At 50.1% G+C, this 285,636-nt stretch overlaps 2 protein-coding genes, 6 long non-coding RNA genes, 25 other non-coding genes and 18 pseudogenes across 49 annotated transcripts; 1 reads left to right on the forward strand and 50 right to left on the reverse strand.

Moving 5' to 3' along the window:
• Positions 1-10,270: 10,270 nt before the first annotated feature.
• LOC122893558 lies at positions 10,271-12,001 on the reverse strand. The gene is made up of 2 exons (XR_006381650.1): positions 11,636-12,001; positions 10,271-10,711 (listed from the first exon to the last, which is right to left on the reverse strand). It is a non-coding gene; the product is annotated as an uncharacterized LOC122893558 (long non-coding RNA).
• Positions 12,002-76,287: 64,286 nt separating this feature from the next.
• LOC122893441 lies at positions 76,288-81,862 on the reverse strand. The gene is made up of 6 exons (XR_006381631.1): positions 81,789-81,862; positions 80,828-80,912; positions 79,845-79,936; positions 78,769-78,853; positions 76,733-76,810; positions 76,288-76,438 (listed from the first exon to the last, which is right to left on the reverse strand). It is a non-coding gene; the product is annotated as an uncharacterized LOC122893441 (long non-coding RNA).
• LOC122895177 lies at positions 79,329-79,404 on the reverse strand. The gene has a single exon (XR_006382155.1). It is a non-coding gene; the product is annotated as a small nucleolar RNA SNORD113/SNORD114 family (small nucleolar RNA).
• Positions 80,402-80,476, reverse strand: LOC122895178. The gene has a single exon (XR_006382156.1). It is a non-coding gene; the product is annotated as a small nucleolar RNA SNORD113/SNORD114 family (small nucleolar RNA).
• LOC122895187 lies at positions 81,412-81,483 on the reverse strand (annotated as a pseudogene).
• Positions 81,853-88,008, reverse strand: LOC122893440. Its single transcript, XR_006381630.1, has 4 exons — positions 87,933-88,008; positions 86,961-87,041; positions 86,186-86,273; positions 81,853-81,873 (listed from the first exon to the last, which is right to left on the reverse strand). It is a non-coding gene; the product is annotated as an uncharacterized LOC122893440 (long non-coding RNA).
• On the reverse strand, positions 83,552-83,631 carry LOC122895217 (annotated as a pseudogene).
• On the reverse strand, positions 84,869-84,942 carry LOC122895212. Its single transcript, XR_006382174.1, has one exon. It is a non-coding gene; the product is annotated as a small nucleolar RNA SNORD113/SNORD114 family (small nucleolar RNA).
• Positions 85,828-85,901, reverse strand: LOC122895216. The gene has a single exon (XR_006382176.1). It is a non-coding gene; the product is annotated as a small nucleolar RNA SNORD113/SNORD114 family (small nucleolar RNA).
• On the reverse strand, positions 86,596-86,664 carry LOC122895200 (annotated as a pseudogene).
• A 509-nt stretch (positions 88,009-88,517) lies between the features above and the next one.
• LOC122893019 lies at positions 88,518-92,719 on the reverse strand. The gene is made up of 4 exons (XR_006381571.1): positions 92,641-92,719; positions 92,094-92,176; positions 90,981-91,063; positions 88,518-88,590 (listed from the first exon to the last, which is right to left on the reverse strand). It is a non-coding gene; the product is annotated as an uncharacterized LOC122893019 (long non-coding RNA).
• On the reverse strand, positions 89,078-89,149 carry LOC122895181 (annotated as a pseudogene).
• LOC122895204 lies at positions 91,691-91,762 on the reverse strand (annotated as a pseudogene).
• Positions 92,720-93,338: 619 nt separating the features above from the next.
• Positions 93,339-93,410, reverse strand: LOC122895197 (annotated as a pseudogene).
• A 518-nt stretch (positions 93,411-93,928) lies between these two features.
• LOC122893017 lies at positions 93,929-172,154 on the reverse strand. Of its 17 annotated transcripts, none has more exons than XR_006381558.1 (39): positions 172,087-172,154; positions 168,784-168,855; positions 165,556-165,645; positions 161,264-161,341; positions 155,597-155,675; positions 153,039-153,122; positions 148,244-148,323; positions 144,552-144,685; positions 139,432-139,472; positions 137,366-137,429; positions 135,251-135,292; positions 134,050-134,124; positions 133,106-133,167; positions 132,173-132,242; positions 131,384-131,465; positions 130,520-130,599; positions 129,592-129,669; positions 125,840-125,905; positions 124,849-124,936; positions 123,344-123,428; positions 122,380-122,463; positions 121,463-121,683; positions 120,453-120,536; positions 115,403-115,490; positions 114,580-114,706; positions 112,565-112,611; positions 110,719-110,803; positions 109,715-109,803; positions 108,758-108,884; positions 107,986-108,067; positions 107,001-107,083; positions 106,374-106,449; positions 102,842-102,919; positions 101,659-101,729; positions 100,656-100,739; positions 99,550-99,635; positions 98,414-98,498; positions 96,628-97,501; positions 93,929-93,944 (listed from the first exon to the last, which is right to left on the reverse strand). It is a non-coding gene; the product is annotated as an uncharacterized LOC122893017 (long non-coding RNA). The 17 variants fall into 17 exon arrangements; XR_006381557.1 differs by having other exon boundaries at positions 153,018-153,122; XR_006381559.1 differs by lacking the exons at positions 165,556-165,645; positions 168,784-168,855; positions 172,087-172,154 and adding an exon at positions 162,452-162,627 and having other exon boundaries at positions 153,018-153,122.
• LOC122895208 lies at positions 96,096-96,164 on the reverse strand (annotated as a pseudogene).
• On the reverse strand, positions 97,032-97,106 carry LOC122895211. The gene has a single exon (XR_006382173.1). It is a non-coding gene; the product is annotated as a small nucleolar RNA SNORD113/SNORD114 family (small nucleolar RNA).
• On the reverse strand, positions 98,930-99,004 carry LOC122895194. Its single transcript, XR_006382166.1, has one exon. It is a non-coding gene; the product is annotated as a small nucleolar RNA SNORD113/SNORD114 family (small nucleolar RNA).
• On the reverse strand, positions 100,139-100,210 carry LOC122895192 (annotated as a pseudogene).
• LOC122895198 lies at positions 101,251-101,322 on the reverse strand (annotated as a pseudogene).
• LOC122895215 lies at positions 103,321-103,392 on the reverse strand (annotated as a pseudogene).
• On the reverse strand, positions 104,418-104,485 carry LOC122895196 (annotated as a pseudogene).
• Positions 106,589-106,663, reverse strand: LOC122895199. The gene has a single exon (XR_006382168.1). It is a non-coding gene; the product is annotated as a small nucleolar RNA SNORD113/SNORD114 family (small nucleolar RNA).
• On the reverse strand, positions 107,569-107,640 carry LOC122895182 (annotated as a pseudogene).
• On the reverse strand, positions 109,293-109,367 carry LOC122895218. The gene has a single exon (XR_006382177.1). It is a non-coding gene; the product is annotated as a small nucleolar RNA SNORD113/SNORD114 family (small nucleolar RNA).
• Positions 110,314-110,385, reverse strand: LOC122895184 (annotated as a pseudogene).
• On the reverse strand, positions 111,575-111,649 carry LOC122894725. Its single transcript, XR_006381799.1, has one exon. It is a non-coding gene; the product is annotated as a small nucleolar RNA SNORD113/SNORD114 family (small nucleolar RNA).
• LOC122895201 lies at positions 115,210-115,287 on the reverse strand. The gene has a single exon (XR_006382169.1). It is a non-coding gene; the product is annotated as a small nucleolar RNA SNORD113/SNORD114 family (small nucleolar RNA).
• LOC122895191 lies at positions 121,990-122,064 on the reverse strand. Its single transcript, XR_006382164.1, has one exon. It is a non-coding gene; the product is annotated as a small nucleolar RNA SNORD113/SNORD114 family (small nucleolar RNA).
• On the reverse strand, positions 122,927-123,001 carry LOC122895193. The gene has a single exon (XR_006382165.1). It is a non-coding gene; the product is annotated as a small nucleolar RNA SNORD113/SNORD114 family (small nucleolar RNA).
• Positions 124,437-124,510, reverse strand: LOC122895190. Its single transcript, XR_006382163.1, has one exon. It is a non-coding gene; the product is annotated as a small nucleolar RNA SNORD113/SNORD114 family (small nucleolar RNA).
• LOC122895180 lies at positions 128,027-128,101 on the reverse strand. Its single transcript, XR_006382158.1, has one exon. It is a non-coding gene; the product is annotated as a small nucleolar RNA SNORD113/SNORD114 family (small nucleolar RNA).
• On the reverse strand, positions 129,189-129,262 carry LOC122895195. Its single transcript, XR_006382167.1, has one exon. It is a non-coding gene; the product is annotated as a small nucleolar RNA SNORD113/SNORD114 family (small nucleolar RNA).
• LOC122895188 lies at positions 130,113-130,187 on the reverse strand. Its single transcript, XR_006382162.1, has one exon. It is a non-coding gene; the product is annotated as a small nucleolar RNA SNORD113/SNORD114 family (small nucleolar RNA).
• LOC122895203 lies at positions 130,996-131,065 on the reverse strand (annotated as a pseudogene).
• LOC122895179 lies at positions 131,769-131,843 on the reverse strand. Its single transcript, XR_006382157.1, has one exon. It is a non-coding gene; the product is annotated as a small nucleolar RNA SNORD113/SNORD114 family (small nucleolar RNA).
• LOC122895186 lies at positions 132,718-132,792 on the reverse strand. The gene has a single exon (XR_006382161.1). It is a non-coding gene; the product is annotated as a small nucleolar RNA SNORD113/SNORD114 family (small nucleolar RNA).
• LOC122895185 lies at positions 133,678-133,752 on the reverse strand. The gene has a single exon (XR_006382160.1). It is a non-coding gene; the product is annotated as a small nucleolar RNA SNORD113/SNORD114 family (small nucleolar RNA).
• On the reverse strand, positions 134,646-134,720 carry LOC122895183. Its single transcript, XR_006382159.1, has one exon. It is a non-coding gene; the product is annotated as a small nucleolar RNA SNORD113/SNORD114 family (small nucleolar RNA).
• Positions 136,544-136,616, reverse strand: LOC122895206. The gene has a single exon (XR_006382171.1). It is a non-coding gene; the product is annotated as a small nucleolar RNA SNORD113/SNORD114 family (small nucleolar RNA).
• On the reverse strand, positions 138,709-138,782 carry LOC122895202. The gene has a single exon (XR_006382170.1). It is a non-coding gene; the product is annotated as a small nucleolar RNA SNORD113/SNORD114 family (small nucleolar RNA).
• LOC122895214 lies at positions 143,945-144,017 on the reverse strand. Its single transcript, XR_006382175.1, has one exon. It is a non-coding gene; the product is annotated as a small nucleolar RNA SNORD113/SNORD114 family (small nucleolar RNA).
• LOC122895210 lies at positions 147,588-147,662 on the reverse strand. Its single transcript, XR_006382172.1, has one exon. It is a non-coding gene; the product is annotated as a small nucleolar RNA SNORD113/SNORD114 family (small nucleolar RNA).
• LOC122895209 lies at positions 150,430-150,501 on the reverse strand (annotated as a pseudogene).
• On the reverse strand, positions 157,422-157,493 carry LOC122895219 (annotated as a pseudogene).
• On the reverse strand, positions 160,291-160,362 carry LOC122895213 (annotated as a pseudogene).
• LOC122895207 lies at positions 162,581-162,651 on the reverse strand (annotated as a pseudogene).
• A 4,592-nt stretch (positions 172,155-176,746) lies between the features above and the next one.
• Positions 176,747-199,084, forward strand: RTL1 (retrotransposon Gag like 1). Its single transcript, XM_044231142.1, has 3 exons — positions 176,747-177,096; positions 184,594-184,659; positions 194,021-199,084. Exon 3 carries the CDS (start codon positions 194,106-194,108, stop codon positions 198,099-198,101), a length of 3,996 nt encoding a protein of 1,331 aa, XP_044087077.1. The 5' UTR covers positions 176,747-177,096; positions 184,594-184,659; positions 194,021-194,105; the 3' UTR covers positions 198,102-199,084.
• Positions 179,185-183,521, reverse strand: LOC122893855. The gene is made up of 3 exons (XR_006381702.1): positions 183,469-183,521; positions 181,056-181,214; positions 179,185-180,078 (listed from the first exon to the last, which is right to left on the reverse strand). It is a non-coding gene; the product is annotated as an uncharacterized LOC122893855 (long non-coding RNA).
• On the reverse strand, positions 180,881-180,957 carry LOC122894751. Its single transcript, XR_006381822.1, has one exon. It is a non-coding gene; the product is annotated as a small nucleolar RNA SNORD112 (small nucleolar RNA).
• Positions 199,085-216,059: 16,975 nt separating the features above from the next.
• LOC122894088 lies at positions 216,060-249,515 on the reverse strand. Its single transcript, XM_044231451.1, has 10 exons — positions 249,435-249,515; positions 247,508-247,632; positions 247,345-247,422; positions 246,772-246,829; positions 245,984-246,039; positions 243,940-244,053; positions 240,020-240,200; positions 239,742-239,892; positions 230,560-230,635; positions 216,060-216,417 (listed from the first exon to the last, which is right to left on the reverse strand). Exons 1-10 carry the CDS (start codon positions 249,513-249,515, stop codon positions 216,279-216,281), a joined length of 1,059 nt encoding a protein of 352 aa, XP_044087386.1. The 3' UTR covers positions 216,060-216,278.
• Between the last annotated feature and the right edge of the window lie 36,121 nt (positions 249,516-285,636).

Raw genomic sequence — 285,636 nt, forward strand, 5'->3', positions numbered from 1 at the left:
CTGTTGGAGGAAGTATTCTGAATGTGTCTGTGAGACCCATTTATTCTAAAGTGTAGTTCAAGTCCAATGTTTCCTTATTGATTTTCTGTCTGGATGATCTGTCCATTGTTTTAAATGGAGTATTGAAGTCCCCCTCCCACCCCAACTAGTTTGGCATTGCTGTGTTATTTTCCCTTCAGGTCTGTTAATATGTGCTTAATATACCCAGGTACTACAATTTCAGATGTATATATGTATTTATACTTGTTATATCTCCTTGTTGAGTTGGCTCCTTTATCATTTATTACCATGATCTTTGTGTCTTGTTTCAATTTTGGAGTTAAGGTCTGTTTTGTCTGATGTAATCTGTCTATCCCTACTCCTTTCTGGTTCCCATTTGCATGGAATGTCCCCATCCTTCCACCCTTTCACTTCCAGCCTAGGAAAGCTGAACTGAGTATCCTGTAGACAGCATACAACTGAGTCTTTTTTTATGAACTTTTAACCCATTCCATCATTCTATGTAACCACACTACCAGTTTTACTTGGAAAATTTAATCCATTTACATTTAAAGCAAATACTGATAAGTAAGCACTTACTTTTGTTCTCTTGTTAACTATTTTCTGTCTCGTATTTTCTGCATTCCTTTGTTCCTTTCTTGCTGTCTTCCTATGTGACTTAATGATACTCTAGAGTGCTATGTTTTGATTCCTTTCTCTTCATCTTTGTATACCTAGTACAGATTTTTTCCCCTTGTTGATTTCCATGAAGCCTACATAAAACATCTAAACATCTTATAACATCTTATAACAGTCTATTTTAAGGTGATAACAACTTACCTTTGATCACATACAAAAACTCTAACATTTTACTCATTTCCAATTTTTAATATTTTTGATATCATGATTTACATCTTTTAGTATTGTATATTCATTAACAAATCATTATAGCTATATTTGTGTTTAATACTTTTCTCTTTTCAGACTTATACTAGAGTTAAATATTTACACACACTCTTTACATTATTAGAATATTCTCAATTTGACAACATACTTATTTTTATCAGTGAGTTTTGTATTTTCATATGTTTTTGTGTTACTAATTGGCATCCTTTCATTTCAGCTTGAAGAACGTCTTTCAGCATTTCTTACAAGGCTAGTCCAGTGATGATAAACGTCCTCAGCTTTTGTTTGTCTTAGAGTGTTTATCTCTCCTTCAATTCTGAAAGACATCAAGGACAACTTGGATGGCAATTTTTTTTTTCTTTCAGCACTTTGAATATATCATCCTACTCTCTGCTAGCATGCAAGGTTTCTGCTAAGAAATCCACTGATAGCCTTATGGAGGTTCCCTTGTATGAGATGAGTTTCTTAGTCTCTTTAGAATTTTTTCTTTGAAATTGAAGAAGACACAAATAAATTGAAAGCCATCCCAGGGTGCTGGTTTGGAAGAGTGGATAGTGTTAGGTGTCCATGCTACCCAAAGCCATCTATAGACTCAATGCAATCCCTGTCCAAACTCCAATGGTGTTCTTCACAGACAGAGAAGGAACACTCCTACTATTCGAATGGAATCACCAAAGACCTCAGATGGCCAAAGCAAGGTTGAGGAAAGAGGGCAAACCTGGAGGCACGATGCTCCCTGATCTCAAACCCTGTTCCAGAGCTGTAGTAATTAAAACAGCGTGTACTGGCATAAAAGCAGACCCGCAGAGGAATGGGTCCGAATAGAGAGCCCAGAGACAAACTCCCACATAGAAGCTCACCTAACCCTCGACAGGGACACCAAAAACGCACGATGGGCAAAGGACCACCTCTTCACTAAACGGTGTTGGGAAAACTGGACATCCACAGGCAAAAGAATGAAAGTGGACCCGTATCTTACCTCACTCACAACAATGAATTCCAAAATGGATCAAAGCCTCAAAGGTAAACCACAAAAGCCACAAAACCCCTAGAAGGACACACAGGGGTGCAGCTCCTCAACACAGGTCTTGGCAGGGAGCTCTTGGATCTGGTGCCCAAAGCCCGGGGAGTAGAAGCAGAGTCAGACCACATCAAACTAAAAGAGGTCCTGCCCAGCCAAGGAAAGCATCTGCACAACGAGAAGGCAACCCACTGTGTGGGAGAAAGTAGTTGCCAGCTCTGTGCCCGAGAGGGAGATGATGTTCAAAATACATGAAGAAGTCTAGGGCATAGAGCCGATGGTGCCCTAATAGGGTGGTCAGGGGACAGAGGGCAGCCACCCTGGTGGTGAGCACAGCACAAGGTATCGCATTGTCGGAAAAGTATATGTATTACATAAAGAACGCGTACAAGTCAACGGCAAAAATAAAGTCTGAAGGAAAATTGGGCAGACCATCTGCATATACATATTCTCAAAGAAGACACACCGATGGCCAACAGGCACATGAAAAGATGCTCACGATCTCTCACCACCGGGGAAATGCGGACCAGAGCCCGGATGAGCTATCAGCTCCCGCTTGCCCGTGAGGATGGCTAGTACCAGAAAGACAAGAGACAACAAGAGCTGGCAGGGGTATGGCGTAGAGGGGCCCCCATTTCTGGGTCTGTGTGCAAAGCAAATGGACTCACCATCTCGGACAGATCCCTGTTTCCCCACGCTCACTGGGGCATTATCCACGGCGGCCAGGACAGGGAGACAGCCCAAGTGTCCCCTGCTGGAGGCACGGATAAGGAGACATGGCAGTTACCTACGCTGAGTCACCAAAAAGGAGGAAATCCCGCCATTTGGGACAACTGGCATCCACCTGGAGGACATTATGCTAAGGGAAAGAAGTTGGACAGAGAAAGGCAATCCCTGTCTGCTCTCACTTCTACGTGGAATCTAAAAAAAGAAAAGGCAGAGCTCGTAGAAACCCAGAGCAGAGGAGCAGGGGCTGGGCAAGGGGCGTGACAGAAGCAGGGAGACGTGGGCCGGGGGTCTACACTTCCACGGTCGCCCAGGACGTTCTGGGCATCGGACGGACGGCACAGGGACAGCGGGGAATGGTGCTGTGTCAAAGACTTGCAGATTCCCGGGTGCCCCTCCAACGCCCTCATGCTCGCACGGGAACGGCAACACGGAGGGGATGTGCACGTCAATTAACTTGATTACAGTAATCACTTCATAATGTATCGGTCTATCAAATCATCACACTGTACAACTTGAATATATGCAATTTTACTCATCAATTATACCTTCAGAAAGCTAGAGGATTAGAAAAAAGAAAAAGAAATCCTAACAACAACAAAAAAACCAGCACGCTTGGCACCCTGCCAGGCACACAGGCACGAACCTGGCCTCTCTCTCTCTCTGCTGCTCAGAAAAAGAAGCTGAGTGGCCCCTGCTCCCCGGAAGCCAGCCCCGCGTACCCCTCAGGCCGTGTCGCTCTCCTGGAGGACGTAAATCATGTCGTGAGTGTCCCACTTGGACATGACCCCTCGGAGACAACGACGGACTGGGACAAGGCATGGCCGGCTCACCGTTCTGTCTAAGCACAGGTGACGTCGAGCTCGCCGTGCACCCCACAGCCTAGGCAGCAGCGCCCCTCTGGCCTCAAGGGAGACACAGCTGCTGTGTCACTGCGGGGACCCCTCTTCCTCGCGGTCGGCAGAACAGGGTTCTCGAACCCTGGGCTCCCCGTGGTGTGTTTCTCCCTTGCTGCTCCAGGTGACGAGACAAGACCCGCTCACTTGGGCTGTGGGCAGGAGCCTGTGGCATTTGGCTAAGGGTAGGGCACACCAGCTGAGTGGCTCTGGGCACAGGGCTCCGGCCCTCTGGGCATATCTAGAAGTTAGAGAGCGTTAAATGACAAGAGGCCTGTGGCCTGGGTCTCGGGAGCAGAGGGTGACGGTCCTGCCCTCTGTGGAGGCCGAAGTGCAGGGGTCTGCTCTCCCTGGCCTTTTCTCTTCATTTTACAAATAGGGAAACTGAGTCTCAGAAGCACCTTCCCCAGGTACCTCAGAACTGGATGGTGCTGGGCGGGGGGAGGGGAGGGACCCCCCCCCAGAGATATCTGGGACCTGAGAGCTAGCAGGTGGGCTTGGTGGCTCTTGGGGACATCCCAGCATGCCCTGGGCCCTGCCGCCCCTGTTCTTTCACTGGACTGTCTGTCGAGGATTTGGTTCCAGACCCCTCACCCCGGATTCCGAAGTTTGCCGCTTCCTTCCTCCTTGTGGTGACTGGTCCAGGGACAGCCCACCCTGTCCTCCCGCAGGCTTTCTCTCCAGAAGGAAAGGAGTGTTCCCCAGCATGACAGGGGTGAGGAGGAAAGGGAAAGAGGAGGCCCTCCCCTGGAGAATCTCACCAAGGCTAAGAAGCACCTGCCCCGTCACTGGCCTGGCTGTGCAGTCTAGAAAGCGTTCGAGGGATCCAACCCCTCGGAGCTGGGGTCCAAACTGGGCCCTGTGGGCCTTGAAAACCGAGGCCAAAAGAGAGGAGTGGTATTTACCCCAGCCTGGATGGGAGAGCTTGGTATGACTCCCCACCGTCTGCATCTTGTGTGTTATCATCGGCCCAGAGAGGCCGTGAGCCTGCCCCAGGGTCACACAGCACCTTCTTGGGGGATCCAAGGGAGATCAGGTCCTCACCCTCCACCCAGGTGTGGGTGCTTGGAGCCCCTCCCTAGGACTGGGGCTGACTCTGGCATGGGCTGTGTGGCGGTCCACCACCCTTTGCCACACCAGAGAGCCCTAGGGTGGGCTTTATCTCGTCCACAACCGAGCAGGAGGCGGACCAGCTGCAGCCCCGGGCCCCGCGCCCCCCTGCACAGTCTCCAGGGCCACTGTCTGCCAGATGCTCCCAGTCCCCACGCCCCAGCACCGCCCCCAGGCGTGCTTTCGGCCACAAGGCAGGAGCGGGGGTCCAAGCGGGAGATGCCCAGGGTTCAGACTCCCTGATCCTCCGGCCTCCAAGCAAGCTGCGTTGTCGGCTCGCTGCCTGCACCTGGGGCAGGCCCCTAATTGAGAGTGACAGTGGCGCATGGTCCCCCAGCAACTGCCCCCTCCTGGGGCAAGGTCAAAATCCCCCCATCACCCCCCTCTCTCATCGTCCTGCCCCTGGTCCTCTGTGCTATACCCCCCCCCGTTACGCCCACGCCTCTGCTCCCCCCAATCCTGCACCAGGCACGTCGAGCTCTGCAGCCCCCCTAGCCCCGCCGGCCCCCCTCCGGTCCCCCAGCCCAGCCGCCCCCGCAGGCCCGCCAACCCCCGCCTCCTGCCAGGACGCCAGCAGCCGGAGGTGCGTCACGACTGGGGCTGTGCGCACTTCATTTATTCAATAGCTCTGGGCCTGAAAAACACCGGCGAAATTGCATCCCATTTTCCCCAAGCCCATTAGCAACCAGCGGCTCATTCTCGGTAATTCTGCTGAACCACTCCGGGCTGGCAGGGAGGGGGCTCTGTTCCGCTGCCGCCCCCACTGGCCCAGAGAACAATAGCCTGACTTAGTCACCAGCAGAGGGTGGGACCCCCCCCACCGGCCCAGTGCCCCCTCCCCACGCCTCTGCCAGCTGAGCCTTGTTCTGGCCCTTTCTCTGCTTTTAGTGGCCTCACCCCTCTCCACCACTCCTAGCCCCTCCCCCCCCCAAAATCCATCTCCCTGGGTCCCCAGATTGGATTCCTCCCTGGGGCTCCACAGCCTGGCTACTCAGAGCACCTGCCGCTCCAGGCACCAGGACACCCTTCTGGGGAGAGAGGCCCGTCAGTGACAACGAAAACCCCTGCCAGCCCCTCCCTTTCCTGAGGGCTCGCCAGGCCGGAGCCCAGCCCTGCCTCACCTGCCTGAAGGCGCAGCACCCCTGCCTTCCCATGGGAAAGTCCCCCCAGCCCGCCGGGAGTGGCTGTTCTTCTCACCTCCAGGCCCAGGACCTCAGGCAGGTGGCTGTCCCGGCCTGGGCTGACTGTTTTCAGCAGAAAAAGGAAAGGTGGTCTTAAAAGCTGCCAGGTAGGAGGAGGCAGGGGCGTTCCAGGAAAAGGAGAAGGAAAGGGGACTTTGTCACCGGGCATGGTGTCCTCCGAGCTGTGGGCTGCGTCTTGGGGCTGTGGATTCACCACTCTACACTGAGGCCATGACCCAAAGGTCTTTCTCCCCAACCCTGATGGGGACCTAGGCTTCTTGGGGTCTCCATCCTCTGTCTCTGGGCTTGCACGTGGCCAGGGAGAGAGCGGGCCCTGTGAGGTCTCTGTCCAAGCTGTGGAGAGGTGGGGTACCGCTGTCTGAGTGGAAGCCGGAGGCATGAAGTATCCGTACACAGTCATGGTCACTGTCTCGTTCTCGGTTACTTACAAAGTGCCGGGGGCTTGGGGAGGCCAGCAAGCCCCTAGCTGAGGCTCCTTCTGCTGACTCATAGCACTCCAAGGATCCTGGAGAAGGGGACATTGGGGTTGGGGGGACATGGTGCAGCTGGCCGGTCCTCCCCTGAGCCAGGGGTGGGGGGACTTCAAGCTCAGGGACCCCTGTGTGGTGCACGTGTGAGGCAGGGAAGCGGAAAACCTGGGGCTGAGGGGCTTCTTGGGGGGAACCCATGAGGTGACCCTCCATTGGAGAGATGGGGCACCATCTCTTGGCCCCAAGCCCAGGGAAGAGGCAGCCTTAGTAAAGCTGGGCACCCCATCCCCCACCCCGCTGTGTGCTGTGTGGCTGCCAGCCCCCTTCCTCCTGGACTGGCCTCAGGAAAATGTCAGCGTGCGAGGGAGACGCCAAATGGAAGATGGCAGCAGACAGGAGACAAACAGCAGCCCGCCCGGCCCAGCAGGGCCTCTCCTCAGCCCCCCAGCTGCCTGGGGACCCAGGAGAGCCCGCCGCCCCTGGGGAGGCTCTGTTCTCGGCTTCCCTGGGGGCACAGTGGCTTCCCCTGAGGATCTGAGCTGAGGTGGGGGGCCGGGGCAGGAAAGGCAGGAATGCAGGCAGGGACCCCCGAGGGACAGGGCGCCGGCCAGCTACTCTACCCTGGGGTCCCCTCTCTCCCAAGACCCCAGGTCAGACACTAAGGAAACAAGGCTCAGAGGGTTCAAGTCCCTTCCCCAAGGTCACACAGCAAGTCCGTGGTAGAGCCCCCGGTGGCTCGGGGGCACCCAGCTGGGGCTCCCGCTGTCCATGACCCCTTGGTCCCCAGCCCCAGCCGGGGCTGGAGTGGAGGTGGAGAGGGAAGCAGGAGCAGCTTCCTGGAAATGTAACAGTTTTGTGGAAAACAGACTCTTGCTGTGAGAGAAACTCCGTTTGCTCCTGGGCAGCCTGTGAACCGGGCCCTGCTCCGTCACGTGCGGCCTCCCTGGGCACCCACCAAAGGGGAGATGTGACCGTCTGAGCGGTCCTCGGAACAGGAACCATGCCCCCTGAGCCCTGGGGAGCAAATGAGCGTGGCCATTAGAGGAACTGGTTGTGAGGGGAAGAACCGCCCACCTTAGAGAAAGGAGGCCTCATCACTAAGAGGCCAGAGTGGGGTCACCTTCATTAGTGACCGGGGGAGGATGAGAGAGTCCTGTGGCTTGGGGGCATCCCACAGTGACCCAGGAACACCTGCGGAGAGGGCAGATTGCTTTAGTCTCAGAAAGAACCCATGAGCAGCTGCACTTCAGAGAGAGCTGGGTCCACTCTGACCCCAAACTTTCTTCTAGCCCAGCTCATGATACAGCCATCACCCATCACCAGTGTACACAGCCCCTTGCCGTCTCTGCCAGCAGACATTTCTGCTGCCCAACTTCCTGGACCACTCTGCACCCCACTTGGGGTCCCTGACCTTGGCTCAGACACAGAGAACGGCCCCTTAGCTTCACGTGCACATCTGCGTGCCTGTGTGTGCCCAGAGCGGGACGGGTGTATGGCATATTCAGTCATTTACGTGCATATCCCTCAGACTTCCTACAGTCAATTCGGGAGCGTGGGGGCTGGCTGGATAGAGCTGTGGACTGGGGCTCAAGTGGGGGGACAGGAGCTCCCGGGTGAGAGAGGCCTTGGGACATGGCCCCTCACTGAGGTTTGGGACTCAAACTCAGGGAGGACTGCCCTGCCTCCGGGGGGACCAGGAGAGCCCCAGGTAACTTCTAGAAACTTCCATAGACAGTTCCGGCTAGATGATGTATTGACAAGAGAAGGGCAAGGGGTGAAAAGCAGAAGCAGGGGTGAGGAGTCCCAGGGAGAGAGGCGGTGCGAGCCCCATCCTGTCCCGCCTCCCAGGCCTGCGGGAATGCGGGGAGGACTGCAGGGGTGGGGGCTTCCCTGGGTAACAGAAGGTAGCTGAGAATGGGGCGGGGTGTTTGGATAGTCAAGGGGAGGGTGGCCCAGGAACCCGGAGGGCTGGGTCACATGGGGCGGTGGCCCAGGAAGGGACTCTTCGGGCTTTAGTGTCACATAATCTGATTCAATCATACCCATTTTACAGATGGGAAGACTGAACCCCAGTGGAGGCAAGGGACTTCCCAGGGTTAATTTGGAGCCAGGATCCTGACAGATTTGCAACCAGAGGGTCACCAGGACCCATTCCCACTGGTTTGAAGACAGTGGCCAGCTCTGCTGGACACAGGGCCGGGCACAGAGAGGGCGGTGGTTAGAACCGTGCGCCAGCCCCAGGGGTCTGTATGAAGAAGGGAGGGGTGAGCTGGGGTCAGGTCACGGGTCTGAGACCTTCCCCAGGATGCCAGCCTCTCAGCTGGTCTGTTTGGGGTCCCTACAGGAAATGCAGAAGTGGGAATGAGGGGTGAACTCCCATGACCTGTGGGGTGGGGTGGGGGATGGAACGTGGGAACGGCCCGTCCACACTCTACAAGCTCCCTGAAAGCTGACTTCAGCAGGCCACAGTCCCTGCCACATAGGAGGGGTCCCACAGGCAGCTTTCTCCCTAGACTTGGAGCGGAAGAGGGTCATGGGGGGTAGAGGGCCCCCGGCACCTTCTGTGACCTGCTACGGGGTGTTGCCGGGGACCCAGATGCAGCTCTGAGCATCGCGGTCTCTGCTCCTCATGGTTCTGTTGGGGGGTGCCTTTGGGAGCAAAGGGGAAGATGGGGAGGCCACAGCCCCTGGATGCTGGGGCTAGCACTGAGGGGTAGTCTGGACCATCTGGGGCAGCCCCCAGGCCAGGGCGCGTTGGGCGGGGGGAGGTTGACTCCGGGATCCACGGGGACCCTAACCAGCCATGGGTCACCGGAAGGAAACCTCCAGTCTAACGGGAACCTGACGCACGAGACACCTTATATATACTTACAACCCGCCCGTCATCCCGCTCACGAGGTGGGTGGCAGTGCGCCCATTTTACAGATGAGGAAGTGGAGGCTCAGGGCCAGGAGGTGGCAAGGCTGGATTCAAACCCAGGTCCTCATAGGAGCCCACACCCACCAGACGTAGTCTATTAAGTTTTTCTTTTTGTCTTTTTTCTTTCTCTCTCTCTCTTGCTTTCTTTCTTTCTTCAGTAAATTTTCTGCACCCAGCCTGGGGCTCGAACTCAAGACCCTGAGATCAAGAATGGGGAACTTTTCCAGCTCAACCTGCCAGGTGCCCCATTGTTTCTTTTTTATTATTAAACAAACAAACAACATCCCCTACAGGGCCCCCCCCCAGGTGTGTACACAGCTTGGGGTCCAAAAGGCCAACTTGCACCTCCTTCCCCAACACAGTCACTGTCGAGTGTTTTTCACAAGGGACAGTTTGCCCCCCTCAAGGGACTCTTGGAGGACAGGTGGCGGAGGGCACGGGGAGCAGCCGGCGAGGGGACGAGGGGCGAGGGGCGCTCGGTGCAGGGCTGGGGAGCCAGGCCCGCCGGGGGGAGCCCTTCCCCCTGCCCAGCCATCCCAGCCCCAGACCGAGGCGGCTGCGGCGCGCGGGCGAGAGGCTCCGGGGAAAACAGTGAGTCACGGCGGCCCCGCGCGGCCCCGCGGCGGCAGGTTCCGCAGGTAATTATGTAATGACGAGGCTCGGGCGCGGCTGAGTCACAGCCCGGCTGAGTCGTGACCAGCGGAGGCTGCAGAGCGGAGGCGGGGGCTCAGCCTCTGCCCCTGGGGGATGGGGGGGCGGCCGCGGGGGCGGGCAGCCGGCTCAGACCGCGGACGCAGAGCAAGCAGGCCTTCCGGGCCCCGGTTCCCACCTAGAAGAGCAGGGGGGAGTGGACCCCGCGGCCAAAGACCCTGGGCTCCTCTTCCCGGAGATGCTCCCTGGACGCTCCCTGCAGGGTCCCCGCAGCAAAGGCCGGTGGCTCAGGAGAAGCATCCACCGCCTCCCCCCCAGGGCAGATGGCCTTTGTTTTTAAACCTTCCACTTAATGAACATCCTCTCTGAACATATAGACACACCAACATATTTAGATTTTTATAATGTGTATTTATTATTCAAATAGCCCAGAGACATGCCAAGTGTTTGCAAGGAAGAGCAGAATTCCTGAGCCCCTTGGCGGGGAGGGGGCTGGGGGTCCTTGGCTCTGAGTTCATTGCCAGTCAGAGTTCTCTGCAGGCCCGCATGGTCCTCCCCAGTCCACGGGGCGGGCCTGTCCCTTGTGATGGATCCTCCCCTCATTCCCACTCAGGGTCTTTTAAAGGGTGGGGTGTGCATGACCTCCCCTTCTTCCTGGGGGAGGCAGGAGAGGGCGCTGGTCAGGCAGGGCCATGCCTCCATCCTTCTGTCCACTGGGGCACAGGTGCCGTTGGCCTTCTCCAAGAGCGAGACTTTCTGGGAGTCCTGGGAGAGACAGTCTGGGGAGGAAGATGCTGGAGCTCCAGGTGGGTTCACGGACAGCGGAGGCCCCTAAAAGGGGATGAAAGACAGAGAGTCAGGAGCAGGACCCAGAGCCTGGCCACAAAAAAGCTGAATGATTCTGGGGGTTCCCGGATGGCACCCGTGAGTCTGAATCACCCGGCCCAATAGGCAAGGGCATCTGAGGGGCACAGATGCCCCCTACTTCCCTGTGCCTCAGTTTCCTCACCTGGCACCTGGCATCCTGGACAGAGGATGCAAACCCCTGGGGCTGTGGGGGGCAGGCCCACCTCCCCTCTGCCCCTTCTTTTCCTCCCTCTCCCAACCAGCCCCCTCCCCACTTAAGCCCCCCTTCTATGTTTCCTGGCTTAAACCCACCACAGACACCACCACACCCGGAAAGAGATAAATAAATAAAAGAAAAACAGCCTCAACTGTGAAAAGCAGTCCAGATCTGAATTTTTTCCGGCCTGAGTTAATTACACTTTAAATTGGCATGTTTACTGATCGGGGATTTCAAGTTAACAGAGACACCCCCCTCCCCAACTGTTTGTACAGTAAAACTCAGCAGGCTGGCGGGCTCCCCCAGGCCTTGGCAGGCCCCGCAGCTCCCCTGCCAACGAGAAGCATAACAGAAACATCTATTTTTGAGTGTTAGAGAAAACGAAGATATCACAGATGGTGGGAAGCAGCATTCTGGAAGGTTTCCCACACCCCAGGCTCTGTGCACAGCGGCTCACCCCGAGGAAGACCAGAGCCTTCACTCCCAGAGGACCCTGGAGGCAGGGCCCCACGGTCCCCATGTCCAGGGCCTCGCCTGCTCAAGCCTCCCTCCCACGGCAGCCTGTGTGTGGTTCACTCCCTTCTCCACAGCCAGACAGAGCGAGCCTGGCCTCCCCAACCTGATAACGAGTGTGGGTCTTCTCTAGACTCTGCCTTTGCTCAGGGCTTGTGATCCTTCCAATGTGCACTCACCCGACCCCAGGACTGCCTCTAGGGTCAGACCAGGCTCCCCGGCTCACAGCTCACATCTCTCCAGGTGGAAGTGGTCTGGTGGGGACATTTCTGGCCCAGCCCTTGGCTCACGGCTGTGATCACCCTGTCCCGTGTGCCTGCCAGGGAAGACAAGGTCAACAAGGTGGGGCCCACAATGACCTAACCAGAGCAGCCCCTGCCTCTGCAGAGCTTACCACCTGTAGATCACAGGATCAGGGGACTGAGAGCTGACTACAGGTTGAGGGACAAAGGCGCATCAGGGAAGGCTTCCTGGAGGAGGCAGCAGTGCAACTGGACCTTGAACGAACGGTAAGGAGGAACAGGCATTCCAGGTGGGGGTACAGCCTGAGCCCAGGATTGGCACTGGGGCTTCCAGGCCTGAAAGCCACCACCACACATCAAGAACACGAGGTGGGCTTTGAGATGTCCAATCACACGCTCACTTGGGCCCAGCAACTGCAATGGCCCCGAAGTCCTACCCCATAATTGGTCGGGTGGCCTTGAGTGACTCCTGTCCTCTCTGCTGCCCACCCCAGGCCTTGGACCTGCCCCACAGATCCTGGCTTACCTGGTTGGAGTGCCTCTCCTCGGGGTCCCTCTTCATGCCCAACCCCAGGCAGGCGGAGCCACGCGCAGGCACGGGCTCCCCTCCACGTCATGGGGAGAACAGGGACGTGTCGAATGAGCCTCCACCACACCTGTGCTTTTTGTCCCCACCCGTGACCAACAGCCCCTGGGCCCCCGCGGGGTCTTGCCAGCCGCCTTGGCAGGAAACCTTGGTGGTGCCATGGAGATTTATGTCCATCTTCCCCAGATTCTCTTTCTGCTTCTTGATTCCCTCTGAGAGCACGTTTGTATCTATTCATTCCCCAAACGCCCTCCCAGCCCCTCCTAAGCGCGCCTTCCCGGCAACGAAGAGACCGGACTCCGGCACACCCTCCCCCGTAGCGCCCGTCTCTGCACTGATGTCTGCGGCGCCTGCCGCCATCCAGCCGTTAGCTGAGCCCCTACTAGGAGCCAGCACAGTGGGGTCACGGGCCTGGCTTCTAGAAGCTCTGTGACAGGGTAGCAGCATCACTGTCCCTGGGGGGTTGACGTATTGAACACTGCTTGGCGTTTCTACAGCCTTGGGTTGCTGGGTCACCCCAATTTGCAAAGAAAGAAACTACTTGTCTGCCAGAGGTGGGTCCTGACCCTGGACTTTGAGACAACGCTCAGAAGAAAAGCCGTGGCAAAGCAGGCCACCCTCTCGGACCTCAGATCCTTTACCTATACGAGGATGGGAGCGGGGGTGGGCGTGAGGACAAGAGGAGATGCACTGGGGGCCCCTTCAGCTCCGACAGGTGAGGGTGCTCCCAGGACCTCAGGAGCCACTGAGTGGTGCAGGGTGGGCGCCAACAAGGGCGGGAGCCAAGTGGGGCAAGGGGGAGACGGGTGGGGGGAGCAGGGCTGGGGCCTGGTCCTGTCCTGTGGAGACCAGCCAGCTTGCCTATAAGCTCCCCATTCTTGCTCACACGCTGCCCTGACAAGACCTGCACCCCACTCTCCGTGCACTCTGGACTCTGGTGCAACAGCAAAGAGTCAAAGTGTGTCTTTGACCCGCAGCTCTCCCCTTGGACCCTGGGGCTCCTGGCAGAGCAAGAGGCCCTCTCCCTGGGCCAGACAGGGGCCGGGGGCCTCAGGGACAGATCCAGCTGCAAGCATCCCAGGTCACAGGGTGGGCACCGAACTGGAGAGACTCCAGGTGGGTGCAGGGAAGATCCCACTAAGGCATGGCAAGCCCAGCATTTGGGAGAGGCGGCCCACCTCGTCGTGCCGAGTTTGGGCCGGGGACTGTTCTAGAGCCCTGTGGGTCTCAGCAGTCACAGTGCCCACCGGGTGGTCTCAGAGGAGTCCTTCCCCCTCTCTGTGCCCCACATCCGCACTGTCAAAGAGTCTGCCCCTGCCCATGGGCTGGAGGATACAAGGAGCAAACACCCCAGAGCCGGACGGACAGGCCGGGGGAGCTGAAGTTTATTTGGGGTGACTAGTGTTTCCCTGCTCAGCCCCCCTGACAATGGTAGCACGAGGAGACTGCAGGACCGGACGCTCTCAAGTCCTCAGTTTTCAAAGTGGCTCGCATCGAATCGTGTGCAGGAGACGCAGTGGGGGAAGCCAGGGGCCTTGACCACATGGGCCCCGGAGACGGTGGGTGCCCCGTGGACCCAGATGTATGCCTGGGGTCACGTGGCTCCTTGGACTCACGAGTCCATGTCCCCGGGCCTCTGGCTTGAGGGTCCACAGCAACTGTCATCACAGCCGCTGCGGCGACAGACATTTTCATCTGGCCCTTTGTTTATTCTCTCTTCTGCTCAAACAACGGATAAACCAGTCATTTGGCTTTTAATGAAATTCTGCACCGAGCAGCATGGGGTCACCATCTCCGGGTCTGAAATGAGTCTGGAACATATGCTGCTGAATGCAGGGTACCCTGGGCTGACATTCAGGCTCAGGCGTAATTCTCCAGCAGTGGCTGACCCACCCAGTCCTCCCCCCCGGGCGGCAGGCTGGGGGCACCCGGCTATAGGCTGGGGTGTGGGGATGGTTACATCCGAGCTATTAAATAAGGCTAATGTCGCCTCCCACCCCCTACAAACATTTAATATATTCCAAAGATGTGTGGATGCATTAACGGCAATTTTCATCTCCAAATGTCCCCATTTAGTCAGTTCCATGCATAAAATATTAGCCCCTGACACCGCACGCCGGCCTGTCGCTGACAGAGCTCCCCAGACACCTGGCTGTGAGCCCCGCAGTGCGCTGGGGGTGTGGGGGGAGGGGGGCGCTCGCGGGTGGCTGCGGGATTATCTTGGAGCTCATCACCCCTCCTGGGGAGCCCCTTGGAAAGTGGAGGCGAGAGCTCGGACCCAGCTGACCTGACCCTGTCTCAGCAAACCTCAACTCTCCCAGAAGCCTCTGGAAGGGGCAGAAAAAGCTACAAAAACGAACAGCATTTAATAAACAAAGAATCTGTAAAAACCGATTACCGTATTCATGTGTCCAGGCCTTCCTTGGTGCCTCCTGTGTGCCCCCATGCTTTTCTGGGGTTCACTTGGTATGGGTCCCTGCCCTTAGGGAATCAGTCAATCAACAAGTGCTCCCTCTTCCTCTATTATGGGCCTGGCCTGGGTCCCAGGGCGGGGGACAGAGCAGGGAACAGAACAGAAAAAAAATCCCTGTCCTGAGAAATCTTCGTCTGGGGGAGGAGGGGGAGAATACAGACACTAACGGGAATTTCAGAGAGCAGTGGAGCAGGAGGAAAGCTGGAACAGGGCACTAACCGAGGGGGACTCGGACAAGGGGTGGCGAGGCCGGGGGTTCGGGGACAGCCCCACTGAACAAGAGACTTTCCATCCCCCCAGTACCTTGAACCCTGCTCTAGAAAGGGGCAGACCCTTTGGAGCAAGAGACTGTGCTGGGTTCCCCCGAGACGGGGACATCGGCATCGGGCTCCAGGCTGTAGAGGCAGGACCCAGCTCCCCACAAGTGGGGGGTGTGCGGGCCGGGAGCAGAGGGACGATACAGAGTAAATGCCGAAGAAAGGTGTGGCAGGGAGTGAGGTTGGCCCCGGGTCTCCCCGTGGGCCACGAGCAAGGGGCTGCCTCAGAGGGGCCTGGGGTAGTGCAGAGAGAGCCAGACTGCTTGCTAAAGGTTCTCCTGGCTAAAGCAGGAGGGGGAGAGCCTGTTGGGGCCCGTGCAAGGGTCTGAGCCAGAGGGGGCAGCCCCGCGGGCAGAGCTGCTGTGGCCCTGAGGGCCAGGTGCCCATGGCTGCCACACCTGGGGCCTGGCGGACAGGGAAGGGGAGGAGGCCCGGAGCCGTGGCGCTTGGCTGGCGCGGTCACTGCCGGGGAGCTGGCCCTGGGCACTGAGAGCCCTCGGGCCTGAGGAGGAGGCCACCAGGGGACAGGCGTGCTTGCAGAGGCTGTTGTGAAGCCACACACTCCCCCCTCCCCCAACCCAGCCGGTCAAGAGATGCCGGGAGCCGGGGAAGGACCTTCCCTTCCCCTCCTTCCCCTGGCCCAGAAGACAACACACAAATACCAGACCTGCTCCTGTCACACCGGGGAGGCGCTCTAGGAACCCCTGCTTTGCAGTCGCCCAGACCCTTGGCCCCCCACTCCCCACCCCTGTGACCCTGCCGTAGTCTGGGCAGGGCTGGGCACCCTTGGGAAAGGAGAATCAGGCCTCCAGCCCTGCGGACACTGCCCCCCGCAGGGACACCCGGAACCCCAAGGCCGCTCCATGTGGCCCTCGGAAACCTTCTAGAACGGGGTTGGCGGGGAGCTAGAAACGGAACAGGCCGGTGGCATGGGCCCCACACCGAGTCCGCAGTCGGCCAGCACCCAAGCTTCTCCCGCCCGGAGCCGGCACCCGGACGGGATGTCGAGCGAGGCGGGATTCGATACCGGGAAGAGGTTGACTGTATAATATTCATCGTATAGAAAGTGAACACCTCACAGGCAACCTATTTCAGGTACCACTGAGCCGGGCTGACTCCGGACGGGAGGCTTCTTCCTCACGGCCGGCTGGCCGCACGCCCCGGGGACTCGGGCTGGGAGCCAGCACAGGCGGGGGGTCCCCCCGGCCACGCACCCTCCCCGAGGGCCGCGCGCGCCGGACGCATGCAGGACGGGACCCGAGGCTGAAGCGAGGTCGGCCGCGTGTTGTGCGTCACAAAGGCTGCGACCTCTCCTCAGCCACCGCAGGGAGCCGCCGGCAGCAAAGCAGAGCCTCGGCTCGGCCCTGAGGGTCCCCGAGGCCCCCGAGGGGCGGTGAGCGGCAAAGCGGCTGGGCTGGGGAGGCCATGCAGGGGGTCAGCCCGGGGGTGGGGGGCGGGCCACCGCCCTCTGCGGTGGGGACCCTCTGCCCCGGGGTACAGAGGACAGACAGAGCCGTTCGTCTTTTGCAGCGAGCAGGGCTCCGTGCCCGGCCTCCCGGTGCCGACCCCCGGCACCCACGGGCCCTCCGGGAAGCTGTCCCAGGACGGACTCGACGTGGAGGGTCGGCGGAGAGGGCGACCCAGGTCATCCGTGGAGCCCACGCACTCACGTACCCTGCAGGGGGCCGGCCTCAGAGTCGCAGGGGGTACCGAAAACAGGCCATCTGTGTTATATTCGGCATTAATAAAGCGAACTCATCACAGACAACCTCTCCTCAAGTACCCACAGATGCCGTGGAGGGCCGCCGCCGCCGGGAGGACCTCCTCCAGGAGCCGTCCTGAGGGTGGACCAGACAGGAAAGGTGAGGGCCGCACACCTGCCGGGCACACCCGCCCCGGCCCGCCCCTCCCCTGCCCTCTGGCCCGCCGTGGCCAGGCCTCCACCCCAGACACCCCACCCGGCGATGGCACCCCCACCCCCACCCCCCCAGCCCCAACCCTGTGCCCGGCCCCGCAGGGCTTCACGTCCAAGCGATCCTCCAAGGTGAGATTTGATACTGAGAAAAGATCAACCATGTATTATTCGAAGCCAATAAAGCGAATATAACACGGTCGATCTCCCTTCAAGTACCAGGAGAGGTGCGGAGCGGAGGGGCGGCCCGGGCCCGGGCCCCGCAGGCTGCGGCGGATACGGACGGCTAGTGGACCAGATGAAGTACATTCGAAACAATTACTTTCCAACTGGTCGACCATCCGTCCTGTACCCCAGAGCGGTGCTGCTACCGACGTTCTTCCCCGAGGTGCCACGGCCTCCGAGTCGGCCTCTCTGGTGGAATTTGATACCGAAAAGGGGTTCACCGAGCAACATTCGTCGTCCAGATGCAAAGTTGCTCGGGTAACCTCTCCCCGAGTACCATGGAGAGGCTTGGGCGCTTGGACTAAGGCAGACGCGTCAAGGTGGCTGTACTTCCAGAAGACCCTCCCCTCCAAGGGCAGCCTGAGTGCTGGGCATTCCGGGGCCCCAACTGCGTCCTCTCCCAGGACCCCTCCACACCCCAGCCCTCGAGGGCAATCGTGCCATTCCTCCCCAGAATAAGCCATTTCCAGAGACCGTGTCCCGGCGTGAAGCGTGAGGGCCGGGGGTGGGGATTGCAGGCGCACCACCCCAGGGGGCTCCCCGGGCCCCGTGCCCGCACAAAGCCTCCCTCCATAGGGCGCCAACCCCCAGCACTGCATGGTCCCAGGTGCCCCCAATACCAACTCTAGCCCCATGGAGGTGTCGCCACCTCTGAAGCTTCCAAAGGGCGATGTAATACAAAAAAACTGGTTGACCATGTGATTAGCCTCACACACAAAGCAAGCAAAACACCAAAAATTAAAGGCTTGGGAGGGCTGGGGGAGAAGAAAGCAAATGAGCCAAACATGATCTCTCTCCCAAAAAAAGGCGACACAGCTCTGATATCAGAACCCTGGTTTTTCCCAAAGTTGACATCATCAGATCCAAAACATTCCTCCAAATAACAGGCTGGCCAGGGAGGGCCAGGGAGGGCCAGGGAGCAGGTGACACAGCCACAGGCAGAGGCGGCATTCTGTGCCCACCAACTACATTATGAACTCTGGAGTGAGACCGACAGCAGATTCCTTTCCCTGATGTTGGCATGAGTTCAGAAAGCCCTTGGGTCTTGCTACCCCTGCAGCAAGGAACCAGCTACCCAAGGTCTGTCCTGAACAAAGAAACCATAATCCGGAAGCATCCCTGTCCATGGACACCAACCTGGGGCTTAGGGATGATTTCCCGGGGCGGGCGTCACCTCCTGATGTGCTCCTGAGAACGGGCTGGGCGGCAGTGGCTTCTGGACCAGACGACATACGTCGTCAACACACCGAGGCCATGGCCTGTGGCTGTACTCGCGCACCTACCCGGGGGGGAGGGCTCCAGCGGCCGACCACCTCCTACGGGTGCTGTGGCTTCTGGGAATCCACCCAGGCAGGGCTTGATCTGGAAAAAGACGCACCAAACACTGTGGGTCATGGACGAATCACGCCAGCAAAGGCCAAGTTTCCACACCCCGGGCAACGGTCTGGATCCTAGGAATACCAATTCCGGGACCACTTCCCAAATGAGGCCAGGCTCCGGGACCAACGGCCATTCAGCTGATCTGTGGGCGGGCCACCCCTGGGGTCCTGGGAAGGAGTCTCTCTGACGACGTCCCAGCCTTCTTGGGTATGGCACCACAGAGTCGATGACGACTGTCCCCACGGCCCAAGGATCTCCTGCCTTACTTGTGGAGTCAGCGTGTCGGCCAGAGCTCCGCAAGGGGATGGAGGGATGCCAAGAGGAAGCAGGTCGGGGGAGAGGGAGAGGCACAGCCCCAAGAAGGCACACATACTGGTGACAGCATGCACCCGTTACCGGCGTGTCACCCCTGACGCCCGCATGCCTGTTCGGGAAGCTCTCCGGGAAGACTTGGGACAGAAAGAGAAGGTCAGAGGCATAAAAGACACTGTGCCCGGGCCCTGAGCTCCTGCTCACCCCACGGACCGCACGCCACGCGTGCGATTTTAACCACCTTCATGAGAACTGTGCCAACATTGATTTTCATACAAATCATGTTTTTCACAGTGAATTCCATTAAACTAATCAAATTCCCTGTTTAGCCTGGCTATGCTGTGGGGCTGTTTTCATTTCTTTTATTTCCCTTTGCTATTTTCCCCCAAATCATTTTCATTAGGATCAATTCTTTCCCATTTACGAACGTGAATGGGGACTGGCTTCCTTGGTGCGCCTCTGTCCACTCCCGCCACCGCGGCATCCGCTTCCGCCCGCGGCCGCCACGCCTACAGGCTCCTGGGGCCCCGGGTCAGATGTGGCTGCCGAAAACGTGGTCCGAGGAAATTGGATTCTTCTGCCAATTTGTAAACAATTGAGCCTGTCTCACACTGTGCTTTTTCCATTGTGTTTAGTGTTATTTTCTATTGATTCCTTTTATGACTATTTAATACAAATGGGGCACAATACTGACAGCTTCCATTCATCCCCTAACCCACGAGAAAACGGAGACTGCTGGCGGGCGGGGCAGTGGCGAGACAGAGAGGGAGACGAGCGGTGGCACAGGGGAAGTAGCAGGACAGACAGACAGACGGACAGGATGCAGGAAGCGTTTTGTGCGAGACAGAGAGAACAAGAAGCTGGGGCCTTGCCAGCGGCGGAGGGCAGAGTCTCCGCTAACCCACATGGTCCAAACTGCTCCCAAGGAGAAGCAGGGGCAGGCGGAATGTCCCTGGGATCATGGTCAGACTGGTGACGTAAAGAGGGTCCCAGGCAGGCTCTGGAGTGGACTCGGCCCTGGCACCGCCTTCCTGTGCCCCAGGCGACCTGCACTAGCAGGGGAGCCTGTGTCCTCGGAGCCACACCGTCCTTGTCCACAGAAGGGGTGTGGACACCCGCTCCTCAGCCATCCGTTCTCGTTCATGGGAGAGGTATAGACCCTGAACTCGCCACTGGGCCCCGGAAGCCATCCCAGGCAGGATTTGACACTCAAACAAAAGTTGCCTTTGTGTGATTCAACATAAATAAAGCGAATTCACCAAGGGCGACCTCTGCTCAAGGGTCAAAGGTCAGCAGGGGCACGAACGCCTCTTCACCGAGGGCAGCGCTGCCTTTCAGGGTCTGGCTGCTCGCTTCCGCCCACACCCCCTCCAGAGACCCTGGCACTACATCCGGGAGCCTCCCATGCCCAATCAGAACCTGTTTTGTCGCAGGGGAGGGTCTCACGCATCCGCTTGGATGGGACCGGGTGACCCCCCGCTCTGGCTCTGGCTGGGAGCGGGGGAAGGGGGCGCTCTGCACACACGCAGTGCAAGTCAGACCCGTGTCTGGGCCGCGTCTGGTCACTTACCCTCGAGAGGCGCCAACGCCAAGGTCCATCCAAAAGCCAGAGTCTCCTCAAGGTGGTCCCTGCATGGGGATTTAACACATAGAAAGGAGCAGTCACTTAACGTTGTCTAGAAGTGCTGTGGCCCCAGGGGGGTCCTCCATCCTCCAAGCCTGCGGGGTCCCGGACCTGAACATAGGTGACTCCTCCTGGCGGGGGTGGGGCAAGGCATGGCGAGGGCAAACCGGCCACAAACGGGGAAAGCAGAGGCTTGCTGCTGTCTTCCGTTCCTTCTTTCCACGAGGGCCTCGGAGAGGCACTTAATAAAGCAAACGCGTCAACCAGCCACTGTCCATTCATTCAACATCACATCTACCACGTGCACTGAGGACCAGAGCAGAAAGCAAAATGGACAGAACGCGGACCCCCCGGAGCTCACACCGGGGAGGGCAACAGAGTGGAGGAGGATCTAGACAGCAATGGGACAAAACAGTCACCCCCCGAGCTGATTCTCGTTCAGCTTCATCACATGCCAGGCGCTGTCCGAACACTCTGCTTATGTGCTGAGGTTTCGTACCTACTCTGGGAAGGTGCGCTCTCTGTTTTAGAGATGCGTAAACTGAGGCACAGAGGGGCTCGCCTAAGTAACTTGCCCCAGATCCCAAAGCTAATAAACATAAGGAAATCATTCATGCAGTGGAGGAGTCTAGTCTTGCACCAGGACTGAGCAAATCATGCTGTGGAAACCTGGCTTTGAATCCCTCCATTCTTATAACCCAAGAAGTGCCCCCCTGCAGCCCTGCCTCCCCAGGGTGGCCTCTGCTTCCCAGAGGACCAGGACACTTGAAGGGGTCGTATCACAATGCATACGTGAAGTGTGTGCCTTCCACTCAGCCAAGTTGGCACGGCACAAAGGTCCCCTCCCCTAGAACGTGCCCCAAGTCCAAGGTGATTTCCTCCTACAGGACAGAAGCTCACCAAGTAAGCTTTCTTACAGGGAAAGAGGGGTAACAGTAACCAGAAAACCACTGTCTCCCCTACAAGGTCAGCATCATTCCTGGGACTTCTGGGCCCAGTGACACTGTCACACCTAAAGCACTCGTCGTGGGGTACACGTCCCATTTCCTTACCGTGGACACGGCACCGGGTGAGACGCGCCCTTGTGGAGTTTTCCCAAGAAGAATTTAGTACCGAAAGGAGATTGGCCATGTAATACTCATCATAAATAAAATGAACACACCATGGACAACCTCCATTCAAGTACCTGACCAGGGCGCTGGCTTCCGGCACGTCCCAGACAGTAGGCCTACGGGCAGAAGGGGTACCGACGGAGGACGCTGGTGACACTCACACGGGGAGGACGCATGCTCTGCAGGATGCCCCGTTCGGCTGAGCCCCGCCGGCGGATGCGGACCCACTGCCCCTTACTTGAAATCAGCGCCCCTTCTCAGGAAGCCATGCGGGGAGGGACAGGCCGCGGGGCACCACCTGTTACGAGGGAGGAGCCAGCACAGGGATGGCTCCCTGTCACACACGCAGAGACTCTGCGACGAGACTACCGCCTTTTCAGGGAAACTGGCGTCACCCCAGAGGGGGTTGGGGACCCCCAGAGGGGGTGGGGATGCAGGTGGCAGACACGTGGGAAGATGGGCATGCCCTCAAGTCCGTCCAGTCCACTGTGTGGACGCCAGCTCGAGTCCTCCAGGGGGCCTGAAGGCTAGCTTTGATACTTAAAAAAAAAAAGGTCAGCCGCGTACGATCTGTCAAAACACAGAGCGAGTGCAGTGAGGAAGACCTGTGCTGAAGGGCTGCCAAGAAGTCCTGGGAAGAAAGACCCCACTTTTTCCAAGATGGCACTGCCTCCACAAATCTTGCCTCAGATGGGTCCCAGAGGGATCAGAGCAGGGCTCGCCGGGTCAGGAGGATACACACTCTGCAGTCAGCCCCGGTCCCTGTCCCCCACCTCCCACAGCAACTGGCCCCCGGAGAGGAATGGACACCAAGGTCTCCCCCTAAAGTGGGACCCTGCCCCAAACGGCCCTTAACAGCCAGCTTTGGTCCTGAAAAATAGGTGAACCATGTATGATTCCCATAAATAAAGTAAAGGCGACACGGATAATCTAAATTCTAGGACCACGGATTAGCGCCAACCAGTTGCAATTCTTTTTCTCCAAAGTTGGCCTTCTCCAGGAAGCCCCCCTAAGACAGAGTGAACACCGAGAGGCAGCACTGAGAGCCATGCAGTAAGTACACCTGCCGTGTTCAGTCGTCCCATCCTAGACCCTGAAGCCGCCCAGATGTCAACATCTTCATGGTGCTTGGCACAGTATCTCAAAAGCCCTTCCAGGAAATTTGAACATGGGAAGGTCAAGTGTATGAGAAGTCACTATTCTGATCATCAAGGAACACCTCCCCATTTCACATCAGCATCACAACGGACAGCAGGGATCCTTTCTTCCCACAGCCTTGTGTCCAGGAAGCCCTCCAAAGCTGGAGTTCATCCCAGGGAAGCTGACTTTGCAATACTGATTGTTTTAAAAAAAAAAAAAAAAGACAACAGTGGGGCATATAAAACTTACGATACAGTGGACAGTGTGACTCTGACCTCAGAATTATGGCCTCATCTCTGACGGTGGCCTTAACTTCCAAGAAGTCCCCCTGAGGATAAATTACACACTTGGGGTTAATAGTCCAGTAGATATGTGATCCAAAAATAAATCCTCCATTGTTGAAAGTAAATTCACATACCCAGCAAATGGTACTGTCTCCACGTCCATCCCAGGAGCTGGTACAGCAATGAGGCATCCTGGCAGTGGAAGATGGTACTGTGAAGGGGGCATCCAGGTAGGAGTCACTTTCAATAGGCAAGTACACGAGCAAATACAACAAAGAGACTTCCAGATGCAATGGCCGAGTGGGGCCAGATCGGAGATTTTCTTTTCCCTCCCCCAAGAAACCCAAGAAGAGACCAACCCATAGAAAGGTACTCACAGAAGTGACAGAGGAAGACGTCCTTGAAACAAAGGAATGCCTTTGTGCATTAAGAAGCATCCTAGGATTCAGAAGGGTCAGTCAAGAAAACTAGTGGCTGAGTCAGATCCTAGTACTGAGCTAACCGAAAGCCCTCTCCTCCGCAGAGACAGGGAAATGATGGGCAAATGCAGCCCCAGTCAGAATCATGTGGTAAGTAAATGTGCAGCTGGAAGGAATGCATGGAAGAGAGACGATCGGCTGCCGACAAAGAGAGAGTTTAATTCAGAGTGACAAGTTTGCAGCCTGCCACCGGTGAGACCTAAGGGACACAGCACTGGAGACTCAGAGAGTCTGTGGTCACACTGTCCTGTCCAAGCAGAACAGGGGATGTGACCTCGGGCCGAGAAGGGTGGAGATCTGAAGAGAACGGAGAGCTAGAACGCTGTATGGGCCCAGAGAAATGACAAGAGGCTTTGCTCCCGGCGGAACTGTGCACGGGATGAGCTCTCCCGTGAGCAACAAAGCTCCAGGACAAAGACAGGGTGAGAATGTACACCAGCCATCAGGGGTGGGACTCTTTAAGCCAACAGTTGAGTAGGAAAACTGGTTCCAACTGGTGGAAGTCTGGGCGTACCAGACAGAACCAAGCACAGAGCCCTCATGTCACACCTCTTTTGCAAGGGGAACAAAATGGAAACACTTTAATCCCCACAGATGATAGAATCATTACATAAAGCTACAAAAACCCACAAAGAAAAGCACTGTCGGGAGTCAAGAGACTCAACCAATAGAAGGACTTGTACCCTTGGAGCTGAAAGAAATCAACAGTCAGTATCTTTTTTTTTTTTTTTAAGATTTTTTTTAAAAATTTATTTGACAGAGAGAAATCAGAAACAGACCAAGAGGCAGGCAGAGAGAGAGAGAGGGAAGCAGGCTCCCTGCCGAGCAGAGAGCCCGATGCGGGACTCGATCCCAGGACCCTGAGATCATGACCTGAGCCGAAGGCAGCGGCTTAACCCACTGAGCCACCCAGGCGCCCCCAGTCAGTATCTTTAAAGTGATTAAGGTGACTAAAAAGACCTACATATCACGGCGCCACACAGAATGTCTGGAAAAGCAGGCAGACAAGTGAAGGTAATAGCAGCAATGCTCAGACATTCTCAGAGAGGAAAGACCTCACAGGATATCATCTACCAGAGTCTTTTTAACAAAGCGTATGAAGACCCACCAACCAACACAGTCCAGCTAAGTGGAAGTTACGTGGACAGGCCACATCAAAAGAGCCAGTGAAATACTAAATGTCGCAGGCGGTGGTGCAGTATCCACCAAGTTCTAAGGAAAAAAAAAAAAAAGTAGGCTGAGAGTTTTATACCTAGCAAAGTGGTCCCGTGTCTAAAAGCAAGAGACAGAGATTCTCAGATGTGCGGGAGACTCAGCAGTAGCATCTACGAGCCATTCTTGAAGAAACAATGATAAAATCCATTTTGATGAGAGACGAATGAAAATGAAAAAACCAGAATAGAGAAGGCTTAGTTTAAGGAAAAATGAAAGAGAACAACTCGTGGTCAGGAATGAATCCACTTAAATGTGAAACTATGATTAAACACCCACAATTAAACAGAACAAAATGCAAACATCTATAATGGGAAAATTAAATTGTAAAAAGCAGGGAGTGGATCAAAATGTTAAGAACGCTCGTCTCCTTACCTTTCAGAACTAGGAGTGAAACAGAAACAATTAAAAATGTAATGATCCCAACCAGTGAATGGTTTACACAATAATTTTCCTTAATTTTAAAGTGATCTTTTAAGAATAACTACTTCTAGTGGTAGAGCAAGAGACCTTTATCAATTCTTCCAATCTTCTTCAGCTTACTTTTTATATAAAAATCAGGCAAGATCAGTTAACTTTTTAAATGAAAAGATCAGGTACTGTGTGATCTCATATTTATAAAATATTTTTCTCTTTGTCTAAATAGAACTTTCTATTTGTGGATTTGCTCAGACAGGTATGTGAAGCTTCTGCAGTGCTGCTGGTTACTTCTGGGTGCACAGAGAATTGGAGAATTTTCTCCCCTCTTTATTTATACTTTTCCACATTGCTTGAATTCTTATTATGAGCATGTGTCATTTTCATAAATACAGCAATACAGTAAAATAATTTTTTTGAAAGAAAAAAACAAATAAAAAACAGAACTGCCCTCTGTCCTCAAACTTGGTACAGTTTCCAGGTCAAGAGATATAGTGAATCACCCATTCGCTGAGCCCAGAAAAACTGCTGAGACCAACATCCTTCCCTGACTTTGCCGGGATAGCTAAGGAGTCCTCCCTCTACGACAAGATTTGACAATGAAAGAGAAGGCAGCTGCCTCCTTTTCTTTAAACACAAAAAGCAATCCAGAAGCATCCTGAATACCCTCACTCCCTTGGTCACTCAAGGTCCTAGATTAAACACTTCCCGCCCCAAACTGGCAAGGTCCTCCATGAACAGACTGAGCAGGGGGAAGGAGCCCTCGGGCCACCAAGCCACTCATTCCCAAGGGGCCCGCTGCAGGTTCAAGAACACTGGCATGGGACCCACAGGAGTGTGGCCTCCCTGAGGTTGGCATCAACTCCAAGACGCCTGAAGAGATGTGGTACCGAAAAGAGATCGACCGTGTATTGGGCATCATTAAATAATGCGAACTCACCACGGACAACCTCCCTCCAAGCACCATGAGGTGGCGCTGCTCCCAGCGTCCCTGCGTCCACGCGGTCTGGGCAGCTTGGACGGGAGTGGCCTCTGGGGGGTGGACGGGACACTGAGGATGAGGGGACCCCATGGCTCCATCCCCAAGTCAACCCCATGCGCTCGGGCCAACTGCCGGTTCTCTAGCCCGGGATCAGCTGTACAGCAATACGCCGCCTCCTGCGCCCGGGCGTGCATGCAAGCCACACTCGACAATGCAAGGAAGTCAGCCCCGCGGGAGTCATCATCAGTGAAGCAAAGGGCTCTGGGAAGACTACACGTTTGCAGAAACAGACTAGCTGCTGTCTCCTAGACAGACCTGGCCTCACCCCTAGGGGAGCTCCCTGGAGACCGCGAGGCTGTGGCAGGTTAGCAAACCGGGGGTCCCAGGGGCCGGTTCCTGGTCTCTCCTATGTCCCAGGAGCGGACTCCTAAAAGATGCTTCTCGATGCCCCTCCCGTGTTAGATCTGCTAGTAAAAGGAGCTTGCCATGCATGTTTCTGTGTTCATTTTTTTGCTTTGCTTTGTTTTTTTTTTAAGTTTGGGCATCTCAGCAGCAGCCTCTCTAGTGTATCCCGAAGGCAGTGGTGCCCCAGGAAGTGGCCCTAGGGTCGGCCGGGACGCCGGGGTTAGTGCGCCGGAAGCATGCGTCCTCAGAAGAGCACCTGCCGCGGGCTCCGCCAGCCAGGCACCTTACCTGGCAACGGCGCTGGCCCGGGACACCCTCCGAGGCAGAATCTGACACTAAAAGAGAGGAGAGCCGTGTATGACTCGCTTTGATGAATCGAATTCATCACGGCCAGCCTCTCTCCAAGTACCATAAGCGGACTCCAGCGAGGATCCACCGGCTGTCCCACGCAGGCGGCTGCCCTCTCCGGAGCCCTGCAAGGGAGGGGCGGGACCACATTGGGTAGTGGGCCGAGTGACATGCTACCACTTGAATTGCATGCTCACCCGAGACGCACTTACCCTAAGGCGGGCTGGACCCCGCACGTCCTCCGGCAGAGGGGACACCATTCGATGGCCGTCTTGGAGCAGCACATCGTGGTGCCCCCTGCCCCCCGCTCCAACAGAGCGGCGGCACTGGCCGGAGTACCAGGGCTGCTCCCCAGGGCGGGCCTCGCCTCTGCGGGGTCCTCCTGCGCGGAGACAGGGTGCCATGGGTTAGGGGACGGGGCGCCACGCCTGATGGAGGAGACGCCCGCGCGGTGAGCGGGTACGCACCCTGGAGAGGAGCTGGCCGGCTGGCATCCGGTCTCTTGCTGGCCGGCGGCATCATGCACCAGGAGCGCTCCAGGCAGGCTGTGCCGTGACAGCAAGGAGGGGACGACCAAGGACGAGTCTCTGCGTTGGAAGCAAACACACCCTCCAAACCACAGCCGTCTAGGTCCACGGAGCAGCGGCGGCCACCAAGCCCATCACTGCAGGCCCAGAGTCAGCAGGGCCTCAGAGAAGTCTTCCTGCGTGGGCGGGGTGGGTGCTGAGGGTTGGTGACTAGGTGGCCTCCAGGGTGAACAGAGTGCCTGCCCCTCTGGCCAACCAGTCACACACGCTGGACAAGGCTCGCACCAGCGTCTCTTCTGAAAGTCGGCCTCAGGCCCAGGAAGCCTCTCTTCCAAGTCCTGGGAGCTGCTGCTGGGGACAAAAGCACAGCCGGGTCCCCAGAGTTAGTGTAGCCCAGGGGAAGGCCCCCTACAGCGGGTCGGATGCTCGGGGTAGCGGGCCAGACGACTTACAGCTAGCTCAAGCCGGCGTCCTTGGCCAGCCCTCCGTCCTTGTCCTCTCCACAGGGCTGACAACACCAGCGCGTCTTCCCTGACGCTGCCCTGTGTCCAGGAAGTCCTTAGAGGCAGCATTTGGTACTGAAAAAAGTGTTGTCCGTGAATGATTCGTCATAAGTAAAGCGAATCCACCACGAACAACTTCTCTTCAAGTACCACAGAAAGGTAGAGACAAGACAGACAAGAGGTCCCCTTCCTCTTCTCCGGGAGGGGTGGTGTGGCCTCCAACCGCAGTCCTGCAGGCAGATTGGACACGGAGTGTTAGTGACACAGCTGACGTGGGTCCCGAGAACATGCTGGAGGTTGCGGGGGGGGCCCATCCACTCACCTCCGTGGGAGGGGTGCTGACACAGCGCCCCCTCCCTCGTGTTGAATTTGTGTTCCTGATTCCTCAGGGGCACGGTTTAGAAAAGAGAAGAAACTTGTGCTTCGAAGTGCAAACTCGCCATAGGTTGGGGCTCTCCACACGGGCATGGACCCAGGGGTTTCTGAACGAGGCCTGGGACTTCTCAACAGAGCACACTCGATTATCCACCAAGCTCATGGAGGCACTAGCCAAGCTCCTTCTCGACTCGTGGGGTCCACCAAACTGGGGGAGTTCCAGAGAGATGCCCACGGCCACTGCTGGGTGCTCCTACAGAGTCTGGCCAGCTCGGGGACCCAAGGCACCTTCAGGGGGATCTGAGGGAGGCTCACCAAGCTCTTCACCATCCCAGGAGAACACCACTCCCTTCCCACCAGCCCTCTACCCACCCAGCTCCAATACCCCTCACCCCAGAGAACCACCCAAAAAGGACGCTATCAAAGTCACTCACCCACCTTCTCCCAAACAGCCCTGGACCAGTAGGACCAGGTTCCATCTTCTCATGGTCACAGTAATGTTCTCAACAGAGATCCTGCGTCTCCCCCTGCTCAGAACCCTCCACAGCCTCTGCCTCACTCTGGAGAATGCCCAAACCTGCCCCACTTCAGGTCCAGGCACGCCTCCATTGCTCAGTCCAGCCCCCCTGGCCTTCTTCTTTTCCCTCCAGGATGCCAGAGAGCTTTCCACAGACCTTGCCCTCCTTCTGAAATGCTCTTATCCTTGATGGCCATCTGACCCACCCATCCCACTTAAGTCCCATTCCCCCTCCCCAGAAAGAACTTGCCAGACTCCTGCAGTTAACACAATCACCCATCCCTGTGCCGCTTCTGAGATCTCATCTTACTTTGTCTCTGTAAAACTCGACAGTGGACAAAATTGTATCTCACAGCTGGTTTCTTACTGTCCATCTCTCCCACCAGGCTATAATGAGCAAGGACTTTCTCTCATTGACTGCTCTACCCCCAGTTCTGAGGAAACAGCTAAGTTCTAGAGTCATCTAGAATACAGTATGCACACAATGGAACGTGGAATGATTGCGTCATTCCTCACGGTTGACCAGTTCTTGGACCACGGGGTTCTGCCAACAGCAAGAAGATCCGATCATGAAGAGAAAGGCCCTACTGAGAAAGCATCATGGCCAAAGCCAATTGTCACTCCCCCGGGCAATCATAAAAGTGGGCTGGATCTTGCGGGAGAAGGGAAGCAAGCGAGACCATCAGAAACCAACAGCAGACTCTGCTCAACCGTCTCTCCACGTATTCTGGGAAAGACACGAGCCAACATGTCTCCCCAAAAGTTGACACTGCTTCCAGAAAGCCTCTCCGGGCAAGATCGGACTTTCAGGAAGAGTCTGCACTGCGGCAAAGGCAGTAAAGACAACCCATCGGGTACCAGCCAACACCCGTACCACGTCCTCATGCTGGCATGGTCTCCAGGGATCCGTCTAACGGCGGGGACTGGGTTCTCCTGGAACAGGTGGCAGGTGCTTGATGTGACTAGGTTTCTCTCCGGTCAACCTCCCATTATGGGTGGTGCAGATACCTACACCCCTTCCAGAAGATCCCAGCCGAGCCCTCCTAGACAGCCACTGTCTGTGCAGAGTAGCTTCCGGTCACGGGTGCAACACGTGACGGGCCTCAGGAAAGAAGCGTGTGCACCGTGCTCCACCGTCCACGTACATACCTTGGGTGGGTATGGAAGCCAAGACCTCCTCCCCACAGGTGCAATGCTGTCCAGGAGGCCCTCCAAAGCAGTATTTGATACTGAAAAACTGGATGTCCCTGTATGATTCGTCATAAATACAGCGAACACAGCAGGGATAACCACTCTTCAAGTACCGAAGGCTAATGCAGCTGAACCGTGTCTTCACCAGAACTGGCCTGGCCTCCAGCTAGTCCTCCTAAGGACGAATTGGGGACTGAGGGTTAGGAGACTTGGGTGCTACATGTGGTAAATAAAGCCCATGCTCTCTGGCCAGCCATGCATTCCTATCCTCTGGGAAGGGGCTGGGACCAACCGCTCTTCCCAGGCAAGATCAATACTTAAAAACACAAGTCTTGGGGTGCCTGGGTGGCTCAGTGGGTTAAGCCTCTGCCTTCGGCTCAGGTCAGGATCCCGGGATCCTGGGATCGAGCCCTGCATCGGGCTCTCTGCTCAGCGGGGAGCCTGCTTCCCCCTCTCTCTGCCTGCCTCTCTGCCTACTTGTGATCTCTCTCTGTCAAATAAATAAATAAAATCTTTAAAAAAAAAAAAAAAAAAAAACACAAGCCTTCCTTCCTGTGACTTGGCAAAAAGAGAGCCACCCAAGCAAAGAGAAGGTCTTTCCAAGGGCCAGGGACTAGCACAGAGGGAAAAGCACTACTCTTCTCCCAGAGTCTACCCCGAGAAGTCACTGGATAGGTAGGGACTGTGGATCAGTTGACATACATCGTTGATAAAATGTATGTTCTCTGATCAACCATCCATTCCCCTATCATGGACAATGGCCCTGCCCTCACGCTGGAGTCCTGTCGGGGCACACGTCCAGGTGGGTTGGTCCTGAAACCCAGCAGCTCCGACGTGATTAGGCGCGCACATGGTGTGAGGTCCCAACCCTCAACCCCACCACCACTCCGCCCCAGAGGCCGCGCATCCCAGGACTCCGTGGGCAACAGGGATGGGAGCCATCTGGCTTAATCCGAATTAAGGCACAGGCTCTAAACAGGTCATCTTTGCACGTATCAGGGGAGGTCATTCCTCTGTGAAGCCGGAATTATACCCAGGAAGGATGAAACGCTGCACTGTGTTTTTAACGGAAAAAAACGCTGGACACTGAGCCTCCACATCGGCCCGTCACAGGGGAGGCCGGGTAGGATCCACGGCAGTCCCCACTCCTGCTGCCTCCTGCAGGCGGGCTGACTGCTGAGGGTCGAATCAGCTCTGCCTAGACCTCGGACTGGCACAGCCAATAGCAACCTTCCCCAGGACGGCCTCACGGGCAGGACGGGACGCTGACAGATGGAGGACCATGGAATCTACGCCACAAATACAGGGCCCCAGACCCACGCTCTGTCTTTGTGGCAGGCGGGGAGGGACCTGGGTGTGCAAACAGCCTGGCCCCCGGAAGTCCTGGACCGATGGGCCGTGTCCCGGGAACCTGAGGACTCCCGCATGCAGACTCTCCCCCTGCGGACGGCATGACGGGGCTGCCGCAGATGCCCTCCCTGTGTGGGGACACCGCTGCACATCCTTCCATGATACCAGCACGGAGTCCACGGTGTGGCACCTGCCCAAGAGTGCCCAGCAGCCCACCTCGAGCCCCGAATGCCGCCTGCGGGGTGGGCATCCCAGCCCCAAAGCCCGCTTCACATCAGGGGCGTCTCCACCTCGTTCTGAGGGTGAGACAAACCCTCTGGTTAGTGGACTGGGGAACACGTTCACCGAAACACGCACACCCCAGGGCCAACCCCATATCACAGACCTGAGGCAGAGACCGACAGCTTCCTTACTGCATGAGGCCGGTGTCCCCAACACACATCCCTCCTGAGTGTGTCACCAGGCCCGACCGCGACGGTCACCACAAATGGACCAGAGGCATCAGGATTGGTGGGGGGGGGGGGACCCGGGCTTTGCAGCAGCTCTGGGATGTCACCCTTAGCATAAGTGGGACTGTGGGGTCCAGGAGACCCTCCCCCAAATTTGGGGTCTGGGCCAGCGTCCCTCCCCCATAACAAAGGGAGATCCCGAGACCATCGTTCTCCGCCCGAACTGGGCGCTGCATGCCGGGCGCTGCCCAGGGCAGGGGTGAGGAGGAGAAGAGGCGTCGGTTGCGGGCAGCGTCACAGCGAGCATGAGACCGGAGTGCAGCTCAGGGCCAGTCCTCTGGAGACCTTCCTGCCTCTGCGGGCGCCACCTCATGGACGTCACCTGAGGAGGAAGTGGACATCGGGGTCTGTGACTTTAGAGACCCGCGAAGGGACAGCGCAAGTCAGCCTCCCTTTCACATACCTGGAGCAGCGGTGGCCCTGGGTTCAGGGAGCCAGCCGGGTGGGATTTGAACCTTGAAACGGACTGCCCTCAGAGAAGTCTTGAAAGAAGGGACTATTCCCTCAGGATCCCAGTGGGTGGAAACCACAGTGTGGCCGGGGGGCCAGCACAGCCTCCAGGAAGCCTCCCTACAAAGGGCTGGGTTGGGAGGTCTGGGGACGGGCAGAGCCCCAATCCCCCGGGGGGGAGGCGCACGGGTCAGGCATCCCCTGAGCTGCCCCGCGGTGATGTGGAGAGGAGGCCCCATCCCCGAGGCAGACCCTACATCACACCCTCACTCCAAGGCAGGTCGGAACTGAGATGGAGCCGACTTCAAACACAAGAAACACAGCAAGTTCACTGCAAAACCCCAGCAAAGCCCCACCCCGGGCTCCCTTTCGGGAAGCATGCCTCACGAAGCTCAGGCCAGGCCCAGCTCCCGTCACACACCAGAAACACACACTCTCACGTCTCTTGTGTGGGCGGCCCTCTGAGGCAGAGTTTGATATTCAAAAAGAGGTTAACCATGTATTATTCATGACGAACGAAGCGAACAGAACACGGATAACCTCTCCTCAAATATCCCTGAATTAGCTGTGACACGAAAACCATGGCCTCTTCCCCACCGCTGCCTTTGCTTCTGGAAGATTCTCCAGACGAGCTGAGTCCCGGAAGCCAGGGAGCCGGGCGTTCAAACCTATGATGAAGGCACAGGTGCCGGCATCAGCCGTCCGCTCCCAGACCTGGGTCCCAGAGCCTGTGCTGGGCCCTGACACCACCCTCCGAACCCCAAAGTTCAAACCATGCTCCAGAAGACGCCCAAAGCAGGTTGTATATAAAACAAAGCCACGGCAAGAAAACTTCCTCCAGGGGTTCCCGGCAGACGAGATCTGACGACAAAAAGCAGTCGTCAGAGGATGTACGTCATAGATATACCTCTTTGGATACCGCAGAGGGTCACTGATTCCCCGAGACGAGGTCTCCACCACATGACGGCCTCGTTGCCAGGACCACCTCCTCCAGCCTGACTGCAAAGGAAGGAATACAGAATTAGAGGGTCCAAGCCCTCAGTGAGGCTGCTGGCCCAGCCCCTGACAGGGTCTGCTGGGGGTGGACTCTTGCGGCCTCCCCCTGATGTGGCCTGGAATCTGAGGGGCCCTTTGAGGCACAATCTGATTCCAAAGAAGAGTCGTCTCCTAACACTAAAGCATCCAGGGAACCCATCACAGACACCCGTTGTTCACGAACCAAAGAGCAGCGTGTCGTTCTGGGAGACGCTCTCAGGACGGATGGCGTACAGAAGGCGGGGGCCAGGGGACGCACGTCACAGGTGAGGCCCGTTAGATCCGGCCCCGAAGGGTTCCCAGTGTTGTTCACTGACCAGCGGCATTAGCATCACTTGGGAACTTGCTAAAAATGCAGAATCTTGGTCCCTGAATCAGAATCTGCCTTTTAACAAGATCCCTAGGTGATGAAAATCTTAGAAGCATTTTATAGTTTGAGAAACATTGTTACAGCCAGCACATCACACACACAAGAACACACACACACCTGCGCGCGCACACACACACACAGACACACACACACACACCCCAGAGGTGCCGCTAACCACAACGTCTTCTTCCCAAAGTCTGGGTTCCATCCAAGAGTCTAAGATAAAGGGGGTTTCAAAAGGCGGCGTGTGGTTGAGAATAAACAGAACTTTCATTACACAGTTGCTCAGGGGCACCGAGCCGTCGGAGTGGCTAGAAACACAATGTGCTGAGTCTGTGCCCCCCTCCTCCCCAGGTCCTCCATGCTCAGAATATATGTCAGAGACATGGGACGCAGCTGCCCCAGTCCACCTCCTGGGTGCCTAGACGGATGCTTGGTGCCAGCATCTCTCTGAGGGACGCCTCGCGGCTAATACTTAAGGACAAGAAGATGAAGACAGTTGGATAAATAGCGGACGTCTTCCAAATGACCCCGAGCCCCCAAACTGTCCCCACCCCAAAGCTGGTATCCGGGCAAGGATGGCAACTGGGAGCTTGCACCCTGGGGCCACGGAATTAGTTTTTCTAGATCTTCAGAACAGTCATGCTCCACGGTAGGGCAGGAGTCGACGTCCTCCTGCTGAAGTCGGCACCGGGCTTGAGAACTTTTGAAGCAAATTTGGATACTAAAACAATGGTTGTCCGATATTAATCACCATGAATAGAGAGACCATACTACGGACAACCATTCTCTAAGCACCAAAGAGTAGCGGCTCCATCCAGAAGAGCTTGGCGTCTTCTCCACATCGACGTCTGTTCCAGAAAACTCTTCCCGGGCGGTCTGCACGGGAAGGGCTAGCAGGTCAGCTTTGCTCTCGAGAGCGAGGCACACGCCTGGGAACCGGCCCCATCCTCGGGCAGGGGGAGGGAGACTAACCCAACGACCCGTCCCTGAGGTTGCCTTCGCATCCCCGAAGCAGGACTGATGAGCCTCGAGACCCCTGCCTGCCTGACACCTGCCCGTGACCAACGCGACTCAGCGGCAGAGCCAAGGAGCCCACGGGGCCCTGGCTACGCGCGGGCCCGCCTCCAGGGCGCCCACCACCGGCCGAGCCCACGCTCGCTCACCCCCAACCCAGCACGAGCCCCGCAGAGGGGCGCCGCCCGCGGCCCTTTACGGAACTAGCCACGGAGTCCAGAAGTCTGTGAGGCAGGATTTGATACTCAAAAAGAAATTGTCCTTGTATGATGCATCACGAACAGAGCGAACACACCAAGGATAATTTCTCCTCAAGTATGAAACAGCACGCGCGGGAACACTGGCACCTCGGGGTCTCTGGCTCAGGGTTGGACCATGACACAAGCTCAGCAGACCCAGGCACGCACACGTGCACACACACGCACACACCTCCAACAGCCCCTCTGTCGGCACCGGGGAGACAAGCTCCCTGAACCCGCCCCCCCGCACTGCTTGGCGTCCAGGCCAAGAGGCCTTCAGAGGGTGGATGGCGGCGGAGGTCAAGAACCCAAGACCGTCCCCTGACGCGGATCGGACGCTCTCACCCCTCCGCCGACCCCACCGTACGTGGCGTGTTTCTGAGTGCCGGCGCGGAAGGGTCCGCCGCTCCCCGTGAAGAGCCTCGGGGGTCCCCAGCACACACACGGCCCCCGCGGCCGTCTCGGCAATCCATTCACATACCTGAGGGAGGGCTTGATGTCCGCATCTCCACCCGGCTCCGAGCTCCAAGGAGGGCATGGAACACCACGGCCCCCCCACCGCGGCCCCAACCGAGGTCACGGCCCGGAAGCATCACGGCTAACCACTTAGGAAGTGCCAAGCGCCAGGCTCTACTCTACGCCATGTACAAGCCTTCAGTCGCCAGCCCCCAGCAGCCCCCGTGCCCCCTTCGACAGACGAGGCAGCAGGCACAGCGCGATGAGGTCTTGCCCCAGTGTTGCACGGTTAGTAAGTGTCAGAGGCGGGATCCGAACAAGGACATCGAACTCTACGGTCTGCGCTCTTGATACTGAAAAAGTGGATGACCCTGTACGATTCGACATGAGTAAAACGAACAGGACAGGGATAACCACTCTCCAAGTACCAAAGGTTAGCACGGAAAAGAAAGCCGCTGCCTTGGGAGGACTTGGTCCGTCTTCAAGGCGCAGTCCTGGGGACGAATTAGACGCCGCAGGTTAGTGGACCGGGACACGCGCACCAAGCACGAGCGAGCAGACTCACGGACCGCATCATGACAGGACGACAGATACCGCCCCGCGCCAGCGCTGACCGGCCCTCTCGGGACCCAGACCACACACACAGGGCATGCCTCCTGCCCCACCCACGCGCCACGGGGACAGGCGACGCCGCCGGGTCGTGCCCTTCCCAGTCGGCCACGCGCCCACGAAGTCACCGATCAGCGGTGACCCACGAGCGACTGGCACACACAGCAAACGGACACACACGGTCATGCACACACACACATACCACATCCCTCGCTGAGTGGGACTGGGTCCAAGAAGACTCCCAGACAAGGTTTGATACTCACAGAGAGCTTGCCCTTGTATATTCTATGTCAAAAAACCGAATATACAAAGGGCAACCTCGCTTTAAGTACCAAACAGTGGCATTGGGCAGGTCCATGCTACGCTTCTCGGGCCTGGCCTCGTCTCCTGGGATCCGTCCTAGGGAGGGGCGGGACAGGCGGACCGGCAGACCCGAAGGCAGACACCTCCTGCCAGGTGTGTGCCCACGGGTCAGCTCCCCGTCCCACGGAGCCCAGGGAGGGGCAGGGGCACCAATGCCCCTTCACTGCAATCGGCATCGTGTCCAGGAATCGCTCCAGCCCAGGACTCCTTCCTGAGAAGGAGATCAACCCCACAGCCTTTGAGTGCACGCACAGAGCTCAGCCTCTCGGTTTCTGCAAAACGACACCAGGGGTGGAGCACCCCCTCCAGGAAGTTCTCCCAATAACACTGCTGGGCACCGAGGGCAAGGGGACGGGGCACATTTACATTGTAGACAAAGCAAAGACCGTGTGGTCACCACCCCGTCACAGCTCTCCACAGAGGCATGAACACCGATGTCATGCCCAGAACCAGCTCTTCCCCACCACCCTCCTGGAGGTGGGCGTCATGCCCAGGAAGCCATGCTAGGGCAGTTTCTACAGAAAAGGAGTCAAACCCCACATACCACAGTAATGAAGAATGCACACCCACAGCCAGTTCCCCACGGTGGCCTCTCCCCTGACCCGGCCCACACGGAAGGAGCGGCACGCGGAGGCTACAGGTCAGCTGGGGACCTGCCTCGCCCCCCAGGTGAGGCACTCACCTCTCTCAGATAACGTCTCTTCCTGACAGGGGCTGCTCTGGGACCCTGGGGGGGGCTTGCCCCCAGGGCAAAGCCAACGGCCACACCGCCCAAGAACCGTCTCTGCAAACAGAAGCAGCTCTCTTCTCCTGGCCGTGATCCTAGAGGCAGAGGAGATGCAGACTGTTAGAGAACAGAGGGCAAACACTGAGACAGAAACCCATCCCTCTGACCTTCCTCTGTTCACATACCTGGCCCAGGGGGACGGTTCTCGTGGCTCTTCCCCAGAGCCCAGCAGTTCCTGTGGAGGACACTATCTCCCAGGGAGGACAAGAACCACAAATCACAAAAAGAAACAGCTCTTACAGATTCATCTCGGGGACCTGGAGCAGGACAATGCCCCTCTGAACACAGAAGAGGAGCACAGGTGAGCGAATCTCAGCCTCTCTCCCAAAGCCGATGCCACCTCCAGGAAGCCCTCCAGGATGGACTGGTGGGGGTTGGCCGAGGAGGCTTGAGACCATCCCAAACAAAGCCAGTGCTCCGCGGTCGACCGTCACTCATGTGATACCCTTGAAAGGGGCTAGTATCAAGGTCAGTCTCCCGAGCTTGATATTGTCCTAGGATGCTCCTGGGTATGACTCAGTATGAACAAAGGGCAGGTCCATGCATAACTCATCTTTAAAAAAGCAAGCCACCATGAAACGCAGGGCAGACAAGAGACAGCGTGTGCCAAAGGTCCCCCTCCCTGCCTCCACCAGCACAGCACGGCCTCTGGGGAGGCCCCCTGAGTAGAAGCCCAGGGTCAGCATTGTGGCCAAAGCCCAAACCCGGGCCCGGGGGAGTGGGGACATACCTGGGAAGGGCTGCCATCAGGCGGACGTCTCTGTCCCGAAGATGGAGCTGGGCCCGAGCGCCTCCCCGGTCAGAGTTTGATACGCAAATAAGAGTCTCCCCCTGTATATTCGCCATTAATAAAGTGAACATACAAAGGGTATCCTCTCTTCAAGTACCAAAGAGCAGCTCCCATGAGGACCAGGCTGTGCCTTCTGGTGGTCTCCTCCTGCAGGGCCTGAGACCAGGGGGAGGGGCCGGTGACAACCCTGCCCCCCCCCCACGCTGGGACCCAGCCCCGAGACGGGCTGTCCTTCCAGCATCTCTCTAAGACAGGATGGCCTCCCCACAGACAGGCGGTGGTCCACCACCCAAGCTAAAGTGGGTGGACAAAGGCTGACATTCCTTTAGGGCTTGCAAAACTACCCTGGGGAAAGCTTACTGCCTCTGTCCCAAAACACTGCCTCCCGGTCCACCTGATAACGCACTGGCTGCTTGGGGGCAGAAGAGAAGATAGCATGCATCATCGGGGGGGGGGGGGGGCGGCAGGGGAGGCAAAAAAAACAACTCAACCCGCTCCCCGATGGGCCGCCCATTCGCAGATCGTGTAGCGGTGCTGAGACAGGCATCCCTTCTCCTGAACGTGGCATTGTATCCAGAAGGCCACCTGCACCGCCCACTCAAAGCACCCACCCAAGTGTAAGACTCATCAGAGGGAAATGAAATCCCCACGCGCCAGTGCTAACTCGACAGATGATGACATCAGGATTCCCGGGTCCTCCCATCACAGCCGGCAGTGATGCCGAGGGGCCGGTAGGATGGAGGGTACTGGGGCCTCATGGTCCCAGCAGCAATCTCCTCCCAACACCGGGTGCTCTGGAGCCATGCCGGTCCCTTCCTTGGGACTGGCACCAACCCTCCCCTTTCCCTCAGGTGGACACAACAGGCTCAGGAGTCCGCCCAAGGATGGGTGTGAAGAGTGGGTGGACCACACGCCCCAACTCTCAGCTAGACACCGACGCTGTTCTGGAACATCCTTCCACCGTATCTGGGAGGTAAACAGACCAGGAGGCCTCCTGCCGGCTCTTGGCATCCTGTCTGGGAAGCTCTGCCAGAACGGCTACAAGGACGCATCACCCCCACACGAAGCAGGCCCGCCCGGGGAAGCACTGCTTTCTGAACAGATCGGTGGCTCTGAAAGGAAAACTAGGGGCCTCATCTCCCATGTCATCATCTCTTCCAGAAAGTTCTCTGAAAGACGCACAGCACGGGGAGAGCGGGAGCACCAGGTCACGAGGAGCAGGAAAAGAGGCCCACACCCGGGAGCCAGCCACGCACCTGCCTGCAACACTGGCCCCGTGGTCCCTGCAGTCGGCCTGGTCCCCAGGCAGCCCTCCCAGGCAGGATTTGCTCCTCGGAGAGAGCTTGTCCTTGCATATTCATTACAATCATACAAACACACCAAGGATAACCTCTCCCCAAGTAGCAAACGAAAGCACGGGCGGCATGACCAAGTTGGCATCAGCTCCAGAAGTGAGCCTAAGATAAGCAGATCGGAGACGCGGGGTCAGCGGGCAGGGGGCACAGGCCGTGGGAGGGGTTGCGCCCATGGGGGAATGGCGCACGCGCTCCACCCATCTCCCCGCTACCACCCCATGCCCCCACTGATGCCCCTTCCTGGAAGCCACAGCAACGCCCGGTACTCTCTAAAGTTCCTGCGAAATAGGCTGATTCCAGGAAACGCATTATTAACATGGTAAACACACAGAGAACAAAATTCATTCAAGGTCAGCGAGGTGTACTGAGGACACAGCCTGGAACCGGAACGTTAGACGCCGAGGGCGTAACCCATGCAAAGTGCGGGCTACAGAGGTCAGCTCCGGCGCCCGGCAGGGGCGCCCGAACCGTCTCTTCTTGGATGGTGACTTCCCGTCGTCGGAGATTTCCCAGCAGCATTTGATACTGAAAACGTGGATTTTCCTCTATGATTAATCATAAATAATGTACTCATAGAAGGAGAATCTACCTTTTAAATACCAAAGAAGGATTCTGTCCAGAAGAACGCGAACCTGTGTTTGAGTCATCAAAAATGAAAGTCACAGAGGGCGGGCGAGCTTCCACGCGGAGCCGGGACGACAGACCCCGCCGCGCGACAACCTCCCCGAGCTGGCCTCCCGGTGAGAAGGGGCCGCTAAGCCTGTAGGATCCTCAGACGTTGTCCGTAATTCCCAAAGTGTGCAGCCCACCACGTTTTCACCTGCCCAGGCCGGGGGACAGAGGGTGGGGGTCCCAGGGAGGGGCTCTCGTCCTACAGTCTCCTCCAGAAATACTCCCAAAGCAGCATTTGATACTGAAAACATGGATTTTCCTCTATGATTATCTAGGAATCACGTAAACATAGAAGGAATATCCACCTTTTAAATACCAAAGAACGACTGAGTTCTGGAAAGGACAAATGGGTTCACTGTTCATCCGAAGGAGAAGCGGGACCGCAGAGCAAGTCGCCTTCGGTTGCGTGGCCCTGCTGTGACGACTCCCAGGCCCTGTCTGCCGGGGGCAGGGGGCTCCTCCTCTAAAGATGATGGTCGGCAGACACATGGCTCAAACGAAGCACATGTTCCGCGGCCCACCAGCTTCTCACTTACCCTGGCAGGGGGGCGCGGCCCTACCCCGCTCCCCTGACCGCGGCTTCAGGCCAGCCGTGTTCCCAGCAGCATTTGATACTGAAAACGTGGATTTTCCTCTATGATTAACCATCAAACACGTAATCATAGAAGGAAAATCTACCTTTTAAATACCAAAGAAGATTAATCCTGGAAAGCGTGAACGTACGCACACTCCATCAAAAGTGAAAGGCGCGTCGGCTGCCCTGGAGAAACCGGGACCCCAGACCCCCCAGCCTCTTCCCCGAGGTGGCAGCTCGGCAGAGGGGTCGCGAGACGGGCGGGTGGGGTGGGAGAGGTGGGGGGTGGGAGGTGCGCAGGGGGTGGTCTGCAGGCATAGGGCGCGAAGAAAGCGCATGGGCTGGGGTCCACCGTCTTTCCACTTACCCTGGAGGGGCTCACCTCCCCCCCGGCTCCCCTGACGGTGGCATCCGTCCAGCCATGCTTCCCAGCAGCATTTGATACTGAAAACGTGGAATTTCCTCTATGTTTAACCATAAATAACATAAACATAGAAGGAATATCCACCTTTTAAATACCAAAGAAGGATTTAGTCCTGTAAAGCCTGAACCTGCGCACGATCCGTCAAAAACAGAGGTAATGCTCGGCGCGTGCCCGCCGGGGTGGCAGGGGGGCGGTCCGCTCTGAGGACGGCACCTGTCCCGTCGCCAACCAGAACCTAAGCTTTGGGCTCTGTCTTCCGTTCGCTCCCTCCTTTGGCGGGAGGAGGTGGGGGAGGGGACGCACATTAGCTTTCCTCTCTCTCCCCTGGGGTGGGACGGGGGCTTGTGTTCGGAAATGTTTTAAAAATAACTTCAAATACCAAACGTGTGGATTTTCCTCTATGATTAACTGTAAATCCTGTAAACATAGAAGGAACATCCACCTCCTCTGACTGTCGAGTAGGAAGCAGCCCTGGAGAGCCCCAAGAGGAGTATTCGTCACAAGGAGCAGCACCCCAGGACTGTCAAGGACCTTCGGCACATCACGAAGGGCCTGAATGCCAGGCACCGGCTGGTCATGTCCAGATGACAGACCCGTTACAGGGCGCACGATCAGGGCTGGGCCCCGCTGTCCCTCACCCTGGGGACAACCACCCTAACGCCTCATGGGTCTTTCATGGCCACGATTACTTCCAGAGCAGGGTCGGATTCTGAAAAATGGGACTCACTTCAAAAATGTACCATCAGTCAAGCAAGCACAGGAAGGACGACCCTTCCTGAAGTTCCAGACAAAAGAGAGAAGCCCCTACGAAGTCCGTATAGTCAGGCCCAGCTCAGTTAACGCCTACCTAGGGCACCCGGAGGCAAAGGCCTGGTAGAAGAGTGTGCTGATCAGCGAGGACCCCTTTCACATACCTTTGGAGGATGAGGACACCAAAGAACTTTCCAGAAAAGGAGACTTGTATCCAAAAGGTCCCAAAAGTCAAGATCTGAGACGTCGATGGGATTGGCTGTCAGGGGTAGATCAGAGAAACCGGTCACAAACAGTTGCTCTTCAAATACAACCGAGGGGCAGCGAAGCATGGAGCTCACCGGCCACCGCCACCCCCTGGAAAACACCGCACAGCTTCCAGAAAAATCATCCTTCGGGTGGACTGAACACAGAGACTTACTGAAGCAGGGGCCGTCGATCCTTGGGAAAGCACGCCTCCCAACAGCACCAACGATCCCAGACCTGCTGCTCCCTTTCCTGCCAGGTCGTCATCACCACCAGGAAGTCGTCCTGAAACAGATTCAGGACCTGAAGACATGCGGGCAGGCTTCGTAAACACAGCCTGTGCTCTGTGGCCAGCCCTCCGCTCCTAGTCCACCCAGGGACACCCACAGGGACCCTGCTGTCCTTAGGCTGGACTGGTTTCCAGAAAGTCTCACGCTTGAAAACCACTGCCTGTCCTAAGAACAAAGAGATGCTGAGGATAACGCGGACCCAGGACAAGCCCTCATTTACGAAGAGCCAGAGTCCTTCCTCGCTAGACATGGCAGAAGCCATCCCCATCCCCCCACTGAGAGCCCCTAAGCACGATCTGTCATAAATAAAGCAAACTCATGGGGCCAAGTGTTCTTCACATACCATCAAGAGCAAGGCCGACCTCCCTAGGTGGGTGCTGCCTCCAGGAAGCCCTGGAAAAAATTAACGAGACACAGCTGGTTAAGGGGTCGGAGGGGCTAAGTCGTAAATAAAGTACACACCCACTGTGGCCAGACTCAGGTGTGTACCCAAGGCTGGTTCTTGTAAGCATGGCCGTGAACGAGGAGGGTACGCCCTCGAGGAGGAAGAACTGGCCGGGCAATTTGGGCAGCCAGACAAGAGCTGGGAGAGCTGATCCCAGCTCCTCCTCGGGTGTCCCGGGATGGCACTGCCAACCCACCTGCTGTCGCTTCCGAGAGGTCCGGCATCACTCCCCAGGTGTCCTGCCCGGGCTAACATGTTGGTTAGGGTCCCAAAAGTCAGGGAGCTCAGAGTCCTTTCTGCTCATGGCATGGCTATCTTCCCCCCCGACCCGTCACCCTCATTCTCTCCTGGAATGGCCTTCTTTGGAGCACTTCATGAATAAACCACTTGCCCCCAAATCCTGAGGACCCCCCGCCAGGTGTGAGGAAAATGTATGTGTTAATCACGGGAGGGTGGCCTCCAGGAAGATGACAGAAAAATAACCCAGCGCCTCCGTCTGAGGGACCTGGGGAACCCCCGACCATTAGAGACAGGGACCTTTGAAGAGTCAAAGACCCCACAAGCTCTCTCCCTCTCTCTGTTACCCATCTGGAAACTTCCCCAAACAACCTGGTATTTCGCACCATTAAAAAACCAGTTATTGTTAAACTAAGTCCTGTACTAAACCACCAGTACACCTGTCACACATTTGTAAAAATTCCCACAATCACCTCGTATTGGTCATTTCAATTTTTGCAGCCTACAGCTCTATCTTATTGCCCCCCCGTAGAGGTTAAGCTTTTGAAACCAAGGGACTGGAAAGGGTCTACTCAGGCTTCTTCTAAAACCCCCAAAACCACGTTAAACACTTTTTTGTTCCCATTTCTTTGGCCATTTCTCAAAGACATTGGGGTCACAGAGCCGAACTTTTCACACTTATAGATTGACCTTCGGCAACAGGACGACGGGGTGATCGAATATTGAATTATCTGTTGAATTACCATTCAATAAACGCTCAGATCTCAAAATAAGTAAACGAAGGAAAACACTTGCCATCTGGCCAACCATCTGTTCTCACACCCTCGGGGCGGGGGCGGGGGGGCGGCTCCCACTCCCACCCCCTCCGTGAACCTGACACCACATGCCGCGGGTCCTTCAAGAAGGCATTTGATGAGGAAAAGAGATCAACCGTGCAATATCTGCTGTCAACAAAGCAAATACATCACGGACAACCTCCTTTCGAACATCTCAGACCAGCTTCTGCGCCCTTGCTCCGCTGCCGCCGGCTGCCGGGGAACCCGCCTGCGAGGGAGACAGGGCTAGGGCTCGGGCACGGGGAGCACACGCCCGCCCAGCCCGCCGCGCAGCTCCCTCGAGGCCTCTCTGCCACCTACCTGGGGCCCTGCAAGGAGCGGTGGCCCTCCTGGACCCGGGGAGCAGGTCCGGAGCCCTCCCAGATGGGAAGCGAGGATCCAGGGGAAGAGATTGTGCCTTTCCCGGTTCTCGGGCATGAGACAGGCATCACGGGGCAGCGGCTCTTCCCCTTCGCCAGGTGTCTCGGAACCAGAACCCTCCGGGAGCGTCCACTCTGGGCCACAGTCTGCGGGTCCGGGGGCCAGGTGACCCAGAGTGTGTGCAGGTGCACACACAGCCCACCCACTACGCGGAGCTCAGAACCCCCGGGAAGAACTCCCTTGGCAGCCCGTCAGCGAGAAGGACGGGACCAGAAGGTCCAGCAGGCTCACTGCAAGCGCCCCGTCTTAGAAGACCTTTCTCCACGGGCTGCAGGTACGCGGGACACGAAGACAGCGGCTTCTCTGCCCGAGGGGCTTCTGCCTCCAGGAGGCTCTCCGAAGGGAGGCCCGGTTCCTGAGGACGAGTGCAGCAGGAGGCAGCCCTGGGCAGGCATCTGTGGGGCCGGCAGTGCGGAAGGTGGCCAAGCCCTCCTCCCTGAAGTCGACAGTGCTGGGATTTAGGGATGGGATTCGACACTCTAATGGAAGCGCACCCGTACTTTTCGTCATAAAGCGAAGAAACATGGATACTCTCTTTTCTAGCACCAAAATGCAGCTCCGAGGGTACCCCTGTGGCATCCTGTCCCAGCTGGCAGAGCTCCAGGGACGACTCCTAGGGAGGACAGACACGGAGGGTGAGTGCCGATGCGACGGTGACCACCATGTGCGCGCTCTGGACCATGATCTGTCCTTTACCCCGGGGCGCTCCCGAGATCACCGAGAGGCTCAGCTCAAACAGCCTTTCCTCCCAGTCGGATCTGGCACTGAAAAGAGGCTGGCCGAGAACGACCGGTCACGAGCCCAGTGGGTTCATTGGGAAAACCTCTCTCGAGATAGCAGAGAACAGAGCCGTCCACGGAGCCCCAGGGCCCCCGCCTCCAGGAAGACTGCCCCAGCGCAGGTTAGCGTGGAGGGTGAGCCGTCCTGGCGGCAGGGTCGCTCCTGAGGCCCGTATCCTGCAGTCACATCCGTTCTGCGATCCTGACCGGGGGGCCGACACCTTGCTTCCCTCACATCCTTCCTCTGCTGACGGCACTGAGGAGCACCCGTCGGGAAGCTGCGTGGTTAGTCCCAACAGACAGACTGCCCTAGGGAGCCCCTCTCCCAGAACCACAGAGATCACTGCCTTCCGCCACAGCCGGTATCCCCAAGCGGTTCCACTGTGCACGGGTGGGTGACCGTGCTCCAGGGGACACGTCCCAACTGAACTACCTCCGGCTGGCAGCCATCCACTCCCATCTCTGGAGGGAGCTGGTGGACGGTTTTCACTGGCTACTTGTCTTCACGGCTGTACATAGCCGTGTTTGGCTGCTGCCACCTGAGCTCCCTCCAAATGCTGGGCATTTCTTCATGAGAGCGTCTGCAAGGACGTCTCCCCAGCCCCCTTGCAGGGGGACCTGGTGTGGGACCAAGGCCTCCCCAGCTGTGCCCGTTCTTGGAGGTGGACGTCACCCGCGGTTGGGCTGCAGGTGACCCAATGCCGCACGTCCCCCTCCACATAAATACCGAGGCGGGCAGCGGCGCGGTGGTCCCTTCCCCACTGTTCCGTCAGGCCCAGGGAGCTCTCTGAGGCGAGATTTGATACCGAGAAAGAAGTGCACCATGTTTGTTTCGGCACATATCAAGCGAAAATAACACGGGCAACTTCTTCCCAGGCACCAGAGGTGGGCGCCGCCGGGCACGCGCGTGTGGTCGCTCCCTCTGGCCATCCACCTGCGGGAGAAGGGAGACACCGAGGGTCAGGCCATGGCAGTGAGCCAGGCCAGTGCCATTCACCCCACAGAGGCGGGGAAGGCGGGCGCCGGCTCACCTGCGTGGGGGAAGCATGTCCAAGATGCCCTCATAGGCGAGGCTGACACTGACCCGGGGGGCGTGCAGACGTCCCCATGGATAAAGCTGACCTGTCCCTCTGCTCCACGACCCCAGGTCGTTCCCCCGGGTGGGAATCAACCACCACAGAGTATTTACTGTGACGTTCCTGGAGAGCATCCCTCCGGAGAAAACAGGCCCGTCTGAACCCTGGAAGAGAGTTTCCCCCACGAGTCACTGGTTCTGGGACGGCCTCCGCCAGAGGGACAGGACACCGAGGATATCGACTCGGTAAAACAAGCCACCAGGGCAGCCTAGCTCTCCCGTGTCTTGTGTGGTTCCGAAGGCATCCCCGCCTCAAGGGAGCTTCTGGTTCCTACGGGGCACAGCTGTGCTGTAAAACGCTAAAGATTAGTGTGACTTGGGACTACAGCAAACCTGTCCGGAGGGCTGAAGGGCAGCAGGTGCAAGGAATAACGTCTTCCCTGAAGCCAACAGCATGCCCAGGGAAGTCCTCCGAGGAGAGAGGGAGTCTGAAGATGAATGGGTCAGCGGAGATGCCTTCAGGTCCCCTGGAGAGGGTCCCATGCCAGCGGCCCTATCCTGTATACAAAACACATTAATCAGGAACCATCGTTCATAAATTAACACATTTAAAGTACATAGTAAATTTAAAAGAAAAAGTCACTTTTTACCAAGAATCTGCCTTAGATAGGATAACTGAGAATAGCTGAACCAAGACACATGTCACTGTAAAAAAAAATGCACAAGGCTATTATCTGCTTCAGGCCCAAATAAGGTAAAACCCAACTCAAACTGGCTTAAACAATAAAGAGATTTTCTTAGGTTTTATATAAATGATAGGTTTATGTGGCCCAAAAGTGAAGAGACAGGGCAAGCTTCAGGCAGGGTTTGATCCAGGATCCAAGGTCATCCAGGTCCCAGTTCCCCTCTAACTCCCCAGTCTGTGCCTTTCACGGTACACACTTCCCTCTCTGGATCTGAACAGCTCCAGCCCACCCAGACCCAAGCGCTCTCCTCTTGGTCATTAAATGGCTGTGGGAGCCCCAAGGCTCACACCACCATATCACATGGTTGAAGGAAACAAACAATCTACTCTGACAGCTCCCACAGGAAATGGAGAAATAGTTCCTTTCCCAGAAGCCTCAGCAAAGCCCTGGGGTCTCAATAGTCCCGTGGAGTTAGGGGCCCATTTTTGGAACGCTTGCAACGGCAAACAGAGAGGGATAAAGCACCTCACAAACCCTGGGCTGGCACGTGTGTGTGGTGTGAGGAGGTGGGGGTGGGGAGGGGACTCAGTCCAACCCAGGCCACATGGTGCGAAGAGGGGGGCCTTCGGGACTGAAATTGGGGAAACCGCGGAAGGGAGAAAACAGGCAGGGTGGCAAGGATCTGGATCCAAGTCCGAGAAAGGGCACGTGCGCCTTCACTAAAGCTGGCGCCCGAATCAGGCAGTCCTCGAGGCAGATTTGGATACTGAAAAAGAAGTGCACCGCGAATGTTTCGTCACAAATAAAGCGAAAAAAACACGGGCAACTTCTCATTAAGTACCGCACGTCGCGTCCAGGCGGCGGGGCGCAGGGCTTCCGGGGGGCACGCTGTCGCGGGGTACGTGCCGCGGGGGGCGACGCGGGCCGAAACACACAGTACAGCTCATGGACGACACGGCCTCGAACGCAGTGGAAAGGCCCCAGGCCCTGACCGTTGTCACCTCTGCCGGTCAGCCCCAGCGAGGCAGCACTCACGCCGCAGACGGGACATGGGGTTGAGTTATATGCGTGATGGATGAATGAAAACCAAGTTTTCCGTGGCCCGTTGGCTGCACACCCCTGCCACGATGGCCACATGGTAGGGCAGAGTGCATGCCCGCCCCGTTTTCGGGCTTGGCCATACGACCACCTCTGCCCAAACACACGCGGGCAGAAATGTACCAGTTCAAAGTCTCAGCATCAAGTAGCCCCTTACTTTCTTGCACCACTGCCATCGTTGTGGGACAATGAGCCACTGGCTCCAGAGGACGGGGATCAATGTCCCCTCCCTCCTCCATGCTCAGACCAGGTCTGGTCCCTGCAGGCTGTCCTGGGGCGGCGGGAAGGGGGGAAAGGGATGCCTCGGATTACAGGGCCAAGGGACACGTGCGCAACAGAACGCAGGTGCTCTCAGGGGAAACACCAGTGCCGTCTCTCCGGGGATGGAGTCCCCTCCCTTGAGCCTGTGTCCCAGCCAGAATGCCCCTCAGACAGAAGCTGACACTTAAAAGTCCATCTGGGTCCTCAAGGGTCGAGCAAAGCTGGACACGTACAGGTGATGATAACGAAGCCTCCTTCCCCGAGCTAACGCGCACGGACCTGAAAGCTGCCCAGAGGGGAGCTGGGTTCAAAGAGGTCGCGACTCAGGAGGGGCTCATCAAAGCCCTTGGAGCTCCTCGGCCCCCCACCCCGTGCGTTCACTCACCGGTCACGGTGTGGACACAAACGGCCCGTGCAGGAAACTCCCAGGGGTGAAGTTCCCTGCTGAGAAGAGACAGGCCGTGGAACATTCACCGTCGTCGACCCCGCGGGCTCGTCGCACCGGCTCCGCTCGGGTGCCACGGCCTCGAGCAGCTGCACGGCCACAGAAGCTCCCCAAACCAGGGCCACGGCGCATGGGCGCCCTCCCACCGGCCCTCCCGAGGGCAGACTGGACCCGTGCGCCGCGTGGTGATGCTCACCCCGCCATCGACGCACGTCGGGCAGAGGGCGCCCCGCGAGCCAGGCCTCTTCCCTGACCCTACCGGTGGGCAGGTACACGGTCCTCCCGGGCAGGGTCTGAGGCTGAAAAAGAAGAGTATTGACGAATGATTGCCTGCATTGATTTTAAAAAGATGAGACGAGATCCTCCCCCCACGAAGGCCTCTCGGGAAACCCTGCAGTCACGCCGGACCCAAACCCGCAACGTCTTCACCCAAGTCTCCACGAGCACCAAGGTGCCATCCCACAGATGAGCTGGGCGCTGACGGATAGTCAAACGGGTGACCTACAGCATAAATGAAGTGCACGTCACCGGTCTACCACCCTCTCAGCTACCCTGGAGAGCGGCTGTCAGGTCACTGTCCCGGCAGTGGCGCTGCTGCTGTGTCCAGAGACCCATCCGAGCGACGTCCCGCCCCGAGGAACCGCCACCCGCCACGAGTCACCCCACAGGCGGAAATCACAGGAGCCGCCTCCCTCCGCAGCACAGACGTGGGCCCTCTTCCCAACACGGCCTCCCCTCCGAGGAGCCGGCCACGGGAGGGTGGGGTCCTCGGGCCACGCGCCGCACCGCCCTCCCCCGCCCCCCGCAACCCCTCCAGGCCTGCCTTCCTTGCACCCGCTCAGAGCAAAGCTGGCCATGTCCCTTCCCTGAAGGCCGCATCGGGAACAGGAAGTGCCTCCAGGGTGGGATTTGATACTAAAAAAGAGGTTTCCCGTGTATGTTTCATCATAAATAAAGAGAAGACAACACGGACGACCTCTCCTTCGAGTATCGAGGATTAGCACTGATCAACAACAAAACAAAAACAAAAACGGTAACAAACCAGAAAACGGAAAACACAAAAACCAAACTGCGGGATCTTCGTCGACGCTGCTGGGACCCCTGGGGACTGAGTTCCTGAGTCTGCGCTGCACCCGGGAGCCCAGAAGTCACGTGTCCGGCCGTGCTTTCTGGACATCAGCCAAGAAACCCTTTAAAACTGACCCTGGGAAGGGGTCACCCCTGAAGTCTTCTGCGCCCAACACAGAACATTCAGTGCACAACCTCCCTCCAGTTACGGGAGCCTTCCTGCTGCTGGCGCCGCCGGCTCCTTCTGGAAGTCCGGAGTTCCCCTCGAGTGTCCCCAGCCGGAGCTGGCATCCCAGGAGAGAGTCCGACAAGCCTGCACCGTGCGGTCCCCAGGCAGGCGACGGGTCTGCAGCGGGCTGGCAGCCCAGCCCTGTGCTGAACGGGCCACGCGTCTCCCAGGCAAAGGCGGCGTTCTGAAAGCAGATGTGTAAGACAGTGTTAGTCGGACGTCAGGTGATGCCCACGGCAGCCTCCTGTGGGGCAGGGGAGGAAAGGGGGGAACAGGGCCAGGCCCCTGCCCTCCCGATCAAAGTCCATTCGGGGCCCTCCGCTGCTTCCCCTTTAAGTTGAAACCGCTGAGGAAGGAAAATGCCTCCTTTCCTGAAATCAGTCAGCCACATGTTCGTACCGGCCCTGGGCGGGCTTCTCCGTTTCGCTACCAAACACGTTTGACCCTAATTTTTTCATCACGGGGAGAATATTGGAATGTCCAGACTCCTCACAGCCCCAGTGGGGAGGGGGGCCGCCGAGACCCCGAGAGGACTGGAGACAGGCGCCGCACGCCCGGGAAAGCCTCAGACTTGCGCTTACGGAGGTGTCGGCCCGCCCGGGGCACCTTTCTCTCGCCTGCGGGCCGCTCTGTCCCGAGGACCGGATGGCGTTGGAGCGTCAGGTGACATGACAGATTGGGTTGTGTCGGTCCCTGTCGCCACGGCACGTGTTCTGGATCTCAGAGAACAAAGTGGGGTTGAGTAGAAACCACCTGGGCCTTTTAAGGACCCCAAGCCCCTTCCCCCAATGCAGTGAAAGGACCCGGAACCCAGATGGCAGACTGCCGTCAGAACGGAGGCACCGCCACCAGCCTGCCTCTGGGCCTTGGTTCTGCGGCTGACCAAGAACCTCCTCTCCCAGAGGCTGACGTCACCTCCACGGAGTCCTCCTGAGAAGGGACCGGCAAGGAGCACCAGCATCAGACACGACGGACAGAGCGAGGGAAGCCCGCGTGCCGGCTCGCTCACCCAGGACGGGGCTGACCACTTCAAGTCTTCCAAGCCGGCATCTGACACTGAAGAGTGGTCGGGGGAACGACTTGTCCCAAAAGAAACAAACACACCCAAGGAAACCTCTCCTCGAGTACCACAGACAAGAACTGTCCACAGAAACCCAGCTTCTTCCCTGACATCAGCCTCGCCTCCTAAGGGTCGATCGGAAACAGAGGCTGGTGGACCAAGTAAGTCCTTGGTAAAATCCCACAGCCTGTGGTTAACTAGCTGCCCCCTTGTCCTGGATCAGGGATGGGGACAAAGGCCTTTCCCCTAAACAGGTACAACAGCAAGCACTTAAAGCAGGTGTACACCAGAATTCTTGTTGGAAATAACTAGGTCCCACCACAGACCAGTGTCAGGGGCTCACCCCCCGCCCCCTCCACACAAAGGTCTTATCCTGATCTCAGAGTAATCTTTTCTTCCCACAGAGATGTCATTATATCCAGAACATCTTTTCAGAATGAACTACAAGGTGGGGAGCAGTGGTCCAGGCCACCTCTCCAGTCTCTCTAGGGCGTGCTTTCTGTGCAATGGGCATCTTCCCACCGTGGGCTGGGCTAACTCCAAGCCCATCACCGAAGGGGACGAAAGCCAGCCATCCTTCACAGTGGGACTGGACATTGGATGAGGCAGGCCATGAAGGATCATCAGAAACAAGAGAAATACAGCTCCTGATTGCCTACCGTCCTGTTCGGGGGCGTGGCTCCGTCCTGGGAACCGCTGCCTTCCTCTGGGTTGACATCACCGTGGGAAGTCCTCCTAAGGATGGATAAGGTATCGAAGGTTAGTAGAACAGATGATAAACGTCAGAAATCTGGGACAGGCTTTGTGGTCAAGCACATATTCGTGTCCACGGTGCCCATTCCCTGAAGCTGGGATCTGGACCGGAAGGTCTCCAAGGGGGGACTGATGCAGGAAAAGAGGTTCACCGGGTGTGTTTCATCCTTGTTAAAGAAACGGAAACCCAGAAAACCTCTCTTCGGGGCACCACTGATCAATCCTGACAAGAACACCACTGATGCTTCCCCCCGGACGTGACCTTCAGTTCTGGAAGTCCTGTCAGTATGGAGGGGACACCACGGGTTAGCGTCACAGGTAGCTCTGGTCATAAGCGTAAGGCACAGGCTTCGGGGTCAACCACTTATTTCCGCTGGATGGGAGCGGACAGTAACGCCCTTCCCTGCAGCTGGGATCTGGACCAGAAGGCCTCCAAGATGGGATTTGATACTGGAAAAGAGGTTAACCAGGTGTGTTTCATGCTCATTAAAGAAACAGAAACCCAGAAAACCTCTCTTCAGGTACCACTGATTAACCCTGACAAGAACATCCCTGATGCCTCCCCCAGACCTGACATTCGGTCCCGGAAGTCCTGTCAACAGGGAGCTGGACACTGTGCGTGAGCCAGTCTGCTGGTGTAAGCCGTTAGCCGGATGCATGCTGTCCAACAACCACCTACCCAAGCACCCAGTGGGGCGGCATCCTGACATCAGCGGACTGGTCAGAGGCTGGGGACACTACAGAGACGTGGCTCACAAGAGCTGTCACCTGGATGGTTAACCCCCAAGGCCACAGAGAGACACAGCCCCGGCCAAGGCTGGCTCCCCGAAAGGTCTTCCCGAACCTCCCTGGACACAGAGGTGCGTGGGCCGAGTGACTCTGGTTATAAATCCAGTCCACACGCTCCGGTCAGCGGATCACTCGAGTACTGTGGGCTGGTGCAGACAGCATGCTCCTTTGCCTGCGTTTGGACGGCCCCGCATTTAGGAAGCCCTCCGAGGAAAGGCCTTCCCCACTAAAAACAAGTCCAAGTTTTGCAATTATCTGGCCCACCCTGCAGCAGACGCCTTGCAGACGCTCTGTCTTCCAAGTCTAGCGGGGCCCGGCTGGCCCTCGTTTATGGTCTCTTTCCCCAGAGTCGGCACTTCTTCCGGAAGTTTCTCCCAGAGGAGATCAGATACTGAGGGTTAGTGGACCAGGTCACAAACGGCACAAATACAGCGTGTGCTCTCTGGTCAACCATCTCATGTACCCAGACACGTGTCGATGCCACTCTCCTCGTCTGCCAAGTTACCCCTGCCCTTGAAGCCGCCAAGCCAGAGTGGTTCGCTGAGAAAAAGCCTGCCACACGGTTATCATCACACGCAAGACAAAGGGACGCATCACAAACCCCGCAGAGTTGCAGTGAGCGCAGACCTAGTGTCCCACCCCCAAGGTTGATGTTAGCTCCAGGAAAGCTTGCAAGGCGGGATTAGATACTGCAAAGAGGTCGACCGTGTAATGTGCGCCATGAATAAAGCGAACGCGCCACGGACCACCTCTCTCCAAGTACCAAGCAGCAGCAGTACTGACACCAGGACAGTGGCTCTTCCTCAAAGCTGACAGCCCCTCCTGGAAGTCTTCCGAGGCGAGATGTGATATTGAGAAGAAGTAGACCATGTGTCCTACGTCATAAATAAAGCGTACACACCATGGTCAACCGCATCTTCAAATACCATGAAGTGACGCGGACCCCGCCTCTGTTCCCTTAATTTGGTATCGCCTCCAGGAGACCCTTGGCCGTCAATGAGCGTCATAAATTATCACCCATCGGCGAACATGGCAATAACCACAGACCTGCGTCCCATGCCACTACCACCTCCAAGACGCCCTGGAAGGCTGGGAATGGGCGCTGAGTACTGGCTGGGGGACCAAGCGGCCAGTGTCATCAATAAAGCACGTGGTCTACAGCCAACCACCCGGTGATTAGTGCTGGAGGGTGCCTACCACACAGGCCCTGCTCTCAGGTCGGCGTGGTCCCCAGGAAGGCCCTAAGGCCGACTGAGGCTGAGAAATCAGCGGGCCGCGTTACATCAGTCATAAACAACGCGTAGGCTTTCTGGTCTACCAGCTCTCCACACACTGTGGAATGGTGCTGAAGCCAGACCAGCGCGTCTCCCACGAAGTCGGCTTTGCCTCTGGGAAGCCCTCTGCGACTGAATTTGATATTGAGAAGACGTGGACCATATTACATACGACATAGAGCTAGCGCATGTTCTATGGTCAACCATCTTTTCAGGTACCGTGGAAAGGGCTGCTGTCAGAATCGGCGACTCTTTCCTCTCGTTAGCACCACCTCCAGGAAGCCCTCCGAGGCTAGATGCAGTATTGAGAAGAAGCCACCATGCAATGTCTGCACAGATGCAGGAGACGCAGCACAGAGAGACCCCTCAAGGACCCGGAGTGCAGATGACGCCGGAACGAGCCCAATGCCCGATGCTTAGTTATCGCCTACAGGAAGCCCCCCGAAGTGCATCTGCTGTTATGGAAAGGTGGACCAAGTGACATGCGTTGTAAGTAGGACATATGAAGCATGGTCAACTTCTACTAAGTACCCCAGAGCGGCGCAGGCACCACCAGCGGCTCCTCGTCTCCAGAGCTGGGTGTGACCTCCCGGGAGCCCTCCAAGGCTGAGCCCGATACTGAGAAGAAGCAGACCATGGTCCATACGCTGTTAATCAAATACATGCAGTGCGGTCGAACCCTTGCCAGGTACCGTGAGGTCGGCGCTGACATCAGAACCGGGGCTCCAACGCAACGCCGAGGCTGGACGGCGGAGGGGGAAGGAGCGGGCCGTGGGATGGGCCTCGTCCGTAAGCGCACACGGCAGGGCCAATCGGGTGTTCGTGGCGGAGCCGAGCGGAGTCCAGAGCCAGGGCGGCTTCCCTGAGACGATGACACTTGATATGGGAAAAAGACAGACTGTACACGCACCGTCAGTGACAAAAACGAGTCAGTGTGTCCTCCAGTACCTGGGGTCGCGCCGCCTTGGGAGCGCCCACGCCTGCCTCTGCACAGGCGCGGGGTCTTGAAGCCGTCTGAGGACAGCTTGGAGGACGACAAGAGGCAGAACACATGCTCTCCTCCTTCACCGACGTTTGAGGCACTGACCACCGTGTCTTCGAGTACTGTGTGGGGACGTGCCAACGGGGAAGCAGGGCGCCTTCCTAGAGGGCGTCATTGTCCTAGGGAAGCCCTCGGAGGCTGGTTGGACACTGAGGAGAAGACCGTGTTGCAAGCATTAACAGATTAAGTACACATCTAACAGTCTACCGTGCCGCCAAGCGCCACGGAGCGGACAGGGTGCCGAGGGACACCAGCGTCGCTGCTCTGACTTCAGGTTCTCTCCAGGCTGGTTTGGACGGCTGGGCTAGATACCAAGAAGCGGTTTACCGTCCCACATACATATTCAAAATGTATGTGGGACGGTAAACCATTTCTTCAAGTACCGCACGAGGGCAGAGATGACTGGAGGAAGGCTCACGTCCACAAGGTTGGCTCTGGGGACCTCTTCGGGGCTGCGGCTGGTCCGAGGAGCGGCGGCCCGTGGTGTACACTAAACGAGAGTTGCGAGGTCAAGCGCGCCATCGGACGCCAGAAAGCAGCACTGATCCCAGAAAGAATCAAGATCTCCTCCCCAGAGACGGCGAGATTTCCCGAGGCAGAACTTGGTATAAGAAGAGCGAAAGTATGTCATTTTGCATCATGCAGAAAAGAACATGCCACACAGAAAACCATGTCTTCGAGTGTCACGAAGAGGCCAGGTGCTGGGTCCAGTGACGCTCCCCGAAGACAACGTCGCTTCCAGGAGCCTCGAGGATGGATTTGATACTGAGGGTTAGTGGACCGTGTTACATACGTCACAGATAAAGCGTACGCTATACGGTCTACTATCTCTCCAAGTACCACACAGGGACGCCGAGGGCAGAGGTTGAGGGCACGTCCAGAAAGCCTTCCGGAGCTGGGGGAGTCAGAGGGCAGGTCGGGCACAAGACATGCATCATGCGACAAGCACACACAGGCTAGGAGTCTTGTCTCCACTGTCAGGCATTGGTGCGGACGCTGGAACTGGTGGCTGATCCCCAAAGCTGGCAACTCCTCTGGGAAGCCCTCCAAGGCGGCAAGTCCCACTGAGCAGAAGTGGACGATGTTACGGATTTCATGATTCCAGAAATACTGATTAAGTGCCTACCGTGTGCCGGGCACCGAGCTGGATCTGAGGGACTAGGGACGTGGGCACAGTGGGAGGGTGGCCGTGGCACGTGGCTAAAGGGACTGCGGAGGGGGCGGTGTGGGGGGGAGGGGGTGGGCGAGCCGAACAACAACTTGAAGATGGCCTGTGTGCAACCAGAAAGAATGCCTGTCTAGTTCTACTGAGCAGGCCACGCAAGGAGATCAGGGCACGTGAAGCCCAGGCTGTAAACCCAAGTCCTGGGCATTAAAATATATAGAGAGTGAGAGAGAGACATATATACGCCACAAGCAAAAGACTAACGGCCATCTCTGCCTCCAAGTCAGGGACATGTCCCAGGGTCCTCTTAGGCCGACGGGATCGGAGCGGTAACCACCATGCCATCTTCATGAGCAAAGCAGGTGTTGTTCTGGTTGACTGACTCCCTAAGGCCAGAACCTCCATTTCATCCCCCATCTTGGCCTCCAGAAAACCCTCTGAGGAGGAATTTAATCTCGATCAGAGGGGGGGACATGAATACGAACACGGGATCATCCACACAGGCCAATTATCTCTTCCATCCTACACAGCGAGCTGGAGGCTGGACTGGTGGGTCCCCCCGAAGGCAGTACTGGCTCCATGAAGCCCTCCCCAAGCTCGCCGGGCTTCCGGGGAGTGGGGGACCATGCCACACAGAAGCTTCCTCGCGCACGGGCCACCGGGCAAAGCATCTCTTCAAACACCACGGCTGAGGCTGGAAACGGCGTCTTTGCCCCCGAGTTGCATCACTGCCAGAAACCCCCCCGGAGGGTGCCTTGAACAGGCCTTGTCGCACCATTCGGACATCAAACACAGGCACCGGGAATTACCATGGAGCCGCGCCGGAGCTAAACCCAGTGTTCTCTTCCCTCACGTTGCCAACACCTCCGGGGTGCCCTTCGAGGACGGATTGGATACTGAGAGTTAGTGGACCATGTTACATAGGTCAAAAATCATAAAGCCTACGTTCCATAGTCTACCATCTCTTCAGGAACCATGGAGTGGTGCGGACCCCAGACCAGGGCTTGTCCCTGAAGTTGGTGTCACTTCCAGAAAGCTCTCTGAGGCCTGATTTGGCACTGGGAAGCAGACATGTGGTGAACGTAAATGAGGCCCCCTCAAGTGTCGGGGAGCGGTGCCGATGGGGAAGAGGCATCTCTACCCTGAAGTAGCGTCTCTCCTGGGAAGGCTGTGCCAACTGGGAAAGACTGAGAAGAGGCCAACCGTGCGACATTGGCCACACTTTGGCCAGGACATGGTCAACTATCTCTGTATCGAGGAGAAGGGCACGGCTTTGCTCTGCAAGGCAGAAGGGGAAGCTCTAAGGGCAGAGCTCGGACATGAAAGGGGTCCCTCGGCTTCTGGGTAACAGCTTCCCCATGCTCTCCCAAGCTATGGCAGTCCTCGCCAGACACCACGCTACCCTGGTATACTCAAGTGACAAGCCTGAGTGAGCAGTGGGCTGTTCTAGCTCCTTCTCAACATCTCCACCTCCCCCCAAGAGGCTTTCTTTGGGCTTTCCAACCCCTCTCGTAGTCCAACTGTCAATACCACCACCCCATAGAAATGGAATGCACAGCCATGACAGTTGGCCTCCAAGGACAGGGAAGGCTCCTAGGCAGCAAGGTGGGAAGACACAGCTATCCTGTGAAGTCTTGGAACCCAGCACAGAGCATGTCATCCTCCTGCTCACAAAACAGCTGCTGAAGACCAAACTCCTTAGAACAGCTTTTAGCCTACATCTCCATCCTCCTCCTGCTCCAAGAGTCCTGACAACCCCCCAAGCAGCTGAGCCCTTTGCCTCCCTGACCCTCCCCAGAAGCCTTCCTGGGCCTCTCCACCAGCCCAACCCCACCTCCCAGGCGGTCAGGCACAGAAATAAGCTCAAGTTCATGAAACACCCATGAAATGCTGGAACTGTGAAGAAAAGCCTCTGGAGGGTCTCTGCCCTCCTGCAGCCTCCAGCTTAACAGGGAAGACCCACCCTGAAATAATTATTGTAGAGCATTGATTTCAAAGTTAAAAGAAGCTGAAGTGTTGTGAAGGAGCAGAGAATGTTTAGTAAGATCTGACCAGTTGGGGGGAGCTTCTCCAGAAGAAGCCTATAGTAAAAAATGAAGGATGAGGACAATAAGCCAGGAAGAGAGGGGACAAGAGTGGACAATGCAGGGGTAGGAGTGGAAGGTGGACACGGAGCAGCAGGATGGCCCATGGATCAGAGAGGTGAAGCATGGTCTGGAGGAAGCCTGGGAACCAAGAAAGCAGAGCTGTGAATGGGGTATGGAGAGCCATAAACATGCCAGAACTAAGTAAGGTGCCAGGTAGAGGCTAGATCATTCCAAGCCTTAGAGCAGAGGTTCAAGGTTCTAGATGTTATCCTCAAGCCACAGGAAGGTCCTTATTAGCTGATAAAGGACATGAGCTTCGTGTTTTTCTGAGATAGCTCCTGCTGATGTGAAAAGACAGTGCTTTGGGGGCAAGAGTGGGATAGGCATTGAGTATAAGAGCTCAAAAAAAAAGAGCAAGGTAGCCCAGGCAGGGGAGGGGTCACGAAAATGGGGAAAGCAGGTGTGTTTGAGCAGTTAGGAAGAGCATGAGAGATTTGGTGATACCCTGAATGCAGATAAGGAATGGAGAGCACTAGGGGAAGGTCAAGAATCCGTGCAGGTGTCTGGTATAGAAAATAGGAGAAGGGCCCCCCATTCTGGGAGTTGGGGAGCCCTGGAGGAGAAGCAAGTGTCAATGGGGGGAGAGGAGCTTGGTTTTGAGTTGCACCCACTGTGAAGTGCCAGTGAGAGGCCCTCATAATCGGATGGAGGCCATTGGTCATCTTCATGAAAGTTCCTCCAGTGGAGCAGTAGGGTCGAAAGTCAAATAAAAGTGAAATGCAGAGAAAGCACCAAGAGGGTGGCAGCTAGAGGGAGAAGGTGGCTTCCTGGGAGCTTTCAGACTAAAGGCACCAGAGCATGCTAAGAGCCAAAGGGAAGCCTCCAGGGGAGGGGAGAAGCCAGCCACAGCAGTAGAAGGCTCCAGAAGAACGGGGGGCGATGGAGCCCATGCGCGGGTGGTGGTGTGCCATGCACCAGGGGCGGGTGGCTTCCTCTGCTGGTCATCAGGGAAAGAGAAGCAAGGGGGCAAGGCTAATGGGGGAAAGATGGGGAAGTGCCTTTGGATGGCTTTTATTGTCTCTGTGTCCACGACTGGAGAGAGCGCCACTCATGTCTCCTCTTGGAATGGGAACTCCTCTGGGCAGGAAGGGGTCACACTGGCCTCTGCTGTGAGGTCACACTGCCTCTCCAGTGGCCAGAACCAGACATTCTGTAGAACGAATAGCAAGAATATCAAGGAATGAAAGCACGGACACCTCCACACAAGCCGCGATGAGCCCTTGTGAAGGTGAAGATGTCTTCACCTTCCTGGATCTCTAGAGAAGCAGGGAAGCTCACCCTCCCCACCCAGCACCCCAACGCACAGACACCAGCCTGGACGAGCGTCCCCTTAGCTCAGACGGTGGCTGGCGGCCCTTCTCACTCTTCCAGACCCGTCACCGCCCCACTCACCCCATGCCCATTGGCTTGGCCACTCTCTCAGTGGCGCCTGGATCTTCCCCGTCCTGTGCGCCTGCCCCGCTCTCCCTCCCAGACTCACTCATGCCCTTGTCTGCTGCTCAGCAGCTCCCCCGTGCACTGGCCAGTCCACACACCCTCTCAGGGAGCTCAGCTACCAGCACACCCTTGCTAGCGCCCCCCTGTGGAGGCCGAGGCTGCCCTTTGTGTTTCTTCCTCTCCAGAGCTCACAGGCTCAAGGGGAGAGGGATGGACACTCGGCCCATATGTTGGTCAGAGATCAGGAAAGTGTACAGAACATCAGGACTTCAGGCTTGCAACACCCATAGCAAGGAGATTCAGCTCCCACACAAGCGGCCAGGCCCAGAGAAAGCAAAGAGAGGCAGTTCTCTTCTCCCAAAGACTAGGGGGGGCCAACAGGTGACAGCAATGAGCCCCCCCTGCCCAGACCTCATCATCCAGAAACTCATAAACAGGAGGAATGGGAGAAAACAGATACACACTCATCTTAATAATGACACAAAGTCAGAGAATACGATTTCGTTTTTTTTTAACCATAGACAAATACAGATAGAAGTGTGGTTTAAAAAAAAAAAAGGGGGGGGGCCCTGAAATGTAAACACTAAGACACTTAGAGACTGGTTGTAGGCTCTCTGAATTACCAGAGAAAATGCTTAAAAAGAAAAATGTGATCTATATGATAAAATACCAGTGAAGAAAGGATGAAAGAATTAAAGCAAGCGTTAGTACAATTGTTTTAAGTCCAAACAAGACAATCAAAACACACAAATGTCAATGGGTTATGCACCCTTAAAAAGGCAAGTTTTCAAGTCAACACAAAAGCCTCAAAGCCCAAGTATCTGTCGTTTACTTGAGGCACGATTTAAATAATTAACTCAAAAGAAAGAATCCAGTCCAAGGAAGGGGCACAGAAAAATAGGAAGGCCTCCGTTTTCATGCTATTGGCTTTCAGGCAATCTACAATATCATGCATCGACATCTCAAAAGCCACAAAATTGATCCAACAGCTGACTGCCAGCAATCACCTCCCTATCAATGGCACCCCCAGGTTTGGATATACAGCAATTTGCTCAATTTGTGCAGTTGCCTCACTATCTTCCTTGCAGAGGCTTCCAAAGGGTATTCCAAGGGGCACCTGGGGTCCCCTATGCCTCTACTGGGAGGATGACCACAGCCTGAGTTCACACCCAGCTCCAAATACGGCTCTGCTGATTTGATCTATTTTACTTATTGGGCTTCTGGGTAATATTTGTTCTGAATAAAGAGGTTGGCTGCATTTGAGAACCAGTATTTAATTACAGTTTGCTCTTATTGTTTTGTAAAAATAAGTGGAAAATGGAAAAGTAAAATTGCCAATACCAGTGGTTAAGAGCATAGATCTCATATATACTTAAGAAATTAAGACGGAGATGGAAATCGTCAGGCAGACCAATGTGGCCAATCTCTAGCCTCCATAATTAAATTTAAGGCAGTCAACTATTTGTTTGAAAAGAGCAAAATTAAAGAACATCCATGGAATGCCAGGAATTGCCTAAAAATGTGCACAATGTTGAGCTCTCGAGGAGCAGAACACTCGGGAACATGCAAGACTGTGGTTGAATGTTCAAACAACATTTGCCTTGATTACAGACTTTCAGAAACAATGACATGGGAGGTAAGGCTACCTAACTCAGGAAGACAAAAGAAAATAGAACAGAGGTGTCTCTGCAATTTCAAGTACCCGAGAGCAAAATCGTTAAACAGCTTGATAAAAACCACCTCGCAGAGGTAGAAGGTACAATCCACAACAATGATATGTAACATTCACAAACATTTACATTAGGAATAAAATGGCATCCAAAGGAAATGGGGAAACAGATAGAAACAGTTTCCAGGGCCCGCTCAGGCCTTAAGTCATCAAATAGGCAAAAAAACGTAAATGATGAACTGAATAAACTCAAAGGCGAGCAACATCATCATTAACAGAAAACGAGAAATAAAGAAAAGATGCCTACTTCATCAATATTAAGTTAGACTGTCCAAAAATCTCTGACTCATGTAACAAAACAAACAGATAAATGTTATAAACTCTTAGAATGAGGTTAAGTTACATTTTAAGATTACTTCATTCTTTACAAAGAAAACCCAAAAGAATCGACTGAAAACCAAGTAAAACAAATGTCTTTACATCAAAATCTATACCCTATAAATGAGGCGTACACCTTAATTTTAAAGGTCCATGGAATGTTTACAGAATTGTTATATAAAGCACAAACGAGATATCCATAAATTCCCCAAAGTAGAATCTATATATCCAAGTTCTCTAGCCACAATGAAATATAACCACAATAAAATAAAACAAGGTAAGCAACACACAACCCAAATCCATTCGAAATTAATTTTAAAATAAGCTCTACTTTTGTACATTAAATTCAGATAATCATTTCTTCTAATAAGAAGAAATGAAAAGCATAATTAGAAGTATTTTAAAATATTTTTAAACTACATATTAAAACTTATGCAGTCAACATTGCAAGCAGAGGCAAATTCATACCGTGAAATGTTTTCATAATGAAGAATAACATAAGGAATATAAGAACAGATCCACAAAATAAGCTTCAGGAAAAGCAGAAGGAAGAATCAATAAAGATAAGGGCAGATATCGTTGAATTTGCATGCACGCACACACACACACACACACACACAGTTAAATTGATAAATTATTGCAAAAATGGATTCTTTGAAAACCCTCTAATAGAGACACTCCCCCAGCTCATCTACTAAAAAAGAGATAAAGTACACGTACACAAAACTAAGAATGACAAAGGTGATACAATCATAGAAATAGATTGGAATGTTATAAAAATACTATTTGTAAGTCTATGCTAAGCAGTTTTTAAAATCTCAGAAAAATCTATTATTTTCTAGGATTAATAATAGGTCTAAATAAAGTCACTGAGCACTCACTATGTGCCAGGAAAGGTGCAAGGTACTTTATCTCTTTAATCCTCACAGTGGTACTCTTAGCTACAGGCTCTCATTTTAATCATTTAACAACCGAGGAAACTAAGAATTAGGAAGGAGACATAGTTTTCCCAAGGTCACACGGGAAATGTCAGAGGAAGAATTTGAACCCAAGTTGTCTGATTCTAGTACCCACCTATTTAAATGCTGGGCAACATTAGAAAAAGAAGCATATATTCTACAGATGCAAAAAATAGGAAGGATCCAATAAATACAGAAGAAACAGGAAAAGTTGTCAAAGAATTATCCCAGGAGAGTTATATGGGTGAGTTCTTTCAAGCTTTCACAGAATAGATCATTCAAATGACATATATATGGTACAGAATACAGAAAAAGATGGAACGTTCCCTAATTCGTTTTACAAAGCCAGCATAACTTTGATACCAAAGCCAACAAAAAATAAATTTGAAAAGTCCTAAGTGAAATCCTAACAAAATAAATCATGTGGTATATTAGAAGAACAATACTCCATAATCGGGTAGCATTTGATCCAAAAAATGTTTCAAATTTATGAAACATTATATAATTCATGCATCAACAGTCAACAACACAAATATCACTACATATTAATTAAAAAAGCATTTCATAAATTCTAAGTCCATTCCTGATTTTAAAGTCATATATGAACTAAAAATAAATACTTCATTAGCATTATGAAAAACATACCTAAGAAAAATTATTTGTTATCATACTTAACAGTGAACCAGAAACAAGAGGAAGATTTCTATTTTCAACAATTTAATGTTTTGGAAGATCTAGCCAATGCTATAAGACAAGAAAAAGAAATAGAAGAGATAAAACATTGAAAAGAGGCTAAATCTATATCATATAGAAGCGAATGACTTTCACCTAGAAATTCCAAAACATTCGACTAAAAACTCATAGGAAAATGAAAGAATTCAATGAGACAGCCAGTAACAATAAAAATGCAATCTCTTCCCTTCAGGCTACTAGTAACCAGTTAGAAAATATAAGAGAACAAATTCACAACAGAAACATGTCAGCAATATTTAATTCCTTGAAATAAACTTAATGATGAATTGTGAATTTGTCAAATTAGACATATTGTGAATATATATAATATATATTACCATGAAAGATTATACAAAGCCCAAGTGCCAACAAATATAAATTCTCTTTAATTCATAATTTCATAAAATTCCACAAAAAAATCTGTAAAGAACGTCTTTAACTTCCTGATAGCACTAAAATTCATCTAGGAAAAAAAACAAGTGAGACTAATGAAGAAAATATTGAGATATGAGAATGAAAGACTGTTGCCACCAAATAATAACATATTATAACAATATTGTATTAAAACAAAGCAATACAAGTGTAAGAATAAACAGATTAATTGAATAATAGAAAGCCACAAGAAACGAAAACTATTAAAGTATCTAGCATGTGATACATACAGAAATAGAACATACAGTTATTTCGTACAATACATAAATGTTTAAGGATTCAAATATAAAAGATGAAATCATGAAAGAACTAAAACTAGGAAAAATTGAAACTGCCTATATAAGCTCAGTGTGGGAAAGGCTTTTCTAAGAAAAAAAGAAAGTATAAGGAAAAATCAGTGATAGATTTTTAGAACATAAAAATGTTTTAAATAAAGAAAAATGAAAAACCCCATGCATAAAATGGAAAGGCAAGTGAAAATGGCAGGGGTGATGGGAGTGGGGTGAACACTGGTAATATGGGATAGAAAAAGTTACTGTTCTTTTTTTTAAGAAGTCTTGTAAGACAAAAATAAAAGAGGAACATGCCCATAGAGAAGAATGGGTAAATGACTTTCAGTTCGATATGGTGAACTACATACAGATGCTCACCTGCCTTCCCCCTCAAAACTGTGCTAAAAGGAGGTGAAGACATTTTCATTTTGAGATAGCTCACGTGGACAAAGACAGGAAGACAGGAATGGAAACTAATTCAGAATTGGGAAAACCAAATTTAAATTGGCTATGAGGAAGCCTGAAATAAAGCCTGGTGTGTCCCATGGACCCCACAGAAGTCTCAGAGATTGACAGCATCAGAGGCCTCGATGGGGCAGGAAAATCCGAGCCTAAATAGAATGGAGTGACTGAGAATCTGTTTAAGAAGAAGGTGGTCCCCAAATCCTCAACCCACTGTGCAGAGCTTTCCCTGATCCTGAGAGAAGACTGAAAATGCACAGCAAAAGTAATGCAGAGGTGACCGACACAGGAACAGCAAGCACTGCTAAGAGTAAGAGTTCTAAATTAGAAAGAGAAGAGTACAAAATTTACAAGCTGGAATGGAGGACACCCCCCACCCCACCCCGGGCACTGGCAGCCAGATATACTCCAGGCCACATATTAAAAAACCTTCTTTGGAGGATCTGAGCAGTCCAAAAGAAAAAAGATTTTAAAACACTAAACACGGGGCCCACTAGCTAGCTCACTCTAGAGCCCTCAACTCACGAGTCCCAACTAGGTCACCAGCTGGAATGCGGAGAGGTTCTAAACAGCTCATTTGTGTGTGTGTGTGTGTGTGTGTGTGTGTCTATATCTATGCACGGACCTCTCTCACCAGAAAGTTGAGGAAAGCATGGAACATGGAAGTCAGAGACACATACACTTAGAAGAAAAAAAAAAAAAAAAAAGCTTGGAAACTCTGTAGGAAGAAGCAAATTTCAGAAAAACTATCATTAATGATATCAGGGGTATCAACTATTATCAGGAATATCAAAGCAATCACATCCATGAAACAAAATATTATAAAATAATACTTGGAGTATAATTTTAAAATGTTGCAAATAAGAGAGTGCAGAAGTGAGAACAGGTTAAAAAATAAAGACAGAAAAATCTCTCGAAAGAAAACAAAAGAATTGAGGGTTGAAAAGCAGAGGGAAAAAAACATGGGAATGTTAAAGAACCAGTCAAAGAGACCCAACATACAAAAAACAAAAGTCCTAGAAAAACAGGTGGAAGGAAATTGAGGGATTGTTCAAAAAAATGCCCCAGCAAGTTTCAGATCAAAAGGGCCTAGCAAAATGGATGAACCTAGATCCACATCAAGATGTATATGCATGAAATTTTACACACTAGAAGACAATAAGAAAAGCCTGCACATTCCAAAAAAGGAGAAAAAAGGGTCACATATAAGGGATGAGGAATCACAGAGTTTTCAGACTTCTCATCACCAGCACCGGAAGTTAGAAGACAATTATTTCTGCTTTCAAAATCTGAGGGGAAGCAAGATGACCAACCAGAATTCCTTACCTAGCCAAACTATCCATGTCATTGTGAAACAGACATTCTCCTTTTCAGATGTGAAAAGCCTTCAAAAATATACCTCCCTTGAACCCTTTCTGAGATACCTGCTAGAGGACACACTCTAGAAAATGGGGGAGTAAATAAAGAAAGATAATCCACAGTTTAGGAAATCAGGGATCCAACCAAGGAGAGATGATTAGGGGGCTCCCTGGTAAGGGAACAGGGCAGGAACCCCAAAGATCAAGCAATCTGGAGCAGAAGAGGCAAGAAGCCTCCAGGAAAGAGATTTCTTTGAAAAGATAAAAGACACTTTAAAAATTGTTTAAATGTGTTTGAAAATATTAAGAGGCTTGAAATAAATCTCTGATAAGTTCCCTTAAAACTAACCAAAAGAAACAAACAGCCAGATACTTACTGATTCCAAAGAAAACAAAAAGTTTTGAAGGATAGGTAAATAACCATTAGGTTTCTGCTCAGCTGTCAAGCATTGTTTCCATGGTTATAATAACATAAACACTGAAGACTGACCAAACCAAAACTGTAAACCAAACATATGAAGAGGACGGGGCACCGAGGTATGCTCGTGGATGGTGAGGCCAAGGACGTTATGTTCTGGGGGTTGAAAAATCAAGATAACACCCAAGCTTTTAAAAAAATAAAAAGGCAGAAAAATAAGAATGTTACTTAGAAAAATGGAGGTTAATGTCAAAAGAGTGAGTTTAAAAAGTCAAAAGCAGGAGCAGGATATGGGATGGAGTCGAGGGAACTGGTGCATCAGCCACAGGCTTAGGACTATTTGACTCTTAAAATGAAGCATATGCAAGTCTTCAACCAAAATAAAACTAAGGTTAAGATGTAAAATGCAAGGAACCTGAACTGGCCGGTCAGCCACTGAGAACCATAAAGATATGGGGGGGAAATGCTGCAATCCCAGGTAATGAAAAAACTGAAAATGATGTGTGTCAACAAATTGGCAAATGTTAACAACTTGGTTCATTCCCAGGGAAACCGGCACTACTTCAACTAATTCTGAGACTGCTAGTTGGCACAAAGTGTAAGCAGTTACTTCAAGTTTTAAGCTGGCCATAAAAGGCTCACACCTCTGACTTACTCCACTTTGAGAGTGAACTTCAGGAAACAAATTGGATACACATGTGAGATGCCCGAAGACGCTCAGCCCAGCTTACGCAATCCTTACAAATTATCTAAATATATGACAGGCGAGAACCCATTAAATCGGTCAGGAGGCAGTCAATACTCAATAACCAGTAAAACACCACAAGCTAGGAAATTACCTACCAGCATGGGGAGATGTTCAGGATATAGGGTTTGGGACTAAGACAGGACGAAAATAATGAGCCCCATTAAAATATATATAACATACTTAACACACGTGTGAACACGCATGTGCATGCCTCCCATGCACACGCGCACACACACACGTACCCACTTGTGCAATTTACAGCAGAAAACAAGAGAGGACAGCCATCAAAACACTTGGCGGTGTTCACCTATAAGTGACTGGGATGAGGGGGATTCCTGGTTTTCATTTTTTCCTTTGTAGGGTCTCACACACGTATGTCATTTATAATAAGAAAAAAATGCGACTTTGTGGAATTATTATATGCAGTAAGTTTTCGTTTTCCACTTAGTGTCTTTTATGGGGAAGACTCACAGGGCCCCATTGCTGACTGTATTTTCCTTTATAATAATGAGTTAACAAGATGTAATTTTATGCATAATTTTTAAAAGAAGATTCATTTCTGCCAGGAGCATGAAGGTAAACCTGTTTGAGCCGAGTCCCAACTCCAGCTGCCAAAAAGGACCCTGGTGTCTAGTCGGCTGTGAAGTGAATATGGTCCCTACCTCTTGGATGGGACCAGGGACCAGGGACAGCTCTCTGGGGTCAAGCCCCTCCGGACCTCACCCCCATGCCTGCCCCCTCCCTGGTGTGGCCATGGCCAACTTCTAAGTGGCTTACCTGGCCAACCTGCCCTCCACAAAGAGAAGCAGCCGCCAGAAAAGGTCCAGCCTCCCCCTGCCAATGCTCTGGGGGGCAGTGCCAGCATGCGGGACCATCAGAGGCCTCCACACACGCCCCAGGCCACTGGGGGTCACTCTAGGTGAGTCTTCCTGTTATCATCCGGACCGTGTGCGGCCCCTCATGACGGGTACCTTCACTTTCAGAGTGCAACCAGGGGGCACAGAACTCACCCAGTGAATCAGGGGCTCCCCCCATCACAGGTGTCCTCGGGGAAACGGAGGCTCCGGCAACCACTCCCCCGCAGCTCCTGCAGACCACCTTCCAAGACAAGAGGGCCAAGTCACAAGACCAGATCTGACCTGTGGGAGCGCGTCCAACTCCAAGGAGATGGGGCGCCGGCCAACACTCTAGGGGGCTGCTTCGGGAACGGCGAGGCCAGCGCCGGGGCTGGGGCGCTGGATCGGAGCTGGCTGCTGCCCTCCAGACCCTCTGAGTGACATGGGACATGACAGCCATGGGATCAAACATGGGAATTCCACAAGGGGCAGATCCTGAACACCTCCGGTTGTGGGGGCGGGGGGGTGGTTGACCTCCCAGAGCGACAGAGCTGAAAGGAAGGGGGAACGGGCGTCCCAAGACACTCAGACTGGAGCAAGGTGGAGGAGGGGAGGGACGGGGGACGAGGGCCACGAGACTCGTGCGCCTAGCCCCGCAGATGGGAGCCTTCGGATGCCCACCTGTGGCGTCATCGCTGCTGTGTTACTAGTATTGTCTGTCCCCGAGGGGTAAACTGATTACAGTCTTAACTGCAAGGCACCCGTCACCCATGGCCCATGAATGGCTCTTTCATCATCTCTGCTCAGCTTGTGAAGGATGTGACGCCTGCCCGTAAGCCCGGCATAGCTCCAACCCCACGCGTACCCCCCTGTGCGGTGTGGATGTTCCCAGAGTCCTGAGGTCCTGTAACCTCACAGGCTGAGCCCCGCCTCTGGCTATGCCCAGATCCTGGGTTTGGAGGTGTGCGTGGACGGTCTACTCCCTTGCCCGTTTTTATCTGGTTCCAGGCACACCGTTCCTGGATGCTCTCCCTGCTGGGACAGAGATGGGCTGGTCTCAACCCTCCCCACTGAGGCTCTCCCTGAGGCTGTGGCAGGGAAGGCTCTGGGAGAGGAAGTAAGCAGAGGGGCGGGGTGGGGGGGGGCGTGGAGGGCAGCCCCATCCCCACACCCATGGTGGGCCAGGCCAAGAGCAAGCTAGCTCCACAGCCCATGTGTTTGGAAACATGCTGTTTGGGCCACGGGCAAGAGCAGCCGGGGAGTTTTCCAGTTGCTTCCCTGCAGGGTTTTGACAAAAAGCCCCCAAATCGGTACACTCTGCCATGAAGGTTTGTTACGTTCTTCCGTCCTGATGAGTGAACCGTAAACGTGGGACGCCATGTTCTTAGGACCTAAACCCCCGGCACAAAGAGGGACTGGTGTCCCATCAGTGATCTCGAGGGGACCAATGACACCTGGGCTCTGTGTTCAGGGCACCCCTCTCTCTACTCCACCCCTCTGCCCTGCGCATTCTGGGGAGGCAACTAATAGGGGGGCTGCTGGGGCGTGCGGGACGCAACCGGGCTCACCACACTCATCTGAGCCTCAGTTTCCTTCTCTGCAAGGGGGGGGGGCGGTGACACCCCGGGGCGTGAGTGAGGCCAGCTCAGGGCGGGGAGCCCCTGGGAGCTACACCCTCAAGAGCTCCTCCCTCCCTCTTTCTCCAGTACCTGCCCAGGGCTTCCTAGCTTCCCCTTTCCTTTGTGCCCTGCTGCAGCCCAGAGAACGGCCATCACTGCTGCGGGAGTCCCTGTCTTCCACCCACGCCAGCCGCTCCCAGCCCCCTTGCCACTCTCCCTCCTCCCAGGAGAAACCTGAGCCTTCAACCCAGTGCAGGCTCTGGGGCAGGAAGAAGAGCCTGGGAGAAGCAGCCAGAGACCCACAGAGCGCGAAGGGCTCAAACCAAAGGGTCCCGGGCCGCCCCCCGCCCTCTTCTGTGGCTGGAAGGGACCGCTTCCACTGTTGGTGACCTCCCCCACCCTTCACGTGTCGCCTTCCCCAGGCCGATGAGTGCCCACCAGCCGCACAAACAGCCAAACCAAGGAACCTGGGCCCGCGGCTAACCAGGGTGCTAAGCATTTGGACCCATGACCTGCGGAGCAGTGGGATTTTTTTTGGGGGGGTGGGCGGGGACAGGAGGAGGATCAGCACAAAGGGTATGCGTAGGCCAGATGGGCAAGAACATGAGGGGCAGGGGCCCAGAGTTGCAGGGAAGCAGCAGGGGGAACCTCAGGGACACAGGAGGTTGGACAAATGCCCCTTTAAAAAAGTCTGAACTCTGGCCTGGGGGTTCCCCAGAAAACCCCATGAAGGGGCCATGAGGAAATGAGGCCAGTGGTGCCCAGGGACAGCAGAGGGGAGGGGACAGCTGAGGAGAGAGGCCACGGGAGGGACACATGTACCCAGGCCTGCCCTTATTCTCTCTGGACCTTCACCAGCAGCCCCGGCCGGCAGGGACCTCTGGTTCCTGCTGACCCCAGGAACATCTGCCCGGGACAGGGCCCGCCCCCGGCCCCTGCCAAGTGAGCAGGATGTCTACCATGTCGATCCGAGGGAAAAGAAAATACAGCAAACTGGCCCCAAAGTGACCAGTAAGGCTCAAGGGCCTGGAGGACAGTGAGAGGGTGGGGGATGGGACGAGAGTCCAGGGGACAGCCGGCGTTTCCCCACCCCACCCCACCGCCTGACAGGACAGGCAAAACAGCGATGGTGGAGACACTGGCCACCATGCTTTCGGCAGCCGTTGGCTCCAACTGCGGTCTCATGTGAAGGAAAAAGGGAAATGTCACCCTTCGTGAAGGTCCCCAGCGGCCACGGAGGCCCGGTGAGGACAGAGGCCAGCAGAAGGGGTGCTGGCAGAGGGGGGACAGAGAGAACCCTCAGGCTCAGGGGGCACAACAGGGAGTGGGGGGCACCCACCGGGAGGCCCAGCTCAGGTGTGAGTTCCATGGGGCACGGCACATGGCCAGATTTCTGCAGGATGAACGATGGAAACTTACTTCTCTCTCACAGCTCAGGAGCAAGGAACCTGGACAGCGCTGGTGACTTCGAAGACACAGACTGCTCTTTCCTGGTGAAAAAAGAAAAAACATCAGAAGAGAATGAGGGGTCGTGAATCGCCCTGTCCTAGAGGCCAGTCCCGGGCCTGGGATCCCACAGCTCAGTAGGGACAGTGGGACAGACAGTCACAAGGGCTCAAACCCCAAGAGCTATCCTCCGGGCCGATCTACGGGTCTCTCCATCCCGCCGCCCGTGACCCTGGGGCACCAGCCTCAGCCACTGCCGTGGGAGGCAGGAGCGCCCCGGGAGGAGCCCTAGTGAGGAGTCACAGCTGCCCCGTCCAGGCCTCTCCACAGTGAGGAGCGGAGGTCACCTGTCTCCTAAGGAACGGGGACACTCTGGGCATGATACAAAGTTCTTACTCTTTCTCCTCGGGCTCTGGTCTTCAGCCCCACCTGGGCCCACCCCCCAGGGGAAGGGGGAGCCCTAAGCGGGGCCCGCCCCTGAGCGTCCCGTCCCGGCTAGTGCCACATACTTGTCCCATCCACTTCAGGACCAGCTCAGACTCCGCTCCGGCCCCAGAGGGATTTGAGCCGTCCGCCAGAAACCTGGAGGAAGGGCTGATGGGGCTGAGCGAGCTCACTCAGTTTCATCCCAGAAGTAGGATGGAACCGCGGAATTCTGTCTTGCAGACCACCAGCCTACTCGGTGACAGCTGAAGGCTTGTTTTCAATCTTCGCTACCCTTCCTCGCGAGGAGGACCCAGCAACCCCCACAAACCAGACTCGGCTCTGGCCAGTGGCCACGGGGTTTCAAATGTTGAAATGAGCCCTTTTGCAAAATGTTTGGTTCCGAGCCCTGGTCCCACTGCCCACATCCTGTCCAAACTTCCTGGGGGAGTGAGATTTATTTAAGAAGGAATAAAATCTCCACGTTCACGTCCTTGAGTGAAAACACGCTCCGTCCCAAGCAATTTCAAGGATTAAGGTTACATATCTCTTAATGAGAGGCAGGCAGAAAGCAAAAAGTAGAGTTGGCAGGAGACGGGGATGGGCCCCGGTAATGCGGAGGTGCTATTCCCCAGCGCCAAGGACCCCGGTTCTCTGCCAGGACAGAATTTGCCTCCAGAATGACCTCCCAATCGTTTTGTGGGTGTCCGTTCATTGTCTCGTTCAACCAGATTCTGCAAAATGAACCCACTGGGTTCTGTCCCAGACAGAGGGGGATCCGAAACACCCAAGACCCAGCACCCACCACAAGGCTGGGAAGGCAGACACCTGCACCAAGTATAAGAGAGGTTTCCGAATGGAGGTCAAGTTCATGGCTGAGCAACAGTGTCATAGGTGGGGTGAGCCAATACTCCAGGGGGAAGCAGGTCAAGCCACCCAGACATCGTGCCCTGGGAGGACAGAGTAGAGCGGGAGCACGTGCAAAGGCACGTAATCAGAGATGCACAGAATCAGGGAGGGTCTGCAGGGCGACACATGGGGCCAGAAGTGTGTGCTGGGAGCCAGGAGGAGAAGCCAAGTCACAAAGAACCTGAGCGGGAAGCGGAGGAGCTTGGGCTCCCCCGTGGGGCTTCTGGGACTCCCAAGAGGGCTCTAGGGAGCATGGGACTCTTTCTCGTGCATTCTAGAAAAACCTAGAGAGACTGTACAGCTTAGAAAGCTGAGCAACCGGGGAAAGCAGAATCAAGAATCTACTGGAAGTTGCTGCCCACTGTGAGATCCAGACAGCTCAGCAGACCAGCAATCCTGGGGAACGTGAGAACCCAAGTCCCATCTCCAATGTCCACACACATGCCAGCAACACCTTTGATTCTAGCTGAAAGCCACCAGCGTTCATCCCGCTGCCCCCTCAGCATTCAGGGGTCCCGAGTGCTCACTGCCCCGAAGAATCAAAGTTAGGGTCCCAAATGTCCACAATTAAGAACGGGGGGTGGGGGAGGGGGCGACTACCTGATTCACTCTGAGGTGGGAAGGCCAGTGATCTGAGCGGAGATCCAATCATCAGGAAGGAGGAAGCCATATTCCAAGCCAAATGACCAAGTTCCGTCACCAAGACCAAAGGATGCAAAACCAGGAGGGAGAGATGGAATCCAGGGTCAGAAGCCGGCAAGACAAGAGAGGAAGAGGGGTGATCAGTGTCAGCTGTAAAGCAGGTGTAAAATTACAGCCTATAATTGCAGGAGGGAGGGAGGATGTAAGAGGGTATGGGGGGCGGGGGGAATGGAGGGCGGGTCTTGGGCAAATACCCCACACAGAGCAAAGGTGTTGCAGCTTACTTTTCTCACCATCCATCCCAGGCAAGATGGCCTGTTCTGCTGCCTTAAACGTGCCTGGTCTGGGCTGGCGGCTCCCATCCCAGCTGGCGTTCTTCCAGAACTTCGTTGCACTTGTCACTCTCCTGGGACAGGGGAATCTGGGTATTAGTTGGGTCTCATCTGGGAGCTTTCCAATAAGTACAGTTGAAACCATCGCTTACAGCTGCGTTAGGGGAGTTCTGGGGCTTCTATTCCTACCCAGGTGCCCAAGTGTGGGCCTTCTAGTAATCTCCTACTAGATAAGGTTAATTGTGACCATGGTTACCCTCATCGAGCAGGCGGTGCTGAGACTGGTCGAGAGGCCCTTCACGTCTAACCCGAAGTCCTACAACGACAACCAGAGGAACTCGGGTTGCTTGCACAGGCAAGGAGCTGGGCCCACTTGCTGGAGGCATAAAAACAAGACCAGGTTATTTTCGACCTCTCATCTTGGCAGAGGCAAGGGCAGCTTTCGGGAAGACCCAGGACTTCCATTTCCCCATGGCAAGCCAATGTTGCCCCAGGATGGGCCAGGGTCCAGGCCAGTCAGAACTGCCAGTATCCTGTCTCACTGCCTGGCAGTGAACACTAGAAGCCGGACCCAGGGGAGAATCCGGACTTGCGTGGGAGGGTAAGCCGAAGACCATGAGACACAGAGCGCGCTTCCCCGCAGGACCGTTCCCAGATCATGCTGAGACGGGCCATCCTGGTTCCACAAAAGCGTATGTATTTTTAGTTCTTCATTAGTTCATTCAGCAATAATTCACCGGGCGCCTCCCAGGCTCCAGAGAAGACTGCACCCCGGTTCCTGGCGCTCGGGGCACATCCATTTAGTGATGGCACGGACGCCAGTGCCCGCGATGCAGGCGCATGGGTGTGCGGCTGGAGCCCTTCACAACGCGCTGGCACCCCAGCGGGTCAGCAGGCTCCCCCTGGAGCAGCGGGGGACGGGATCCCGGCGTGAGCTCACTCCCGCACTGCCTCCACACGTGGACCACTGACTCACTCACTCCCTTCTCGACTCCCCCGTTCCCTCACTGGTTCAGTGAAGTGGTTCTCAGAGGACATCCGCACCCACTCCCCACCCCCGACTGGCTCGCTCTCACGCCCGCTCCACGCCTGTGCCCACTTACGAATGCGTCAGCCCGTTAATCGGCCCCATTCGTGGACTTATTTATTCACTCATTAGTTAAATTACTCAACTTTTTCCTTCTCTCACTGATCTATTAATTTCTTGGCGCACTCCCGCTCTGGCTTACTAACTCATTGGGTCACTCCACTGGCGCACTGATGCACAAACGGACTCAGAGGCTCATTCATTCCCTCACTGCTGGTTGAGGTTGATGTTCTGATCTCTGGGAATCCAGGGGCTCGTTCAGGGAGTCGGGGATGCCTCCTCGCACCCACTGGCGCACTCACCCTCCCTCACTGACTCCCTGGGCTGCTGGTCTTTGGCTCACTCACTTATGGACTCGCTCACTCTCCTTTTGACATCTCTACGTACACATGGTCTCCCCCAGGCGTTCATTAACTCCTCATGCGTTGATTCACATGACCATTTAGTTCCTCAGCTCACTGTGAACTTGCTAACACATCTGCATACTCCTCCGCATCTCACCAACATTGTCCCTCTTGTTTTCACCAAGACTCAGTCATTCACCAACCTGCTGCGTCATTCTGTTTCACTCATCACGGATCCCATTTCTCCCTCAACAAAGTCTATAATCTTCTCAATCAGCGAGAGCAGTCTAAATCTATTTTTTGAACGGAGATCTGTTTGTTTTTGGTGGTTTTTTTTTCAGTTCTGCAAAATGAATGAAGCACGACCTCATCAGGACAAATGCTTTTCACTGGTCCACGTGTGGTCTTCTTTGATTTCATTTTATGATTGGACAAAGCCATTTATTCTTTTTAAATAATACAGTCGTTCTCCATGAACAAAAGGATGAAACCAAAAATAAAAACTTACTCTATACTTACCCCAATCTATACTGTCCTTGGCCACGCTGGTCCCAGTCAGGATCTTCATCATTTAATATAATGACTGAAACAGTCAATGGGTGGCCCATTCAGGGGGACAAGGCACATGTAAAAAGGAATAAAATATACTTTTCGCTCTAGTTCTTACTTGGCACACACTCATTGAGTTACCCATTTGTTCAATTTTAATTTTTTCTTTCTTCGTAAGAAACATCTAAAACCCGCTGCAAACTAAGAGCTGAACACTGACCATTAGACGTCTCTCTCTCTCATGCCAAGTGGCAACAACCTTAATCTCTGTAATTTTTTTCTTAATGGGCCAAAGTATATCAGAACTGAATTAGTTACATTCGTGTTTTACACCGTATCTTTTAAGTTGGCCTTTTCTTTAAGATTTTATTTACTAGAGAGAGAGAGAGCACACAAGCAGGTTCCCCACTAAGCAGGGAGCCCAATGTGGGGCTCCATCCCAGGACCCTGGGATCTTGGCCTGAGTCGAAGGCAAACGTTTAACCAATTGAGCCACCCAGGTGCCCCTAAATTGGTCTATTTCTATTTCTATTTGAATATATCCATTGACCCATTCCTTTAGTCACTAATAATATAAAATCAATACCCATGAACACTTCTCAACTAGGTTCTTGAACTTTCCTATCATTGTCCCAAAGTCATACAGTAGATCTCTTTGTGCAGTGGACCTCAGTGGTTCAAAAGATGACTGATCATAATTTTCATTCAGATGCATTCCACTCACATCATTGGTCCAGGCATGGCCTTTCTGCATTTAACTTTTAGATGTTACATTGAACCATTTTTCAGTGTTACGGTGAATGGCCATGAGCCCACCACCCTATTCAACTACTAGAATACTGAGCCCTGAAATGAGTGACAGCCTAGATCTTTACAAAGAGGGGAATGTTTAATCAGTAGGTTAAATAAATGAATAATCAATGGGACAAACATAAAATGAGACTTGAAGTTTTGAAATGAATGAAAAAAGCTAAGTTTTTTACTTGTCTTTCTTTTGCACCACATTGGATTAATTATGAACTGTGGCTTGTAACATATTTCCATCATTGGGTCTATGCATGACATTTTAAACATTAATTACATTTATGTTTTATTTCACTTTTTGTTTACATTTTCCGTATTCTTTTTTTAATTTGGGTATAGCCAACACACAGCGTCACATTTAGTTTCAAGCGCACAGCACAGTGATGCCCCAGCTCCTAGAGGATATGATGCTAAGGAAAACAAGTCAGAGAAAGGCAAATAGCGTATGATTTCACTTCTATGTGGAACCTAAAAAACAAACCAAAAGAATAAACAAAAATCAGAGTCAGACCTATACACCGAGAGAAGAAACATGGTCCCCTGAAGGACGGGGGCAGGGTGAGCAAAATGCGTGAAGAGTGGGAGACACAGACCCCAATTATGGAATGAACAAGTCATGAGAATAAAAGGCAGATCATCGGGAATATGGTCAGGGGTATATAATAGTGTCGCATGGTGACAGATGGGAGTTTTTTCTTTTTTTTTTAACTGATACAATAAAAACCTACAAACTAACCACCAAACCAAGAACTTGATACTTACGTAGTACAATAAGCTCCTTCCCACAGGATGAGGCAAAGATCGTGGTGATTGGAGAACATTAGCTATGGGGGATCCATCCTGCAGAATGTAAAGAGGAGGTTGACAAACCAGCTTAGGGGTTTAATTACTGAACGTGAGGGAACCGTGACAGAAATTTCTCGAAAACAGTGACATACGCCACATTCTCCCACCTGGCTCACGAATGGGCCTCCGTTTTATTAATTAATATATTAACTTGTCCATTTTAATAATATAATGAGCACCGTTAAATAAACCACCCACCATAAGAATGAGGAGAGCTGCAGACAACTGACTCTGGGCCCCATACCCGCAGAGCTAAAGGGTTAGAATTTCTTTTATAAAAGGGTGTGTGCTGTGCTAAATCGGATTCTCATGAAACTTGGTGTTTTTGTTTTTTTTTTGAAACTTGGTTTGGTTTTCATTTTTGTTTTTAAAGATTTTATTTATTTATTTGACAGAGATCACAAGTAGGCAGAGAGAGAGGGGGAAACAGGCTCTCTGATAAGCAGAGAGCCCCTATGTGGGGCTCCATCCCAGGATTCTGGGATCGTGACCTGAGCCGAAGGCAGAGGCTTTAACCCACTGAGCCACCCAGGCTCCCCATGAACCTTGGTTTGTGACACAGTCTCATCACTGGCTCTTATGTGGCCTTCTTGATTACATTCCACGCTTTTAATCACACAGACAACCCTAATACCCTCAACAAACAGCCCCAACAAAGACAAGAATTGAGACTGTTATTCACAATGAGCCATAAAGGTCTTGATTACAGAAATCAGCTCAAGTGTGTCCCCTTCTGTGGAGTAGAAAAGTAGATAGGGAGGAAGAAAGGGAAAATGAATACGAATTCTCTTTTTAAATTTTTTAATTTTTAAAGTTTTTGTTTATATTCCAATTGGTTAGGGGCACCTGGGTGGCTCAGTAAGTAAGTACTTACTTACTTACTCAGTAAGTCAGTCTTTGGATCAGGCTGTGATCCCGGGGTCATGGGATCAAGCCCCACATCAGGCTCCCTGCTCAGCAGGGAGCCTACTTCTCCCTCTGCCTCTTCCTGCTGCTCCCCCTGCTTGTGCGCTATCTCCCAAATAAATAAATAAAATCTTTTCAAAATTAATTGATTAATTAATTAAATTCCCATTGGTTAACATATGGTGTAATACTAGTTTCAAGTGTACAATACAGCGACTTTACCCTTCCATACAGATGTCCAGACATATACCATTCATCATTCATCACCAGTCACAGTCAGTGGTCCAAGCTTGTGAATTCTTTTCATTTATATTTTACCTATTGATTCATTCATTCATTTACTACTTACTCATGAAGAAGTATACATAAATTTGGAAAAACCCAGAGTAAGAGGCTCGACATCCCTAATTTCCATCTATAAGATCATTTCCCACAGATATCATGTCTGTTTCTTTTTTTTTTTAAGATTTTATTTATTTATTTGGCAGACAGAGATCACAGGTAGGCAGAGAGGCAGGCAGAGAGAGAGGAGGAAGCAGGCTCCCTGCTGAGCAGAGAGCCCGACACGGGGCTCAATTCCAGGACCCTGGGATCATGACCTGAGCCGAAGGCAGAGGCTTTAAGCCACTGAGCCACCCAGGCGCCCCTCACGTCTGTTTCTTAAACGGGCCTCAGTGTTTCATGTACGGACAACTCAACATAATGTTCCGTATCAGTCTCATGTTTATTACTTGATCGTGTTTGGCTTTCTTTGATTATATGTCCTACTTTTCTTTAACTGAAGATGTATTCATTTATTTTAGAGAGAGCATGAGCAGGGGGAGGGGCAGGGGGAGGGAGAGATTCTCAAGCAGACTCCTAGGTGATCAGAGAGCCCAGTTCCAAGGTTCAATCCCATGACCCAGAAACCATGACCTGAGCCAAAACCAAGAGCTGGACCCTTACCCAGCTGAGCCAACCAGGTCCCTTATTTCCTACTTCTTACTAATGCATTCACCACCCTTAAACTGCCCAAAAACAAGACAAGAACCCCAACTGTTACTCACACACACTGGTGGTCTCCATGCTCCTAAGACAACCTCTGAATTCAAGGCCGGGCGGAATGCCAGAACTGGTGTGGCAGTCCCCATTCTGAGGAGTGTAAGAGCAACAAGAAAACAATTTGAGATCTTCTATCCATTGATGCTTTGCATTCCACCTCTCATTTACTCAGCCATTTAATATTGATTAACTTCTCATGGTATCTGCTTACATTTCTCTTCCTAGAGCAAATGCTGAACTTCCCGTTCATTGATTCAGAGCAAAACATTGATTATTACTTATCAATGGCTATGTAATCCAAGGTCACACCCTTGGTCCACTTTTTATCCATTCCCGATTATAGTCATAATATTGTTTTCTTCACCACATCTTTTCATAATCTGGAATGTGCCTCACTCTGTTCATCTTTAATCCTTTAGATACTTTAGTGATTCTTTTCTATTAATATAACCATAATCTATGAGCCATCAAATTAGAAGCAAAAGACTCTCACGTATCTCTGACATCTATCTATAGGATTTTTTTCCCAACAGAGGAATAGACTCGATTTCTATTGACTTTAGTGTTGGACCTCAGAGTTCCAGACATGTAGTAGTCATCGTTCATGACTCATACCGCCACCAGTGGTCATCATTGATCCAGACTTGGCCCTCATCTTAATCTGTGTCTACGTGAACTTTATTAATTCATCAATCATACTGAAAGAACTACCTGAAGTCCTAAAACACGACAGTAAGATCCTTAAATATCTCTAACATCTGTCTATAGCATTATTACTCATGGAACTACCCCCTCTCATGACTTTATTTCAGTGTTGCGAGGAAGGATTACTCAAAACAATGCTTCTGCTTCGCTCTCTGACCTTCTCCTCGCTCATGCTCTCTCTCACTGTCTCTCTCTCTCAAATAAATAAATAAAATCTTTAAAAACAATGCTTCAATCAACCCCATCCCTATACCAGGGCCATGGTTCACCTTCAAAAATTATATTTCATACTTTTAAAATAATACAGTGAATGCCTTTAAAAAAAAAAAAACAGGCAAACACTGAAACCAAGACAACAACCTTGACTATTACTCACATTGGTCTCCATGTTCCTAATGCGGAGGAGTAACCATGGCACTCACAGCCCTGAAGGATGCTTACGTCAGCTCAAGGGCATCCTTTCCAAGGCTTACAGAACACAGGAAGAGATAAAGAAAGGTTAAAACATTATCTGCATTGGCCCTTGAGTTCCATCTTTTATTGAGTCAGTCATGGAGGTACTTATTTGAGAGAACGTTTTATCTTCTCTTAAGTAAACGGTATAGGTCTTGTCACCCGCACAGAACAGGGACACTGACTATTGGTAACACTATCTGTATCATCCTTTGTCAAGGAGTATTTGCTTTCTGGTGAAGATCAGATTTCTCAGTAAATATCAACAGCTAATCTTGCATTCTCATATATTTTTATAACTGGAGAAGGCTTAACCTTATTCACCTTTACCAACACATTTTCAATGTTCTTTCACTGATCCAGTTGTAACAAGTTTAAAAACACATGAACATATAGACCAAAGTGAAATCCTTGTATACTTCTGACATCTGTTTTCTAGAATCTTTTCAAAAAGAGAGAATGGACTAGATTTTTTTTGGGTTGGACCTCAGAGTTCCAGACACGTAGCATTCATCGTTTAAGACTCATACGCCACCAGCCGTCATCATCGATCCAAGTTCAGTCCACTTTCTCGTCCTTCCTTTCTATGATACTTACTGATGAATCTGCTAACTCACTAACTACACTTGCAAACCCTATGGCTCACAAAACTGAGAAAGAGCCCTGATATCTCTAATCTGTATATAGAATCACTGTACCAATGTATCTCTTTCATCAATGTATCTCAATGTATCTCTTTCATCAACATCTTCAGGTTTTCATAGATGCCCCCACTGATATCATGCTTCCGATCTACCCTGTATTTGCCACTAGGCTACGGGTGGCCTTATTTGATTTTATTTTGGAACTCATTACACATGAATACTCTTAACCCAGAACAATACAAGAACATTAATTATTACTCACATTGCTCTCCATGCCCCTGACAAACAGATGGAACCAGGAGCTCAACACCATGAACGATGCTTCCATCAGCTCACGTGCGCCCATTCTGCAGAGTACAGAGTAGAAGAGATGATTAAAAAAAAATTACGCCATCTCGTCTCTCCATTGATCCTTGCCTTTCCTCTTTAAATTTAGACAGCCGTGTGTGCAATCGTTAATTTCGAGTGTATTTATTTCATTTTCTCTTAAGAAAATAATTCTGAACTTGCCACGGACCCAAAACATGAAACTGTCCGTAATGTATACTGTCTATATTCTCCGTAACCTAAGAGGTTAACAGTCATATGCTGTTGGACTTCAGTGTTTTCAATATATATCCACAGCATTTCTTGCCTGGTCACATATTTTTATAACTGGACGATGCTTCACTCCACTTGTCATTCACTCTTTCTTTTTCTCTTTCTTTTCTCAATTCACTTATCCAGTAATAATAATGGAATAAAAAACCATGAGCACACAAAAAGACCGAAAAAATCTTTGTGTATCCCTGACCTCTGTATGGAAAATCGCTTTCAGCAAAGGGAACAGACTCGAATTCTCTCCTGCTGGACCTCAGAGTTCCAGACACGTATTCATCGTCCACGACTCATACGCCACCAGCCGTCATCATCGATCCAGTGCCGTCCCTCCTTTTCTTCATGCATTTCTCTTTGTTTCTTGACCACGAATGCACGAACACTAATGTGTAATCACCATGATATACAAAACCCCAAGAAGAGTTTTTATGTCCCTAATCTGTATGGCGAATTATTCTCACATCAATCTCTTCCCTTAACCTTGGCTTTACATACGTGTAATAATAAAATGCACCATCTCGATCCTACATTTATTGTAACTGTACAATCGGCCATCTTTTTAATAACACACTGAACACTCTGTAAACACCTCCCAAACCAAGACAAATACTTTGCCTGCTACTCACGCTGGTCTCCATGCTGCCAGCACACGTATGCGACCACAGAGCCTGTGACCACCGAAGATGCTCAATCAGCTCAAATGGGTCGGCTCTGAAGAGTACAGAGAACAGGTGATTACTTTAAAAAAAAAAAAAAGAAAGAAAGAAAGAAACAGGTCTTACCTTCATTGGTCCTTGATTTCTGTATTTCAGTTACTCATTGATATATTTATTAACTTTCAATAATTTTTTTTCTCTTAACAAAAGGAACAACCTAAAACTTGGACTGATCCAGAACAATAAAACTGACTCTTCCTAAACAGTATCTACGTGACCTTCAACCACAGAGATAACATTCTTAATCCCTTTATTTCTTAATGAGCATCATTTTTTTCAATTTTTAGCAAAATTTTTTGCCTGATCACCCCATAGGTTTATAACTGAAAAACACGTGATCTTCTTATCTCTATTTGTTTGATGGTTCTAACATTGATTCATTAGTAATAGTGACCCTGAATCTATGAGTCTAAAATGAGGACATGGTATCTGTCTGTTCCTAACACGTGTCTAACAGAGCACGTCAAACAGGAAATAGACTAGGTATGTTGAACCTTACAAGTATCAGTCACACACAACTCCTACAGCGCCAATGACAACAACTGGTCCATGCTAGACCCACACTTTCTTCATGTGTTTTACACTTGTCCTCAACTAAATCATTAATTCATAGATATTAATAAAAGATACATTTATTCAAGAAAAGATGAGCACAAGATCCCTGACTATCCTTAATGCTATTCTATACAATCCTTTCCCATGTACTAGGTTTTTTACATTTTTTTGTTTGTTTAATCAACAAATGATTCCTATTGTATCTATTTTTGTGCCATGGATAACTTTTTGATTCTGTTCAATACTTTTTAAAAAAAAGATTTTAATTATTTGACAGACAGAGATCACAAGTAGGCAGAGGCAGGCGGGGGGCCGGGGGAGAGGGTGGGGGTGGGGGGAGCAGGCTCCCCGCTGAGCAGGGAGCTGGATGTGGGACTCCATCCCAGGACCCTGGGATCATGACCTGAGCGGAAGGTAGACGCCTAACCCACTGAGCCACCCAGACGCCCCTCTGTTTAATACTTTTTAACAATGGTGACGTGGTTTGATGTGATCTGTTAGATACGTGTTAGGAATACTCTTAAACCAATGATTAAAACCAAGCTAACATCTTTGACTATTACTCACTTTGCTCTCTTTTCTGACACAGAGACACTATAATCTTAATTATGGCAAAAGCTAAAATCAGCTCAGTCCATCCATTCTGAAGAGTACCAAGAAGACAAAAGGATTAAAACAAATGAGACCTTCTCCCCACTGACCCACAGTTTTCATCGTTCATGTACACAGTCACTTAAGTGTTCATTAATGTACAGTAATATTTATTTTCCTCTCTGTACAATAAACTCAAACTCTCAGCTGACCCAGCATGCTACTGACAACTACCTATCAGCCCCCAAGTCACCGCTACTCAAAGCTGTAATGCACTTGGGTCCATCTATCATCCACTCCAGTGAATGTTAATATTCATTTTCCTGACGATATATTTTAGTAATGAACAATGTTTCCCCCTCTTCATCTTTATTCATTCATACATTTGAAAATTTATTCTTGTGATTGATTCTTTTATAATCATATTTTTAAAATTCATGAACACAAAGACCAAGAAAAAGATGACTGCAGAGTGTTAAAATCTATCAACGGTCTTAAAATACGGTGAATGGACTAGCCTTTTTGTGTTGGACCTCAGGGTCCAACATGTGAGGCGTTCTGTTCATTGCCTATGATTCAAAGGCCAACAGTTATCACCACTGGACCATGACTGCCCATCTTCTTTCTCATCTATGTTTATTCATGAATTAATGAAGATATGCAGGTAAATCACAAACACACAAAGAATAAGGTCCCTGAAAAACCCCTAACGTCCACCTCTAGAATCATTCACCCAGAGACTAAATCTCTTTCATTTAATTCAACTCAGTGTTTCAGTTACGGACTAAAAAATGCAATGCTTCGTATCAATCTGATATTAAACATCACCAGGGTTGACTTTCTTTTATTATATTCAATACTTCTTAATAATGCAGTGAATAATTTTCTTAAAAAACCACTCGAACTAAGTCAAGAACTGTGACTACTACTCCCACTATTCTCCATGCTCCTAACACAAAGATGCAACCATACGGTTTGTGACCTTCGGAGAATCCTTAAATCAGGTCAAGAGTGGCCATCTAAGGAGTATAGAGTATCACAGCAGATGATAACAAAATTGAGAAACTGTCTCCACCTACCTCACTTTTTACCCTGGTTGGTCATTTTGGCAATCATTATTTTGAGTGTATTTGATTTCCTTTCCCATAAGAAAAAGACCAGGGGTGCCTCGGCAGCTCAGCCCGTTAAGCGTCTGCCTTCCGCTCAGGTCAGGATCCCGGGGTCCTGGGATTGAGCCCCTATCCGGCTCAGCAGGGAGCCTGGTTCTCCCACTCCCCCTGCTTGTGTTCCCTCTCTCACTGTGTCTCTGTCAATAAATAATAAAATCTTTTTTTAAAAAAGTACAAAACAAAGCAAGTGATCTTTTAAAACTTGAGACCGTATCCTCTATAACTTTTGTTTTCTACATTTCACTTACTCAATTACTAAGGTATTTATCAATTTTTCATAATGTCTATATATTTCACTCTTAACAAAAGAAGAACCTCCGATTTGGAATGGATCCTGTACAACCAAACTTGACATTCACATTATCAGTGTCTATATGATCCTAAACTAAAGAGGTAAAATTCTTTTTCCATTTATGCCTTAATGGGTACAGGTGTTTTCAATTTCTATTACTACTATTTTCTGCCTTATCACGTAAGTTCATAGCTGGACAGTGCTTTGCCCTCTTCTTTTTGATCCATTTATTTTTATTTGTTTAATTGTTCTGTCAATGATCCATAAATAGTAACCCAAAATCTAGGAATCTAAAGTAAGACTATGATTATTTGTACATTTCTGACCTGTGCTTCTAGGACCACTTCCAGCAGAAGAGATAAACAGACTAATTACATTTTGTACTGGACTTCAGAATTCCAGATACATTTTATTCACTGTCCCTGACTCAAAGCCACCAGTCACCCTCAATGGGCCATGTGAAGCCTCCTTATTTTCCTCATTCATTTCTAAATCTGTATGGAATCATTAATTCACTGATAATAATAAAATATACATGATTCATGAAAAGGCAAGAACAAGATCCCTGAATCCCATCCTTAACATCTATCAATAGAAATCTTTCTCAATACACCGTATCTTTTTCATTAAGTGACTTCAACATTGCACATTATTAATCAAAGTTTTGTATCTCATTAATCAATGGGCTATAGATAACCTTTTAAATTAAATCCAATACTTTAAAATAATACAGTGAGTGCCTCACACAAATGACCAAAAAAAAAAAAAAAAAAAGATAAGAACTTTGACTCTTACTCTACCTTGGTGTCTTTCTGAAAACAGAGATAATGTGACAGCTTTAATGACAGAAGAATACTTAAGTCAGCTGGTTTCTGAAGAGTATCAAGCGGAAAAGATGGTAGAAAGACTGAGACATTCTTTCCACTGATCTACACTTTCCGTACTTAATGTACATGTCCTATAGGTATTTATTTATAGTAAAATTTATCTTTCTCTCAACACAATAGTCATCAAACTTGAAACTGACCCAGGCCCACACTACTACCTGCCACCGTCCATGTCACCCTTATTCCACAATATAATACCCTCGGTCCATTTATCATCCACTCCAGTGAATATTAATATTCATTTTCCTGACTAGATATTTTAGTAATGAACAAAGCTTTGCCCTCTTCAGCTTTATTCATTTATACATCTGCTAATTTATTCTGCCATTCATTCCTTCATAATTGTATTTTTATAATTCATGAACACAAAGACCAAGAAAAAACTCACTATATAACCCTGAAATCTGCCTACCGTATGACTTGAAATATGGGAAATAGACTAGATTCCTTCCGTATTGGCCCTCGGAGTCCCACACTCCCATGATTCACCACCCATGACTCATGGACCCCCAGTCATCATCATGGTCCAGGATTGGCTGTCTTTCCACCCATTCTCATCTATATTTCTTTATTGACTAATTCATTAATCAAGAAATAGATACAAATCACACCAGGAAATAAGATCCTTCACCATCCTTAACATTCATCCAAAATATCATATATAAACAGACTAAATCATTCTCATTAACTGCACTTAGTGTTTGTTAATCATTTTAATGCCTCAAATCCATCTGATATTGTAAACTGGTAAACTGGTCTGGTCGGCCTTCTTTGAACCACTCAGACCAAACAAGAATGTTGACTATTACTCACACTGATCTCCACGCTCCTAAGATGTAGACGCAAACATAAAGATCACTGACTGTAGGTGAATCCTTAAGTATGCTCAAGTGTGTCCATTCTGGGAGTAAAGAGCAGAACAGATGATAAAAAATTAAGACATTTATCCCTCGGTCCACAGATTATGCCACCCATTTATTCAAGAATTTATTATGGTAATACACTTTTCTTAATATATCAAATGTCGAACTTGAAACCGACAACAGTAACTGTTACTTATACGGTTCAACACTGTCCTTTCATCAAGGACAAAATGCATTTCATAGAATGGTCCACTTATGGTCCGTTCCAAATTACAATACTATTATTTCTTTTTGTCCCTTCCTGACGTACAGTTTAAAGAGTGAATTCGAGCAGATATAACGAATGACATCTCTTTCATGTTGGACCTCAGAGTTCCAGACACGTGTTCATCACATGTGACTCATAGGCTCAGTGTCATCATCGATCCAACACCGTCCCTCTCTTTCTTCATTCAGTTCTGTGAGTTGACTGATTGTAGAATTCATTCATTAACAACAATTTTAAATGCTATCATTCATAAAAACTCAAGAAGAGTCTTTATGTCTGTCATTTATATATGGAATTAGTCCCACTTCAATATATGTATCATAATGACCTGGTTTTCTTATATGGATTAATCAAAATAATGTTAACTACATCCCATATTTCCACTGACACACAGTCACATTCTTTAATCTCAAAATACAACACTGGAACCAAGTAAATCATCTCAACCGTTACTCACATTAATTTCTGTCCTATCAGACAGAAGCAGCCACAGAGCTCCTGATCTTGAAAAATGCTAATTCAGCTCAAGTGCATCGTTCTGAGGAACAGAGAGCGGAATCGATGGTAAGGAAAAAAAAAAAGAGAGAGACCTAATTGCCACTGATCCTTGCTTTCTGAATTGCAGTAATTAGGTATTCATTACTTTTCCTTAATATGGAATTTTTTTTTATCTTAGCAAAAGCATAAAACAATCTAAAGACTGACCCAAAAAAATAAAATTCAGTCTTCTTCATCATGGCCCACATGGACTCTTAGCCATCTGATCTACTGGTTTCTTAATGGGTATCAATGGTTTTAAACTTATTAATGGTCTCTTGCCTCAGCACATACATCACGACTGAACCATGGTTCACCTACTTAATAGATTTATTTTATTTCTTTAAACACATCCATCATTATTCCATTAACAATAACTAATCTATGGCTATGAAATCAATACAAAAATATGATTTTTGTATATTCCTGACATGTCTTCATGGAAACAATTTCAGTGGAAGAAACAGAGGGATCGTGACCCACCCAGGAACTCCCAGTTTCAGACACATTTTCTTCATCCTTGACTGCCAAGCTTCCAGTCATCATCACTGGTCATGACTGAGTCTGGTTTTGTTTCTACATTAGCATCGATTAGATTATGAATTCATTAATAACAGTAACAGCACATGCTTCATAAAAAACACTAAAACAGGTTCTTGAATATCCCTAACATCACTTTACAGAATCTTTTCCCACACAGACTCTGTATTTCATTAACGGAGCTCAGTCTTGCACATTCTAGATTAAAATATAATGTTTCCTGTCATATTTAGGTCATGGTACACTTTTAGGTCATTAGGTCATGGTATACTTTTCAATTAATTTGATAATTTTTAAAATGACCCAATTTTAAATGACCCAATCCAAGACAACAGCTTTGACCATTACTCACCTTGGTCTCTCCTTATAGTGGCACAATGACTATTTAATGAGGTCAAAGCGGAAATCGGTTCCAGCATCCATTCTGAAGAGTCCTAAGCAGAGAAAACATTGAGACTTTCCATCCAATTAATAGTTTCCATTAATTGTTTGCATAGTCATCTGGACATTTAATAATGGTAATATTTGTTTTCCTCTTAACAAATCAAATGTCAAATTTTAATGGACTCGATCAATATCTATTACTTATCAATGTCTATCATTCTCACTTAAGATATATATACCTGATCATTTTATTTCCCGTTCCAATTATATTTCCTTATTATATATCTTAATAATAAAGTGTTTTACCCTCTTCAAATTTATCCATTTACATTTATCCTACCATTGATTTTTTTTTAACTGAAGTACAACTGATACAAAAATTTCCTACAAAGATTATTAACATAATGCTTCATATTAACATGGTATTTCTTTTTAAGTACGTTTGGTCGATCACTGATTGTATTTCACACTTTTTAGTAACGGAGTGAAAACAATTTTGAAAAACCACCAAACCAGGAAAAGAATTTTGACTCTTACTCGCACTGGGGTCCACGCTATCACCCACAGATTCGACCACGGAGCTGGCGACTAGGGTAGTTCGCTTCCGTCAGCTGACGGTGACCATTCTAAGGAGTACAAGACAGAGCAGGGGATAAAAGATTGAGACCTTACGTTCCTTTGTCCCTGTATCCCACCTTTCACTCAGTCCATCATTTAGGTAGGCAGTGGTTTGGGATAATGTATATTTTGTTTTTCTTAAGCAAATGAAAAATATTGATCTTGTTCTTGACAGAAAACATGAATACTGACTAATACATAGGAATAACTATATCATCTATGGTCAAAGAAAAGATACATATGTATCTTGAATAGTAGGTATTTGTTTTTAAGATACAGTAACAGTATTTCTTACTAACCCAACTATTTTAGTAACTGGACAATGTTCCACTACATCTTTCTCTATGTATTTATTATTTCATTGAACTAATTATAATAAAAATAGAAAATGCACGAATGTAAAGGCTAAAAGAAGATCCTTATATATTCCTGACATGTGTCTGAAGGACCACTCGCAAGGGGGCCATGGGGACAGTGCACCAGCAACCACCTGCATTGGACCTCAGAGTTCCAGACACGTATTCATCGTCCACGACTCATACGCCACCAGCCGTCATCATCGATCCAATGTTGTACCTGTTTTCTTCATCTCTACAGTGTTTATTCATTCACTGACTGATTCACTAATTATTCTGAAACCCAATTATCAAAAATATGAAACCCTGAAATCCCTATTCTGCATACAGAATTATTTTCACACCACTATATCTCTTTCTTTTAATACCCTACGTTTTTATGTTTCATGTTATTTCAGTATTTGTCACCAGGCTACAAGTGACCATCTTTATTAAATACGGCACTTATAAAATTACACTGAAGACCCTGAAAAAAAACAAAAAAACCCAGATGACACCACTGACTCTCTAGGCCACCAGGTCGTACTGCTTGAATTTGCCCATTCTGAGAAGGACAAAACATAGGCGATGATTAAAAGGAAAAAGAAAAGTTAAATTCTTATTCCCATTGACCCTTGATTTCCATATTCTCACCCACTCATTTAGGATTTATAAAGTATTCCTCGTGCAGATATTTTATCTTCACAAAATAAACGGGAAACTTGAAACAGACATACAACAACAAGAACACCGAACTCCTAATTATCTATGTTAATACAATCCTTGGTCCAACAGATGACCCTCCTTTTTTTTTTTCAAATAACAGTCCTGATCCCTTTGTTCCTTAATGAGTTTCAGTGTTTTCAAATGAAACTAATAAGATCTCCAAGCTGTCCGCAAATGTTAGAGTTAAACAATGCTTTGCCCTTTCTTTATTATTTGTATTTCTTTAGTGGTCCTATACTTAGTCTATTAACAATAATAATCTAAATCTATAAACCCAATAGCTACTTCGGGGATCTTCCTGACACCGGTCTCTAGGGTTACACAAACAGAATTCACGATGTTGGACTTTGTTCTCCAGACATACAGAACTCGCTGTCCACTGTTCATCACCACTGGCCCCTGCTTAGGCCTCTTTCTTTTCATCCTCATAAACAACTCTTATGGCTTAACAAAATTAACAGATACACAAAATTAAAAATAAATAAAGAGAAGATCCCTCAATATCCTGAGTATCTCTACAATCTTTTCCAGAGACTGACTCTGTTTCAAAAACTGACCTCAAGATTTACACTTATGGATTCACCAATTTAATGTCTCATATCGATTTGATATTTAAGGCTGGCATATTCTGCCTTCTTGGGCTACATTTAATATTTGGAATAATATACTGAATGCCCTTAAACAAACCAGCTAAGCTCAAACACTATTACGCACACTGGTCTTTCCAACATCCCTGTACACACAGATGCAACCAGAGAGCACATGACCTTGAAGGTGCTTAAATCAGCTCACGTGGGTTCATTCTGAGGATACCGATCAGAGCAGGTTGAGAATTTAAAAAAAAAAAAAAAAAAACCTTGCATTTTCTTTGTGTTGGACCCCAGCAGCCCAGATGCACACCACGCATCAGGTAAGACTCCTATGCCAACATTTATCCCTGACCCCGAAAAGACCACTTTCTCTTCACTCATTTCTATATTGTTGATTGATTAACTCATTAATTCACTAATTATAATTCTGAAACTCTACTATTAAAAAAAAATAATGAATACTGTTTTTCTGAAAATAAATTGGGAAAAAAAAAGAAAAATAAAATAAAATAAAACAAGGTCTTGAGCTCCCTCGTATGTGACTAGAGTCATTCTCACGAGATGTCTGCCATTATGTACCTCCATTTCTCATGTATGTGTTCATCAAAATAATACTTCTTATTAATCCTGCAATTTTACTAGCATACGGTTCACATTCTTTGACTCTATTTCCCACTTTTTACTAATACAGTGAATATCCATAAGCAAAATACCAGAATAAAGGTAAGAAATCTGATTATCACTCACACTCGTCTCCAGACTCCTGCACCAGAACCTCCACCCTCGAGCCCATGATCAGAGGGACGAATCCTTACGGCAGGTCCCCGTGTCTGTTCAAGGAGTGCAAGGCAGAGCAGATGACAAAAAAGTGAGACATTCTCTGCAGTGTTTCCTGCTTCTCATTTAGTAAAGCACACAGGTAGGCACTAACTTGGTATAAATACTGTTTTTCTCTCTCTTTTCTTTTTTACAAAAGAATGTAAAATATTTTATTAATAATTTTTATATGGAAAACATAGTAAGATGAGAATATTTTGGTACTATTGGTTAGATAAATATATGATTAAAAACTAATTCCCTATATTGTTTTTCTCTTTAAGAAAACACCTTTGATTTTACCACTGACCCAGAATCCAAACATGACCTATGACTTACACTATGTATGGCATCCTTAACGGTACATGCAACAGTCCAGTACCATCGAGTTCTAAAGGAAGCCCAGGGTCTTCACAGGATGTAAACAGTATTTCTTGCATAATCAAATAGTTTTACAACTGGACAATCCTTCACTCATTCATATCAATTTATAGATTGCTGTACAGATTCTCTCACTGATCCAGTTATGATAATAGTATGAAAATGCTTGAACTCTAAGACCAAAAACAAGATCTTTGTATATTCCTGATACGGGTCTAGAGAATCTCTTCGAACAACGGGAAGAGACTAGATTTTCTCTATCGGACCTCAGAGTTCCAGACACACATTCCTCGTACGTGACTCATATGCCACCAGTGGCCGCCATCGACCCAATATCCTCCCTCTTTTCCTCCATTCTTCTCTCTTTGTTTAATTATTAAATTATTAATTTGCTACCAATAATTTCTAAACACTGTGATTCACCGTTACCCGAGAAGAGTTATTGCATTCCTAATCTGTACAGAGATGATCCTTAGATCAATGTGTCTCTTTCCCTGATTATCCTCAGTTCTCCACTCGTGGATTAATTAATCTAATTTTCATATCTCCTGTATTTATCACTGAGATACATTGCCTTCAAGTACATTTTGTACTTTTAAATAATACAGTGAATTACCTTATGAAAACCACTTAACCTAGAAGAGAACTTCAGCTGTTACTCACATGAACCTGCATCCTTCAACCACGCAGAGGGAACCACAGAACTCACACCCACGAAGGTATGAAATCAGCCGAGCGCATCCATTCTGAGGAGGACAGAGCAGAGCAAGGTTAAAAAATGAGATTTAATTGCCATTGATCCTTGCTCTGTACTTCATAGGCTCAGGATTTAGATATTTATTTTTATCTTTATATCATATATTTCATATATAAATAACCTTATATATTATACAGAATTGTATAATAAAATATGTAAGTATGTGATAGAACATGTAAATACATAATACATAATACATAAAATGTAAAATAAAATATTAAATACATTAAAATATAGTTATACTATATAACACAAAATAGTCAATAAAATGAAATATATGAAATAAATAAAATGGATTAATTAAATAATGCTTCATATCAACCTAATAATAACATTGGCATAGTTTAGCTTCCTTGATATTTTTAACAGTACTTCTGGATTCTTTTGCATAACACAGTAAGTGGCCTGAAACACACCACACAAGCCAAGATAAGAACCTGGACTCTTACTCACACAGTCTCCACACTCCTAAAACACAGACACAACCAGAGGGTCGTGACCTTGGAAGAATGCTGCAATAAGCTGGAGCGCGTCCGTTCTGAGGAGTACAGAGCAGAGAAGATGATAAAAAAGGAGACGTCCTTCCATTTATCCTCGATTTACATCTTTCATTTAGTCAGGCATTTAGGCAATCATTATTTGAAGTCTATTTCATTTTTCTCATAAGAAAACGAACCTACGTTGAACTTCACGCTGACCCAAATCATAAACGCTGCCTGTAACTCTCCTTCAGAGACGTTACGCTCAGTTACCACACATTTCTCTCTGGACTTCAATGTTTTCAAAATAAAGTGGTAGTATTTCTTGTCTCCCACGTATTTTTTTAATTGGACCAGGCTTCTACAATTCAGCTTTTTTAAATACACGGTTCCATAGCTGTATTTCAATGGTCCAGGTTTTTTTTAAAGATTTTATTTATTTATTTGACAGACAGAAATCACAAGTAGGTAGAGAGGCAGGCAGAGAGAGAGGAGGAAGCAGGCTCCCCGCTGAGCAGAGAGCCCGATGCGGGACTCGATCCCAGGACCCTGAGATCATGACCTGAGCCGAAGGCAGCGGCCTAACCCACTGAGCCACCCAGGCGCCCCTCAATGATCCAATTTTAAGAAAGAACATGAACGTATGAAGAGAAAGACCGTAGGTCTCTCGTGTTGGACCTCAGAGTTCCAGACGCGCATCCATCGCGTCCGACTCATACGCCACCAGCCGTCATCATCGATCCAATATCGTCCTTCTTTTTCTTCATTCATTTCTATTTATTGATTAAAACATGAATTCATTAACAATCATTTCTGAACACTGTGAAAAACAAAACCCGAGAAGAGCCCTGGTATCCCTAATCCGTACATAGATGACTCGCATATCAATGAATCTCTTTTATTAATTATCCTCAGTTTTCTACACATGGATTCATCAGTGTTTCATGTGCTCCATATTTATCACTGAGATAGTTGCCTTTTTTAAATTGTATTTCAGGCTTTTTAATAATACACTGAGTAGCCTTTAAGAAAACACCAGGAGGGGTGCCCGAGCAGCTCAGTTGGTGAAGTGGCCAACTCCTCGTCTCAGCTCAGGTCTTGACCTCAGGGTTGGGAGTTCAAGCCCCACGCTGGGCTCCACATTGGGCATGGAGACCACTAAAAAAAACATATGAAAACCAAGAAAAGAATTTTAACTAGTACTCACATTAACCTCTTTCCTCTTCTTCTATAGAGGAAACCAGGAGCTCACGACCATGGAAAAGATGCTTCACGCAGCTCCAAGGCATCCATTCCGAGGATGACAGAGCAGAGCGGGTGACAGAGAAAACACTGAAACCCAACAGCCACTGACCCCCAACCGCCACTGACCCCCAACCGCCACTGACCCCCAACAGCCACTGACCCCCAACCGCCACTGACCCTAACAGCCACTGACCCCCAACAGCCACTGACCCCCAACAGCCACTGACCCCCAACAGCCACTGACCCCCAACAGCCACTGACCCCCAACCGCCAATGACCCCCAAAAGCCACTGACCCCCAACCGCCACTGATCCCTAACAGCCACTGACCCCCAACCGCCACTGACCCTTGTGCCCCATATTTCAGAGTCAGGATTCATTTATTGTTTTCAATATGTGTATATTGTCTTACAAAAGGGAAAACTCAATTTCACTACCAAAAAGAATAAAATTCACTCTTCCTTATCAAAGTATATACGACCTCAAAGAGGTGAGAACTTTGTCCATTTCTTTTTTTTTTTTTTTTAAGATTTTATTTATTTGACAGAGAGAGGATCACAAGCAGGCAGAGAGGCAGGCAGAGAGAGAGGAGGAAGCAGGCTCCCCGCCAAGCAGAGAGCCTGATGCGGGGCTCGATCCCAGGACCCTGAGACCATGACCTGAGCCGAAGGCAGAGGCTCAACCCACTGAGCCACCCAGGTGCCCCAGGGAAAAGTGTTTTGTAAATAAATCTATAATCTCCTTTTGGGTCTTTTATGCTGATATATTCTATTTTTTTAATTGGATCAATGAAATAATAAATATATAAGTAAGTATGAATGGCACAATATTGTCCAGTTACAGAAATATGTGGTTAGACAAGAAACACTGTTAATATATTTTGCAAACAAATATCTATTAGGAAATACATGGTATGATAGTGTTATTCTTTATAAGTAACCATCAGTGTTCATGCTGTCTGCTACAAGACTGATACTGTTCATTTTCCTAAGAAAAATAAAATACATGTTATCCCAATTCATTGCTTATTTGTGATGGATGGAATAAAAGGTGGAATGTGGGGGCCAATGATCATAAGGTCTCAATTTTTTGATCATCTGCTCTGCCTTGTGCTCCTTGAAATGACACCCTCAAAAAAAAGAAAGAAAAAAAGAAATGACCCCCTCGGCTGATTCAGACATTCCACCAAAGCCACGAGCTTTGTGGTTGCATCTATGTATTAAGAGCATAGGAAACAATGTGGGTAACAGTCAAAATTCTTTACTTGGTTTGGTGGTCTTTTAAAACTAGATTTTAGCTGCACGGTTAATAATGTGATATAAAGTTAAGGATCACAACCATAGCCAGATAGTAAATTTGAGGCTAAGAAGCAATATATTAATTAATCTATATAGGCAACATTTCGGTTAATTAATGAAAGATACTGTCAGTAGGAAATTGACAAATGTTGGATATATTTAAGACTCTTGTTTCAAGTTTCTGTGGTCTCTAAGCATTTATTGTATTGTTAGTTAATTGATGAATTAATTCAATAAAAACATGTAGACATTAGTGACTGTAATGAGGCCCAAACGTGACTGCTCATGTCTGAATGGCAAACATGGAAATTAATTAGTCTATTCCCTTTTTTGGAATTGTTTCAGTGAATGTATATCTGGAATGTACAAAGATCATACTCTCATAGTGATTTTGTGGACACAGATTCATTGTTATTAATGGACTAATGATGGAACTATTAAGCAAATACAAATAAATATGTAAAGAACAAGCGGGCAGAACATTGTCTCACTGTTAAAGTTTGTGACGAAGCAAGTTGTATCAGTAATAACTATTGAAAGCAGTGATACCCATTAAGAAATAAATGGACAGGGGCACCTGGGGGGCTTGGTGGGTTAAGCCTCTGCCTTTGGCTCGGGTCATGATCTCAGGGTCCTGGGATAGAGGCCCACATCGGGCTCTCTGCTCAGCAGGGAGCTTGCTTCCTCCTCTCTCTCTGCCTGCCTCCCTGTGTACTTGTGATCTCTGTCAAATAAATAAATAAAAATCTTTATAAAAAAAACTTATCCAAATATACTAATAGAATAAAAACACATGAACACAACTAAAAACAAGATCCTCATCTATTCTTGACTCCTGTGTATAAGATCCCATCAAACGATGGGAATAGGCTACATTTCCTGCTGTGCTGGCCCTCGGAATTCAGAAAGTATTCATCGTGTATGACTCATACGCCATCAGTGGTCATCATCGACCAAGTACGGCCCTTCTTTACCTTCATTCAATTCTGCATTGTTTACTGACTCACTCGTTAATTTACTAACAATAATTTAAAACTTTATTATTCAGAATAATGCAAGAGTCACAATACCCCAATCTGCATACAGAATTGTTCTCACATCAACATATCTTTTTCGTTAATTATCTTAACTTTCACCTGTGATATAATTTAAAAAAACAAAAAGTAAAAAGATAATGTGAAAAAAATTACCTTAAACTTCATGCTCGTAATAATATAACATTTCATAGGAATTCAATAGTCTTCACTAGGCTACAGTTGCCTACCTTTAACTCTACATGGCACTTTTAAAAATAAACCAAATATCCTTAAAAAAAAAAACAACAAACAAACAAACATAGCTGAAACCAAGACAAGAACTTGACGATTACTCACATGGGTCTCCATGCTTCTAACATACAGATGTAATCATGGAGCTCACCAGCATAACACAACGCTTCCTCAGGGTGTCTGTCCAGAGAAGTACAAAACACAGTCAGTGAGAAAAAAGAAAGTTAAGGCCTTATCTCCACTGATCCTTGCTTTCCATATTTCATTTCCTCACTTATTTTTCACTTAATAAAAGGAACAACCTTGTCCTTGACCCCGGCTCAGAGAGACTAGACACTTCCCAGTATGACTTAGCTAAGAAGGTAACATCCTTTCTCTACTTATTTTCTAATGAACACAAATATTTTCAATTTCCATATTTTTAGTGGTTCTATCACGGATCCACTAAGAATAACACACCCAAACGTATAAATTCAAAATAAGAACATGATCTTCGTATATCCCTAACATCCATGTACAGCATCCAACAGAACAGAAGGAATAGTTGTTATCACGTTGGACCTCAGATACCCAGATGCGCACTGCCCATCATCCATGGATCAGCCATCACCTGTCATCATCACTGGTCCATTAGAGCCTCCCTTGCTCTCAACTCCTTTCTACACTTGTTTTGATTAAATAATTAATTCACTGAAAAGATTAACATGAGTATAATTTACAAAAACCAGAGAATAAGATGCCTGAATGCCCTTAACTTCTAATATAGAATCATTGCCAACACAGCTTCCATTTCTTTTATTAATCAAACTCAATGTTATGTAAGAAATTAATGAATACAATGGTTTACATCATATTTATTTGTCAGCCTTAGTGAACATTTTCACAATACTTATTACTTTTTAATAATACCACAAACACACACAAATGACCCAAACAAAAACAAAATTTTTGACCATTACTCTCCTTGGTCCATTGGTCACGTGACAACCCTGATTCCCAGCGGAAGACGAAGTCAGCTTGAGCACCTGCTTTGAAGAGGACCAAACAGAAGGGGACGAAAAAAATTGAGGCTTTCTCTCCACTGACCCATACATCCCACCACTCACTTATATAATCATGTAAGCACTTATTAACTTAATGGATGTATTTATTCTTACCTTAAAAATAAACTTCAAACTTGGAACCACATCAGACAACAACTGACTACAGCATTTCGTGATTTTACTCAACCCCGGTCAAAGATGTAACACACCCGGCCCTTCCTATCCATTCTATCCAATGTATATTAATAATCTTCTACCTTGTTCTGTATTTACCAAAAACAGAACTTCAATCTCCTCACCTTTATTCATTTATACATGTGTTCATTTATTTTATCATTAATCATTTCATAAATTAATTACTAATTACTAATACTTTCATAAATCAATTACTAAAATTCATAAATTACTAAACTCCATAAATTACTTACGAACACCAACAATGAAATCCTTCTTTATTACTGACATCTGTATAGAGGATCCCCAAACACAGGAGAAACAGACTAGCGTATTTACGCATCAGATCTGAGTGCAGACATTTACCACCAGTTGTCATCCTTGTCCAAGACTCACTCTTTCCCTTCTCATAAACATTTATTTATTAATTCATTAATAAAAAAATACACATAAATCAAAATATAAGAATATGGTCCTTCAGCTTTCCTAACGTCTTTATATGTTTATACATTAATATAGTCTCTATAATATTACAGGGACTCAATCTCTCTCATTAACTGACCTTGGTGTTACATTTATGGATTAGTAAACATATGCTACATATCAATCCTGTAGTAAACACTGTTCTATTTTGCCTTCTCTGATTTTATTTAATACTTCGGAATAAACACACGGACTAGCTCTAAATAAACCAAGATGAAAGCTCGGAATCTTACTCACATGGTCTCCATGCTCCGCCAACGCAGATGCAAGCAGAGGGCTGACGACTTGGAAGAATGTTACCGTCCGCAGGAGTGTGTCTGTTCTGAGAGTGCGGAGCGAGTACATGATAAAAAAGAGAGAGAGAGAGACACATTCTTCCACTGATTCTTGCTTTAATTCTTCCATTTAGCCCGGCATTTAGGAAATCATTACTGAAAAATATTTATTTCACCGTCTTCCACAAAAATGAACTACTTTGAACTTCCCAGTGGTCCAGGATATAAAAACCATCTACAATGTGTCCTATCCCATCCGAGCCAACGAGGGGACAGTCATGTACCATTTTCTTCTCTTTGGACTTCAGTGTTTTCAAGTTATATTAATAATACTTCTTGCCTCCCCACATGTTTTTAAAATTGGACAATGTTCCTACAATGCGTTTTTTTTTTTACGTATTTCCTTACTGCTATCTCATTGATCTGATTATAATCGAGAATGGAAATGCATGGGGAGAAAGACCGCCTCTCTTCTGTGTTGGACCTCAGAGTTCCAGACACGTATCACTCATCATCCGTGATTCATACGCTGGCAGTTATCATCACTGATCCAGAAAGACCGCTTTCTTCTCATTCATTTCTACATTCTTCGTTAATCAGTAATTCACTAATTACTATTTAAAACTATATGATTCGGGCGCCTGGGTGGCTCAGTGGGTTAAGCCGCTGCCTTCGGCTCAGGTCATGATCTCAGGGTCCTGGGATCGAGTCCCACATCGGGCTCTCTGCTCAGCAGGGAACCTGCTTCCTCCTCTCTCTCTCTCTCTGCCTGCCTCTCTGTCTACTTGTGATCTCTGTCTGTCAAATAAACAAATAAAATCTAAAAAAAAAAAAAAAAAACTATATGATTCACAAAACCTGAAGAAGGAACGTTTATCTATAATATGTATCTGGAATCATTCATGCATCACTCTTTTCTCTCATCAGTTATCCTGCTTTTCATAAATGCATTGATCAATGTAACGGTTCATTTTAATCCTGTATTCATTACTAGGCCCCAGCTGGCCTTCTCTGGTTGTAATTCCTATTTTGTATGAACACAATGACTATCCTTAGCAAAATACCAGAAACAAGACAGGAACTTGGACCATTACTCACATCCGTCTCCTGTCGCCCCAGTACAAAAATACAACCCGAGGGCCCTTGACCGGGGAGAATCCTCACGTGGGTCTAATCGGTCCATCCTGCGGAGTGTAAAGCAGAGTATATCATAGAAATAGTCAAGACATTCCATTCTATTGGTCCGTGCTTTTAACCTTTCATTAAATCCACTGTTGGTCAACTCTTAATTTGGTGTAAATATTTTTTTCTCTTGAGAAAATGAGTAACTTTGATTTACCAATGACCCAGAATCTGAACACTGTCTACGACTTACACTCTCCACAGCATCCTTAGCCATACATCTAACGGTCACGTAGCTCTCACTTCTAATTAAACCTCAGAGTTTTCAAAGAATGTTCATAGTATTTCTTGCATAATCACATATTTCTTGCATAATCACATAATTGGACAATGCTTCATTACATTCCCCTTTATTTATATTTATTGATTATTTAACTAACCCAATTATAAAAATTGAAAGAAAATGCAGGAACACTAACAGCAAAAACAAAATCCTTGTGTATTCTGGACATCTGTCCACACGGGATCGCTTCAAACAATGGGAATGCACAAGATTTCTCTTCTGTTGGACCTCAGAGTTCCAGACACATATTCATCACATATGACTGATATGCCATCAGTGGTCATCATCGATCCAATATTATCCCTCTTTTTTGTTATTCATTTCTAATTGTTTACTGAGGAAATCATTAATGCACTAATAATTTTAAATGCTGTAATTCATAAAAACTGAGGAAGAACTCAAATGTCCCTACTTCTACCTAGATCATCCTCACATCAATGTATCTCTTGAATTAATTTAATGAATTATCCTTTAATTAATATTGCTTACATCAGCTCCAATGTATCTGCTTTGAGACATGGATAGCACAGTCCATGATAAAACATAGAATTAAACGTTTATTTCCATTGAGTCTTGCTTTCCACATTAATCATGCATGGGTTAACTATTATAATAGTTTACATAGCCTGTATTTATCAGGGAAATACAGTGCCTCTTTTCATTGTACGCTGTAGATTTTTAATAATACAGTGAATGACCTAAAACCTTAAACCAAGAAAATCATTTCACTGTTACTTACATTAATCCCCATCCTTCTATTACAGAGGCAAGCACAGAACTCAGGATCATAGAAGATGTTAACATCTGCTCAGGTGTGTCCGTTCTGAAGAGCACACAGTAGGGCAAGATAAAAAAAGGACTGAGTTATGGTGTTCACAGGCCCTGGCATCCCATCTTTAATTTACTCCCTTATTAAGTAATGAATGACAATACCGCATTTTTTTTCGTAAGTTAAGGAACGCTATCAATCTAGCCGATAAAGAATATGAACACTGGTTATTACTTATCCATAACAGCATCATCCTCAAAGAGCAAGTCCTGTACCATATGTTCCCTTGTAGACATCAGCATTTTAAATACGCACTAACACTATTCCCTACCTAACCACCTATTTTTATAATTGGACAAGATTTCACTGCTTTAATCTTTATTTACTCATATGCTTGTTTATTGATTGTTTCATTGATCCAATTATAAAAATTAAAAGAATTTTAGTTTTTTAAAATTAAAAAATTTGTTAATGAACAAGGACCCACAACCAAGATCCTTGTATGTGCTTGGTTTCTGTCTACAGAGTCCCCTCAAACATGACAGTAAACCAGATTCCATTTCTGCTGGACCTCAGAGTTCCAGACACGCATTCATCATGTCCGACTCCTACGCCACCCGCCGTCATCATCGATCCAGTGTTGTCCGTTTCCCTTCATGCAACTCTACGTTTCTGTCGAGTTATTCGTTGAATCACTCGTAATAATGTTAAAACCCTGTCATTCACAGAAGCCCAAGAAAACTCGGGATATTCTTACTCTGTAAATAGAATCATTCTCACATCAATATATCTCTTTTAGAATTATGTTGTTATTCATTCAGGCATTAATCAGTATCATGTTTCATACAATTCAGTATTTGTCACTGAGCTCCTGTTGGCCTTCTGTGATGCGACAAGGAACTCTCAAGTAACGTAATGAATTCCCTGAATAAGAAGATCACGGAAACCAAGACCAGAAACGGGATTTACTCACGCTGTTCTCTGCACGTCTAACAGAGGGATGCGACCACCGAGCTCGCCACCAGGCAGGACTGCTTACATCAGCTCAAATGTGTCCATTTTGAGACATGAAAAGCACCGTCGATGATAAAAAATAAAATAAAATAAAACGTTCATTTCCACTGATTCTTGCTTTCCCCATTTCATTTACACGGTCATTGAGATATCTAAGAATGTTGCATTAACATTGATTTTTGTTTGTTTTAACAACAACAGCAACAAAAATCCTCAGACTTAAGATTGATCCAGAACCATAAAATTGACTCTGATCTGCTCATGTCTAAATGACTACTGGCTAGAGAAGTGACAGTCCTGTCACTCTTTAGCTCTTAATGGGTGTCAGGGTTTGCAATTTTCATTGTTATTTCTTGCCTATACACTGGTCTTCGGGGCTGAACAATGCTTCACGCGTTTATGTTTATCACTATTCGTATTCCTCAGTGGTTCTACCCTTGATCCACTTGTAATAATAAATATAAATGTATGACCCAGTGAAACCATGATCTTTGCGCTTTCCGAACATCTGTCCATAGGATCAAATCATGGAAAGAAGGACTGTGTATTGAACGGGACCTCCGCCATCGACATAAATACTATCAATCATCCGTAACTGACCCACCACCAGATATTCTCACAGGCAGATAAAAGATCAACTTTGCCTTTACTCATTTCTACATTTGTATCAATTCAATCATTAATTCAATGACTTTAGTAAAATACCTGATTAAAAATGACCAATTGGATATTCCTAACTTCTATCTATAGAATAATTGCCAACATAGATTATCTCTCTCTCATTAATCAATCTAAGTGTTACATAGTATCAATAATCAATATATCTCATATTTATCACTGGGCCATAATTTACTTTTTGATTTTTTTAAAGATATTATTTATTTAACACATAGAGAAATCACAGGTAGGCAGAGAGGCAGACAGAGAGAGAGGGGGAAGCAGGCTTCTTGTTGAGCAGAGAGCCCGATGCGGGGCTTGATCCCAGGACCCTGAGATCATGACCTGAGCTGAAGGCAGAGGCTTGACCCACTGAGCCGCCCAGGTGCCCTACTTTTTGATGATATTTATAAAATTTCAATAATACTGTGAATATCCTTAAACAAACGACCCAAACTAAGACAAAATCTCTAATTACTACTCACCTTGCTTTAGTCTCCTAAGATGCAGGCAACATAACCACCATGATCAGGGTAGAGGTGAAATCAGCTGGAGCATCTCTACTGAAGTGTACCAAGCAGAGAACATGAGAAAAAAATCAGACTTTCTTCCACTACCCTTGCTTTACATCTGTCACTTGGTCCGGCCTTCAGGAAATCGTTACTGGAGAATATTCATTTCATTACCGTTTATAAAAAGGAACCGCTTCGAAGTTCATCAACATTATCAGTAACGTGACCAGTCTATACCATCCAAGCCAAAGAGGGAACAATCATGTCCCATTTATTTCTCTATGGACTTCAGCATTTTCAAATTATATTAATAGTACTTCTTGCCTCCCCGCATATGTTTAAATACTTCTACAATTCACTTTTTTAAAATATATTTTCTCATTGGTGTTTCATTGATCCAATTACAATCAAGAATGGAAATGCACAGAGAGAAAGATCTCATCTCTTCCGTGGTGGACCTCAGAATTCCAGACACGCATCATTCATCATCCGTGGTTCATATGCTGGCAGCTAGCACAGACCCAGAAAGACAGCGCTCTTCGTTCATTTCTACATTGTTTATTAGTTCATTAATTCACTAATTATAAAACTGTGCGATTCACAAAAACTCAAAAGGGCCTTGATTGCCCTGATAGATATCTGGAACCATTCCCATGTTATACCTCCGTCATATTTGTTATCAGTTTTTCATAAATGTTTTAATCACTGGAACACTTCATTTCAACCTCGTATCTGTCACCAGGACACAGCTGGCCATTTGAGCATTACTACCCAGGAATCTGAGTTGATTTCATCTTTTTTATTACTGCAGTAAAGAGGGTTGGACACACCACCCAAATCAAAACAAAAACTTTGGTTATTACTCATATTGGTCTTCCATCTCCTAAAACAAAGACGCAAGCCTGTAACTCATGATCAGGGAGAATCCTAGCTCAGGCATGCGGCGTCTGTCCTTGGGAGTGTACGGCACAGCATGCGACAACACAGGCTGAGACACTATTTCCACTGGTCTTCGCCTTTCCCCTCCCACACAGTCAGTCGTCTGGGATCTGGGCCATCACTAATCTGGTGTATGTATGTTTTCCCTCAAGAAAACAAACTTCAAATTACCACTGACCCAGACGACAAGCACTATCTGTGACTTACCCTATCTATACCATCCTCAGCTATACAGGTAACAGCCATGCACAACGTGCTTCTAACTGCACATCAGGGTTTTCATGGTATAGTAATAGTATTAATTATTAATCACTAATAATAAATAAATTGAGTCCTAGTTATTGCCTAACCACATCTTTTTATAATTAGACAATGCTTCCCTCTCTTCATCATTTTATTTATTTATTTATAGGACCTCTTATTTACCTATATGTAAATTTACATTTACATGTATGTAAATACATTGTAAGCATATATGTATACTTACATACATGCATATGTAACAATACATATAAATGCATGTACGCTAAGACCAAAAACAAGATCTTGCTATGTTCCTGACATCTGTCTGTTACAAATAATAATGAGAACGGACTAGATTAATTTTCTGTTGGACCTCAGAGTTTCACGTAGTCATCGTACAGGACTCATACGCCACCAGTGGTCATCATCGATCCAATACTGTCCCTCCTTCTACGTTACATTCTTTTGGAGAATGAGTGAATCACTAGTTCACTGATAATTTAAAATCCTATTAATCACAAAAAAAGAAATGTGTTTTTATGTCCTTAAACCGAATATACATCAGTATCCTTCATTATTATCTCAGTTTTCCATACACGCATCAATCAATACAGTGTTTTCTCAAATTCAGTATTTATCACAGAGCTACAGTTAGCCTTCTGTGATTCTATATGGAATGTCTGAATACGGCAAATGAGCCGGAAAAAATCACTGAAACAAAGAAAAGAAATCGGACTATGACTCACATGGGACCCTGTGCCTCTGTCACACCGAAGCTATCGTAGAGCTCGGCACCTTGGAATAATGCTTGGTTAGCTCGCATCTGTCCATTCTGAGAAGTACAAACCATAGTCAATGACAGAAAAAATGATAAAAATTTAGGGGCGCCTGGGTGGCTCAGTGGGTTGAGGCGCTGCCTTCGGCTCGGGTCATGGTCTCAGGGTCCTGGGATCGAGTCCCGCATCGGGCTCTCTGCTCGGCAGGGAGCCTGCTTCCCCCCCCTCTCTCTGCCTGCCTCTCTGCCTACTTGTGATCTCTCTCTGTCAAATAAATAAATAAAATCTTAAAAAAAAAAAAAAAGAAAAAAAATTTAATCTCCACTGATACTTGCCTTCCACACTGATGTTCCTCAGTCTTTTAGGAATCCAAAAATTTTCGTAACATAGATCTTTGTCTCTTACCAAAAAGGAAAACTTCAAACTTGACACTGACCCAGAACAATGAAACTGACTCTTAATTATTCATGTCTACATAATCCTTAGCGAAAGAAGGGAAAGCCAGGAAACAACTATTTCACGAAGGGCATCAGTGTCTGAGAATTTTATTACTGACATGACAATATTACATTCAGAATTAGGGAATAACTAACTTTCTCCTCTTAATCTATTATTTATATTTTCTTTAATGATTCTTCTTTACATATATTCTAATTTTCTATTATTATTTTTTTCCTTTTTTTTATTGTGTCATGTTTGTCACCATACAATAACCTCATTAGTTTTTGATGCAGTGTGCCAAGATTCATTGTTTATGTACAACCCCCAGCACTCCATCTTTAATGATTCTATCACTGGTCCATCCATAATAACAAATATAAATATATTCATCCAAGGGGTACCTTCATGGCTCAGTCGGTTAAGTGCCTGACTTCTGATTTTGGCACAGGTCATGTACTCAGGATCATGGGATCTAGCCCCGTGTCAGACAGATACGAGGTTGAAATGAAGTGTTCCACGGATTAAAACATGCTGGGCATGGTGCCTCCTTAGGATTCTCTCTCTCCCTTTCTGCCCCTCCTTTCTAAACATAAGTCAGTAAATAAACAAATATATAAATTCACCCAGAATAAGGATGTAATCTTTATACATTCCTAGCATCTATCTGTAGGATCAAATAAACAGAGAAAATAGAATACTAATTATATTGCACCTCCAGGTTCCAGACACACACTGTCCGTTGTCCATTGACTCCTCCCCCATCAGTCACCGCCACTGGTTCCACCAGAGGCTACTTTATTCACTTGTACATTTCTATCAATTGAAACATACCTTCATTGATCATAATAAAATCAATACGCTATTCAGAAAAACTGAGGCAATACTTGAATATTCCTAAACTCTTCCTATAGAATCACTGCCAAAATAGATCATATCGCTTTCAATAATAAATGTTATGTATTATCAATTAATCAGCATAATGTTTCATATCCTATTTATCACTGAGCTGTAATTAATATTTCCTTATATTTATTATGTTTTAATCAGACCATGAAAGCCCTTAAACAATGACCCAAAGCAAGGAAAATCCGTCGATCATTACTCACGTTAGTCTCTTTCCTCTAAGAGGGAACATGGTGCCCTGGACCAAAATGAAGGCAGAAATCACCTTGACCTTCTATTCTGAAAAGTACCAAGCACAAAAAGTGATAAAAAGATTAAGACGTTCAGCTGATCCATATTCCTGTCTACTGATTCTTTCATGGTTCAATTATATTAAGAAAAGCAAGTGCATGAAGAGAAGGAAGCCATCTCTCCTGTGCTGGACCTCAGAGTTCCAGACACGTATCACTCATCATCCGTGACTCCTACGCCGGCAGTTCTCATCCCTGATCCAGAAAAGACGGCGTTCTCCTCATTCATTTCAATATTGTTTACTGACTCACTTATTAACTCACTAATGATAATATTTAGATTCCATTATTTACAAGCCCCAATAAGGCCTTGATATCCCTAATATGCTTCTAGATCCTTCTTTCTATCGTTGTATCCCTGCCCTGTATCGGTTTCTCCTACACGCTTCCTAAAAATCAATACGCTGCTTCCTAAAAATCTCCTATTTGTCAGTAGGATAAAGATAACCCTCTTTGATTATATTTCAAATACTGGATTACTACAGTAAATACCCTTAGACCAACAACCCAAACCAAGAGAAGAAATGCGATTAGGCTTACACGGGTCTCCAGTCTCCTAAAACAGATGCAAACGCAGAGGTCAGGATCAAGGGAGAAATCCTTAAATCAGGTCCAGTGTCTTTCTAAGAAGTACAAAGCAAAGCAGGTGATAAAAACGGTTGAGACATTCTCTCCATTTATGCCAGCTTCAGCGTCCACACAGCTCTCTAGGCCATCGTTAGTCTGGCGTACGTACTTCGGTCTGTTATGAAAACCAACGACTTCGATCACACCGCTGAGCCAGAATGTGGACATGATGTAATTCACACTGTCTACATCATCCCAACCCTAAGTGGTAACAGTCAAATAGCATTTGTTTCTACCCAAACTACCGGGTTTCCATAATAGAGTCATAGTATTCCTTGCCTCACTATATATTTTTGTAATTGGACAATGCTTGACTCTAGTCATCTTTATTTATTTATTTATTTATTTATAGATTCTCACATTTATCCAATTGTATGAATAAAATAAAAATGCATCAACACCAAGACCAACAGCAAACCTTTCCTTTGCTGCTGGTATCTGTCTATAGGATGCCTTCAGACTGGGAATGGAGTAGACCAGGTTGGACCTCAGAGTTCCAGACACGTATTCATCGTCCACGACTCATACGCCACCAGCCGTCATCATCGATCCAGTGCCGTCCCTCTTTTTCTATGTGTTAATTGATCAAATCATTAATTCACTACTAATTTTTAAGTGGTACGACTCCAAAGAGACTTGGTACATACAAGTCTCAAATCTGTACACAGAATGAACCTCCCATCAGTGTATCTCATCAGGGTCTTCAGACCGCAGACCTGCGTTCACCAACGTGCTTCGTACATTCTGTATTTAACACGGAGATCCAGCTGCCTTCCTGAATTCTATTTTATGTGTTTTAATAAATAATACTAATACATAATAAATTAAAATTTATAACCGACAGTGAATAACCTTTAGAAAATCCCCTTATACCGAGAAGAGAACAACAGTCACTCACATTCATCTCCATCCTATTATACAGAAGCAACCACAGACCTCACGCCCGGGGAAGTCACCGAATCATCTCGTGCGTATTCATTCTGAGGAGTACAGAACACAGTGGAAGATTAAAAAAAAAAAAATTGGAACCTAATCCACACTGTTCCTTGCTTGCTGCATTTCATTTACCCAGTATTTGATATTCATTACTGTTTCTTTACATACGTATGGTCATCTTATAAAAATCTATCTTTGGCCTGAGAAACAATTAAAGTGATTCCCACTTAGGCACGCCTATAGACCCAAGGCCAAAGAGATGACCTTTGGTCCATTTATTTCTTAATGGACATCTATCAGTTTTTCCAGTTTTTCACATTAATATATTCTGCCTTGGGGGTGCCTGGGTGGCTCAGTGGCTTAAGCCTCTGCCTTCGGCTCAGGTCATGATCCCAGAGTCCTGGAATCAAGCCCCGCATCGGGCTCTCTGCTCAGCGGGGAGCCTGCTTCTCCCTCTCTCTCCGCCTGCCTCTCTGCCTACTTGTGATCTCTGTCTGTCAAATAAATAAATAAAATCTTTTAAAAATCATAATAATACATGGTTCACACGAACCACAGAATAAGATCCTTGAATATCTCTAACGTCAGTTAACAGAATCATTATCCAAACGACATGCATCATCCCCATCTCCTAGATTACTCATCAGTCAACGTGATGGGTCTCATCCCGTTTGCCATGAGGCCTCGGTTGTTTTTTTAATCAACTTAATGCTTTTTAATGATACCATGATTACCCTGAAACAAGTGGCCCTTTCCAAGACGACCATTTTGACCATTATTCGCCTCCATCTCTTTCAGTGCTCAAAGGGAACATCACAGTCTTGATCACGGCGGAAGCTGAAAACAACTCAAGTGTCTGTTCTGAAGAGTGACAAGCAGGAAGATGATAAAAATTTTGAGCTCTTCTCTCCACTGATTCATATATCCCACTGTTCACTTGCCGTCATTTAGGCATTTATGAAATTATTGTAATTTTCCCCTTAATACATCAAATGTCGACGCTGTAACAGATTCCAGTAATTACGACTTATTCCCCACATCATTCTTACTCAGACGTGGATCTTTTATTTTCCATTCTGATGCACACTAATATCATTTTAGTTATTATATATTACAGCAATGAACAATGCTTCACCCTCTTCATATTTATCTATTATTTGTTTGTATATTTTTGTCACTCTTTTTGTAACAATACTGTTAGACATGCATGTCTAGACATCTCTCCCTAGGATCACTTCCAGTAGGAGAAAGGACTAGATTTTTTGTGTGTCGGAACCCAGAGTTCCAGACCTGTGATGTTCATCATCCAGGACCCCTGTGCCACCACGCATCAACATTTACCCGGGCACGTCCCTCATGACCTCCAAATCATGTCTACATGTTTTTATTAATTCATCACTTCACTAATAATAACAAAACAATACCTAGGGGTCACAAAACCTCAAAACAAGTCCTTCCATATCTCTCACATTTATCTGCAGAATTAATTCCCACTAACAATAAATATCATCCATTAACTGACCTCAATGTTTTTCCTACATAGGCTAATTAACACAATGTTTCTTACTAACCTGATTCTAATTATTGGGCCATGGCTGGTAATCAGTAGTTAGACTTCACAAGTTTTTTTAATAATGGAATGAAACCTTTTTGAAAAACCACCAAACCAGGAAAAGAATTTTGACTCTTACTCGCACTGGGGTCCACGCTATCACCCACAGATTCGACCACGGAGCCGGCGACTAGGGTAATTCGCTTCCGTCAGCTGACGGTGACCATTCTAAGGAGTACAAGACAGAGCAGGGGATAAAAGATTGAGACCTTACGTTCCTTCATCCCTGTATCCCACCTTTCACTCAGTCTGTCATTTAGGCAAGTGGCGACTTGAGATAATATATATCTCTTTCCTACTAAGTAAACAAACAGTATCTGTCTTGCCCCTGCCAAAAGGACACTGTTCTTAACATGGTACATACCACCAACCTCAGCCAAAGAGACAACACCCTTAATACCATCTCTTTCCTAATGGATATCGGTCTTTTCGATATAATTAATGTATTATTATATTATAGTAATTGTCGCCTAACCACCAATTTTCATAGTTAGACAAGGCATCACCTTCTCTTCATTTAAATTTGTTGACATCTGTGTATTAATAATCTCACTGATCCAATTATAAAAATAGGAAGGAAATTCATGAGTATAATGACAAAAACCACGGTCTTTAAATATTCCTGACTCTGCCTCTCGACCACATCAAACAGGGACAACGGAGCAGAGTCCATCTGCGTCGGACCTCAGAGTTCCAGACACGTATTCATCGTCCACGACTCATACGCCACCAGCGGTCATCATCGATCCAGTGCCGTCCCTCTTGGTCCCCTTTCGTTTCTCCATTATCTACTGATCAATTCATCTTCAGTAATTATAATTTTAACCATGATTATTCCCAGAAACTACATGGAGCTTCGCAATCCCATGTATCTATTTAGAACACTTCTCACGTCTGTATCACGCTCATTAATTATTCTCAACTCGTATTATATGCATTAATCAATACAACGCTTTGTATCAGTCCCATGTTGCTCAGTGGGCTAATTGGATTTACTGATTCTACGCCACGGTTTTCAATGATGCACTGAATCCTGCTGAGCAAAGAACGGAAACTAAGACCGAAACTTCGACTATGACTCACATGGTCTCCACGTTCCTGACGCATGAACGCAACCTGAGCTCTCGTGACCAAGGAAGAATCCTGACATCTGCTAGCCGGGTCCTTTCTAAGGAGTACAGAGGAGCACAAACAAGAGAAAATTTCAGATCCTGTCTCCATTGGTCCTTCTTTCCTACATTTCTTGTATTCATTTAGGCATGCATTCATCTTTCATAATGTGTTTTCTCTTTTACCTAAAGGAAAGCTTAAACTTGAGGCTGATCAATAGCAATGATAAGGGCTCTTCCTTATCAGTGCTTATATAATTCTTAAGCAAATGAGCATTCTTCCTCACTTCTTATATGTCACCACATATATTCCAAACTGGACAATGCTTCACCCTATTTATCTGTTTTTTTGTTTTGTTTTGTTTTCAATGCTTTGATTACTGATTCCTTCATAACCAGAAATCTAAGGCTATGAACCCAACATAGGAGTATGAGCTTTGTAGACAATTATCATATGATCTCCCTGATATGAGGAAGTTGAGAGGCAGAGTGGGGGGTTTGGGGGCAAAGGAAAGGAACAAATGAAACAAGATGGGATCGGGAGGGAGATAAATCGTAAGAGACTCTTAACCTCACAAAACAAACTGAGGGTTGCCAGGAGAGGGGGTTAGGGAGAGGGTTGTGGGATTATGGACATTGAGGAGGGCATGTGCTATGGTGAGTGCTGTGAAGTGTGTAAACCTGATGATTCACAGACCTGTAACCCTGGGGTTAATAATATATGTTAATTTAAAAATTTAAAAATTTTAAAAAAGAATATGAACTTTGTATATTTCTACATTGACCCACGGGGTCACTTACAACAGAAAACAAGCTAGATTTTGTTTTGCATGGACTCAGAGTTACAGGCGTGTAACACGCAACCACGGAGGATTCCTACGCCACCAGTTTTCACCATCGATCTAGATTTGGGTCTCCTTTTCTTCATCCTAATTCACTGGTAATAAAAATCAATGCGTGATTTGGTAAAATCACCAAAAAAAACCTTGAATACGCCTAACAGATTATTATTATTATAATCGTGCACCACACAGATTGCGTCTTTCACTAGTCAATCCCCACATCGTACATTATCAGTGAATCAACGTTAGTATTTCATATCGTATTTCTCATCAGACCATAGTTAAGTCTTTATTTTATTTACTACTTTACTACTTTTAAATGATATTGTGAATGCTCTTAAACAAATCACCGAAAACAAGGTCTTTGACAATTATTTGCTTTTTCTCTTTTCTAACACAAAGATATCGTAACAGTCTTAATCACCGTGAATGATAAAATCAGCTCAGTACATGCCCTCTGAAGAGATGATAAAATATGATACAGTAGACAATATGATAAAAAATTGAGTTATTGTCTCTATATTTTCCATCACTTGTTTGCATAGGCAGCTAGGCATTTATTAATTTTTGGTAGTATTTATTTACTTTTTTATTAATAAACTCCAAATTGATTCCTGACTGAGAGCAGTAACTATTACCTAGCACTGTCTAAATCACCCTTCGTCAAATACAAAATATACTTGGTCCTTTTTTTAATCTATTCCTTTACATTCATATGCCTTTTCCTTAGTATATATTTTGTTTGATGAACAGAGCTTCATTCTCTCCATATTTAGTCATTTATTCATGTTTTTCTTCCATTGATACTTTCATAATAGTATTTTAAAGCTTCATGAACTCAAAGGCTAAGAACAAAATCCTTACATACTCCTGATACCCATATAGCTTCCCTTCATAAAGCACAGGGGACCAGATTCCATTTGTGTTGGACCTCGGAGCTCCAGAAAATGTCTCTATCATACATGACTCGTGTCTCACCCATCATCACTGGTGGTCCAGGACTGGCTTGCTTTCTCCACGACAACCTACATTTGTTCACCATTTAATTCATCAGTGAAGAAATACACATAAATCAGACAGACACACAAAAAAGAGTATGATTCTTTAGTAGCTCTAACCTCCATATACACAATCTATTTCCACGGAAACCAAATTTCTTTCATTAACTCAGCTTAGTATTTCACATATGCATTCATCAACGCTGCTCCACATTAACCTTGTATTTAACACTGGCATAGCTCACCTTCTTTCATTATATTTAATACTTTTTTTTAAGTTTTTATTTCAACTCCAGCTAGTGAACATGCAAGGTTGTGTTAGTTCCAGGTGCACAATGCAGTGACTCCACACTCGCATACAACACCCAGCGCTCACCGTGAGTGACCTCTTGAAGGCCCATCCGCTCGCTGCTCAACCATCCCCCCCCCGCCCCCCGCTTCCCCTTAGTAACCATCAGTTTGTTCCCAGAAGTTAGGGGTCGGTTTCTCGGTTTGCCCTTCTCTGTCTCTTTCCCCTGTGTTTGTTTCATTTCTTCAACTGCACATGAATGAAATCGTATGGTATCTGTCTTTCTCATACTACCTACTTCTAGCATAATATTCTCTACCTCCATCCATGTCATTCCAAATGGCGAGATTTCAGTCATTTTTGTATGGTGATATAAATTTTTAATAACACAGTAAAAATGTTTTTTGAAACGACAGCACTGTGTTGTACTCCAACTAATGAATCAACTCAACATTTTACCAAAAACTAATGATGTACTATGAGTGGCTAATTGAACTTAAAATACATACAAACATACATAAAAGTATGACAGTACTCTAGCCAAGAAGAACACTGATTGTTACTCACACTGACCTCCCACTTCCTAACACACAGAGCTCCTGACCATTTAAGATTTTAAATTAACTGGAATATTTCCTTTCTGTGGAGGGCAGAGGCCAGAACAGCAGCAACAACGAAAGGATGGAGACACTCTCTCCATTGGCCCATAATTCCATCTGTATTTATTCAGTCATGTAGGCAATTAGTAAGTTCTGATCATACCTATTTTATTTTCTCTTAAGGGACGAAATCACGTTAGTATGGCCAATGACAAAGAATATGAACATTGATGGCTACACCTTACGGCCTATGTCATACTCAGTAAAAGGGGCAACAGGCTGGGGCACCTGGGTGGCTCAGTGGGTTGGGCCGCTGCCTTCGGCTCAGGTCATGATCTCGGGGTCCTGGGATCGAGTCCCGCATCGGGCTCTCTGTTCAGCAGGGAGCCTGCTTCCTCCTCTCTCTCTGCCTGCCTCTCTGCCTACTTGTGATCTCTCTCTGTCAAATAAATAAATAAAATCTTTAAAAAAAAGGGGGGGGCAACAGGCTTCTGTCGTTTATTCTCACTCATTGTCAGGGTTTGCACTACATATTAATTGTACTTCGCCTTGCCCACATATTTTTTAAGTGGACAATGATTTACTCCCCTCCTCTTTATTTGTAATATGTTTATTGCTATTTTCACTGATCCGATTATATTTGTAGAATGAAAGTGAATAAAAACCAAGACCAAAAAAAGAAGACCCTTGTGTATCCTGATATCTGTATAGGACCATGTCAGCAACATGGAATGGATTTGTTTTGTGCTGGTCCTCAGAGTTCCAGACACAAACGACTCCGTACCCTCAGCTGCCATCGTTGGTCCAGGACTGGCTCTTTTTTTCTATTGTCATCTGCGTCTGTTTATTGTAAGTAACTGCCTAATACAGAAATAAACATAAGTCACCAAAAAAAAAAAAAAATCACAAGTAAGATCCTTGACTATCCCTACCACCCATCCATGCAATCATTTCCACTGAGGATCGACTCTTTCCTTAACTGCCCTCAGGGTTTCGCTAAGGGTGAACATCGGATTGGTTCACAACAACGATACTTGATTTGGTATGTTTGGGCTTCTTGACTGAATCAAACACTTTTTGAGAACAGAGTAATTAAATCAAACAGACCCGAACGTTCCATCCAAGACAAGAACACCGACCAGCACTCCCACTGCTCGCCACGCTCCCACGACGCCGACGCGCGCCCCGAACCGCGACCCGTGCGGATGCGTTCAGGAGCCCCGGTGTGCAGGTTCTGAGGAGTAGAGAGCACAGAGCTTGTTAACAAGCCCGTCTTCCCTGATCCTTGCCGCTACAGTTCCCTTTTGGAGGGGTGTAGGCAATCATTAATGAGGCGTAACTCTATGAATTCGTTTTCTCTTAAGAAAATTGGAAACACTTAGATCTTTTCCCCAACCCAGAAAATGAACATCGACTAGTATTGGCCTGTATCATCCTCAGCCACAGATTTAAGTCACGCAACCATTTACTAGTCTTTGGACTTCACACTGTTTTCAAATTTATTGATACTATGCCTTGCCTTGCCACCTATTTTTATAATTAGAGCATGCTTTCCCATATTCCTCTTTATTTGTTTATATTTATATATCTTTGTTCAGGGACAGTGTCAATGCTCCGATTATCACTGCAGATGAAAATGCATGAACAAACACAGAGACCGAAAACAAGATCTCCGTGTCTTCGGGAGTTCCGCCTAAAGCACCTCTTCAAACAAAGAGAACGCACCAAACCGTGTGACCGGACCTCAGAGTTTCAGACACACGTTACTCATCATCACCCATGACTCGTACGCCACCAGTCACCATCATTGGCCCAGGACTGGTCCTCTTTCTCTTTGTTCACCAAGCTGTTTACGAATGCACACTAGTGATGCAGTAAATGTGCTTCAGCAAACCACCCAACCCACCCAAGAATTTTGACTATTACTCACGCTGGTGGTGTCTAGCTCCCAGTGCATCGATGCAGGCCCAGAGTTCATGACCCTGGAAGATGCTTCCATCAGGACAAGCGCGTCCATTCTGAGAAGTACGGGGCAGAGCAGTGGATAGAGAAAATTAAGCCCTTATCTACACTTACCCTTCCTTTCCACGTGTCATTTACTCAGTGTTTTACATATGTGTCAATTTTCCATTATTTTTCCTTCCTACAAACAAAAGGAAGAACCTTGAACTTGGGACTGACTCAGAATTTTAAAATAATTGATTTTTAATTCTCTGTGTCTATATAATTCTTAGCAAAGTAGTAACAACCTTGATCCGTTTCTTAATGGGCACTGATGTTTTTAATTTTTATTAATAATATGTCCTGCCTCCAACATGTGTTCCTAATTGGACGTGCTTCATTTTCTCTTTATTTATTTGTATTTCTTAAATGGTTCTAACACTGATCCATTGAGGATAATGAATTCCATAAAGCCAAAATAATACATTAGATACAGATATGGATCTATACAGGTATACAGATAATAAATCTATAAAGCCAAAATGAGAACATGACCTTTAGGTACTTCTGATATCTGCCCATAAGATCATTTCCAAAAGAGGGGTTAGACTAATGATGTATTGTGTTGCATCTCAGAGTTTTAGATACTTCTTTTTGCATTGCCCATGACTCTTATACCATCTCTCTTAACTGTAGAGAACAAACTAAGGGTCGCCGGAGGGGAGGTGTGTGGGGAAGGAGTCATTGGGTGGTAAAACATTAAGGAGGGCACTTTGATATAATGAGCACTGGGTGTTTTCTGCAACTGATGAATCAGTAAATTCTATCCCAAAATTAATAATATACTATATGCTAACTAACTTGAATTTAAATAAAATTTTTTAAAAAACAAGCACACATACTATTATGTATTACCATCTATCTCATCCTTACCCCAAAATGGAACCCCCTGAGCCATTTATTAAGGAACTCCACTGTCTCCAAGTTCTAGTAAGTCTTGCCTCACCACATATTTTCATAGTTGGATACACTTCACCCTTTTCATCTTTATGAACTGATGTGTCTGTTTCTCTCATTTGTTCATGACGACAATAAAATCAAAATCCATGAAGCACCAAGGCAAAGAACATGATCCCTGAGCGTTCCTGAAATCTACAGGCTCAGTCCCACAGATACAAACACTTAAATCCCTTTTTGTAATGGACCTCAGTAGGTCATAGATGTCTTGATCATAAAATATGGTTCAGCATGCATTCCGTTCACAATGCAGGTCCACGATTTGCCCTCTTTCCATGTAATTTCTAAATTCTTTTTATATATAGTCACCACATGCATCAAAACTAAAGCACCGTCTACCACCTACATCTCCTTCGTGCTTCTGCCTCATGATAAAGGTGGTTTACATCTGTATCCGTGAGGGAATGTGTAGGGAAAAACTGAAATAGAAATTTAAGGAGCTATAAAAATGAATGACATGGACTTGATCTTTTGTTAACATCATCCTGAGCGGTGGAGGTGGGTCGGGGGATGGGGAATCCCGGGACGGGGATGAAGGGACACGGGGTGACCCAGGTAAGTGCTGAATCACAAGGCTGTACTCCCGAAGACTAATATCACACTGTGTGCTAACGAACAGGGATTGAAATAAACCACTCTTTAAAAAGTATTAAATACAATGAAAGAGATGCTGAGGATGAGGCCAGCACTCTACAGTTTCACAAGCTTTCAGGGCACTGTGGTGCTCACTCCAGTCCGGGAACCGCTGCTCTACAGTCAGCAACACAGAAAGGGAACGCCTTCGGCCAACTGATCGCTTAACAAAAGAGATCGGGCTCTCTTTGCCAATCGTACGAACAGAAATTTACACCTCACAACATTTTTTCTTCATTAATCCAGCACTGATTACTTTATAATCTACCGACCACCATTTCTCTGTCCATCTCTCTACTCCTCTATCATCTACTGATTTTTTAATTAATTCCCTTAGAATAATATACTGAATTCCCACGTTACTGACGTCTAGCTACAGCCTTATTCCTATAGACGTGATATACCGAATTTCCTTTTGAAATGGACTTTCAGTGAAGAAACGACTACATCACAAGACACATTCAGAATGCGTTCTAGTCACATCATGGATCCTTGCTTGGCCCTTTTCTTCTCAAGTTTGTATTTAAATTCCAGTTAGTTAACATATAGCGTTAATATTAGTTTCAAGAGTAGAAATGTACAGATTCATCACTTAGATAACAATACCCAGTGCTCATCACAAGTGCCTTCCTCAATCCCCATCCCCCACTCAGCCCATTCCCCCACCCACCTCCCCTCTAGCAATCCTCATTTGGTCTTACCGAGTTGAGTCTGCTTTATGGTTTCCCTCTCTCCTTTTCTCTCCCTATGGTCATCTGTTACATTTCTTAAATTCTAATGAGTGAAATTATACAGCAAGTCTAACTGACTTGCTTCACTTAGCATTAGACACTCAAGCCCTACCCATGTCATTGCAAATGGCAAGATTTCATTCTTTTTGATGGCTGAGTAATATTCCATTCTATGTATATACCAAAATTTCTTTATCCATTAATCAGTCAATGCACATTGGGTCTCTTTCTCTATTTCGGCTATTATAGACCTTGCTGCTATAAACATCAGGGTGCACATGTCTCTCTGAATCAACATTTCTGTATCCTTTGGGTAAATGCCTAGTAGTGCAATTGCTGAATCATAGAGTAGCTCTATTTTTAACCTTCTGAGGAACCTCCACACTTTTTCACTTAACTTGTACATTCTTTAAAGATGAAAATACAACCATGAGCCCACTATCCACTGCCCATCCAAAGACTGTACCTGACCATCTTTCTATGAGTTGTCTCATTGATTTAGCAACTTAGATCTTTTCCACAGAAAAACGTTTATAAACTGTGGTGCCAACCTAAGATGGAAAATTAGATATTTAAGAAAGTAAACATAAGGGGCGCCTGGGTGGCTCAGTGGGTTAAAGCCTCTGCCTTCGGCTCGGGTCATGATCTCAGGGTCCTGGGATCGAGCCCCGAATCGGGCTCTCTGCTCAGCGCGGAGCCTGCTTCCTCCTCTCTCTCTCTCTCTGCCTACTTGTGATCTCTGTTTGTCAAATAAATAAATGGGGTCTTTAAAAAAAAAAAAAGAAAGTAAACATAAAATCCTCCAACCTTTAAAACAAATCGTATTGAGGGCGCCTGGGTGGCTCAGTGAGTTAAGCTGCTGCCTTCGGCTCAGGTCATGATCTCAGGGTCCTGGGATCGAGTCCCGCATCGGGCTCTCTGCTCAGCAGGGAGCCTGCTTCCCTCTCTCTCTCTGCCTGCCTCTCCATCTACTTGTGATTTCTCTCTGTCAAATAAATAAATAAAATCGTTAAAAAAAAAAAAATCGTATTGAAATCAGTTACTTCATAAACTTTGCCACGTATCTCCATCATAGGCCAGTATCTGATCTTCCCTGATTTGGTTCATGCGTGTCAATATTTATCAATAGCTTTAATAGTCATTCATTCATTCTAACTTGTAAAAAATTGACAAGCTACTCACTTAAAAAAAACGAAAACGGTTTAAAAAAAAAAAAATGGAAGCTCTCTAACTTCCCAAAAGCCCAGAATGGAAAAGCTATTGTGTACGTATCTGTTCAGTTCTTCTGACTCAAGAGGATTGGGATTTATGCCTGGGGAGGGACAAAACATGACCAGAATTCCTGGATCATTCATCACCACCCATGGGCTTCGTCTCCTTCTACTGCATTCGCTTATTAACTTATTTATTAATTTATAATGATGAAATATGTTCCCTCTTGTATCTGAACTCAAGATTATAACCCTAATTAATAAAAACTGTGTCAAGTCGCTCACTATCATAAATGACAAAGGACTACATATTTCTTGTGCAATGTTACTGAGAAATTATCAATAAATATAGTTGCATGTATTAAAGTGTACAAAGTGACATTTGGTTTACATTCACATTGTGGAACGATTACCAGGAGAACACAGTGAAACCGACCAGATTGGTCATAACTTATTATATGATTTGGTTTTGTCACTAGTTCATGCTTGACCCTCTTTAACACAGGTAGTTGATTATATTATGTAAACCTTTTTTGGCCCCCTATTTCTCAACTGAAAAAAACAAAAACACCTGTGACCCAGAGACAGCACAGAATAGGAATATCAACAACTACATACATCTGTCCCTACATCCCTTCTGATGAGGTATAAACACCTTAACATATTCTTAATGGACTTCCATTTCTTTGAAATGAATCTGTAATGATATTAATGTCATTACATGCACTACAGTTATTGCACGTTTGGCCCCATTTTCCCTTCATTTACCCATACGTTTTTTTAGTTGTTATTGCACTGCTTAACTTTTAATAAGCAATCAGTATCTGTGAAATCAAAAGCTCCATGAATAAAATTCTGGGACAGCTCTAACAACGGCTTATAGGACCACTTGTAACAGAAGCAGGAGACTAGACTTCTTTCTGCACTGGATCACAAAGGTGTTGAGAAGCTTGATTCACCCTTGCCTTTTATACTGTTAGTCATCAGTTCTGGTTCAGATTTTGCCCTTTTTCTTCACTGAACCATAATTCTGCTCATTAATCCACTAATAATAAAAAAAAATGTCTATGAGGTTTTGAAAAGTGACTTTAATATCCCTATCATCTGTACATAACATCATTTTCTACACGGCAAAGAGTCTACATCTATTTTGCTAACTGACCTCAGTGTCGAATGTATGAATTAACCAACATGTTCATTTTAACCTTTTACTTTACCATTAGCGTGTGGTTGGCAGTGACTAATGTGAAACATCTGCCCATAGAATCATCTCCCCCAGCAATTCATTTCTTTCATTAACCGACCTCAATGTTTTGTCTATGAATTAATAAACACAATGTCTCATCTTATTTGCAGTTGGGGGCCGTGGTTGGCATTTCCCATTTTTTAACAAAACAATGAGAACCGTTAAACAAACCACCCCAAAAACTGAGACAAGAACACTGACCATTAGTCACATGGATCTCCATTCTCCAACACACAGACACAGCCACAGATCTTGCGACCACGGAAGAATGCTTGAATCAGTCCACTTTTGGCATACAGAGAAGAACAGATGAAAACAAAAAGCTTTAGACCTTCTCTCCACTGGCCTTGCAACCCACCTCTAATCTCGTCAGTCATGTAGAGAATGTGTAATTAGGGGAACTGTTTGTTAAGTGTCTCCTAATAAGTGAACAATAATGGCCTTGCCATTGACATAGAATATGAACACTGTTTATTACTACTTAACGGTCCCATGTTACCCTACCATGCCTACCCAGTTCTTTGCCAGGGAGGCAACACCTTTGTTTGTATCATTTATTTCTTAATGGACAGGAGTGTGTTTTGAATACACATTAATAGTATTTCTTGTCTCACTACTTATTTTTGTAACTGGACAATGCTGTGTGACCTTTAGCCTTATTTATAGACGGTTTGTTGATCATCTCATTGATCCAGTCATAAAAATATCGAACGCATGAACATGAACCCAAAACGGGATCTTTCTATACTCATGGTATCTGTCTATGAGATCACTTCACACAGGACAGTCGCCTAGACCGCGTTTCTGTCCCAGACACGTGTTCGTCACACACGACTCATAATGTCACTAGCGGTCATCACCGAGCCGGTACTGTCCCTCTTTTGCTCCATTCAGTGCTACATTGTTTACTGATTAATTCACTAATAGTAATTCTAAGATGCTATTATTCACAAAAATGCAAAAAGAGCCTTGATACCTCTTTTCTGTCCTTAGGCTCGTTCTCACATCTGTGCATCACTCTCGTTAACTATAACGTTTTAGTAAATGCATTAATCAACACGATCAACCCTTTGGTCAATATAATCAATTCCATAGTTGTCACTGGGTTACAGCTGCCCTTACCTGATTATTCTTCATACTCCTTAACGATATAGTGAAGATCTTAAATAAAGCACTAGCCAAAGAAGACAAACACGCTGACTACTACTCACACTGGTCTCTATGCTCCAAACAGACAGACAGACAGCTTGTAATCATGCAAGGGCTTCCAGCTGCTGGAGTTCATCCGTTCTGAGGAGCACAGGCAGAACACATGGTAACAGGACAGAGAGACACTCTGTAGCTGCACGGATTTTACCTTCGTTTTGTCTGTCACGCAGGAATACAGCACATCGGGGTCATTATTAATTTTCCCTGAACAAGCAATATCGAACTTGACACAGACCAAGAATAAGAATATTGGCTGTTATTTATGATCTATACCCCCAACTTGACCCCATTTATATTTCTTAATAAACTCCAGTATTTTCAATAAATGTTAATAAATTGTATTACGAACAGACATGCTTCACTCCCTTAATCTTATCACACGTGCATTGATTGTTCTTTGAGCTGTTTGTTCCAGTAGAATCAAAACTCGTGAAATTGAACCAAGGACATGGTCCTTGTTCTTGCCCTAACACCGGTCCATTGGACCACTTCCAAGAGAAGCAACAGACTGTATTTCTTTTTTCTTTGGTTGGACCTCAGAGTTTCAGACACGTAACACTCATCATCTGTGACTCATACACCACCGATCATCATCACTGGTCCAAATCTGGGCCTCTTTTTCTTCCTTCACTGATTCCATAATTGACTAATCTTAATTTTTAAAATCCTGTGATTCACAAGAAATCCAATAATGAGATCAATGAATATTCTGCCTCTACCTACAGGACCACCTGCCACATTATTAGATGTCTTACACCGGGATCATCCATACCTTACATTTGCATTAGCGAATGTTATATCCCACATTTCAAGGTTCCTGTGTTAAGGGTTTTCAACTGTATTTCACACTTTCAACAATATAGTGGATACCTTTTCAAAAGACTTTTAACCATATACAAGAACTTTAAAATTTACTCACATGCATCTCTAGGCTTAGAACACACGGGAAATCACAGACCTCCTGACCATGGAAAATGCTTACATCCGCAGGCGTGCGTGGGTTCTGAGGAGTGTTAACACAGAGCAGATAATTAAAAACTGAAACTTCTTCCCTGTTTTCCTCATTTCATTTTTCCAGCTAAATGGTGCTAATTGACTTTTCCCAACACATATACATATGAAAATATCAACATACATATTATAAAATTAACAACCTCATCTCAAGAACGACCCAGGCTTACAAAATTGGATATTGCTTATCAGGGTCAGTGTCTTACAGAAAGAGACACTTTTGGTCCATTAATTTCACAACCTGCATCTGTTTCTTTAGGTTACATCAAAAGGATTTCTTGCCTCACCAAATATATTCAGAGTTGATAAGCCTTTGTCCTTTTTTTATTTGTTTATAGGGGGTTTTACTGGTTCTATCATTGATCCGTGTATGGTAATAATACAGAAATCCATAAACCCCAAACACGAGAACACTGTCCTATATCGTACTCGCATCAACTCCCAGAACCGCTGTGTTGGACCTCAGACTTCCAGACACGTAGCATTCATCGCAGAGGACTCATACGCCACCAGCCGTCATCATTGGTCCGGGACGGGCCCTCTTTTCCTTTCTACTCTTCCATTAATTCACCTATCAACTAATAGTAATTAAATATTTATGTATCGCAAAAATGCAAAAAATGCAAGAACAAAAGCCTTCAGTATCCCTGTCATCTTTCTTTAGAAATCATTGCCTAATTAAACAAACTTCTTCATTAACCGTCTTCTTTGTGGTAAAGGTAGGTTGGGTCAACATAATGTTTCATCCAGTCCCAATTTAATCCTTGGACCATGGCTGGTCTTTTTTCTTATGTTGAATACTTTCTGAATAATTACAATGATACCCTAAACAAACCCTCCAAACCAAGACAAGAACTTTGATTATTACGCACGTTGGACTCCATGCTCCCACAGAGAGAGGCTTGCTGTCAGTGACTGAACCTGGGGGATGCTTACACTGGGTCAGGTGTCTTCTTTCTGAGAAGCACAAAGCAGAAGAAGCAGAAGAGAACAAGACTGAAACATTATCTCCCGCGTCCTACACATTCCACTTTACATGGAGTCAGTCATTTTGAAATACATTAATTTGCTATCATGCTTAATTTTCTATTTAAAAAATGCATTAATATCATACTTGCTACTGACCCAGAATAAGAAGTTCACTATTACTATGCACTGAAGAGGTAAGGCACATGAAACATTTATTTTTCTTAATGGAATTCGTATATTCAATACCTCTGAATGTTTTTCATTGCCTCACCATGTATATTAATATTAAGAGTGCATACGCTTTATTCACAATAGCCCATCTAAGGAAAGAGCCTAGATGTCCATCAAGAGATGAATAGATAAAGATGTGGTACATATTGACAGTGGAATATTACGCAGCCATCAAAAATGAAATCCTGCCATTTGCAATGACTTAGATGGAACTAGAAGGTATTATGCTGAGCGAAATAAGTCAGTCAGAGAAAGATAATTATCATATGATCTCTCTGGTATGAGGAATTTGAGAAACAAGACAGAGGACCATAAGGGAAGGGAGGGAAAAAATGAAACAAGACGAAACCAGAGAGGGAAACAAACCATAAGAGATTCTTAATCTCAGGAAACAAACCGAGCATTGCTGGAGGGGAGGGGGATGGGAGGGAAGGATGGGGTGTCTGGGGGATGGGCACTGGGGAGGGGATGTGCTATGGTGAGTGCTGTGAATTATGTAAGCCTGATGATTCACAGACCTGTACCCCATTACATATAATGTAAATAATACATTATGTTAATAAAAATAATAATAGAAAAAGTGCATATGCTTCATTCTCTTCATTTTTACTTTTTAGATTTGTACAGTGATTCTTAAATCGATCCACTGATAACAAAAGAATCAAAATTCAAGAAAACAATGCAAGAAAATGGTCCCTTTACAATCTTAAATTCAGTCTATATAATAATCTGAGATAGGCCACAGATTACGTATTTCCTTTCGCATTGGACCTCAGAGTTCCAGACACGTAGCATTCATCATCCATGACTCCTACGCCACCAGCGTCATCATTGGTCCATATTTCAGCCCTTTTTCTTCATTTTCTGTATATTAGTTCATTAATCCCTTAATTCACTAATATTAATTTTAAAAACGCAATGATTCACACAAAACTGAGCAAGAACCTTGAATATTCTACATCTGTCCCTAGAATCATTTATCACATTGATAGAATCGTTTTCATTAATCATTCTTAATCTATCATAAATGCATTAATAAACGTAACATTTGGTAATACTCCCTTATTTATCACTGGCCATGATCGGCCTTTCGAATTATAGCCACACTATTAATAACACAGTAAACACCTCTTTTTTTTATAACCTGTCAAATGAAAACATGAGATTTATTACTCACACTGGTCTCTCTTAACACCTGAAACACAGATGCAACCAGAGAGATTGTGACCAAGAAAGAATTCTTCAACCAGCCTGAGGATGTCCTTCTGGGGGAACAGAAAGCAAAGCATGGTATAAAAAAGAAAATCAGAGACCTCATCAGAATCAATCCTTCTTTTCCACATTTCATTCATCCTGTTATTTAGGAATTCATTAATCTTCATTCTCCTAATAAAAGGAACCACCTCAAATTTGAGACTGGCCTAAAAACTACAACTGGCTCATACTGAGGAGTTTTTATGATCCTCGGTCAAGGAAATGACACTCTGGAGCCATTTATGCCTTAAGGGGCCTCTGTCTTCTCCACTTTTAGCAACAGTAACTTTTGCCTCACCACATACATGCACAGCTGGACGATGCTTCACTCTCTTTCTCTTTATCTATATATGTATCACTCTTTCATAGGTCTATCATTGATCCATTTATAATACTAAATCTAAATCAGTTAAACCAGGGCAAGAGGATGACCATTGTGTATTTCTAGTATCTGTCCACAGGAGCCATATCCAGAAGAGGGATCTGACTACACAGGTCTTGGGTTGGACCTCAGAATCCCAGGCCCGTATTATGCATGACCCAAACACAAACACCACCAGTTGCCACCAAAGGACGAGGTGAGGGTCTCTTTTGATTCAATTTCTACATCAGTATCAAATAAAACATCAATCTATTAATAATAATAAAATAAATACATGAGTCACAAAACCCAAGAAGAAGATCCTTTCAGATCTCTAAAATCTCTCCAGAGAATCGTTTACTAGATACTGATTCTGTTTCAGTAACCAACCTCTGAACTGCCATTATTGATGAATCAACATCATGACGGATATCGTATTTCTCACTGGGATACACTTAAATTTTGAAAATTACATTTCATGCTTTTTAATAACTCAATGAATACCTTTAAACAAAGGACCCAACCTAAGATGGTAACTTTGACCATTACTCACCTTGGTCTCCTTCCAAATGAAGCAACATGACCATCTTGACCCTGGCAATCAGCTTGGGGTTCTATTCTGAAGAGTACCAATTAGAAAAGATGAAAAAACGATTAAGAAATTCTCTCCATGGATCCAAACTTTCCATCATTCATATATGTGGTCATTAAGGTTTTTACTCATGTATGGTAGTACCTGTTTTCCCCTCATAAAATAAACATCAAACTTTCAAGTTTCTCAGTTTAATAACTGAGGTTTTTTTTTTTTAATTTGACAGAGAGAGGGACAGATCACAAGTAGGCAGAGCAGCAGGCAGAGAGAGGGGGGAAGCAGGCTCCCCGCTGAGCAAAGAGCCCGATGCGGGGCTCGATCCCAGGACCCTGAGATCATGACCTGAGCCAAAGGCAGAGGCTTTAACCCACTGAGCCACCCAGGCGCCCCTAATAACTGAGTTTTTAAAATAAAGATCTCCCATTTTTAAAGTGAGGTTAATTAATCATTTAAAGTTAACAGATGAGTAGCATTCAATATTTTCACAGTATTGTAAAACATTTCTATGTGGTTTCAAACTACTTTCATCACTCCAAATAAAATCCCATACTCATTAAGCGGTCTCCCCCTACTCTCCCTGCCTCAAATCCCAGGAACCACCAATTTTAATTCTCCTTCTATGGACTTATCTACATTGGATATTTCATATACATGGAGTCATGCATGACGTGACCTGTACCGTCTGCGTTCTTTCACTCAGGACAATGTTTTCAAAGCACATCTGCGACGCAGAACGGATGACTAGCTCATTCCTCCGCAGCCACTCTGGGAAAGAGCATGCAGGTTCCTCAAGAAGTTAAAACTAGGGGCACCCTACAACCCAACAACTGCACCACTAGAGATACAAACACAGTCATCCGAAGGGGCACGGCACCCCAATGTTTATAGCAATGTCCACAATTGCCAAATATGGAAAGAGCCCAGATGTCCATCAACAGATGAATGGATAAAGAAGATGTGGTTTATATATACGATGGAATACTATGCAGCCATCAAAAGAAATGAAATCTAACCATTTGCAAGGATGTGGATGGAACTAGAGGGTATTATGCTGAGTGAAATAAGTCAATCAGAGAAAGACAAATATCCTGATTTCACGCATATGTGGAATTTAAGAAACAAAACAGAGGATCATAGGGGAAGGGAGGGATAAAATAAAACAAGACAAAATCAGAGAGGGAGCCAAATCGTAAAAGGCTCCTAATCATAGGAAATAAACCAAGGGTTGCTGAAGGGGAAGGGAGCAGGGGGAAGGGGAAACTGGAAGGGCTGGACATTAAGGAGGGCACGTGATGTAATGGGCACTGAGTGTTATAGAAGACTGATGAATCACAGAGCTCTACCTCTGAAATCAGTAAGACACTACATATTAATTAACTGAATTTAAATTTTAAAAAACAGAACTACCCTATGACCTAGCAATTGCACTACTGGGTATTACTTATCCAAAGGATACAAACACAGTGATTCGAAGGGGCACCTGCACCACAGGTTTTACAGCAGCCCTGTCCACAGCCGCCGAACTATGGAAAGAGCCCAGACGTCCGTCCACAGATGAACGGGCGAAGAAGATGGGCACTGAGGACACGTGACGTGATAAGCACAGGTTGTTATGTGCAGCTGACGAATCACTAAATTCTGCCTCTGAAACTAATAATATACTATGTCAATCAAATTGCATTTAAATATAAAAATTTTAAAAATTTTATTTGAGTACAGTTGGCACACAACGCTCCATCGGTTTCAGGTGTGTGGTGCATGATCCAACAGTGCTGTACATCGGGCTGTGCTCAGGACGCTCTTACATCATCGCTGTCCATGCGCTGCACCCTTCACTCCCGTGACTATGCAACTATCACTGAGCACCGCCTGCATCATGCTTAGCCAAAGACGTAAAATGCACTTGACCCACTTATGATCCTTTCTAACTACATCACTTCCCCTTACTACACATCTCAGTTACGAACAATACTTAACCCTCTTCCTCTTTATTCATTTACATGTCTGTTTATTCTTCCACTGATCCTTAGATAATATTTCTAAAAATTCATGATCACAAAGAGTGAGAACAAGGTCCTGGTATATTCCTGGCCTCTGTCTACAGGAGCACGTTGAACAGAGGGATTCGACTCGACACCTTTGTGTCAGATGGACCTCAGACTTCCAGACACGTAGCATTCATCGTGTATGACTCATCCGCCACCAGCTGTCATCACTGGTCCACACTCCCATCTCCTCTTCTGTATTTTTCCATGTGTTTATCATCAATTTATCAAGTTATTAATGTAACAAAGTATCTGTGACTCACAAAACTCAAGGACAAGATCCTTAAGTAGCCTTAACAACTGTCTACAGAACGTTTTGCCTCACTGAATATACTCACTCAACTCATTGGGAACATACTGACCAGTTACCATTAATGTTTCATGTTAACTCTGTATCTACCATTGAGCTATGTTTGGAATTCCTTGAATTTTTTTTTAAGATTTTATTTATTTATTTGACAGACAGAGATCACAAGTAGGCAGAGAGAGAGGAAGGCAGAGAGAGAGAGGAGGAAGCAGGCACCCCGAGAAGTGGAGAGCCTGATGCGGGGCTCGATCCCAGGACTCTGGGATCATGACCTGAGCTGAAGGCAGAGGCTTTAACCCACTGAGCCACCCAGGCGCCCAGAATTCCTTGAATTTTTAATATGACACCAAATATCCTATACAAAGCATCGGAACCAGGGGAAGAATCTGTCCCTCACGGTGGTCTCCGTGCTCCTACACACACGGGCACCCGCGAGCACCTGATCACAGCCAAACGCCTACGGCAGTTCAGGCGTATCCATCCTGAGGCACACAAAGCAGAACGGACAGGAACAGGCTGAGAGACTACTGAACCACACGTTCCATCCTCAGTTCGTCATTTGGGAATACAGTGAATTGGGATATCTATCATTTTTCCCAAAATAAAATAATAGCAAACCTAACACAAACTTAAAATAAGACCTTTGGCTGTCATGCACTTCCTATGTCTCATTGTCAGCCAAAGCGGAAAAATGTGACCCGCTGACATTTCGTAATGACCTGCAGCATTTTCAACCTACGCTACCAGCTTTCATCACCTCGCCACGTAAACTAGGAGCAAACACGGTTCACTCTCTCTGTCTTATTTGTGCTTGTACGCTCGCAGTCTCCTCGGGCTATTATTTTACAGTAAAATCAAAGCTCATAAACACGAAATAAGAAAATCGTTCCTTAACGTTCCTAAGATTTGTCTGTAACAGCATGTCCAACAGAGGCCACAAATCCGCTTTCTTTTTTGGTTGGACCTCAGAGTTTCAGACACGTCACATTCATCATCCGTGACTCCTACGCCACCAGCGTCATCATCGGTCCAAATCTGGGCCTCTTTTCTCTTCATACTCCTCTAACTTCACTGGCCAAGAACTCACCAACATTAATTCCTAAAACTCTGCGATCCACCAAAACCCGAGGAAGAGCTGTGAATATCTTGTATCTGCCTACAGGGTCATCTGCCGCATCCGTATGTCTCCTCCGTCAATAACCAGCGACATTCCGTACACGGACGAATACATACAACGCAGCAGACCAATCCCACTGTTCTCCCTCCTGATGGGCCGTGTTTGTCATTACATTCCACACCTCTCGTAATACAGAAATACCTGACAATAAACTCTCCGATGCAGACCCGAAACTCTTACTCACATGGGTCTCTGTGCTCATTCCACAGAGAGGCAACAACGGAGCGCGTGACCGCGGAGGATGCTTGAGCGCGCTGGAGTCCTGCACCCATTCCGAGGAGGATACAGCAGAGCAGGTGATAAAAAAAGAAAAAAAAAAAATGAGGCCTTCTCTAAACGGGTCCTTGTCGTCCTCATTCCGTGGACTCAATCATAAAGGTCCTTCTTAATTTTCGTGATTCATACATGTATGTAAACGTAAAAATAAATGTAATATTACGATCCCTAGAAAAAGAGGCAACACCCTTGGTCCATTTATCTCTTAACCTGCGCTGGTTTCTTCAGTGTATACTAATAGCTCTTGCCTCACCACCTACCCACCCGTAGCTGGCAAGACCTCTTCCCTGGTTTTATCTGGTTATGTATTTATTCATCGGTCCTATCAGTGACCCATTCACTCATATGAAAAACACAGAATTCATGAATCCATGATTACTAGACCCATATTCATGTATAGTCCTCACGTTGACCCCCAGGATCGTTGTGTTGGACCTCAGACTTCCAGACACGTAGCATTCATCGCAGAGGACTCATACGCCACCAGCTGTCATCACTGGTCCATGCACAGTGTCTCCTTTTCTTTATTCTCATATACATTTTGTTAAGGATCCATTCATCAACTCACTATGGCAATTAAATAAGTATCTATGAATCACAAAAGCCCAAGGACAAGGGCCTTCAGTGTCCCTATCATTTTTCTTCAGATTCACTGCCATATGGAAATACCTCCCATTAATCAACCCCATTGTCGTAAAGGTAGATTAATCAACATCGTGTTTCCTACATTTCCAGGTTGGTCTTTTCTCTTCTACTGAATACTTATTTTTAAGTATTACAGAGAATGCCCAAAAGAAACCAACCAAAGTGAGATGGAAACATGGACTATTACTCACATTGGTTTCCATGTTCCTACAGGCAAATGTAGAGATCACTGGCAAGGGATACTACTTAAACCATCTTGGGTGTGTGCATTCTGAAAAACAGAAAACAGAGTAGATAATAACATGAATGAGACATACTCTACTGATCCTTGTGCTACATTTCATTACTCAGTAATTAAGCTACAAATTAATTCAGGGTAATATGCGTTTTACTTTTTCTTAAGAAAAACAAACACTGAACTTGCCACTAACTCAGAACAAAAATATTGGCCATTGTTTAATTATGTGTAACATTCTTATGTAGAAGCAATACCCATGAACTATTTCTCTCTCACTCTTTCTTTACTACATGTTTTTTATTGACTCACTTATCGTAATAGAATCAAAATTCAGGAACACAAAGAACCCAGAACAAAATCTCTGTGAAATTCTAAATCTGTCTATGGGTTCATTTCCAACAGAAGTGGTAAACTAGATTTCTTCTTATGCTGGACCTCAGAGTTCCAGATGTATTCATCAACCGTGATTCATACAACACCAGCCATCACCACTGGTCTGCCCTTGGCCCTTTCTTCCTCACTCTCATCTACCTTTGTTTATTAATTAATTCATCAATTTATCTGATAGTAATAAAATAAATATCTATGAAGCAAAAAAAAAAAAAAAAACCTAAAAAATAGCCCTTGAATAGTCCCTTATCTGTCCAATTATATCTCCTTGACTCCCTTGACTAATCACCCTCAAAATCTCATATAGGGACTATTTAATATAATGCAATGTATTATCAATTCCATATTTATCAATGAACCATAGGTGGCATTCTTTTATTATATTTCATACTTTCCAAACACAGAGTGTAGACCCACAAAAACTCACCCTTCTATGCACCAAACACATTGAGTAAGCAGATGTCTTGTGACCATGGAAGAACCCTGAAATCAGCTGTAGTGCATCCATTCTGAGACGTGGAAAACACAGAAGGTGATTTAAAAAAAAAAATAGAAATTTAAACTTTATCTTCATTGGCTTTGTTTTCCACATTTCATTTACTCATCCACTTAGGTATTTATTAATTTTCATAGTTTATAACCCTTAACTTACTTGTATTTATTTATATTTGATTATTGATTCTTTCATTTCTTTATACTCAAAGAATCAAAATCTATAAACACAAAGACCAAGAACTTGATCCTTGTATGTTACCAGTATCTATCACTATGATCATTTCCAAGAGAGAAAAAAGACTCGAATTCTTGTAGTGTTGGACCTCAGAGTTCCCGACACGTAGTATTCATCGTCCATGACTCATACGCCACCAGCCGTCATCATCGGTCCAGCACTGGCCCTTATTCCTCACTCACATCCACATTTCCTTACTGATCAACTTATCAGTAAACCAATGACTATAAAAACAAACATCTATGAATCAAAAACACTTGAAAATAAGACCCTTAAGCATCCCTAATACCTGACCATAGAATCATTGCCTCCTTGAAGATAGACTATATTCATCAAATACCAGTTAATCAATACAATGTTTCACGTCAACTCTATACTTATCACGGGGCCATGGTTGGCCTTTTTTTATTCAATTTAAATACTTCTTGGTATTATAGCTAACATCCTAAACAAACCACCAAAATAAGATAAAAATTTGGTACTCACACCGATCTCCATCTCCTACGTATAGAGCTCTAATCATGGAACATGCTTTCATCAGCTTGGTGTGGCCACTCTGAGAAGTACAGAGCAGAGAAGATAAAAAAAGAGAGAGAGAGACATTATCTCTCCATTACTTCTTCCATTTCACCTTCTAAACAGTCACTAATTTAGGTATTATTATTTCGGAGTTCTCTCAAGGAGTATCAAATTTGTCACTGAGCCAGAACACGAGCAGTGATTATTATGTGTACTTACTACGTAATCATTAGCCAAAGAAGTCACACTTTGGAGCCACGTCTTTTGTAATCGGCTCAGTGTTTTTAACACATATTAATAGATGAACTTAGGTCATAACACACCTTCATTATTGAACAATGTTTTATTTATCCATGTTTATTTTTATTTTTATTGTTTGTAATTTTAACATATCCAATTATGATAACAGAATCAAAATCCATGAACAAAAAGACCAAGAACGTGGTCCTTATACATTCATAACATCTATCTATAGGGCCATTTCCGAGAGGCGGTAAACTCCATTTTCTCTGTTGGACCTCAGAGTTCCAGACACGTATCATTCATTCTGCATGATTCATACGCCACCAGCCGTCATCATCGATCCAAGCTTGAGCCTTTTTTTCCCTAACTTACATCAATATTTGTTTCTGAATTTACCAATTCCCTGATAAAAATCAAACAAGTAACTCTGATTTAAAAAAGAAGGGCCCTAAATATCCCTACATCTGCCTAAACAATCATTTACCTCATCAATATGTTTCCTATTTTAATTATCCTCAGTGTTTCATATAACAGCCTATTTCCCATCGGGCCACAGTTGGCTTTCTTTGTTTATACAAAATACATCTTATTCAAACACTGAATATTCTTTATAAAAAAATAACCATTCACACAAAGAGCGCTGTGACTATTACTCACATCTGTGTCTGTGATCCTAACAATAAAGCCAACCACAGGGAATCAGCTCGAGTGCATCCATTCTGAGGAGTACAGAGCAGAAGAGATTATTTTAAAAAATTGAGACATTCTCTCCATTTAGCCCCACGTTAGCATTTAGAATTGCTTTCACATTTCATTGACTCAGCCGTTTAATTATTTATTAATTTTTCATAATATTTACATATTTTCCTCTTAACAAAATGAACCACCTCGCCCATGAGACTGGTCGGTGACAACCAAGTGACTATTACTAATCGCTGCCTGTATGCTCCCTGCACAGAGGTAACGCAGTTGGTCCATTTAATTCTTAATGGACGTCTGTGATTTCAATTAATATTGATAGTATTTCTTGCCTCACCATTTTTTTTCAGTTTCACAATGCTTCATTTTTTTATGTTTATTGATTTATGTATTTGTTTAGGATTCTATCACTTGTGAGTACGAAATCAAAACCCAGGTATACGTAGTAACAGAACAAAGTCCTTATATATTCCTAACGTCTGTCCACAGGATAACTTCCGACAGAAGGAGAGCACTAGATTTCCTACTCGTTGGACCTCAGAGTTTCAGACACAGAACATTCATCATCCGTGACTCATACGCCACCCTTTGTCATCATTGGTCCAGAACTGTCCCTTTCCTTCTCCATTAATTTCTACATATGTTTACTGATTAATTCCTCATTTCATTAGTAATTAAGTACCTCTGAATCACAAAAACTTAAGAACAAGATCTTTAAGTATGTCTAATAGCCATATACAGGATCATTTACTACAATGATTATCTCTCCCATTAATCATTCTCAATTTTGCAATCAACGACAGTGTTCAGGACAATGCCGTGTTTATCACTGGGCCCTGGCTGGCCTTCATGGATCCATTAACAAGGACCCAAACCAAGACAATTACTTAGACCATACTCACACTGATCCCTATGCTCCTAGGCAACCAGACAACTCAAGACCATGGAGATGCTTAGGCTGGCCAGAAGCATCCATTCTGAGAGTACAAAAACAGATAATAAAAAAAAATTTAAATATTCTATCCATTTATCTCTGCATGCCTCCTCTCATTTTATTTGTCATTTAGGTATGTATTAAATTGTTCTGTTTTTTTTTCTTGAGGTAACAAGCAACGCTGATCAAGGCCCCGGCCAAACAAGAAAATGGGCTATGATTTACACTGTAGTATCAACCTTAGCCAAAGAGATAATACCTTTAGGACATTTAGTTCCTAATGGAATTCAGGGTTTTTATAAAATATATTAATAACATGGGGCGCCTGGGTGGCTCAATGGGTTAAAGCCTCTGCCTTTGGCTCAGGTCCAGCCTCACCATATATTTTCATAATTGGATAACATTTTACTTTCTTTCTTATGTGTTCATTTGATTCTTTGGTTGATCCATTTACAACAATAGAATCAAATTCCATGAACACAAAAACTAAGATCTTTAAACATGCTTAACATCTGTCCGCACGACCATTCCCCACAGAAGGTATAGACTAGACTTCTCACTGTGTTGGACCTCAGAGTTCCAGTTACATAGTATTCACCGTCCATGACTCAGACTCCACCAGTAATCATCATCGGTCCAGGACTGACCCTCATTATCTTCAATCATGTACACATGTTTTAATGATTAATTCACCAATTCCCTGATGATAATAAAATGCATAAAGGTCATGAAATTTGAGATAAGATCCTTGAATATCTCTTAACATTTCCATATAGAATTATATCCCACTGATTATATCTTTCATTAATTGCCCACAATGTTTCCTATAGAGATTAATAATTAATACAATACTTCATATTAATCCCATTTTACTATTTGAATGTGACCAAATTAGGTCTTCATAAATAAAGGGAGGTCTAAGTCAACTGTGACTCAACAATGAAATTGAATCATACATTTTACACTAATTAATTGAATAATTAACTGTGAAAATGAATAAAATGGTCTTGCATTTTTCTCCTTAATTGACCACGGATGTGCTGAACCGGCTTATGCGTGACCTTCATTCATTTTATTTGTCTATGGAGTCATTTATTCCCTTTCAATAATGGAGTTAACACCCATGACAGACCACCAAACTAGAAGCAATTATCTTGACTGTTACTTACATAAGTTTCTACACTCCGTCTTTGATTCATCATCCATCCATTCTGTGGAGTATAAAGCAAATACAAAAACAGATAGATTCAGTGACATAGATGATAGATATAGAACAGCCTAGATCAGAAATTTTAGTTCAAGTCAACAATAAATGATTGGAAATAAACCTTAGCACCTGTTATGGATTAAAACTCAGAACAGCATATTTATTGCTTGATTGCTCTAAACATTATATTTAACTGATATAATGAACCCCTCTGAAACCAATACCAGATACAAGAATTCTAAGAACCATGACTACTACTCATATCTATTTCTATGTCCCCTTGGCCTGGTGAGAGCTCTATCTTCCTTCTAAATGGATCTTGCTTGGGAAGAAGCAGGTTAATCTGAATCTAAGCTTCTAGCACATTCTCAACAATTTTGCATGCTTACCCCACCTTTACACGTGTATGTAGGAACATAGGAACCTATGGAGCCATTTATTCTCTGCTTTCTTAAAGCAACTTCACCAAACCAGAAAAAGAAATCCTATCTAAATATATTCACCATTCCCAAAACTCAAGAGCGTAAGTCTTATTTGCTTTATCTGGAAATCAATTGTGTGGAAGTGGATTAACCACTGCCCTTGTTTCATAACAAATGCTCCTCATGGTACAAATAATTGATTAAAATATTAACTTATTCTTTTATCTATTTATAATAATATCATTAATATTTGTGACTCCACAGAAACAGAACAATATTAATGCCTGTCCATATGCTTCTTAGGCACAGAAAAAAGAGCAGATGATTTTTTTTTTTTAATTAAAACATAGCAAAGATCACTGGATTGGTTGTAACTGGTCATGTGACACATTCTCGACATAAGCCTATGTGTAAGCCCTCTCTCAATTATGCAGTTTTTTAATCAATAATTAATTTTAAGTAAATGTTTTGCTCTTCTCTTAGTAAAACAACAAACCAACAATCCAACCCTGAAAACAACCTGGGTTCGTACATCCATTTATCTAAATTCTCGTTACCCAAAGGGGTCAGCTTTAATCAATTTACTTTACTGGAACTCAGTGCTTCAAAAATTTATTAACAATGATTTTTACGTTACACATATTACATTACATACTTTCCTATATGGACCAGGAATAACCCATGTAGTCGTTATTCATTTATTTATTTCTTGATTTATTCATGCAATGATTTACTGCAAATACAATACCCAAAAGCCCAAGAACAAACTCCTGTGTATTTTTAACTCCTAGAATAAGCTCATTCGCCATAGAGACAACAGAGAGTAATCAGTAATGGACCTCAGAGTTATAGGGTTTAATCAAAATCCTTGATTTCAGACACCCCAGGGTACTCATCATTGATCCAGACTAAGCAATCTTTTTCTTGATTTATACCTTCGTTTATGGATCCATTCTTTGATCCAGCAACCGTAATAAAATCAATATCCAAAAATTTTTAAAGAGCCAAGAACAAAATCCTTGGAGAGGACCAAGGTCTACTTCCAGGCTCTTTTCCCATAACTACACCTTTTCCCCCAAGACTTTTTTTGTAGGAGCCCTCAGAGAGGTATGCACGGGTCACTTAGCATCCCAGCTCCACGGGCGTCCTCGTCTGTCTTCCATCTTTCTATGGCCTCCTCCGGTGAGGAGCTGTCCAGCAGCACCTACACCGTAACACGGATGCGCCGAGACCGAGCTCCTGCGCGGTCACCGTCAGCCACATGCAGCTACTACGTTCTTGAAATGTGGCTAGTGCAACCAAAGAACTGGAATGAAAATTCACTGAACTTGAATCATTTTAGACTTAAATAGCCACGTGTGGCTAGGGGCGACCACCCTGAACAGTGCAGTCTTAGACTTCATTACCAAATAAATGTTTAAGTCAAACGCATTACAAAAATCAGATGGATTGTGAAATGGACAGGATGTCTTCCACCTTGTTTTCAACCACGACGGTCCTGAACTGGAGTAACCATAATCTTTATTTCACGGCACACTCACATCACTGATCTATGTATGGATTCATTTAAATAATTCAGTGAACACTGATGAAAAATTCACCGCAGTTGACAAGATCTTGTGACTGTTATTTACTTTAGTCATTAGGTTCCTTACCCACAAAGGTAACAGCCAAGATCTTCATCAGCAGAGACTGATTAAATCAACCATCATCTTCATTCTGTGGAATCAAGTGCCAATATTCAGAAGAATGAACAGTCCAAATTTAGACTGACTTAAAGGACGAGAGTTGTGTGGTACAAGATTAGTTAGGAAGTTGATTCGCTTCTCATTTTCATCACTGACCCAAGGATATCACTCCTTATTTACTTCTTGATTTTAAGTAATACTATTTTTAAATAATAATTTTACATTTAAATAATACAATGACCACCACTGAGTTCATCGGCAAAAATAAAAACTCTGCCTATTGCACTTATCTGTCTAGAGACCCGCTACACAAATAGGCAAGAGCCTAGACAATTGGGTTGGTTTTTTTTTTTTTTTAAGGACTCAGTTTGTGTAGAAATAGATGAGTTTAAATTTGTGATTCATGGCATATTCTCACCAAGATCTATGCCTGACCCACATTATATATTAATTCAAACATTTATTGTTTTATTTACTTATTTGTGGGGTGACTCGGGAAATATTTGATCATACATTAAAATATACTAACACACACATACACAGATAAACCCATGAATCCAGAACAGACATTCTCTCCATGTGCAAGTGTCCACATGCCCATAGCCAAGCTACAAAGAGAGGATCAGTGGTATTGATAATGAATAAAGATTAGTCATTCTTGCTTCTTACTGGGCCATGTTCTGCCCCCTTTTAAAACTGTGGTTAGGACATAACCTATTCAAATGTAACAATTCATCAATATCTGGGAATTAACTAATACTAGACAAGAAACTCGAAAACATTATTTTGTCTCCATGTCTATTATAGTACCCACAGAGCTTTAAAAATGAGCCGTTTCTCCTTTTTAATAAAATCCAGTGAACAGAGATAAATTAATAATAACTGTTCATAAGGCATATTCTAATATGAGCTATGTGCATTCTTTTTCCAATTAAGTATTTAATGAATTATTCATGTATGTAATTTTTCCTAAAAACAACCAACCAGCAAACCACCACCTATATCAAACAATGATACGGAGTCTTAAATACATCTGCCTCTCCGCTCCTTCCACAAAGGGGCAGTTTTCACTGCAACTGAGTGCCACAGAAATGTTTCCTTACATAGTCTCATGATTGGTCTATGCCCAGATTCTTTTATATTTACTCACTTCTGTATTTTTTCAATTTATTCATGCATGATTTACTTAGAAAAATTCAGCCTATACTCATCAAGTGTGTATGCCCATAATCAAGATACTTGAACATTCTCAACTTGAGCTCTAAGCTCATTTCCATGGAGGGGGAAAAAAATGAGGCCACTTTTTAATTATGGACCTCAGAGTCACAGATGGCTTTAATCAAAATTTTTGATTCAGACACCCTCCAATCTCATCATTGGTCCACACTTGGCACTCTTTTCCTTCGTTCGATTCTACCTTCATTTTCCCATAAATCACCAACTCCCAGAACAAGATACTCAGCGGAACAATGACATGTCTGTAGACTGATTTCTCACAGAGCATTCAGACTAGATCTGCATGTGAACCTTGCTTCTTATCAATACCATCGTTAAAAAGGTCTCATGAATGGGCCATGTTCATTTCATGTCCAGTTTTGTCGGACATTAATACACCAGTATTAATGGTTTCATGAACAACAAAAAACCACAGTGATGCCCCATGTTTAGAACACAGACAACAGGATCTTCCTCCTGAGACCTCCTTCCTCTAAACAATGAATAGCTTGGGTCTCTATCGGAATGAAAACGCTTCCATCAACGGTGGTTTAGAAATAATACGGACTGGCAAACAGTTTCAAAAATTAATTTAAGTGCCTTCCATTTAAAAAGTGCATCTCAGTTGTGTTGAAATGGGTTCCTTCTACTCCTACTACTCCTATGCCCAGAACACAGTCCCACTATTGGTCCATACTTCGTGTTCTTAGATTTTATTTTTGTGTATAGAGCCTTTTTCTTCTATTTTAACTACCTTAGTGACCACATATGGACAAACCACACGAACAAGAACAAACTTTGTTACATTTGCTTCTTACCCACAAAAGTAACAGTCAAGATCTTCCTCATTGGACGACGGCTAAAACCAACCGTGGAGTATTCACCCAGGAGGATAGTGTAGATTTTTAGAAGAGTGAAAAGAACAAATGTAGATTTTTAAATAGAAGTTAGTTCTGCATTAGTAGATTAATCATAAATATTCATTTGTGTTACATTTTCATCGATACAACAGTGGTATCCTTTTCATCCACTGAATTACTCAATTATTTTTTTATTTTTATTTTTTTAAAGATTTTTATTTATTTGACAGAGAGAAAGAGAGATCACAAGTAGGCAGAGAAGCAGCAGAGGTAGAGGGGGAAGCAGGCTCCCTACTGAGCAGAAAGCCAAATGCGGGGCTCGATCCCAGGACCCTGGGATCATAACCTGAGCCAAAGGCAGAGGCTTAACCTACCACCCAGGTAACCCTGAATCACTCAATTTTTAATGTGAAATAACATAAAGATGATCTTTTATAATCTACCACCCAAAACAAACAAACAAAAAAAACTAGCACATTACTGGTATCTGTCTCTATAACCTACCAAAGAGTAAGAAGTCCAGGTTCTCCTTCAGTGGGAAAACTTTAGCAAAATGGGATGAATTTAAGTTCTTATTTCAGAAAACAATCTGAACAATGAGCCGTCCTATACTTGAATTCTTGTGTTTATCAATTAATTTATTTACTCACTTTTTTAATAACTCTAAGGATAATTTAATTATCTACCTTTTATTTCTTTTTTTATTTTTAAAAAGCTTATATTTATTTATTTGACAGAGAGAGATCACAAGTAGACAGAGAGGCAGGCAGAGAGAGAGGGGAAGCAGGCTCCCTGCTGAGCTGAGAGCCCGATATGGGACACGATCCCAGGACCCTGAGATTATGACCTGAGCCGAAGGCAGAGGCTTAACCCACTGAGCCACCCAGGCACCCCATCTACCTTTTATTTATAAAGAAAACACAAAAAGGTAGAGCCGTGAACCACCCAAAACTGAGTACTACAACATGCCATCTCAGCCCTGCTGTACTGATGAACTTTCTGCAGTGATGGAAAAGGTCTCCATGAGCATCACGCGTTCAAGACGGCAGCACTGGCCACATCCAGTCTGAAACGCAGCTAGTGTTACAAAGGTGCGCATTTTTATTTTTGAATGTAGATGTCAACAGCAAGATAGATTTAGAGAATGGTGGTTATATGATCTTTCCCTGAAGGAGGGACCTGGATATTTTTCACTTAAGTGGTCTTCCAGATGATAGAACAGGTTTTACCGTGCTCCTTTGTATGGGATACGCGCTCCTCACTGACCCATAGTCTATGTTCTTTTAAATAATGGACTGAGACATAAAACTTCTTATGCGCTACTAATAATGGCAAAGATGCCGGCGAGCAGTGAGGATATTTCACAAGAAGGCTGAGTGATACAAAATGGATCCATTGGCTTTTCACTTGCAGAAATCATCAATAACACACCGCTACATTTTTCTTTCATGTTTGGTTATTTATTTATTTTTACATTTTTCTTTTGAAAGAAAAGTCAGTGAACACATTTACCGTGCTCTCCTTTCCAATGTTCATACTTAGACCGTTTCTAAGTTTCAATAATTATTTAATAATATATTTTGGGGTTTATCATTGATTATATTAAATCTTATTTATTAAAATATTTTATACTAATGGGCTTATCATGATTTGCCTGATTTTAATTGAATATATATGTACTATTACGTATTGCTGATTACTATGCAATACGTAAGTAAGTTTCCTGTCCCTTTTCAAAATAAGACAGGTCACTGACTCACTACCACCTCAGAAGAAAACACTGATGTTCGCATATATCTATCTATTTGTTCCCAAAGCAGGAGAACCCTTAGTCTACTTTAACTCAAAATTCAAAAAAATATTAATAATTATTTTTGATTCATTAACTCCTTTCTTGATTAGATAAGGTGCTGCCCTTCTCTTCACTGATCCTTTCCTTATAATAACACAATTCATAGTTGTGAACAAGACAACAACACAAATAAACACCACCTTGAATATCTCTAATTTCATCTATATGCACATTTCCCGTAGATGCAATGGAACTCAGAGTTACAGACTGGGTTTAATCAAAAATGTTATTCAGGTGCCCCACGCACACTCATCATGGATGCACACATGTTATCCTGAACCTTCATTTCATACACTGTTCTGATTTATTCGCTGGTTCACTAATTATTACAGTCAACGTGCATGAATTAGGAAAAAAAATGAAGGTCCTTGAGGATAGGAATATGTCCACAAAAGCTGACTTGCTACAGAGCTAGCTCTCTCCATGCAATGCGCCTCAGCGTCGCCAATGTGTTTCCTTGCATCATCTCAACTCCCTTAGTCACTGGTCCCCACTTGGGCTCTTTCCTTACACATCCATGTTTTAAAGATGGTACAGGGCGGTGGGGGGGGGGGAGGGGCGGTGCCTGGGTGGCTCAGTGCGTTAAAGCCTCTGCCTTCAGCTCAGGTCAGATCTCTGTCTGTCAAATAAATAAATAAACTCTTTAAAAATAAATAAAGAAAGAAAGATGTACGGTGCAGTGACCCATCATTTTGTACCATGTACATAAGAAAAAGGCAACACATCCCATTTTCTTGTGTTCTCCCCTCAGTGGGTTCATAGTCTATAATAACATCAACCAACAGAGAAGTGTTTAAATCCACCGCGGAACAAAAGTAAAATGAAGTGGGAGAGTGTTTTAAAAAATTACTGAAATGCCTTTCATCCTTCATCTCAATAAATTCAGTAATGCTGAAATGGACTAACCATAATTCTGAATTTATAACATATTTTAATCATTGGTCAACACATGGCCACCTCTGAATCTGTTCATGTATGCAGACGCTCATTCTTTCAAAGCTCCCCAATGAATACTGAGGACCAAGCCCCCAAGCAATTCATGAACACTGATTGTGGTTTCCACTGATCTCTGCTTCTCTCTTTACCCAAAGAGAAGAAAGTCAAGTTCTTCACCATGAGTTAATAATCAAGTTTAGGGACGCCTGGGTGGCTCAGTGGGTTAATCCTCTGCCTTCGGCTCAGGTCATGATCCCAGGGTCCTGGGATCGAGCCCCGCATCGGGCTCTCTGCTCAGCGGGAAGCCTGCTTCCCCCTCTCTCTCTGCCTGCCTCTCTGCCTACTTGCGATCTCTGTCAGACTAATAAATAAGATTTTTTAAAAAATAATAATTAATAATCAAGTTGGGTAAATTGTGCTCATTCTAGGGAGTAAAGCAAACTTTGAAAAGAATGTCTACCTTGAACTATTTTAAATGATCAAAGAAAATCAACCAGAAACCTTAATTTGCATTATTTTCTAAACATCTGGAAGAGAGAGCTCTACTTCATGTTTGCTAATTTGTGTGATTTTTTATTTTAAATAATAAGATGACCACCGCCGAACCTAGCACTGAACAAAAGAAAAATAATTGTAATTAGGAATATCTGTCTGGACTTCCTACCCATGTAGGTAAAAGCCAGGATCATCTTTTTTGTTGAACTTTATTTGTGCAGAACTGGATACGTAGGAGATTCAATTCAGGGCACAATCTCACCGGGGAGTCAAGCCTGACCCTACTTAATATATTTATTAATCCACCCACTAACTGTTCTATCTAATTACTCATGGGATAATAAGGCCATCCCTTCACTGTTCTAAGAGAATTCCAAAAATTAAACAACTCTCAAAACAGAAGTAAAATACTTTTTATAAAATGTCTGTGCGCACCATTAGAAAGGCTAGGGCTCTCTGAATGCCTATGGCTTATCGGTTGTGTAAGACATGATATATCATGGTCTTCACATGCAACCGCATGCTTTCTCTTTGTGCACTGGTGGCCGAATTTTTTTTTTTTAATTTGACATAAATGCAAATACATTTACTCACATGTAATTATGCTGCAATATATGTCAGCCCCCAACCCTGGCTAAGTACCTTGAATAATATTTACATCTGTCCTTATGTCATTACCCAGAAGAATAGCAAACTGATTCTTTAATATCTGTTTGCTTACACAGAACTGCATACAAAGACTGCATTAACCGTGAGTGCGGCTGCATAAAACATCACCATCCCTGCTCCGTGGTCTCCCTCTCCATTAGTTTATTCAATCAACTACTTATATAAATGCATTTCCCTTTCCTTAATAAAATCATCAACTAGCAATGCGCCTCGCCACAAAACACGGACTCTTATGCGCTGCTGACCACATGCACTTACTAAAGTGATAAAAAAAACCTTGACTATTCATTTATTGAGACTAAATATCTCAAAATGGTTTTAGTAACTACCCACATTTCATTATACGCCTTAAAACTAATGCATGCATCTCTCTCTTATTCTTTATTCATTGATATATTTCTTTATTCATGGGCTAATTGTATTATAATAATGCAATTCATACCCCAAACCACAAAAGCCCACGAATAAGATGCTGTAGGCTCATTTCCCACAAAGAGAATAATGAGGTGTTTCTTCGTGATGGACCTCAGTTGCAGACGGGTTTAATCAAAATTCTTGTTTCAGAAACCCCATGACATTCATCATTGGTCCATGCCAGGAAATTTTTTTGTTTATTGATTGGTTTTCTGATTCACGAATAATAATACAATCACAAAATTCCAAAAACAAGATCCTCGAATTTGGGGCTTTTCCCCCGTAGAGCGAATTCATCTTTTTGTAATGGTGCTCAAAGCTACACATGCAGATGAGTCAAATTCCCTGCTTTTCTAGCAAACCCACATTTAGCACTGCTTCCTCTGTGGCCCTCTCTTATTTAATTTGTCCATATGTCCAAGATGGTTCAACGAAAAATAACGAAACCACCATCTTCACTCACCTCTGGGCTGCCCCCGAAGAGCTGTCGGCTAGCTCTACACATATGGGAATGCTTAAACCAGCCACGGCAAAAAATAAAGACTATTAAACTGCTCTGGAAATAAATTATAGAACTTCTACCTTCTTTTAAAATTACCTTCATCGTACTAGTTTAGATTAAACGTCATTTTTGGTTTATAACACATTCCCATCACCAGCCCACACTTGGAGAGTTCTATTTATTTAGTGTGTGCAGTACACAATTATTTACTTTGAAATCCTTCAGGTAACACCCATGAACAAACGGAGAACGCGAACTCCAGGATCCACTTGTCTGAGTCTTCACCTCCTGGTCGGCTGTAGTGACGCCGGCTAATGACCGAGTCAGCCATGCTGTTGTTCACTCTGGATAGGAAAAAGCAGATACGGGTACATTTAGCGTTTTTTAATGGCTGTCAATCAGACAGAGCTAGATACCAGTAAGAACTTTGGCTCAAACGTGCAATTCTTTATTAATCAAGTACGGAATTCTTAGTGATCAAAAATGTAAGAAATACAATGAAGTCCACCACCTAAGCCCAAGATTAAAATCTATAATGGTTACATTTATCCACCTGTGTCAACACTTATTACAGAGACGGTTATCGGGGCGCCTGGGGGGGCTCAGGTCATGATCCCAGGGTCCTGGGATCCAGCCCAGAGTCCATCTCCCTGCTCAGCGGGAAGCCTGCTTCTCCCTCTCCCACTCCCCCTGCTTGTGTTCCCTCTCTCGCTGTCTGTCTTTCTCTCTGTTAAATACATAAATAAAATCTTAAGAAAAAAAAAAGATGGTTATCTAACAGATTATTGAATGATGCAAACACCTTCCTTTCTCTTGGTTTAACCGCGCCCCCACCCCCCGCCCCCACCACAAGCTGAAGTGCCAAACCCTGGCCCTGAGCTACAGACACTAATATGTTTCCATCTGAAAGGGGATTACAGAGTAAGCCTTTCCATTTTCCTTCAAGACTGTATTGATATTAATAGTGTTCACTGCACTCTGCTAATTGTCCCATGAGGAGGCTTTCAGTGTTTCATGCACTCATTCCTTTATTCATTCATGCATTGATTCACTTGAAATAATACAATCCATATCCATGAACCACAAAAGCCTGGGGCAAGTTTATTGAATTTTCCTAACTTCTCCTATGAGCTGATTTCTACAGAGAATATTGACGGGTTCGCTCTCCGGAAGGGACCTCAGAGCTCCGGAAGGCTTCTTCAAAGGTGTGGGTTGGAAAACCTCCACCAGTACTCATCACTGAGGGGGCCCAGGGCGTTCCCTCTTCAGTCACTTATGCTTTCTTGAATGGGCTCATTCATTCACAGATTCATGGACAACAGTTAAACAATCAATAAGCTTTAATGACACAAAACTGAGAACAAAAGCCTGAAAGACAACCAAGATCTCTTCATTGCCCCCGTTCATGGAGAGCAAACAGTCCCTCACTTTTCACAGGGAACCTCTGGTTTACACAGAGGGACTGATCAGCACACTGCCTTCCGTATCGGGCCCTAACTTAGGACCAGTGTCCTCCTGCTCCTTGTCACCTGACTTGCCCACACATGAAAGCTAGTGTCATCAACAACCAGAGACCTATCACCTCAACCCACAAGGGACAAAAGTGACATCTGCCATCTTCGGAGGCATTCTAGCTGCAAGGGTTAATAATTGAGATCTTTACCCGTGAAGGAATGTAGTAAGCAAATGGGGCAAGAATATTAAATGAGAAGATACAGTGCTTTGAGAATATGTGAAAAGCCCTCCATCACTTTACTAATGGTCCACAGTTCAGATGAGTCAAAGTAAATATAAATTTTAACTCGTGACACTTTCCAGTCCCAGGGTTGGGACTGGCATTCCTTAATTTCATATGGCATTTAACTAGTTATTCTATTGAACTAATTCCATGGGCTCCCATAAATAACCCTACCTAAGCCTTGAACACGAGCACTGAGATTTACATGTATAAGTTTTTACGCTTCTTAGTCCCAGAATTATCAGCCAGGTCTTCCGGATTAGAGAATGATAAAATCGGCTTTGTGTTCATTCTACAAACAAAGGAAGAAGCGGGGAAGGAAAGCCAACTTGTAACCACAATGAAAACAGAGGTCTCTTTTTTAAACTGAAATTTGTGAAGGGGAACAGTGAACCACCAGCTCTATTTCCTACCACATTCTCATCGTCTTCCCAAAGATGGTACTCTCTCACTTAAATTTCTACTGAATAACAGGAATACTATTGAATTCCTTGCTCAACACAAACTAAAATAAAAATTACCAATTAGAGACATCTGACTTTAATTGCTACCTACGAAGGGGGAGCACAATCACCTGTGTAGACTTTAACATATTTAATTTGTTTCTTGGTTCTATCCTTCGCTGCATGTATTTATGGATTTATGGATTCACTCATTTACTGGCTGATTTTACTATTCGGTGAATCATAATACCAGCTTTCTAAAGAAGACTCGGAATGGTTAAACAACCCAGAACCAAATTACAACAATTTGGAAAGGACTCAATATACCTTTCAAAAAACAGAAAAGTCTCAAGTTTTTCCTAGACTATCTGTCATTGGAAAAGTAAGAGAAATCAAAATCCTCATACTTAAACATGTGGTGCTAATTGGTCCATGGTTTGCTGACTTTTTAAAAATAGATTGATATATTAAATTATACTTTCTTTCCCTTACAGAAAGACACTAATATCTGTCATCTTATCTACTGGGCAAAAACACTGTACAAAATTTACGTCTGGCCATAGTCCTCACCGTCAATAACAGACTTGCTTCTTTTTTATAGTTTTAATAAAAGCAAGTTTTAAAATGACTGGATTAACGATGAGGGTTCTCATATAAATCATTCTAATCATTGGTCTCTGCTTGGTCTCAGCTATGTGGTCATTTAACCAACTAGTATAGAGTAAATGTGCTGCCATTTCCTTAATAAAAGAATCAGTCAGCAACCCAGCACCAACAAACACTCCTGAGTATTATGTACAAATAACCATATAACCCTTTCACTTACTATTAATTTGTAAGAAACCAGAGTTTCAGCCAAATTTTAATACTACTACTCCATGTTACATTACATTCCTTAATAACGCGTGTAAAACTTGTCCTCTTTTTTTTCATCGACACACTTTTTTTTAATTTGTGAGTTAATTTTATAATAAAATACGGTGCATCACTAAGAACCAGACAGCCCAAGCACAAGGTACCATGTGCTCCTTTCCCACAGAGGAAATAACTACGTGTCTCTTCGTAACGGACCTCAGAGTTGCATATGGGTTTAATCAAAACTCCTGTTTCAGATACCCCATGGTACTCATCATTGGTCCAGGCACGTTTTTCTTCCTTTATCTCTTTATTTATCCAGGAATTGAACCACACAATCATAAATTTCCAGGACAAGATCTTCCCACCAGTGACCCTTTCCCACAAAGGAAGGCGACTCAATCTCCTTTGACAATGGACCTCAGAGAACACATGTGATCAATTATTATCCATGCCTCGTAGCAAATCCACATTCACCATTGGTCCTTCTGTGGTTTTATTTCATTTGCCCATGTTTTAAAGATGTTTCAATGAAAAGTGATGAGACCACCACCTCTAACCCATCTCAAAACAAAGTCTTCCATTGGCTTATAGGCTGCCACATATGGAAATGTTCGAGTCCTCTGTGGAGGTCGATAAAATGAAATATCAAGTAGTTCTGAAAATGAATGAAACGACTATCTCGAGTTTGCCAACTTTAAACACCTTGAGTGTGCCAACTTAGATTAAAAGTAATATTGATGACATAGTCCCATCACTGGTCCATATTTGGAGATTTTTATTTCTTTTATGGACACTGATTCTTCAAACATACACTCACGAACAAAGCCTCCCAAGCGGGGACGGGAATTCTGAGTCTTACTTACATTTCTGTCTACGGTCTTTACACACAGAGCTAACTGCCAAGATGTTGTTTCTTAGAAAATGAGTAAGTCTTACGGTTATTCTGTGGAGGAAAAAGTAGAATTAACCTACGTTCTTAATGTACGGTAAGTATGTGGAATTAGGTAGTAATAAATTTTGCTACTTCTCTAACTACTCTAGTATACTACTTTCACATTTAAATAATGTACTAGCCACTGCCGAATCCACCACACAAGGATACAAACAGTACCTATCAAAAATATCCTTACATATGAATAGTTTAAACAAAACATAATTTTAACAGATGTTTCTTTTGCAGAATTGGGTACATTTAAATCCTTATTTTATGGGGCACCTGGATGGCTCAGTCATTAAGCCTCTGCCTTCGGCTCAGGTCATGATCTCAGGGTCCTGGGATCGAAACCCACATCGGGCTCCCCGCTTTGTGCGAAACCTGCTTCTCGCTCTCACAGCCCACTCCGTCTGCTTGTGTTCCTGCTCTCGCTATCTCTGTCAAATAAATCAATAAAATCTTCCAAAAATAAATAAATAAAATAAAATAAATCCTTATTTTACAGTCTCTGTGATAACTCATGCCACGACAAATCAGAAATCACAGTGAGATGCCACCTCACACCAGTCAGAATGGCTAAAATTAACAAGTCAGGAAACGACAGATGCTGGCGAGGATGCCGAGAAAGGGGAACCCTCCTACGCTGCTGGTGGGAACGCAAGCTGGTGCAACCACTCTGGAAAATAGCATGGAGGCTCCTCAGAAAGTTGAAAACAGAGCTACCCTACGACCCAGCAATTGTACTAGGTGTTTGCCCAAAGGATACAAATAAAATGATTCAAAGGGCACCTGTACCCTCCCTGAACAAAGAGCTGAGAGAAGGGCAGGGATCAGATTTAATCAATGTTTACAGCAGCAATGTTCACAATAGCCAAACTATGGAAAGAACCCAAATGTCCATCCACAGATGAATGGATAAAGAAGAGGTGGTATAGATATAAAATGGAATACTATGCAGCCATCAAAAAGAACGAAATCTTGCCATTTGCAACGTGGGCTGAACTAGAGGGTATTATGCTAAGCAAAACAAGTCAGTCAGAGAAAGACAAACACCACATGATTTCACTCGTATGTGGAATTTAAGAAACAAAACAGATGAACATAGGGGGAGGGAAGGAAAACTAAAGTAAGATGAAAACAGAGAGGGAGACACACCGTAACAGACTCTTAACTCTAGAAAGCAAAGTGAGGGCTGCTGGAGGGGAGGTGGGTGGGGGGACGGGGTAACTGGGTGACGGGCATTAAGGAGGGCACGTGGTGGAGTGAGCCCTGGGCGTCAGAGCTGACTGATGAATCACTGACTTCTACCTCTGATATGAGTAATACATGTTAACTAATCTGCATTTAAACGAAGAATTTTTTTTAAAAGACTAAAACTAAGACAAAAAAATCTGCTACCAGAGGACATTTACTGAAGTCTGGAGATATTTCTGACTGTCACAGCTGGCGAAGGCAGGAAATGGGCTATCCATACTGGCATCGAGTAGAGGCCGGGAAGTTACTAAACATTCTACAATGTACAGACGGCTTTCCCGGCAATGAATTACCCAGCCCAAGACGTCAGTAATGAGGGGTTGAGAAAATCCTGCTGTACCCTCTTCAAAATAATTGGTTGAGGCATAAATGTATTTATACATTCACTCACAGTATCATCAATATCTATAAACACACAAAGTGGATTACAAATTGAAATAGAATTAACAGCTGTTCATATACTCATTACCCCACAGCTATAACCAACCAGCGCATGTTTTCTTGTTTTCAACAAGCAACCAGCACCTTGAAGACCACACAGAACAACGCATGCGGATTTCCCGGTACTCATCTGCGTATGTTCCTGTCCCAAACAGGGATCAGATTTAATCAATATATTATGGATATTATGGATATATTCTGGATACTTCAGAAAATATTAATTTAAAAAACCACATCACACATTCTCGTAATTGGGGGACATATGGCTCTCTGCTTAATTTCTGTGTTTATTTATTCATTTATTAATTCACTTAGAGTGCAACAACCCAGACCCATGAACCTTCACAACTTAAGAACAAAAGTCTGAATATTACTAACCTCTGCTGTAAGCTGATTAACCATATAGGCATTAACTAGGTTTCTGACCTCAGAGTTATAGGGTTTAATCAAAATCATTGATTCAGACACCCCAGGATACTCATCATTGGTCCAAACTTGCTCCCTGACAGTTGAAGGATAAATGGCCTAGATCTTTATCACTGAACGAATGTTTAAATTAACCATGATACAAACTATAACATTAAAAGCCCTAAAAATGAATAAAAATCCTCCATGATTTTTAATAAACGCTAATTGTTCTGAGTTGGATTAACTGTACACATTGTTTAGTTTCCATTATTGGTCCCTCTGTGGCACCTTTTCATTTTACTTAGGTGTTAAGCATTTATTCCTTTGACATACTGCCATACCGAACCACCCAAACCGAGGACATGAATTCTGACTATAATCTACTACAGTCTCTAGGCTCCCTACCCACAAAGGTAAAAACTAAAATCTTTAGCACCACTGAATAATTAAATCAGTTCTCGTGGTTTTGTTGCATGAATTAAAGGACACTTTTTATAAAGAACAGAACAGCAGAGACTGAAGTCTTTTAATGGACTCGAGTTAAGAGGTTCGAGATGAATAAACCTTAGTTGCTACCATATTCTCATTACGGACTCAAGGACGACTCCATTTTTTATTGACTTATTTACCATTTACTTTTTCACTTATGCAGAGAACAGTGTGAAATCTACCACCCACGAGTCGCGAAATAACTAAACGTAACTAGTCCTTCTATCCATCCGGATACTCCCTAACTACGCGGTTCCCGGCCTCATTCATCTTTTTCAAGGGGCCATACCCGTGCTTCGCTCCGAGCGCACCATGAAGCACGGGTCTCAAGTTCACTCTAATGTATACCCTATCTATTGATCCACTCATGTTTCTCTCTTATTTAATTAGTTGAAGAATAATTTGATTATTTATTCAACCCGCCAGTACTCCAAAACCGAAATCCCAGTTCCTGCAATGGCGGAGAGCCACTCTGTCCAAAGTGGGATTAAGTCTAGATTTCTTCCTCTTCTTCTAAAATGGTTTAATCATTATATTTGTTTCAAGACATAGGCTCCTCTGCCTTTTTGCTTTTTTTTTTTAAGATTTTATGTATTTATTTGACAGAGAGAGCTCACAAGTAGGCAGAGCAGCAGGCTGGGGGCGGGGGGGTGGGGTGGGCAGGTTCCCCACTGAGCAGCCGGATGTGGGGCTCGATCCCAGGACCTGAGACCACGACCAGAGCAGAAGGCAGAGGCTCAACCCACTGAACCACCCAGGCGCCCCTCCTCTGCCTTCTTTTAAATAACTAACCAATATAAGAACTCATTATTCAATAACTTCTAACAGTATAAAGTGAAGGCAAACTGAGCACAGGACAACATTGACGAATACTAGCGTCTCTCCGTATGTTCGCTGTCCCCAGTTACAACCTGTTAGACTCTTGTTCGTTTTCTCAAATAATAGCGAACAGCATTCGTTTGGTCACAGTTACGATCCTAGTCTCAGTAGCAGTCCATGCTGGGCTTTCTTTCCATGAGGCACTTACCTAAGCAATTGTCTGGAGTGTGAAAGATTTGATTTGTTCCTTTTCTAAACAGAACCAACCACCAGCTACCTACCCGAAATCAGAAACAACATGGATTCTCACAGAAGGGGATCCACATTCCTTATGGAAAAAGCCCTGATCGATTCAGATGCTGGAACTCAGAGTTTGGGGGAATAATGCAATAATTCCTGTTACCACTGCAAACTCCCATTACCGGCCATGATTCACTCACTCATCCTTCCTCCTGCCTCACTGTACTCAGGAGACCAATCACAGACATTAAGGACTAGAGCTCAGGGCCAGACCACCGACTCCTCCTAACTTTTGTGTTTAAGTCCGTCTCTCACAGAAGAAATAACTAGATTTTTTTTTTCCTAATGGACCTCAAAATTAGAGTTTAATTAAAATCTTGGATTCATACATCTCCAAATACTCATCATTAGTAGATTTCTTCCTTTATTTATGAATTGCTTATTTCATTATCCACTGATTCACTAATAACGGTATAATCCGTTCTCATGAACGCAAAGAGCCCAAGAACGACATCCTTGAATATCACTAAGAACTAAGCTCTATGCCCAACTCCCGCAGTGCTAATAGACAAGGACTTGTTTTGCAATGTATGTGGATGCTCTCTGCAAATTTGAATTAGCTAACATCCTTGCTTCCTATCAATTTCATGGGTTCATGCCTGGCCCTTTTACATTTGAAGATGCTTCAAGAAATAACCATAGGACCTTCACTCTTTCTCCCCAACTGGCACACCAACCATTTTATCCATCTTTTGTGTTCCTTCCTCAAGAAATTCACAGCGTTCATCTTTATCAATGGAGAAGTACTTAAATGTACTGCAATGCAAAAATGAAACACAATGGGGATCAACCCTGGAAACAAAGGAAACACCCTGTTTCTTTGCTACTGAATTTCAGTAGTACTGAATCCGATTAATCATAAATCCCAATTTGGGTCTGTGCTGGTGTTACTTGGCTTTATTTATTAATCTACCCATTCATTACTTTGGAAAATCCAAACAACACCTATAAACCAACCTCCCAACCCAAGAATGTAACACTCTGCTACTTACATCAATTTCTTCTTTCCTTACCCACACGGTTTGTGAAAGCCAAGATCTTTAGCATTCAAGAATGATTAAATCATCTGTGGTGTGTTCATTCGGTGAAAATGCAGGCTCCCAAAAAGAGAAAAAGCCGACAGTTAGATTTTTTGTTGTTGTTTTAAGCAAAGATCAGTGTTGCAATATCAGGTCAATCATGAATGTGGGTCATTTTAGAATATTATCATTGTCCGTGAATCACTCTTATTTATTGACTTAATTTTTCTCTTTCAACAACACAATTAACACCAGCATGAGAATATGAACCATTATCTACCATAAATATCCATCTCCATACTCCCGATCCATAAGTTTAACAACTCAGTGGTTGCTTTTAATGGACCTCAGTTGTACAAAACTGGGTAAATGTAAATCTTTATTTTATTGCATATTCCCACCAATGAAGCACAAATTTTTCTGATTGATGTCTACTGATTCATTTATTTATTCATGTATATAATTAGGCATAAAATAAATCAATTATGTACCCATTTTTCTAAAGACTTTCCCCATGCAAATTTCCATGTACACCTGAACCTAGTAATAACACACTATACGTTAACCAATCAGAAAATAATTTAAAACTGAAAGAAGAAATTTCTATGTGTACTTTAGCCAAAGTGAAAGGAGCTGCAAGTTCTGTTTTTTTTATCTGGACAACATTTGGGTATAGAAGGAGCAATCATTATCTTTGGTTCATGACACATATTCCTCACTGGCCTTCGCTCAGCCTTCTTTTGAATAATTAACCCGTATAGAAATGCACTCGTTCATTCCCCTATGACAGTATGTCAGTATCAATGAAAACCAAGGCACGGAACGGGAATATTAAATATCCAGTCTACATGCTCATGGCTCAGAGACATAACTGATAATTAAATCTTCTTTTGATTTAAAAAAAATTAAACTACTGAATACGGTTCTATTGACTGTAACTCTGGTCATATGACACATCCTCCGTATGGATTCATGCTTGGCCCTCTCTCAATAAAACAATATTAAAACAACCGATTATTTATGTAAGCCCTTTTTTTTTTGTCCCTCTTAACTAAAACCACCAAACAAAGAATCAAAGCAGCAACATGAACTCTCCCATCTATCTGTCCATACCTGTCCTTATGCAAGAGTTCAGAGTTTTGATTTATCTGTGGAACCCAGTGCTTTAAATATACACTAAACACAATCTTTGTTTTATTACACAACTTCACAGTTGGTCCATGTGTGGCCCTCCTTATCTCTGTTCATTTATACATTTCCAGACTCTACCTTTTCTTTTTCACAGTAGTCCGCCGATTTCCGGACAAGGATTAATACAATTTTGTTTGTTTGTTCCATGTTTATTTTTTTATTTTTATCTTTTTCAGTTTTTATTTAAATTCCAGTATAATTAACCTATAGTGTGCTACCAATTTCCGGTGTACAATACAGTGACTCAACACCGGGAGCTCATGGCAAGTGCCCTCCTCCATCCCCATCACCTGGTCCCCCACCCCGCCCCCACACCCCCTTGGTGACCATCGGTTTGTCCTCTGTAGTTAAGAGTCTATTTCTCAGTTTGCCTCTCTTTTGTCCTTATGCTCCTTTTGTTTCTTAAATTCCAAACAGGGGTGAAATCATAAGGCATTTCTTTCTTCAACTGACATATTTCACTTAGCATAATACTCTCTGGCTTCAACCACAACACTGCCAATGGCAAGATTTCATTCTTTTGGACGGCTGAGTGACCTTCCACGGTACCCAGCTACACATCATCACCTCACCTTTGTGCCTTCATCCATCCGCGGCCTCTTGGGCTGCGTCCGGATCTTGGCTACTGTACCTAATGCTGCCAGAAACGTAAGAGCACCTGTGTCCCTTTAAATTAGTATTTTTGTATATGTATAAATTAGATATTTTGTATAATATCTGGTAGTGCAATTGCTAGACTGCAGCTCAGTTCTAGTTTTTAATTTCTGAGGCGCCTCCATCCTGTTCTCCAGAGTGCCTCCGCCGGCTCCCTCTCCCACCAACTGTGCAAGAGAGTCCCCTTTCCCCACATCCGATACAATTTTAGATTCAGACTCAACCCCTGCTCCAGGATCCATCCCTGTCCCCAGCTCTGCATTCTTTTTCTTTCAGTCTTTTATCCTTTTCTTGACTGTTTCAGTGACAACGGAGTCAATACACACAAATCAGAAAAGCTCAAAAAGAGTGTCTTGCATATGACAAAGATCTATCAGTTTCTCATAAAGCTAATACATCAGATCTCCTTTGCAGTGGCCTTCAGAGCAGCACACGTGTGCTCCCTGAATCATCTGAAGGGATGAACGTTAAAATCCACGGCCATGTAAGTATCATGTATGAACATGTATGAAACACCTCCCATCTTTTCTTAAGGAGTCATCAATCGTGAATCATCGTGATCTAGGGTTCTTAATCTATTCCTGTCGTAGGTGATACGCAGCACTCTTCAGCGTTACACTTCTATGTGGCTCTTTATTCCTTGGAATACTTCAGTGAACCCCCTTGAGTAAGTTCCCCTGAGGACATAAATTTTGACCATTACTCACCTCGGTATTTCTGCTCCTTAACCCCAGAGCCAGCATCGTCATCATTAGATATGATTTAATCAACTATAGTGCCTTAATTCTGAGATAAAAATCAGGCTTTAAAAATCACGGAAAAAAGCAAAATAATAATAAAGATGAATCATCATAAATTTAAGTATGTTTAAAAGATATTAATTATGGAGTTCCAGATTACACATAAAACTTGCCCTTCTTTTCATTGGCTCAAGAATATCACTACTGTTTATTTACTCCATCATTTACTTTTAATTTTAAATAACATAATGAACACCATCACATCGACCACTCAACCCGCAAGTAACAACCATGACTATTACACACACGCCCATGTACTTGACACAGAGTAAAAATCTACATTCTCCTTTTCAATGGGTCTTTCTTGTATTGACTGGATAAATTTAAATCCTTGTTTCATAGCATATTTTTAATAATGGCCCATGGTTGACTCTGCTTAATGTATCCATTCATTCATTCAATTACTCATGGAACAATTTTACCTGTTCTTCATTATATAAACTAAAGGCAGGAGGTACCTGGGTGTTTTAGTTGGTCAAACATCTGACTCTTAATTTCAGCTCAGGTTGGGATCTCAGGGTTCTGAGATCGAGCCCCATGTCAGCCTTCACACTCAGCAGAGAATTTGCGTTAGGATTTCTCTCCTGGGGCACCTGGGTGGCTCAGTGGGTTAAGCGTCTGCCTTCCGCTCAGGTCATGATCTCAGGGTCCTGGGGCAGAAACCCACATGGGGCTCTCTGCTCAGCGGGGAGCCTGGTTCCCCCCACCCCCCACCTGCCTCTCTGTCTGCTTGTGATCTCTCTGTGAAAATAAATAAATAAAATCTTAAAAAAAAAAAAAAGAAAGAAAGAAAGGATTTCTCTCCCTCCTTCTTCCCCTCTCCCCATTCCCTCTCTTTTTCTTCTCCAAATAAAAAGAAAGAAAAGCCAAAGATGGTAGGTTCCCTTATGGCGAGCATTAACATACGGAGCTGTCAAATCACTACGATGTACACCTGAGACTAATACAATATTGTGCATTAACTGTACTTCAATTTAAAAAAAAAGAAAGAAAAAGAAAAATGGTAAACTAGGCAGCCCCTCAGAAAAGCAGTAACTACTATGTGTGTCTGTCTGTGTTCATTACACAAAGCAAGAAAAGCCTAGCTTTTTTTAAATATACAAACAGTAGTGTGAAACAGGATAATCATTATCCTTATTCCATAATAAGGGTCCTAACTAGAGTATGATTTTCACCTTTTAAATAAAATATGAGTCTATTCATACGCTTACAATAACATGTAATATGTCGTAATTATAACTCGCTGGACAAAACTTTAACATGTGATCATTTGCTCACAGTAAATCATCTTGTTATAGGACCCATTCTCATTACTGGTCCATAACCTTATTTTTCAATTCGAGGCTTCTTATTTACCTAGGCAAACATCTTTCTCTTTCCTTAATAAAATGAGCCATCAGCAAACCCACCATCAATTCATAATCACAACATCCAATCTTGTGCATACCTTACCATTTGTCCCCTGCCGAACAGAGTAAAACCTTGACCTACTTATTTTCCCAGACCTCACCACTTCCGAAAGGTATCGAAACATGCTCTCGCAACTGAATGATGTGTGCCTTTCCTTGTCCCCATCGGTCCCTTCATCTCTTTCCTTAATGGGGCGTTACTTCATTTGTGATTTAAAACCTCGCACACCCAAACAGCACAAAGCCGAAGAGCAGGACCCCTGAATATTCTTCTCGTGCTTCGCAAGTACGTTCACCGCGGAGGGAATAACCAGACCTCTCGGAGTGACCTCAGAGCTACGGAGCTTCATCAAAATCTTTAATTCAGACACCCCAGGGTACTCATCACTGATCCAAACTTGGCAATTTTTTTTAAAGATTTTATTTATTTATGAGGGAGGGAGAGAGAGAGCAAGGGCAGGGGGAGGAGGGGCAGAGGGAGAGGGAGGAGGGGCAGAGGGAGAGGGCGAAGCGGCTCCCCACTGAGCCTAACAAGGGGCCCAATCCCAGGACCTTGGGAACACGACCTGAGCCGAAGGCAGGTCTTAACTGACTGAGCCCCCCAGATGTCCCTCAACTTGGCATCTTCTGTCTTCCTCACTCACACCTTCCTTTCTGCATCATTTTTACATGCATATAATACAGTCCATAGCCACGAATAACAAATGCCAAGAATGAGAGGAATGATTCTCACCAAGGCTCGTCTATCCGTACCTGTCCCACGTGCTGAAGGACATTCAATGTCCTTCCTCAGTGCACCTCTGGGGGGTCCCGCTGTGCTTCCTGTCAATGTCACATCGATAACACGTTTCTGCTTTTCTCTTTACTTCACGTGTCCACATGGCAAAGAAGGTGACGCGAACGACGTCCTCTCCCCTCTCAACGCGAAAACTGTCGTCTTCTCCCACCCTCCTAGGCTCTCCTCCCTCGCAAGGAAATAACCTTGACCTTTACCAAGGAAGGGATCTTCTTCTACACGTACTTTGGTGCCAAACTAAGATGACATACTTTTAAGTGGCCCCGAAAAGGACTAATCCGTGAACCTGAGTTCATAACATATTCATATCCTTGGTCAATGTTTGTCATTCTTTGAATTCATATCTATGTAAATATCTCTATACCTATATCTATCTTTCTCCATGAAGCCAGTTTTTAAAAATACTGCCTTGGAAATTCATGAACAATCTCCCCTGAGAACAGAGACTTCGATAGTTATTTATCCTGTTCTCTGTGCTCTTTACCCACAGAGGCAACAACAGAGACCTTCACCGTCAGAGGATGATTAAGCTGGCTGTGGTGTGTCCATGCTCTAAATGAAAAAGCCAATTCTAGACAGTCTGTCTAGATGTGTCTAATGTGTCTAGAGTTACTGAGTCTCTTACACGGTCAGATTAATAAGAAAGCTGGGTCATATCACGTTCTCATTACTGGTGCAAAACCTGTGCTCCTTCTTATTTGTCAGCTCATTTTATGGTTAATTTTTGGCAATGTAAACATCATGGGATCTAAGACTTGACAGGGAATGAGGCTTGTAACCATTATACTCCCTACTCTTAAGTAACAGCCTAATAATTACTGTCAGGACCTTTACCCATGCAACATTGTATAGATTTAGAAACTGGCATCATGGCCCATTCTCAACACTCCTAGTTTCGTTGCTTATCTATCTAATCACTGTGGAATCATCTGACCCCCTATTTATTTTTTTAAATAGTCATAATAAATGAGGAAGACACATTTCAAAACCTAACATTATATGTAATGCATTACATAAAACATAAATATAAAATATAAAATTACTATTCATATCCCTATGATAGAAACTTTCCAGCTGAAACCCAGAACTGAAATACCATCATTCCATAAACCTATCTCCATGTCCTCAACCCAAGTAGGAAGAAACGAGATCCCATTTTCTTTATCAGAAGAGTAGAGATGGCTCGTTAATTTCACTTCATGTCACACCCTCCATACTGTCCAGTTCGCCCTCCTGTAAGTAATGATTTGAAAAGGATCGTGCTAGGGCATGATCATGGGTGGCTCAGTGGGTTAAAGCCTCTGCCTTCGGCTCAGGTCACGATCCCAGGGTCCTGGGATCGAGCCCCACGTCGGGCTCTCTGCTCATCGGGGAGCCTGCTTCCTCCTCTCTCTCTGCCTGCTTCTCTGCCTACTTGTGATCTCTGTCAAATAAATAAATAAAATCTTAAAAAAAAGAGGGAGAAGAAAAATTTAAAAAAGAAAAAAGAAAAGGATCATGCTGTGGCAGCGTGGGTGGGCGGCTTAGTCAGTTAAATGTCTGACTCGATTTCGGCTCCGGTCATGATCTCAGGATCGTGAGACTGAACCCCGCACAGGGCTCCACACTGGGTGTGCAGCCTGCTGAAGGTTCCCTCCCTCTGCCCTTCTCCCTCTAAAAAAATTAAATTAAATGATCACATCCATTCCCTCAGTAACTTTACAACAATATATAATTATTTTGGGATTCTACGACCCTACACTTGAACACCTAAACACAGTAACAACTGCCCATAGCCACACACTCATTGTCCATAGAAATAACCCCGTCCCCTTGTTCATTTTGGGCTTTTAAATAAAATCCAATGAACGCAATTAAATGAAGTATGACGGGTGTCACCCAGCGTATCCTCAACCCTGGCCCGTTCTTGCTTCTTTTCAGGGAGAGAGTTACGTCATCATTGCTTTATGTAAACATTTTTTCCTTCTTCTTAAGAAAACCAACAACCAGCAAATTCCCACCGCTCCAGACTGCAGACATGCGTCCACAGACACGTCCCCGTGTGCTCCCACGTGTCTGGGCTTCCTGTGTGCTCTGAAGGGGGCAACAGCTTTAACCCATGTGTTATGTTGAAACTTGGTATTAAACAAATGTATTCCTAATACACGTGTCCATGACACACTCTCCTGAATGATTCACACGTGACCTTCTTTGTCTTCACTCAGATATTCAAATATGCACACATTCCTGGACTCACTAACACCCATACAATCCGTACGCAGACAATGGCTAAGCCCGAAGAATAACCAGATCCCCAAAGGCCTTCAACTCTAGTCTCTTAAGAGAAAATGACTAGGTCTCTTTATTTACTAGTTTACTTTAATCTCAGTTCCTATACAGTTAACATACAATATTACACAGACCTCAGAGTTTAGCGCTTAATCAAAATGCTTGATTCATATACCCCAGAACTACTCATCATTGATCCAAGCTCAACATTCTTTTACTTCGTTTATCTGTTTGTACCTCGTGTATTGATTGTTTATGCATTATTTATTGATCGCTTCATTCATGGCCTCGTTGATGTAAAAAAAAAGTTACTTCCTACGAAAACCTGGAAACCAGATCTTTGACTACTGCATAGAGCTGTTTACAAGCCTTTTCCCACAGAGCTGGTAAATGAGATCTCCTTTTAATTGGGCCTCAGTGCTGTACGTATGGATTAATCGATAAACTTGCTCCTACCCATCCCGTGTCTTTCACTGCTCTGTTTGCTCATCTTTCACTTAATTTCTTCAGATTTTTTAAAGATTTTATTTATTTATTTGACAGTCAGAGACCACTAATAGGCAGAGAGGCAGGCAGAGGAAGAGGAAGAGAAGCAGGCTCCCTGCTGAGCAGAGAGCCCGACACAAGGCTCGATCTCAGGACCCTGGGATCATGACCTGAGCCGAAGGCAGAGGCTTAACCCACTGAGCCACCCAGGCGCCCCAATTTCTTCATATTTTAAAAAAGAGTGCACTGGATCTACCAGTTGACTCTCTCCATCACTAGGATGCTGGCAACACTTTCTATCTTCCTAGGTGCTTCTTCCTCAAACACTTAACCTTGACGGTTATCAACAAGAGAATGTTCTTGGAATGTGGTGCAGACATAAAATGGAACAGTAAGGAAGTCTGGAAATGAATACCCAACAAACCCTCAAACTTTGTTTCTAATGGATCTCGAACTAAAATGGACGAATCTTACTCCGTGGTTCACTACACATTCCCCGCTGCGGCCCAGGCCCCGTGTGTCTGATTTCACTGATGTTCGCGGTGGCCACCCTGCCTTCGGGACAATCCCACCAAAAACCCACACGTCAAACCAAGAGCACAAACTGTCACTTACATGAGTCACTTTGCTCCTTACCCACAGAAGGGACAGCCAAGGTCTTCCTCAGGGGATAACGAAGAAATCAGACTGAATCTGCGAAGTAAAAAGCAGATTTCGGAAAACTGAACCAGTACAGATTTAGGTTTTTCTTTAAAGACACCTGAGTCCTGCTGTACTAGATTGATCATAAATCCCTTTTTATTACGTTCCCATTATTAGCCCCTAAATGGCCATCTTTTTATTTACTGACTTCTTTAATTATTTATGTATGTAATACGATGACAACCGCTCAGTCGACATCCTAGTACAAGACTTAAGAACTAGGCCTATTCCAAGTCCTGTCTATCAAACTCTAAGCACAGAAGGCTGAGCGCAGACTGCCTTTCGTGTGGATCTTCCTCGATTAGAATCTGGCAAATTTATATCTTCCTTTCCTGACATAGTCTCATCAATGATCCATGCCTGGCCGCACCCTGTGAATCTGTTCCTTTATTTGTTTGCTTTCGGTTTATTTGTTCATGGAATGACTTGTTCATATTTTCTCTTTAAAAAAAAATACAAAATACTATTATAAGTAATTGTCTCTATGCCCTTTACCCAAAGTGGGCAGAGCCCCACATGGAAATCCTTTACTTCTATGGACATCGCAAGATTAGTAACAAACTTCTGATGACGTATGTCCTCCCTGGTACATGTCTGCCCTCTTTGAAATAACCTCTTCATTCGGTCACTTATACCATCATCAATATTTGTGAAACTCCAAATCCAGACATATCTAAATGATACTAGTATCTTCCCATCTACTCAAATACCCACAGAAAAACCTGTGTTTTTCGAAAATGACACGGACGGAGAATAAGTAATCTAACCCTAACTCCTCTCACATGACACAGTAACGCTGCCCGCGCTTGGTATTCTTTAATGAAGTACTCTATAATCAATATTCATTATGTTTCCCTTCTTTCTCCCCTTTTCTTAATAAAATTCTTAATAAAGTCAACAACCAGCCAGCCAGAAGCGGAGGGACATCCGCCTGCATGTTTCCGATAAAACATGGCAAAACCCTCGAACCCTTCACTTCTTGGAACGCAGGTCCTCAGAAATATTTTAAGAATAATGTATTTCTCATTAGAGTCTCTCATAATTGGCCAATACCTAGCCCTCGTTGTCTTTATTCGTGGATATGTTTCTTTATGTACTCACATGCCGATCCACTAATAAGAGGACCTAGACCTAAGAGGTACCGAAGCCCCAAGCAAGATGCCTGTATTCCTCCTAACTTCTGCCCCAGGTTGTGTCCCGCCAAGGCAAGATGAGAGGTTTGTTTGTACGATGGACCTCAGAGTTTTAGGGTTTAATCAAAATCCTTGGTTCAGACACCCCAGGTACTCATCATCGGTCAAGGCTTGGGACTCTCTTTACTTAATCAATTATACATTTGTTCATTCGTTCATTCATCCATTCACTCACCAACAGTCTTGACTTGTGTTTCTCTATCAACATGTTAGACACCCAAATCGTGATCAAGGGTGGAATGCATAAATCAAGAGTGATGGAAGATAAAATGAAACATTAACCAAATGTAAAATGGAGAGTTCTCTTTCATCTTTTTCTGAAAACGACCTTGCTTCAAAGGGCCTAGGGAAAGGAATGCTTCCTCCAATCCATTGTGAGAAAGTCGTATGGGCTTTGTGGTGCTGGTGACTGACACAAACCACAGGCTTTAGTCCATGCCACACTGTCACCCTTGTATCATGCATGGACTGGTCTTTGTTATTCATTTTTTAAAGTAAATAATATTATAATGTGAGGAATACTGACGAAAGCACTATTCAGCTCTCCGACTGTGACTTGGACAAAACAGTTCTTAACCTCTCCCACCAAGATACAAAGATCTTCAATGTTAGAGAAACATTCACATAAGCTGCAGAACACACACAAGGTAATATAAATAGTTGATAAACTAAATGAATAAAACTGTGTCTTTCTTCCATGAACCTAAGAGTTTTTTGCCTGTGACTCTCAGTTGCACAGAATTGGGTAAATTATCATCTTTGTTTCATGAGACACTCTCATCTCTAGCCCATAACTAACCCTCTATTATTAATTTGTGTATCATTAATTTATATATTTATTCACACTTAATATTCCAGAAACTCCCACTACCCAACTACCCAACACAATTGACTAACAGAGTAGCCATTAGTCACAAATCACAATTTAAATGTAATAAAATTTAATAAAAATCAAAGAAAATTAAAAATTCAGTTCTTCAGATACACTGGCTACATTTCTTGTGCTCAGGAGTCACATGTACCTCGTGGCTACCATATTGGACAGAACAACTCATACAGAACACGTTCATCACTGCAGAAAATTCTATTAGGCAACACTAATAAATACTCCTTATCTTTGACAGAATAGTCTAGAACTTTTTCTAATGAAGCTAACATGAGTTAATCATAGTTCTTGATCATGAGTCCCTGCTGATTCCCTCTTGTTTGATTTGGTCATTTCTAAGGAAGTTTTAATGACCAACCATAAATCCAATTTTTGCAGGTGAGAACGGACATGATCTTTCATTTCTCTTTGCGCTCCTCACTCAGAGTTAGCATCTTAGATCTCTATTCAAGGAAAACTGTTCAAATACACGATGCTTATATACTCAGTGAAACAAGGTAGCTGGTAAAAGGCATGACACAGACTAGATTATTTCTATAGATGTCAGAAGTGCAGAACTAAATTAACTGTCATCCTCGGGCCCTTCTCATCACCCATCCATGTTTTGGCCTTTCCCGTATTTTGTGCAAATATGTAATTACTTATTTTTTACTAAAATCAACATCCAACACACCGTGATGCAAAAACAAGAGTACTGACGACTCCTTAACCAACACAGGTTTGTTTTTTTTTTTTTTAATGGACCTTAGATGTACAGAATTAGAATAATCTTAATCCTGGGGTGATGAGATATTTTCATCATGGGCCCTTGTTTGCATCTCTTTATTCCTTGATTTGTGCACTCGTGCATTTCCTTAGTCATGAACACCCTTGAACCACTTCCCAGCTGAAGATTTAAGAACATCAACTATTACTTACATTGTCTTTACGTACCTTATCCAGCCAAATAAGATTCAACATCCTCATCAATGTTGCATGATTAAACAAACCATGGTGTGTCCAGTTTGCGTAACAGAAGGAAACCGTTCAAAAACTGAACACCCTGAATCATTTTCAGTGGCTTTCACTTGTGTGCAATTAAAATAATGAGCCTTAGTTCATGGAACATTATCCTCACTGGTCTTCACATGGCCCTTTCTAATTTTATCTATTCCTTTCAAAAACTCATAAAAGAATACCACAAACAGAGAACTATCAGGATCTATGTCTCCCCGACCATCACTTTCACCAAGTTAACACCCAAGTTCATCAATGCAGAAGTGGGTACATAAACCATAGCGTAAAAATTAAGAGTAAAATGCTATTAAAACAAATAAAATAATGTGCATCAAATTTGCAGGATTATGTAATCATAAATCTTGTCTTTACTAGTCCATGCTTAATCCTTTCTGATCTTATGCACACATTCATTTATTTATAATAAATCAATAAACAGGAACTCATCATTCATCCCAAGAATAAGAAAAAGCAACAATTATATTTATATAAAGAGATATGCAGGTTATATACATCTATGTGCAAGTGTGTATTGAGGAGGGCACGGGTTACACGGGGCACTAGGTGTAACACGCAAACAATGAATCTTGGAACACGGCATCAAAAACTAATGATGTGGGGCGCCTGGGTGACTCAGTGGGTTAAAGCCTCTGCCTTTGGCTCAGGTCATGATCTCAGGGTCCTGGGATCGAGCCCCGCATCGGGCTCTCTGCTCAGCAGGGTGCCTGCTTTCTACCCCCCACTCCTGCCTCTCTGCTTACTTGTGATCTCTCTGTGTCAAATAAATAAATAAAATCTTGAAAGAAAAAAAACACGAATGATGTATTGTATGGTGACTAACATAACAATCAAAATATGTATGTATGTATATATGAATATAATTTTTTTTATTTGCTCAACTTCTACACAGACCGCAACCTAGTTATATTATTTTTTAACCTGGTGACAATTATGCCAAATGTTCACCATCTTGGTTGATGACAGAGTCACCTCATGGGTCTATGCTTGACCATCTTTGACTGTATTTGTGCCTGTTCATGTTTAGTAATGCACGCACGCGCACACACACACACACACACACACAGAGCTAACCACGCAACCTCAGAACAGTAAGACTAACCATCACTCACGTTGGTTGGTCCATGGCTCATTTCCCACAGAGGTCACGGCCAAGGTCTTCATCAACACAGTGTCATGAGACCCACCCTAGGGTCTCCGTTCTGTGGAACACAAGGCCCAGATTAAAAAGGATGAAACCACCAGGTATTCTCTAATGGTTGTTGGATGAGCAGCTCAAGACTACCCACGATTTGGTTCACGCCACACTCTCACCACCGGCCTAAGCATAGGTCTCACTGTACGTATTTTTTCACGTAATAATCTCATGATAATAAACATGCATGACCTCATCAAAAACCAGAGGAACAGCCACTGTCAGCATCTGCTCTATGCTTCTTACCCACAAAGGAACCAGCCCAGGTCTTCTTGCTAATGGACTCAGATACGCAGAGTTGAGGCAGTAACAATCTTTGATTCCAGGTACGATAGCATCATTGTTCCCTATATGTCCCTTTTACTGTTTTAACTTATTTTTTCATTCAATACAATAAACACATCAGGTCAGCACTAATGCAGAACAAAAATGTCCATCAGCACTTATTTTGGCACTTCTAGTCCAATGCTTCTTACCCACAAAGGTCGAGAGCGTTGCTTTGTTTTATGGTTTACGACGGTCCATCATTGTACAAGTGTATTAATCTTAACCCAGAACTCATAAAATGATCAAATCGTTTCCCAGAAACTACACATGCGTCTACTCCGACCCTTACTGCCAATACAGCCAACTTCCCCCTGCCCTCCCCAACTGGCCTGGTAGGTGCCCAGCACTCTCACACGGTGCAACTCTTGAAACATGAAACATGATCTTTGGTGCTTTATTACCAGCTCTCTTTCATTCCTTCATTTATTCATTCAACTACTTCATTTTTTTATTTTTCATTTAAACTCAATTAGACAACATATAGTACCTCATTAGTTTCACATGTAGCGTTCTGTTAACTTATCAGTTAAGTTTAACACCCAGCGATCATCACATCACATCCCCTCCTTAATGCCCGTTACCGGCTACCCCCACCGACACCCCCGCCTACCCTCCTGCAACCCTGTTTGTTACTCATCTGATTCACAGTTAACTAGACAGCAAATCCACTCAGAGCCCGCAACCAGCCCCCAGACCAATGAGCTTTCTACATAACTGTTGATGGACTGCCCACCCACCATCCCAACACCCTGGGCTTTGTTTCCGTTCTGTTCTGTTTTTTTGTAGTAACTACAGTTGGATACAACAGATTACTCCCAAGCCTCGTTTAAAAATACATCCCCATTAGACCTCCATAATTTTACTTATGCATTCATTCACCTTTAACTATTCAGTAAAACCCACTAAGCCCCGCCTACACCCATGTACAGTTTCCTTCCCCACAGAGATCTTTCCTCTGTCATGAAAAACCCCCATGTGCCCATTCGACAGAACACAAAGCCCCATTACAAGGAAGAAAATAGCCTAGACCTTTTTTGTTTGTTAATATCGGGTTAGCAGACTTGGATTAATCATATTCTTTTGTCCAGAACACCTTCTCACAATTGCCGTATTTGAGGCCTTTATTACATTATTTCTTGAATCTTTATTCTTTTTAATAATAAAATTAATAACCACAAACCACTCCGATCTCTTGATAGCCCTCGGCTGTGGAGACTGAATCATGAACCTTGGTTCAGGGTCGCTTCTGGCCACGCCCCCAGGGTTGCCCCTCTGTTAGTTTACTGACTCTTAAAACCTATGCGAGAACCATGCCTGACCCCCATGCCCACGTCCCCGCTCATGGACCCCTGCTGCCCTCTGCCTTCAATGGTCATTCCCGAATCTGCCAAGCACCCTCCCCTTCCCCTTTTATGAACGTATAAAGTTTTAGCACCTATGTGGATTCCTGGCAAATAACTTCCACAGGCCACTGGCTTGTGGGGCCTCTGCAGGGCTGTCAAGGGGGGAGAATGACTTCGTATGACGCACGGAGGAGCACACCCGCCAGGGGTTGGTTAGTAAAAGGACTCAAATCGAGGTCCTTGAGCTCCGTGTGCCGTGACTACCCGCTCACAGTCGTAAGGCACAGCCCCCAGGAGTTAGAACACATGTGCTCAACACCAAACTGCCGCCTGCAAATCCAGACTCAAACCCTGACAGGCTGGGCGGCATCAGGGAAGTGAACGAACCTCTCTGTGCCCGTTTCCTCATCCGGAAGCTAGTCCCAGCGCTCGTCCCTGAGCAGGATCAGCCATTACTTCCCCACCAAAGGCCACCAGGTCGACTCCCCCACCCGCCACCCTGTCTCTGAGCCCCTCACCCAAATCTTTCTTCCCTGTGCAGCAGCGCCCGAGCTGTGGTGCTAGACAGACAGACAGACCAGGTTCCACCCCAGCAGGCACTCACGAGCTGTGTAACTGCAGAGACGTGACCTGGCCTCTCTGTCTTGTGCCCCGACTTGTGCGATTTGTAGACTGAGGACAGCAGCACCCTCGTGGGTCCAGCGTGAGGGTGCAGTGAGCTAGCTAGCGACAGTTCCTCAAGCGGCCCCCACCCCGGAACACCCTCCCCCCTTCCCCGGCCCACCCGCCCACCCCGCTGGCCAAACAGCCCCCAATCTGATTAGAGAAACGAATTATCTTGATGCTCAGGCCAAGCCGAGGGTTTCGGGAAGGATGGGCCTCGGGCAGGAAATTGTTGGGATCTGTTCTTTTTTGGACACGGCATCAAAGCTTAAACAAGTGCCCTGGAAAACAGAAATCCAACTAAGGGATACGCTTTAGACAACTGAAATCCATTTCATGAGATGGGGCTGCCCTCGGGGGAGTCGATGCCAGGAGATTCTTGATGATCAAATCGTTTCTCAGAAACTACACATGTGTCTACTCCGACCCTTACTGCCAATACAGCCAACTTCCCCCTGCCCTCCCCGACTGGCCTGGTAGGTGCCCAGCACCCTCACACGGTGCAACTCTTGAAACATGAAACATTAAAAACAGATTAAATTATAAGACATACATCCATCCCATTTGTGTGTGTGTAATGTACTCTGTGCATAAAGGTATCCGCGTGGGGGCTTTCCCACCGGGCTGGGAATTTGGGCTCCTGCCTTTGCCTTCACCCCACCTCACGGCCTTGGGCCAGGCCCTTCCCCTCCCTGAGCCTCAGGTGTCAATAACCAACCAGCCTGCCCTCCCTCCCAGGTGGCGTGGAAGGGAAAAGCATCAAGTTGAAGTGCGCGTTCCCTCCAAGCATCAGAGGATTATTAATGCTGTACCTCCTGCACCCAGCACGTAGTGTTCGCAGCACGCCTTAGCATACATTATCTTGTTTGATCCTCACAGCAGCCCTGTGAATTAGACATAATAATCATAATTAGCCGATACTGATTGAACGTGGACAGTGCCCCAGGCACTACTCTGCCTGCCCGGCGTGCACAGACTGTCTTCCGGGGGGAGAGTGCGTACAACACAACAGCACCTCTTTTTTTCTTCCCCCCAAAAGTTCTGAGCACACATTTTGTGCCAGGCACCGGTCTAGGTCCCAGGTTACAGCAGTGACCAAAACAGACAAAATCTGGAGCTCACATCCCGCGGGTGGAGACTGAACGGACAAAGTTAAAGACAAGCACAGTAACGAGGTGCACCCCGCAGTGGTAAGAACTACGAAAGAAAAAAAAGCAGGAGAGGGAGCGACAGCCCACAACCATGGGAAAGCCTCGCTGAGCAGGTGTCCCATTTTACACCCAGGGAAACTGAGCCTCCGAACAGTTAAGTGACTGATAAGTGGTCACACAGCGAAGAGGTGCTGAGCTCCGCAGTTTGTTGTCCCCACTTGTCCCCACTGCCTCATTTTTGTGGTAGATCGCACTCTCTATTGATACCCCACCATCAGCCTATAAGGGGAGTGCATGAACGTGGGCAGGGGTCAGTGCGACCTCCCACACAGGCAGTTCCAGAGGCACAGGGCATCTCCGGGATGTACTAATCACTCTGGATGGGAAAATACACTGACTTTCTTAAAGAAGACACAGTGGGACGGACCCTGATTCGGTGACGGGAAATGTTGAATCAGGGCACACACCCATCCGAGCCCAGCAAGTCGGCACAGGTGCTAGCCCCATATCCTACCTAGGGTTGGGGGGCATCCAAATGTATTCCCCCTCCCCAATACTCCCCCCACAGGCAGCTACACACTGCCAAGGCTTAAGCTGCAGATATCCTGCCCAGAAACGGGAGATGGTCACCCAGTCCTCAGGCTCTCCATGAGCTAAGACTCCATATGGAACAATTCCTCGTTCCAGTTGGCTACCCTCAAAAGAACAAAAAAATATTTCCAAAGTGATTATTTTCTCCCCCCACCAGAAAAAAAAAAATACAGATAGACAAATTTGTCAAGAATGTATATGAGAATACAGGGAGAAATGGCCCACTGCTGCTAGAAGCCATGAAGTTCAACACACAACTTCATGGTCCCCCTTGCCCTTCATCTACTCAGCTTCTTTTCAGCTCCCATTCAACCTCTCCATAATTCTCAATACCCAAGGAAATTTCTATTCCAAGGCCTCATGTTGCATTAGACGGATCCTGTCCATTTAGTATGTTTAATTCTCATTTCCTTAGCTACGGCTAAAACTTTCTAGGCTTAAATGTATATTTGTTTCTATTTCAGACTCCCTCTCCAAAAGCAAACTCATACACCCTTCTGAGCACCTGTTCAGCTACCTATAGAATGTAGATAATGATTCTTAGCAGAGATACGGAATACCATCTCAATAAAAAGTCATGACAAGGGACGCCTGGGTGGCTCAGTTGGTTAAGCGGCTGCCTTCGGCTCAGGTCATGATCCCTGCGTCCTGGGATCGAGTCCCACATCGGGCTCCTTGCTTGGCAGGGAGCCTGCTTCTCCCTCTGCCTCTGCCTGCCACTCTGTCTGCCTGTGCTTACTCTCGCTTCTCTCTCTATGACAAATAAATAAATAAAATCTTTAAAAAAAAAAAAAAAAAGTCATGACAATTACAATTTTAACTATAATGGAGTATGTACTGAATGTGAACCATATGGGAAACACTGTTTTAAGCGCTTTAAGTGTTTGACTCATTTAATTTTCAAGTACCCAAGAATAATTAATGCCGTGGGGAAAAATAACAAAGTGCTGTTGGTAACCCCGTATTATTATTGAGGAAACTGAGGCACAGAGGTTAAATACTCACAAAACTAGTCAATGGCCATCCTAGGAATTAAGCCTGAACATCTGGGATGTCTATAACAGGACTTGGCCCATATGCAGGTTATCAAAACATATCTGCTAAATTTGAGCCAGATCTTCAGGAAGGCTTGCTGATTTGTCCTTCAGCCCTCTGTCTGATTCCCTCCCTCCTCTCCTTGTACTCCTGTAGGCTCTAGATTCATTTTTTACATCTGCTGCCCTAAATATTCAGACATCATAGGAACCACCAGAAATTTGACTTGATCAATTACATTGCAAATGTCAGGGGTACAGTTGACCCTTATATGTATGATAGTAGCAAATAGGACAAGCTAGAGAAGGTGTTACTTGAGAAATAAATTTAGAGTCTGGGGGTTAAGAGGACCAGGTCTCTGATAAACCAAGAGGGTGAGTCTGACACTGGTTTACCCCAAGGAGTGCATTTTTTCTCAGACACAGTCTTAGAGAAAAAGAAATGGGAAGAGGGTATGAGTTTAGAAGAAAAAAAAGCAGACCAGGGTTCAAATCCTGGTTCCATGTGGGTCCCTGCATGATCCGGGGCCAGTCACTTAGCATTCCTAAACCTCAATTTTCTTGGATTTTTTTTTAAAGATTTTATTTATTTATTTGACAGACAAAGATCACAAGTAGGCAGAGAAGCAGGCAGAGAGAGAGGAGGAAGTAGGCTCCCCGCTGAGCAGAGAGCCCGATGCAGGGCTCAATCCCAGGACCCCGGGATCATGACCTGAGCCAAAGGCAGACGCTTTATTTCACCCACTGAGCCACCCAGGTGCCCCAATTTTCTTGTATCTTAATTGAGGGTGGTGACTGTTATCATGGAGGGTCACTGTGATGATTTAGATGAGATAAAATTATGCCACGTGGCCACAGAAGGACTCAGCACGAGGCTGGGCTCGGGACGCAGCCAGCCAGGAGAGCCTACGGAAGGAGGCTGCCTGCTGTTTTCTCAGTGCAGTCCCCTGCTGGGCCTGAGAGTTGCTGCTGAGACGCTCCAGCGCCACAGCTGGGGCTTGGTCCCTGTGAGCCGGCAGGCCACCTGTAGTCCCAGAGGCCCCTGAGCCAGTCAGTTTGCTCAGAAGCAGAAGAAAACGCCAGCAAGCTCCAATCGGAGGAAACACCTCTTCGGAGACCAAGGAAGCCTCTGATGTTGGTGAGAAACTGACTATTCTCTCTCACTTTTCCATCTACCCATCCTCTGCACCTGAACTCACCCCCCATCTCACCGGCAGGCTTCGGCCACCACACCATCTCTCCATCTGCGGATGCCTGGCCGAGGCGAGCATGCAGCCGGCCATCAGACCGAACGTCCATCCTTCCAGCCCTCCATACTAGGCACAGGGATCAGACAAACCTGGATTGCAGTCCTGGGTCTTGCTTCCTAGCTGATCTTGAGCAAGTCACCAACCTCTCAGAGTCCTCTCCTCTGTCAAAGAAAGGGAAATCAGTCATAGCTGGGGTGAGGATTTAGAGAGAGTGGACGTCATTAAATGTCCATTCCCTCTGCTTCTGCAACTGGGCCAGTTTGTATACGGCGAGTACATCATGCGTGACCTATTGAGAAGTGCTCTTTAGAAATTATCTGTGGTGTTTCAGGGGCATGCACCCCCTGTGGCCCCAAGGGCTGGGCGGTGGCCAGAGCATTCTGGGATGGCGGTCCCGCCGGCACTCCCAGCAGAGTGCGCCATCTAGTGGATCGGCAACCAGTGGGGCCCCTGGTAGGTCCTGGGTGGCTGGTCCGCTGCGGGGTGACAGTTCCGAACCAGCCGGAGGTCCCAGGCCCCAGAAGGCAGGACCGCCCTCTTTCAGATGTGGCGCCCCTACTGTCCTAATCACTCCAGGGGCCTGGACTGCCAGGAGCCTTTTGTTTTGTGCATGCTAGCCAGTTCTGGTTTGCCTACCCCAGCCCAACTCCCCTGTGAATGTTTCCAGAAAAAATAAAAAGAATATTCTAGCACCTTCTGTTTTGCCCAATGTCTGTTATGTATGAGAAACAGGGCTGGGGGTTTCCTGTGCACGGTCTCTTATCTTCTAAGTGACCCCGGGAGAGACTCAGCAGTTGCCCGATTTTCAGTAAGAAAACTGAGGTTTACTGAGGGCAGGTTACTTAAACGTGAGGGTAGATAGTCAGACCCCTGAATTTATATCTGGACTTACCTGCCATCATCCCAGTGCCCCCATGAAAGTGCAGGGAAAGAATTTGGACACTGATTTGAACAAGCCAACTGTAAAAGAAATTTATGAGTCAACCGGGGATATATGGATGCTGCCTAGATGTTGGATGACATTAAGGAAAGGCTGTTAATTTTTTAACGGCGAAGGTGGCATTGTGGTTATGTTTTCAAAACCGAAAAGAGTCCTTCTTTCTTAGAGACAGGCACGGAGATAAGCTCCGGGAACCGTTGGGAATTTGCTTCCAAGTAGCCTGGGGTGGGCTGGTAGGGGACAGCACACAGCTTAGAGTGTGCTGTTGGCACCTGGATGGCAATGATGTGGAAACTGGGTAAATTATGATGAAAATATGTATTATTTTCTCTACTTTTGGGTTATTTCAGATTTTACATAATTGAAGGTTTTAAAAATCAACAGGTAAAAATAAAGTGCAGGAGGGGAGGGGGTAGGAGAGGGGAAGCCACTGGAAAAAAAAGCAAAGAAGCCCAGCAGCCAAACTAAATGATGGGGGTATCAGGGAGCTGATTCAGAGGAACAAATGCCTTGAAGTAGAGAGGGTACAAGAAAGGGCCAGGGCTGGTGGGAGCAAACCATTCTGAGTCGGGTGGATTACGGAGAAAGCACAAAGGAGCGGGGTGCTGCAGAATGACATGCCCACCAGCCACCCCTAGGCCCTCCTGCCTCCCTCAAATACCCTGAGTTCCCCCTCTGGACCTCCTGGGCTCGCCCTGGCCCCTTTCCCCCTCCCTAAGCCATCCAGGTTCTAAAAGGACCAGCCAGCAGTTCCCCTCTCCAAGGCAGAGCTGCCCACCTGATGAGTCCTTCCTGAGACCAGCTCGGCTGGTAAGAATTGAGCCATCTCACTTACAAATGTCTTTTTTAGTTTTGCGCCTTTTTTTTTTTTTTTGCTTTTTTTTTTTAATTGCCTTTTGGGGAGGAAAAGAATTAGTGCTTTTGCCCTAAAACTGTGTACCAAGCAGTTCTCGGCGTCCTCAGCCCCCTTCTCCCCCTCTCTCAGCCCCCCTCTTCTGCATCAGCCACATCACCGGACTAACGCTGACCTCAGGTCCGGCCAAACTCCTCGGACCCTGTGGACCACCCCTGCCCTCCTCCCATCGCTGATCCTGGCCCCTGTGTGCTGGACTTCCTGGGCATGTCGCCACCATGGAAAAAGCTCCCTCCCTCCTCCTCCTTCCCCCCCCCTCCTTCTGGAAAGCCAGCCACCGGACAGTTCCCCGGGACCCTCCCCGCAGCCAGCTGCATTGCCATAGAGCCCCAGGTGAGGGAGGGGCGCAGCCTGCGGCATCCCCCCCCCATGCCAGAGCCTGCCACCCCCTCCCGGCGCGGGGGGCCTGGCCCCCCTTCTCGATGACGCCGCAGTTAAAAGCGTCACTACAAAAGCAAAAGCACGGGTCCCTACTGACGGTCTCCCCCTCCTCACTTTCTGGGCTCAGAAATGTGTCCCAGGCAGCCCCCTTGTGGCACTTGGGGGCGCCACAGACTCTTGGCTGGTGGCTGAAGAATTCAGACTGTCTGATTCCACTGCACCGTGAGTTGGCACAAATCTTAAGTGGCCCAAGTCCTCCCGGCTGCAGACCTGGCTCAGCCGCCTCTCTGAGTCGGGGGCACGGCTCTGCTCCCTCGCTCCCTCCCTGTCCACAGCTGGCCCTCCTCACTCCCTCCCTCCCGGAACCAGCGCTCTCCTGTTGAATGCAGCTCCAACAGGCTGACAGGTGTCTGACGACTGCAACAGCGGTGGGAGCGGGAGGGAAGGTGTGGGGACAGGGGGGTTTGCTTAGGGTGACGTTTCGGGAAACTGAGGAGCAGGGAGGCTCCCAGTCCCTGCGCCTGTCAGGAAAGGGGTCAGAGACTCTCCCTCCAAGAGTGGGTTCCAGTTTTGAGCATCTCCCTGAGGTGAGGGGCTGCCCTGAAGACTGCCCTCTGCTTCCCCCTCTCAGCCATCAAGCCCTCATCCCCTCCAAAGCCCGTCCTCCCCACGAAGAAGCCCTAGTGCCCCCCCCCAAGGGCTCCATCCTCTCTCGCGCACTGTCCACATAAACAAGCCCCAGCCCCCTCCGTCTCTATCTGCAATCTGCTTGGAGGTGGGCAGGGCCCTCTCCACGTCAGGTTAATAATGCTGTTCTCATAAGCCTCTGCCCATAGGTGCTACCACCTAATTTTGAATCTGCCCTTCAAACGGATTGGGCCACAGAGGAGCTGGGATCTCAAGCACCGCTGGGAGGTGCTTAGCACTAATCAATCCATCCCCTGCCCACCCACGCCCCCCCAGCACTCGGCTCTGCCTTCCCGAGCAGTCTTCAGCAGCCGGGTGTGGTGGGGAGCTCCGGACGGCCTGGGGTTCCATCCCAGCCTGGCCTCACAGCAGCTGAGAGACGGTGAGTATGCAACTTCACAGTCCCCTGCCTCAGTTTCCTTATCAGCCCAATGGGGATTATGAGGCTGGTGCTCAGAGTTTTTTCCCCCTGGGGTGAGTCCTGTGAGGCAGCCTAGCTCTGGGCTTGGCCCCGAGACAAGGCTCCATAAATCTCACCTGCCATCATCCACCACCCCCCACCCCAGATCTCTTGATGTGCAGAGACTGACTTACTCCCTGTCTCTCTCCCCCACCAGACTGAGCTTCCAGGACAGGAAGCCGACTACCAGAGCTCGGGGTCCAGCCTCCCACTCAGGTCTGGGCCTGACAAGGTAGGTGCCCTGCGGTGGTCTGGAGAGTGAGTACCCGGGAAGATGCCCAGAGCCCACAGCCTGTGAAATGCCCGGAGCCCACTGGGTTTCTCTCTCCCAGACAGCACCCCCTGCTGTCCAAGCCAGCCCTACCAGGCGGCAGGAAAGCCAAGTGTCTCTTCATGCCTCACCCCGGGGCCCCGCGTGGTGTTACATAGGAGGCAAATTCTTGCCGTATTAAATGCAGATGTGGATTCGCGGGCGTTTCTAGCGCCTGCTGCATCTACTGTGAGCTCACAGGCCAGGGGCTGCCTCTGGCTGACTTGATTTGTGCTATTAAGCCGGCAGAGGGGTCTCCGGCAGGCCAGGTTCCCGTTTGTATTCGGGGCAGGGTCGCGGAAGGCCAGGCTGTTTTCTTTCTTGCGAGCCACTTGTTACACGAGCGCCTCCCTCCCTGGGTCCCGCTGTCTACTCCATAAGCATTCAGGCAGTGTCTGATGTGCGCTAGGCGACTCTTATCTTGTTTCATCTTACGGGGAGAGAGCCCCTCTCCCCTCTGTTGCACAGAGAAAACACAGAGGCTCTGAAAAGTAGAGGGAATCGCGTTGCCTCACAGCTAGGAAGCAGGGAGTCCAGCCCGGTCTGGTGCTGTCTGTCTCAGGAGCCCCCCAGCCCCGCCGCAGCCGCTGGCTGCCGCCGCCGCCGCCGCCGCTGCGGGCTGACCAGGGCCAGCCGGCAGCCAGCGGCTCCTGCAGAAAAGGCAGGGGGGTTGCATAGAGAGCGTTCTCCCTGGCAACTAGCAGAGGGGCCATAAAAAACGGAGGCTCAGACGCCGCTTAACAGAGAGATTCGAGCAGCTGGACCTGGGAGCGGAGACCCGCGCCCTCCCCTGGGCTCTCTGCAGAACAGCAGGGCAAAGGGCTCCGTCCCAGACCCCACTGAGCTGGGGCAGAGGCGCCCCGGGACAGGTGTAGACGGCTGCGACCGGGCCAGGGACAGGGACCCCAAGTCTGATCCCCCGGTGGGTGCGGGGGCTCGCTCCTCAGCACGGAGAGGACAGGACTGAAGTGCGCGTGCTGTCTGCGGAGAGCCGAGGGCAGAGGGGGCGAGGGGCCGCTGCAGAGCCGCGGAGGCAGATGTAGAAAGCAGGGGAGGGCTCGGCAAAGCAGCTCGGTGTGCGAGCCCTGAGCGGGCTGCTCGGGGAGAGAGGGAGCTCCCTGTTACGGGAGGCATCCGAGCAGAGAGAGGCAGGCCGGTACTTGGCCGGGAGGCTGCAACACGGCTCCCTGCCCGGGCTGGCAGCCCGCACGTCTAGGCCTTTGAGAAGCTCCTACAGAGCTAAGTCCCGAGCGGGGCCGCCTGCGGAGGAGGCAGGCCGGGGTCAGAGCAAGGATGCGCAGACTTTTCCCATGTACCTTGCCCTGAGCTGCATGGCAAAGGCACGGAGATGGCTGGTGGAGCGCTTCTGTCACAATGAGGCAGTGAGGGAGAGGAGCAGAGAATGGGGGTGAGTGCACGGGGCCAGTGGGGGAGGGGGGAGGGGGGCTGTCCAGCAGCCAACTCCCCATCTCAAGGGCCAGGCCACCTGGAATGGCCAAGTGCCTGCCCCAGCTCCCAGGCCCAGCAAGGCTGGCCTGGGTCCTCTCTGGGGCAACAGGCGGGTGCAGCGGGTCGGGGGAGCTTTCCTGTGGAGGTGGGAGGGGGGTAGGGGGGATCAGGGGAGTAGGGGGCGGTCTGGTGAGTTGAGAGGCCGCCTGGTCATGGGAAAAGCAGGGCTTTTTTCTGGAGGCTGGGCCGAAGCCACGGATTCAGCCGGCTGCTGGACCGTGACTTGGATGCTCTGGGGACTCGTGAAAGCCCCCCGCCCGGCAGTGGGGCCCAGGGGCCTGCATGTTGATGAATGCAGCCCACGCCGCATCGGGCGCTGGACCTCCAGGCCCATTCATGGGGGCTCAGTTCCCAGGAACTCTGGGTGGACGGGCCTTTATCAGGGGACCCCCGCTAAACGAGGCTCTGTTCTGCAGTTTCTAAAGGAGTTTTCTTGTCTTTGTTCCCAGGGCAGGCGCTCAGGGAGCGCGCACGCGTGTGCATGTGTGTGTGTGTGTGTGTGTGTGTGTGCGCGCGCACGTGTGCACACGAGAGAGACAGGCTGGCTGAGGGGCCAGCCCGGGGTTCCTTGTCTATGAAATGACCAGGCTGTCCCAGCTCACCCACCCGAGGCAGTGACGCACTTTCATGGGGCAGTAAGAGCCTAAGACTCTGGGAGAACAGGGGCACCTGGGGACCTGGGGACGGAGCCCCTGTGTCACTCCAGGCCCAATTGTCCCGCTTCTGACTGTCCGCTCTGCCACGGCACTGTCGGGGTCCTGACAGCTGCTCTGACCCGCCGTGGGGGGGCAGCATCGTGTAGCAGGTGAAGAGTGGAGGCTGGCCCCCACAGACAGACAGACAGACAGACTGCCCCACGGCCCCTACACACTCGGGGAGCTGCTGGGAGACCTTGGGGAAACTGCGTTTCAGAGCCTGGGGTTTCCGTTGTTATTCGGTCCCTGCTCTTGTTTTCATCTATTAAAGGATTGCTCTGCAAGTGTCGATTTGCAAATGTTTGGGAAGGTGGTATTTGCATATGCGTCCCAGCCTCTGCCGCATTGTCGGGGGGAGGGGGCAGTGTGGGGTGCGGAGCAGATGCCACGCACCTAAGAAATCCTGCAAAGAAAGCTCTCTGGTCAGGGGCAGCTGGGTGAGCTCAGGTTTGCACTGGTGTGGATTTGCAAAGTCACCCCCACAAATCCCTAAGCAGCCAAAGGCTACAGGACAGCACACCCCACGTTCCCTGCAGGGCAGGCTGGCCAGGGAGGGGGTTCCTGCTGGGAAGGAGGCACGTATCCCCCTCCCCAGGATACTTCCTTCAGCTCCAGACACAAACAGAGCCAGGCTCCCCGGCTCTGGCCCCCCATCCCCACGTGAGGAAGTGGGGAGTGGGGTTTCGGGCCACAAGGTAGGGGCACGAGAAACAGCCCCCAGGGTGAGCCGCTCCAGAGTAAACAAACCCAGCCTTTCGGAGAGAGGAGTCTTTGTGCCCCAAGGCCAAGGAAGTTCACGTTTGTGTGAAAGGCAACACAGGAGCCCTGCTTGCCTAGGTAAGGCTGCCCCACGCACAAAAACCCCCTTCAGGCTGCGCCCGGCCCAGGGAGCGTTTTCTGTGAAATTCGGGAGAAGTCAGGTTTAGCCAGAAGTTTTTGCAGGGATTATTAACCCCTAGAGACTGTACCATTGCTCCTTCCCAGCCGTCCTTGCCAAAGTCCATAAAACACACGCCTAAAAAATGTGCCTGAAGAGCAGGCTGACATTTTACATATATTTCTTTAAAAAAATAAAATAAAATAAACGATTGCCAAACTTTTCAGGAGAACCCAATTAAACCCGGCAGGGGTAGCCCCTTCCCCTGCCAGGGCTTGATGGAAAGACCAGGGTCTCCCCCGGGGGTGTCTACCCTGGGGCGAGGGGAGGGGGGCTTGATTCCCGCTCGCACTGTTCCAGCCTGTTTTTCTCCCTCTGTGGGTCTCCCTGCCCTGATGGGGTCCGCCTGTGTCTCTAGGAGGGAAGCTTCAGGGTTTCAGACAGGACGGAGGAGGGGGGGAAGGCCCCCGTTTTCCACCAGCTACTGTGCTGGGTTATTTATCTGTGTAAGCGGTTCCCTCTGCCTACGACGAGTGGGTGTGTGCAGATGCTTTTCTGATCAGGAAACTGAGGCATGGGACTGCTCAGGGCCTTGCCAAAGATGCGCACTCCATGTCCACTCTGGAGCTGGGTGTGTGCTCTCAAGATGGCCGGCCTCTCGGGGTGCCCTCCCCACCCCACCCCACCCTGGAGGGACCAAAAAAAAAAAAAAAAAAAAAAAAAGGCCAATACCTTGAGCAGGTCTGGTTACTTCTCTCCCTCCCACAAGCAGGGGAGGCCCCCTGCCCCCAGGGCGATGTGGGCCTGGCATCATCAGCCCCTCCGCCCCAAAGCCTGGACTCCTTCTAGAACATGACCCTACCCCCAAGCTAGCACACACTGTCAGTCTGTCCTCTCTCCAGAGCCAGTCACCACAGCTGGTGGGCCTGCTGTCACATGCTAAGACTTACCTCCTTCTGTTTTGGGACTGGGCCCATTTCCCTCTGGCAAGGACAAGGCCATAAAAGACGCAATCAACGGTTTCCAAGCCATAATTATGGACCCCAAACCCATCACCAGTACACTTGACCCTGGGATGCTGCCACCCCTACTCAGAGATTCTGGGGCAACCTGGTGTTGGCCCCTGGAGGGCAGGGCAGAGTCAGTGGGGGCCCTGGAGGAAGCCCCCCTCCCCAGGCGTGTGCTTGTGGCGTGACGCAGTCCGTGCACTCACCGGGCGCAGGGCAGACCGCCTCAGTCCTCGGGCGCAGAGTGAGAGGCCTTCTCAGTGAGAGGAAAGCAGAGCCAGGCAACCCAGGAGCCCAGGGCACTAGAAAGGGACAAAGGAAAGGGGGCGATTAACACGTGGCTGGTTTGGTGAATTCTAGAAAAAATGCAAAACATTCTCCCGAACTTGGAAAACGTGCCCAAAAGGCGTCCCACTTATGGGGACTGCGCTTTGCCTGACTTTTGAATGACGTGTTGGGGGGAGTTCAGCGTGGCCAGGCTAAGGCTCTTGGACCCCATCCCAGAAGCTCCAGGAAGTCAGAGGGAGGATTTAAAGCAAGACAGTGACAAGGTCAAAATGGCATTTTAGGAAGATCAATGAAAATAAACTTTGCAAACCATCCAACCCACCTCCAAGAAGCTGGGATAAAGGGACAGCCAGGGATATGCTTACAGATTCAGCTAGAAAAACGCTCGTTCTGAGGCCATGAGCAAGCACGAAACACGGAAGGACTTAGGTCCCTTTCCACGGGCACCCACGGAACAAAATCGTAGGAATACAACCTCGGTTCCTGACATGCTCATTTATCTGTGCAAGGTCCAGTTTTATCTCATGTATTTATTTTTATTTATTTTCTTAAATAATACAAAGCAGCCGTGAACCTGTGACCCCCCTCCCCACTCCCCAGATGACCAGGATTTTGACCAGAGCTCCTATCTGGACCCGATCTTCCCGGGGCCACCCGCACGCCCCACCCACCCCGCCCCGCCCCGCCCCCGCCCCGCACACTTACAGCTGGGATTTTCCACAATAGGAGACGGTCTAATCAACCAGGGTGCATACATACCCCGGAATATTAAACAGCTCTTAAAAAGAATGAAACAGCCGAGACCTATTGTCTTTTAATGGACCTCAGTATTTCGCACAGAACTGGATTAATCATGAGCCTTTGTTCATAATCACTTCGTCATCATCCGTCCAGGCATGTCCCTCTTTTATTTTGCTAATTGACGCATCCATATATTCATTGGTGATAATGTTATAAACACTCCGGAGCCCGCTCCTGAGAAATTACTTACACCTGCCCCGCACGCCTTGTCCCATCCCCGAGGGGGAAGGACCTGGGGCTCCCGTGACAGCAGTGAGGGGGTTAAACCAGCCCTGGTGTGTTCAGATGACAGGGTACTAAGGTGCGTTCTAAGGCACGGTGTCGATCTTGATTATCTCCAGGCAGATTCCTGAGGGAAGAAAAATAAGCAGAAGAAAATGCACACTGCGATGTAGCTTATGTAAAAAATAAACAAAATTGTGTATTTTAGAGGTCTAGTTATATACATACGTGAAGGCACGGACAAAGTATCTGGAACTCCGCACCTGAAAGGGGTTAAGAGCAGCAAATGGGCTGGGGGTGGGGGGAGCTGGGCGGGAGGGGGGAGGGGGACGCGGGCCTTTAGCTCTTACCCGCAGTGTTGGGTTTTTAGTAATGAGTCTATTAATTTTCCGTGCATTCCTTGCATAATTAAAATAAACACTTCGCATGGGTGTTGGTTTTTTTTTTCTTTTTTGGTTTTTCTCCTTTGTTTGTGGGGGGTAGGGGGAGTGGGTTGTTTTCCTTTTTTAAAAAAACACAAGGAGGAGCATTTTGGCTGAAGGCCCAGGACGGGGCACACATCCCCAAAACAAGTTCTGCAGACGCGGGGATTTATTTTATCCCCGAGATCGTTCCTCTTTTAATTTTATGTGTTCTAAAGCCGGAGCCCTGGGGGCCTCCCGGTGGCGTGTCGGTGACAGGAGGCCAGCAGGTGTGGGCCTGCGGGCTGCGATTTCTCAGCCGGGATCGCGCAGATCCCGGCGGGGGTGTCTCCAATGCACCCATTGGGGAGGACTTTCCTTTTCGGTCTTTTAGAGGCCCCAAAAGCGAATGTCCTGGCCCGTGTTTTGGGGGATTAGCTGGCTGGAATGAGAACTCTGGGAGAATGCTACATGAGCTAAGCCTGGGGAAGGGGACACACGGGCCTCTGGGGAGCAGCGGCCCCAAGGCTCACATGCGCCGTCAACAGCCGCGCGGCTGGCTGACGGGCGGGCGAGCAGCCGGGGCCTCGCCAAGTCCCCTGACAGCTAGATCTCAGCGCGGACCCCCGCAGCTGCCGTCTTTTCCCCTCCTCTCATCAAGGGGGAGTGCGGCTCAAGGCACGGGTGTTTCTGACCTGTGGGTTCCCGGACAAAGGCGGGGTACCCCACAGGTCTTTGCTGGCTCCCCTTTGTGTCCCCCTCCCCAAGACACCTCAACTCCAGCTTGCTTCCTGAGCTCTGGGCTCGACTCCCCCAGCCCCCTGCCAGCTGTCAAAGCCATCAGAATCCCTGGGCAGGCACTGGCTACACGCTAATGGCAGCAGACACCATCTCAGTCTCATCTGAAGATGGAGACACAGAGGCTCTGAGACCCCCCCCCAGAACCCCAAACTAAGCCAACGTTCAACCCCAATCACTGTGAGCCCTTGTCTGGTTTCCCCTGGCCTCCCTCTGCACAGATCAGCTAACTGATCCATGGGTTCGAGTCTCCCCACTCCACAGCACAGACAGGGACCTTCTAGAACTTTCCTCCCCTCTGCCGGGCAGTTATCTATTTTTGACCATGACTTCGTGCGGAAGAAATGCAAGCACAGGTTAACCAGCCCTGCGCCAGCCTGAGCAGCTCCTAATCGCCTTTCCCGCACTCGAGGCTCTGGTCTTTGTTACCCAGAATTTTCTTTTGGCCTGGGTTTGGTTCTCGTGAATACTTTAAGGTATTTGTCATGGTTTTTCAGATATGAAATATGGTAGGATAAAGACAAATAAAATACAGTTCCCGGGCTGCCGTCACCTGCCTCCACCTCCGGGGGCCAGGGTAATTCAACATGGAGACGTTCGCTGCTCGGGAAGGCCTCGTAAATCTAGGCACCGCCCGTCCAAGCCACACAGCTAGCTCAAGAAAAGGCTCTCCAGATCCCAACGCTGACCCCCAACTGTCCCTGCTCCCCTCGACTTCCCTCTGGGTCCTATAAACACAAGAAGGGCTTTCCAACAGGGAGGGGACAGATCCGCCTCAAAAAAAGAGTGATTTTTATCTGCGTTGAATACCTACTGTGTGCCAGACATGTTCCATTTTTTTTTTTTTTTGACATGTTCCATTTTATTTAAGGTATCAATGTCTAAAGACGACGGTCCCCATCCTCCAGAAGAGGAGGGGGACTCACTGTCATGTGACCAAGGTCACCCAGGGGAGTTTGTGCTCTCTGACCGCCCCCCACCCAGCAGGACCCCTGGGCCCCCCCTTGAAGCCCCCAGCACAAAGGTCTCCCTCTCTACATGGTCAGAGATTTTAACACCTCCCGTGATGACATAACAGAGCAACAGCATTATTCTGGATTTTTAATTATAGTATCATACAAACGCGGTGTCAGGTGTCTACCTACCCAGAACCGATGTGGTGTAAAGACAGGGCGTACATACCTGGTCCGCTGGGAGGTCAGCCTCGGAGGCCCACGTCCACCCCGCTCTGAGCAGGGGTGCCATCCCGGGGGGGCGGCCACAGCCTGGCCTCTGGAACTCAGAGCTCACTGCCCATCCAAGGGGCAGTGAGCCTCCCCTGCAAATTACAGAGTTCAGGTTAGCTCCATCCTGAGCGGGCTACATATTTACAAACGATCCAAACTTACAGCTCAGAAAAAATGAATTCACATTGCAGACCTTTCTCTTTGATCCTGGGCCAGGCATCTGCTCCCCTCCCGGGGGTGGGGTGGCGGGGAGCACAGTCTCACCTCCAGCCACCTGGAAAGGGAGAAAGGAAACCACTCAGAGTTCTACCCACCTCTCAGGCCTCACCTGCTGTCTGCAGCCCCACTGTGTGCCAGCAGCAGGCGGGATGAAGGAGTAACACGTGCACACAGACACCAGGGTTAGGACAGAACAGCACAGGGGTCCCCCTGGACAGGCTCCCCCTGGACACGGCCCTGGGTGAGGGAAGATGCTACTTAGAACCAGCCGTGAACTTGAAGCTCAGGGAGCTAAGAGATGTACTTGGGGTTGCACAAGGGGCCCAGATCCCAGACTCACGTCAACTCTGGCCCTTGCTGAGAGCAAAATGGGACCAGCAAGAACTGGGGTCTTGCTAAGAGCTCAGGAGCCCCCAGGGAGAGTTGATCAGCTTGGGAGCACGGTTCTGGACCTCGGGGGTCGTGTGCTGTCTGAGGCCAGCAAGAGGCACAGCCTTCGTCAGGCCTCGTGGGAGAAGAGGGTCAGGCCTCCTAAAGATTTGAGGTTTGCTTCTGAGCCTTCAATTCCTCTTCTGAAAAATGGGGACAGTCACAGTAAGAGCTTCAGTATCGTCATAAGGATTCAAAGAATTAGGACGGTGTCTGGCACATAGGAAGGACTCAAAACAGAGGGACCCCCAAATGGAGGGACCCCCCCCAAGGGACTCAAAACGGAGGGACCCAGCAAAGTGACTCAGCCCTGGGACAGGAGCAAGGAAGAAAGTGTGGGGTGTGCCGTGGGAGACGGGACAATGTGCACGCAGGACCCAAAGCCTGGACTTTTCCCTAATTAGAGAAATAAACGTATCCAATCACTTTGTAGGAAGAAGCAAAGAGTCTAGCTGACAGCGGGACCCAGGGACTGAGCCACTGAACACTTGCTTCAAAGGTAAGACTTGGGGTGCAGGTCCCATGCTGACCTCCCCCGGGGGCGGCGGCTCTCTGGGGGACGTGCAGAGCCTGGGTGACCCAGGGGTGGGCCGCCTGGACAGCGCTCGGCAACAAAGGTGAAAGTGTTAGTTTGCAGGAAAAACCATGACATGGGGGACACAGTACCTCGTTCAAACACTTGAGCGGCTATAATTAGCAGGTCCAGGGCCAGCTGTCCTGTCCCTCTGCCGACAACCAAATTAGCCAAAATGAGCTGGCAATGACCACATGAGCTTTTCAGGGAGAGGGAGGCACACATGGGGCCCCCGTTCCTAGGGAGGGCCTGGCCTCCCGTCGGGTCACGGGGCTGAGCACACGGATGCCACGGAACAAAAGTGGCCTACGGTCCCTTGTGGCCCCCAAATGGCTGCTGTCTGCCCCCCCACCCCACCCCAGGGCACCCGTTCCCTGCTCTGCAACCACCGGCGGAAGGAAGCAGGAAAATCTGGCTTTCCACGCTGCTTCTTCCTTCCTGACCTGGGTTCTCTCAGCGCCGCGAAATGGGGAAGGTCGGTGGGAGCAAAGTCAGGGTCTAGAGGTCAAGCTGTTGGGGTCTCGCCTGACACAGAGCAGACGCCGGGAAAACGTCAGTTTCAATAAATAAATTCTAATTACCCCTGTCTGGACAGCACCCTCCTCCGCGTGTCGGCACCCCGCCCCTCGCTAGCTTCGGTCCCCAGCAGCCTGCTGCCCGGAGAGGGGGCGCCCGGTGGTCTCGGGCCCCTTGCCACAGCCTCTGCTAATCAGGGCTCCCAGGGAAGCCGCAGCAGCCCCCAGGCCCGAGTGCGCTCACTTGCAAGGCGGAACGCACTCACAGGGTGAGTGGGGGCATTCAAGCTGACCCAGGCGTGAAAGTGCTGAGGGCTGACCGTCCAATTAGAGCAGGTGTTCCGAAACTAAAAATCACCAGAGTCTTAGTGATCATCACAGGCCCTTCCTTGTTCGGACCCCTTCCAGCTGACAGAGGGCCCCCCTCCCCTGGGAAGGAAGTCTGCTTCCCACTCTGGCCCAACTTCCACTCGCACCAAGGCCAAGCCCCCCTTGTTTGCCTCAAAGCCCTCACCCCTCTCCTAGGTCTACCGCTCCTGGCCCCTCTACAGAGCCAGAAGAACACCCAGCCCAGAGGGACCCCACGAGGGACAGAGTCCACGGAGACCCTCCCAGCCCCTGTGTCGCACGGGGCAGACCCCGGGAGGAACCAGCCGGCCTGAGTTCCCAACCAAGACTCACATGTGGGGAGTTCTCTGTAAATGAAACAGTGAGAGGACCCCCCCCAATCCCTAATACTACTGTTAGATAGTACAAGGACCCCCAGCTTCTGGAATTGAGGCAGGGTGGGGAGGGGGTCCCTGAGCGACACCCGTCCAGCCAACAGCCTCCCTTCACCGCTGCTCCCCAAGTCACCCCCAGGCCCCTCCCAGGACCCCAGAGCTACAGGAACGAAATGAAAAGACACCCTCCCCCCCGCCCAAGCCCGCCTTGCAGCTCTGGGGAAACTGAGGGCCCAGGAGGAGAAGGTCACGCTGAAAGTCAGCATGGGTCCCGGGGGAGCAGCTGGCCAGCTCCTTCCCGGCCCCGCTTGCCTTGAAAGGCAAGAGCTGCCCGGGGAGCAGCTGATTGGCCTGGCCCACTTGGGCAGCCCAAAGGAGAAGGCCACTCTCCGATGTGACCCCTCTCCCAATCCCTCCCAGGGTTATTCTGGGCAGAGTGATCCAGCTGCCCCCAGAGCTGCCAGTCAAGCAGGGAGGGGGGCGGGGGGTACAGGGACCGGGCCACAGGAATATTGCTACGTCAGGGACGCTGCCCTCAGACGGCTCCAGGAGGCAAGGGGCCGAGGAACCTTTTCCAGAAGGTGCCCCCTCCAGCCGCTTTGAAGTTGAAGGAGAAGCCCTGGGGGCCCAGCCCCAGCTCTGGGGCAATTCCGTGTCTGCCCTGAGTCACGGCAACCCCCCTTCCAGGCGCTGTTTTTGCAGTGAAACTGTTTTCCAAGGCCCCAGGCCCCGGACCCCCAGGGATGAACAGCGGGAAGCCACTGAGGCTGGCTGCTGAGGGTCCAGTGGAAAGGGTCTCGTGGCTCTAAGGCCCAGATGGTCGTAATCCACAAGGCAGGGGGCAAGCAGGGAGTCCACGGGAGTCCACAGAACCCACCCGAGCTACTCCTGGGCGCTCAGGGAAATCCCAACCGGCAAGCGGAGGGGGAGAGTGACCGCACACTGGTCCACACTGGGGAACCAAGGAGCCCAGCCGTAGCCCGACAAAGGGAACATCTTGACCTTGACACTAGTTTAATAAAATGGCAAACAGCCACCCGTGTGCCCAGGTGCCCACTCCCACAGCAAAGCTCAGCGGGTCTGGAGCAGCGGAAGTAGCCCGTGGGGGACAGTCACTTCCAAGTCACCTGGCCCCACGGACGGTCAGGCCGTGCCCTCCAACCCAAGGGGCTCTGAGAATGGCCTGGAGGCAGGCCAAGGCAGACGAGGGTCTTCCCCTGACCGCAGCTCTGACGTCCCTTTGGACAGTCCAGGCGGCTGGCACCACAGGTGTGACCACTAGTGTCCAAGAGGCCAGGGAAGGGGAGAACGTGACAAAGAAGCCCCACTGTCCTCGGTCCCCTCCGCCCTCCTGCCTCTGCTTTCCTGGCTCTCCACCTTCCTCCTCAGCAACACGGGCTACGTGCCCCCCTCCCCTGTCCTCACCTCTCCCCGGATCCCCGCCCCAGGCTCGAATCTGATCCTGAATACCCCTCATCTCCTCTTCCAAGCTCTATTTTTAAAATCAGATTTCCTTTACTGTACAAGTGAGCCGACAGGGCGAGGTATTCGCAGAGGGATGGGCCCCCCCGCCCCCCCCACCCAACCCTTCATAGACTCACGTTGGCAGCCCTGACCCAATGGGCCACTTGCTCAGCAGCAAGCAGGGAGCTGACCCGGCCAAGAGGGCTCTGGACACGGGAGGTGGTGAGGCCGGGGTGTCTGTCTGTGAGTGTTGCGGTGGGTGGAGGGGCAGAGGGTCCTGCTGCGGGACCTCGAGGTCACTTCTGACCTGGACCAGGATCACGCAATCCTGATTTTGATCTTGAAATATTTTCCTTTTTTTTTTTTTTTATAAGGTGAGAATTGGCCAATCAAGAGAGAGTTCTTAAAGAAATTGCCTTAAGGCCTGAGACCTGAGCATTTAACCCACTACATCTGTAGGATGGACCATATTACCCTCTGGGGAGCCCAGAGTAGAGACCGGGCAGCCTCTGGGTTGTACCCGCTGCAGCAGGCGGCTGTGTGGAGGGTGGGAGTCAGAAGGAGGCCCATAGCCACTGGAAAAGAGCCAGACGAGGGAGGCCAGAGACACCTGCACTCTGCAAGGCACAGGCCCAGCAATGCCCAGTGTCTTCCCAAAGGAACAGGCAGCTAAGCGCAGGAGAGCCTCGAAGGAGATGCTCAGCAGCAGTAGAGGGAGACCCCCTGGTCTTGCCCCTGGAAGGAGATGCTCAGCAGCAGTAGAGGGAGACCCCCTGGTCTTGCCCCTGGGGACCCTAAACTCACCTCCAGCGCAACGTTCAGCATGAGGGCGTGGTCCTCATCTCCACTGCTGGTGACGTTTCCTCGGCAAGGCACGCTGCTTCCCGTTCTTCCCATCAGGGGTCCACACACAGTGCCTGGCTCAGAAAATAGAATCAGGACACATTGCTGTAATGAATTAATGAAATGTAGGCAGAGGAACCAGCGTTAACAACATAAAAAGATCCAGAACTATAAAATTAAAATGAGATGGGGGACAGGACTTAAGAAACCCCATCTTTGAGGAGAACAAGACACTGGATCGAGAAATTAGGGAGGATAAAAGATGTCGGTTTCGTGCAAAGGAACTGAGGCTTTATTCCCTAAGTAGTGAGAAGCGATGTAAAGACTTTCCTAATTATAACAAATACCTGGTCCAATTTTCAGCTCGTGCTCAGGTATCTGGATTTTATGCTTTGGACATGAAATCTGAAAGGTTTTACACTGGGAACCCCCGTGATCAAAGACGCCGAGATGTTGAGACATGTTGTTAGTGATGAAAATACAGGAAGAGGTTTTAAGCGGGATTCTAGGAATAGATTCGGGGTTTAGGGGTAGCTTTATTTTGAGGAGTGACTGGAACAAGTTTTTATATCATGCTAAGGAGTCTGGATTCTTGCCAAAGGGTCTCAAGCAATGTGATGGTGAGATTTTTGCTTGTGGAAGATAAATGTGCAGAAAAACATGAAAAAAATGTATTTTAAGGCTAACAGCTTTGGACTTTATTATACAGGGAACATTGAAAAACGAGAAAAATGGTTAAGAACCACCGATTTAAGTCTCCTGCAAAAAACCTTTCACTTTTTATCTCAAGGGTGGGTGCCAATGTCCGACTTTCAGAGATTCGATGGGTGCGGACACCAAAGTTGAAAAACTTCAATCATTAAGAGTTACATGATCAATGCTGGGAACATGCAAAGAAATCTGAAATTTATTTTGAGGCTCTGACAGGATTGGAGTTTGTTAAATGCCTAGAAATTTTATTTTAGCCAATAAAAAATTCTGAGAGAGTGACACGGTAAGATTTTTTGGAGTGGAAAAAATAATATGCGGTGAAATTACAAAATTCACATTTTATGCTAAGAATTTGGACTTCGAGTCCCTAATTTCACAATGAAAAGACATTGTTAAGATTTTAAGGCGGAATTACAGGATCAAATTTTATATGCTGTGCTAGGAAGTGTGAACTTTATTTTAAGGGATGACAAGATCGAGTTTTTTTATATCATGCTAATACGTTTGGAATTAAGCCAAAAAAGGGTTTACAAGAATGACGGGATGAGATTCAGGGTTGTTGTTTTTTTTATAGACCGGTCTGAAGATAAATTACATGGAACAACGTTGCCTTTTATGTTAAGTACTTGGGACGTTATGTTAGAGGCAACGGAGAAAACTTGGAAAGTTTTAAATTGGGAGTTACATGACCAGACTTATCGCGTTTTGGCAGAACTTCAAGAGTGGGTTTTTATGGTAAAGATAATATGATCAGATTTTTATAACATGCCAAGGAGATGTGATTTTATGGGAGAGTCGAAGGCATGCGAGCGTATCATTTTGGGGAGGGATGTGATCTCATTTTTGAACCCTCCTGCAGAGGTGTTTGGATTTTAGCCAGTGAAGGGTTTTAAGGAGTGACTGATGAGAGTTTTGTCTCCAGGGAAATTAGCTGGTAAAATATCTTCTGCGCTAAGGTGTCTGGGTTTGATGAAGTAGATAATGAACGCACAACCAGAGGACAAAGGCGGCGCCCCTTGGCACGGGTGCTATCTCTCCGTACTTTATGCTGAAGAATTGGACCATTTATTGGACTCGTTTACAGTGGGTGATTACAGTGAGTGATAGAAAGGCGGAGCGGGTCTTAGGCAGAGGTTATGGGACTGGATTTACATAGCTAAGAAGTTTGGACCCTATTTTGAGAAACAACCGGAGTACATTTTTGTGCAGTGCTAAGGAATTTGGATTTCAGCCATTAACAGTGTGTAAGAGAGCGACGTGGTAAAATTTCTGTGTTTGGTAAGAGGAGCGTGCAGAGAAACGATACAGTAGTATGTGCATTTTGGGCAAAATGGTTTAGATCTTATCTCATAGGTGATTAAGAGATATCATAAGGCGTTAAGCAAAGTTATAAAACCAAATTTATGTACCCTGCAAGGAAGCGTGACCTTTAGTTTTGAGGAATGACACGGTCAAATTTTTATATCATGCTTAGAGGTTTGGAATTATGCCCATCGAGAGTTGAAGAAGTCGCCTGGTAAGATTTGGGGGGATACAGCCGTCATTTGCGGATGAATTACACAGTAAAACTGTTTTTATTTCATGCTAAGTGATTGGAACTTCGTATTTTAAACAACGAAAAGAAACTTTTGTACACTCTGGATAGAGCAGTATATGGCACAACTTTCCTGCATCCTGCTAAAAGTGTGAGTTTTCATGCTAAGGAGTGTTAAGATCAGGATTTCGTAACATGCCAAGGATACTGGATTTTAGACTGAAGACAGGACAGGTGAATGATTTCATCATTGACGTCACCGAATTCATAAATATGCTAAGACACATACAGATTTATATGGAAAGGGGTATAACCTAGTTTAAATCAACTGGCAAAGGAGTTTAACCAGTAAAGGGTTTCAAGGGTTTTAAGAGCCATACTGAGATTTTCTAGTTTACATTTTAGCCAGTTAAGACATCTAAGTTTTAAGGGCTATATAAATTTTATATTTAAAATTTTTAATTTAAGCCAGTTTAAATTTTCAAGTTTTAAATTTTAGCCAATAAAGTGCTTTACAATTTTAAGAAATATACAGGTTTCACATTTAAAATTTAAAATATTAACCAATTTAAATGTTTTAATTTTTAGCCAACTCTAATTTTTCCAGATTAAAATTTAAATTTCAGGGGCATCTGGGTGGCTCAGTCAGCTAAGCATCGACTTCAACTCTGGGCATGATCTCAGAGTCCTGGGATAGAGCCCCATGTCAGGGCTCCCCACTCAGGGGAGAGTCTGCTTCTCCCACTCCCTGGGCCCTCCCCACACCCACGCATGTTCTCTCTCGAACACTCTGCTCTCTCTCTCAAATAAATTTAAGAGAGCTTGTGTTCTCTCTGTCTCTCTCTCTCAAATAAAATCTTTTAAAATAAAATTAAATTAAAATTTCAGCCAATCTAAATTTTTAAATTTTAAATTTTAGCCAATAAAGTGTTTAAGAATTTAAAGAGATATGCAGGTTTCAAGTTAAAAATTTTAAATTTTAGCCAATTTAAATATTATTTCAATTTCAAATTTTAGCCAGTTTAAATTTTTCCATTTTAAAATTTAAATTTCAGGGGCACTCATGTAGCTTAGTTTGTTAAGCATCTGACTTTGACTCCGCTGAGTCATGATCTCAGGGTCCTGGGATGGAGCCCCATGCTGGGGCTCACCACTCAGTGAGGAGTCTGCTTCTCCCTCTCCTTCTGTCCCTCCCCCTGCTTGTGCTGTCTCTTTCTCAAATAAATAAATAAAACCTTTTAAAACAAAATAAAGTTAAATTTCAGCCAATTTAAATTTTTAAGTCTTAAATTTTACCCAATAAAGTGTTTTCAAATTTTAAGAGATAATACAGTGTTCATGTTCAAAATTTAAATTTCAGCCAATTTAAAGATTTCAATCTTAAAATTTAAATTTCAGTCAATTAAAATTTTTTAATTTTAAATCTTAACCAATAAAGACTTTCACGAGTTTTAAGAGATATACCGATTTCATATTCAAAAATTTAAATTTTAGCCAATTTAAAATTTTCCATTTTTCCCTTTTCAATTTTTGCCAATAAAGGGTTTTAACAGTTTTGACACAGGCGCAGATTTTATATTTGAGATCTGAACTTTGAGCCAACTCAAATTTTTCCATTTTAAAACATAAATTTCAGCCAATTCAAATTTTTCAATTTTCAACTTTAATCAATTAAGTGCTGAAGACACAGATTTTTATTTCTAATAGAGGAGTCTGCCAAGGAGTTAGTCTCATTTTATGTTTCAATTAGAACTTCATGTTCAATCTTGGAACTGTGCAGCGGTGGCTCACCCGTTACAGGACTTCAGTGAGGACAAAGCAGTTCACTGAGGCGCCCGACACGCTCTGTGTACGCGCTGGGGCCAGGGGTGGGCGTGACGGGGATTTTAGGCGACAGGGACGTCACGCTAATGTATGTAAGCTCTACCTGGAGGAAGGACGCAAGCGGAATTTTCTCTTATTCTAAGGCCTTTACATTTTAGCCAGAGAACGATTTGGGGGAGTTTCCGTGTCAAGAATTGTTGTCACAAGGTTTGGATTTAATACCATGAGCAGCGAAGGAACCAGAAAACCTTTTCATCAGAGGCTCTGCGGGGTGGAATGAGCGGTCACACTAACAGGAACGTACTTAATTTTGAGAAACTTTCAGATCAGAATTGTCTGTCTTGTTGGAAAGTTTGGGTTTCAGCCAATGAAGGAATGCCTTCTTTTCAAGAGATGGGCTTGGTGGCTAGGAGGAGTACTCAGACGTAACAAAAGGTGTTAAGTGTAGAAAGAGGGATGACCACAGAGTGACTTTTTTGGATAACCAGAACTTAGTCTGCTCTCCCAGCACAGACGACCTGTGCAAAATAACCCCACCCAGGCAGCTCTTAAATTCAGCCCCAGCCCACTCAAGCCACCCGTGATCCTACTGTGAAAACCCTATTCCAAGGCCATCAGGAAGTCAACGATATCTCGTGCCCTCCCTCCCCCAACCTCAAGACACTACCCAGCTCTCCTAGAGATACCCGTAGGTCGGGGAGAAACCAGCCAGTAACAGAGGGGGGGTTTATGCTAGAAGACAAAACCAGCCACCACCACCACCCCGCCCCGGGAAGATTGAAGGGGCAGGTAAATATGATTGCTTGTACATGTGGAATTGATGCCTGAACCCCCACGAAGGGGGTGATCCTGGGAAAGTGGCGATCTTAGGAGGGGCGGGGAGAGGATCTGCACATCTCCCCCAGGGCTCAGAGCTGGGGAGATTGGAAATTGACAAATGAGTAAGAGAAATCAGCAAACTTTCCGAGTGAAGGCAAGTAAACCATGGTGTGCAAGTCTCTGACACACAGTAGGGACTTTATCAACATTTATGGAAAAAAGAAAAGCCAGACCTCTATATCCGCCCTCCTCCCGCCGCACTGGCCCAATTTCTATTGCGAATCTAGGGTAGGAAGTGAGAGCTATTTTAGGCTGCTGATGCAACCAACGGGATGGTGGCCAACTGCCCATTTTCTCCTCTTTCCTTGACCTTGTTAAACAGTAGGCATCTGCTAGAGATTCCCACTTCACAATGGGGGGGCCAGGCTGGCTCCAGGGCACCCTGCCCACCAGGGACAACTCTGGATGGCACTGGCATATGACCTCTGTGACTTTGGGGTGACCCGCTGACCAGGCACGGGTGCCAGGGAGAGAAGAACTGGCCAGCGCCTCCTGCCAGCTGCCGGTCTGCCGCAGCGGCTGCACTGGGCCTGTGGCTGCACAGAATTTATGGGCTGTGAATTTCTCACAGCCATGGGGGAAGCGGGCAAGCCAGACGGGCCGAGCGAGCCTGGGAGAACAAGGAGAAGGTCAGAGATAGAGTGATGTTCTAAGCTGGGCCAGGGAAGCTCTCCCCAGTTCCTCTCCGTTCTGGTGAGCCGGGCATCGGATTTGTCCCAGAGAAACTAAACCTTGACCTCGTGACTCCCTAAACAGCTGCCTTTCCTCCCCCCACCTGTCCTCCCCACCCCCAGGTTCTGATCTCTGCGGTCCTAGTCGCTGACCGGACGCGTCACGACCTTACCAGTCTTCAGAGAACACTCCTTTCCATCCGACGAAATGATAGAACCCTCTGAAGACTCATTTGAGACGATGATGGAGCGTAAGAATCCATCATCAAAACAAATGGAGTCCTCCGAGGGCTCATCCAACAGCACCGTGGGAACGCCAGGCAGCGGCGCGCAGGAGGCGGCGGGGGCGGCCGGCGGCCCCGCCCAGGAAAGGAAAGAGCTGCCCATTGATCTCCGCCAAGACATGGAGGAGCCATCCAGTGGCCCACATAGGGAAATAAAGGATCCACCCAATGACCTACTCCAAGACCTGGAGGAGTCACGCAACGCTGCACATCAGGAAGTGGGGGATCCGACCGGTGAGGCACCTGGCGGAATGGAAGAAGCATCAGTCAACCCCTGGGGAGCCCAAGACCAAGAAGTCAATGACACTGACCTGGCCAACGTGGACGAGGAGGAGAGCCCCGAAGAGGATTCCGAGACTTCGGAGATCATGGCCACGGTGAGATCCATCATCTCTCTGTACCTCCGCATGCAAGACCTCAGAGAGCAACAAAGGGTAGCAGAAGAGATCTTGATGGAGGGGATCAGCGCGGGCCGACTCCCCGTCCCATCCAAATTCTCTGGCGACCGCAGAGAATACCACGAGTTCATCGTGCTCTGCCAGCTGATCCTGCAAAGCTATCCACGCATGTTCTACAACGACCGCCTGCGCGTGGGGTACGTCATGTGCCACCTCTCGGGCATGGCCTTAGAATGGGCCAAAGCCCTGGTGGAGGAAGACAGCCCCCTGATTGACGACTTCCCGGCCTTCCTGGAGGCCATGTCAGGTATGTTCGAGTACCGACAGGCGCTGCGTGTGGCCGAAGACGCCATGTTCAACATCAGGCAGGGGAGCCGCCCCGCCATCGAGTACATCAATGAGTTCCGGGGCCTGGTACCCACCTTGGGCTGGTCGGACGAGGTCCTGCAGGCTCACCTGTGCCAGGGGCTCAACGAGGAGATCAGGCACTACCTGTTCCGGGTCCCGCAGCCCGACTCGCTGGACAGCCTGATCGTGCTCGTCCTGCAGATAGAGGAGAAGCTGGCGGAGAGAAGGGCCATGCTCAGGCTGCCCCCGGAGGCCCGCCCACGGAACCTGACCTGGATCGACTCACCTGCCCCGGAGAGATGGATGGTCAGCAGCTGGCTGCCGTGCCAAGCCCGGCCCACCGTCAACCGCGACCACCTCTTCCTGCTGCTCCTGGTCAGGGTGAACCCCTACCACAGCGTCGCGGTCCAGGCCCTGGTGGACTCAGGGGCGGGCGGCAGCTTCATGGATGAGAAGTTCGCCCAGGAGCACTACGTGGAGCTCTACGAGAAGCCCCACCCGAAGATGGTGCAAGGCGTGGACGGCTCGCTGATCGGCGACGAACCTGTCTGGCTCTACACCGAGCCCCTGGTGTGCATCCATCAGAACCACCAGGAGTCCATCGAGTTCGACATTGTCCCGTCCCCCAACTTCTCCGTCATCCTAGGCATCGACTGGCTCCGGCGCCACACCCCCGAGGTCGACTGGATCCAAGGCCGCTGTACCTTCCACTCTCCCTACTGCCTGCAGAAGTGCTTCCGCCCGCCCCCACCATGCATCGCGCTGGAAAGACATGCCATCAGCCTGCTGCCCGGACTGCCGCCCCTGTACTCCGACCTGGCCGACGTGTTTAACCCGAAGGAAGCAGATGAGGAGACTTCCGACCAGCCAAGCTCAGACGGATCCGATGATCTTTCTGAATCAGAGCCCTCTGAGCTTCAGCAGGCTGGAGACAGTGATCACAGCGAGACCTTCTACGAGTGTCCCTCCGTCGCGCCGTGGGAACCTGTGGGGGCCGGGATGCAGAACAGCGCCAGGCCGCGGGACGAAAGCTGGAACCCACACAGCATGCTGACTAACAGACAGGACTACGTACAGGTGATCCCAGAACTATTCGACCAGTTACACGGAGCTACGTGGTTCACAAAGCTGGAGCTGCGGGGGACCGTCGTGGAGGAGGGCATGAACATAAACCAAGCAGAGGATGTATGGAAAGCAGCATTCGGGTTCGAGCCCCAAGAGATGAAGAGCTACCGGCCCTTCCCACTATCCTCAGACCCGACCATCCCTCAGAACGTGCTCCACTTGATCCTAAAGGGCATGCTCGGCTACTTTGTGCTCTCCTACGGCCGGGACGTCCTGGTCTACTCCATGAGCCAGGAGGAGCACTTCCAACACGTGCGCCAAGTCCTGGGCCGCTTCCGACACCACCACGTCTACTGCTCGCTGGACCGGAGCCAGTTCCACCGGCACACCGTCGAGTTCCTGGGGTTCGTCATAACCCCCAAAGGGGTGAGGCTCAACAAAAGCATCGTGAACACCGTGACGGGCTACCCCACCCCGGGCTCCAAGAAGTCCCTGCGACACCTGATCGAGTTCATCCTGCCCTACCAGCACTTCGTGGAGCGCTTCCACATCATCATCGAGCCCCTGGCGCGCCTGCTGCTCACGGAGAACGCCTTCTCCTGGGGGGACGACGAGCAGGGGGCCTTCAACTGCCTGAAGCGGGCTGTCCGCAGGGCGCCCCTCCTGCACCACCCCAAGCCGCAGAACCCCTTCTACTTGGAGACGGGCGTCACCAAGACGGCTCTGCACGCGTCCCTGAGCCAGAGAGACGACCAGACCGGCCGGAGGGTGTCCTGCGCCTTCTACTCCCGCAGTATCTCGCCTATCGAAACCGCCTACTCTCAACTGGAGATGAAGATTCTTCCAATAAGGGCTGCCTTCACGGTGTGGTGCCGCTACCTGGAGAACACCGAGGAGCCCATCATGATCCTTCTCAACACAGAGGATCTAGCCTCTCTGAATAATGACAGGCTCACCGTACTTCTCCCCGGGCATTGGGTCTTCTTCTTCTCCCACTTCAACTTCGACGTCATGGAGCGGCCGGCCCAGGACGGCGGCCGCCGCCTGCCGCCCCCGAGAAACCTGGGCCGCGGGGCTTCGCGGCGCCGCGCTACCGCCCGCACCAGGTCGCCATTCAGCCCGGGAGGGTCCCCGGGGGCTCGGTCCCTGGACTCCGCAGAGGACGACGAAACGGAGGATGCCCCCGCCCAGGGTCCCCCGAGCAGGCGGAACCTCCAGCAGGAGTTCCTGGCTCGGATCCCCATCGACCAAATCCTGCACAGCGTCCTGGCCCACGTCAGCGTGGCCCAGATCCGCGCGGTGGTCCTGCACTTCTTCCGCGGCCTCCTGTTCTGGAAGGACACCCTGGCCGTGGCCGCGCTCCTCGTGCTGCTCAAGCTCAAGCGGCGTCTGGCGCCGCCCGCGCGCGCCCGCGCCCCACCCCGACGCTGGCTGCGCCTCGGCCAGGCGTCCGCGCTCCGCGCCCCCGGCAGCGGCCTGGCCGCCGCCCTGGCGCAGCTCCTCGCCCCGGCGCCCCCGCCCGCGGGCCCCAGCGCCGTCCCGGCGCACGAGCTGGCCGCGCTGCTCCCGCACCCCGGCCGCGCGCAGCAACGCGCGCTGCTGCCCCTGAGCCGCCGGGGCCTGCAGCTGAGCCCCGGCTTCTGGCTGCTGCTGTGCGACTTCTTCGGCGTCCGCGTGGGCCACCTGGACGCGCCCCGCGCCCCCCCGCGGGGAGCCCGCCCCCGGGAGCCGCACGTCGCGGCGGATGACCATGTCGTCTTGCAAGGAGCCCTGCAAGGCGACCTGCAACGTTGCCGTCAGCGCGGCCTGCACGACGGCCTGCAAGACACCTCGCAGGACGAGCGGGACAGCGACGTGCGGGCGGCCCTGCTGCCCCGCCGGGGCCTCCCCCAGCCCTCCGACGTCCTGGCCTTCCTGAGCCGACACCCGCCCCGCGGCCGCGGCTCCGCCGGCCAGGCCGACGCCATCTCCCAGGAGCTGGCAGCCAGGGCCCTGATCGGCTTTCTGACCGCCATCTACGCCGGCGCGCCCCCGGCCCCCGGCCCGGAGGCCGAAGCCAGGCTGCGAGAGCTGCCCCGCGGCGGCAAGGACGAGGCGAGCCCCCAGTGAGGCGCCTCCGGGGCTCTCCTCTGCTCTGCCCCCCACGACCGACCTCGGCCTCTCCTTCCCGCCTCCCCGTGCCTCGGCCCGCTTCGCTCAGACCTCGCGGCCTCCTTCCTGCCACTCCCGACCCAAGGGGAACCCACTTGTGAAGGGCAAAAATTTCTTCAACTCATCAACCAGCAACATCATCTGTGCTAACAACGGACTATCCAACCGTCAGAGACCCAGAGCCAGCTGAGGGCTACACAACCACAGTCCCGTCTGAACTGCCCAGGTCCCAGGCTCGCAGCTGGGAGGGAGATCCACGAGGGCGAGCGCAGTGGTGAGCGGCAGATGACCCCATGCCCCAAGGCCAGGTGAAGGATCAGCCAGAGCAGACACAGCCAAGCAAGCAGGGGCCGGGGACCCCCCTCCCCGCCCGCCCGGAGTGACGAGTGGCCACCACGTGCCATCCTGGGACACTGACCTCGGGTGCTCCACTGACTTCTACCTCCACCACCGGTGCTCCTGCTCCCCCTGGGCTCCCGCCCCCCCGCCCCCGCCCCCCACCCCGCTCACACCTCGTGGAGCGCTGTGGCACCGCCCGCACCCACCCCCTGCCAAGCAAGCCCACCCCCACCCTCTGGTTCGGTTCCCTTGACCCCGACTCTGCCTGGCCCTGAGCTCTGCCCTTACCTGGACAGCGCCTCTCCACGGAGCGTCCGACGTACCAGTACTCACCGGATTCGCGTTCTCCAGAGTCCCCATGACTCCCCTGGACACTGAGCGGGGCAGCCTCACTTGGCAGGGCTCCCTCTCCCCTCCCAACACTGACAGCACAGGGACCCGGAGGTCCACGACAGGGGAGGGGGTTCCAAGAGAGACTGAGGAAGGCCCCAGACACCCACCGGACTGTGCTGAGCCACTTCCTACCAGACCACCGCTCTCTGCCACGGGGAGGAGACCCCCCCTACTTTCCCACCCCCTTGCCTTCCCTACCCCCAAAATAAAGCAAAATAAAAGATAATGTGACTCTGTGGTTTGTTCTGAAGGTAGATGGTGGAGGGCAGGAGGGCAGCATGGAGGAGGGAGGCAAGTGGAGGATGGGGCTGGGCTCGCCCTCCAACACAAACTGGGATGGACGGGGCAGGAGGACACTGGGAGCTGCCTCCTCTCGAGGGTCAAGTCTCCCCTCTGGCCTGGGCCTAACTCCCGCTCAAGACTGGCTGGCTGGGCAAGCTGTTCTCTGCCCCCTAACATGCAGGGTCTGGGAACAGGAGCCCCAGCTTCAAACAATTCCCCCTCTACCATCCCCAAGGGAGGCCAAGGTCACACTGCCCTGAAAATGGCAAAATGGCTGCTGAGAAGGGGGCGTACTGCCCTGGAGAGGGGAGGGGGCTCCCTGGTGGGACGCGGGCAGAGGGAGGGTGACACGCATTCACTCGGCCCATCAACCCATGGTCCAGCACAGCCTGAGGGTCCCCTGCCTGGACTCCGTGTCACCAATCCAGCAGCAGCCCCCCACCCTCCACACTGGGAACCTGGGGCATGGTGGAAGGACACGGACCACTCCCTGCACGACCAGGACCCTCACCTAAGGGCAGGAGTCTGGGCCCTCACACAACACCCCACACCCCGCTCCGACCAGGTCTACCCTTGACTCTGCCCCCCCCGCCTCTGCTCCTCACTCTGACCCCCATTCAGCCCCCGACTCTGCCCCTCACTCTGACTCCCGCTCAGCCCCCGACTCTGCCCCCAACTCTCCCCCCAACTCTGCCCCCAACTCTGCCCCCAACTCTGCCCCTAACTCTGCCCCCAACCATGGCACCATGAGATCACCAAGCAGATCTCAGGTTCAAAGGTCAGGGGCTCTGCAGGAGCCTGACACCCCACCCAGCTCCCTTACTGGCCCTCCCCTCCTCACACCATCCTACGGAAAACCATGGCCCCCACCGGCCCTCAGAGTTCTGCAGGCTCTGTAGCCGCATAGCAGGCTCATGTGTTGTGCCCTCGCTGGTCCCCGGGGGCAACAGCTCCCCCCTCCACCTAACTGAAGCCTCTACCCCTGATAGCAGCACCAAGAGACCATGGTCAGGATCCCCAAGTGCAAAGCCAGGGGCTCAGACCCACCCCCACCCGGGCCCCTGCTGGCTGGCTTCAGTTTCCTCATCTGCCGCTGGACCCCACAGGACCCACAAAGAAAGCGGTCAGCACAGCGGCACTCAGGGCTCTGGTCCCCCAACCCGGACCCCAGGGAACCTGCTGGTGGCTGCAGAAGCATCAGGAACAGAGCCAGGACTGGGGACCCTCCCCAGTGGCCTCTGCTCTGTCACCAGGGGCCACTCCACCCCTGCCACACCCACCATGCATGTCTACCGTGGTGCCAGACCCGGCCCACCGAGGGCTGACAGCCTGGCAGCTCTAGGAGCCATGACACCACATCCGCCTGCCCGCCTAGCACCCGCCCCTTACCGCAGCTCCCAGAGGCCACGAGTGGGTCCTAAGGGTCAAGATCAAAGGCTCAGCTCCCGGACCCCAGTCTCCCTTAGTGGCCCTGACCCTGACTTGTAGGTGGCCCTGGCTAATGGCCGCTCATCTCGGGCCCGTTGCCTGTCATCAAATGGGGAACAGGGGAGGACAAAGGAGTTTGAGGGGCCACATCCAAGGGCCCAGATGGCACTTCTTGGGGTTCTCAAATTCCCCTGTGGTGAAAAGCCTTGGGACACAGCCTGGGGTCACAGTGGGGAGTCACCCCCAGCACTGGCCCCTCACTCAGGCCAGCCCTAGGGGGTCCCAGAGGCTGGAACCCTGCAGGCAAACTGCATGCCTGCTGGGTAGAGGCTGCTCTGGGGGCTTGGGGTGTGAAGGGGTGACCCTTCATGGGCCTAAGTAAGACTCAAGTCCTGCCAAGAACATGGGGGGCCAAACAGAGAGCTTGTCACCCATCGGCCCTCCTGTACAGAGGAGGGGCAGATGCCCACCAGGGTACATGTTCACACACACACACGCGCGCGCACACACACACAGGGACTAGCAGGAGAGGCCTCCGCCTCCTGCACTAGCCGACAGCAATGTCCCTGCCTCACTGTGTCCCCAGCTGCAAGCCCAAACGATGACACTTTATGCCCATTTACAGACAAGAGGGGCAGCCCCCGGGGCCTCAGAGAGCTACTGACAGAGCAATATTTTGGGGTGTTTTGAGGTCCCCACCTCCCTAGAAAGAGTTTTAAAAAAAAAAAAAAAACAGAATACAAACCGTTTTCCTCCTGGGGGAAAAAACACAAAAACCAGAAAACAGAAAAACAAAAACGGAAAGAAAGTCAGTATTAGGTGACAACTGGGTTGGGTGGGTTATGACACTGCAGACCCTGCAGACAAGGGGAAACGACAGGCATCAGAGTAGCTGTGGACAACGGGTCCCCAGTACTTGGGCACCAGGCCTGCGCCACGTCCTGCCTAAATGTGCCCAAATCCCACCACCCCGGATCACCCAGCGAGCTCCGGCAGCACTAGGACCGGGGTAGCCCCGGGGCCCACCCCACGGAAGGCAATCAACCCCTCTTGCCCCCTCCCTTCCCTTCCCACCCACCCCCACACCCAAGCGCTCCAGCCATCAGGCCTGGCTCGTGCCGGGCCCGTTTCCCAAACACGCGACCGCGCACACGGACGGCTACTCACCACTCGGGGCCAGATGCATGCGCCCCTCCTGCGGGCGGCCACAGGTCCGATGCGGGGCCTCTGATGCGGGTGACGGGAGCTCAGCCAGCAGCCCCCACGCCGCTCCCACAGTAAGAAGAGGAAGACAGCCCGGTCCCGCCCTCCGCACCCCACGGGCCCTGTGGCTGGGCCGGTGGGCAGCCCCACCGGGGGGATCTCAGACCCAAACAGGGACCCTCGTCCTGACCCCTGTCCAGCGTCTTCTTCCAGAACAGAGGATACATTTCAGAAACACCTTCCCCCTAGGATTTCTCACAGACCCCCGGGCGGCCGGAAGCCAGGCCGGGGGGGTGGGGGGGAGTTTAGCGCGGCCCAAAGGCAGCAAAAACCAGCCCTGGAAGAGAGAAGCCCCAGGGAGATGGCAGAGCTCGGGCCGGGGGCCCCTCTGATCAGTGCAGTCAGGAGCAGGGACGAGGAGGCGCATCGGGCGCTGACCACTTCCAAAAGGCCGTTTCTCAAAGTGAGGCCTCAGGCCACCCACCAGAGTCACCGAGACAGCTGGTCGAACATGCAGATTCCGGGCCTCAGAAAGCTGGGGCGCAGGGGCGCGGGGGAACTACCTGCCCACCCCGGGTGGCACACTGCCCGCTTCTTGGAGCGTCCCTGAGAGGCCGAGGCCGAGTCCTGTCAGGACGGGGCTTCGGTCTTGCGCGTGTCTTGTCCGGCCCCGGTGCCTTCCACCCACGGAGGCACAGGACGCGCCGGACACCTGCCGCGGCCCGGCTCACAGGAAGGCCTGCCAGCACCCAGCTAGCCCTCCGAACGCCATGAAGGACTGGGGAGAGGGATGAAAAGGCAGGAGGAGGGGGTGGGGGAGAGCCATGGCCTTTCATGACCTGCTCCGGTGGCTTCCTGCTGTGGCCAGGGCCTCTGTCCGCCCCACCACGCCATGGGTATCCCTCGGCTGGCTGCCGCTCTGGCTGATGGGTTAGTGACTCCAGGAGCACAGGGGCTTGGTGCGGGTCACCCACTGTCCTGCATGGAACCTGAGTCAGTAGGGGAGGCAAAGACAACAGGCCAGGGCCAAGGGGGAAGCGCAGAGAGGTAGGTAAGGGCTCAGTGTGCACCTGAGGGAGGAGCGAGTCGGTGTGACACATTGGGAGGGGACTCAGTGTGACAGGTGAGGGAGGAGGGGGCTCCGTATGACACATGAGGGAGGAGGGGCTCCATGTGACATGTGAAGGAAGAGAGACTTCATGTGACACGTGAGAGAGAAGGGGACTCCATGTGACACGTGAGGGAGGAGGGGCTCCACATGACACGTTGAGAGAGGAGAACTCAGCCTGACACATGAGGGAGGAGGGCCTCTGGGTGACGGGTGAGCGAGAGGTGTCTCAATGGGACACATGATGGGGGAGGGGCTCTGGGTGACACATGAGGGGGGTGGGCTCAGTGGGACATGTGAGTGAGGAGGGGCTCAGTGGGACAGGTGAGTTAGGAGGGACTACATGTGACACAGGTTCAGTGTGACACATAAGGGAGGAGGGACTCCATGTGACATGTATAGGAAGGGCTCCATGTGACACATGAGGGAGGGGAGGCTCAGTGTGACAGGTGGGCAGGGCAGAACACAATGTTACTTCATTGTGAGGGAGGAGGAATTCAGCCTGACACTGAGGGAAGAGTGGCTCTGGGTGATCCATGATGGGGGCAGGCTCAGTGTGACAGGTGAATGAGAAGGGGTCAGTGTGACATATGAGGGAAGATGGCCTTAGAATGACAGGTTAGTGAAACATGCCCTGATGTGACACATGAGAGAGGAGGGGCTCAGTGAGACACATGAGGGCAGAGGGGCTAAGTGTCACATATGTGAGAGGAGGGAATCTGTGACAGGTGAGCGAGGAGGGGCTCGTTATGACACATAAGGGAGGAGAGACTCTGTGACACATGCGAGAGCAGTGTGACTGGTGAGGAATGGCTCAATGTGACACATGAGGTAGGGGCTCAGCATGACATGTGAGGGAGGAGGGGTTCCATGTGACACATGTGGAAGGAGTGTCCCAATGGGACACATAAGGGATGGAGGGCGCCATGTGACACATGAAAGAAGGGTTTTGTGTGACAAGGGAGTGAGATATGTCCCAATGTGACACATGAGTGAGAAAGGGCTCTGTGTGACACATGAGGGGGCAGGTTCAATGTGACATGTGAGGAGGGACTCAGTAAGACACATGAGCAAGGAAGGACTCCACGTGACACATAAGGGAGAGGGGCTTAGTGTGACAAGTGAGATGTGTCTCAATGTGACACGAGAGGGGAGGAGCTCAGCGTGCCCACGAACAGGGAGGGCTTCCGTGTAACAGGTGAGTGAGAAGTAGCTCCGTGTGACATGTGAGGGAGGAGGGGCTCAGTGTGACATGTGGGAGGGTCAGTGTGACATGTGAGGGAGGAGGGATTCAGTGTGACACGTGAGGGAGGAGGGGCTAAGCGTCACACCGTGGGAGGAGGGAATCTGCCACAGGTGAGTGAGGAGGGGCTCACTGTGACACATAGGGAGGAGGGACTCAGTGTGACCCATGTGGGAGGAGAGCGTCAGTGAGACATGAGTAGCTCAATGTGACACATGAGGTAGAGGCTCAGCGTGACACAGGAAAGAAGAGGAGCTCAGTGTGACAGGTGAGGGAGGAGGAACTCAATGTAACACAGGGGGGAGGGGCTCAGTGTGACAGGTGAGTAAGGAGTGTGTCAGTGTGACATGTGAAGGACCAGGCGCTCAGTGTGACACGTGAAAGAGAAGGATTTTACGTCACAGGTGACTGAGACATGTCTCAGTAAGACATGTGAGGGAGGAGGGGCTCTGTGTAACACATGAGGAAAGGTTCAGTGTGACACATGAAGAAGTAGAACTCAGTGTGACACACAAGGAGGAACTCAGTGTGACACGTGACAGAGGAGGGGCTCAGTGTGATAGGTGCAGGAATAGGGACTCAGGGTGACACATGTGAGAGGAGAGTGTCAGTGTGACATGTGAGTGAGGAGTGGCTCAACATGACACATGAGGTGGGAGCTCAGTGTCACACGAGAGAGAGGAGGGGCTCTGTGTGACACGCGACAACAGAGGAAGGGCTCCGAGTGAAACATGAGGGGGGAGATCCTAGTGAGACGGGTGAGTGAGCAGAGTCAGTGTGACAGTGAGTGAGGGGGGCTTCCGTGTGACACAGGAGGGAAGAGGGGCTTGGTGTGACATGTGACAGAAGAGGAGCTCAGTGTGACACATGAGGGGGGAGGAGCTCAGCGTGACACAAGGAAGGAAGAACTCACTGTGACACATGAGGGATGAGGGGCCCAATATGACACGTGAGTGAGGTGGGGTTCAACATGACATATGAGAAGGGTGTCAGCATGACACATAAGGGAGGAAGGACTCAGTGTGACATATGGCAGAAGAGGAGCTCAATGTGACACATGAGGAAGGTGTCAGTGTGACACATGAGGGAGGAGGGGCTCTGTGCGGCACATGACAGAGGAGGAGGTCAGTGTGCTACATGAGGGACGAGTGACTTAGCGTGACACATGAGGGCAGAGGGGTGAAGTGTCTCACACGTGGGAAGGAATCTGTGACAGGCGAGTGAGGAGGGGCTCACATCCCACATGAGGGAGGAGGGCATCAGAGTGACACATGAGGGAAAAGAAACTCAATGTGACACGTGATGAGGAGGAACTCAGTGTGACATGTGTGGGAGAAGCCCAGTGTGACAGGTGAGTGAGGTGGGGCTCAGCGTGACACATGAGGGAGGAGGGTTAGTGGGACACGTGAGGAAGAAGGGGGTCCACATGACTTACGACAGAGGAGGAGCCAAATGTGACACATGAGGGGGGAGGAGCTCAGTGTGACAGGTGAGTGAGGAGTGAGTCAGTGTGACACAAGAGGGAGGAGGGGCTCAGAGTGACACAGGGAGGAGGAACTCACTGTGACAGGTGAAGGAGAAGGGACCCAATGTGACATGTGAGTGAGGTGGGGCTAAGGGTGACATGTGAGGCAGGAGGGACTCAGTGTGACACACGTGGGAGGAGGAGCCCAGTGTGACAGGTGAGTGAGGCGGGGCTCAGCGTGACATGTGACGGAGGAGGGTGTTAGCAGGACACATGAGGAAGGAGGGGGTCCAGGTGACATATGACAGAGGAGGAGCCAAATGTGACACATGAGTGTGTCAGGTGTGACAGGTGAGTGAGGAGTGGATCAGTGACATGTGAAAGAGGAGGTCTCAGGGTGACGCAAGGGAGGAGGAACTCACTGTGACAGGTGAGGGGAGAGGGGCCCAATGTGACACGTGACTGAGGTGGGGCTAAGTGTGACATGTGAGGAAGGAGGAACTCAGGATGATACATGAGGGGGGAGGAGCTCACTGTGACACATGTGGGAGGAGGGGCTCAGTGTGACAGGTGAGTGACTAGAGGCTCAGCGTGACACGTGAGAGAGGAAGGGCTCAGCGTGACAGGTGAGTGAGAAGGGGCTCAGCGTCACCCATGAGGGAGGAGGGTGTCAGAGTGGTCCATGAGGGAGAAGGGGCTCAGTGTGACGCATGACAGAGGAGGAGCTCAGTGTGACAGGTGAGTGACTAGAGGCTCAGCGTGACACGTGAGAGAGGTGGGGCTCAGCGTGACACATGTGGGAGGAGAGGCTCCACGTGACACATGACAGAGGAGGAGCTCAGCATGACACATGAGTGAGGTGGGGCTCAGTGTGACACATGAGGGGTGAGGAGCTCAGTGTGACAGGTGATTGAGAGGGTCCAGTGTGACATCAGAGTGAGACATGACTCAATGTGGCACATGAGGGATCAGAGGCTCAGTGCCACACGTGAGGAAGGAGCGACTCAATCTGACACATGATGGGGGAGGAGCTCAGTGTGACAGGTTGAGTGAGAAGTGGCTCAAAGTGACGGGTGAAGGAGGGGCTCAGCGTGACATGTGAGGTGGGGCTCAGCATGACACAGGAGTGGGGAAGGTCTCAGCATGACACATGAGCAGGGAGGAGCTCCGTGTGATGGGGAGGGGAGGGGCTCAGTGGGACACACGAGTGAGGACGCGTCGGCTCGGGCAGGAACCAGGAGTGGTGTTCGTCCCCTACAAGTGGTGAGCCCCTAAAAGGATGGGCGGACTGGGGTGAGGGAGGGAGCCCAGGGCACCAGGTAGGCCCAGGCAGTCTGCACACACCACACGCATTGGGATTCAGAAGCCAACCGAAAGGGGCCAACCGACAATCCTAAAAGTTAGACAAGATCATCTCCCGAAGGTAGGATTCCACGTTGACGCCCCTGCCGTAGCACCCAAAGCCCCCCCAGATCCTCCACCACGGAGGGCAGGCCACGGTTTTGAAGGGGACCCTTAAGACTGCTGAGCCACCATCCCCCCCACACACACAAACCCATGCTCCCTCTACCCAAAACATCCATAGGGTCTTCATGGACACCCGAAGGTCCAAGATTCTGGCTCTCCGAGACCTAGAAACTTCCAAAATGGGTATGTGACAATCAACACTTGGCCAAGCACAAGCATGAAAGCCGAGAGACAAAACAATTCCACCCCGGACCACCACTGTTCCGGAGAACACAAGTACATCTAACATCCCCAACGCACCGAGGGCGGAACTCAGATTTTCACAACGGAACACATTTTGCTTTACAAAAACATGGCACTGCTTGTCCGCCATTTCCTGATTTCGCCCCAGAAACATGAATGCCATGTCCCACATGGAGCCCACTCCCTCCCCGCCCCAACAACTACCCCTCCTCCACGGCCATGTAACCCTGCCTTGAAACCACCCCAGGGCTTAGCCATGAGGAGCAACAGTCCTGCTCCCCTCTCTCTCGTGTCCACTTGGGTGGCAAGAGCCCAAAATCTGGTTCTTAACCCTCTGGGTGCCGACATCTGATACTCAGGGGAGCGGCCACTGTCCCCTCTGGAAAGGGAATGAAGTGACCAGCAATGGCTGTAGGTAGAACTGAGTGATCTCCAACAAAGGGCATGGCCAGGGTGCTGACCCGGAAAACGGGGTGTCGAGAGCAGAAGCCCTACTGGGGCCTAGGAGCGGGGACCCCTTGGACAAGTGGCAAGCACCTGGGTTCCCGGTGCCATTTTCCGAGATGTCAGCCACCAGCAGGGAAGAAAGAGAGCCATGTGCCCTCTCCTTCCAGACCCCACTCAGCAGGACCTTGGCTGAACCCTCCGCCCCCATCCCCTTCCCCCCCCACCCAGCCCCCCAGGTCACGTTCACTCTTCTCTGCCCCGCGTCCCCAGGCTGCCTGGGCCCAGGCTCTCTGTCATCCGCCGGCTCTCGTACGTGTCCCCGACGCGTGCACTCCCAAGGGCAATGTCCATTTACTTGATGCCTGGCACAGGGCCTGGCACACAGTAGACCTTCACCGAATGTGCAAACGAATGAATGAAAGCCTACCATGTACAAGGCCCTGGCGGCCAGAGGGAGCCCCGAAGCGTGGCTGATGGAGGTGACGCGGAGGATGGGTGGGTGATGGCCAGGTCCGCAGTGATGGAGATGAGAGGCCGTGCCCGGGATGACAGAGGCCAGGTGGAGGCGTCGTGAGCCCGGGCCTCGGGCCCAGCAGTCGCGGGTGACAGTGAAACAATGCCAGGGGTGAGGAGCCATGATGAGGGAGCCCGCGGTGACAGATATGCGTGACATGGAAACCGCCCACCCCCGGAAAGCTCAGAGGTCGAGGGGGAGGAAGCCAGGACCCACCAGGGGGACCTGGAAACTCTGAAGGCCAAGGTGGGACATGAATCCAGAGCCTTTACAACCACAGCCCAGCCCGGCGTCTGGCCCGATACCCCCACCACGCTCATGACACCCCCACTGTGCCTGTGTCATCAACAGAATGCACACGCAAAGCTTCCAGAACACTCACGAAGGCCGAGAACCTTGCCGGTGAGCAGCAGCGGTTGCCCTGGGGCAGGACTCAGTGAGCGTTGTTGCCTGCGTGCCCCACCAAGGAATTTTGGAAAAGCCACCAACCCCCTCCCTACCCTCCCCCAGGCCATTTCTGAACCGGCAACAATGCTAAGCTCCAAGTGTTGCAACGACAGAACCTCCAACCTCCGCGTGCTCTATGATGGAAACGCGGTGCGCGCGCGGAGCACACGTACCATCTACAGAATAGTCAAAAGCTCAGGGCTGTTGGTAAGGCTCATTTGATTTTTCCCACTTTCAGCCTCACCGGCAAACCCATCGGACACACACACACACACACAAAGTCTAATGTCATTCTTGGCACTTTTTCATCGAGTCACGACGATCAGACTGAATCTCCAGTGGAGGCAGCACCTGGAGGGTAAAGGGGGCGGGTGCCGCGAGGCACGGCGGGAACCGACCTGGATCCTGCAGCATCCCTGCAGCATCGGGGACACGGCTCTGCTCCAGTCCGAGGCTCTGTCAAGGGCGGGGCGCTTCTGCCGAGGTCTGGGAAGCCCCATCTGGTGCTGCGGTCCCCGGCCAGCAGCACGGGTGGCATCTGCCCCGGCGGCAGGGCAGGAGGCAGAGGCTGGGCAGAGGACCCAGCAGTGCCTCGCTCGACCTGTTCCTGTTCCTCCCTCTGTGAGATGCCTGAACTACCCTGTGGGCTGCCCTCGAGGCTAGGGTCTAGGGGCTGGTATGGAGGAGCTGGTTAGATCCCTAAGCCAAGGGCAGAAGATGGGGGTCTGCAGGAGGGGTGGGGTCCACACCGGGACACAGAAGGGAGAGACTACTGTGTCCGCTGGCCAGAGCTGGTTAAGAGGGGGTGTCACAGCTCACAGGGGACAAAATCCCCTGGATGTCTGACCAGCATTGCTAGGGAGAGGCAAGGGGGGGCGGTAGGCAATGAAGGGGAAAGGGGCAGGAGCCAAGATTGTCACTCTCCTACCTGCTGTGGCAGAAATGGACACCGAGATGGGCTGTGGACAAATCTTCAGGGGGCACATGGCAAGGGTGAGAGTGGGGAGTGGGTCTGGGGGAAAAGCGGTTGGGGGACTCTGCACGCAGGGCTTAGGGAGAGATCCAGTCTGTCTCTCCCTTCTAGTCACCCTCCACCATCTGGCTCACCCATGTGCGCGCGCGCGCGCACACACACACACACACACACACACACACACAGCACAGACCCTCACACGCATGCACGCTCTCACATGCACGCGTGCACGCACAGACACACCTATCCAGGCACACACAAGCAGGCACGGGCACACATCTGCCCCCCAATCAGGCCAGGGACCCTCTGCACACTGAGCCCTCCCGGGGCCAGGACCACACCTGAGCCTAACCTGGGGCAGTCCCCCAACACTGACCCAGTGCCCATCTGTGTTGGAGGGCTGGGGCAGCAGCTGGGGTAGGTACAGGGGTGCAGACTACTTCCTGGACCAGGGTCCCAGGCTGCAGGAAAGCTCTAGAGGCAGCATACACAGAGGTGGCGTGAGCAAAGGCTGGGGGTGGGGGGCGGCTAAAGCCTGACCCTTTGGGGTTGGGGTCACTGTCAGTTCTAAGTGAAGGGCGGCACCTCCCAGTCTGGGAATCCAATTCCAGAAGGTCAGCTCTGGGGCACACTGGGGATGGAGGCTGGGGGGCTTCCCTCCCAGCAGCGTGGTCCTCTGAGTGCTGGGCACGGAGGGCCCCAGCCACGGCATCAGAGACACGGCCCCTCCCGGGAAGGTGAGGCCCCTGTCCCCCCTCTATGGATATGTTAGTATCCCCAGAATGGCCTTGGACCTCCTCTGAGCCCAGGGCGTCCACCTTGACATGGGGCGCCGCCAGGAGCGCCCAGCCCCCCGACAGGCACGCTTCCACTCAACTCCACCATCAGCCAACACCAAGCAAACGAATAAAGTGCTTTGTCAAGTGCAGGTATAGAGGTAACGTTCCACAACACCCGACCAGCCCCCAGCCCACCCCACACCCACCCCAGTTCGAGGCCCCTCGGCTGCAGGGAGGCAGCTACGGGGCTGCGCGCTGTCTGCGAAATGCAGAGCCCCCAAAGCAGCCTAATAGATGCCTCTCTGGGGTGTGGGGTCCCCCCTCCTCTGCTGACTGCAGAACATTTAGCTTGAATTTGGCCTGACTCTTTGGGCTGGCCGGCTGGTGCCCTGCCCATCCATCCTCCTGACCCACCCATAGGTGGGGGTCCCCGTCTCCATAGGGGGGCTTTTGCTGCTGCTGGGACTGGACTGCCTCTCCTAAGCCCCCACGTGACTGCAGGGTGCAGAGAGGGGTAGAGCCCTAAGTGTCTCCTGAGAAGTACACGGAGGACACTATTAGGAACACTGTCCCCTCGCTGGCTGGCTGGCTGCGAGCAGAACTTGCGGGGACGTTTGCCCCGGGCCCACCTGACGCTGCCTCACCCCAGCCCCCGACTCCAGAATGGTACCTGGTGGTTAAGACTGAGAAGGGGAAAATGGTCATCCCTGGGGAATAAACAGTAGCCCCCTGCCTCCTCCAAGAGCTGAGCTAGGAGCGTCAGTGAAGTCTGGGGCCGCACTGGGTCCCTCCAGGGAAGGAAGCAGCCCCAGACTCCCTGTCACTGATCTGTTTGGCCAGCGACAGCCACTCCAACAAGCAAAAGAAGGACAAAGTGAATGATGGGGAAACTGAGGCCCTGAAGAGGGTATGGGGCAAACTGTGACTGGGCTTGGCTCCCTAGACTTCTAGTCGGGCTTTCTCCTGGCCCACGCCCCCCCGAAACCCCCAGAGCATCCTCACTTCCTCTGGTCTGCTTTTCTAGCATGGAGCTTGGGCCTGAGTCCCTGGAGGCTGTCACGACCGCAGTCATTCTGCCTGAGGAGGAGGGAGCTCCGGTACCAAGCCTTCCTACTTCTCTCTTGATGCTTGACTGTGGACCACCCACTCAGCCTTTGGGGCTTTTCCTGAATCTCAGTAAAATCAGAGGCAGTCTGCGGTAGGGAACGTTGACCTCCAGAGAGAGGACTGGTCTTAACAGACACCAAGGAAGCAACCTTTCTCTGGGCCCCATCCGGAAAAGAGGGGAGCTAACTGGGAGACCTCTCAGGGCATCTAACCCTGACGCAAGGGAAGCCTTCTGCACTGAGGCCACTATGGTAGCATCTGGAAGCCGGCCTCTCATGCTTGGAGGGCAGGGGCTGTGTCAAACTCCTCTCCTCCCCGAGTCCAGCATAATGCCCAGCACACTCGGGAAACCTCCCCGAGCTGGATGACCTTCCTGGGAGGGGCCGTGCAGGAGTCTCTAAGCGACCCTACATCAGGGGCTCTGCCTGATGACCCAGAACTTCTACCCATCCATCCCTAACGCCTACTCTGAGCCTCGCTCCCCAAAAACAGATGACTTTTTATAGCAGATTCCACATTTCCTCACAAGTGCTGCAAGCCTGCCGGCTCACCCGGTTTGCATTTGGCTTTGAATTTGTTGTGGGGACTTCTAGGAAATCAGCAAGGAGTGATTCTAATAATTGCTTGTTCTTGGAAACCTCCTAAAATAACTTGGCCAAATGAGGGTGGGGTAGGGCAGGGCCGTCCTCTAAGAGGACATTTCTCCTCTGCTCCGCCCCAAGTCTAGAGTTCCAGTTACTCATAAAAGAAGTTTTTGTGTGCATAGTTCCAAATGCTAATGAATTTCCAGGAAATAGCACCAAAATGATGTTGGCATCGTTAGGGTGTGTTTTTCAAGAACTCTTACTAGCTGCTCCCTTTTCCGGCAGGCTCCAACTGCATAAAATAAGTCAGTTTCTGGGATATGTTATTGGAGCGGTGTCTCGGTGGCATGACTGATGATACCGGATTCTCAGAATCTCCTGGTCTAGAGATTCAGAGTCCTCACATGCAGAGACCGCGAATTCTCTCCTCCCGAAGTTGACACTTTCCATGGCTTCAACTCCATGGAGTTCTCATGGCTTTGAGAAAGTCAATGTTTTTGGCCTGATCTCTTTCATTGTCATGTCTCTTCAGCTTAGCAGACAGTCTGGTGTCAGCTGAGTTCCTGAAGGACCACAGCTATCAAGGTCCTTGTGGCAGAGTCCCAGCCCACAAGGCAGCTCCATCTGGGAAGTTGCCATCATGTCCCCATGTACTTGGAGGTGCCCCTCACCCGCCCCCCCATGCTGTCTTCAAACCCATCGTGATGGCCTGGCCCTGTCTCAGTCCCAACCTCAATGGAGCTTCCGTTGCTAGAAAGAGGCAACCAGATCTGACCAACCCCAAGGTCACAGCTTCCTGCCGGTCTGGCGAGTGGGCGTTTAGCACCTTCCCCTGGGAGAGGAGCTAAGCCGCAGAAACAAGCTTGGGTTACATTCCAGGGTCCGGCCAAGTTGGCAGCCCCGTGGGTCAAGGCTGGTGTGCGGCCAGCCATGAATCCAGCCCAGCTACAAGGCATGAAACAGTGCTTTGCTACACAGATACCCTCTCACGGGCAAGCTTCGTCAGCAGTAGCTGCTACCCACAATCCATGATTTCGTCTGCCATGCTCTTCCTAACACTGTTTCCTCCTGCCAGGAGTCCCCACTCCACATCTTTCCTAATGCGTCTGGAACCCAGCTTCCTATGGGATCCAAATGCTACCTCTGGTGTAGTGAGGAGAGCTGCAGGCCATGGGTGGAGAGCAGAGTCCCCTCTGCCATCTTCAGTCTCAAAACACCTAGTCCTGACCAAGCAAAGTCCTGTCCAAGAAAGCCTTGAGGCTTTCTCACCAGTTCTGCATGTCTGAGCTTCATCAGAGGCAGGAGCTGAGGTTTCAACTCTGAAACATCAAGGGGACCCTTCATCATGGACATCTGAGCTTCATCAGAGGCTGAAGTTGGGGTCTTGGCTCTGGAACATCATGGGACCCCCTCACACTGGATGTCCCAAGTTTCATCGAAGGCTGGAACTGGGATCTCAGCTCTGGAACATCAAGGGAACCCTCCTTTGGTTGCACAAGCCACAATGGAGTCTGGAGCTGAGGTCTTGGCTCTAGAACATCAAGGGGGCCACTGATCATGGACATCTGAGCTTCACCTGAGGCAAGGGCTGGAGTCTCAGCTCTGGAACATCAAGGGGACCCCTCATTCTGGATGCCCAAGTGTCATCAAAGTCTGGAGCTGGGGTCTTGGCTCTGGAACATCAAGGGGACCCTCATTCTGAATGTTCAAGTTTCACTGAAGGCTGGAACTGGGGTTTTGGCTCTGGAACATCAAGGAGACCCTCCTTCTGGCCGTAGGAGATTGATCGAAGTCTGGAGCTAAGGTCTTAGCTCTAGAACATCAAGGGGCTACTCATCATGGACATCTGAGATTCATCAAAGGCTGGAAATACAGTCTCAGCTCTGGACTATCAAAAGGACCCTCATTCTGGATGCAAGATCTTCACTGGAGGCTGGAGCTGGGGTCTCAGCTCTGGAACATCAAGGGGCCACTCATCATGGACATCTGGCCATCAGAGACTGGAACTGGGATCTTGGCTCTGGAACATCAAGGAAGCCCTTCATCATGGACACCTGAGCTTCATGGGAGGCTGGAGCTGGGGTCTCAGCTCTGGAACATCAAGGGTCTCCTTCATTGTGGACATGTGAGCTTCATCAGAGGCTGGACCTGGGATCTTGGCTCTGGAACATCATGGGGATCCCTCATATGGACATGTGAGCTGCTTTAGAGGCTGGAACTGGGGTCTCAGCTCTGGAACATCAAGGGGGCCCTTCATCGTGGACATCTGAGCTTCAATGGAGGCTGGAGCAATTGTCTTGGCTCTGGAACATCAAGGGGGCTCTTTCTTCATGGACATCTGAGCATCACTCGAGACTGGAGCTGGGGATCTCAGCTCTGGAACATCAAAGAGACCTCTGAGCATCTGAGCATCACAACAACTGGGGGTCTCAGCTCTGGAACATCAAAGGGACCCTTCTTCACAGACATCTGAGCTTCATCAGAAGCTGGAGCAGTGGTCTTGGCTCTGGAACACTGGAACATCAAGGGGGCCCTTCATCTTGGACATCTAAGCTTCATCAGAGGCTGGAGCAGTGGTCTTGGCTCTGGAACCTCAAGAGGGCCCTCCATCATGGACATCTAAGCTTCATCAGAGGCTGGAGCGGCAGTCTTGGCTCTGGAACATCAAGGGGGCCCTCCATCATGGACATCTGAACGTCACCAGAACCTGGGGGGTCTGTCCACCATGGGCAGGACTCTCCTGGCCCCTTGGCCCCATCTTGGCTGGGATGGACTTATCTCAGTGGGACACACTCTGGAAGCCTTCTTCTCCTTGTCTCCACGCTGCCTGGCCCATACTCTGTGCCGTGGGTGTCATCATCTCCATCAGGGACTGGAGTCAAGTCTCCTTGGCTGAAACATGGCCATGGGCACCAAGGCGGTTCTTTCTTTCTGCAAAGGGGCCAGGCTCAGCCCCATGCACTCATGGTGTGACTCTCCTGTAGTTCTCTTGGGGCACCTCCCTGTGTGGGGATGGGGAGGGGAGGAGTAGAGGGGAGGAAGAAGAGAAGAAAGAGGAAGAGGAGAAGGAAGGAGGAAGAGAAGGTAGGAAAAAGGTGATGAAGGAGGAAGAGGGAGCAAGAAGGTGAAGGAGGAAGGATGAGGTGAGGGAGGTGGCCGTGGAGATGTTTTTGATGTTGATGGCGGCAGTGGCAGAGGTCAGCCTCTCCTTTTCCACTGGTTGCGTGTCCAGATCACCTGTTCCTTGGCAAAGCCTGGGGTGCCGACCCCAGGATTCGGTGGGGACTTGGGTCCACAGCTCCCTTGCCCTTGCTCCTCTCAGTCACCATTCAGCCAACAGCCTGACTTCCCTGAGCTGGGTCTCGGGGGCATCGGGCTCGGTGCCCATGCTGGTGGGGATAGCAGCTGCTTCTGGGGCTCCATCCCTGCAGCCTCCTTGGGTCCCGCTGAGCTCAGTAACCATCCTGTGCGGTGAGCGTCGGCCCAGGTCAGCTCCCGGCTGGCCTCACGCTCACCGTCAGCTCGAGCAGGACCACAGCTCTGCCTGGCCCTGGCAAGACCCTGGGAGGAGCGCCGGAGGAGGGGAGGAAGAGTTGCCGCCTGAGGGCAGCCCCCCCTGGGGCTCTAGGGACCCCAAAACTGCGCTCCGCTCCGACTTCCTCCACTCCCCAGCTACATTCCTTTCTGGAAAGGAAACTGGCATCCCATAAACCATTAGAAGGAGGGGGACCCACCCGAGTTAGTGCACCCCAACACGCATCAGCCACAGGAGGTCAACGTGGGATCCCCCGCCCTCCCCGCCCACCACACACCCCGGGGGGAGAGCACCCCAGCCAGACAGGACCCCCGACAGTCCCCCTCCTCATATTAGTAGCACACCCATCACTGCTGTTGTTAAGGCAAGAAACACATTTATTGAGAGCACAATAGGGTGTGCCAAGCCCCAGGTCAGGCGCTTTCAAACCACATCGCTCACTCCTCACAACAACCCTGTGAGGTAGGTGTCCTCAGTGTGGGCCAGTGAACGCTCCGCGGTTCCCCCAAGTCTCAGGGCTCCTGAGGGGTGGGCAGGGGTCCAGCCCACGTGTCTGAGCCTCAGATCAGTGCAGTCCATCAGTCAGAGGACGGGTGGCTACCCAAGGAGAGGCCAGGAGGGCTTGCCCCTCCTCGCAGGGGGCGGCCCTGGTCCAGAGTCTTTGGGTCCGGCCTGTCCCGCGGGAACGTGTGCAGGGTGTCCCTGTGGCTGCGGAGGCTGAGAGAGACACAGGTGCAGATGAAGGGGCCCGCTCCCCGTCTCACTGGCTGACAAGAGTTCTCATGCAGACAGGCAGGCCGGGGGGCGAGGAGAGCAGAGCAGCCCCCGGGACTGGACGCCAATGGACAACACAGGGAGAAGGCCCCGGCTCCCCGCAGCGCCCAGGAACCTGCTCCAGCCCCATCTAGCTAGTGCCCCTCCATCTCTGGGCTCCCCCACCCGCAGAGACTTCCAGAAGCATAGCCTTAGGACCTGACACCTTCCTGCACCCGTGACCTCTGCAGGTCCTTACCTAACCACCCCCAGATTCCGGATCACTTGGCCTTTCTGAACACCACCCAGCTCTCCTGCCCAAACCACTGCCAACTAAACTTGGATATTCTCTAAAATATTAGCCTCTCCCTCCTCTGGGGGTTCCTGGAAGTTCTCCCTGATCCTACCTCCCCCACCCACGCCACCCACCGAACCTTGTTCAATCTCTATATTTAAAAGCCAGCCCTTCCCTCCCTCCCTCCCGGCCTCCCAGAGCCGGCCGGGTGCTTCCTTGACATCCTACACACCACACACCACTCGGGTCGCCAAGGTTCTGGGGAGCACAGGGCTTCAGTGACCAGTGCCCACAGGCCACAGGGCCCACCGGAGAACAAGGGGTGAGGCCACCGGTGTGCCAGGTAACAAAGCATTTATTTTCACAGAAACAATGTCATTGAATCCCACAGTAACCGTGCCAGGGAAATGTGACTATTTCCAGGGTACAAGGGAGCAAAAATCAGCCACGCCCAAAAGTGGCCTCGAACCCAGGCCTTGATTCTCGGAACCAGCATACGGGGTGCAGCAAGGCGCACTCTGCACTCGGGGCTCACCGGCGTCCTCTGAGCGGATTCTATTGTTCCGTACCCATTCTACAGGTGGGAAAACCAAGACTCGGGGTACCAGTGACCTGCGACACTGGCAAGCGGTGGTGCCAGGACCAGAACTCAAAAGAGCAAGACCTAGAGAGTCCCGTCCCTCAACCTGAGCCCAGGCACCGTGCTTTAGGGGGTGAGGGCAAATGAAAGGAACCTAGGTCTGGAGTCCAATCCCCACCTTGTTTTGGGGGTGCCTACCGCTGCATCTCAGACTTGGCCCATGCCTTACAGGTTGTCACCCACAGTGGGGAACAAAGACATCTCAGGGGGACACGTCCACAGTCCCAGGGAGGGTATGGGCAGGACCAGGGCCTCCCTCAGCCTGGGCGATACCCAGTGCCACGTTTCCAGAAACACCTGGGTCACAACACAGACGAGGACACTTGAGCCTAAATGAAGTTTTATTCTAGACATAAATACATCCAAAAATGTGCAGAAGACAGACATTTCTATCGGGAGGAACCCTCCTCTGGGCTGTACCTTCCCCGGGCGGTGCGGGAGAGACCCCCACCACACGTGGAGACCCTCGGGATTTGCCCTGAAGAGTCTTTGCCAAGAAAACACACTTTCCCCCTAAAGAAACAGTGTGGACTCGACTCGCCTATTAGCTGTCAATTCATTTCTTCCCGCCCGGGAAAAACCCTGCCTCGTCAGTCCGTGAGCGTCTATTAGGCGCCTACTAGTGCCTTGAAGGGTCAGAGAAGCACAGATCTCACCTGCCCTCAGGAAATGGGGACCCAGTCCTGCCCATTTCTAGGGGTGGTTGGGATATCAACAATGAGTCACACAAAGGCCTAAGCTTCCAGGAGCCTGAGGCCCATGGGGGAGCAGACACCGGAACACAGAGTCCCCTGGGAGAAGGGCCCTACCTAGCTGTCCCTCCCATGGGGTCCCTCAGGAGCCTGGAGGCAGGGCCCCCCCGCCCCGCCCTGCTCAGACTTGTTCTCAAGGATGTGGGATGTCCACGGGCCAGATGGCAAGAACGACACAGCGCGAGCCCCCACAGCGAAGCCCAAGGGAGGGGAGGGTGGGGAGCTGGTGCTGGTGCCCCCGCGGCAGATGCAGGTCTCGCCTGAGGCCAGACCTCACAATCAAAGGCTAACAGAAGGGGCGCCTGGCTGGCTCAGTGGGTTAAGCCTCTGCCTTTGGCTCAGGTCACGATCTCAGGGTCCTGGGATCGAACCCCTCATCAGGCTCTCTGCTGAGCAGGGAGCCTGCTTCCTCCTCTCTCTGCCTGCCTCTCTGCCTAGTTCTGTCTGTCTGTCAAATAAATAAATAAAATCTTTAAAAAAACGCTAACAGAAGTGGCCCGGTGGCCAGCTGCGAAGGCCATAAAGAATGGCCAGGTCCTGCCCACCGAGGCTATGCAAGCAGGAGGCAGAAAGAGAGGGGGGCCAGGGAGGCTTCTGCTGGGGGAGGGCGGGGCAGGAGAGAGGCTGGGGTGTAGAACTCCAACCCACCCGTGGCAGCAGAACGCTGCTCCCCTCATGCAGGAGACAAGGACCAGGCGAGAAACTCAGGGGTCTCCTGAGATAACCCTCCACCCCAAAATGACTCCTAATACCTCATTTAATGCAGCCAAGCTTCCAAGTCCCACTTGGAGCCAACCGAGCTCAGGAACACAATTGACCCCTGCCAGGGGTCAAGAACACGCAGGCCAGCAGAGGCTGGCCTCAGTCACTGGGAGAGCCTGGCCTCCAGGGTCAAAGGGCACCGTTCAGCCTGGCTCTGATCCCCCGCTGTCTCTGATCTCAGCTCCCTCATCGAGACACTGGGCCCACACCCCAGTCAAGCAGGAAGCTTGTGGGGTGGAGCGGCTAACAGCCCAGCCCCCAGACCAGACTGCAGACTGACTTCTCCACCTTCCAGCCAGAGAAAGAGGGAAGGGGGGGTGGTGGGAGGAAATAAGGAACACAAGCCTTTCCCCTGCAGGGCAGAAGAAGATGTCCCTCTTCCTGCCTGGCAGACTCGACCTTGGGCATACACAGACGTCTGCAGAAGCCGCCCCAGACATGGAGTCGACAGGTACAGCAAAGCCCCAAGCAGTCCTCCCCAGGCAGCAACAACCTCCATGTGAGAAGCCGCAGCCAGGATGGAAAGTGGGACGAGGGGGAGGCTCCAAGGAAGGAAAAAAGCCGTCACTCATTCATCAAACCAGATTCACCCTGGGCCAGCTCGCTAACTGCTTACAGACCAGACCGCTCAGCCTCTGTCTTACACGTTCCTTTGACTGCTGAAACACAACCAGCAAAGGTTCGGAACTTTCCAGACAACCCTCAGCATTCGACCATTCCCAATGAGAGCCAGAGTTGGATGAGCTCCGTTGAAATGGACCTAGTCCCTGGCCTCACAACCACGCAGTGGAAGGAGCTTTCTGGTGACCCAGCAGAGAAAAGGAGACCGAGGGTCAGAGAGAAGTGACTCGCTCAGCACTGCCCAGATCGCTAGGTGCCCCCCCCAACCGCGCGGGGGTCTGCCAGGTTCTAATTTCTAACACAGAACACAGACGGCTGAAGTTTCATCACACGGCACCCCAAACGAGAATCCTGGTTTTCCGACAACACACGTCATACAGAAGTCCGTAAGATACAATACAACAATTGTTAACAGGTTCATCAGGAGTGAAATGGAAGCTATTAGGAAGGGTTTTAACATCTGCCGCTGGCGTTTGGTTACAGTTTGTGGTTTGGCCATTCACCCATGCGTCCAGTCAACAAAAATGGAAGGTGACCCCTACCACTGGCTTGGTACTGTGTTAGGCACCCGGGCTGCTGGCATTTGAGCCCAAATGTTGGTAAATGAGAGAGGGGACATTGCAGTGTCTTTGATGGCCGGTACCTAATATTTCGGTGGGCGGTAGCCAGGCGGGGCGGGGAGGCAGGCCCTGCTAAGGAGAGATCTCTTACAGAAGGAAGGTGCGTGTTAAGTGCCGCCCACAGGCCAGACGCAGCGGTAGGCTAGACCCAGTGGGTGCTTCCAACCTTTTACAGAGGTGAGCGTGAAGGCGTACCCCAGGGGGGCAAGGGTGTTGCCCAAAGAGGCCCCCATCCCCCTGGCATAAAGGTCCCTGCCAGAATGACTTCTGTCTAACCCACGACGTCACGCCAACGTCGCACCCCACCCCACGATGCCCTCTGTCCGTCTGGCAGAGCGATTTCCCGCTAACCTGCTGAGTCAGGCTACCCCCTCCTCTGCCTGCCATCCACCCCCAGCAGCCCCCCGGGGGCACGCACACCGCCTGGTCAGAAACCCAGTTCAAAGCCTTGGTTACAAGAATCCTCACAACAGCCCTGCGAGGTGGGTGCCACTGTCCCCCCAGAAGACAGACTCAAGCTGTCACGGTCAGTTTAAACCACACACGTTTGTCCAGCTCCGGGGTCCTGGCTTTGCCCACTACGCCCTCTCTCCAATAAAATGAATAAACCGCAGAATTCTAAGCAGAGGCCCCAAGACTTCTGCCTTGTTCCATACGGGCAGCAGTGAGCTAAAGGGGGCTGGGGTCCCCCCCAGCCTGGGACCCGCGTCAACACTCAGGGCCGCGTCCAGGTTGGCGAAGCACCGCGTGTGTTGGATGCCCAGGTCCGCCAACAGATCATTCCGCGCAGACCCCCGCACGGGGCATGAACCCGGTCACCTCTGTGTGCAATCATCTCTCCCAATTTTCTCTAAATAGAACCCACCATTAACTAATTTCGAAAGGGACAGGAATGGCTCTAGGATCACCACCGGGCAAGACCAGGATTCTTAATGACTTAAAAGCCAGCTCGCAGCCAGAAGCAGCCGTCCATCCCAGACCCCCTAGCCGTCACTCCGGCCTCTTAAGGACACAGGTTATGATTTCTGAACACCTGGGGACACACTTTGCTGATTACCAATCAACCTCGTTTTGTAAGGAACAGAGTCAGGGAGGGCAATCAAGCTTCCCATGGAACTTGGGTCTTGAAGCTGGGGGAGCTGAGCCAAGGGCCGAGCCTTGTGCTGACACAAAGACGCGGCCCCCTGCAGACGGGGTCGTCTTTTCTTCCAGGAGGTGGTCATCGGGATGAGTCCCTGGGAGCCAGCTCCAGTACAGCACCGGCTAACTTGGAAAAATGGGGTGCGGACTGTGAAGGAATGAAGTGATGAAGGAATGAAGGGGTGAGTTACAACCACTGCCATCTGGGGGAGAAGCAGGGAGGCTGAAGGCAAAGCTCGTGGCAGGGACCATGCACCAGGCAGGGCGGCCTGGGAGGACTCCTCCGCGCACCGGCGGGGGGCCCTCTCGGACCCCGGTCCCGGATCCGCCGCGGTGGGTGATGCCTGGGAAAGCACCATGGGGACAGAAAGCCGTGTGGGTGACGGTGGCAGATGAGTCCAGCTGGGACGTGCTCAGAGCAGAGACCCCGGAGGAGAAAGCTCTAATAAGGGTGTTCGCTTCATGACCACAGCCCATGGCGCTACACAGCCCGCCCAAGATGAAAAGGCTTGCTTTCAGGGAAGGGAGAGGCCCAAGCACCAGGTCAAGAAATGGAGGCCAAGTGCGCAGATGAATGGACGGATGGGTTAAATCAACGCTGGCAGTCACCGCTGGCCTCCCAAGCCTCGACGCTGGGACAGACAGGTGCGTGACTCATTCTGACGCAGGCAAACAGCGCTCAGTGCTGTAGTAGAGGGCTCGGCAGGAAGCAGCAGGGCATGTTCTGGAAGGGAGGGCAAGCCCTCTGTGGGTGACATACCCTCCCCAAATGGTCTCGATGGCCTTTGAGCCCAGGTTAGTTTGTGGTGGGGCACGAGCGGAAACCCAAGAAGACTATGGGGTCCACCCAACCTGCTCCTTGGATCACAGAATTTAATCGCCCCATTGAAGAAAACCTGAAGGGTTCTCCACCAATCCTGATCCAGTATGTCCCATCCGTCTAAGGACTCAGGGGCATTTGCTGACACATCACAGGACACTGGGAGAATGCTAAGGACAGCAGATGGCCTCTCCTGATTCCCTACGAGGTGGCAAATGACGGTCCAGGGGGCTGGCTCCCTCAACAGGAAACAGGGCTGGGTGTCAGGGCTGGTGGGAAGTCACCAGCTCATGGCCCGAGATGCTGGGCATGGTTCTCTGGACCTCGGAGGATCAAAGAGCAATTCCTGTCCCATGAGAGTTCCAGAGAGTGTGGTATAGTTTATAAGTCATAAATGCATGAACCCACCCAGAGGATGCGATCTTCAATGCTGTCAGGCTGCCAAATGGAAAATGTCCCCACCCCCCATCTCCAGGAAGAAGCATCCTTCCAAGACCGTCTAGACCCACCCCACACCTGCTATGTGAATCCCCTTTAAACTACCCCCATCAAGGGTCTGCCCAGCCTGCCCCCTGAATGCCTTCAGTGACAGAGGGCTCACTACATCCCCTCCCATTCCATCCTTGACCAGTCTCACCAGAAAGCCATGACCCCAATGGACTTGGACAAACCGTTCACAGAAGAGAAAATACAATTGGTTAACAAGGATACGTGAAAATGCTCAACCTTCATTAGTAATCAAAGCAATGCAAGTTAAAATGACAGAAAAGCACTGTTTAACAGAGAGAGAAACTAGCAATATCTTAACAAAATGCTAATACATTGCTGGACATTGTAAAATGCTCTAGGCCCTCGGAAATCCGTCAACACCCGCACAGACTCTCCGGCCTTTCGCTTGAGCAGCTCGACCCCAGAAAAGCCAGTCACATCCCGCTCTCCCGCGTTCCCCTGTCCGGCCCCCACGCGGCATCCACACCGTGGCGGGCACTGGGGGTACAAAGATCAATCTGGCAAGCCCCTAGCCCTTCAGGGGCTCACAGTCTAGCAGGAGAAACTGGCATGCCATGAAGCAGCGGTCATTTCGGTGTGAAGGAAAGCAATTCGTTAAGAATGAGAAAGAGCGGATGTGCGCAAAGCCAGTCACCGTGGTGGGATTCAGAGCGTTAGGGGAAGAAACAAAAAGATGAGTTATACGTCACAGTAGCAAGTAGGCATTGCAAATGATGACCTGTAACCGCTCAATGGGACGCAACACAGCCAGTGAGGCGATGTGTTTTTTTTTTTTATGGAAAAAAGAAAAATGCTGATGACAAAACCATTGCATGGAAAATGCAGGATATATGTGGTGAAGAAGGCGAGGTTTAAAGGTTTCAAAACTGAATGCTTATTAAAAAAAAAAAAAAAAGATGTCCATTTTTTAAAAAAAGTATGCCCACAGACAAGAATGCGAAGGGGAAAGAGACAGCGGCGTGACGTGGCAGGGTGATGGGTGACCTCCTGCTCTAGGTCATGTGCCATCCACACCGTTTACATTAGGAACACAAGGGGGGCCTTGGCCTGTCTGCCCCTGAGGCCCGGCCTCCAGCCTCCAGCCTCTGGAAGGCCAGCCCTGGGGCTGAGCTTCCAGAGGAGGGAGTTGGGAGTCACAGAGGAGTCTAAGGGGGTAGGATTTGTGCACGGAGTGCATGCAAACGTCCAAGTCCAAGAGAGAAAATTGGCTCTCGTTTTAGTAAGTTAAAAGAAAGAAAAACACACTGAAGAAGTGCCCTGATCAGAGGGGAGCACTGAGATCCCAAGTCGGAGCTCGTGGGTGGGTCGGGAACGATAGGGGCCCCACGGGAATCCCCACTCTGGTTCCTGCAGCCCCTGTTAGGGTGGGGGGCATCAGGGGGGAAGCCCTGTCCTGAATCTCAGCACCCCAGAAGTGGAGACCCTTAGAACATCAGATTTAAAACTCTAAAGGGCCAAAGATTCTGAGGGTCCTGACCTGACACCCCTCACACCTTCTGCATTCCCAAGAACAGACAATCGCCTGGATCCCAAACCACACACCCATCAGGGCACCCGCGGGTCTCCCTGGAGCTTCTCTCACTGGCTCATTTCCAGCCCCTGGGACCCCTCCACAGCCCCTCTGACACGGGGAGAAGGCTCCCCCAGAGGTCTGTTCTCTTCCTCTGCCTCCTCCAGGCGTTTGGCTGTGGCCTCCTCCTCCTCCTCCTCCTCCCTGCACACCCAACATTTTAATGCCTTCCTGCACCTCAACTGACTTCAAATAACCACAGAAAGGTTCCCCTGCCCTGCCCCACCCTAGTGCACATGGTGACCTGTGGGCTGGTCAGGGAAGCTCTTTGGTGGGGGGGGGTCCCTGGGTTAGCAGGTGCCTCAGGCTTCCTGAGCGCAGGCCCCCAGGCTTCCAGCCAATTGAGGCAGAGCCCAGAGACCCCGGATTCCTGAGCCCTGCAGCCCCAGCATTAGGCCCACATGGCCCTGCTCCCATGGCCCAGGCATGTGGTCCTGGAGGCACAGAAGGTAGCTCCAGACGCATGAACGCCATCCTCCATTCCGGGCTACCGGAGAGGCGTGGAAGTCACCCCAGTCCCCCTCACTCCCTCCTCACGTCCTATCTCGAACTCTACAGCTATGAATCCTGAGCCCCCCTGCACTGCCCCGAGTGAACGCCTTCAGCATGGCTGCACCCCCCAGCAGCAGTACCCCCACCCCTGCGCCTGCTCCCACCCAGTACCCGGAGCCACTGCAGGCGTTAGCCCCGCCCTCGCCCCGCCCCGGCCCGCCCCTCTGGTGTCCGCGTGCTCCCTGCCCCGCACCTAGGCGGTACCTCCTGCTCAGGGCACTTGTCACAAATCCAATTTTGGTTTCACGTCCCGAAGGGACACTGAGGTCAACAGGGACTTGGGTTGTAGTTTTCGCAGACAAACAGGCACGTAACACACAACTGCACAAATCCTGTCCACTACAGAGAGAGAGGAGACCGGACAGACCCCGGAGGCCCGGGGTTCAGAGATGTCAGTACACAAGACCTTCCCGACCTGCCGGGGGCCCCGAGGGCAGGTCAGGAGGAGAGAAGACAACCCCAACGCACAGCCCAACGCAATCGCTGCCCAATACAGAAGACATCAGAGAACAGGCGGGAAGACAGGGAGGCCTTGAAACGGGCTCTGGGGATGCCATGTCAAGGGGGCTGGGATCCCGGGACCACATCTGCACCCCGGGCCGAGGTGCACCTGCCCTGCACTGAGAAAGGCAAGCGGCCACCGCTAGACCAGGCTGGAGGGCGCGTGGGTACCTTCCAGAAGGTTTCATGAACAAGGTTTCTGGTGACCCGCCCCTGGGCGCCTGGGTCACGAGGCTCCTGGGTCAACCTCCGCAGGCGCTCCTGGCCCGCCCCCCCTCGCCCCCGCACACCCCACTGCAGCCCAGGGGCGTCTCCAGGGCCTCCTGCTCCCTTGCCCTCTGCTGCCCCCTGGCGGGAAGAGCCTCCCTCACAGGTGACCCAGCCCAGGGAGGGGCTGAGACCCCCACCTGGCCCCGCACCCCTTGCTCACGCAGCCTTCTGCAAGGCCCCGGCCTGAGCCTGCCGCCTCCCCATGGCTACGGACAGGGCACTGCCCACAGGCGGGTCGGCGTCTGCCCCCACGATCCATCCGAGCGGGAAGCTGAGGCCCTCCCAAGGTTACGGATGGGGACACTGAGGGTCGGAGGAAGGAGGGGAACCGCCGCGGGGCCAGGACAGAGCCCAGCACTCCGTGGCGGGCCAAGTGCGCGCGGCAAGCACACAACGTGCCGAGAGCCACCCTCTCCCCACCCTCTCACTCCGCCGGCTGGACTCCGGGCCCAAGAAACCCCTGCCTTCCTCCTTTTCCTCCTCCCTTCCTCCTTCTGTGTTCCTCCCTTCCTTCCTCCCTCCTTCCTCTTCCTCCTTCCTCGTTCCTTCCCGCCCCCCTTCCAGCTCCTCCTCTGTAGTCTTCCGCAGACAGAGCCCTTGGGTGTGCGGACTCCGCTACACACCCCTTAGCTAGGTGCTCACCTCGCATTTTCCCCCCAATTCCTTTCTCTTATTTCTTCCCAAATCTCACCTTCCTGACTTTCTATCAGTCCTCCCCGCAGGAAGATGAATCCAGCTCCCCCATCCGGGGCCCTCCTTCCCTTCCTGGTGCCCTGTGAAAGAGCCCACTGGGTGAGCCCCCACCTGGGGCACACCAAGCACCAAGCACCACGCCCCGCGCCCATCCGCCAACTCCCTTCCCGGCCCTGAGCCAACTACTAGATGTTAAGTATTTATTCTCTCCTCTCCGACCCCGCTGCATCTACTTCGTGGAGGTGCGAGAAGGCGCAGCCTCGTCATGGGGCAAGCGATTTCCTTTACTTTTCGTTTATGCTCTGAGGGGAGTAACGCATTCATCTATTTAAGGAGAGTGTCTATGAACTAATTTTATATAATCCCTGGTCGCACAAGCTCTCCCAACTCTCCATGGGTCACTGTGCCTGTTTTCACGTTTATTATCTTCCATTTTTGGTCTTTTGCTTCTTTTTCCACTCCCTCCACTTCTCTTGTTCTAGAAACAGGGACTGATCAATCTCATGGACCTTGAGGACCGAGCAGCTCATGGCTAACCCTAACAGACCCTGCTCTTTTGGACACACCGGCGGAGACCATCTCCGGGGTCCTCCCCTCTGCCTCGGCTCTCATCCCCTCTTCCCCTCTGTGGCTGGGTCCCTGGGTCTTTTTGCTCTTGGGGAGGGGGGAGGTGCTCAGGTGCCCAGAGTCAGATGAGTGACAGTCCCAAGGGCAGTGCTCTCCTGGTAGTCCCTGGCATCTCCGTTTCTAATTCAGTCATCCCTGGATCCATTCATTCTTTCTGTCACCCTTTTATTTCAACATTTCTTCTTTTATTTATGGACCTCAGGTGCACAGAATTGGATTAGCCGTCATCTGTGACGCCCGGAGCCTTCGCAGCGCCCGTGGACCTGAGGCTTCCTTTTGTTCATTCATTCCTCGCACTGGTGATTCGGGTCAGGATTTACTTCCCCGTCTCCAGAGCCCAGTTTTGAATCAGTCGCAACTCCGGGCTCACGCCGTCTGCTCGGGGTCTTGCTCTGGTGCGGGCCTCTGTCTCTCGTGGGTCGTGGGTCGGTCTCTTTATTGATGGTCACGTTTTTATCATTTATATAACTCTGGGGCCCCAGATCTGAATGAATGTGGGTGATCGGTGCTAAGCCAGTTCCCTCTCCTAGACTTCATTGTTTGACCTATTGATTTATTACTTTTTATAGTTTTTTTTTTTATTTTAACTTTTTCCTCTTCTTGATTGTTTTGTTTTGTTTTCCTCCCACTCTTTCAATCCTTCTCACTCCCTTTCACTCTGCGGGAAATCAGACACCTTCCTCACTGGGTTGAGAAAACATCAACCTGTTTTCTCTTCTGCTCCTTCCCTGGAGCGCTCACGGAACCATCCAGGCCTTCTCCGTAGTTAAGTAACTACTCTTTTACCCCAGAGTCAGGTGTGTCTACACAGAACCACGTACCCGCTCATCTACTGCCCACCGTCCACCCCACCCCCAGCCCGTTCTCATGCTTCTCTCTGCCTCTCTCCTTTCTCGCGTTCTTTCGCTCTCTGAGACTCAGTCGCGCAGACCCCTGAATCCTGATGCCTCCTGCAAATGGCCATCCCTGACCTCTGTGGCTCCGTGGTTCCTTCCTTCCCTCCTTCTCTCCCTCCTTCCTTCCGACCATTCTCCCTTCCTGTTTTCTTTTTCTTTATCAGCTACTTGTTCCACTAGTAATGGATGTGAGCGCTCGGACTGACCTATGACCATCCATGGTTCGAGCCCACCCCCTCCCACGGATCTCCGCCCTGGCCCCCATCTCTCTGTGTGGTTGCCAACCACCCTGAGAGCTGTCCTTCCCTCCAATGCCAGCTTTGCTTCCCCCCTCCACTCTCCTGCCTTCCTTCTCCAGGGGCCCCGAGATAGTGAATGATAACCTGCTGCCCCCGTTCCCGGCTCCCCTTCACTCTGCCCCTCGCTTTCTCTGGGTCCTGAGTTACTTGCTGATTTACAGACGTCTTCCTTGGACAGCACCCTGGCTTGTGGAACTGGACTCACTCTAACTTCTGCTGTGTGCCAGCCCTGCACCCCGAGTCCCACCGCCGCCTACCCGCGTGAATGTGCGCCCATTCCTGGACTTCTGGACCTGCTCCTTTTCCTTCCGTGCTTGATTTTAATTTGGATATTTTACTTTATTCTCCCTTATATCCTTTCACGGGACAGACTCAGCTCCCAGGACTGGGGGACACCACAAGCCCCTGCCACCACGCTCCCATCCGGGGCTAGGAGTTTCCACCCGTCACTCTCTCTTCTTGGCTTTCTTTCATTTCGGTATTTATTCATTTACGTGTGCCTGGAGCTAGAAAACTTCTGGTAAAAGTTAACTCACTTCTTTGGTGTCCTGGGTCCTCTCTTTCTCTATTTTTTTTCTTTTTTAACCTATTCTTCAGACTCTTGGCTGCTGATTTATCTGTCTATGCCAGGAGGCCCCCTGCGGACTCATTGTAACGCCTGGTCTGCGCTCACCGATGTACTCCTCCTTATATACTCGTGCATGCCCTAATTTAAGAAAATACTAGTTCTTCCTTTCATTTACTATTTGCTTTTTGCCGTGTTCTCTCTCCCTCCCCCCAACTGCCTGCTCCCCCACACCCCCTCTCGTACCTGTTTCGTTTTCATGGGACTCACCCTCTCGTTCTCACCGGGGCTTGGGCAGTCCTTTCAGTGACCTTCTCCTTAGGCTCTTTCATTTTAATTGTGCTTTGACACACCAAAAGCCACGTACAGGACCCCAGTGAGACCGGAGGGAAGCGCGCACCATGAACCTGTCATCGAGATCCTTGCCCTAAACCTACCCATCACCTCCAGAAGCTTCTTCCCGCCTGGAAGGATCGTTATCATCGCCATCATTCCTGATCAGAACACTTCACAGAAGATCTAGCCTCCTTGAGGGTGTGTAAGCGCATGACACGGCCCTGTGGCTACTGGCTTCTGCGTTTCCACCCCTGGGTCCTTGGCTCTCCTATCTACATCTTATTCTTTTACTGGTAAACTTCAGGGACTGTCTATTTGCATCACACCTCTCGTGTGATGACCCACATAGACCCACACTATGTCTGGGTCTGTGGTGACTGGGTGTTGGCTGGCGAGTGACTCTTTACACACTGACTGCACACTTCACGGACTTAGAGATCAACGGCCTTCGCGTCGCACAGGATCTCGGTCACAGCACTCCCTCCCGGCTTACTCCCTTCTTTACCTGGTTATGTGTTCATCCACTCCTTCCTGCTTTCACTCATCCAGCCACGGGCCCTTATTTGGCTCAGGTAATGGATACCCATGAAATGACCTCCCAGTAAGAGAAACAGAACACCCACAGTATCTCAGACCCTCCTGCTTTGCTCCCACCAAGCTGACCACCGAGGCACAAGCCACAGTCCCTAACACATACACATGGCAGATGTAGGCACAGGCAGAGTCAAGGTTAGTGCAGCCGGCCTGCCCCCCACCCCCCCACCGCCCCCAGGGCTCACGTCCTAGACCAACCGGGACAGATATATAATTAGGGCCAGCTTCCCCAGAACCCCTTGGCAGGGCAGACGCATCCCCCCTGGACCCCAGTGAATGGCCATCCCCATGAGAAACCTGTTTCAAGACCCCAGAGTACACAGAGACACACACACACACGTTGTACACGGTCCCCCCAGTGGGAAAGGACAGACATGGCGTTCACTTCTAAATAGACGGCTTTGTCTGTAGCAATATGAAAATATTTTGGCCTTTCAAGGCAAATACAAAAGAAACTACCCATTACCATTGCTGAGTGTCTCAGTCCCAAACAATAAAGAACTTGAAGAGGTTTAGCCGGAAACTTTGAAGACAGAAAATCTGCCCATTCTGTTTTCCAGACATTTCAAGGGGGTGAGCGAAGGTCATTGGAGCTGGAAGCCCGTTTGAGAGGCTGGTCCCTCGGCCTGCGTTTTTTCCTCAGCCCTTTGAAGGGCCCCCCAGCTCACAAGGGCACTTCCATCCTAGTCTGCCCTGGGGCACAAGAGCCAAAGGGACACTCAATAATGAAAGGGCCATTCATGGAGAGGAGCTAGAGAGAAGGAATTCTTTGGGGGTCCGGCACTCGAAGCCGCCTATAGAATTCTTTTGCCACAGAGACAACACAAGGAGGCTGGGGGTCCTGCCTTACAACACAAGCCCCCCCCTCAAGGTCTGCAATCAGTTTGCCTCACTGGGCACCCACCTCCCCGTGAGCAGCCCCTTGGCCAGCGCTCACCAGGCCCCACCCACCCAGGCCTCGCCTGGCCATGTGCTCTGGGCGGCAGCCCCCCCACCCTCAGTGACGAGCCCACAGATGTGTCCCCCACACCCCAGCAACTTACGATTTGAACGTCGGAGGGTGCTGGGTGGCGCGTGAAGGTCTCTCCTTCCGTGGAGGATTCCGGGTGGGGTCTTCAGCTGGAATCAGAGCACGCAGGGTCACTGGTTGGAAACTCACCCAACTAAAGCAGGGACTCCCCAACTCCCCAGCAAGCGGGGAACTGGTGAAGTCAAGCATTTCTCTTTTCCGTACACGCTCGCGGGCCCACTCACCTGCCAAGCTCCCCGCCCCAGCCTCAGCGGCGGGCAGAGTGGACGGGCACAGGCCTAGAGGCAGGGATGCGACTCCTGAACCAAGAGCCCTTGGCTTAGTGCGACGCATGGAACTAAGTGCCAAAGACTCAGAGCGTGAGTGACAGCTGATCTGAACACCAAAAGGGTGCGGAGCAGACTCCCTGGAAGGGCATCCCACCATGGAGAAAGAGCAGCGCTGAGACACAGCGTGTCCTCGGGCCAAAGTCGACAGGGCAGGGTGTGAACGTGGGTAGGACTAGAGCGGTAGGCTGGGGACCACAGGCTGTGGTGTCTTGAATGGACAGTGTGTCCTAAAACTGTGGCACACAGTCAGGGGACAGAAGACCGTGGTGCCTGCAGAGATGCCTCCTCTTTAATGATTACATGCACCTTTCAGTCAGCACCGTGACAAGCTGTGTCCAGGCACGTCAAACCTTATGTTTCAAGCATTTGCCTTAAAATTTAAAAAAAAAAAAAAATGAGTTCAGTAACAGAAGTTACTTCAGGGGCGCCTGGGTGGCTCAGTGGGTTAAGCCGCTGCCTTCAGCTCAGGTCATGACCCCAAGGTCCTGGGACCAAGCCCCACCTCGGGCTCTCAGCTCAGCCGGGAGCCTGCTTCCTTCTCTCTCTGCCTGCCTCTCTGCCTACTTGTGATCTCTGTCAAATAAATAAATAAAACCTTTAAAAAAAAAAAAAGTTACTACAGATCTGTCAAAACACACCAACGGTCCCAGAGGTAGGAGGGAACCCAAAGAATGGCGTAAGTGCTGGGCTTCAGTCCACAGCAACGTGTCGACGACCAGCCGACCAGCTAATCCTGTGCCACACAACGCCATCTGGTCCAGCTGTCAGTGACAGGAAAACTCGGGGACGGGGACAGGTATAGGAATGGTCTGTACCTGGCCATTCCCTTTTTCTATAAACCTGAGGCTGCTCAGGAAAAGAAAAAAAAAATCTATTTGTTAAAACAACACAAAACAGATTTTTCTAAGTGAGTTGACTTTAAACACACGTGTCGTCGAGTCTAGGGAGGGTGAGTAGCTGCGGCCCTCCCCGTCGGCCCCATGAGGTCTCTACAGCTGTGAGGTGGGGGAGGGCGCAGCCAGAGGTCGGGGCCAGAGAGCGCCAAGGCAGGGAGCTCCAAGGTAGGGAGGCGGCCCTGTGCAGCTCCCCCTGCCCTGACGTAAGCCCCGTGGGGTGCCCTCCACTGTCTACACCACCCCAAGACTTGGCCGGGACACCGCGGGGTACGCCTCTTGCTTCTAAATCCTCCTAAAATTTCCTTCCCCGGCCTCGAGCTTCCCAAACCCTGTTTTCCCCTAATCGGTTGATTTTATAACCAAAAAAACAAAAGTCACTAAAAAATAAATAAATGTTAACCGAAGAGTCGTAAGCTGGCAGACGGCCAAAGACAGACTCTGGGTGATACACCAGCCCTGGCCCCCTACCTGGAGCTGGAGACCACCTTAGCTCGTTTCCAGCCCTCCCTGGGACCCTGGGAGCACCTGGGGTGGCCCTCTGCTCGCGATCACAGTCCCAAGGGGACACTGGGACTCCAGACCCTGAACACACAGCCAGACCCTCCTCTCCCCCAGCACTGTCAATTCCCGTGGGAACAAGGGGTAGGAGTGGGGGTGGGCGGAGGAGTACTTTAGTGTGTTTAATAGGACCAAGGAAATCAGGTCGCTTGGGGCATCTGTGTTTTTTCTCCTGCTTCTGCCCCCGGGGCTCCATGAGTGCCCCCCACCCCACTCCCAGAGCGCCTGACAGTCCCGGATTAACTCTGAGGCAGACCCCGGCTGCCTGCAAAGACATGGCGCTGGCCAAGTCAGACCCTGGGTTCAAAGCTGTGTGCAGCACAGCCCTGGGTCTGCCGGCATCGAAGATAACAGAGCGTGGGGCTGGAAGGGTAACAGATGTGGCAGGGAAGCCACAGGGATGAGTCACTGTCTGGAGCCCAAGGAAGACACAAGGTTTCCTTATGGGGTCCAGAGACACCACGGCCACCAGCATTTGATCTCACTCCTAAATGCCTGCCCTGAGCTCCTGATCCAGGAAGCCCTGGTGGACAGCCCAGAAATATCCCAGTGGCTTCCCGGGATTAGCCAAGTCTAGCTCCGGGGGCGCCTGCAGGGCTCAGATGGTTCAGCATCTGCATTGGGCTCTGGCCATGATCCTGGGGCCCTGGGATCAAGCCCCGCATCCGGCTCCCTGCTCAGCAGGAAGCCTGCTTCTCCCTCCGCCCCTCCTCCCCACTTGTGTTTCCTCACTCTCAAATAAATAAATTAAATATTTTTTTAAAAAAGAAAAAAAAAATCTAACTCCTCATCTCAAGGTTTTAAAAGCGGCCAGCGGCCCTTTTCCAGCAGCCAACGGGACCTCCCGGTCTGGCATGGCATGCCTTTGATACAAAGAACTTATGGATGTTTAGAGCGGGGAGAGACACAAAAGGATTATTTTCAATCCAACGGTGATTTCCAGAACTAGAGCCCGTAGTTTATACAAATCATCAGCCTCGCCTCAGATCTCAGGCTTCCCACCTGTTGAGTGAAGACCTCCCTCCCACAACTTCCCTTACAGAGGCAGGCTCTTCGCAAAACTAATTTCCTGTACCTTTGTGAAGACCGGGGGCCTGGACATCACAGACCCATTTATGAAAATGGGAGTGGTAATTGGGACATCTTTTGAAATCACGTCCCCTCTCTCGCCGGCCCCCGTCAGCCCTCTAATTTCCCTTGGCCGGACCACGGAGGATGTTTACATATGCCTGTTCCTGGAACCCGCTCTCTGCTACAGGAGTGGGCAATTAGAGAGAATTAGGGCCTATTTGGTGTATGTTTACGGTTTATGGCTACAGTGGTGGAGGCAGCCTCGGGAAAGGCGGCGCTCGTCTAATTGAGACTAGCGATTTCTCGATTCCTCATTTCTGCTCCCAGGTATTATATTAGCAACCAAGGTCACGAAACAAAGGCCGCAGCCCACAGTGGCAATAACCAGGCACGGCAACGGCCCAGGGCTCCGGGGATTTATTTACCAAGCACAGGAGAAGCACAAAGGGCTACCTAGAGGCGGCTTCTAAGTTGGGTCAGGGACAGGCAGCTGGCACAGGCCTGGTTACTCAACACTATTCCAGAAGTTGCCATCCTGATGGCTTTTTCAGTTCTCAGCTGAGCGGGCGAGGGCACCGGCAGGAGGTGTTGCCCAGCGTCTCATGACCAAAGGGCACGGGCTGAGCCCCAGGGGTTGGCACGGCCAGCCGCATCCTCCTGGGACTGCCGCCACGGGGCCCGTCTCGTTGCACGCTGACCACTCCACAGCCCAGGAAAGTTTTCCAGGCCTGGCCAGCGGCCCACCCGTATGGAAAAAAACGCTCCATAAAATGCCATCCTGGCCCCAGAGTACGCCGGCAAGCCCCTGGGAGCGAGCTTGGGGCGTGAGCGCTGTGGGGATCCTGTCCACGGAAAGCTGACCGTGGGGACTGACCCATGACTACGCTAGTCAAGCTGGGGGCTAGCAGCAGTGGGTTTCACACCCAGGGCCTGCTATCCGAGAAAGGGCACCAGCCCTCTCTACTCTCTGTGTCCTCTCTAAAGCAGAGGGGGTGGGCCAGCAGGGCACCACCAATCTCTGATCTCCTGACTTACAAACCAACCAACCAACCACAGAGGACCAACGAAGCACCTGGAAGGAACCTAGAGCTTCAGGGGGCTCAGCTGACGGTGATCCTGCATTGGCCCATGTTACAATGGGAAAACGGAGACCAGAAAGCTAGAGACGGGATCCAAAGTCACACCCAAAGTTGGGGCTGAGCATGGGCTGGAATCAGGTCACCAAAAGACCGTGTCCAGAACACCCACTCAGAACCTTCTCCACTGAACAAGTCGCGGGTAGTGGGGGTGCGCCCTTCCTCCAGCCAAGAGGCGAGTGGGGGCCCTCTCTGGACAGACCTTCCACCCACCGCCCCCTCTGTTGAAACAGGGCCCTTGCCTTTCCCAGACTGACATCCCATGCTCCTTCTGCCTTCGAGAATACACAGAGCTGACAGGCTACTGCCCCATTCTACAGATGGGGAAACTGAGGCCCAGAAGCCGGCAGCAAGAGGCTCCGGCCAAGATTGAGACAGGGACTCCTTTCCTCTCATGGCTGGGATTTCTGCCTCAGTCACCCCAGAGGGGCCAGAGCCCTCAGCACAGTCGGGGGTCACGCTGACGCAAATTCTGCCCTCCATCTGGCTGGGTCCCCTTGCTCAATGCTGCCCCGGGCCTGTGAGCCGTGCGGAGCCCTGTCATCCTAAGTGTGGACCCTGGCCCCCCATTCGTGACTGCCTCCAGCATCAGGTGGGCCTGGAGAATGGGGAGAAGGCAGGGGGCAGCAGGAGGGGAGAAGGAGCAAGCAGCCTGACCGGCTGGTAGACACGCGGTCAGCCTTCTGCCCCTCGGACCCTCCTCCCGGTCCCCTCCTTCCCACCCTGGAGTCCTGTGTCCCCAGCCCCATCTGCCCGTCTGGTGTTCTCTAGGGCATCAGGCCCGGTTTGATCCAGTTCTGGTTTAGGGGCAGAGGCACAAGCAGTCTGCGTCCTGAGACACGTGCAGAGAAGCCCCAGACCTGGGGAGCAGGAGCATGTCTGGGGTCGCGCTGGCGGGGTGACTGACTAACCGTGCCATTGTGCGGCCTCTCGTCTGCGTGGCGCGGCCCCCAAGACAGACGGACAGACAGACACACACACACACACACACACACACACACACACGCACACAAGGAAGGGGCCACCATGGCCCCAGAGGGCGCGCGCGCACACACACACACACACACACACACACTCCAGTACAGGGAAGGTGACTGAGCTTTTCTCCTTTTCATCTGAAGAAAAGGCACCTTCTATTGAAAGAATGTATTCACAGGACCTGGGAAAACTCCTGTGCACTCAGCCCTCGATTATCCCCAGGTGGCTGTTCTCCACGGGGGGCGCCCCCACATTCCTTTCTGCCTGCGCCTTTGTTCCGCCTCAAACGGCCCTGGGAGCTCCCAGGCTAAGAGTTTCCTCCTTAAGCCCCTGCCAGAGGCCCTATTCACTGCCCGAGAAGGAGGCAAAGGTGGTGGGCAGCCTTCCTCTCCCCCGACCCCCAGGCTGGGAGGACTTAAGAACTCTCCATCTGGATTGTTTTTAAGCCCAAAGAAATTGGAGAGCAATTAAGAGACCCGGGGCTACCCCCCGCCCCAGCCTCCTCTCCCCTGATTAATTCCCCTCTCCCACCCGCATCCCGGGGGGAGGGGGCCCGCCGACCCCAGCCTCAGCTCCTCTGCACCTGCTCCAGCCCCAGACCCTCATGAGCCCGGGCCTCAGGGGAGGGGGCAGCTGAGAAGAGAGATCTTTCTGCAGACTTTCTCATCAGTCAGTTCCCAAAACCATGGCTAGAGCCGTGGTTTCCACTGTTTTCCACAGTGAAGACCGGGATATGGGACTACAGGACAAGCGTCCGAAGAAGGCGCTAGAAATTCCACAATGTATGAGCTCCTCAAAGATGGGTCTCTCACCCTCGCACAGTTGGGGAGCACCCCCCCACTCCGTACCTGCTTCCACTTGGTCCAACTGAACTTGGGACCCCTCTCGCTGGTGCTGCTCTGTCCTGCTAGGGGGCAGGGCGCCGGGACCAGTGTGTTGGTGGGGAACACCTCTGAGGACAGATCGCCCAACAGAGTCCCCAGGGGCTCTCTGAACTCTTTCCTAGCTCTGAAACACGGACTCATTTCACATGCCCCGGCAACACCCGGTCCCTCAGACTTCCCTAAAGAGCCCGGCTTCTCAAGCCACTCAGGACACAGGGCTGGTTCCCCTGGGAACCAGGCCCTTTAGAGCGAGCTGTCCCTCCTTCCCTGCCCACACTTGTGTCTCCCTTTCAAAACGGGAACCCCACACTCAAGATGACCTCGTTTGGAAAGATACAACTCTTTTCTGGAATTTTTCCATCTGCTTACACCCTAGATGGGAGACCAGGCGATGCTTCCTTGTTCTCCCCGTAGGAGAGAGGACAGGGGTTAAAGCCGTGAACGGAAGGGGACCGCTCCTTCCCGGGATGGACTCACACTGTGCTGAACATGGGTTTTCTAAAAAGAAGGGGCCCCAGGACCGCAGGCCTTTCTCAATTCAGCTGACAACGCCGGTCTAGCCATCACCCACTGCCCTTTAACCCTTTGGAACCTTCATTTGTCTCTCTCCACACCCCCTTCTGTGGAAAGCCGCCTCCTTCTTTTCAAGGAAAAATTCATTAGCAAGCTCATTAAAGATGGGTCGACTTTTTTCTCTTTCTGGAAGTCAGATTGCTCATAAAAAACACATTGAAGTTACTTCATGTAAATGAATAAGAAACACATGCACCCCGCTGCCCGTAAGTCTTGCCAGGTTTTGACATTATTTGGAGAAATGTGCTTGGAAATGCATTTGGGGTTTGAATCACAAGTCAGGAGGCATGAGGTCGGGGGCCCCGAAAGCTGCAGGGAGCCCCCCGCAAGCAACCTGTAGGTGGGAAGACACGCAGCTGAGGGGGCACTCTGTGTCCTTCCCGGAGTACAGAAGCTGAGCTCTGTTCTAGGCTCCGTTTCCCACCCATTCGGGGGACGCCAGGGGGGATGGGACCGCCAGCTTCCAGACAAGACCACCATCTCCCCCACACATCTGTGCCCTCCTCGGAGCATCCTCTTAGAGGCAGGACAGACAGACCCGCTCCCGCCACACTGACAGGGCCCTCTGCCCTCTGTCTAGCCTGTCTGGGACTCCAAGCCATACCCAACTGCTCAAGGGTGGGCCAATCCCTCTACAGAAAGAACTTCCCCGAAAACGATCATTTCTTTCAACACTTAATAATGCCTGGAATGTTCGGCTGTGAGGCTGATTATTGATGATGTACTGTTTTAACTCCTTTAATTGAGAAGAATACTCGATCTAGTCTTATTTTCTGCTTAATGACATGCAAAACGCAAAGTAACATGGGACACACACAAAAATGTGTATCTGCCTGAGACGGAACGTTCACGAGTGTACCTGAGATACAGCCAGGCCCAAAGAGACACCACCCCACCCTGCTGGGGACGATGAGGGGCAGGGGCTGGCAAAGGCTGGGAGTGGGCTGGACACCTGCCTTCGCCGTGACTCCACCCCTCAGCTCAGCCCACCTGGAGGGCCTGCTGAGATGTCCCTCCAGAAGAATCCAGAAACCATGGGGACTTGGCTCAGACTAGCTCTGTGGATCTGTCTGGGAAGCTCCAGATATGACACCCAACTCGACCCCCCCAGGGCCCCCGCCCCCCGACCTGCATCCTGTCCTGTGTAAAGCATCCCTCCTAGGCCTCTCTCTCTGCCACGTCACCCTGCTTGCTAACGGCTCAGCAAATGCCAACTATGGAGTAAATATCACAGGGCAGAGTCTTCCTGGAGCCCCTCCTTGGATTCAGCCCTGGGCATACACTCCCCACCTCTAGGCAGCCCGACTGGCTCTCTATGGGAACAAAAACAAGCAAAGACGACGGTCCCTGGGCTCGGAGGCCTCCGCCCCTCGCTGCGTACACTGACGGGGTCTGAGGAAAAGTAATATCCGCAACCCATTCCCTTTCAGGGGAGAAGGGCAGGGCAGACCTGTCTCTGAAAGCTCCATGCAATGAGAGGGCATTACGGAATCTGAGTGAGAGACCCCGGGGGTCTGCGGCACCTGGAGGAGGCCCCCCGCCCCGCTCTGCTCATCGCCGGCCCTCTCACAGACCCTGGGGACCCCTGAGGACCAAGAGGGACACTGGCACCTGGCCCAGGGACACTGGGGGACCCACCCGAGGCTCCGTAAACAACCGTGGGCTCGAGTTAGCCTCACCAGGCCATTGCCCATCTCCCACTGGACCACCCCCGGAGTCTGGCCTCATCTATCAGCCCAGGGGCTACCCCAGGAGCATGAGGCGGGAGATACAGCAGGCTCGGACAGAGTCAGCCTCGCTAGCGCGGCCCCCTGCTTTGCTGACTCTGCCAACGGCCCACCCCCGCCAGACCCCTCTGTGAGACTCGGTTCCTGGGATCCGAAAAAGGAAAAGTGCCCTCGGCCGAGCTTCCTTTCTTCCTGCCCATCTTGCTCAGCTGCTACGTGGGCCAAGTCGCTGCGTGGATCTCCCGGGGAACCCTGCTAGACCCTCTAGTCCCTAAGACAAAGCTGGTCTCAGGCACCCCAGCAGAGCCCAAGCCCTGAGCCCCCATGGCTCCAGCCATGCGTCTGGAATCAGGAAAGCCCAGATAAACAAATGACTCGTTCTGGCGTGAACTGGGCGGCTATAATCCTCCGCTTTCTTCTTCCCCACCATTACTGATTTTATTTAAACAGACACAAACATTCCCATCCCGTCGCAATTTCAGGGGTGAGGAAAACGGGCCAAGAGAAGAACTCACTCAAAAACAACTCTGTGCTTCAAGGACATTATCAAAGCCTGGTGTGTGAGAACTCACGAGGACTGACAGCTTTGGATTTCAGGGAGAAAAGGTTCTCTACAGACAGACAAGCTTTCCTGTTTCCACGTCTCCATGCTGGCCGGGCCTCAGAGACCAGAGAGGGTCCCTGTACCGTCCCTCATTTCCTTCCTGTGCTTCGCCACGCTGCACTGGGGACCTACTGTGTACCTGGCCCGAGCAGGTTCCTGGGGGCCCGTGGTCAGAGTTGTGGACACCCCTCACTTACCGTGCCCGGCCCACAGCATGCCACGGCCCCGGGGTGGGCCCCACATGTGCCGGCTCCATGTGGCCGCGGTCCCAACGGCTCCAGGCAGCTCGCAGACCCCCGCCAGGCCGCAGGGTCGGTGGAGCAGAAGGTTTGCTCTTGGTGGCGGCCCCCTCCCCGGGCTAAATGTGTATCTTCTAGAATCGAGATGTGTGAGCTGAAACTAGTGCAATTCTGGTGTCGCAGGAAAGCAAGACACTCACCCCAAAACGGGTGGAAGTGGAGAGGCACGGGGCTGGCGGCAAGCAGCTCGGCGGGCTCCCTGGGGCAGAACGGCGTCCTCGGGGGGCTGTTCCGGCCTCTTCCGTCCGGGTCTTCGGCCGGCCCAGCCGGTGTGCCGGGGACAGGGCGGACCTTGCAGGAGAGGCAGGAGATTAGGGTTAGGACAAGGCTGGCACTTCAGAGGAGCTACATACACACACACACACACACACACACACACACACACACACTCACACACAGGCAGTGAGCCAAGTCTCACCTGCTGCATGGTTTTCAGTGGAAGGAGGCGGGTCGTGGAGATGAGCAAGGACACGAAGAGGTGAAGAAGCAACGGGCCCAGCTGGTAGCCCCCACACCGGCCGTGAGGCCTGGGGCACGGCAGAGCCCAGGCCTCCCAGGGGCAGGCTGTGGCTAACACCCAGTGGGACAAGACGAGGGGCCTGGGGGATGGGGAGGGGAAGGACAGAGGTCTGGCTGCAGCCACGGTCCCTTCGAACCCCCACCCCCCCACCCACCCCCACGGGAGGCGGCATCTGAGGACGGCTGCGGGAGGTGGCGTGGCGGCAGGGGCCTGTCCCGTGCACCCTGGGGACCGGTTCTCTGGCCACACAGGGGAAGGGGCTCCTTAAGCTGGGGAAGGGCATTTACACCCTATAGAAGGCCAAGAGGCGAGCAGGCAGGAGATGGACAAGGAAGCAGGCAAGACCAGGTAACCACAGGCGTGGGCTCAGCAAGGAAAACCAACCAGCTGGGCGGAGGGCTGGACAGCGGAGGCCCAGAGGATCAGGAGCCCAGTGATTCGGGTGCAGAGAAGGGGCAGATGGGTCGGGCCAGGCAACAGACAGACTGTGGCAAGCAGCGCTACCGGTGGGTCAAGGTGGCCGCCAAGACAGGGCAGAGCAGGTAGGCAACCGGGCAGAGGGCAAGCCTGCAGAGCTCCCTGGAGGTTCCCAGCCAACGCCTGGTGCACAGGGGCTGCACCTGGCCCCAGGACAGGGAGGTCCGGGTCACAGACCCCGACTCAAGAGGGAGACCTGGGGGGCCGGAGCCCGAGGGGCACACGCACGTCACAGCAATTCCTGCCCCCCGCATCAGTCCTGAGCTGTAGGGCGGGGGGGGCGAGGGCAGCCGTCAGCACTCAGCTACGGGATGGGGGGTGGGATCTCCGGGAGGCAGAGAGGGCAGGAGGGGGCAGAGCCCTGGAGATGGGCACCTCCAAGTGTCCCCCAAGGCTTAAATGAAAGGTCACCGGGGCCAAGTGGCCCAAGGCAGGCCTACCCTCCACGCCCCTCTGCCGGCCTTCTCCAGAGCCAGAGGCTGCTGCTCCGGCGCCTGCGGCGGCACGAGGCCACCCTCAGCAGAAGCAACCCCCCGGCCAGCCCTCCCGGGGAGGCAGAGGCCATCAAGGGACACGCTAAGGGACGCTGGGGCTGAGCCGGGGCCGGGCCATGGGCTCGTTCAGTAAGGATCAACTGTTGGATGACGGGATGGACGCCTGAGTGAGTGAAGGGGCAGGGCCAGCAAAGCCCGGCTCAAATGGGGCTTGGGGGCAGGGCGCTGCCCACGCTCCCCTCAGAGGAACAAATTCCAGCCTCCTCCCGTTTGCCTGACACTCCTCGGTTCCCAAAGACTCCCGCCTAGCGTCTGAGTACGGCGGTTCCTTCACTGACTCACCTGTCCAAACAGACAGCCCACATACTCTTACTGAACCCCACTTAGTGCCAAGCTGAGGCTGGGGCACCCAGAGGAAGCAATGGGCTGGCCTAGGGCACCCCCGGAGGACCGAATCAGGAAATGGGTGATGGAAGGAGGAAGGCGGCGGTGGACACCAGAGGTGGGCAGGAAAAGGAGAAAAACAGAAACTCAGGATGGGGTGGTGGGGGCGTCTCCTGGCTTCAGGCATTCTCTGCTTCTCCACCTGGGCAAGTCACCTCTTCGTAGAAGTCCGGAGCCTCCAGGATTGACTTTAAGGAGGGATGTTGAGACCCCCGGGTTTTGGTAGGATCCCTACTTTCAGAGGTGCTCAGCCTCACCCATCCCCGTCACCCAGGCAACCTCTGGGTCCCTAGGACAGCCTCGGACGTGGTTCAGGTGCTTGACATGTAGGGTTCGCGGATTTGAAAAAAAGAGTACACGAATTCTAGGCCCAGATGCCAGAGAACCTTTAGCCAACAGAGCACCGTGAGCCTCCTCCCCTCCCTCCCATCACCTCCCTTCTCCTTTAGTTCTCCATCTGGCTGAAGGTCTGGCTAGAGTCTGATGCTTAACTGGGAGTGATCTCATCTTGATCGGCCTTGGGATGAGAAAAGCCCAGAACTTCGGACACAGAGAGGCAGTTTTCAGACTTAGTGCGGTGGGAATACCTGCTCTAAAGATATCGATGGGCTCTGGGGAATTCAAAGACCAGGACAGAAGCTTGGTGGGGGCCCTTGCACTGGGGCACAGGACATAGGGAGGAGGGAGGCAGTATGCAGCAGGTAAAAGCAGGGGCTGTGGTTCTGCTGCCAGATCTGAGTTGTCATGTCCCCTCTGCACTTGACTCCCTGAGTGATCCTGACAAATCCCCGGGCCTCTGAAGTTCACGTGCAGCAGTACATGGGAGGCAAAGGTGAACCCCGAACCTCACTACTCCAAGGGCAGGGGCTGGGGGGGTGGGAGGGACAGCAATATCCATCTATTTCTTGATGAGGACGGGGCTTTCCAGGTCAGTGTCAACCTTGGGACAATTCCAAGGGTCCTACAGGTAGATTATGAAGTCTTTCATGATCCGTGAGCCCTGAAACAAGTCAGGACCATGCTCTAATAGGAAACATGCACCCCTCCATTCCCGGGCTTCTCGGACAATGAATCCACGAGGCGCGGAGGGCCGGGACCCCTGCGACATCTGTGTGTAGTAAGGGTCGAACAAAGGAACTTTCTGCAAAGGAGTCCTATCTGCGGCGGGCTCCCCAAAGCGGCCTTCAACTTTCAACCCCGCTCAATGGACCCCTGACTGGGACAGAGGCAAAGCCTTAAATGAGGAGCGCATGAAACCCGGGCTCCAGCACCAGAATTAGAAGCGTGGCCTCAGCCCTGGTCGGCCCTGCCTGCGGACGCCGGCTCACCTCATTATGATAACCAGTGTGTTTTTCCTCCCCAGACAAAGAAGAGCTCCTTATGAGACGAATATTGGAATCCAGCAGCTACCTCATTAACGTAACGTCCGCGGCCTCTTCCTTGACAAGGCCCAAGATTAGCCCTGCGTTCATTAAGGGGAAAGGGCGGAAAGCGGAATAAAACAGAAAACCACCACTGGGGGGGACCGGGAGGGCGCTCTCTGCGGGCCATTCATCCATGAAAGGCGTCGCGTACCTTCGGGACTTAATCACCAGCGAGGGGGGCCTGGGGGAGGGCTTAGCCAGGATGCGGGACCTAAAGAGGTTCAACTTGATAGAAGGAGTTAAAAACCCAAAATGGGGCAATTTGATTTGAAAGCTTCCTGGGATTTGTCACTGGGATAATCAATTTAAAGCCTTTTTCCTGTTTACTTTCTTTGAGCCAGACCCGACCCGAGAGGAAACCTTTCACTGGATGGGTTTTTTGTAAAGTTCAGTATTTTTTCTAAGGCTCCCTTCCCCACTTTGGGGCGCCTCTAGTGTCTTTTCTTACTTTTTGTTTCCCTGCTATGCTTCCCCCACCTCACCGCCGCCGCCCGCGTCTTCCTACTCTCTTTGGTTCTCCCCGTGGGAACTTAACCTGTCAGAAAAGCGGACGGGGACTCCAATTTTCTCACGAACATTTTATTGACCTTATTTCAAGTCCCTTGACTAGTGTCTGGTTCTTACCTGTGACGCACCCACCTGACCTGCCAGGTAATGAGTAGTAACTCTATTCCAGAACTGAGAAAAACGTGGCTTGGAAGAACTGACTAACCCCTAGGCCTCAACACCAGGCAGTTCAGCCAGGCCTCGAACCCTGCAAGACGGTACGAGGCAGGCTCCCAGACAGGAGAGCTGTGGATACCCCAGGTCCAAGGAGAAGCTAAGAATGAGGGAAGCCAGGAGCAGGTGATTGTGAGGCGTATAGGCCAATAGGAGGGAACCAGAGCCAAAAGCCACATGAAGGCCAAGAAATGAAAATGTGTCCATGTGTCCGTGAGCTGGAAACGTGTCCAGAGTCAAGTGACAGAAAAGTCATTACCTGAGGTAGGGTCGTTCGACGGAGCAGAACAAGTCAGGAAGCAGTGGGTTGAAGAGGAAATTGGAGGTGAGGAAGGAAGACAGCAAGTGTAGACAGGCCTTTCGAGAAGCTTGGCTGCGAAAAGGAAAGAGACAGGCTGTAGTGGCTGGAAAGGGGGGACAGTGAGGGGGCCTGGGAGGCTCCCGGCTGTGGAGAGAGCCAAGTTAGGAATTGAGAGGAAAAGAACTAGTGAGTGCCAGGAGAGACAGGTAGGCCTGAGACAGGAGAGACCAACGCCGTGGACACCTCTCTTCCTTCACTACCCAAGAGGTGATAGGGTGCAAATGTGCCGTAGGACCCCAACCTGGAAGAACACCTTGATGACCTCTGTTCCCCTTGGAGGTGGCAGGCCAGCCCCGGGTCGGGACAGGGAGTTGTGAGGTTCAAATGAATCGTGGTTATCAAAAGGCCTTTGCGTACCACAAAGGGGGCCATAATGTTCGCTCTAATTACTCCTTGGGAGCAGGACGCGCAATCGTTCGGCCCACTCAAAACCTCACGGGGCCTGGGTTTTCACTGACCATAAATTATGCGTCCTTACATTAAGGATGTAAAAACCAGTGGTAAAAGCTCCCAGCAACCCCTGGAAGACAAAAGGTTCCCTCCTAATAGCCTGGATTAACTCAAAGCGGCTCTCCGCCCACTTCATTTGTCACCTTCCAAGTCACCCTTCCACCTTCTATTTGCCACATAATCCAATCAGGCCCTTTTAGATGCCCGGGAGCTATTGTCTCCATGGAGCCGGGCTTCTCTAAAGCGCCGGAGTTGTTTTTGTCTTGTCCGGACAAAACTGGTTGGCTTAAAAGGGGACGAAAGAAAGTGCGGGTCGAAGGAGGACCCCAATTAGCTTCCAGGAGACTGTTTTCATCATCTTTGGATCACATACCAGGCCTGGTGTGCTGGGCATATTGTCGGCGTTCCAGAAAATGTTTGTTGAATTAATTCTGCTTTTATTTACTCTGGAATTTATTTATTGAGCGCAAACACACGCAGCACCTACTGGGTGCCGTTCTTACTGAGGGAAAATGGGGTTGGGCATGTGCAGCACGGGGCACTAACGCTGGGAGTTAAGTATCTAGCAATTTCCACAGCTATTTACAAAGCACTTTCACGGTGGTTACATCACTTGGTCTTCAAAAGCGCCCTGTGGGGTAGATAAATGCGGGTGCTTTTTTTTTTTTTTTTTTCCCTTAAATCCCCATTTAGCCATGAAAGGGACTGGAGCTCGGAGAAGTTAAGTGACTTGTTTAAGGTCACACCAGTCATTGAGAGGTGGAACCAGCACAGGGCACCACACAGGGCCACCCAGATGCCCTCCACCCTCCACCCTCCCCAGACCATGCTTGACAGCTGGGATTTCAAAGAGGCTTTCCCACTGTCAAATGCCTGATTGGAAATCAAAAGGCTCTTAGTACAACTCTGGGCCCTAGGGGAGGTGAGGGGTGGCCGCAACGGCACCCAGGGTCCAACTCTGACCCCTTCTCTTGCCAACAATGTGACCGAACACTTACAGTCCTCCAGCCTCAGTGTCCTTGCTATGAATGTGAGCGTGTCCTATGCTGTGGGAGGGGGCACTTGCTTCTCTTAAGCCCTCTTCTTCCCCCACCCCACCCCTAACCCCCCACCCTGACTCTTTTAAAATCCCTCCAATCAATGTCAAACCCGTTCTCATCTGTAAATGTGGCTGCTTCATTCATGTGTGTGTACAACATGGAAATAAGACACTCATAGAACATAGAAAGTGCTCTGGAAGTGACCACCTGTGAGGTTCATGGTCCTACTCAGGTCTGCCCAACGCCCATCTCGGTGGACCCCTACCTGCTTCAAGGAGAGCCCCGCGGACAGGGGCTGCCTGGAGCGCTGTGGGAGAATAAACGAGAAGCATGAGACGAGAGTGACAGGGGTGGGAAGGGGCCGACCTACCAAACTTTTCAACAGACATTTGCTGACCACCTCCTCTATGCCCAGCCCTGCCTGAGGTGGTTTTGTATCATTCAATACTCACAACAACCCTGGGAGGCTGCTCTTCTTGTCCCCATTCCCCAGAAAGAACAGGGAGATCTGAGAAGAGGTGGGAGAGGTGGGGAGGCCCTTGGCAGTTCGGTAGCCAGGCGTCAGGGCACATGCTCATTCCAGAAGCCCACCCTGGGCCTTGGAATTGCCAGTGAGATGCTGGTTGAGCCCTTGGCCCAGGTCCCCCTCCTGAGAAGTTCCCAAAGGGATCCTTCCATTCAGGACATCATACAGGCAACAGGGGGGTTGTCATCGGAGAAAGACTGACAACTCCTTGGGGAGGGAAACACTCCAGGTCGCTGGCAAGTGAACACAAGTAAAGACTTATAGAAAAGTATTCATAGCATCAAGGCATAGGCATAGCAAAGGTCAGGGGTTAATGACCAATGCCCCCTCACTAGGGCATTGGTTTAAACATTCGGCCAAGAGGGAAGAACTGGCTTGGTCGGTTCTGGTCCTCTTCATCCTCAGTCATCCTCGTCCTGGTGGTGTGGGCATGGGGGGGTGGTCTCTGCCAGTGGCTGCTTTGTACGCTGGTGCCATCCAGGGGTCGGAGCTCCTAGTGGCCTCTGCAATTGATCAAAGGTTAGAGGCTCCACTGAAAAGCCCAAGTCTATGTAGTAATTAAATGAATTAATTATAACTAAAACTAATCAGTTAAAATTTAAAATGGTCTTTTAATTGCTAATGGGTCTGGGGGTGGTGCAGGGAGGGAGGCAGGGGTCGGGATTCTGCCGGGCAGGTTGAGTTATACACTTCCCCAAAGAGGGGCCAAGGTACCATCAGGGGGAGGTGATCAGCAAGCACCTTGGCAGCGGCGTAGCATCGGGAGGTGGTCCTTGAAGACAAGGAGGTGAACAGGTGATGTCATCCCTGAAGAGACCCTAAGGCACGGTAAGGGGGCCGGATTAGAAACCATCTTGATGACCTCTAACGGTCAGCACAGGAACAGCAGAAAGAGGGAGGGGGCAGTCAGAGGGAGAGGGAGGGAGCAGTGGGAAAGAGGGGGCAGGAGGAGGGAGGAGTTAGGAGGGAGGAGGGAGGGGAATGGAAGGAGGAGGAAAGAGAGGGGGAGGAGGGGGGAGGGGGGAAAAGGAGGAGGGAAGGGGAGACAGGAAGGGGAGGGGAAAAGAGGGAGGAGGAAAAGCAGAGGGGAGGAGGAAGAGGAGAAATGGGAGGGGTAGAAAGGAAAGAACTGAAAAGGGGAGGAGGGAGAGAAGTGGGAGGGGGTAAGGAAGACTTGATTGACAGAGCGCAAGTGTTAGCAGTGTGCGCATGCGCAACCTGGAGCCAGGTCTAGCGGGCCGCGAGCCATTTGCAGCCACAGACCGCTAGGGGGCGCGCGGCCAGTACCAGGACTCAGGAGCGCAGCCACCTGCGGCGCGCGCGCGCAGCAGAGCCTCCCGCGCCCCCGCAGCGCCTGGCCCACAGCTGCCAGGGGCACAGCTGGCATAGAACGGGTGGGGGGGGGGCGCCCAACAGGTCTGGGGCTGGGGTGGGGGAGGCCACAGCCCACACCAGCACATCGCGCAGGGCCACTATGTCCTCGAAACACGACACCCGCCATCGCATGCCAGAATCCACCTGTGGACATCGATCAGCGCCCCCCCAACACACGTCCAGGGGCCCTTCGGCACCCAACTGTAAGGGGGGGTCACCCTGCATCAGAGACACGTAAGGCTACCGAGAAGGAACTCGCCAAAGATCTTTCCAGAACACGATTCTACTTTTATTAAGTGAAAACACAGAAATCATGGCTCCGACCTTCGGTAAGTCCAATTAAACATAAATTAATTAAAATTATAAAGATCCAGTTCTCGATACACCGTTTTCACTCATTCGCGGGGCTTCTGGACACATGATACAAAATACTATCACCAAAAAATAATACGCAGGCAGCCAAACCCACCTAAAATCGTCCAGAGCACCACCGCCCCCCCCGCAATCTCAGCTCGCCACAGCAAGAACCTCAAGACCGCGCGACGACACCTACTCCACAACCTGACGACCCCTTCGTCTTGCTCAAATGCGCCACATCCTCTTGTTAAGACCCCCAAAACCAAAGCCCGCTAAGATCAACTCATCTGCGTCCACGCTCTTCCACGACCCCCTAAGTCACACAGCCCGCGCGAATCACGCCATCTCCGCCCGGCGCCAACGCTCCAGCGGCTGCCCAGGGAACCCCGGGATCTTAAAACATTTCCCCCTCAGGTAAACGAATCCAGAATTCTCCAGTAAATTCCGCGCTCGACCCCCTCCAGCAGAAGAACAAAGGCCACCTCCCCTCGCCACCCCGCCCCCCAAAATTCCGCAGTGCCACCAGCGCCCTCTGGCGGCCAACAAGAGAACCTTCCAGAAACCTGCCACGTAGCAACCCGCTCGCGCACCCCCCCCCGCCCGAGCCCGCCGGCCCAGAGTGGGGAGGGGGCGGCGTGGGGGGGCTTGACAGGGACAAAGGAAACGGCAAAAGACGACATTATCAAAACTCAAAATCCCGCAACATGTCAGAATCTTGTAACGACCATCATGCAATGATAAAGAGACCCCCGGCCCCCATTTCCCAACTCCCAGCGCCTGGACAACCCCAACACGCCCCCTTTTCTGTATTTCTCTCTTCCCTCTAGATTAGCCTCCCCCAGCCCCAAGGACACGGCCTTCTCTGCACCCCAACCCACCACTCTGCTATTCTGCCCCCAGTGCCCCCAGTGACTTGACCTATCCCCCAGCCGCCCTTCTCTACGGAACTGTCCTAGGGGGCTTCTGATGGGTCTGCACTTGGGCGCCATATCTTTCCACTAATAAAGTGACTGATCGGGAGAAACCAGATGATTAACAGTTAGCAATTTTACTCTAAATTTTTACTGGAGTCTGCTCTGCACGAAACCTGGGTATTTGGATCCGCAATCCCTTGCAGACGGGAACCTGCACCCCTCACGCCTACGGGCCACCAAGAACCTGGCCAAAAATTGGGGGGCATCTACCTGGGAGACTCTTCTTTTTAGGTGCTCTTCCCCCCCGACTCGGGGGCATGCATAATGCACCCGCCGCCATATCTCCCACCAACCGGGAACCTAGAGGTGTCTTCGAGCACAGAAAATCGGGGTTTTGGACCCCGGTGACTGCGGTACACTGGATTCTAACGGGGATCTGACCGGATTCCTCCCCTGGGCTTCATCTAAACCCCTACCACCCAGCCCACCCTCAAGCTGAGGGTCTGGACGAGAAGAGGGCCCTGATTTTCCCCCCCAGGAAAATGTGCCTCGAGATCTTTCTGCCTGACAGAATTTCCACCGCCGACACTCGGGGACCAGGCGAGGTGGCCGCCTTCGAGAGAAGGTCCCCGGCGTGTGTCATCGGCATGTCCAGGAGGACAGAGCCCAACCTCGAAGGGGTGTCGTCTTCGATTTGCACATCCTTCCAGGCAAGGATGGCCAACCACTCACCAGGTGGGGAGATTCTCGCGTGGGCGCCCCGGTTCTCCCGAGGAGCTGCAGCCGAGGCCAGCGGGCCAAGGCGCGCTCCATCTCCGCTCTCCGCCGTCTGCGCTAGGGGCTGGCTGGGTGGGGTTTATATGGAGGCGCAGAAGGGGTGGTCTCTGACGTCAGCGCATTCTGCTGCAATGCGCTCATTTCTCCAAAAGTGATTGGCCGGAAAAATGAGCCCCCCAGATTCTATGACAAATTGCTCTAGCCGCACCCAGATTGCAGCAAAGAAGGGAGGAAAAAAAAATCTGCCGCAGTGCCCCTCGCCGCCATGACCAACACCCTGTGTTCGCTGGTGCTTTTTGCCCTACCCGAGACCCGCTCGCCGAGCACGGCGATCTGGCTGCACGATTTGCTGGGAGAACGGGACAAGGGGTGGTTTTCCTCAGGCGGGCCGAGGGTAAAGCTGGGGCGCCGGGGGCGGCACATCACACACCTGACTATTTCGGAACCTCTACCAGAGGATGCGGCTTAGGGAAAGGAAAATGATGCTTTCTGCTTATTGTCCCGGAAAATAAAACGCCCTGAGCAGGAGAACCAGTACCCACATGTAAGTGGCGGCTGTCACCCCCTTCTAGCCCACCCGTCCATTTCTGATTGGTTATCTTTGACATGGAAGACTCGGCACAGCCTTGCATCTCCGAGTCAGGGAGGAAAAAAAAAAAAAAACGGGTTTTGAGTCCTGGGCTTTGCCGCTTACAACCTGTGCACAAGAACCTGGCAATGTCCCTTCCTCTGCCAGGGGGTCCGTTTCCTACGTGTTGACAAGGGGATACCCCCCTCAAACCGGGGTCGTAATAATAATTCAGACATGAGCCGTGTCCCTCTAGGGAAAGTACTTTTTGAGGAAGATCGTGTCCCACGTGGAGGCGCGTGGGGTACCCCCCAAAATCGAGGTGATTTCCCCCGCACGGACACTTTGAAAAGCCAGCCCCCCTCCCCGTGCCGCCCCGGGGAAACAGGCAGCGACACATGTTGCGGCCGAGCATAGCTGCACGGCCTCGTGCTCCGGGACTTGGCACATGAGATTTAATCCGTAACAGGTGGTGCCTTCAGCAGCTCTGCCGGGCACCGAGTGGCAAAGCGGGCAGGGCCGTCAATCAAATGTCCTCTCGAAAAGGTCAAAATGCTGTTGAAAGGGACTGGGGATCTATCTTAGGGTGACAGGTGGGTGGCAGCCGGGAGGGCAAGGATGAAGCGCCTAGTGACAGAAGAGGGGTGAGAATGAGCGATGGGTCCCGAAGGGGAAAGGCAGAGGGGCCTGCGGGGACTATCAAGTTAGAACAGCTCGGTCCCGCACTACTGGCCGGGGAGTGGGGGGGGTCTCGGGGCAGCTTCAGAGCGACCCCCCTCTGCCCCCCGCCCCCGCCGTGCCCAGCGGTCCTGCGCGGTGGCTTTCACCCACACAGGAGACTCCGGGGCTGAAAAGAAGGGACGGAGCTATCCGTAAGGGAGATGGAAGTGGACCATCAGGTCACGGAAGACCCCGAGCCTTGGGCGGGGGGCTCGTTTATAGGTGACCGGTTGCGCCGCTGGGGAGACGAAGACAGAGCGGGCTTAAGGGGCATCGCGGGGTGCTAACCCTAAAGGGTCAGATAATGTTGGGGTGGGGGAGAACACCCAATTTACAGCCTGCGGAGCGCGCCAGGAGTCCCAGAGACTAGCGTCCCCCATCAAAACTCGCGAGACAGAAAGGCCTGCACCAGCCGCAGACGTCAAGAAAGCTTCAAAAAATCATGGCTCCGAGCATCCTTGTCAACAGGAGAACGTTTATTAGCCTCAGTATTAATAGCTAGGAAACAGCCGGAGCGGCCCGGGACCAATCAGCGTCCAGGAGCCCCTGTCGTCAGGCCTGCGCAGCCAATCAGACGCCGGCAGGCCCGGTTGCTAGCCTCTCGGGGGCAGAGGCGAGGGGTGCGCTTTGTCACGGGGGCTCCCGCTCGCCCTCCACGCGTGGGAGGCCTGCGTGGGAGCCCAGGCGGCCACCAGAGAGCGTCAGTAGCCACGCATTCAGGGCCCCTGGAGGCCGCCCTAGAGACAGTGCCTCCTGGCATCAGCCTTGCAGCCCCAAAAGGACAGGAGCTGATGCTCTGGGAGGAGCCCCCGGCCTGGGTTGGGTGCCCCTGGGAGGCCCAGGAAGGAGAAACTCCAGACGTCCATGCGCATCTCTTCTCAGGGCCTGGCGCCCAGGAGGAAAGTTGGGCCTCCTAGCACAATCAGCCTCTCTGGGTTTTTTTCTTGTTTTTTTTTTCTTTTTCTTCTCTTTTTTCTTTCTTTCTTTCTCTTTTTTTTTTTTTTTTCTCTGGGCTCCCTGGCTCCAAAGCCCCAAAGCCCGTTGCTCAAGAGTTTAACAGTAAAGCCCACTCCTCTTTTTCAGGGTCTTACTGACAAGCAAAGGTAAAGGACCCTGGAAATTATGTGTTTCCGACAAAAGCGCGGGGTGGGGGGGGGGGTGTTGAATCCCGCTTTGCTCCCTCCTAACTGGGAGGCTGAGGTCCAGGCCTCTCCCTGGGCCCCTATTTCCTCATCTGGAAAAAGGAAAGAGTTGGACAAGATGGTCCCCAAGGAGCCTTCCAGTCCTGCTTTGCTTGATTTGAATGTATACATCAGGCGAGTCAAATGCCTTCCAGAACATTCTGCATGACAGTAATTAGTATCAGGTGTATCCTGCAGTCCATGTGGCTACTTCATCATTCTGCTTTTCTTTCCATTGTATTTTATTTTAAACAGAACACCATGGCAACATGTTTATCCTCCTGGCTTCCTAAAAGAAAGAAAGAAAGAAAGAAAAAGATAGGAAAAAAAAGGCAGAGAGAGAAAGAAAACACTGCTGTAAACTCATCTCTACTGAGTATGGTTTTAACCACAATAAAAAAAGATATCCATATGTTTAAATGTTTTTGTTGGCTTTTCTGGAGCTCAGAACCTAACTTTTTAAATATTTATTGGTCCAAAGCAATGGAAGAAATAACTTAAAGAGCCAAATCTATGGTAATATTTGGATCCAAATTGTTTCTCAATCTGAGTGATGTCGTGAATGCTTTCCTTGCTCAAAAAAGGACATTTAAGGGCTCAGATTGATATCAATAGGGCCAAACAGACAAGGAAATCCAGGCTTGAGAAATGATTCGTTTTCTTTCTGTACATGCTGAAACCCAGCTCTCTTGGAAGGGCCCTGGAGGAGAGCCAGTGTCCCAGACACATGGTTTAGCCCTGTTGCCTTTTTTTTTTTTTTTTCACATAGATCTAATTCAAAGCACACATTTTTCTTCTTTTTTTAATTCATAGTTTGGAGCCCTCAAAAGCTGTGTGAGCAGCCTCCTACCCACATGTACATACTTGTGGGCAAGTGTACAAATGTCCTAAGATTTGGCGAGGAAATGGAGACAAGGTCCTCCTGTATCAATCTCCCAGCCATGGGTAAATGCACTCTCGTCTCAAAAACCACACTGCAAGCTTTTACAAAATAGCATCTCCTGAGTGGCTATCCTTCTAAGCAGATTTTCCCAGTCTTCCGGGTACCCCGAAAATGGTAGTGTTCCCCAGAAATCTCTTGAGGCCCCTTCCGCACTTCCCACAAGTGGCTACAGTGAGGCTGGGCGTTCCTAATCGCTAATATACAAAGCCAGCCTCTGGCAATTTCAATGCGCCAAAATCACACATCCCTGAACTCCTTACCGTTCCTGCCCCCATAGACCCGAGCCAAAGTCAGAGAAGCAGCCTGGAATTCAGAGGACCTTCCCATGAAGTTATTTTGGGGTACAGACACCTGAGCATTGTCAGGAACAACCTCTCTGCCTCCTAGAAGGTGAGAGATTAGACCTCAAGCAGTCAGGATTTGGGGGAAATAATCAAATAATGGTCCCATCTTACGGGGTCTTGCAATTGACAGTGGCTCTTCTAGAATGCACACCGACCCCTTGCTCTGATGCGAACAACCCCTCAGGAGGGTTAAAGTAGGTTCTACACCCAACGTGGAACTTGAACCCACAGCCCTGAGATCGAGAATCACGTGCTCTACTGACTGAGCCAGCCAGGCGCTCCTCTCAGGAAATTGAGTTTGCCCTCAAAATGAAGTCTAACGTCTTAACCATTTACGGGCTTGGACAAGGGGCGCGCTTTTTTATTGATCTGTTATCCAAACACAATTCATACCCACACTCCCTGTGATTTGGTTGCTTGGGGGTCCCTGCCGGATGTTGTGATTCTGGGGTTGGGAAATGGGGAGCCGTGCACCAGGGGTGCCCATGTACTTCTGGGCCTCTCCCACCCAGGGCGCCAATATCAGGAATGCCCCGCTTCCCAGAAACCTGAGTTTCTGGGTGTAGCCTCAACCTTTGCATAGAGGAGTTTGTCAAATTGTAGATATTAAAAGACAAATAGAAGTCAGCGCCTTTTGCAAAAGGCCAAGGATAAAGCTTCCTTCCCGGTAGGCTGCTGGGCTTCAAGGCAGTGCGTGTATGTGTTTGGCTCTGGGGGTTTGTGGTATGCGGGAGAGAGACGGTAGACACTGTTCCTTACCAGTACTTTCCATGATTAGAGCCAATGAGAAAGAAGCAGAAGGTAATAGCCCAAAATTACCCTCAAAAGCCCCCTCAAGAAAACCATCAGTTGTTCTGGGTGAATAGACTCTGGGAGATTTTTCTTCTACTTTTATGCATGTCTCTATTGCCTGTACTGCTTTTCTAATTGCATTTTTGTTTAAGAAAAAAAAAATGCAGTCATGCAAAATGAATGGCCATCTGAGCATCCCCCTTCGAGACATCAACTATGAAATTTCTTTCTGAACTAAACACAAACCAAGAGCCTCGGGGCTCCCCTCCTCAGGCACAGTCCCTGGACGGAGCTTTCAAGAATAGGGGGTGGGGAGGGGCGGGTGATGCCCACAAGGGCTGGGGCAGCCCTACGGCCACACCCAACTTCTGGAAGGGATTTCTCGAACCTGCACCAGAGGAGGGCAAATTCTAAGCTGGTAGCCACAAAACCAAGTGAACTTCACTGGTTTCATTCCTACAGGAGGGGCCTAAAGAGATCCATTTAGCGGGGGATGAGGCAGGCCAAGAACGGGATCTCGGCGGAACAGAACCCCGCCATGGCTGGGATATTAACAGTCACATCCCGACTCAAGGAAAAGGTGGCCACGTCGACCTGACCCGCCCCCACCCGGCCCCCCTGGCTTTGGGCGTGGGCCAGCCCCCGGATTCAAGCTTCAAGAGAGGGGTTTTCTTGGCCCAACGCCATGGAAATATTTCCTTCGGTGGAGCAAAGAACTGCTTCATTCAGCTGCCCGCGGCTAGGGAGGGGGCTGGCTTTACCGTATTGGCAGAACCACCGAGGCCTGGGGGAGGGGCCCCCGAGAGGAAAATGTATTCCAGGTAGAACAGGACTGGAAAGTTTGCTTTCTTTTTTTTTTAAACTAAAAGATCGCTGACAGTTGAAAAACTGCCACCCCACCCAAGAGGCTCCAAGAGAAGACATTTGTACTAGATTTCAGTGATGACTATAGCAAGACCTGTCTTAACGGCAAAGGGAAGGGGGCCAATTCTGGGCAGGCTTTCAATTTAAACATTCAAGGTCTCGATCTTTCCAGAGAGCACAGTCGGCCTCTCTGGGCCAGGCCTGGTGATATCTGTGTCTCAGCCTCACCCAGAAGCCACCATCTCCTTGTTGGAAAGTCAAGGGCATCCAGGAGACATGGCAACTGGGGGCCATCTGCACAAGAGGCAGGGGTGCCGGGGGTACGCAGTCCTCTTTCGCAGCCTCTGGTGGGCCAGTCTCCCTGGTGGTTGAGGGTTTGGGCGCTGAGAGCAGGCTCGGGTGCAAGTCTGTTAGCTTCCCATGTGACTTCGGCTTAGTCGTTCAAGCTCCTGGGCCTCATTCTCATGGTCTGTAGAATGGGGATAAAATGCCTCCTTTTGGTACTTAGATTAAATGGGGAGAAAAAAATGAGTGCCGTATTCACCGTGTGTCCCCAGCTACAGGACACAAAGAGTGCCCAAAGAGATCTTCTTGGTTTTTTGTCATTTGCCTTTATTTTATAGGAAGAATCAATTTATTTCGTAATTTTTAAAAAGTAAAGACAGTCTCTCCCTTGCTATCCTGCCTGTCACTCCCTTGTGCTGTGTTCAGTAAACTTCCACCTCCCTTAAAAATAATAATAATAGGGCGCCTGGGTGGCTCAGTGGGTTATGCCGCTGCCTTTGGCTCAGGTCATGATCTCAGGGTCCTGGGATCGAGTCCCGCATTGGGCTCTCTGCTCTGCAGGGAGCCTGCTTCCTCCTCTCTCTCTCTCTGCCTGCCTCTCTGCCTACTTGTAATGTCTCTCTGTCAAATAAATAAATAAAATCTTTAAAAAAAAAATAATAATAAAATTTAATTTAATTTTTTTAAAAAGTGAATTCAGTAAAATCACTAGATCAGTGAGTGAAAGATCTGTGCTCTGTGCGCCCTGCGGGCTGCCATGGACACGAAGGCGCCCCTCACACGTGTGCAGGACAGCCTTGAACACCCTTCTCTCCAAAATGCCCGGGAGCAGGGCTGCTGAACCCCCCAGTTTGGAGACAAGGCTTTTTCGATCCCACGATCCGCCAGAAAGAAAAGAGAACCAGCCTCCCCACTTGGAGCCTCTTTGCTGGGCCCCGTGACCTATCCGTGGCCCAGCACCCTCCATCTCCAGCACCACCAAGGAACAGCTGTCTTCTTCGGTGCGACCTCCCCTCCCCAAGCCTGGGATCTGAGATGCAGTCTGTCTGCTCAGGGGGAAAAGAGATCTTTCCAACAAAAAATATCCCCAGGACACGTGGCCCTTCTCCTCCCCCCCCACCCCGTGCTGTCCTCTTAGCCCTGGGAGGACACGACAGGCGTGGACACGTGGCAAGGAAGCGGTGAGGCTGGGTGGGCAAGAACACAGGCTCTGACCTCGAGTCCGGGTTCAAACTCTGTTACTGCCGCTCACTGGCTGCTCAGCTCTCAGAGCGTCTTGGAGTCTTTGTGTCTCAGTTTCTTCATCTGCCAAATGGGGATAATAATGGCATCTGCCTTTCAGCCAGCATCTTGTTAAGAAGGTTGAATGAGGTTAGACATGGGAAGCCATGGGTGCAGGGAGGGCTTGGGGAGATGCTCAGTCCCTGGGGTGATGTCCTTCCACCCCCTACACACAGCCGAACTGCCCCCAGGGGAGCAGATCTAGCAAGACAGCCCTCTACGCCGAGCACGGGGCCTTGGCTGTGGCCTCACCCCTAGTTGAGGCTGAACAGCTCCGGGCCTGGCAGAGGACAGTCGTGAGCCCCTCGGTCCTGGCAACCCCAGCAGAGGGGCAGGGGCAAGAATTCTGCGGGCGAGGAGACGCCGTCCGTGCCAGACCCTGCAGCATATGCTCTTTCTAGAGCTGGAATGCACACACGTCTTGAAACCGCAGCCCACCCAAAAGCTTGGTTCTCCCCACAACACACTGGGGTAACTGTATCACCAAGGGGGCTGGGGGTGACAGCCAGGCCCTGAAGGTCATTTCAGAACTCTGCAGGTCACAGCGGGCTTCGGAGTGTCAGCCCCATCCACCAACTTGCTGGGGCTTACGCTCTGCAAACGCTTTGCCCTCCGAGACAGGGCTCAAATGTTCAACATACCCTTTAGGTGTTTGCAGAAAGGATGAGCTTAAAGGCGCTTGCCTTTAGGTAAACGGAACTGCCCTTGCACTTTTGATGATAAAGAAAAGCAAACAAAGGCCGCCTTTCAAAGGCCTGTGTGCTCCCACTGGCTCCCAACCTAAAGACACCTCTCCCTCTTTGAACCGGTGGGGGTGGAGGGCTTCGGGAAAGTCTCCGGACCCCTTGGCCTGCTGGAGGAGGGTCCTGCCCGCCTCACCCTGTGGAGCCTCAGCAAAAATATGAAATACTCAGGCCGCAGTTTTCCTCTGAACACAAAAAGCCTTGCACATTCTCTGGAGGGTCCCCAGCTGGGGCGGTGGGGGCCCTGGGTAGCCAGTCACCCAGTAGGTGACACATGGGCCGCAGGGCCAGGCCGGCACTCTCAGAGTGGGCTGCCCCCCACCCCCAAAAGAGGCCGGCTGAGGTTTTGACCTCTTTAGCTGAGTTTTTATCAACTTTGAAGGGCAGTTCCAGATATCTGCACACGCCTTCATTCCGTTCAGGGAAACTCTGGGTTCCTGGGCCTGGCACTGTCTTAGCTGCTGGGGATGAAATGACAAGCGATGGGACAAGCCCCCGGCCAGAGCAGCAGACGCTCCGGGCGCTGGGCTGCGCTCCTACTATGTGCCCGGCCTCCTACTATGTGCCAGGCCCGCCTCCGGCTGCCCCTGCCTCTGTCTTTCAGGGAGACAGTGTGCTCAGCTCAGGCCCAAGAAGGAGCCACTCTGCCCTCCCTGGGAAGAGGATTCGGCAAATAGAAAACCGTCACTTAACTCGAGGACAGAGCCCGGCGGGGGCTGGGATGACCGTGAAAAGCTGGTACGTCTCGCCCCGGGGCTGAGGCTCAGGAATTCTGGGCCCGCGTCTTTCCCAACAGTCTGGCCTTATGTACATTTCCCAGAAATTCTTACTGTTTACTCTGAGGGGCCTCTCCACAGCAGAAGCCGTTCAAGCCCTGCTTTCAGCCGTAAGTCACTTTTCTGGCTGGCTCCGGGCACAGACATCTCGGAGCGTTGAACGTATGGCCACGTGGCCACCCAGAGATCCAAGCAAAACTGTCTGGCTGCCCAGCCTGAGCTGTCCCTGAAAGGCTTCAGTGTACAGCCAGGCCCCCGCTCCGGGGGCCCTCACACACGCCCTGAACAGCTCGCGCAGACCCAGGCCCACACTCGGGGCTGGTTTCTGCCGCCCAAAGAGGGCCCTCATTTGGAGAAACCTGAGTGGAGCTGGGCCGATGGGGGTCAGGAAGCGGGGCTTCCTGGGGTGCAGGGGTGCGGGGACTGTGTATAAGCTGTCCTCTCCCACCAGGCTGGAAAGGAAACAGAGCAGAGGGTGGGAGTAAGAGGTGGAGAAGGGCAGCCGAGGGGAGGGGGCAGAGGAGTCAAGGCCACCAGCCGCTCGTTCAGTGGCAAGCCCACCCCTAAACCCTCTCTCTCTGGGCAAGGTTTCTGTAGGGGAAGACTGTATCCACATGGAACCTGAGGGCTGCTCTCTCCCCAGTCCCAGGATTTTGTCTGGAGGACAGAATAACAGTCACACACCCTGGGGCGCCTGGGTGGCTCAGTGGGTTAAGCCTCTGCCTTTGGCTCAGGTCATGATCCTGGGGTCCTGGGATCGAGCCCCACATTGGGCTTTCTGCTTGGCTGTGAGCCTACTTCCCCCTCTCTCTCTCTGCATGCCTCTCTGCCTACTTGTGATCTCTCTCTCTGTGTCAAATAAATAAATAAAATCTTAAAAAAAAAAAAAAAAAAAAAGGAGTCACACGCCCTAAAAAGGAGGCTGTCTAAGCACCAAGGAAAAGAGCCACAGTTGACAGCCCTTGGTCACTCCAGGCCTCCCTGGGACCCTTGCACGTTCTGTGAATTAAGAGCAGGATTTGAGGGTCTCCAGGAAGGCGGCCCCAGAGAGTGGGGACTGCTGTGCCCCTCCTGCCCCAAGAAATGTGAGGGTTTGTGGTGGAGCAGAGGACGGGAGGCAGCTCGCATGAGAGCGGGTCAGGGACCCCCCAGCCCCCAGCCTCACTGCGGGGGTCCCCAGGAAGGGGGGCTGGGCGCTTGGTAGAAGTCATCATCACGTTTCCAGACGTTAAAGGTGACACTGTGCCTGCCTTTCCAACCTCAGTGGAAGGTGACATGAGGCAAAAACAAGATGTAAAGGACTTTAACGTCTGCTAGGGGAGCCCCTGAATCGAATCAGGATGGCCTCATCCCCAAAGGCTGTGCTCCTGGCAGGCTGGGACAGGATCTCTGAGCCCAGGATCCGGGATCAAGCCGCCTGGCAGCTCTAGGAATCCGTGCTGAGCAGAGCACAGAGGCAGAGCTGTGTGCCCCCTAGACTGGGGCTCGTGAACCCATGTTCCCTCTAAATAAAGTTAAAAAAAAAAAAAAAAGCCCGTCTCGTCCCTCCCAACTCTGCGCCAAGATTCACTTGCGCTGTGAGACTCTGCGCAGAGCCTGGCTTTGCTTTATTTCCTTGCTTGGCCAAGTTCAGCTTGTGACTCGCTGGCACCCCTCACCCCCAACCTGCAGCCAGGGGTGGTGGCCGGGGAGGCTCGGGGTCTGTAGAAAGCACAAAAGGGTAACTTTTGATTAGGACCTGTCAAAATGTGCCTGCAGGGTTTTATTTTGTTTTTTAAAATTTCCACTCTTGTATTCAACTTTTGAGAGACTTAGCATGAAAATGCCACGCCTGGGGTGCCGGCTTGGCTCAAGTGGGTGAAGCGTCTGCCTTTGGTTAGGATCCTGATCCCAGGGTCCTAGGATCGAGCTCTGCTTCGGGATCCCGGCTCAGCGGGAGAGTCTGCTTCTCCCCCTCTCTCTGCTCCTCTCAAATCAATAAATAAAAAAAATTTTTTTAAATGCCACGGCCACCCCGCCCCCAACAGCTCCCCTCACCAGCTCTTAATTGTGTCTGCGGTGGAAACAGGCACGACGTCTCTGTTGGGCATTCTGGCCGCGCAGACCAGATGCTTGGTGGCACAGGAGCCCCCGCCTGGCCTCTTCCTTTAGACGTGGTCCCCGCACAAAGACTGGGCAAGTGTGTGAAGGTGCAAAGAGTGGTGGTGTCTGGTCGGCAAAACGACCCCTTCGCTTCCCCGCTTTTCCTCTGTGCCTCCTAATAGCTCATTTCATTTTCACCGGAAAGCCAATGGCTCTCGGGCGCCTGATTACAGAAAAGGAAACTGAGGCACAGAACTACAGCCAGTGAGCAGCAGACCCGGGGGGATGTATGCCAGGAAGCACTTCCTCCGCCGTGGCGTTGCATTCACATTTCTCCCGACCCCTATGCCCACTCCCCCAGGGCGTGTTGAACACGCTAAAGATGAGGACGGTGAATTGAGCTTTTCGGCCACGCGGGGGACAAGCAGCTTTGCAGTCTGGGAGTTACTGATCTCTTTCCCTGCAGATGAGAGAAGGCCCGTACGCCCCCGACACTTGACCTGGGAGGGGGGCACTGCGGGGCCGGAAACGTCGTCCCCAAAAGGATTTGGAAATCCTTTCGACCTGACCTTCCCCGGGAGAGCTGGGTTTTCCTGTCCGGAGACTAAGGCCTGCAGCCGCTCCCACCCAGCTCTGCGGCAACTACTAGGAGGGGCGGGATGTTGCCTCTGTCCTTGACCGTGGAGGTACAGGCTCGCCACAGGCTGGAGCACAGAGAACTCCAGACCCGCTATTCCAGGGCTCCCCAGCACTGTGGCTCTGAGCGAGCCCTGCCCTTGGACCCAGAGGCCCCATGGCGATGGCAGGAGGGGCCCAGGCCCCGCGGGTGCTGATGTGAGTCCGGCAAGCCACGGCACAGCCACGCGAGGCACGTGGTTTTGCAAACCACGGTGCGGCAGCCAAGTGAGTGACCTGGCTCCTCACAGGCCCACTGATGGTTCCTGCTTGCAGGTTTAGAACCTACAGCATTCACACTATCCTATTGTCAAGGCCACCACACAGCCCCGTTACATATTTGCGTGTCCCAACGTTTCCGTCCAGGAGGAGCGTGGCCAGCAAGACGTGCCAAGAGACTTCAGCCTCCGCTCTCGGGGTGAAGCCCCAAGTGCCTAGCCTTCTCCGAGACTCCCAGACCCAGCTGATTTTTCTGTCCTCGGGGCTGAGCAGCAGTGGGGGGATGGGCAGCCTTCAGCCTCACCCCTCCCCCAATGCAGACACAGTCATTTGCAAACTAGCTGGACCAGGATGGGGGCCTGAAAACTGCAGGGCTGGAGTTCCTTCTTTTCTTAAAGGGACAGAACAACCCCAGCTGGGAGTAACCCGGGGACTAAAGACCACTTCCCCTGTGGGAATACCTTCCCGTACACTTCCTGGGCTCAGCGGCACCAGCCATGACCCTGGTTGGGAGAAGGAGCCCTTCGGGCTGCTAGAACTTGGGAAGGGGCTGGCACCTGACCCAACACCTGGAAGGGGCTGTGAGGGTTCTTTGGGGGTTCCTAGGGACGAAGCTCAGACTTCCCCCTCACAATTTATCAGGACTTCCAGGATCACAAGATGGTGTTGTATTCTTATTTTTATCCCCAAAGCGTATCCATCAAAGCTTCCATTCTTGCGTTCTACAGATCCCTACAGTTCTACAGGTTCCCAGAAGCCCAGAGATTGGCCCATATTCCCCAACTCTGGTCTGGCAGGCCCCAAGATAAGGGCCAGTTTGTGGAAGCCAGATCCTTCTCACTGACTCAGCCAAGTCACTAGCTTGAGGAGATGTTGGGGGACAAGGAGCCCAGTGCCCGGGGCCTGGGACTTGCATAGGATGCTGGGGGCCACTGGGCTGGATCTCACAGAATACTCTCTTCTGGTATCACTAGCAACAGGTCAATGTCTATGGTCAAAGGTCAAAAGGAAAAGAAACTGGGGCACTGCCTACACCTTATTGTAGGTGAGACTGAGAAAGCAGAGAGCCCCAGGGAGTGGGGAAGGTCAGGGACAGAGATTCTTCAAGGGGTGACTTGTCCACTGAAAGAGACCCAGTTCTCACGAAAACGTCGTCCGATGAAATGGGCATATCAGGAAGCACAGAAACTCTTCCCGGTGAGCGCCAGTCTTCTCTCTTGCCAGCCTCTTCTGTCTCCTCTGATGGCTGTTGCCTTCCCTTCTGGAAAAGCGGAACCCAGGGCTCTGCTTCAAAATTTGCTCTCTCCTGAAGGAGACCAAGAATTGCTCCTCCTGTAGGAAAACATAGCTTGAGTCCCTGCACCTTTGGGTCTAGGAAATGTTGAAAGTCCGTCTCCGTCTCCGGAGGGGGGCCAAACAGAAGCTTGTGTGTGCACACACACATGTGTACGCGTGCTCGTGTGTTCGGGTGAGCATGGACTGGTTACAGACCACGGCACGGTTCCGGCCGCGCCTGGGAACGCGATTCCCAGTTTGGCACCATATCTAAGCTCCGGCAGGGTCCCTAGGACTCCACCACCTCTGCTCCAACAGCCCAGGGGCCTGAAACCTGCCAGGGGAAAGGGGAAAGATTGCGCCCCTATCCGGCTCCACCATCCCCCACCGAGGGCTAATAATTCACCAGTAACCAAGAGCCTGGGGGGAGGGTCAGCAAAGAGTCAAGTATCAATTCCTCTTGAAATGCAGAGTTTCAGATGGGGGGAGGTGAAAACCAAGGGCCTGGAGCTATCTTGCCGCAGCCTTTCGGCAACGACCACAAACCTTGCACAAAGTTGCCCAAGGGCCGTAGATAACCCGCGGAACTGAGAATCATGGAGATCCGTGAAATCGCAAACCGTGGCGAATCGTGGTGAATCACAGTTGAACTGTGCTGCAGAGAAATGCTTCGAGGCAAGGAAGGGCCAGGAAGTGGGGGGTCGGGGCAGACTTCTGTGGCCGTTTACGGCGCTGCAGGATTATGGTGTGGTGGCAGACTGCGGGCAGCTGGGAAACCGCCGGCAACTGGGGAACCGCGGGCGACTGGCGAACCGCGGGCGACTGGCGGACCCCATCCCGGCAAGTGCAGTCTCCTCTTACATGCCCACAATCTCTTGGCAACTTCTGATTTGAGTCTGAGACATGACTATCCCGCGGGCCCCCATGCTGCCCAGAAGCCCACCATCAGCACGGGAGGGCTGTGCTCTGTTTGCTCAAAAGGTAGAGTTTGCTACAGGTGCCAAACAGACTCCGATCCCTAAACTCAGTAACTCAGATCCCTGGCCTCCAAGGTAAGGGTGACACACATCTCATTCCTGTGGCCAATCTGGCCAGCCCCCAATGGCTCTGGCTCTTGCTGGGGAGAGCCATTTGCAAAACTTTGGGGCGGCAGTGGGGGGTGGGGTGGGCGGCTCCACTCCTGGAGTTTGGGCAATGAGTTGGTCTGTTCAATTCTAGACTGTCTTTTTCTTCTGAAAGGAATGGGGTGACCCAGGCAGGTGGTAAGGAATGACCCCAAGGAGAAAATTTATGGAGTCTATCTTGATGTGGACCCAGCACTGGAGGGCCACAGAGCAGACACAAGACGTTCAGAAGCCGCGCAGGCAAAGGCATTCTGGTTACACTAACTTACACAGACGTGGTCCCCCAGTTGTCTGCAGCCCCACTTGTGGGTCAAGGATTTTGTGGTTTCTGGTGGGGTTGATGCTGCCACACTCACAGTTCATAGTGTTTTCAGTAAGTGTACCCTGTCACTCATTTCATTTACTCATTACCACAATGCTGGGAAATCGGTCCTTTGCCATCCGGTTTTGGAGAGTCCCGAACTGGCCCCTCTCGGGAACCAGCTAGTGCCAGGACCATGCAAACAATAAGGGAAGAGAATCGGGGCTTCAGATAGGCTCTCAGCAGGAGAACAGGATCTGAACAGTTTTCCTAAGTTAGGGTGAAGGTCAGGAGCCATCAGCAATGCAGAATTTCAGCAGGTCCTCGAGAGGGTGCACAGAATTGTCCAAGGACTGCTGAGATGGACATGATGCCATACAGATCCCTCCCCGGAAGATCCTGCACCCCTGAGAATGGCAGAGACCCATAAAGTCACAAGCCAGGGTGAATGGTAGTGAATCCTGGTGAACTGTACTACAGAGAACCACCTCCAAGCAAAGAAGGAACAGGAGGGGGGTCAGAGCAGATCTGGTGTGGCAGTTATGGTGCTGCGGGATGATGGCACAGAGGACTGCGGGCAACTGACGGGCCACGGGCAATGGCATACTGCAGACAACTGGGGGACCAGGGACTACTGGTGGACCGCGGGCGACTGGGGGACCACAGGCTATTGCAGTCCGCAGGCAATGGGGGATCGCGGGTGACTGAGACCACGGGCAACAAGGGGACCACAGGCTACTGGGGACCGCAGGCAACTGGGAGACCATGGGTTACTGGCAGATCATGTGGGCAACTGGGGGACCACAGGCAGTGCGGGACTGCGGGCAGCTAGGGAACCGCGGGCTACTGGCGGACCATGCGGGCAACTGGGGACCACGGCCATCTGGGGACCGTGGACTACTGGCGGACCATGCAGGCAACTGGGGGACCGCGGGCTACTGGCAGACCATGCGGGCAACTGAGGGATTGCAGGCATCTGGGGGCTGCAGGCAGTGCGGGACCGCGGGCAACTAGGGAACCGTGGGCTACTGGCGGACCATGCAGGCAACTGGGGACCACGGGCATCTGGCGGACCATGCGGGCATCTGGGGACCGCAGGCATTGCGGGACCACGGGCTACTGGCGGACCACGTGGGCAACTGAGCGACTGTGGGCATCTGGGGATCGCGAGCAACTAGGGAACCGTGGGCTACTGGCGGACCATGCGGGCAACTGGGGGACCGTGGGCATCTGGGGGCCGCGGGCTACTGGCGGACCATGTGGGCAACTGGGGGACCGTGGGCAACCAGCAGACCAAGCGGGCAACTGGGGGACCATAAGCAACTGATGGACCGTGGGCTACAAGGTGAAATGCAGGCAGCTGGGGGACCGTGGGCAACTGGAACCACGGGGAACTGACGGGCTATGGGTCACTTGCGGACCGCGGGCAACTGGTGCACCATGGTTAAATGGCGGGCAACCCGCTGACCCCGACTGGAACAGATTGTGTTCTCTTTGCCCACAGGGGTAGATGATAGTCTGGGGAAGATGCTTCAGGTGCAAAGTCTCCCCCAGAGCTCCCATAGACAATTCTTTGGACCCCAGGACTCCAAGAGGAAACGGCAGACTTGCCTCAGGCAGAGAAAGTCATTTGCAAAACAGTAAGGGGAGTGTGGAGCTGCCTCCGGAATTCAGTTGGCTTTTGCAATTCCTTTAATTAAAGGAACAGGGCATTTAGGGGGCTGCCTCAAGGATGAAATTTACCAGTCACCCAGAGAGGCTTTGCCGCTGCCATTATTCTCGCTCTCTGTCTCCAGGTGGAGCAGCTGGAGACCAGTCCCCCGGACCTGGGCAATGGTCACGCCACTCCAAGTATCAAGATTTGAGCAAACACCAGCGAAACTTGGCAAATCGTGGTGAACTGTGGCACAAACCCCAGTCTGGTAAGGTGGGGCAGGGAGACCAGAGGAACTGCGGTGGAGCCCAGCATTTATGCGGGGTTACAGTGTTGGCTGCTGCTGGACCGCGGGCCGCTGGTGAGCCATGGCCCCGGGGAAGTTGCCTCGCCTAGGCCCACAGACTGCAGTCGCTGTTCGGGATCCAGGGCATGAAAATCTCTTCACTTCCTAGCCACCCCGTAGCCTGCCCTGCACTGGGCTCAGCACTCTTGGAGGTCTTGGGGGAATGCTGCAGGTTCCAAACCTTGTCAGGACTTCCCAAGCTCAATTTTACAGTAACCAGGGCTGAAAAAGAGAATTGTGCTCTCTTGGACCCAGGGGTGGTTCTGTTCTCTTTCTTCGGGAGCGCTTTGCTAGTCCCAGTACTCTTCCCTCCGGCGGACAGAGCCATTTACAAAGCAGTGGGAGGGCGGCAGGAACACGGTATTCCTTTCAGAGGGTCTTTTCGAACGCGGTAGGCTCTCTCTTCTTAAAGGAGCCGGGTCTCTCCAGACGGCCTTAAAGGGGGCACTTTAAGATTGGAACTTACCGAGTGCAGCCTGGGAGGGCGGCCTGGGGTGGGGGGCACACGTATTCATCCTATGCTCTGCCTGTTGGGGGTCCACAGAGTGGGGTCCACAGATTTTTGGAGTAACACGGGCTAAGTCATTCTGGCTAAAGTCTCCTTTCCTCATGTCCAAGGGGGATGTAGTGTGGTATCCCTCCCTACACCCCACTCTATCAGAGGTGTGGGGGGGGTCCTACAGGGGTGGGTTCCTGCACACCCTTACAACGTATGATGCTCTCCTGAACCATGGCATTTACTTAACACAACAGATCTGGGAATGGATACGCTAGTCTCCGGCTTTGTAGAACCCCCGAACTGGTCCATCTCAAGCACCGCCGGCCCCCTGATCACAGGGGACAGTTTCAGGGTAAAGACCAGCAGCAATTTCTGTGTCCCCCACCCCCTTCTCTCCCTCCAGCCTTGCGGCAAATATACTTTAGAGGACGCGGGACTCCCACGCCCCGAAGCGTGACACACAGGGGTTCAAGGTCCCAGAGCCTCTGGCAGACCTCGAGCATTGTGGGCACCAGCGCACAGCTGGTGATGGGCAGCCTGTGAGTGCAGCACCAGGAACGATGGCAAGACGACCCATGCCAGGTGACCTGGGCAGGTGCCACCGGTGACCAGGGAAGCCAGCACATCGTGGTACCGGGACCGGCACACCTCGGTACTGCTGGCTGGCCATTCTCCATGGTGTCCCAGTGACCGAAGTCACCGAATGCGGGCCTGGGGCCTTCCGTGCCTCTTCTCCCCAGGGTCAGCAGGCAGCCCCACCGCGCATTTGAGCATCTCGACCCAGTCTCTCTGCTCCAGGAGTAAGTACAGTGGGCAAAAAGCAGCCAAGGGGCGAGGGCCAGCCTTGGGGCGGCCCCTGCGGGCACCTAAGGGTCAATACTGCGGTCTCCAGTCCTCCCTTCCCCACCCTCCCAGCCGCCATCCTCTGATGTCTGCTAACCAGCGCCACCAGGTAGAGGCAAGGAAAACCTACCTTCTGTTGGTGGCAAGCTCATGAGCACAGGTGACCACTTTCCCCTCTTAAAGGAGGGGCCTCGAGCTCCTGAGCATCACCTTCTGTTGGGGGCGTTTTGCTTCCTCCCACCTCCTGGCTGAGCTACCACCCCTCGCCCTGGGCCGGGAGAGGGGCCTGCAGATTGCCAAACCCCAGAGCCCGCCCGTTCCGCACTCCTTCTGGGGGCCTGGAGGAGCCACAAGGGAGGAGAGCTCTTCAGGGGGCCCAGGTGTCTGGTCGTTGCCAACTGCTCGATTTCCAGGGATAGCAGGGGTCTTCACTTGGCATTTATCTCACTGAATTCTCCCGACGGTCCCCCAGATGTATTTTCGGTTCTCCAACATTGTGATGGCCTAAACAAGAAAAGGGCCGCCGCTGGGCCTCCCTCAGCGGCAGCACGAGGGTTGGGTCGCAGGCTTGTGGTGGCCTCAGGCCCAGGCCTGTGATGGCCCCAGCCCCCGGTGCGGGTGAGCAGGCCGACTCGGGGGGCACAGGCCACCCTAGCGCAGGACCCAGGACACACAGACCGGGGCAGGCCGTGGTGAGGAGCCCTCACCCACTGACGTCGAGGACGCGGGTTAGGGGTGCAGGGCCTGACTGGGGAGAGAGCTGGGGGTGGGAGAGTGGCAGGATGAGAGCGATGGGCTCTTGTAGCCAGGGTGGCTCCCGCCAGTCCTTGATGACTGCAGGTCCCACTCAGACGGAAGTGTGCCCTTAGGACGCGAGGCCTCCCTGGAGAACCCGGAAGGGAATCTGTCGGGTAGAAGATGCCAGGAGCAAGCATGGGTGAATGACAAGCTTCGGGACCAAACCGCTCCCCACGGGCCACTGAGGCAGAGGAGCCTGGCAGGCGGCAGAAGGGCTGTCCTTCCTCCTGCATGGTCTGGAAGCTCCCGAGAGCCGTCCTGACGTTCCCTGGAGTGTCGTCGTTTAATTCTCCCAATGGCCTGATCAGGGAACTGTCATAATATTTTAACATTTAAGACAATTACAGGAATAATTCTTGTTTCTTGTTGGGAGAAAAAAGAAGAGGCCCACACAACACAGAGCCAAAGAACGTGCGGTGTGTGACCCGGCAAGGTGCGACCCTCACTCCCCTTCGGAACCACGGCCGCCCGCCTGCGCCCCACGAGGGGGCCCTGGGCCAGTGGGGTCTCCAGGTGCGACGTGCATAGAAGGTGGTCTTGGAGGGAAGTGCTGCTTCTCGCTAGAGCACCCGACACTGCTGGGGGGTAGGGGCATGTTGTTCAATTTGGGGGGGCAGGGGGTTCCCCATGACCAGAGAGGATGCTGGCCAACAGAGAACCTGTCTGTGTTTTGTGGAGGCTGTTCTCCCCCTTCCCCCCTGCCTACTCCCAAGAGTACTTTCTGGGCCCTCCTAGGCCTGCGACCAAATGTGATGGTCCCACACAGGGCACCAGCGACGTCCAGGGGGCTGCTTCGCAGATCCCCTTTTGACAGGGGAGGAAATAAGAGGCAGTTGTGTTCAGTACAAACCACTCTGCTAAACAGAGATACGGGGCCTGGGGGGCTGACTTCCAGCTCCGTTCCTTTCTCCTTGTCCAGGTGCCCACCCCCAACCCAGGGAGGAGGTTCGTCAGGATTTGAGGACATTTTCATTTCCCTGCCAGGGTGTCCACAGGGGCCAAAGGGGCTGCTGCCTCAGGTGGGACTCCGGGGGACGTGGAGGCAGGATGCGGTGGGCGGTACAGCCTGCGCCCAATGCCCAGATCTCATCACCTCCCTCCACGGTGATCCCCAGTGGTTCAGGAGAACAGCAACCCCCCAGAAGGGGCTTGAGAATAAGGAGGCCCTGAGGAAACCGCCCCGAACGGAAATGCTTTGCCGGGACCCAGAACCACCCTGTGATCCTAGGAACCTCTTTCTGACCTTCTTCTTCAGACACAGAGGTCTAGACGTGTCCGCTTCTCGAATGGAACCCTTAGGTCGGGTCAGCGCCCAGGAGTCAGGGTTGGCCCGGGCAGCAGGGGCTGGGCACTGGAATGCAATCCCTGTCGCCACTCAGAGACGTGACCCACAGACGTGACTGGCCCAGCATCTCCAGAGAATAAAAGAAGGAGACAAAGGAGGCAACGCTCACTGGGGGTTTTCTAGGTGCAGGGTGGCCGTAGTTTTAACGCACAGTTGACAAAGGTCACTCATCTGTCTCCATGAAAATGGTGGACAATGGAGAGATTTTTTTTTTTAAGATTTTATTTATTTATTTATTTGAGAAAAAGAGCATGAGAGGGGAGAAGGTCAGCTGGAGAAGCAGCTCCCCATGGAGCTGGGAGCCCGATGTAGGACTTGATCCTGGGACTCCGGGGTCATGACCTGAACCGAAGGCAGTTGCCCAACCAAGTGAGCCACCCAGGCGCCCCAGTGGAGAGATTTGTGAGAAAAAAGTGCAAAGAGCTGAAAAGTAGAAGACTCCAGCTCTAAGTACCCATGGGGACGGATATGGATTGGTCTGGACCTGGGGTAGAAAGGAAGAGCGTTCTGGAAACAGCACACTCCCTCTGTGTTTTCGTTTGTCTCAGTCTCCAGGGGACAGAATTACAGCGGATCCAGAAGTCTTCCACTGAGCCACCCAGGCGCCCCTATTTTTTATTAACTTTTTATTTTTATTTTTTTTATTAACCTTTTAAAAGATTTTATTTATGCAAGTAATCTCTACACCCACCGTGGGGCTCGAACCCACAACCCCGAGGTCGAGAGTTTTACGCTCCACCCACGGAGTCAGCCAGGTGCCCCCTTGGAATTTGTTAGAATGAATTTATCCATTACTGTTTTTAAAAATCCCTGCTGAGATTTTGACCGAGATTGTGTTGATATATTGATTAATTTGGGAAGAAACAACATCTTACCAACACGGAGACCAGGCGTAGCTCTCTATTTAATAATCTCTAATTTCTCTCAACAGTTTTGTAGTTTTCCTTCTGTAGACCTTTCACATGTTTTTTTTGTTTTTGTTTTTGTTTTTTTTGTTTTTTTTTTTAAAGATTTTATTTATTTATTTGACAGAGAGAGATCACAAGTAGGCAGAGAGGCAGGCAGAGAGAGAGGAGGAAGTAGGCTCCCGGCTGAGCAGAGAGCCCGATGCAGGGCTCGATCCCAGGAGCCTGAGATCATGACCTGAGCCGAAGGCAGCGGCTTAACCCACTGAGCCACCCAGGCGCCCCGACCTTTCACATGTTTTGTCAGATTTAGCTATGAGAATGTATTTTGATATTATTGTAAGTGGCATTTTCATTTCAATTTATGATTATGTGTTGTTAGTGTATAGGAAAACAATTTCTTATATGGATCTCTTAATCTGCAGTCTTGCTAAACTAACCTATTAATTCTGGGGACTTCATTGTACTGGATTCCATGAGATTCCCACAAAAATGATCCTGCCATCCACAAATACAGTTTTACTTCTTTGTTTCCAATCTGAATGCCTTTTATTTTTTATTTACTTATTTATGTTTTGAAATAGAGAAGCTGGCTGAGATTAGGACCTCCAGCGCAGTGTGGAATATAAATGCTGAGAACAGACATCCTTGTCTTGTTACGGTTCTCAGGGGGAAAACATTCAGTCTTTCACCATTAAGTACAATATTAACTGTAGGGTTTTTATTGATGCTCTTTGTCACGTTGAGGAAGTGACGACTCCTTGTTCGTTGAAAGTTTTTATCACAAATGGATGTTGAGCTTTAATTAAATGCTTTTTCTGAGTTCATTAAAATGTTCTCACGGTTTTTTCCTTTTTTAGTGCATTAATATGGTGAGTTGCATTGATTGATTTTCAAATGTTAACCCAATCCTGCATTAACGGAAAGAATTCCATTCCGTGAATATTTTCCTTTTTATGCATTTGTTTGATTCAATGTGCTAAAATTTTGCTAAGGGTTTTTGCGTCTACAGGAATGAGGGAGATTAGCCTGTGGTTTTTTTGTAATATGTTTATGGGCTTTTCATATCAGGTTAATGCTGACCTCATAGAGTAAGTTGGGATGTAGTCCTTCCCCTTACATTCTCTGAAGAATTTCTGTATAGTATTGGTATTATTTCTTCCCCAAATGTTTGCTGGAATTCTCTGGTGAGTCCTCTAGGCCTGGAGCTGCCTCTGTGGGAAAGTTTTTAGCTACAGATTAAATTTCTTGAATGCATATTCAGCTATTTAGGGTATCTTGGTTTTGTTTTTGTTTTTGTTTTCGAGTGAGCTTTCATAGTTTGCTTCTCACAGAGACTTTTTCCACATCATACAAATCGCAGAATTGATAGCATAGAGCTGTTCACAATATTGCCTGATTATCCTATTAATAGCGATAGCCATGAGGTGTGGTCTCCTCTCTCACGGCTGATATCGATTTTCCCAATTTTCTCTCTTTTTTCCCTGGTCCACCCGGCTAGAGGTTTATCAATTTTATGGATCTTCCAAAGAATCGAGCTTTTGGTTTCATTGATTTGCTCTATCCTTTTTCTGTTTTATAGTTCGCCGATTTCTGTTTTGATCTTAATTATTTCCTTTCTTCTGTTTACTGGGAGTTTAATTGGCTGTTCCTTTTCTAGCTTATTAATTTGGAAGTGGAGGTCATCGATCTCCGATTGTTCCTCCTTTTAACCCCCGGGACATCTGATGCTATAAATTTCTGCCTTACTTCAGCTTGAGAGACAGCCGCTTGGTTCTGATGTGCTGTATTTTCGTTGGCGCTCCATTCAAAGCACTTACCACTCTCCTTTTTAATTTCTCTTTGAATCATGAGTTATTTACAAGCGTCTTATTTAGTTTCCAAGGGCTTGGGAATCCCCCCTCCCCCGCCGCCGCCCCCCGACCTCTTTCTGTTATTGATTCCTAATTTAATTCCTCTGTGGTCAGAGAACGTACTTTGTATGACTTGAATCCTTTTAAATATACGGACACTCGTTTGACCGGCCAGGGTATGATCTATCTTTGTAAATGTTCCACGCACACTTGAAAGGAACGTGGATTCTACGGTTGCTGGGTGGAGTGTTCTATAAATGTCAGTCACGTCAAGTTGGCCGCCCGCGCTGTTCGCGTCGGCTGTATCCGTGCTGATTCCCTGCCCACTTGTTCTATCCACTACTAGAAGGGGGCTATCCAAACACCCAGCGATCACAGATACAGCTCTATCTCCTCTGGGGCTCTCTTCTTAGTCTTAGTCTTTGTTTTATGTATTCTGAAGCTCTGTTATTAGAAGACCGTGCTCAGGATTGTTAGGTCCTCTTGATTAATGACTCTGTTATCGTTATAAAACGAACTTGTTTTCAGCCCTCGTGGTATTCCTCACTCTGAACCCTCCTTGTCTGACACTGATGGAGCCCCCCCCGCAGCTTTCTTCTGATGAGCGTGAGCACAGGATAGCTTTTTCTACCGTTTTTACTTTTCCCCAGGGTGTGTCTTTGTACTTCAGTGTGTCATGAAGAGCATCAGTTCCCGCTCATCTGTTAACAGTTTAAACCACTGATATTTACTATGATTATCAATTTTGCTTAAGTTCAAGCCTATTGTCTTACTATTTGCTATTTGATCCCCCAACTCTTTGTTCTTTTTGTCTGCATTCTTTTTTTTTTTTTAAGATTTTATTTATTATTTATTTGACTGACAGAGAGATCACAAGTAGGCAGAGAGGCAGGCAGAGAGAGAGGAGGAAGCAGGCTTCCTGCTGAGCAGAGATCCCGACGTGAGGCTCAATCCCAGGACCCTGAGATCATGACCTGAGCTGAAGGCAGAGGCTTAGCCTACTGAGCCACCCAGGTGCCCCTTTTTCTGCCTTCTTGCAACTAATTGTTACTTTGATTATTCCAGTTTACCTCCTCTGTAGATTTACCAGCTCTAATTCGAAGCTGTGTTATTTTAGTCATTATTTTTTTTTAAATTTTACTTATTTGATAGAGAGAGAGTACAAGCAGAGAGAACACAGCACAAGAGGGAGAAGCAGATCTCCCCACACCGAGCAGAGAGCCTGATGCTGGGCTCGACCATAGGACCCCAGGATCATGACCTGAGCCGAAGGCAGAAACTTTAATCCACTGAGCCACCCAGGGGCCCCTGTTTTAGTCATTGTGCAGGTTTATACTGTTCCCCATTAGTTTATCACAGTTCGCCTTCTAGTATGTACCACTTAGTACAAGAACCTTATAAACTCAACTTCCATTTCCCCCACTCCTACTTCCTTACTGTTGTCATAAATTTTACTTTTACATATATTACAAAACCTACAGTAATTGTTCGTCTTTTAACTGTCAATTCGCTTTTAAAGAAATTGAAAGAACACAATACAATCTTGACTATTTCCTTACAGAGTTACCATTTTTGGTGTTCTTTCGTTGACACAGATTGTATTTCTGTCTAATACCATTTTCTTTATTCCTGAAGGACTCCTCTGACATTTCTTGAGCTGTAGACCTGCTGAGGGTGAACTCTTCTTGAAGCTTTTGTGTATCTCAAGAAGGCTTTATTCCACTTTTGTTCTTGCAAGATTATTTCACCAATTATAGCAGTGAGAATATTCAAAATGCATAGTTTTTCCCCATTTCACCATCTTAAAAATTGTTGATCTGTGTTTCCTCATTTGCATTGTTTCTAGTAAGAACTATGCATTCATTGTTATTTTTAATTCCTCTCCACTACATGTCTTTTGACCCCCTCGGACTGTATTTAAGATTTTTTTTTTTACCTTGGGGGCATCTGGTTGGCTCAGTCCGTAGAGCTTGTCACTCTTGATCTTAGGGTTTTGAGTTCAAGCCCATGTTGGGGTAGAGATGACTTAAAGATAAAAACTTTAAAAAAAAAAAGAGTTTTTTTTTCTTTATTACTGGCTTTGAGCTATTTGATTATGATGTGTTTTGGTGTAGCTTTCTTTGGGTGCTTATGCTTCGGGTTCATTGAATTTCTTGGATCTGAGGGTTTACATCCAATTCAGAGAAATTTTTGACCATTATGACTTCAGATATTTTTTCTGCTTTTCCCAGCCCCATTTTACAGTCTTGAGTTAGTTACCTCTGCATTAGGTTGCTTGAAATTGTCCCACACCCATTGATCCTATTTTATTTTATTTTATTTTTTTAAAGATTTTATTTATTTATTTGACAGAGAGAGATTACAAGTAGGCAGAGAGGCAGGTAGAGAGAGAAGGAGGAGGAAGCAGGCTCCCTGCTGAGCAGAGAGCCCGATGCGGGACTCGATCCCAGGACCCCGAGATCATGACCTGAGCCGAAGGCAGTGGCTTAACCCACTGAGCCACCCAGGTGCCCCCCATTGATCCTATTTTAATTTGGGGGATTGTTTTCTCTGTGTGTTTTCTCTTGGACAGTTTCTATAACTAAATCTTCGCGCTCATTTGTCTTTTTTATTTGACAATATTTCAGCGGCCAGTATTCTCACCCAGTGTCGGTGTCATCACATACATTGTTATTTTCATCTTTAAGAAGTTCAGTTCTGGGGGCGCCTGGGTGGCTCAGTGGGTTAAGCCGCTGCCTTCGGCTCAGGTCATGATCTCAGGGTCCTGGGATCGAGTCCCGCATCGGGCTCTCTGCTCAGCAGGGAGCCTGCTTCCTCCTGCCTCTCTGCCTACTGTGATCTCTCTCTGTCAAATAAATAAATAAAATCTTTAAAAAAAAAAAAAGAAGTTCAGTTCTGGGAGGTGCCTGGGTGGCTCAGTGGGTTAAGCCCCTGCCTTCGGCTCAGGTCATGATCCCAGGGTCCTGGGATCGAGCCCCGCCTCGGGCTCCTTGCTCAGCGGCGAGCCTGCTTCTCTCTCTACCTCTCCCTGCTCTCTGCCTGCTTGTGCTCTCTCTCTCTCTCTCTGACAAATAAATAAATAAAATCTTTTAAAAAAAAAATAAAAGTTCAGTTTTTCTTTTGTATCTTCCACGTCTCTCCTTAACCTTTTGAACGTAGAGGTTCCAGTTAAAACCGTTTGGTGTCTGTATCTGCTCCTGCTAACAGCTGCAGAAGTCCTAGGTCAGTTTTGACTAATCCGTTAGCCCCCCTCATGGTGGCTCACGTATCCCTGCCTCTTTGAACCCTGGGAAACTTCGATAGGATGCCTGGACGTTACAGACTTCCCCTTATCCCCTGCTGTGTATCTTTGTACTCCCATAAATATTCGGGGCTTTGTTCTAGGATTCTGTCACGTTACCTGGAAACAATCTGATCCTCAGGGTCTTGGTTTTATGAAATGATCTGCTGGGCAGGTCGGAGGTGGCCTGAGTCCAGGCCCAAGCGTTTGCCACTGCTGAGGCAATGGTACCCACTACCCTGAGAACAGGAGTTTTTCCGGTCTGGTCGTGGAAACACACTCTCCCCAGCCCTTTGTGAGCGCTGGGATTTTTCCCTCTAATCTTTTTGGGTGTTTTGAGATTGTTTTATTCCTGGATTTGAACAAATTGGCTTTCCCGGGCTGAGATGGCCTTTTTTTCTGGGCAGGTGTTTCTCAGTCCCCTGCTAGACACTCAAGGGGACCTTTGCAGCCGTCAGGGCTCTCTCTCCCCTCAGCACATTTCTGACAACTCCAGTTCCCGCTCTCAGCTCCTCCTGGCCCGGGGCTGCATGGTTTACCCTGCCCCCAGCACCAGGAAACAGTTCTGAGACAGCCGCTACCCTCCCCAGTGCCCAACCTGCCCCACGGCCCCTCGGCTTTCGTTCTAGATCGATTCTGTTCCGCCTGAGGAATGGAGGAAACCTGCCTGAGTTCGGCCAAACTCCCATTGTTTGGCCATGAAAACAGCCTCCTTACTTCATCCAGAAAACCAAGAAACTGTCCGGGCATCTGGGGCTGATTGGGGGGGTGGGGGTGAGCTCACAAACACGCAAACTCCAGCTCCACAGGCCAAGAAGGTGGCAAAGAGGAATCGCGTTTGTGCCCCGGGTGGAAGGAGGGTGAAAATTCTAAGAGGGTTGGGGCAATGGTGGTTGTGGTTTCGGGAAGGTCAGAGCAGGCCTGAGCCAGGCTTTGCACAGCATAGGAGAGAGCAGCTCTGTGGGGACGGGGCACTTGGGGGCGACAAGGACGGCAGCGCATGGTGTGTGTTTCTGCCTTCCGGCCTGACGGTTTGCACCAACCACTCGTTTTCCTCCGGCCAGGACCAGGGACCAGGTCGGAAGAGGGGCCAGAGTGGGCCAGGCTCCACTGGCCAGATTTGTTCCCCAACATTCCCCAGGGCTGAGGCGGTGCGGGCTGGGGCCTCACGCGGCCTGGAGACTGCGCTGCCCGAGTAGGGGAGCTGCCAAGGTATCAGTTAATCCCCACAAGAGGCCGGTAAGGGTGGGTTCTTGGCCCCATTTTACAGATTAAGAGCCAGAGTTCCCGAGTTACTCAGCTGATACGTGAGGCCAGCTGAAGGGCCGGTTTGAAGCCTTCCTGTATTCCAGCCATCAGTGTCCTCCTCTCTGCCCTTGAGGGCTCAAAACCTCTGTCCCCAAGTTCCCTGTCTGAGTGGCATCTGGGAGGGTAGGTGGTCATGGACCCCAGGCCCCAACTCCTGGCCCGCTGCCGTGTGCCTTCACAGAGCGGGGACATTCGAGACCCTCCGGTGCTCCTCCAGGCCTTATAAGTACAGCAAAGCCGCAGTTGCCTCCTGGCATCAGAGATGGCCAATGAAAGATTGAGGGATGTTGGCCTGCAACTGGGGCAAGGGTCTATCCTAAATAGGTCATGTTCAGTCCCCAGCAGGATACTCTGTGCCCGGGAGCTAGAGACGTGTGGTCTAAAATTGGAAGGCGTGGAGGTGGCCTTGACTTTTTCCGGCCTTGGATCATCTAGCCCCCGCCCTCAGCTGGGAAGGATCTGACAGGTGGTCCCGGCCCCTGGACCTATGTGCCTGGATTCCTGTGCTCTCAGCAGAGGCCCTAAAATAGCCCGGGACAGGACACACGGCGCCCGCGGCGCCCTGCCTCTCTGAGAGGGGCCTTGGGGTTTCCGCGCAGACTCCAAGAGAATAACTCCTCGGGTGCCCCAGCCTGTGGGGGTAAGGGGAGCACAGGCAGGCCTGCCCTGTGTTCCTCAGCTGCCCGTTACCTGGGTGTTTGGGGCAAGTCACCTAAGTCCTCAGAGCTTCGTGCTCCCGTCGGTTCATTTTCTCTGCCCTCCCGTGTGCGGGGCCTGGGGACTCGTCCTTCTCCCGAGTGCCGCGACTTGCCATCTTTCTCGTTCCCCAAGTCCCACAGACATCACTCACTTTCCTCCATCCACCCAGAACCCCCAGCATTCTGCTGCATCCAAATTCGCCCTGTGCTCTGAAGCCTGCAATTTACTTCTGCCTAAAGCCTCTGTCCTCTGTTGGGTTCCTAATGTCCCCGCTGACAAAGGCGGAACAGAGCCGAGGCCGCCTGCTTCTTCTCCTGGAGCTCAGGGCTCATGATTCACCACTCGTCATCCTCGACCGGCTCGGGGGGTCCGGTCTCCCTCTGGGCAGGGGGACAGGAGAGGGCACAGTTCTTACTAATGGCGAAGTATGCACGCCCGTGGTGCCCCATTCTTCCAAGAACCAGGCCAGACAGCTCACTGTCCCCTCCCACTGAGGACACTGAGTCACAGAGCTGAGAAATAGCACGCTCAAGTCCACACAGCCCACAGTGATCACATTTGACCCTTGTACTCAGTTCCATCTCAGTCCAAAAAGCCTGCTCTTCCCTTCTAGGGCCACAGAGACAGCTAATAATGATTTCTTATTCCTAGCCTGAAGCCACCAGCTGCCGAGATGTTGAACGAGAGCTTCCTGGCGCCGTGTCCCATGTCCCAGGCTATTTTAGGTGTCAGGAATCCGTGCACATTGAGCATGTGGCCAGGACCACTGGACACTCTCTCCCGCCCTGCCGGCTCTCCTCAGTCCACCCCAAGACCCCCGTCCATGCCCTGGTGGCCTGGGGTAGGAGGGCGAGGGTCTTGCCCTGAAAACCCCCTGCCCCTGGAGAAAGTCAGGTGGCTCAAAGCCTAGGACCTGTGGACATCCGCTGACCTTCTGCTCATGGCCTGTAACCTCTGGACGGCGCCAAAACGTTTCTCTAAAGTGGTGGCCTCCTTGAGACCATAGAAGCCGGCCAAATAGTTGGTCCTGTCTCTGGGAAGCCTGGTGGCTCCAGTTCTGTCCTAGTGTGACTCTTTGGGCGCAGTGACAGTCCACAGTCTCTGAGCAGGCCTCACTTGTGTTCATATTTAGGCCAGGGGGTGCTGGGTAGGTAGGGGCCGCAAGGCGGGGGGCCTGGGCCCGTGGGACCCCACGCTGTCGGTGAGCGATGATGTATCATCTTGAACACGCTGTCTGTCACGCCCTTACCAACCCCGCGAGGAAGGTCTCCTGTCCCCACCCCACACAAGAGGATGCCAGGAACGCGACTATGCCCACAGTCTCAGAGTCCAGGCCTGTGTCTGTCTAAAATCCACAGCTCCTGTCTTTTGGGGTTCAGCGTTGCCCACCTTTCCAATTCCACACCAAAGCCACCTCCTAGCAGGCGCCCAGGGCAGCACCGACGTGGCCTGCCGTGTCCCGGGCTATTTTCAGGCCCTGCTTGGGTTACAAGCATCCAAGGTCTTTCGACAGGTGGCGGGACCACCCGAATGTCCCCCGCCTCCAGAGGAGCAGGCGCCGAGGGGAGTGGATGCGGCGGGAATGTGGAATGTGGACGTGCCTGGAGTCTGGTTTCAGCGCCGCCTTCCCTCGCTAGGCCCGCAGGACCGCCTGGTGCAGAGCCGGCCCTCGCCCGCGGCCGCTTTCTCTGGGCTCTCTCCCGAGGGGCTGTAGGGGTCACACACCTGGAGGGAGCCAGTGAGGGGAATCTTCTAGTTCCAGGGGCCCCTGGAAGGCCCCCCCATCGTGTGAGAAGCCCAGGAAAGCATTGCAGCTCTCCTGGAGGCCAACAGGGTTCAAAATCGAAGGGTTTCAGAGATTTGAGGCTGGGGGTGGAAGGGAAGGCCACCCAGCCCTCGGTCCCCCCAGGCTCACAGCCCCCTGCTCCTTTGGGGGGCAAGGACAAGAGTCCTCCCTGGGCTCAGACCTCCCCTGGCAGGTCCCCGGTGGACCCGGCTCTCCGACCCTGGGCTCCCATTCCCTGCGGGACTCTCTCTGTTCAACCCAGCCCAACCCTGGCTGTGTACCGCACCCCTGATGTAAGGGAGTCGGGGCTCTTCAACCCCGGGCACTCCTCACAGTCCCCGCTGCCCCCCTCCGGATCCCAGCCGTGGCAGGACCACGGGACACCGTGACTACTTGGGAAGGAGCAGCAGCTCCAAGTCAAGGGCCTCCGTCCTGAAAACGGGGCAGGTTCCGGGTGCGGGAGGTCCCCGTGCCGACCTGCTGTGCCCTGTTGACGGGGCTGAGGGCTGCACCCGCTTACAGTGGTCACACGACTTGGCTCGGAGCGGGGGCAGGGGCGCCTCCCAGAAACCTTCTCGGGTCAGCCACCGCTCTCAGAGCCCCGGGCCTGCGGGCCATCTTTGGGCGCACATACACCCGGAGAGGTCTACGGAGAATTTCGATTTATCTTCCGATGAAGAGAACTTGGCCAGTGCTTCTCCTAGGGTGGGAGAGCCTGGTGGGGGACGGAGGCCTTGGGGCGCATAGGAGAGGGGGGTTACCAAGGACAGCAGGATGCGTGCTGGGGGGAGCCCCCCCGGGGGCCCAGCTCCCCAGGCAGGCTGGGGCAGCCACCGGGGTGATTGGTCGAGGCCTTCAGGCCATATGGAGGCCCCACCTCCAGACGTGCCTGGCTTGGGTTTCCCGGCCTTTGGCACTGGAAGGCCACACAAAGATGGTATTCATGCTGAGGCCTTAAATTCTCTCCGGAATGAGGCAGGGTTTAAATAAATACATAAGAAAGTTGGATCCTGGGGCCCGACTAGGCTTGCCCGGGGGGTGGGTGCTGTTCAGGCTGAGAGACAAGGTGCCCCTCCCCACTCCACTCACAACTGCGTGCTGAATTAGTAAAAATGCTTCTTCCGTGTCTCCGGGGCCGGGGGGGGGGTGTGTGTGGCCCATGCTCCTGCATTCAGCAATGGTCAGAGAAGGACTTGTGTCTGATGATCTGATGATGGCCCTAGTGACCAGGACAGTCCCCGTCCCATGTTAGAGGAGGAATTGAACTTGGGTTGGTCTGGGGCTTATCTCTTCATCCCCTTAGAAAGGAGGACAGGAAGAGGTGTTGGGGCTCCGAAACACACAAGGTCCGTGCCCAGGTCAGGGCGACAACCAATTAGAAGACCAGATACAGAGCCTTCTGCTCCAGAGCCCGGCCTCCAGCCACGTACTTGGATAAGGGACACGGGCACCATGGGCTCTGTTCTCTAGGCCAGGAAAGGGAAGCAGGGACTGTAAGGCAGGAGGGACTGCCTCCTGTGGGGCAGGGACTGCCTCCCTCATGGCAGGAGGGTGGAGATGAGGAACTTCCAGAGGAAGATGACCCTAGGGTCATGTGTGTGCTTGCAAAGAGCCCAGAAGCCTCCACCACCCGGTGTCTATACATGGGGAGGCCACCAGCCCCAGCCCGCCCAGGACTAGCAGCAAAGTTGTCTGAATGACCTTTGACTTCCGAAGAGAGCTGTCCGGAGGAGGGTGCCTGGTGACCCTTGGATTGAAGCCTAGTGCCTCATTTTATAGCTCTGGAGGGGACGGCCAAAGGGCAGAGAAGGTGCTCCACGTGGCCAGGCCCAGGGCCCACGGTGCCTCATGTCCTGGCCCACCCCACATGTCCTGGGAGTGCCTCCCTCTCCCCAGGCAGGGGCCCAGTTCGGTTGTAGGGTTTGCCGACTAGAGAACACAGAAGCGGCTTCCGGCTCCCCTTGGTGGGTCTGAGGCCCAACAGAGGGGGAGATCTGGAAAGAGACATGACATCCCTATTCCGCCACGTGGAGCCTCCAAGACAGGCCTCCAAATGAGGACAGCAGAGGGGAGGAAGTGTGGGGCGAAGTTCTGGTCTCCTTTCTCAGCAGAGTTAACAGAATTCCCTTGGAAATGGAGTTTGGTTAAAGAGGCTCGGCCTCCTGGAACCTCAGGCATGTTACCTCGCTTGAAGGGGTCTTTTAAGAAATGCCATCAGCCTCCACACTCTGCCCGCAGTCGACAAACGAGAAGGCAGATGGGCTGGAGGACCCCCTGACAGGAGCATGGGGGTGGTCATCAGACCACAGAGGGTCACGGCCACCCCCTCTGTCCCCAAGATACCAGACTATGGACCCCCGAAGCAGGGCTCAGCTTGGAAGGGAACCTCCAGAGGACAAGGTAGCCTTCCCCGGCTGATACTAAGTTTAAAAAATTTATGTCAATTTCGCTTCCTATGCCATTCTGTAGCCTCGCTAGTTTTAATCTTATTTTTTAAAATCACACACCATTATCGAGTGTGGATGCATGTAACCTTTCCAGAAGCCCATTTCAAATGCTCTTTCTCATGGGGCTCTGCTGAGATAGATGCGGTGTTTGGGGCCTCCCCCTCTCCCCCGGCACTATTTGTAATTATAAAAAATTGCAGCGTCCTCTTTGTCCATCATTAGAGAAATGGCTGGATGAACCACGGTGACATCCATTTAAGGAATACTGTGTGTGCTCGGTTGATAGACGGAGTGAAGCAGAGCGACGTGTACGGGCCTGGGGAAGCGCTGAGTGGCGTGTCAAGAGAAAAGACAAGTTGAAGAATTGTACGGGTTGGATGATCCCATCTGTTAAAAAAATGCGCATATGTACATATTTAGTTAAATGACTGTATATGCCTAAAAATATTTGGAAGGAGCCACAGCAACTAGCTGACGACTTTTGAGGAGCGCACATTCTTCTGTATTTGAATCTGTTACAACAAGCCGGTACCATGTCTGTACCATGGAGATTAGAAACACATCGTGCTTACCTTTGGGGACGATCAGGGCTTCAGGAAAGGGTTCTGGCCACAAGCCCACGGCCAGAACATCTGCATGTCCAGCTGGGGAAGCGTGGCACCCCCCCCCCACGCATGGCCTGGCCACCGGGCAGCTCAGAGGGTCCCCAGCATGCGCACCGGGCCAGACGTGGGCCTCTGCCTGCCAGCCTGGCCAGGCACCAGGGAGGACATCGTCCAGTGATGGCTTCTGTTTAGGTTGGCTGAGTCCTTCCCTTCTTTCTGGAAGTGGGTGGATGGCCAGGCAGATGCCTCTGAAAGTGCCCCCAGAGGAAGATAATGGACCCCATTGTCTGCGGGTAAGAGGACGCTGGTCCTTGCCCCCAGCTCTCATTCAGCAATCCAAAGGGGCCCCCAGTGATGACAAAGACACACAGTTCCTGCAACTCACTGGTCTCTTCCCTCTGTCTTGAGAAATTCACAAGCAGCCCTCTCTGGTTTTTGCCAAAAAAGACAGGGCAGGGGCGTCTGGGTGGCTCAGTGGGTTAAAGCCTCTGCCTTCGGCTCAGGTCATGATCCCAGGGTCCTGGGATCGAGCCCCGCATCAGGCTCTCTGCTCAGCAGAGAACCTGCTTTCTTTCTTTTCTCTCTCTCTCTGCCTGCCTCTCTGCCTACTTGTGATCTCGTCTGTCAAATAAATAAATAAAATCTTAAAAAAATAATAAATTCTATTAAAAAATATTAAAAAAAAAAAAAAAAAGACAGGGCAATTGTCCGATCTGCTCCCCAGGCAGGGCTGGGGGTGGAGGAGGGGTTCGTAGGGTCGCTGGGACCAGATGCACGTGTGTGACCGGTACTGCGGGCACCAGCACGGTGCCTGAGAAGGAACACGGCTTCTGGTCCCGGGGCTCGGCAGTGCCCCTGCTCCAGTTTCTGGGACCCGCCCAGGGCTGGGGAATGTGCCGGAAGCCAAGGCAAGGGGGAGCTCTCAGCGATGGCATGTCGGGAGTGCCTCACTGTACCCAAGGGAGGGCTGAAGACACTGCCGTCCACACACTTGAGACATTCCCGTGTTTCGGAGGGAAAGGAACATGCTTATGACAAAGAACAGGCAGGAAACAAAGTCAGCTGGTTGTGGTTGACTGGGCTGGGCCGGCTACTTGGCGAGAGCGGAAGGCCGAGGACGGAAGCCCAGACAATTACAACAGTAAAGGGCAGGAGGAGAGGCTGAGGCAGGAGGCCAGGGATGCAGCCCAGCAGGAGATCAAGGAGACTGGGGACAGGGGGCTTGCAAGGAGGCCAGGGGGTGGCAGTGTCCCAGGTGTCAGATGGGATGAGAGTGTCCCCTGGATGGGTCATGGGGCATAAGGATAGAGTCTGGCGCGGGGAGCAGAAGGCCTTCGGGGAAGTACGTGTGGTATGAAGTAGAAGAGAGACAAAGCCGCCATGTGTGCACAAGGAAGCTGAGAAGGACAGGCCAGAGGCCGTGTTTACACCAAAGGGTGGTCCCATCTCCAGTGTGCTTGCAGGCCAAGAGGAAGCTGCTGCAAGAGGGAAAGGGGTTGGGGAGATGGAAACAGGCCTCGGGACATGAAGAAAAGTGGAGGGCCCAGGAAACAGGGTTCTCCACCCAGACCAGCAAGTGTGCTGGGACCCAGCAGGGCAGAGGGTGGGATATGGACTTTGTGATTTCTCCATCACAGTTCCACCCTGGGGTGAGGCTCTGGGAACGGGGCTGAAGGGGCATGGAGACAGAGGTAATTGAACTTGAGAAGACCAGAAATCAGTAAGGATGCAGACAGAGAGAACACAGGCCAGTGTTGCCCCATTATGCAATTACGTATTACACCCCCCCCCACACACATGCTCACACACAAGGCAAAGTCTGAATTGTGCAGTGCACAACCTGTCCAAACGTACATGCTGCCCCTTGCAGGAGCCAGATGTGCCAATGGGCAGAGAATTTCTGAGAACAGGAATGTGAACCAGGACCCCAAATGATCAGATACTGCTGAGGACACAGGAAGATGGCACAGGACAGCTAAGGAGGCAGTAATGTCCATGAGTAGAAACTTGAAGAAGTGGTTTCTGTAGGAAGTAAACAAGGATCCGCAGGGCTTGTGGGCAGGGCTGGGAATGCCGGCTACTCTGGGTGCAGCCAGGCAGGGGAGGTGAGAGCAACAGCAAGCTCCCCAGAGGGTCCCAACGATCCAGGGATGGAAGCAGCGTAAGCTCGAAGTTGCATGCAGCATTGGGCACGACAGCACCAGCCTCGGTCTATGTGATGAAGTGCTCGCACAGGGGCAGACCGAGGATTCGGACGCAGGCACAGAAGGTGGCTAGTGGTCAGAGCCCCAGGGCCAACATCTTCCTGGACCTTAGGCAGCTCACTGTGTCGACATCCAGCCCACATGCAGCCCCTGGTCGTGGGATGGGGCCTGCCCGAGATCGCCAGCAAGAATAGAGAAATCAAGGCTGTCTTAATTAAGCCGCTCACAGGGACCGGGGGTCCAGAGGGGCCGTGCCACCTGCCCGCAGCCCTCATTGTGCACGGCTAATCCCGTCCAGGTGTCTGCTGGCAGCCCCTGATCAATTAGTCACTGCGATTGAAGCTGAGTGTAATTAATTATTCAATTTTGAGCTGTTCCAGCTTAATGCATCTGAAATGACATCATGCAGCCTGGGCGTTCTGCAGGCGGGGACAAAAGGCAAACAGGTCTGAACAAAGCCCCCATGCACCTGACCCACTCTGAGTCAGCACTAATCCCCTGCCCCCCAGAGTGAGCCCGCTCACCTCCACCCGCTATCTCAGCCCGCTCTGAGCAGGTGCACAGCCCCACACGCGGGGGCTGCTGTCCCGCCCCCACTCCAGGATCCCCAACCTCCAGGTCCTGGACCCCCAGCTTAATAAGTGTTCTGTCATCGCCCTGGCTGCCCAACCACCCAGGGCCTTGCTATGTCACTCCCTCTTCTCAGGCTGAAATCAGGGCTCCTGCTGGACTCAGAGCGACCCCACGGGGCTTTCTGCTGTCACCGCTGCTCTGTCCTGGGCACAGAAGGAAGACTAGGGCTCCTCAGGAGGTGGACAAGCCCTGTAGGGAAGCCAGAGCCAGCTTCCTATCAGAACTCTCTCTTCTACACTTGGAGAGGGCCGTGAGGGGCTGCAAGCAGCTGGCGGGGCCATCCTGGTTGAATCTTGCAAGGGGAGGTGGTGGGACCCACCCTGATCTGCAGTCCAGAGAGTTTCCAAGGCATTCACCTGCCTTGCTTCCCTCTGATCTCCTGTCCCACAGTGGGACAGTCCATCCACTAACCCTCACTAACTTGACCCCAGTTCAGGCACCTGACCAAAGTGACAATGCTTTTGCTTGAACAGTCCACGGCTCCCTATGGGTTTGGCTAAGTGCAAGCTCTCAGCCTGGCTGCAAGTCCCCAGGACCTCTATCCCGTCTCCTTCCTTACATTCCCTCTCTCTTTCTTCACACACACACACACTCTGTTACCACCCTGCCCGTCCCTGGCCTTTCAGGCTTTGAGATGCCTTCCTGGGCCTCCATGACCTCACCTCTGCCTGCCCAGTAAACCCCTAGACTTCCCTTTCCCTTTTTTTGGGAAACGTGTCTCCCACTTCTCGAGAACGTGTCTCCCACTTCTCGAGGCACGCAGGCTGCCTGCCTTCCAA

The sequence above is a fragment of the Neovison vison genome, chromosome 13, assembly GCF_020171115.1.
Source record: "Neovison vison isolate M4711 chromosome 13, ASM_NN_V1, whole genome shotgun sequence".
NCBI lineage: Eukaryota > Metazoa > Chordata > Mammalia > Carnivora > Mustelidae > Neogale > Neogale vison.

Bases quoted from the DNA above. Each gene is read 5' to 3' on its own strand.
- RTL1 (XM_044231142.1), top strand. From the start codon at position 194,106: ATGATAGAACCCTCTGAAGACTCATTTGAGACGATGATGGAGCGTAAG.
- LOC122894088 (XM_044231451.1), bottom strand. From the start codon at position 249,515: ATGGAGCGCGCCTTGGCCCGCTGGCCTCGGCTGCAGCTCCTCGGGAGA. The intron at 244,054-245,983 runs GTGAGTATTGAA...TCCTTTTCGCAG, and splicing joins AGCAGCCTCCCAGGGTTGTT to CCAAGCTTCTCGAAAGGCCT. The intron at 216,418-230,559 runs GTAAGTTGCTGG...TGTCTCTCTCAG, and splicing joins CACCCTCCGACGTTCAAATC to CCTCCGCAGCCACAGGGACA.